This window comes from Myotis myotis, unplaced genomic scaffold (assembly GCF_014108235.1).
Source record: "Myotis myotis isolate mMyoMyo1 unplaced genomic scaffold, mMyoMyo1.p scaffold_m19_p_9, whole genome shotgun sequence".
Lineage (NCBI taxonomy): Eukaryota > Metazoa > Chordata > Mammalia > Chiroptera > Vespertilionidae > Myotis > Myotis myotis.
Window position 1 is genome coordinate 56,883,478 of NW_023416401.1, and position 249,608 is coordinate 57,133,085.

At 41.9% G+C, this 249,608-nt stretch overlaps 4 protein-coding genes and 1 long non-coding RNA gene across 12 annotated transcripts; 3 read left to right on the forward strand and 2 right to left on the reverse strand.

Moving 5' to 3' along the window:
- Positions 1-2,491: 2,491 nt before the first annotated feature.
- GHRH (growth hormone releasing hormone) lies at positions 2,492-7,439 on the forward strand. The gene is made up of 5 exons (XM_036323113.1): positions 2,492-2,709; positions 2,910-3,010; positions 3,331-3,435; positions 4,852-4,971; positions 7,309-7,439. Exons 2-5 carry the CDS (start codon positions 2,931-2,933, stop codon positions 7,322-7,324), a joined length of 321 nt encoding a protein of 106 aa, XP_036179006.1. The 5' UTR covers positions 2,492-2,709; positions 2,910-2,930; the 3' UTR covers positions 7,325-7,439.
- An 8,600-nt stretch (positions 7,440-16,039) lies between these two features.
- On the reverse strand, positions 16,040-78,036 carry RPN2 (ribophorin II). Of its 3 annotated transcripts, XM_036321732.1 has the most exons (18): positions 77,899-78,036; positions 73,587-73,780; positions 60,050-60,145; positions 58,573-58,748; positions 56,412-56,487; positions 53,720-53,854; positions 51,485-51,661; positions 49,574-49,692; positions 45,166-45,271; positions 34,903-34,994; positions 33,174-33,288; positions 29,009-29,203; positions 27,736-27,822; positions 25,914-26,009; positions 23,301-23,376; positions 21,202-21,331; positions 19,689-19,736; positions 16,040-16,350 (listed from the first exon to the last, which is right to left on the reverse strand). In XM_036321732.1, the coding sequence occupies exons 1-18, from the start codon at positions 77,909-77,911 to the stop codon at positions 16,338-16,340; spliced, it is 1,944 nt and encodes a 647-aa protein (XP_036177625.1). In that variant the 5' UTR covers positions 77,912-78,036; the 3' UTR covers positions 16,040-16,337. The 3 variants fall into 3 exon arrangements, with proteins under 3 accessions (XP_036177625.1, XP_036177628.1, XP_036177627.1); XM_036321735.1 differs by lacking the exon at positions 25,914-26,009; XM_036321734.1 differs by lacking the exon at positions 19,689-19,736.
- MROH8 (maestro heat like repeat family member 8) lies at positions 77,548-138,599 on the forward strand. Its single transcript, XM_036321736.1, has 23 exons — positions 77,548-78,045; positions 81,591-81,709; positions 86,887-86,996; positions 89,683-89,805; positions 97,775-97,854; positions 98,623-98,767; positions 99,595-99,690; positions 100,817-100,921; positions 103,522-103,657; positions 105,163-105,281; positions 106,260-106,412; positions 108,424-108,584; positions 112,292-112,427; positions 118,584-118,774; positions 119,799-119,936; positions 120,203-120,317; positions 120,651-120,791; positions 122,446-122,610; positions 126,046-126,201; positions 129,199-129,321; positions 131,403-131,502; positions 131,756-131,821; positions 138,137-138,599. The coding sequence occupies exons 1-23, from the start codon at positions 77,759-77,761 to the stop codon at positions 138,283-138,285; spliced, it is 3,114 nt and encodes a 1,037-aa protein (XP_036177629.1). The 5' UTR covers positions 77,548-77,758; the 3' UTR covers positions 138,286-138,599.
- Positions 138,600-150,169: 11,570 nt separating this feature from the next.
- Positions 150,170-154,745, reverse strand: LOC118663057. Its single transcript, XR_004969981.1, has 4 exons — positions 154,333-154,745; positions 153,800-153,950; positions 151,459-151,542; positions 150,170-150,385 (listed from the first exon to the last, which is right to left on the reverse strand). It is a non-coding gene; the product is annotated as an uncharacterized LOC118663057 (long non-coding RNA).
- Positions 154,746-154,794: 49 nt separating this feature from the next.
- RBL1 (RB transcriptional corepressor like 1) lies at positions 154,795-242,627 on the forward strand. 6 transcript variants are annotated; one of them, XM_036322352.1, is made up of 22 exons: positions 154,810-154,965; positions 161,437-161,570; positions 171,657-171,857; positions 172,233-172,297; positions 172,402-172,530; positions 172,638-172,798; positions 174,942-174,991; positions 176,010-176,196; positions 177,851-178,017; positions 183,769-183,881; positions 184,336-184,439; positions 193,655-193,792; positions 200,161-200,325; positions 203,800-203,932; positions 215,130-215,396; positions 216,178-216,389; positions 225,943-226,119; positions 228,575-228,646; positions 230,967-231,054; positions 239,030-239,178; positions 240,711-240,875; positions 242,341-242,627. In XM_036322352.1, exons 1-22 carry the CDS (start codon positions 154,810-154,812, stop codon positions 242,509-242,511), a joined length of 3,204 nt encoding a protein of 1,067 aa, XP_036178245.1. In that variant the 3' UTR covers positions 242,512-242,627. The 6 variants fall into 6 exon arrangements, with proteins under 6 accessions (XP_036178246.1, XP_036178247.1, XP_036178245.1 ...); XM_036322353.1 differs by lacking the exons at positions 240,711-240,875; positions 242,341-242,627 and adding an exon at positions 239,454-239,513 and having other exon boundaries at positions 154,795-154,965; XM_036322354.1 differs by lacking the exons at positions 239,030-239,178; positions 242,341-242,627 and having other exon boundaries at positions 154,795-154,965; positions 240,711-240,869.
- The last annotated feature ends 6,981 nt before the right edge of the window (positions 242,628-249,608 follow it).

The following is a 249,608-nucleotide window of genomic DNA, read 5'->3' on the forward strand; positions in this document are numbered from 1 at the left end:
ACGGCTCTGCCAGACTTAAAGGACGTCCCGCTATCATCACCAGGTGAGGTACTGTTCACAGATGGGAGCAGCTATGTTCAGGATGGAATCCAGTATGCAGGGGGTGGTGGTAGTCACTCTGGACCGCACTATTTGAAACAGGGGAACTTCAGCATCAAAACCTAAACTTTTGGCCTTGAGCCAGGCCCTCCGATGGGGACACAGTGCCATCTACCAGGAAAGAGGGTTACTAACTCCAGCTGGAAAGGACATTAAAAATAAGGCTTAGCCTTATTAGAGGCCATCTGGCTTCCCAGAGCAGTTGCAATAGTGCACTTCGAAGGTCATCAGAAAGGGGAAACAATTGAAGCCTGAGGAAATCGGGCTGCAGACCAAGCTGCCAAGGAAGCCGCCCAAAAACCAGTGGGGCCTTTACAAGTCTTACTAAATCTGCTGGACCCAGACTACCACAAACCCCCTCTTACACCAAACAAGAGGAGGAATTGGCAGAACAGAAGCAAGCTACCAGAGGATCAAATGGTTGGTGGACTCTACCAGATGACAGACTGTTGGTCCCAGAGACTCTATGTTGGACAATAGTTGCCCAGTTACACCAGGCTACCCACCTAGGCATCACCAAGACTTCTGAACTTTTGTGAGGGAGGTACTACATACCAAGCTTAGTTAAGATAATTAAAAGCATAGTCACTAGATGTACTGTCTGTGCACAGGTGAATGCTAAGCAAGGTAGGGGGGTCCCCCTGGGAATTTTGGCCTGGGGAAACTCCCCAGGAGAGCATTGGGAAGTAGATTTCACAGAGCTCAAGCCACGGGTGGCAGAGTATAAGTACCTGCTAGTTTTTACAGACACCTTCTCAGGTTGGATTGAAGCATACCCCACGAAGACAGAGACTGCCTCTATAGTGGTCAAGAAATTACTCCAGGAGATTATACCTAGATTCGGGCTACCAGCAGTCATAGGATCAGAAAACGGCCCTGCCTTTGTAGCCAAGGTATCTCAAAGTATAGCTCAAGTCATAGGCATAAATTGGAAACTCCATTGTGCATACCAGCCACAAAGTTCAGGATAGGTATGAACAGGACTCTAAAAAGGACTTTAACTAAATTTATCCTAGAAACCAGTGAAAACTGGACCAACCTCCTGCCCTTCGCCCTCTTACGGGCCAGGTGTACCCCCTACCAGGAGGGGTTCTCCCCTTTTGAAATCATATTTGGTAGACCTCCCCCTATCCTACCCAAGGTTAGGGAGGAATTAAAATTTGAAATTCATAACCATTCCTTGCTCAAGTCCTCACAGGCTCTGCGCTATACCCAGAGAGCCACCCATAAGCTTGTGTGAGACGCCTTGCCAGTGCCAACCTTGGGCCCTATACATCCCTTCCCGTCTGGAGACTCGGTGTGAGTAAAGAAGTTCATGACCCAAGGACTAACCCCAACTTGGAAGGGACTACACTGTTATCCTGACTCTGCCCACAGCTGTTAAGGTTGACGACATTCAGACCTGGCTATACCACTCCCAGCTCCTACACCAGGAAACAGCCTGGATCTTAGCAGCCAGTGGCCTCACCCGTGAGATCCCTAGCCTGGGCTCCACGCAGGCCAGGAGGAGGCTGGACGCCTGCAGGAGGGGAACTGGGCTTCAGTGAGGACAGTACTGATGGGGGCTGTGGCACTAGGGGCCTTGGTAACTGTAGGAACATTTTTGCTAGCAAATGAGAAAGTCCAGGGCCAAGTAGGGCTAGATGTGCTAGGGGACAGGAGAGCAAGAACAGAACAGAGAATGCCCTTGAAAGAAATAGGATGAGTAAATAGAAAACTAAATGTGCCAAGCAGGCAGTTAGAAAAATTAATTCAGTCAAACTACTTGTGGTTAGGGGGCATTACAATCCCCTAACTAATGAAGATGAGTCCATGATTTGACATGTACATAAAACCAGTGGAGCCAAAACCGGTTTGGCTCAGTGGATAGAGCATCGGCCTGCGGACTGAAAGGTCCCAGGTTCGATTCCGGTCAAGGGCATGTACCTGGGTTGCGGGCATATCCCCAGTAGGGGATGTGCAGGAGGCAGCTGATCGATGTTTCTCTCTCATCGATGTTTCTAACTCTCTATCTCTCTCCCTTCCTCTCTGTAAAAAATCAATAAAACATATTAAAAAAAAAAAAAAAAACCAGTGGAGAATGAAGCAATGAAGCATAGTAACATTCATCTCAGGTAAAAACTGCTGTTTGAATTTTAACCCTGCTATTCTGGCTTCGGTACACACCTGCTTGCTTAAACAATAGGGTAGTTACCTCAGTTTCCAGATTGAGACCCGGAAGCTCACATAAATCACCCCATTATGTTGCCAGCCCACATCACAAAGGTTATTCTCCTGTGTCTGAGGGCCAGAACCACAAAATTGCTTTCCTTAACTCAGTGGCTCTAGGAACTGAAAGTATAGATAACCTTTAGAGATTATTAACTTTGCTCAATTTTGCTTCTGTAAAACTGCTTTTGCAAGATAATTCCACATGCCAATGTCTAGCAGGATGTGGTTTTTGCCTTTATAAGCTGGCTACTGCTCTCACGCAGGCACTACGAGATTTGGAGAGCATTTGCCCCTTCATAGCCGGCGGCTTTGAAATAAATGTGGCTCCTTAATTCGACTTCTTGAGGCATCCTTGTGTGATTCGCAGGGTACACTGCAACAACAGATGGAGAAAATGAGGTCAGAACTTGTGACTGACAGAGGCATAACTTGAACCCAGGTCTGTCTGACTTCCAGAGTCTGGGTTCTTCTTCCTACCCCACTCTTCCAAAGGACAAGGACCAAGGCTTGCACGAAGCCAAGTCTAGGGTTGGGCCCAGCCAGCAAAGGCATCCCTGTGACTATGGCTACATCTGACCTCCCCTCCTATCGCTTTCCAGGTGCCACCACAAGGGTGAAGGATGCTGCTCTGGGTGTTCTTCCTCATGGTCCTAACTCTCAGTGGTGGCTGCCACTGCTCCTCACACTCCCCGACCCTCAGGTAAGCAGTCCTGCCAACAGGGCCTGGATTTCCACCACCCCAAAACCATCCCTGCTGGAGGAGGGGTGCTTAGAGGATGCAGAATCCAGCCATCAGCTGGCCTCAGCCATCTCCTCAGGCAGCCCCCACTGCCATCTCTGGGAGGGGGACAGACTCTGAGCTTCAAAGAGGTTGGCTAGCCCAGGTTCCAACTCTCTCTGGGGATGAACAGGGAAAAGGGCAATACAAGGACCTAACAGAGACCTAATGAATGCAGCCACCTCTGTCCCCTCACCTGGGCCCACCAGACCACCCTTTGACCTTTGACTCCTCCCACATAGGATGCCACGGTATGCAGATGCCATCTTCACCAACAGCTATCGGAAGGTGCTGGGCCAGCTCTCTGCCCGTAAGCTGCTCCAGGACATCATGAGCAGGCAGCAGGCGTAAGCAGAAGTTCTAGGAATTTCTTTCCACACTGCAGCTGCATCAGAGTTTGGAGGGACCAACTTTGGTTTCTTCCTCTGCAAAGCATCTGTCATTTCTGAACTTGCCGTAGCAGAAGGACCCCAGTGTCAAATCTCAGCTTACCTCTAGCTATTAAATGACTGTTGAACACTTGTTATGTGCTTCTCCCTATGCTGGGCTCCAACAGTAACAATACTGATGGTAGTTACCAGTAGATCGTTACTCTGTGCCAGAAACAAAGGCTGTGCGTTGGGCTATTTACATGCACTTGGCACAGTGCTGGGCAGAGTGAGCCCTTGGTAGTGTTAGCCATTATTCCTCATTTCCTATTTGCTCTAACAACCCTATAAAGCAGGACTCTTACCCCCATCGTCTGGGGCCATTAATAGCTTCTAGAGGACACACACCAAAGAGTGGCAGATCTGGGTCCAAGCAGCCAAACTCCACAGCCCATCCATTTTTCAGTTTTAATTTTGAAAAAATTTCAAACTTACAGTGAAGTTGCATCAATGATACAAAGGACTTCCACATACACTTCCCCATATTCAATGATTTCTAACATTTTTATCATATTTGCTTACTCTATAGCTATAGCTAGATATAGACCTATACATACAAACACATGTGCACAATTATTATTATTATTATTATTATTATTATTGCAGAAATACTTGAGAGTAAATTGCATTCATCATAACCCTTTACCCTTAAATACTACTGTGGGTGTCTCCCAATAGCTAATGAAAGGACATTCTCTTATATAATCACAGAATAATTATCACTTAGGGTCCGTATTAAAATGTCAGCAGTTATCCCAAAATGTCCTTTATAACAGGTATTTCTTTTCCTGATTCAGGATCATGGGTTGTATTTAGTTGTCATGTCTCTTTAGTTTTTTTCATCAGGAACAGTTCCTGTCTTTTAGTCCTGACGAATTTGTTTAATAAAGTCCAGTTGTTTATAGAATGTCTCTCATATTGGACTTGCCTGATGCTTCCTCACGATTAGTAGAGTCAGAGTAAGCAACAGAAGTGTCCTTCTCAGCGCATTGTCTCAGGAGACACATGAGGTCGATTTGTCCCATTATTGGTGATAACTTTGATCACTTGGTTAACATGGTGTCTGCTGGGAGAAAAGTTAATATTTTCCCTTTTGAAATTAATAAGTAATCTGTGGGGAGATATTTTGCAAATGTCTATTTTGGAGCCTCTACTCTTCACTACATATGTACTGCCTTCCTAAATGTTGCTGAATCTAATTCAGTTGGATTAGATACCAGATGTCAGAAAAGGGACACACCCTGCTCTGCTCACTTTGCTCCGGCCCTTCCCAGGCCTCTCCACATCCTACCCAAGGAGCAACCTCAGCTGTTTCTCTTTTTTCTAATGGAATAGAGAGAGAAACGAGGAGCAAGGAGCAAAGGTGTGGCTTGGGCGTCAGGTGGACGGCATGTGGGAAGACCAAAAGCAGATGGCACTGGAAAGCATCCTGGCAGCCCTGCCGCAGAAGCTCAGGTGGGAATACATGCATGTGTACGTGTATGCATGTGTGCGTGTATGGGTGTGCATGCACATGTGTGTGTGTGCATATCTAGGGAGCTCCGAGGCTTCCTTCCCCAAGGATCAGCAGGAAGAGGAACCTCCTCCTCTCCAAAAGCATGTGGCTCTGCCACACCCTCCTGACACACATCGGGAACTGGAGGAAGGGGAGAAAATGTGTGATAGCGACTGGATCTTATCCACTGCTGTGTCTCCATGTGTAGTAAGAGGCTGGGCTCAGCGTCTGGGTCCAAAAACATAACTTACTCAATCGTTCTGGGATAGGACCCAAGAACCTGAATTTTAACAAGTGTTCAGGGCAGGTCTGTTGTGTGTGATCTGAGAGGTGTGCTCTGGGTTCCTTGCCAAGCTCACAAAACTATAACGTCAAAGGAAGACAGCCCTTCCCAACACCCTCAGGTAGACTAGTGTGTGCAGCACTCAAGCAGGGGAGAGAGGGGAATAACACCCCATCTCACTGACCCTCACATTCCCACTGGGAGTCAGGGAAGATGAGGAATGAGCTTTCCCATTTTACAGAGGAGGAAAACTGAGGCAAAGAAGGGGCAGCAGCTGGCTCCAAGTCAGGGACTGGCAGGCCCAGCCGAGACCTGCTGCTTCTCTTTAGTTTCTTCACAAGAAGCCCACTTAGCAGACAGTTTCCCAAGAATGATACAACTATTGGGAGAAACTCTGCTATATTTTTTAGGCTGATTTTCAACTGTGAGCACAAATGTGTCCCAGCATGACTTTGCCAGGCACTTCTGGACCTAGTAAGCAAATCCAGTTTCTCCATGTGCCCTCTTACCTTCCTTCCAACCTTATTAGACACCAAGAGCTCAGAGATCTCACCAACCTCAGTCCTGTGGAGATACAAGCAGCAGCAGGCTGATGGGCAGCTGCAGGAGGGGTAAGAACCAGGATGGGAGGCAGGATGCATATCTGAGCCCCAGGTCTGGTTCTGCAGCCAACTCACTGTACACAGCAAGCTGGCTGCCTGTTTCTTCCTCCGTGAAAGGAGGGGGTTAGCACCGACCACCTCTAAGGTCCCTAATGCCTCTAAGAATAATGCCTACCTTGTGCCTCTCATGCTGGGATTAGGTCATCATTCACCTGCTTTATGGCTCCCACAAGGCCCAGTAGGGTGGAGTGACCCCAAGGAGGGCCGAGTCCTAAGAATGCAGGCTTTGTTCCTGCAGGTGAAAAGCCAGAGGCTTCACAGAGCTCAAATTCACAGAGCAGCAGGAGGGGCCTGGAGGCTGCTATGGCCATTGTTCCCCCTCCAGCTCAATGGCTGCAAATACCAGGGTATCACTGGTGGGCCTGGGAAAACATAAAATAAGAGTAAGTTCTTCCACCTTGATAGTGCAGTCGAACGATTTGGCAGATGGCACACTTTTGCACCCACCACCCTTCATGTCCACCTAACAGCTCTGTAAGGAACTGAGGTTCAGATTTGTCTGTCCTCCTGGCCCTTAAAAACATCCAATGACTTTTATGTGCCAGTCTCTGAGCTGAGGGAATAGCAGGGAATAGGACAGCAGTGGTTCCTGCTCTCATGGAACCCATAATGCAGTGAGACAGACAAAACTTAAGTACTTGTACAGTGGATTATTTAATTTGTGATAAATGGTATGAGACATAAGGGGTAGGGTGAATGTGTGCGCCGCAAGGAATACCTAAGCTAACCCTGCAGTGACTTCAAAGGAAGTGATCAGCCTGGAATCTCAGTGGAAGAAGATTAGCAGAACTGGGGCTAACAATGAGGTTCTTTTTAGAATTTATTTCATGGCACTTGTTTTTGTCTGTCTGACATATTTTACTTAGTATAATACCTTCTAGAACCATCTATGTTGCAAATGGCAAGATTTTATTCTTTTTTATGGTTGAGTAATATTCCATTGTATACATGTACCACCTCTTATTTATCCAACGGCCTACTGATGGGCACTTGGGTTGCTTCCATATCTTGGCTTTTGTAAATAATGCTGCAGTGAACATAGGGTGTGTATATCTTTTTTAATTCATGTTTTGGATTTCTTCAGGTAAAGACCCAGAAGGGGTATTTCTGAGTCATGGGGTAGCTCTATTTTTAATTTTTTGAGGACCCTCCATACTATTTTACATAGTGACTGCACCAATTTACTATCCTACCAACAGTGCACAAGGGTTCTCTTCTCAAGAACGAGGTCCTTTTGGGACCCAGACAGTCTTAACACTAGAACATCCATCCCCCTGGTTTCAACTGTCCATGCCCTAACCTGCCCTTTCTTCAGTCCCCATGATTGAGCTTGTTCTTTCTTTCTGCAACAGGAATTCCCAAGGATGAAGATTCTGCCTGTGTTTTATGCTGCCTGGAGCCAAAACACAACTGCATCCAGTTCAACCTACTTAATTTTTGACCTACTTTTTCTTTTATGAATACAATAAAATTCCCCCATCCTGGTCTGCAGTTCAATTTTCTTTAATCTTCCACCTAATTTGTATGTGTTTTACATAGTTATGTTTCCCAAAGTGGTATTACATGGTATAATAAAAAAATAGCTAACATTTACCAGACTGGGAAGTACCACCTGGGCAGCTTCATGCCTAGAATCTCATATACTCCGTACATAGCCCAAAGGGAGGCATTGGCACCCTTCTCATTTCACAGACAAGGAACCCAGGTACAGAAAGATTAACTGGATTGTTACGGTCACAGCCAACAAGGAGAGAGCTGGGGTTTAAACCAAGGCAGTACAGCCCAGAGCCAGCCTCTTGACCATATTCTTCTATTCTGGGCCAAACTCATCCTTCATTCATTTGATGACTTGTTCGTCTCTAAGCAGTATCATATATTCGTTCAACATATATTTATAGAGTACCTACTATGTGCCAGGCATTGTTTTAGGCACTGGGAATATAGTTCCAAACAAACAGACAAAGCCCCTGACCTCAAAGAGCTTATATTCAAATTAGGGAAAGGATAACAAACACAAGTAAATATAGAATATGTCCAACAGTGGCAATTACAAAGGATAAATATTTAAGGGGGTGGGAATGCCAGAGGGCATTATTTTATCTATAATGTACACATGTGCTGTGTAGTGGTCAGGGAAGGCCTCATTGATAAGGTAACACTTGAGTAAAGGCCTGAAGGAAGCAGGGTGTTGGCCTTGTGGATAACTGGGTCAAGAACATTCCATCCAGAGTGAAAATCCAACACAAAAGCCCTGAGGCAAGAGCAGGGAAGGAGGAAGAATAAGGAGGTTAGAGTGGCTAGAACAGAAAGAAAGTGTTCGAGGAAGGCAAGGAGGCCCAGATGGAGCAGGAGGTCAGCTCATGAGGACCCTGCGAGGCCATGGTAAGGACTTTGGATCTCACCCTTGGTGAGACTGGAGTCATCACAGAGTTTAAGCAGAAGAATGACATGATCGGACCTGCATTTAAAGTCACTCTGAGATGAGGTCAAATTCTGATTTCATTTTTTAAAATATGTTTTTATTGATTTTAGAGAGGGAGAAAGGGACAGGAAGAGAGAAACATTGATCCACTGCTTCATGCACAGCCTGTACTAGGGATCAAGTTGGGAACCCGGGAATGTGCCCTGACCAGGAATCAACCAATCACCTCTGGATGCATGGGATTACCCTCTACCAACTAAGCCACACATGCCAGGGCTCTGAATACATTTTTTTAAAATATATTTTATTGACTTTTTACAGAGAGGAAGGGAGAGGGATAGAGAGTTAGAAACATCCATGAAAGAGAAACATCGAACAGCTGCCTCCTGCACACCCCCTTCTGGGAATATGCCCGCAACCAAGGTACATGCCCTTGACCAGAATCGAACCTGGGACTCTTCAGTCCACGGGCTGACGCTCTAGCCACTGAGCCAAACTGGTCAGGGCTCTGAATACATTTTTAGGGTAGAACTCATTTGTTGATGGATAGAGTATGGGGATTGGAGATGAGTCAAGAATGACTCCAAAGTTGTTGGCTTGAGCAACTAACTGAAAGGATGGAGCTGCCATTTAGGAGCTTAGTGGATGGGAGAGGAATTCGGAGATGGGTTAGACATGTGGAAGTCTAAGTGAGGATGTTGAGTAGACACCTGGATATCCTGAGTCTGGAGACTGGAGTTAGGAGAGAGGTCTGGGCAGCCAGTTTGGTTTGGCAGCTGTCACATTTAGATGGTTTTTAAAATCAGGAAAGTGATTTAGATCATCAAGGAAAAAGTACGGAAAGAATAGAGAAGAGGTCCAAGAATTGAACCTGGGGCACCCCCACATTTAAAGTTTGGAAAAAAGATGAAGAACTAGCAAAGAAGACTGAGAAGGAGCAGGCAGTGAGCTACTGGGAAAATTACAAGAGAGAAATTTCAGAAGTCAACTGAAAAAAAGTGGTTCAAGAGGAAGAGAATGATCTGCTGTACAAAGTCAGGGTCAGGTCAGTCTGAAGGGTCAGGTCAGTTGAGAACTGACCATGGAAGTGACCATGGAAGACACTGATGACCTTGGCAAGAACAAACTGGGTGGAATGGTGGAGGCAAAAGTCTGACATGAGGGGGTTCAAGAGCAAATGGTAGGAGAGGAATCAGAGCTGGCGAGTATAGAGCTAGCTGTCCAATATGGCAGCTACTAGTCACAGGGGCTACTGAACACTGGAAATGTGGCTAGTATGAACTGAGACAGCATTAAGTGTAAAATAGACACTGGATTCCAAAGACAACATGAAAAAAAAATAGCTCAAATTTTGTTTTATATTGATTACTTGTTAAAATAATATTTTGGATAATATTAAGTTAAATAACATTTTAAATTTTTCATCTTTTCCTTTTTTAGTTTTTTATTGTTGTTACTAGAAAATTTTAAAAATCACCCACATGCTTTGCATTACATTTCTATTGGACAGCACCAGTAGAGATAATTCTTTTATTTTTGCTATAAAAGGAAGATGAGAACTGAAGTCACTGACCAGAGGTACTTACGTAAGGTCAGTGATTGTTTTGCTGGTGGAAATGGTGTTCTTTCACAGAGTCTCAAGAAAAGTGTGGGAGGATGAGGTCTGGTGGTAAGATTTATTTGGGTGGAAATAGAAGGCTACCCTGGGTTTCCAGTGTCTCATCTCCATCCATCCCATCATGAAAAAAGTCCAACCTTGTCTTTATCAGGCCCAGAAAAGAATGTGTCCAGACATTTTGCGCCATTGGTTTGGTCCATGTTAAAGCTTAGTCCATTCCAGTCTTTGTCCCCATCCAGCTAGCATAGTCTGTTTCCTGCTGCACTTTGGCTGGTGCTGCTGTACCCAGGCTCACACTGTCTGTCATGGGCCTCAGGTGGCTGCTGGGGTCACATGGCTGCTATGGAGAGAAAACGCACAAGCCAGCTGGGCAAGCACATGTTACCAGGTGAGAGAGCACTTTGTTAAACTTGGGTTATATTATCTCCGGCTTGGGGAGGACCAGGTAGGCTTTCAAACTAACCAATCAACTTCCCAATCATTTGGGGGCTTCACTGGGTTCTCTCCCTAACCAATACATTTCCTAAATCTTCCCTGGTGGGGGTGGGGGTCTTTGTCCCTTATCCAATCCAATCCTTTTCCCAGGCTACACAGGCAGGTCTCTGTGGTTGCCATCTTGGCTTTTACTGTGCATGCCTCCTAGAAGCATCTCCCCTGTGCCATTTTGGTTTCTACTGGGCATGCGCCCAACAGAGGACTTTTCCCTTTATTAAAGTTCTATCTTTCCCCCCAGTAATCTGCAGGGAACTGCCCTGGGGACTGTGTACAGCTCTCTAGTGAAACCGGCCCAATATTGGATTCAGCTTTCCAGATTATTAGGTTTCATGTTTGATTCCCATTGTTCCCTTCTTTTATGAATATCTAGCTACCTACACTAATATCATTACTCAACTTTTTCTATTTATGAACCATTTCACTGGGCCAGATATTTCCACACATCACCAACCCTACCCTGCCTCTTATTAGAATCTGAACTTTCTAGGTGGATCAATATGTTATAACGGTGTCCTACCCTGTCTCTTATTAGAATCTGTGAACTTTCTAGGGGGATCAATATGTCATACCAGTGTCGTTAGAAGTAAAAATTCATTGAGTTGCACACTTAAGATTTGTACATTTTACTATAAGTATATGAAATATTTTTTTAAAAAATGTGAAAAGTCTGGATGATGGGATATAAGTTTGATTAAAAGTAGAAGAATCACAGGTTTTAGTTGGTGGGGACTCAGAGATGAGCAATGCCACCCCCATCATTTTCCAGCTGGGGACACACAGTCCTGTGAACTTCCCTGCCAGCACCAGAATAGAAAGCCTTGGTTCTTCACAGCAGCGGTCGCCAACCTTTCGGACCTCACGGACCACCAGTGTTCCATGGACCACCGGTTGGCAACCGCTGCTTCACAGGGTTTAGATCACCTGCTTTCCCTGGAAGCCCAGTTTACCTTGCAAGAGAGGATGTGAACCGTGGAACAGCCTTGGCAAGGGGCCACTGTGGCAGAGGAGACAATACGAACAATGGAGAAACAAAAGCCCCCCGAAGGAAAAAAAAAAAAGGCTGGCCATTGAGGGCGGGCAGCTCACTTCAATCAAGAGCGGCAGACAGCTGAGAACCTGCCAAGGAACAAAGGAGGGGACTGCTGAATAGGGGACGCACTCAGGCCAGCCCCCAGCCCCACCTGCTCATCTCTTTCCTCCTCCTGTCTCCACAGAAGCAAACACTGAGGGCTCTCTCAACTTCAATTAGTTTTTCAAATGAAATCGTACCATTTGGGACCCGCTACTACTTGTGGTTTTCGAGGTGAATGCAATTATAAAGGCAGAAACCATGATGGCAACAATTCCGGTGCTTTATCACCATTAACAACGACACTAATGGAGTCTTAAAAGACTTAACCCCTCTCCACAGAGGTGCTGGGAGCTTCCGTCCCATGGGGATCCTATTTAAGACCAAAAGCTATTTTTCCCCCTAAAGAAATGCCCTAATCAATGAGGGACTCGTCGCTTTCAATGATAATCCCTTATGGTTGTATTAAAGTTCACAGAGAGGTTTCCCATGCATTACTTCATTTGCTCCCTACCACAGCCCTCAGAGAAAGGCAGAGCAGGGTGCAGGCCTCACATGGAGGTGAGAGGAGCAAAGCCAGGAACTGATTCCTGATTCTAGGGTAGTGCTCTTTGTTGTTTCAAGACTCCCAGCCCCTCAGGAAATGTGAGCTGGGCAATCAAGTGAAATAAAGAACAAGCAAACGTACATGAACCTGTTATAAACGGTTTCCTGGGATCTGGCTAAAAGCACACAGGAAATAACAATAATACCTACACTAATCAGAGCAGAGTCCATGCTAAGTGCCAGGCACTGTGGTATGTGCTTTGGGTGTGAGCCCAATTAATCCTTAGAAAGCCGTCAGAGGTATTATTCCCACTTTTACTGATGGGACACAGGCCCAGAAAGGTTAAAAAAACAAACAAAAAAAAGATGTCTAAGGACACACGTGAATTAGGGAATTCAGAGTGGGTCAGTTGGACTCTAAACTGCTGTGCTTAGTGCTCCTTAGAGAAGGCCCAGCACTACTGTGGTGTCAAAGAAAAACCAGAGATGCACAGCAGTAAAAATGTGGTTAAAACAGATTTTACTCAGGACTATTGCAACAGGGAAAAAGAGACCTCAGTACAGAGCTTGACTCAATTCCAAATACTGCCTAGGCAAGCGAGAACTTAGCCAAGGAGGAGGGTGGGGATCAGTGGGTGGAAACTTTAAGAGGAAATGCCAGGGGTCAGTGGGATTCTGGCAAACCGACCTAACAGGATTCTCGAAGGCAGGTGAGGATGATCAGTTATCACTTGGGAAATGGTGGAGGAGAGGAACCAATCAGATATCAAGGTGATCAGACATTGGGTGTGGGGGTTTCTGGTTAAATGGACTCAGCAGGCTTCTCCCTAAAACTAGATTTTACAAGGAAGTGCACAGATGGGCCTCGGAGTAGATTTGGAAGCCCGACTAAAGGTTGGTCAAGCAAAGTATCTTTATCAGTGGTAATTTGAGCGACAAATCCAGTGGATTTCATTAGCTATAGGAATTAGCCCACTGTCAGCTCCGGTCTTCCCAGATTCTCTGTGCAGCCTTGCTCCAGAGCTGGCGCTAAGAGCTCTTCAAGAAGCTTCACCAGGTGGGAAGCCAGAGAGAGTGCATGTGAGGTGAGTTTCTGCCTCTGCCATATCCCAGCATAAAATTCTAGTTCCCTAGAATTTGTCGTTGGTCTTAAAATAAAATCTATTCCCTTCACCATGGCCCTTAAAAGCCGTATTTGACCCTGGCCAGTGTGGCTCAGATGGTTGGAACATCATCCTGTGCACCGAAGGGCTGCTGGTTCCATTCCCAGTCAGGGCTCATACCCAGGCTTCGGGTTGGGTCCCCGTTGGGGTGCATACAGGAGGCAATAGATTGATGTTTCTCTCACATGGATGTTTCTCTCTCTCTCTCTCTCTCTATTCCTTCCTCTCTCAAAAATCAGTAAAAGCATATTCTCGGGTTAGGATTTAAAAAAAAAAAAAAAAAAGCAGGGAGCATTTTCTTAATCCTTTGAGATTTTGCTTCCCAGCAATTGTCATGTTTGGCTCAAATAAACTCATAAAAAAAAAAAAAAAGGCAGTATTTGTTCAGTCTTCTGAGGATACTCTTCTCCTTGCTAACTGCGCCCTAATTGCACCGGCCTACTTTCAGCTCAAATATGCCGAGATCTTGCCTCAGAGCCTTTGCATTTGTTAATTCTCTGCCTGGAGTCCTCTGCCCCAGCTCTGCAAAGGTTCCTTCTTGTCCTTCAGGTCAATTCAGCTTTCCCAGCCCCTCTAGATAAAACTGCTTCCTTTAGCCCTAGCTGGTTTGGCTCAGTGGATAGAGCATCAGCCTGTGGACCAAAGGGTCCCAGGTTTGATCCCAGTCAAGGGCACATGCCCGGGGTTGCAGGCTGGATTCCCAGTGGGGGGCATGCAGGAGGCAGCCGATCAGTGAATCTCTCTTATCATTGATGTTTGTCTCTCCCTCTCCCTTCCCCTCTGAAATCAATTTATATATATATAAAATTTAAAAAAAACAAAACAAAAAACTGCTTCCTTTAAAGCCCTTCTCATGTTTGTAATCATTTTGCTCCCTTTCCCTATACCCTCCAGGTTCTAAGTGGACCAAGGGCAGGGAATGTATGTCTTGCTCATTGCTGTAGTTCTGGGCACAGCACCAAGCCTGGCACGGCACAAATGTCTGCTGTTGCCTGATTCTCCAGTTCCCTCGGGGTCTGCAGGCCAGCCTGACCCAGCCTTGGTGCTCTTTAGCCTTGCCAGCCCTGCCTCTAGGAAGCCGTTGCCTGACTTCCTTTCTTCCAGCCACTGCACTTCCATCATCAGGCCCAGTTCCTCTTCCCCATAAGGCTGTCCATCAGGCCTCACCCGGTCTGTCTTCCAGAACTGTACAGGTCTGGTTACAGGGGTAACCAGCAGTCCGCCCAGCTCTCATCCCTTCCACACCACTCTAAGCTGAGGTCCCTAAGGGACACTAGAAGCCACCCAACAGCATCACATTTTCCCCTCAGGATGGGATAAGCTAAAACTTTTTTTTTTTAAAGCAAGGCTTCAGTCCTATGTCCACAGGAGTGAAGTGGCAGGTGGAACAGCATGTTGTGGTATGCGACTGACACCTGTGAGGGGCGGGGCTCTGGCACACTGGGAAGTGCTGGCCCCATCCATTGGGAGCTGCTATTCAGTTCCAACTGATTATTACCGACTCTGAATCCAAAACCCCAAACCTAGATTTTTACATGAACTTTCTCAATTTGTAAATGTTAGCTACTAATTCAATTAAAAAAAACTCATTATGGGTCAAATAAAATGTATCTATAGGCCACCAGCTGCAACCTCCGGGAAGATGAGGCCTTCTTCCCATCTTAGAGGCATCCCTGTAATTGCCCACATGGCCCTCTGGTCTGCAGAATCTCATTCAGAACAAGCCCCAAGTTCAGTACCTCCTTTTGCCTTTTCCCAATTTCCTTGCTGTAGTGAAGTCCAGCTTGAAAAGCAATCTGAATAAAAAACACTCTCTACCCCCAAATTCAATACTGTTAGGATTAGCTGCATTTCAAAAGTTATCTAAATGTATCAGTTATGTTTCAATTAATAGAAGTAGAAGCAATGAGCCAAAGTACATGACTTTGGGCCAGTTAGGAAAGATGCCAAGCACTGAGCCAAGTGCTTTAGATGCATGAAACTGCTTGTCAGATGAGGTTATTATGTCTTTTACTGAAGAAAAAAAGGAGGCTTAGAGAAGTTCAGGCCCTTGCCCAAAGTTCCTCACCCTAATAGTGGTAACAGCAGGTCTGCCCGACACTGAAGTCTATACACTTAACCACATCAATTCAACGTTACTTCTCTAAGTGGTGTTATATAACCCCCATGTGATGGTGGTCCTGGGCACAACCTCACAAGGGGTGTTCTTGAGGTGTGTAATCCTCTAAGACAGTGGGTCTCAACCTTGGCTGCACATTAGACTCACCTGGGAATCTTTTTAAAATCCTGATTTCTAGACCTCATCCTCCGGAAATTCTGTTCTTTGTTACTAATGTTGTGGCCCCACCCCATAACAAAGAAACAGAATTTCCGGAGGATGAGGCCCAGAAATCAGGATTTTAAAAAGATTCCCAGGTGAGTCTAATGTGCAGCCAAGGTTGAGAACCACTGCTCTAAGAGCTAAGATAATGCATGTGGTCGGCCTTCTTTTAAGACAATCCCTCCCCTTCCCCATTGCACATTGACACCAAACTTTTAAGACAAAAGCAAAGCCTTCAGATACCAACAGGGCCCCTATGCAGACGGTTGGTACCCAGGGCTGGAGAAGAAAGGACACTGGCTTTTCCAGGTGAGGAGGACCAATGTGAAAGGGCCTGAAGAAATGTCCTGGCTATTGTGTCAACAATACTTCCCAACTAAGTCCTCGTGTGTGTGCCCCAGGAGTCCCACAGTCCAAAACTACTAGAATAAACTCTCAATCAAGCCTTTGTTCCCATTATTCCCTTTATTCCAAAGCAGCTTTATTTGGGTAAGTTAAGAATATTCACAGCATCCTGCTAGGGCATCATGCCAAAGAAACAGAGTATCTGGCCTCACAGGAATCTGCTGTGTTGGGGCAATAAAAAAAAATAAAATAAAATAAAAAGCAAAAAAAGTCTAACCACAATTTCAACTTAGGTCTTTTTAAATAAAGTTTGTTTTTAATTCCTCTTTTCAAACTGAATTGTTCTTGATTTCTCTTCTTGACATTCATTTCAGGTTTCAGAGTTTCCTTTTGACTTCGGGAACTAATGTGCTGTTCTGAAAAATGGAGACAAATGCAAAATTATTGAAGGTTTCAATTTACTGTCATTGTTCCTAACCGGTGACAAGAGAGAGACCAAGGTACTCTCCTACTATAAGTTCCCATTAATAAAGGAATAATCATTTTTCTATGAATTCTATTTACTTATGCCCCATCTCATTTCACAAGAGTAAAAGAGCTAGTTCAAACTAAAACTGATGACAAGTTAAATAAAAATAATGAAACAAACTTGATTAACTAAGAAAGTGATATGTGAAAATTTAAGATGAGGTAATTCCAGGCACACCTCTCACAGTGTAAGGCCAAAAAGACAGTGTAAATTTTTTTTTAAAAGATTTTTTTATTGAGTTTTAGAGAGCGAGGAAGGGAAGGGGAGAGAGAAACACTGACATGAGAGCAAAACATTGATCAGCTGCCACACTGGCCAGGGCAATACAGTATAAATTTTTATTATGTGAACAGAAAAGATGATTTAAAGAATGCTCATCTTCAACTTCCCAGACTCTAGGTCCACCAACCAACATTTGGCCCTCATATAGCTAGGAAGACAACGTTCTGACCACTCAGTACAGAAACCCGCATGTGGTTATGTTCTTGCCAATGGTCAGAATCTAAATCTTAGAAAGAATGATCCTCAAAAATGGAACTCAGCTCACAGAAAAATTTTAAGACGGAAAAAAACCACTAATCTCTTTATTCCTTCTTGCTGTAAGGTTGTCTGTCCCTAGACTTCAAGAAGTAATGGGGAAACACAAGAACAAAAATGACAATCTAGACAGACATTGTGCAACCAGGAGGGTGATAACAGCAAGTAAGTGATTTGGTGGCTCTGGCAAGCAGACGCTGGGTGCTGACACACACGCTGTCCTCAGCAGGCAGCTATATCCAGTGGTGAGGGCCGATGTGACGACACAATCTTGCAGATGGCTGCCTTCAACTCAATTAATCGGCAGTTCCAAGGGGCAGGTACAGGCACAGAACTAATCCTGAGGGCTGAAGTGAGTGCTCCTAACTCCCTACCAACACTCAGGTACTTTAAAATGTGTGTTCCAAATGTTCACGTGAAGAGGATAGCATGAGTATGAAACGAGAACAGCTGGAAGGGTAGTGGCCCACAAGCCTTTAATCCTGGCTAAGATGTTATGCCCCTGATCACATCAATGTATGTCCTCAAATAAAAACCACCTAGCTACCAGGGACTTTCCTTTAAAATCCGGCCCTGGCTGGTGCACTCAGTGGTTAGAGCATTGGTCCTCACACAGAAGGGCCTCGGGTTAGGGTCAAGGGCACTGGGCTGTAGAGTCCAACCCTGGCCCCAATCAGGGTGTGTGCGGGTGGAAACCAATCACTGGTTCTCTCGTACATTTCTCTCTCTCTCTCTCTCTTTCCCTTCCCTGTCTCCTTTCTACTCTCAAAGGAAATATCCTTGGGTGAGGATTTAAAAAAAAAAAAAAATCCTAGGTCTCAACTTCAGAAAGTCCTAAACATCCAAATAATCAAGGATTACTTCCTCTCTTTCAAGCAATATGATTTGGGGACAGTAGGGTGAGGGCAGGCTAGCTAAAAATCAAGAAAGACAAAATCAATCTTTGAAGAATTAAAGAGTTCAGTATTTAGCAGAAAGGACCAGTTCTGAAAGCAAATCTCAGACAGAGCATGTATGTACTTTAGGATAAAACCAAATGGAAATGACCAAGGAATGAGGATGGGGAGGAGGACTCACTAAAAGGGGACACAGGGACACTTTTTGGAGTGTAGAAATAGGCTATATCTTGGAAGGCAGCTATGCTCACCACTATACCACCAACGCCGCACCAGCTATATCTTGATTGAGGTGGTGTTTACACTATTGTATGTGTTTGTCAAGATTCAAAGAATTCTAACACTAAAAAAGGTGAATTTCACTTTATGTAAGTTAAACCTGAAAAAATAAAATTTAGTTTCTTTTTGTGTTGAGGATGAGACGTTTCAATTTATGGTCACACATCAGTGAAAAGGCTCTACAATCTATGCTTTTGTTGATTTTTTTTTTTCCAGAGGATTAAAAATTAGATGGCTTCATTGCTCTGGCAGGGAAAGCAATTTCCACAGAAAGGGATGAGAGGGAACATGACTAGAAAATGCAAATACTTCCGCCCTCTTTTTGATCTAGTACAGGGGTCAGCAAACTATGCCCCAAGGGCCAAATCCAGCCCACTGCCTGTTTTTATAAGGAAAGTTCTATTGGAACACAGCCATGCTCATTTATTTTCATAGTCTGTAGCTGTTTTCACATTACAGTGGCAGAGCTGAGTAGTTCTAACAGAGACCGTATGGTCTTCGAAACCTAAAGTACTATCTGGCTCTTTCCAGAAAACTTTTGCCGATCCCTGGTCTAGAGGAGCTGATCAATGAAGCATCAGACACTCTCTCCTCCTTGCTTCCACTTCATCTTTGTTCGAGGACTAATACCTGCATGGAGAATGGGTGATATTTCACACGACATTTCAGTCACACAGGGAGCAGCCCTGATCCATATCCTAAACTCTAGGAATCTGGGTTCTGATACTGGCTTTGCTCTGTGGCCATCAGTCCATAATTTAGAGTCTCACCAAACCAACAGTTTGACCCAACCAAAGATTAGTGTTACAGAAAGGCCTAGAAACCATGACAAGGCGTGCCAGGATTTGTCATCAGATCATCATAAAATGAATTTAGATGTTCTGAATGGGGTTCCCTTTTAAGAAGTCCAAGGCTGGACCTGTCTTATCTCGACTCTGTTCTCCTTCTCCTATAAACATAGAGAGAGGGACTATTATCTAAAAAGTACCCCATGAGCCCAGCCAGCACAGTTCAGTAGTTGAGTGTCAATCTATGAACCAGGAGATCACAGTTCGTTTCCTGGTCAGGGCACATGCCCAGGTTTGCGGGCTCAATCCCCAGTGTGGGGCGTACAGGAGGCAGCTGATCAATGATTCTCGCTCAGCATTGATGTTTCTATCTCTCTATCCCTCTCCCATCCTCTCTGAAATCAATAAAAATATATTTAAAAAAAATAAAAAGTACCCCATGAGACATTAGGGAGAATGGAGTTATGTAGTTAAAGCCAGGTCAAGGTTGCTCTGCTGCAAAATTACCTCACCCACTGGGCTAACTCAAGGGGCTTTGGCTTTTGCCCCGGGGCAATCACAACCTGGGCCAGAAAGTGGGAAAATGGCCTCAGGATTCAGCTTTGGTTTAGGGATGGGTGGGGAGGAATGAGTGGGCTGCAAACTAGGTAAGTAACTGACATGCATGAGGCAGGCAAGGGGGGAAAGGGGCCCTGCTTCTGGATGAGACCGCCCTTCATCGTTACCGTAATGTCCTATATTTTGCCAATCTACTGCTCTGCTCTGCAGCGATCCTGCCAAAGGAAAGAGGGATTGAGAATCAAGAAAGGACAGTGAGAAGAGAAATAAGCTGAGGAAAGAAACGGCAAACACCCAACCAGAGCTTTCTTTAGGGTCACTGACTTTCCCAGTCCAGTGTTTGTTCTAGGACTCACACATGGCAATGTAAGAATGGGCTTTAACCTTCTGTATGGGATGTATGGGGAGTGAGGGGGGGTGGTGAGATAAGAATCATGATCTCTTCAAAAAATGTACACAATTTTAGGATTCCAGATTAGGAACTCATGCTAAGTGGGATTTTAATCAAATGGTGTCCACCCTTATCTCCCCTTGATTTTGTTTGTCTTGTGGGGCAACTTCCAGAAATAAGAGAACTCAGCAGAGTATGGCTTTGAGCTCCCTGGAGCCTAGACTTGTTGCTGCACAGTAAAAGGACTCAGAACACCTGGCCCTTTCTCAGATGCAATGCATAGCTGCCAAGTGAAGGCTGCTGGAGGGGCAGCAAAATGAACAGCTGCCATTGCTGGTGCTAAGGGAAGCTCTGGTGGAATCTGGATTATTCAGGGCAGTCCAGGTGCACGTCGGGGCTGGGTCTCGATGGTGAGGCCCTAGAAAGCTCACAATGGAGATTCAGGCAGGGATGAGATATGTGGCTCTCCTGCCCACTAATGATCTCTGAGAAGGCTTCTCTCTGATCTGACCAACTTAATCAGCAGCCGTGTTGAAGGGCACACTACTGAATTACATTCTTCCAGCAAAAGTCCTGGAGAGGAGAAAGCAGGACATGTCTAAAAATGCTAACTTCCAAAGGTGAAAGCAAGTCTGACCCTCTTTTACTGACCTTCACATGGCTGAAATCACCCAAGTTCTAATAAAGTCAAATCAATGAGAAACACCTATGTGACATTTAAATGTGCCCCTAATCCAGGTTCAAAAGTCAAGATGCCATCACATGAGATCTGATCACTGTGTGAACCTAACATTGTCTGGTTCGTGGGGACGTGGTATGGGCTACTGAGCAGTGAGGCTGTTTCTGGGGGGAAGAGCATGGACCTTCATGCTCAGGAGGAAAAGCTCCGGGAGCCTGTGGGGGTTACAGAGAAGTAACCCTCTGGGGCAGGGGAGGAGGGCAGGGCTCTCTGGGGCAGCAGAGGAGAACATTGTTATACAGACCAGCACATTAACAACAATCTTCTGCCACATGTCCTAATCCATTTTAATCTTCATAAAACAATTATTTTCTTCTCATGTTCTAATGTGTCAGGGTATAAATGGTCGGGATTTTAAAACATTTAAAGCTGACCACCAAAGCTCTTTCTAACTTAAAAAGGCTTCTGTATTGGGCTGGATTAACGTGCCACACTTGTCCCTAAAGATGTAAATATTTTACCATATACCGTTGTTCAGAAAGTTGGGGGAGCAAAGCTAACAAAACATTTCTAATCCCACTCTGGGACCGTGGCCCATTGCCAGCCTTACCTTTTGATTGCCTGCTGGGCCAGCATCCGATTGCCAGCCAGAAATGTCACACTACCCAAGATGGCCAGGTACTTCAGAGTCTGGAACATGTTGAGCTGAGTCCAGTAGACATACATGAGCCCCAGCATAGCTACAAGAACAGGCACCGTGAGAACCAATTAAATGAAACAGTGACAACAAACTGGGGCAGAGGACAGTGAGGAGCAGTAATTGCTAGATCCAAAAAAGATCTGTATTTCTAGCCCAGCTTGTTTTATTCCTTTTATCTGATACCAAAAAAACAGATAACTCAATATACTTGCCTCTCAGCCTTCGCTATCAAGAAATCCAGAGGTAAAAACCAGACCTCAGCTACTTTATCTTATTCCACAGTCTGACTCACATAGATTTTCTTTAATGTCAATTTTTTAAAACATTATTGTTATTCTTGGGACTCATTTTATTTTGAAAATTCTGAATAAAAATATACAGGATTAAATAAATAAATAATTTCCTTTTTCTTAAAATTTTTAAAAACATGTTTTTATTAATTTCAGAGAAGGAGAGAGAGATAGAAACATCAATGATGAGAGAAAATCATTAATTGGCTGCCTCCTGCACGCCCCCCACCTGGGATCAAGCCCGCAACCCAGGCATGTGCCCTTGACCAGAATCGAACCTGGGACCCTTTAGTCCACAGGCCGATGCTCTATTCACTCAGCCAAACCGGCTAGGGCCTTAAAATTTTTTAAAGGATAATTTGCCACTGTGCCTAGGGAGGACTGAGGAGGCTTAGTGAAAAGGGCTCAGGCCTGCGCATTGAGAGTACAGGGTCCTGGTCCAGGCCCTGCCCTTCCATCCACTTAATTTCTCTGAGCCTAAATTCTCATCTATCAAATATGGATCATAATTCCTGCCCTGGTCACTCCCATCAGAGTTGTGATGAGAATCAAATAAGGGGATGTGCACACAAAGCATTCTGGCAAGAAAAGTCACAGCTCTAAACAAATTTATATTCAGGTTTTGTTCTCAACCTGACCCAGGAGGCTATCACTCAAATCCAGTAAGTGGACTGGAGAGAAAGGTCATCCTATCAATTTTGCCCAGAAGATGATGAATGAACTACAGTGGGGGTTGTTAACCATTTTTGAGGTCATGGACCACTATGAGAATCTGATAAAAGTTATAGACCAGTGATGGCGAACCTATGACACGCGTGTCAAAGGTGACACGCGAACTCATTTTTTTGGTTGATTTTTCTTTGTTAAATGGCATTTAAATATATAAAATAAATATCAAAAATATAAATCTTCGTTTTACTATGGTTGCAAATATCAAAAAATTTCTATATGTGACACGGCACCAGAGCTAAGTTAGGGTTTTTCAAAATGCTGACATGCCGAGCTCAAAAGGTTCGCCACCACTGTTATAGACTCTCTCTTTCCCCAGTAAAGAAGAGATACACATTTGCCTAGAATTTCAAGGGATTCATCTGTGGTCCCCTAAAGAACCCATGCACTATGGACACAGGAGGGTCTCCTGAAAGAGTCAAAGAAATTAGAAAAGAATATGAAAGTGAAATGCAAGGCACCACTGATCCAATGGTGTTGCAGCCTTTGAAATGCTTAGCTGATTTGTGAATTGAAGTTTAGGTCCTAAGTTCTCAAGAGAACAATGCAGGACAGGGTGTCTGACTGTGGAAAAAACTGTTTTCTATTACTGTCCAAACACAGCCGCCAGCAAATGTGAAGATTGATACCTTGGGGAAAGATAACCTCTGGAAACTACATTAATGCTCTTTGTCCAGGAAGATGGCTCAATGTAAAGATACAATAAGTGAGTAATCTCTGGAAATGAACAGGGCTATTAAATGAGGGTAAATGGCCTGCCAACAGCAGCCTATTACAATGAAACCCAATATAATGACAGCTGTTCTAAGCTGATGGCCCAAACAGGTTTATCATCATATTAACTGTCCTAAAAGGCCAGGAAGAAGAGGGAAATGTTATACTATTAAGTCATTATAGTTAATAGGCTGTGGGTCTACTTAACAGGGTGTTTGCGTGGGCAGGCTAAATGTCAGAGGAGGTTAAATGCAATTAGCAGCCGGGAGCACTTACCAGCATGTCCCAGGTGAAAGATAATCGTGCTAGGAGCAAAAGTAAAGTTGGAGATATTGGCACCAATCCGGATCCACTAAACAATGGGGAGAAATAAATTAAAAAGACTTTACAATATGAAAGGAGGCAACACCAGGCATGTCAATGCTAGTCCAATGAACAATCCTAAGGGCTTACAAGTTCATGCATACTTGGACAGGGAATTTTCCCAAGTGACAATTAACCTATTCTAAGTCTTTAGGAAAAATTGTTCCTCCCCCCCCCTTAGAAAGGCATTCCAACACCTGCTCTCAAATGTGCTTGGGTAACTCAAATCTGAACATCATACATTGACAGCAAACTTTTCTATTTTAAAATAGGTGAACCCATGAAGCTGAAAGGTCAGAAATTGTGTTCATGATAAAGTAACTGGCACCCCTGCTATTTTCTCTAAGTATTGGTAAGATAAACCCACTGGCAGCTGGTAGGATGTGTGCTCTTGCTGTGGGTTCCTTGGCTTTTGAAATTCTGATCTCTCAAATATGACAACAGGTACCCATACCCTAGGGCACTGATGGTGAACCTATGACACTTGTGTCAGAGGTGACACGTGAACTCATTTTTTTGGTTGATTTTTCTTTGTTAAATGGCATTTAAATATATAAAATAAATATCAAAAATATAAATCTTCATTTTACTATGGTTGCAAATATCAAAAAATTTCTATATGTGACATGGCACCAGAGCTAAGTTAGGGTTTTTCAAAATGCTGACACGCCGAGCTCAAAAGGTTCGCTATCACTGCCCTAGGGTCTGGTTTCTGAAAGCTTGTGGCATGCCTTTCAGATTTATTTATTTTTTATTTATTTATTTTTTATTGCTTAAAGTATTACAAAAAGTATTACATATGTCTCCTCCCCCCCCCCCCCCGCCCTTGACAATCCCCTGGCCTCCCCTACCCCGCAATGTCTTATGTCCATTGGTTATGCTTATATGCATGCATACAAGTCCTTTAGTTGATCTCTTACCCACCCCCCTCCTGCCCTCCCACCCTCCCTGGCCTTCCTGCTGTAGTCTGACAGTCTGTTCGAGGCAGCTCTGCCTCTGTATCTATTTTTGTTCATAAGTTTATAATGGTCTTTATTATCCATGAGTGAGTGAGATCATGTGGTGTTTTTCCTTCATTGACTGGCTTATTTCACTTAGCATAATGCTCTCCAGTTCCATTCATGCTGTTGCAAATGGTAAGAGTTCCTTCTTTTTTATAGCAGCATAGTATTCCATCGTGTAGATGTACCACAGTTTTCTAATCCATTCATCTACTGATGGGCACTTAGGCTGTTTCCAGATCTTAGCTATGGTGAATTGTGCTGCTATGAACATAGGGGTGCATATATCCTTTCTGATTGGTGTTTCTGGTTTCCTGGGATATATTTCTAGAAGTGGGATCACAGGGTCAAATGGGAGTTCCATTTGTAGTTTTTTGAGGAAACTCCATACTGTCTTCCATAGTGGCTGCACCAGTCTGCATTCCCGCCAGCAGTGCACAAGGGTTCCTTTTTCTCCACATCCTCTCCAGCACTTGTCGTTTGTTGATTTGTTGATGATAGCCAGTCTGACAGGTGTGAGATGGTACCTCATTGTTGTTTTGATTTGCATCTCTCGGATGATTAGTGACTTTGAGCATGTTTTCATATGTCTCTTGGCTTTCTGAATGTCCTCTTTTGAAAGGTGTCTATTTAGATCCTTTGCCCATTTTTTGATTGGATTGTTTATCTTCCTTTTGTTAAGTTGTATGAGTTCCCTATAAATTTTGGATATTAGGCCCTTATCAGATATGACATTATGCCTTTCAGATTTATATTGACCAAAAATTATTTTATTAATATCAATGAATGAACTAAGAACAGGCAATTTTCCAAAAGTAAGATCTAATAAGTTGCTAATTTTCTAAACTTTGATGATATGAATCTATGTTTATCATTTTTAAAAAGAAAAAAAATTAATTCGTAAAAAATTTTCAAATAGTACTTTAAAGCATAAAAGGTAAAAATTTCTTTTCTCTATACTCCTTAAAAAGACCTCTCCTTAGAGGTAACCCTATCCTAACCCCTTGTCTTCTTCACTCAATAAGACATCCTAGCAATCTTGTCATATCAGCATATAAATCTATCGATTCTTTCAATAAACTGCATATTATTCCACAGTATGGATGTCCCATAGTTTATAAAGACTTTAGGTTGCTTATAGTTTTATGCTCCAGTGCTGAAATGCACAGCCTCTGTACTCTATTTTTACATAGCTATAGGCATTGGGGCCTTTTTTATTTTTCTCCCACACTTACCTCATCTGAACATTCCTAGATAGAGCATCCCAGTCCGTACACCCTCATCATTTTCAATGGCCATTGGGTACTTTCTCATGCCCCTTATTAATGGAGTGGCTTATTTGGCTGCTTCCCCATAGTAGGGACTTTTAGTTATTCTAAAAGTTTCTGACCATTGATGCAGGTCACAGCTGCTGGACCCCTTTGGAGCTGTGCTGAGGCCAGAGCACAAAGCCTCCTTTGGAACAGCTACATCTGCTGAATCTGGCGCCAGACACATGCTGCCCGTGCTAATCACAGCTACTTACCAGAGCAAAGAGCAGGAGCAAGGGCGAGAGGATCAGGGCAGTGAACGTATTAGACACCACTGTGGGGGGCCTCTTCTCAGGCTCACGGAACAGGTGCTACCAAAATAAGTCACACCAAGAATATTTAAGAACATGCCCTTCCCTGTAGGAGCTGCCATGTTTACCAGGGTCCAAAATGCCAGTGACAGTCAAGATGAGGAACTGTCTCTGAGGCTAAAACCCCCTGGCAATGAATGGCCACTTGGCCTTTTGCCTCATCTCAGTGCTGATTTCTGATCCCAGAGGTCTCCTTTCAAAGACAATACACTAGTCTCAGCTCACTACTTGGCCAACCCTCTTTATCCCTTCAAAGACTCATTGCCATTTAGAGGTTGGGGAATTGCAATCCATCAAGTGACATTTGCCCAGTATCAATGAGGGAGCCCAGGTATATGAATGGCTTGAGCAACACACCCAAGGCAGGAGTCTGGATTTTTTAATGCTTCTGGGTCTCCAGGGTGGGACTATCCATCATATGTCACTCCCCCACTTAAGTCAGCTAACTGGTGTTAACCTCACTCTCTTTAACACAGTCCTACTCTATCCTTGGGGCCCTTTTTTTTTTTTTTTTAATAGTGAAATAAGAGTAGTCTGCTTGGAACACTTCAACATTAATTTACACATAGGTTTCCACATTACTACAGTAAGATCATTTCTCATGAATGCAAAATAATTCACTGAGTGGATCACCTCAATTTTCTTAACCAGTGATGAAACTGTTGAACAATTCTTGTGCTTATTTTGAAAGTGTTTTAGAAACTTTTTTTTTTTTAAATATATTTTATTGATTTTTTACAGAGAGGAAGGGAGAGAGATAGAGAGTTAGAAACATCGATCAGCCACCTCCTGCACATCTCCTACTGGGGGTGCGCCCGCAACCCAGGTACATGCCCTTGACCGGAATCGAACCTGGGACCTTTCAGTCCGCAGGCCGACGCTCTATCCACTGAGCCAAACCGGTTTTGGCAGTTTTAGAAACTTTTTAAAGCCTTTCTTGCCTTATCAATTTTTCATTATCTGCTGTTTTTTGGTTTTGTTTTTTAAATCCTTATCCCAGGATATTTTTCCCATTGATTTTTATAGAGTGGAGGGGGGCAGGGAGAGAGGAAACATTGACATAAGACACATTCATTGCCTCCCGCACGAGCACTGACTAGGGAAGGGAATGGAACCTGCAACCAAGGTATGTGCCCTTGACCAGTAATCACACCAACGACCCTTAGATCCAAGGGCTGATGCTCTAACCATTGAGATAACCGGCCAGGGCTATCTATCCATTATCTGTTTTGATCCTCACAGTAGTCTGTGAGCTGCGCTGGGCAGGGATCGCTAATATTTGTGTGCAAGGAAGGTGAATCCCAGAAGAGAGGAAGAATTTGCCTCGGGGAGTAAAGCCCTGTTGTCCCAGTTGAGTTTTCCACCAGTCAGCCCCATCAGCCCTGATTTATATAGGTGCAGACAGAAAGAAAGCCAAGCCCAGCTTTGCTATAGCTGTCAGGCAGTGATCTCAGGCTGTATCCTGGATGTTTAGGAAAAACAGACTCGAGTTCTGAGATTGTCTACAACTACCTGCTTTCTGGGAGCTGGTCACTGGGCTCTTTGAGCCAGTTTTGTCATCTCTAGAATGCAACTGATATATGTTTTGCCTAATTCACAGGGTGGTGAGGACCAAACTATACAGCATTATACAAACAAGTTAAAGAAGGGCCCAGAGTCACTGTCCAGAGTTCTGCTACCATTTCACATTTCCTTGTGCTTAGTGGAGAAGCCTCTTGAAATATACCTGAATTTCCTGTTTGGGGGTGAAAAGGTTCTTGGACAGGACAGTTGATGGAGCATCTTCCTCAGGGAACTTGATGACCACATCAGCCTAAAAGAGTAAGAGCATCTTTAAAGTCACAGGGGCAGAGAAGGGGGTAAGATTCACTAGTACAATAATATCCCCTACTCACATCCAGGATCATAACTGGAAAAAGTTCCAAGCAGTACAATCACTTCTAAGTCAGCAAACTGAGGCAGTAAAAATTCCAAGAACAAAATAATAATTTGTTGAAAATGTTTTTTAGAGTAAGAGTTCCAATTTTCTACCAGCCTGGTGAGCTGCTTAATACAAAAATCTCAGCTGGTACTCAGGCTGTTACAGCTGCTATCAGAAAACACTCAGTGTCCCTGGGAAGTGTGATTTAGTCACAGAAAAAAAAAAAAAAGAAATGAAAATGCGGTCTCATACAAAAAGCAGCCCAAAGTCCAGGAGAAGAAAAGGAGCTTTGAATACAACACAAGAAACACAGCTGCCCCTTTGTCTTGCAAAAGGAGCCAACCACCATTCAAGGATGCAATTTGGCCTCTGTTACCTTTCCAATCTCTTTGTCTACTACTGCTGACCAGATTCATCAGGTGCTCCAGTAAAACTGACCCACACACTGCAGTGAAAGTACCTCAGGCTGTTCCCCAGGGATCAGCCCACAGCCTCATATACTATTCTGATAAACCCTTGTAATTCTTCAATACCTAGCTCAAATGCCATGTTTTTTAAGAAGTTTTCTCTTATCAATTGAGATACACAGGTGAAAGGCACTATGTAAACTATGACATGTTATGCAAATGTTATTAGTTTATTAGCATTTTGAATATCCTATAATTCAATGTTCCACACAATCCTGATTGTTACTGGAACTCAAATCTTACCCCAACCCCAATCCCACAAGGTATACCATATCTAGCAGTTATGTATCCTACATAGTGCTTTGATGTAATATGAAAACCTTCTCCCAGTATAACTTTTATAGAAATTTGCTAGAACCCACAAGGGCAAATATATACTTCATTCATTCACTCGATTACTGTTTACTAAGCACCTACTATATGCCAGGCTATATCATGCCCCTAAGACTAATAGTGGCAGCACACAGCCCCTCACCTCACGATGCATATTTGTTGCCCCGTGAATGGCACAGGCAAGGCTAGGGTAAAAAACCCAGGCCCTGAAAAGGAACTGTCTGTGTCTGACTGGCACAGCCACTCTTGCCTAGGTCAAGCTGCATTTAGGCACATACCACATTCCAAAGGATTGGGTTCTTCAAAGTGGCATCTCCGATGATCAAGTAGAGAGTGTAGATGCCAGAGGCAGAGTCAAATTCGATCTTTCTCTCCGAAGTATCCAGTTCAAACTTGTACACATTCTTGCTGTCTGGCTCAGCTACAAACACTACTTCCTGGCCAGTCTTCTGGTTATGGAGTCGGACAAATGTCTAGATGAAACAATAATATTGTATCTTATCTGATAATTTAAAAACTCCCTCAGGGCCCAATACTGAATCAATGAGGCAGCAGACTGCTGACTCTTTCAACACAGTGAGAGCTCCTGCCTGAGAGAGTGGAAGGAGTGCAGAAGGAGTGGCCATCCCACCCTGGTTCCTGGCTCAGGCAGCAGAGATAACTTTTGCTAGCATAAGAAATTTAACTTAGGGATGCAGCCAATTCTTGACAGTTGGAGGATGAATGCCCAGTTTGTGGATGATTTAAGCCCTTTGCTGTTGCTGCAATTTCTTCTTCCTGCCAGCCTTTTGGCCACTTCACTGCCCAATTAACTTCTTCACCAGAGGATAAAAAGAAGGGAAATGAGGTGGAACTGTGAGAGGCCCATTTTCAATTTCCTACTGCCTCCAGCTAAAGATTTAGTAGTGCAGGCTTGAAGACTGATAGCAGGCGGAGTTCTAATCAAGCAGAGCAGCCTGGTGTCACTGAGAGCGCCCAGGTTTTGAAGACAGACAGACTTGGATCCACTACTTATTAAGTGCAGATTACTTAAACCTCCTTAGGCCTTGATTTCATCTTTATGACAATAAGATTAACTTCAACGTGCAGTGTATCTGTGTGAAGATTATGTATACAAAGCATTTAGCACAGGACCTCATGTACTCTAGCTGGTCAACAACAAACAGCAGCCCATATTATCAATATGATGGTGCCAGTCTAATCACTTTATCCCCCCAATGCCATAAGAAACTAAGGTTTCTCCACATTATAACTGTAGCAAAACTTAATATCCCCTCATAGCTTTTCTTCAAAATAAAGAACTCAGCAAGGCAAGTAGATTGGTTCCATTTTACAGATCATAAGGCATGCGGATTAAATGAGTTACACAGCTAGTGCTGAATGCACAGAAAAAATACAAATCTCATTTGTTACTCTACACCTGGGCAACGAACCCTCAAAAGTATTTAGGAAAAGGGTCCAGAGATGTGAAGCATCCTGGCTACAGTCTTGGCCAAGAATGGGATTTCAGGAGCTCGGATGCCTGATCTTCCTCCTTTCAGAGCCAAGTGCAGGCGGCAGCCAGGTTTGTCTGCAAAATGCTATTATACCTGGGAGGTCTCTTAGCCATGGTTTTCAAACCAGAATCTTAGATGAGACAAGTATTCAGTTAAAGTTAAATTTCCTCACTAACTTTCATACCCTAACCCAAATTTCACCAATTTATTAGTCTTATAATTTCCTTTCTTTGTATTCTTTCTTTCCTTGTGCTGTTTGGTTGGTAAATATCATTGAGAAGAGCTGCAAAATGCTAAGAGGCTAAGTACTTAACAGTTGGTTAGCCATGGTTCTGATCAAGTACACAAACCAAGCTCTCTGGAGCTTGAGGGTGGAAGGGAGAGAGGAGCAAAGAAGTGCTGGGATGATGTTCCTGCAAGCAGTCACGTTGGGGGCTGGGCACAAGCGAAGCCACTGCAGCTATAGGAAACAGAAAGCAAAAGGTTTCCAATTCACCCAACTCAGAGGTCAGCTCTGAAGCTGCCCCTCCAGCATGGACACAAGTCTAGTGGCTCTTGCCAAAGTATTGCTTACAAAGCACCTAAACCAAGCCCATTAAGTCCCATACTCTTTCCTATCTTTTAGTATTCAGAGTATTTATCCGAATTTCCCTTTATAATACAACCATAGATGAGACAGGGCTGAGAACAATTACTGTCAACCATGGGGGATGACAGAGGTGCCTGAGAGGACAGAAGGCCATATCTGATTCTCTAGGGAAAGGACTTGGTTTGAAAATCTTTCAAAGAATATTATCCTATCTAATAAAAGAGAAACATGGTAATTGGCATGCTACCCTTCCCATTGGCTAATCAGTGAGATATGCAAATTAACTGCCAGTCAAGATGGCGGCGGGCAGCCAGGCAGCTTGAAACTAACATGAGGCTTGCTTGCTTCAGTGACTGAGGAAACCAACGTTCCCCGCCTGCCTTGCCGTCCTCTGAGCTTGCAGTTTAAGAAACATTGTAACAAATATAGAAGCTAAACAAAACCCCAGAAACCTGCTTTCAGCGAGACCGGGATCTCAGAGCTGGAGTTATACATTGTTTCGATTATAGAACCCAAACAAACCAGATACCTTCTTTCAGCAGCAGAGGCCTCAGAGCTGGAGCCAGAGCTAAAGCTGGCCCAGAATAAAAAAGAAAAAAGAAAAAAAGGAGCAGTTGGGAGTCTCAGTCCCACCAGCCTGAAAACAGCCCTCAGCCCCTCACCCAGACTGGCCAGGCACCCCAGTGGGGACCCCCACCCTGAAGGGTGTGTGACCAGCTGCAAACAGCCATCATCCCCTCACCCAGACTGGCCAGGCACCCCAGTGGGGACCCCTACCCTGATCCAGGACACCCTTCAGGGCAAACCAGCCAGCCCCACCCATGCACCAGGCCTCTATTCTATATAGTAAAAGGGTAATATGCCTCCCGGCACCGGGATCAGCGTGACAGGGGGCAGCGCCCAAATCCCCTGATCGCCCTGTGGCTCTGTGTGTGACAGGGGGCGGGGCCACAACCTCCCTATCCGCCCTGCTCTGTTCGTGACAGGGGAAGGCGCCCCAACCTCCTGATCGGCCCTGCTCTGTGCCTGATAGGGGGGAGCTCCCCAACCCCCTGATCACCCTGCGGCTCTGTGTGTGACAGGGTGTGGCGCCCCAACCCCCTGATCGGCCCTGCTCTGTGTGTGACAGGGTGGGGCGCCCAAACCACCCCCCCCCTCCACAGGCCCTGCTCTGTGTGTGACAGGGTAGAGCCATAACCTCCCCATCGGCCCTGCCCTGAGTGTGACAGTGGCGGTGCCCCAACCCCCTGATCGGCCCTGCTCTGTGGGTGATAGAGGGCAGCGCCCCAACCCCCTGATCCACCCTGCTCTGTGTGTGACAGGGGGCAGTGCCCCAACTCCCCTATCAGCCCTACTCTGTGCGTGACAGGGGGGAGCTCCCCAACCCCACTGATGGGCCCTGCTCTGTACGTGATGGGGGGAGCTCCCCAACCCCCTGATGGGCCCTGCTCTGTGCGTGACAGGGTAAGGAGCCCCAACCCCCCTGATGGGCCCTGCTCTGTGCATGACAGGGGGCAGCGCCCCAACCCCCTGATTGGCCCTGCTCTGTGCATGACAGGGGGTGGTGCCACAACCTCCCCATCAACCCTGCCGTGAGTGTGACAGGGGGCGGTGCCCCAACCCCCCAATCGGCCCTACCCTGAGCGTGACTGAGGGTGGCATTGCAACCTCCCAATCCGCCCTGCTCTGTGCATGACAGGGCGCGGTGCCCCAACTCCCCAATCGGCCCTGCTCTGAGCCCGACCAGGGGCTGCACCTAGGGATTGGGCCTGCCCTCTACCACCTGGGAGCAGGCCTACGCCAGCAGGGCATTATATCCCGAGGGGTCCCAGACTGCGAGAGGGCACAGGCCAGGCTGAGGGACCCCTCCCTTCCCCCTCGAGGGCACAAATTTTTGTGCACCGGGCCTCTAGTTACTTTATAAAACTGAAACCTATCGCTTTCATAATATGAAGTAGGGACAAGTTAAAAAGAACTGTTCTTCAGATTCCCACAAATAGAAACCTGCTTTGGCTATTACAAAAACTTGCTTGAGCCATTGCCTAGGTTTTCCTTTTTTTTAAATTATTTTAAGGCATAGTTTTTGGCGGGGGTTTTTGTCAGAAAGAAAAAAGCCTCAATTAAGTGCTAATCTGTCTTAAATATATCTTCTCAATACCAGCTAATATTTTTAAAAAAGAGTGTATGCCAGGTTCAGGATTACAACCAATATAAGAAGGGGCAGAGTGTCATGTGGGAGAACCAGATGGACCTTCAGGGTGCAGAGTGAAGATCTGAAAGCAGGAATTTGGAATCTTCTCTAGGCAGTTATATAGTTGACTATAATGTTTCAAGGCAAGAGAATGGCTTTTTCCTGACCTGGTGAGGGGTGAGCTCAGCACCAGTATTCACATCTACCAGCTGGAAGAACAGAGCAAAGTTCTGGTGGCTGTCTGCGATGAACGTGCCCTTGGCCTTGGCTGGATAGGTCACCCTGAAAGAGATATTTATACAGTAAATTTATAGAGAGGATCTGCACATATCTAAGAACAGAGTAAAGAATGCAAACTTCACTTCATTTTTCAACTTCCCTGTCTCATTGTTGTGGACAGACAGACATGGAAAACTGTCTGTGACCTGAGGGTTAATTGGATTGATAAAACCAGGACCGAGAAAAGCACAAAATAGATTTTTATCAGGGTCTGGAGAACTGCTATGTTATGTGTCCAGGCTTTCTTTCACTTCAAGGACCTAAGGACGTCAACCAAGTCAGGAACCAGTAGGGCTCATGTGTCCCCCTACAGGCACACAGATGGACTAGAGCGCTGGGATGGCAAAACCACAAGGAGAAATAATAATCAGATCAATGTTAGCAGCATATGTGAGCAAGGTTGGAAAATGGGGTAGGAAATGCAAAGGAAAAAAAGGGTACTTCTAAGTTTTTCTTTTTTTTTTTAATGCTGTATGTTTTCCTAGATACTTTTTCAATTTCTTTTTCTGCCTGAAATTGGATTTTTAAAAGTCATTTCCTGAAAGGGCAGTTTTATGAGAAAACTGTTGTTGTCAAAGCTATTTCCTGGGATTTTAGGGTAAAATGGCCAGAGGGTAGAACAAGCAAAATGGTTAGAGCTCACATCTGGCTATATTTTATACTTAGGCTTTATATCTACTTATGAGTAATAAAACTCTTCATTTATATAGAACATTAAACTTTGCAAAACATTCTCACAGATATTATTTCAGTAGATTTTCAAAAGTGCTTTCATCTGCAGTGTCACTATGAAACTATCCAAACCAGAGGAAGAAGGGCCAGCCATTTCACAGGACTTAAAGGTTTTGCTTCTAGGTTCTAGCTAATATCCCATCTTCAAAATGGTCTTGAGAATTCACCTACTTTCTTTGGCATCTATATCCACCCAAGTTAAGATGGGGGTCTGACTATACCCAAAGGTATAGATGACCCCTCAAAGTTAGGATCTAGGAAAAGCCTGACAAATGGGCTTCATACAGTGTTCTGACTGAACCCTGAATTACTAATGGTTACTTAGAAGGTTGTGTTAAAAAAGATTCTAAGTTCAACAGGAACAAATGCTGTGACTGATCAATGATGTCTTTCATGAACTTGAGAAAGGGAATCATATCCCTACTGTTAGGTATGTGCCATCTCAGTTCTAAGAACCTATGAGGCTTCCAACATTTTCCAGACACACTGTGGGCCAAAGAGAGTTGCCATGAGGCCACTCAAAGCAACTTCAGAACTGTGAAGACAAAGAGATTACACCAGAATATAAATTAATATACTGCTTCCTTCACTGATAAAGTTTTTCTTTTTAAAATCGTCATCTTAACTAAATAATGTGCTTGGTGACATAGCTGACTGACTCAGACTTACTCCTTATTTCATGGGCCAGTTTGCTCAGAGACTGACAGCAGGTACAGATATCTCCCCAAACTGCTTGGATGCCAAGCAGCACCCCTGGCGGTGTGCCAGCAGAACTATAGCCTCTTCAATTTGGAGTGCAAGCTGGATCACTGATGACAGAAATGACATCTAGAGGGGCTCAGCTCAAGCCTGAGCTCCCCTGTGCCCAGGAGGCATCCCACCTACCGTGTGGTTTTGGGTGCAATGCTCTGATCCTTATCCACAGTGGAGAGATCAACATTTGTGATGCCAACTTCAGTGGAAATCTTGACCCTGAGCTAGAGTGAAACACAGAAGACAATCAACAAGTCACCTGGTAGATGTGCCAGGAATTAACACACATATCTAAACTAAGAACCAGGAGGTCACGTTTCAATTCCAGGTCTTTCCTTATGTCCTTTAAAATAAATAAGGGGGGAAACCCTTAAGCAGTACCCTTCAAATAACTTAAATCAAAATCAACAGGTACTCAATTCTAATGACAGCTAATGTTTATTGAGTGTTTACTATGTGAAAGACACTGACTTTACAAAGATTATCTCATTTAATCCTCACAACTCTGTAAGGCAGTGCTATTTCAGATGGGGAAATTGAGTCCATGTTAGGCATCTTGCTATCCAGCTTCCCAGCAACACTTACTCTGTCCCAAGCAGACTAAGTCTACCCATGAAGACCTAAGAAGCCATGGCAGCCATCTGTACTGTTCACCAAGTACTTCTGGTTCTCCTGAGCATACGGTAGAATTGTACTTCCCTGCCCCTCTGGAGTCAAGGGTAGCCATGTGACTTGCTTTGGCCAATGAAATGTGAGCAAAAGTGACGTGTGTCACTTCCAAGTGAAAACTTTAAGAGTCAGTGTGTGATTCTTTTTCCCTCTGACATGGGCAATGCACAGAGAAAGGTTTGCTCTTTCAGCCTGGGTCCTAGAGTAAGGAAAACATGAAGCAGAGCCTCCAGTTGACAGATTATATACCTAGCATGGACCAAAAAGAACCTCTTGTTTTAAACCAGCAGTTGCTAGCCTTTCGGACCTCACGGACCACACCACCAGTGGTCCACAGACCACCAGTTGGCAACCGCTGTTTTAAACCACTGAAATTTTAGAGTTTATTACAAGCACAAACCAGTCCATTTTTACTCTTACCATGTTTGAATTCTATGCATTCCTTATAAACATCTTCACAAAGAGGAGCTCACTGATGCCAGTACACAAATTTTTAAAAATTAAAATATAAAATTCCAAAAAAGACAGAAAATATGCTGTCTATTTATGAAAAATTTTTTTATTTAAAATCTAAATTTGAATGTGCAAATTATTCAAACACACCAAAGGCACTTATGTGTAAACACCTGTGAGATTTCCAAATATCTGAATGCAATACTTAAGGAAATCTTTGCCAAAATCCACTGGTTTATAGTCTAAGTCAAGATCAAGGAATAGAGATAGAGGACTGGAGAAATAAATGAAGAATAGCTTCAGCATTTTTCTAAAATGTACTATCAAGGTGTGACAGTCTCAAATCAAGGACAAAGAAGAAAAATTATAAAAGAATAAAGATAACTATCAAGTAATTCCTTTTAACAGCCTTCTCTTCTGCCATCATAATAACTATTTTGTGACAACAGCCTGCATTATCAGATTGAATAGGGGTGTTCTGTTTTGCTTTAAAAAAAAAAAAAAAGAAAAGAAACTTGAATGTAAAAGATTTATTATCAGAAGCCGTAAGGCTGTTATCTATTTTTTGAATACATAGCCACCTATTGACAGAATTATATTTAGTATCACTGCTTGTCACTGAATCTAGGCAACTGGGTGGATTAGGCAGTGTGGGAAAACAGTCGTTCTTTAAGTTGAATAAACCCCCAAGGAGAGAGCTGGGAGCCTCTACTGACTCTTTGGGCTCTCTGCAGAGCAAACAGCTTCACAAATCATACTGAACTCAGAAACAGCAGGCTCTCTTTCTATATAAAGCTCAACCCAGAGACACACTGACACTACTTCCATTTGAAGAAAAACTGAAGTGGAAGGTTCATCTGGAGCACCGAGGTACAGGGGATATACAGAGATGGCAAGATGTACTTACTGTCCTAAAGGGACGCATATATGCAAAGCTAAATTATAAGAGACCAGGCTGCTTTAATGGAAGAATATACAAAGTGCTACAAAAGCACAGAAGGACCGTGACTCAAGTTGGCCTTGGGGTATCCCTGGCTGGGAAGTAGAAAATGTAAGGAAGGAGTTGTTTAGCAATACCCCATACTATTAAAAAAAAACATCTGTCTTCATAGTAACTACTTTGCAAACTTCACCAACATTAAATAAGTCCCTCTTCACTCCAGTGACTCATTCTCTTAACACATTTCGTACGCTCAGGAGTTTTGTCGTGTTTCGCGCGCCATCTGTTAAGGACCGCTCACGAGTGTTCTCGTTTTTCACGCCCATGGAAAAAGGAGCGAATCTAGATACTTATGTAAATTTTGTTTGGTCCCTCTTCATAGAGGAAAATGTTTTACGCAGTACCATACGTTAAAAAAGTACTAGGAACTTTAATTGTTTTTGTAAATAAAAATGTTATAATTATTGAAAAAACAACACCTAAAGTGCATTATGATGATTTAAATAACGTGCAGTTTGCCCAAAAACGTGCGGTCCCTGGCGTATGTCTTAGAGATTTCTATGCGGTACGCAATGTGTCAAGAACTCACTCATTTAATTTGTAAATATGATCTTGAAATCATCGTCCCACCTAAACGCCCATAAACAGGAGACAAGTTAAGTAAATAATGGCACATGTATACTATGAATTACTATGGAGCAATTCAAAAGAACAATGTAGATGTTCACAGACTCCTACTTTTGAATACACAGCCATCTATTGGAAGAATTATACTTAACATCACTGCCTGTGATCAAGTCTAAGCAACTGGGTGAATTATTGTGGGGGTTGGAGGAGGAGAGAGGAGGCCATTAAGTTGAATAGACTCAAGGAAAAAGCTGGGAGCCTCTACTTCGTGACAAAAGCAGAGAATACAGCTGCTTATAGAATGATCCCTTTTGTGCAAATAAGAAAGGCTATGCAGACATTCATTGATACATGCATCCTTCTTTTCCTTAAAGTGAACAGTTAACTGCTAATAATGGATTCTCAATAAGGAGAAGGACTGGATTGAGGGTTTGAGAGAAGGGTCTTATATTTCATTACATATCTTTTGGTACCTTGAATTTTTTTTAACTACATGCATATTTTACTATTTTTTAAAAAAATAGGGATTATTTGAGTAATCAGATTGCATGCCATATACCTTTTTTTTAAAAAAATATTTTTTCATTGATGTTACAGAGAGGAAGGGAGAGGGATAGAGAGTTAGAAATATTCGATGAGAGAGAAACATCGATCAGCTGCCTCCTGCAACCCCCACTACTGAGGATCGAGCTTGCAACCAAGGTACATGCCCTTGACTGGAATCGAATCCGGGACCCTTTGTCCATGGGCTAAACACTCTATCCACTGAGCCAAACCGGTTAGAGTTACCTTCTTCTTTATAAATGTTTTGTATTAAAAAGTACCTCCACCACCCCAAAAGCACCACCCAATATATATGATTTTAAAAATAATTACTCTCCTTTTCAGCAGACGGATATACACAAACTGACGTTTAAAGACTAGTGTAAGGCTCTTCCATATATGCTAATTATAGTGATAAGGAAGCCATCAGGTTTTTGCTTAGACTCCCGACTATAAACTTACAACAATAAGATGATCACTAAAGCCTACTAATCAAGATTCAACTGTGTTTGTTCTAAGAATATCATAAGTATTCCCAGACAATACAGACACACAAATGACAAAAGGGCAAACTATAGTGAACTCAAGCCAGTTGGGGTTTGCTCTCAGCCCTAATTTTAAAAGGCACCCTAAGTTGCAGCTTTTTTATACAGAAATACTGTAGGGCAGTTCTTAAATAGGGAAGTTTTTGAAAAGTCCTTCTATTCCTAAAATCTTACTACAAATGGGTCTCTGAAAACACTGAAAAGAAACGCATTTTTATGATACTCTTTTAAAGCAAACTGAGAAATAAAAACCATCGTAACTTTTTTCAAAGCCTGTTATAAAGGGTTCAACGTAGGATACTTGTTGGTTAGCTTCTTCCTTTAACCAAGCACAGCAAGATTAGTTTTTATAAGAGGGAGGGGACTTGTTTAGCCACTTTAAATGCAGCTAAACCTGTTTTACAGTGAATCATGCTAAGTCCTTTCTTTGGCTGTGCTGCATGCCACATACACCTCAAAAAATGTTTTAACTCCAGGAAATGCGGTCTTTATGCTGAGTAATAACCCCTCTGTTTAGCTCATTATTGTCAAAATTGATGGTGCATTAGGGGCAATTAATGCTAAAGACAGTTCTAAAACCGATGCTTCCTCTGACAGCAAGTGCAATGCAGTGAGTGCTATTACAGGCCTTTCATACCAAACCACTGTTAATGCACTCTGACCAATGTCAAGCATCCCTCAGGAGAGTAAACAGGACCTGCTGACCCACTCTAAGGCTATAAGTGTGACTATTACTGAAATTACAAAGTAAAGCCGCCTATGCGACAGAAGTCAGAGCATGCACACACACAAACAAGCTCTAATGTAATGAAAAGGGGGAGAGATTTTGAAATGTTTACCCCATCACTGTGAAGTAAAAGGACAGCAATGGCCTCAATGAGGGCTTATTTCATTGCACGAATAACAGCTATTAACTGTTCTATTTCTGCTATTTTGGACTTCGATAATTTTCCCAACAACCACAGAAACACTTGGACAAACACCAAATTTGAATTTTGTACAAAACGCCGAGCTGTTACAGTAATCAAGACAGCACAGTATTGGTGGTATAAGGATAAAAATACAGGCTAATGAAACAGAAGTGCAAGTCTAGAAATTAACTCTTAAATTTATTGTCAACTGACTTTTGACAAGGATGACAAGGCAATTCAACAAGAAAAGTCCTTTCAACAACTGTACTGGGGACAACTGGCTATCCACATGCAAAAGAAGAAAGTTAGACCCATACCTCAGACCATACATAGAAATTAACTCAAAATGGATCAGAAACCTAAATGTGAGAGCTAAAACTACAAAATTCTCATAAGAAAACAGGAGTAAATCTTCATGACCTTGCATTAAGCAATGTTTCTTAGGTATAACACTTAAAGCACAAGCAGTGAAAGAAAAAATAAAGAAATTGGACTTCATCAAAATTAAAGTTCTTCGTGCTTCAAAGGAAACAAGGGAAAAGAGGGCCTACAGACTGTGAGAAAGTACTTGCAAATCATATACCTCCTAAGAGACTTGTACCAGAATATAAAAAGTGCTGCAGCATGTAATAGTTCATGTGTACCATGAGATGAAGAAGGTTGAAAATCAATGCTCTAGATAAACAAGACATGCATAAGGAAACATGTACTAAGATGTTCACAGCAGCATTGTGTGTAATAGTGGAAATCTAAATGTCCAACAATAGGAAAATGAATTAATAAAATCTGATTTATTCACAAAATGATTACTTTTATAATTATCCATATTTATGCATATAGCTCTAGTTCTACATGTATAATATGGCTAACTGTCATAAAATTAATATTGAGTGAAAACAAGCAAATTGCAAATGGAACATATATTGTAATGCAATATATAAATTTCGAGAAGATGCAAATTAATGCAATATATTGTTTAAAAATACATACTCTACATGTAAAAACTGGCATTGGAACAATAAACCCAAAATCTGGGGGAAAAGTGTTTGAGAGATACAGAGAGCTTGAATTTAATCCATAGGGGTTTTATTTCTTCCCCCCAAAATGGAGCAAATACAGCAAAATGTTAGGGTCTGAAAAAGATGCATGGCCAGTAGTACATGAGGATTAATTCTATTATTCCCTGTTCCTTTCTGTGTATTTAAAATAGTGCATATTGCCGAAACCGGTTTGGCTCAGTGGATAGAGCGTCGGCCTGCGGACTGAAGGGTCCCGGGTTCGATTCCGGTCAAGGGCATGTACCTGGGTTGCGGGCACATCCCCAGTGGGAGATGTGCAGGAGGCAGCTGATCGATGTTTCTCTCTCATCGATGTTTCTAACTCTCTATCTCTCTCCCTTCCTCTCTGTAAAAAATCAATAAAATATATTTTAAAAAAATAAAAATAAAAATAAAAATAAAATAGTGCATACTGAAAAATAAAATTAAGTTCTAGGGAAGCACGATGAAGGGGCACCATTCGCACTGAACCAGGATGCATAGATCAGCATATGAGCAAGGAAAGGGAAGAGCACTGGGTGGAAGAAACAGAAGTCCAAAGGAATGAGCATACTTGGGGATCAGTATACAGTCAAAAGCAGCTAGAGCTGAGGCAATGGGGATGCACCCACACTGAAGTATGTGCATGTACCTTGTCGAGGACCTTCTAAGTCATACTGAAGGGTCTAGACCTCACTCACAGACAATAGGAACCAATGAAATGTTTATGCAGAGGAATAATGTGTTTTTTGCCATTCTAGTGGCACTTATGGAAAATTAAATAAAAGGACAGCGATCAATGATGATGAAACTAGTCAGAAACTATCTTATCAGTCTAGATCAGTGATGGCGAACCTTTTGAGCTTGACGTTTCAGCATTTTGAAAAACCCTAACTTAACTCTGGTGCTGTGTCACATACAGAAATTTTTTGATATTTGCAACCATAGTAAAACAAAGATTTATATTTTTGATATTTATTTTATATATTTAAATGCCATTTAACAAAGAAAAATCAACCAAAAAAATGAGTTCGCGTGTCACCTCTGACACGCGTGTCATAGGTTCGCCATCACTGGTCTAGATAGAGAGTATAGGGCTCTACCCGACTAGGATCACTGCGACTGAAGAACAAAGGGCTCATGCAAAGGCCACTCAAAGGTGGAATCAACAGACTTGGTGACTGACCAGAAGTGGTTGAGTGTAGAAAGAAAGGAAGAGGTTAAGAATGACTGTGATTACAGGTATGGCACTTAAAATGAATATGTTATTATCAATTGTAAAGGTAGAAGAAGAAGAGGTTGCAGACAACAAAGGAAAAAAAAACCTGCCTTTTAATGTGTTCAGTTGCAAATAGGGCCCCTTAAGGAAGGAAACGAAAATGGAAAGAATCTAGATTTTAAATGTTAAGGTACACACTACAATAGTTCCTATCCAAATTTTGTTAGTGAATGGACTGGGATCAAATGCCTCATGCCCAAAAAGGTCAGGCATGTGGTTGAGAAAAGGCAGAGACTAGAGTTTCATGAAAATTATCTTCCTTTCTGCCAAACTTTAAATATAAATGTGTAATCTACCTATGTGAAGTAATGCCCCACTTTTGAAAGGTCAAACTTTCCAGCTGTCTCTTGTCTTATCATTTAAAAAAAAGTGAGTATCACAGGAGCCAACCTGAGAAGCTCTCCAAAGACCAAATCTGGGATATGAGCAACACAATAAATGATAGTAGTGAATCATAATCTACAAAGTAAAATAAATACTCATGAGTCCAAAGTGTTATAAATAATTGAATGAATAATTAAATTGGGGTGGGGTGAGACAGTTTGTTTGTTTGTTTGTTTTTTTACCACAGAATTCTAATTAATAAATGTAGAAGAAATGAAAAAAAGAGAAAGACAAAATCACCTTTTGGCAAGTACCACATTACTAACTGTGGCATGCAAGATCATAAGGACATTTGCAGAGTCTCAAGGTATCATTCCACCAGATACTAAATTACAAAGCAGAAAAACAGCAACTTCACAGTGGGGAAACCTAGCAGACACCGCCTTCACCAAGTGATAAAGATTAGCATGTCAATATCATATACTTGTGTTTAACAAGATGCACTGACAAAGGCAGAGCGTCCCTTTGGAGTATTCTTGCAAAAAATGCATAACCTAAATTTAATTATGAGGAAATTTCAGACAAACCCAAAGTGAGGGATATTCTGCAAAGTAACTAGCCAGTATTCTTAAAAAGTGTCAAAGTCACAAAAGACAAACTATCTTAGATCGGAGAAGGCTAAAGGGATATGACAACTAAAGGACTATGTGATCCTAGATTGAATCCTGGATCAGAAAGGAACATTAGTGGGATAACTAGCAGAATTTTAAATAAAGCCTGTGGACTAGTTAATAGTATTATATCAGTATAAACTTCTTGGTATTGATAATTATTTTTGTTATATAAGATGTTAATATTTGGGGAAGCTGGGGAAAGAGCATATGAGAATTCTTCATACTATTTTTGCAACTTAAGATTGAAATTATTTTTAAAAATTTTAATTTAAAGGTGAGTAGAGTTCGGCCGTTGTGGCTCAGTGGTTGAGTGTTGATCCATGAACCAGGAGGTCATGGTTTGATTCCTGGTCAGGGCACATGTTGGAGTTGCGGGCTCAATCCCCAGTAGGGGGGCATGCAGAAGGCAGCCGATCTCGATGACTCTCTCTCATCATTGATATTTCTATCTCTCTCTCCCTCTCCCTTCCTCTATCATAAATCAATAATTTTTTTTTTAAAAAAAGAACCAGAGCTTTTAAAAAATACATTAAAAAAAAGAAAAAGGTGAGAAAATGATATTTGATAGTAAAGAAAAGAGTTGTCACAAACAGCATATATTTATTCAGGAAAGTTAACAGTACTACTCCAAGTTCACCTGATCAAACAGAGTGCATGACAATGTAGTTGAGTAGAAGCAGCAAAGAACAGGGGCAGAAAAATTGAGAAATTACAACTAAAAGGAGAAAGCAATTTCATAAGGAGAGTTGCTGGAGCTGCACAGGGCTCAGCCTCTAAACTAGCTCTCTATTTACCAGGGCACACTCACTAACCTGATACTGTACAGGAGATCCACCCAAGTATAAGCTGGATGTCCTTGGACAAGTTACTCTACCCCTTTGAGCCTCAACTATGAAATGAAGATGACTCCATCCATCTCTAGTGGTTGTCCTAAGAATAACATAATATACAAAGTACACAGAACTGTACTTCTCATGTCACAGGCATTCAATAAAGGGTTCATACTCATGATCCTAATTCAGAGTAAGAAAAGGCTAACCCATTTCCCATAGTTTAAGAAAGTAGGAAAATCGCCCTGGCCGGTTTGGCTCAGTGGATAGAGCGTGGGCCTTCGGACTCAAAGGTCCAAGGTTCGATTCCAGTCAAGGGCATGTACCTTGGTTGCGGGCACATCCCCAGTGGGGAGTGTGCAGGAGGCGGCTGATCAATGTTTCTCTCTCATCGATGTTTCTCTCTCATCGATGTTTCTCTCTCATCAATGTTTCTCTCTCATCAATGTTTCTAACTCTCTATCCCTCTCCCTTCCTCTCTGTAAAAAATCAATAAAATATATTAAAAAAAAAAGAAAGTAGGAAAATGCATAATTCATTGTAAATGTCTATCCAAAAAGGTTAAAATGAAAGCCACAGTACCTGAAGGGGTACACTTCAATTAGCTAAGAAAACCACTCATGTGAAATACCTCATACCCACAAAGCACCAGATAAATTAAACATAGCTTTCCATCCTTAAAACCACTTGGATCTTCAACACAACTAGAGTCAGCTAAACATCTGAAGCACATCTATAATAATAAAAGCATAATATGCTAATTCGACCAGTCGACTTTCCTGACAAAGCCAGGTCTGCGAGGGCCAAGGCAAGCCACCGCAGTTGCAAGGGCCGAGCTCCTTGCACGAATTTCGTGCTTCGGGCCTCTAGTTTCAATATAAAAGATTACCAATTTTGCCCTAGCCACTTCGCTCAGTGGTTAGAACATTGGACTGTGGACTGAAGGGTCTCAGGTTCAATTCCAGTCAAGGGCATGCACTTCAGTTGCAGGCACATGCAGGAGGCAACCAATCTATGTGTCTCTCTCACATCGATGTTTCTCTCTCTCTGTCTCTTCCCCTCCCTTCCACTCTCTATAAAAATCAATGGAAAAAAATATCCTCAAGTGAGGATTAACAACAACAAAAAAAGATTACCAATTTTCTGTTGTACTTCACCAAAAGAGCTCACTACAGTGCTATCTATCACTTGATATTTTTCATTGACCAATTAGCATCAAGTACTGTTCTAAATCTATCAAGGCCCACCACAAAAACATTTTAAGAATACTTATGCCTCAGTGGAATTATGGGTGATTTTTATTTTTTCTACTTGCCAATTTTGTGTAAATTTTTAATAAGTTAAATGGAAAATGAGTTAATTTATAAATAAAACTTGCTATAATCAAGTTCTTGGCTAATTCTGTCAAATAGCATATTTCAAACCTATCCCTCTTTTAATATAGTCACATTAGCATGACTGTAAAGTGAAGTCAACATACCAGACAATCAATGCTGTGTGCCTATTCAGTAATTTCTTTGGATATAGCAACATGGCAATGGGGAAGACAACAAAAGCACTTACCTCTAAACTATTTGCAATATAACGATTGTCACCTTCAACTTTGATAGAGAAGTCGTAATAACCACTGGACAACTTGACATTCACAAAGTTTAGTTCAAAAACATTCCTGTTAAGAATGACAGGGGGGTTAGCAAGCACTCACATGGGGAAGTCATAAATACAACAAATGGGCTGCAAAGAGAGGCACTCCTAGAGACAGTCCAGGGCTACACCATTATTTTGTTGTTATTGTTAATCCTCACCTGAGGCTATTTTTTTCCACTGATTTTTAGAAGTAAGGAGGGAGGGAGAGAGGAAGAGAGAAGGAAAGAAACATCTATGTGAGAGAGACACATCAATTGGTCACCTCTTGCACATGCCCCGACTGGGGATCAAACCTGTAACCCAGGTAAGTGCCCTTGATGCATTCTAACCATTGAGCAATAGCACCCAGGACTACACCATTTCTTCCCTTTTGATTATAATGTGGGAAAAACTTAAAAAACAATTAAAAAATCAACTCTTCCAAAAAAATCCCACCTCTCTGGGGTATAGTCTTTCACAATGAAATGCCAAACAGGTGAATCTACAATATGATCCCCATTATGTTAAAAAAGAAAGAGAAAAAGAAAAGAGTGATTAACTCTAACTACATAGCAAAGTCCTCAATGTCTTTTACCATTCCACTGATCATCCCTAAAAATGACTTTGCTTTTTTATTTCACATATTGCCTACATATCTTTAATCACTAAGAACTGCATTTTCTAAAACTCAAAGTTCCTGATCTCATTAACTTACTAATTTAACATTTAACAAAGTTTCACATAAAATTGACCTTTAATTTTAAAAAATTTACATAACAATAATATGTAGCCATTAAAAATAAGGCTATAAAAGAATATTAATCCTTTTGGGGAAATAATCATGACACATTGTTTTAGATAAAGCATAATCTTAATTCAATTTTTAAAATATATTTATATGCATAGAAAAAAGCCTACAGAAGAAGATAGTAAAATGTTAACAGCAATTATCTATAAGTTGTACAATTATGGGTGACATATTTTCTTTTTGTGTTTTATCATATTTTTTCCTACAATAAACATGTATTACACATCAAAAAAAAATTATTAAACTTAAAACTGGCTAGTTAAATAACAACTAGAGGCCTGGTGCATGAAATTCGTGTACAGATAGGGTCCCTAGGCCTGGCCGTTGATCAGGGCCGATCGGGGCCTTCTGGCTGCCGGCCACTGGTCAGGACCTCCCTTCCCTAGCTGCAGGTTGCGGCCTTCCTTCATTCCATGCCGCCCCCTGGTGGTCAGTACACATCACAGTGAGCAATCGAACTTCCGGTCTCCCTGTCGAACTCCCGAAAGGACAATTTGCATATTAAGCTTTCATATAAATATATATATGAAATACACTAGAGGTCCAGTGCACAAAATTCGTGCGGGGGGGGGGGTGTCCCTCAGCCCAGCCTGCCCCCTCTCACAGTCCGGGAGCCCTCAGGGGATATCCTACTGATGGCTTAGGCCCGCTCTCCACAGGGAAGCTGACCTAAGTCGCAGTCTGGCCTCCCTCTGCAGGAGGCAACCGGGCTGATCAGGGGAAGGTGCTACCCCCATCACCACGCTGCTGCCGCCACTGGCAGTCACCACAGCTGCCAAGGTGTTTTTATCAACACGGACTCCAGTCCCTTCACCACGAAAAAATGACAACTTTCTTTAGGCATTTTCAAGATGTCTCTTTCATGTGATATAACATTTCTTTCTTTCTTTCTTTCTTTTTATCCTCGCCTGAGGATATTTTTCCATTGATTTTTAGAGAGCGTGGAAGAGAGAGGGAAAGACAGAGAGAAACATCAATGTGAGAGGCACACTTCGATTGGTTGCCTCCTGCATGAGCCCTGACCTGGGCCCCGGCCAAGGACGAGCCTGCAATCTAGGTATGTGCCTTTGATCAGAATCGAATCCGGACCCTGTGGTTCGCAGGCCAAGGCTATCCACTGAGCCAAACTGGCTAGAGCAGGATATGACATTTCTTAGCTCCTCCAGCAGCGGACCTTCATTTTTTCCTCCAGGAGTGAGGTGGAAAAACCACCTTCTTGGATTCTTTATTATCCAAGTTACCAAGAACACTGTGAGTGGTGTACAAGGAGCTTAGCCAATGAGCGGTAAGAAAAGGTGTTTCCTCTGCAGCTCACGTGCAGAGGTGGGACTGCTGGCGTACTGCGGCTGCTGGGGCAGTCAGCCACGCCACAACCACTGGGGCTGGGGTGGGTCCCCCGTGTGTGTGTGTCTCCCCGCACCGGACCCACCCCAGCCCCATCCATGCCATGGCCACTGGGGCTGGCCCCCGTGTGTGTCTCCACTCCAGGGCCGCCCCCCCACACCACCCATCTCTGGGCCTGCGCCATCCATGGCTTGCTACACCATGCATGCAGTCCCCTCCTGCCCATCTGCATGCACAGCCTCCTCCTGAGCCAGTTGTGACTGTTATGGCATCCTGGCTAATTTGCACATATATCTTTTTATATATAAACTAGAGGCCCGGTGCACAAAAATTTGTGCACTCGGGAGGAAGGGGGGGTCCCTCAGCCTGGCCTGTGCCCTCTCGCAGTCTGGGACCCCTCGGGAGATAACGCCCTGCTGGCTTAGGCCTGCTCCCGGGTGGCAGAGGGCAGGCCCAATCCCTAGGTGCAGCCCCTGGTCGGGCTCAGAGCAGGGCCAATTGGGGAGTTGGGGCACCGCCCCGTCATGCACAGAGCAGGGCGGATCGGGAAGTTGCGATGCCACCCCCAGTCACGCTCAGGGTAGGGCCGATTGGGGGGTTGGGGCACCGCCCCCTGTCACACTCAAGGCAGGGTCGATGGGGAGGTTGCAGCGCCACCCCGTCACGCACAGAGCAAGGCCCATCAGGGGGTTGAGGAGCCCCCCCTGTCACTCAGAGAGTAGGGCTGATAGGGGAGTTGGGGCACCGCCCCCTGTCACACACAGAGCAGGGTGGATCAGGGGGTTGGGGCGCCGCCCTCTATCATCCACAGAGCAGGGCCAATCAGGGGGTTGGGACGCCACCACTCTCACACTCAGGGCAGGGCCGATGGGGAGGTTAGGCTCTACCCCGTCACACACAGAGCAGGGCCCGTGGGAGGGGTGGGGGTTGTGGCGCCGCCCTCTATCACCCACAGAGCAGGGCTGAACGGGGGTTGGGGCGCTGCGACTCTCACACTCAGGGCAGGGCCGATGGGGAGGTTATGGCTCTACCCTGTCACACACAGAGCAGGGCCCGTGGAGGGGTGGGGGGGGTTGGGGCGCCGCACCCTGTCACACACAGAGCCGCAGGGCGATCAGAGGTTGGGGAGCTCCCCCATATCAGGCACAGAGCAGGGCTGATCAGGAGGTTGGGGCGCCTTCCCCTGTCACAAACAGAGCAGGGCGGATAGGGAGGTTGTGGCCCTACCCCGTCACACACAGAGCCGCAGGGCGATCAGGGGATTTGGGCGCTGCCCCCTGTCACGCTGATCCTGGTGCCGGGAGGCCTCTCGGCTCCGCTGATCCCGGTGCTGGGAGGCATATTACCCTTTTACTATATAGAATAGAGGCCTGGTGCATGGGTGGGGCTGGCTGGTTTGCCCTGAAGGGTGTCCTGGATCAGGGTGGGGGTCCCCACTGGGGTGCCTGGACAGCCTGGGTGAGGGGATGATGGTAGTTTGCAGCTGGTCACACACCCTTCAGAGTGGGGGTCCCCACTGGGGTGCCTGGCCAGTCTGGGTGAGGGGCTGAGGGCTGTTTTCAGGCTGGCGGGTGACGGAAGCTCCCAACCGCTCCTTTTTTTCTTTTATTTGTTTTAATTCTGGGCCAGCTTTAGCTCTGAGGCTCCAGCTCTTAGGCCTCCGCTGCTGAAAGCAGGTATCTGGTTTGTTTCGGTTCTAATCGAAACTGTATCAACTCCAGCTCTGAGATCCCAGCTCTCTGAAAGCTGGTTTCTGGGGTTTTGTTTAGCTCTATATTTGTTACAATGTTTGAAACTGCAGGCTCAGAGGCCCGCAAGGCAGGCAGGGAACTTTGCAGTCCTCCGTCACTGAAGCAAGCAAGCCTCATGTTAGTTTCAAGCTGCCTGGCTGCCGGCCGCCATCTTGGCTGACAGTTAATTTGCATATCTCGCTGATTAGCCAATGGGAAGGGTAGCGGTCGTACGCCAATTACCATGTTTCTCTTTTATTAGTGTAGATATATAGATATAGATGACAAGACAGAGACAACTATAGGATTTTGATACCAGTAGGTCAAATTTACCAAACCAAAGTTTAGGTAAATTTGGTTTTATGATCTTGGTAATATCAGCATTAATCTGGGTTACTTTTGCTGCAAGCTACTTTCCAAAACAAGTTTATTGGCCCCTGATAAAAATATGCTCAGAACTTACCCTACAGGGGTGAAAGAGGTCTTCTGGAGGACAGTGGCTCTGGAAGCAACAGATTTAGCATGTTCTAGTTTAACAGTGGCCTGAGTCAGAGGCTGGGACAGAACATTGGTAACCTGCAACTGGAAATAAATTTAAAAATTATCTGTAGCAACCAAGTTGGAGGGAACACAGAATTTTGTTCTGGGGTGTTTTATCTAAAGGGAGTGAGCTCTGCAGAAGAAACACCTCATTTTAGAAAACCTTCACTGACCTTTGGTCTACTGTCTATCAGAGATCAAATACAGAAAAACACAATTATATTGGGAATGGGATAGATTATAGAATGTTAAAGGTGGGGAGGATCTTAAAGATGATCTTGTCCAATGATCTCATTTTTCAAATAAGCAAACTAGAGCCCAGAGAAAGAGAATGACTGACCCCAGATCACACAGTTATGTTACCTTCTTTCTGTTCCCTGTTCTATCCACTCTACCAGAATATATTTTAAAAAAATATATTAGCAAGAAAAATAGTTCAGGAAAGTATGGGCAATGAGAAAATTAAGGAAATACGGATAACATTAATAATTATCACTTGCTAAAAGTCAACTATTTGCCAGATACAAAACTAGGTCCTTTATTTTCCCATCAATCATCAGAAATAGATAGCTTAATCTCTATTTTATAGATGAAGAAACTGAGGCCACAGAAGGTTTAAGGGCTGCCAAAGGTGGGATTGCCACTTAAGTGACATATAGGACAGAGATTTTCAACCTTTTTCTTTTCATGGTACACTAAACTAATTACTAAAATCTGCAGCACACCAAAAAAATATATTTTTTGCCAATCTGACAAAGGAATTAGTATAATTTTGAATCATTCATACTGGACGACTATTGTTGTATTGGCTGTTGTCATTTTTTTATTTTTATTTGACAATCTAAGGAAAAAGAGGTCAGTGCCCCTACTAAATAGTCAGGTAGCTCATGTTTTAAAAATTCTTGCTGCACACTGGTTGAAAATCGCTGATCTAGGATTCAAACCAAAGCCCAGTTTGTAAGCCAGTATTTTTCTACTTTGCTCTTGTACGACTTCCTGTCTCATGATGAATTATGTTAATTAGGTTACTTCTCATTCTAAGTAGGTTGTAAGTAGGGGCAGGAGAGGCAATTTTGAAGTACAGGGCACTTCCTCAGAAGAATATCTGCAGGAGCCACCAAAATAGAACTGATGGGACAGACAGAACTGTCCCATGTGGAACTCCCAAGGTTTAGATATAAAATGCTTCATTTTTTTTAATAAAGATCTAACTTATCGGTGATTTTTAAACAACAGCAACAAAAGCTTCATTTGAGAGAAAAATCTCTAAGTGAATTCAATAATGGTGCATTTGCTCTCTGTTCAGCGAGTTAACACAATAGAGAAGTCTATGGTTACTGCTGAGTGAGAAGGAGGGTCATACAATGAAGAGACAGAAAGATACACTGTCAACACCAGGAAGAAAGATACCTGATATTTATTTTAACAACTATAAGTACCAAAAGTACTCAGGAATTTTAAAATAATGTATTTAGAAAGTTTTGGTGTCAAAAAATGTATTTTAGAAGCAAGACTTCTCTATACTTCTCTGGAGTTATGAACCCAGAAATGCAATTTTCTTGTACTTAATTTTTTTAAAGCCTTATTATTAAAATTCCTCTAGAAAAAAAAGGTCATTTTTTTTTTTTTTTTTTTTTTTTAGATCTCAGGGGTTTTCTGACTAGCTCACCCAGTAGTCCTGTCCCATTTCCAGGCTAAGGGAATGAGCCTTGCTCTACATTACTGGGTAAGTGCTCATGGGTGACAATAGGTTGTGTAGCAGTCTTTAGATTTCTGAAAGCCTCACACTGGAAATGGCAATCAGGGCAGCATGTTTGGAGCATGGAGGTCATACCCGCAGGATCGCCTGTTCATGAGTGTCAGAAGGAGAGCCCTCGGATACAACCACAACTGGCACGTGGTAGCGATTCTGGGAGAGTGCAGCGGCAGCAGAGGCCACACTGAAGGCTTCTGAGAGTGAGTCAAAGTTCTTCTTGCTAAAGATCGTATTCATTAGCTGGATGACCTGATCCTGAAAGAAAAGGGAAATGCAGCTTGAGATCTTCCTCCAGCAAGAAGGCAGGAGAGCCAACATCCCTCCCCACTGGCTCAAGTCATTACTTATCTGTTTCTAGGTGTTCACGTGGAAGGTCTTTTAGCCATTAATCCAAGTTGGTAGATGGGGGGAAGGCAAATATTCACTTAAGTTTAAAACTTAGATTTAGTTGTTTATTTTATACATCTTCCAGTATAAACTGAAATTCGTGCATTTATTTGTTAACCATTTATTTAATGTTTACTAGACATTTGCAAGGTAACTGTAGGTAACTACTGAGATATGAAAGTATATTATAAAATATACAAAACAGTAACCATTTGTTCAATGTCTATACGTGCCAGACACTGTTATAGGTGCTTTATGTGCATTAACTCAAATCTTGACAAAAACCTGGAAAAGACTAATATTATCAATGTTTTTCAAATAAGGAAACTGAGTCTAAAGGAGGTTAAGTAACTCCTACAAGTTATTTACAGAAAAAAAAACAACAAAAAAAAACAAGACCAAAATTCACATGTAGGTCTGTTTGTCCCCAAAGTCCTTCCACAATAAAATTCATTCTTTCCTGATTCCTCTCACCCTCCCAGCTAAGCTACCTCCCCTCACAGCACACCTCTAAGCAGAACACGGCAGCCTAACAGCCAAAATATACATTAGAGAGAAACTAAAATAACTCTCCATTAAGAATTAATGGGCTGCTTAGAAGAGAAAACTGAAAGCAATTTTTTTAAAAAAGTAGAACCTAAAAGGCATTATTAAAATTCTGAAGGTTGTTTACTTAGGAGGAAAAATTTTCCATTTCAATCAGTTTTGTTTTTTAAAATCTACCATCTAACAAAAAAGCTCTCTTGTTCCCGACAGTGTTATTCATAGTCGACATGAAATAATTTTCTTTAATTGACCAATTACATTTTTCCATCACTAGGCTGTTGACATGTTAAAATGGGTGACTGTTCACCAGGACGGTTATGTCAAAAGCAGTGACAGCAAAATTACTCCATCCAAATACCTGATTACTAAAAGCTTGGGAATAAAGCAAGAAAAAGTTTAAGTTATATACAAAGAATATCACCAATTTATCTAACATATTGTGCATAAAAAAGTCCCTAAATGATTTGTATCCTAAGACCCACATTTTTGCACTTTAACTCAAAAACAGAAATTAAAAGACATTATGATATCTCCAGACCTCCTACACTTAGGATGAAGGAAAAGACAACATAAGAATGCTAATACATGAATAAATTATTAGATCATGTCCTCCGTAGAAAATATGAAATTAATTCAAATTACCCAGGCAGATAATCATTTACTGTTTACTTGAAAAAACTCAGCACAGAACTCCTAATGCATAAAAGAAAGCTCTAACTTGAAACCCCAACCTCTCCTAAAATTAAAACAGCAGCAGCTTATATTTTAAGCCCTTTAGATCAAGAGTGGTAATCTTCCCATAAATAAGGGGTACAAAGAGGGTCCTACTCCAAAAGACTTCCCACACACATCCCGCTAAAGGTTCATTCAGGTTAACAAGTTCCTCTTGAAAAAGAAAAAAAGAATTAACTCTTGGTGGATGTCTGGTAGACACACAAGCCTCTCATTGAACTATATCAATCAACAAAGATTAGCTAAGATTTAGCCACTGCTAAATGAGAGGGGAGGGAGAACAGGCAATTCTGAAGCACTTCTCAAGAGAAAGAGGATTTGCATGGGCCACCAACACGGAAAGCATTCATGAGACAAGTGGGAGTTATCAGGAAGAAAAGGGAGGTGAAACAAGAGTAATACACTTGGCCTCCTTGTCACTACCTCATACATTCATTTGAAGCAAGTGTAACAAACTGTCTACATGTCTATCACACTGACAACCAGCTTCTTGAGGACACCTTTCTATTTCTCATCCTCAATGCCTAACCCAAGACACTGAATGACTACACCCAAGGCTACTGAACAGCTCTCTGAAAAAAGCTATCTGGAGCAGATTAAGTCAAGAACCCCTTTGGGATTCACTCTTGAGAATTGTTAGACAGGCACCTCCTTAATGGATGGCTCGGTTCCCACATGGTCCATGAGCTTGTAGGTGGCAGCCACAAATAATGCTGTTGTTTCCAGTCCTTCTTCAAACTGAAGATATACACCTCCCAGTTCATCCAGGCGAGCAACAAGGTCCTGTCACAACAACATAGAAGCATGTTGGAAGTCACGTGAGAACAGAAATGAGAGTGCAACAGTTTTGAGAAATCTCACTCTAAATCTGGAGACCACCTCAGTAACTTAGTATTTCTCAAAAAAAAGTGTAGGTAGAGAGTAAAGTATATTGTACAGGCATTTGAAGAGAACATCGTCTTCTGCAGCTCTATGAGTATACCTTCCCTGACCCCTTGTACTCAAGTCTAAACCCAGGAGTCATGATACTGAAGGCATCACCTGCTCTGGGCAGAAGGCCAGTGGGTCAGGCTACAGTGCACACAGGAAGCATCGTGACACAGACAGATTCCATGACCATTCATTTGGATACAGCCTACAGAGCTGAGCATTTCTCTTTCCTAGTCAATGCTCTAAGGATGAAGAGAGACATACTGCTCTCCTGGGCCACATGATGAGGTAGCTAATGTGCTTCTGGAGCATCCAGTGATGACACTGGCAGGCTGCCTGTCATCACTGACTATGCAGTCCAGGAGCAGCAGGAGGTTCTGGGCACTGGAAAGCATAGAGTAATAAAAAAAAACCACAGTGACCACTTGCTGAGCACCTATTATGTGCGAGGTACTTCAGCACCTCACTTGTTCCTACAACCACAGTAAAAGAAAACTGAGACTCAGACATTAAATAATTTGCCACAAAGTAGTAAGTGGCAGAAAAAAAATTTTAATTTCAGGGTTTTGGGCTCTAAATAAACTTGGACTATGAAACTATACCTACAAAAAACTGAAAAAGTAGTTTTTTGTTTTTTGGTTTTTTTTTTTTAATATATTTTATTGATTTTTTACAGAGAGGAAGGGAGAGAGACAGAGAGTTAGAAACATCGATGAGAGAGAATCATCGATCAGCCGCCTCCTGCACATCCCCCACCGGGGATATGCCCGCAACCCAGGCGCACGCCCCTGACCGGAATCGAACCCGGGACCTCCCAGTCCGCAGGCCGATGCTCTATCCACTGAGCCAAACCGGCCCGGCTGAAAAAGTAGTTTTTGCCTAAGTGATGTGGTAACTATACTGGCCTAACAAATACTCCCTAGGACAGGGGTGGGCAACCCCTGGCACGCGTGCCAAACATGGCACGCCAGTAACTTTTGCTGGCAGGTGAAACCCTCTCTTATAATCTTCCATTTACAATTTTTGTGAACATTTGAATGACTTAAATGTTAAATTACAAGGAACTGACAAGACACTTGATGTTATGTTTGGTTACATAAAGGCTTTTGAAAAGAAACTGGAAGTCTTTAAGAGGGATGTGGATGGTGAGAGATTTAGATATTTCCCAAACCTCAAGAGGCACATCAAAGACCTCCCAAAAGCCCTAACCAGTTTGGCTCAGTGGATAGAGCATCAGCCTATGGACTCAAGAGTCCCGGGTTCGATTCCAGTCAAGGGCATGTACCTTGGTTGCGGGCATATCCCCAGTGGGGAGTGTGCAGGAGGCAGCTGATCAATGTTTCTCTCTCATCGATGTTTCTAACTCTCTATCCCTCTCGCTTCCTCTCTGTAAAAAAATCAATAAAATATATTTTTAAAAAAAAAGACCTCCCAAAAGATGACAGAACAGACTGTCAAAGCCTTCTAAAGCGTTTTAAAACATCATCGAGTCAACTATTGAGCAGTTCTTCTCAAGATTTGCGAAATTCAGAGAACTGGAAGAGACAGCAAAATTCATGAGGTTTCCAGACAGCATGAAACTGGAGGAACTAAACTTACAAATGTTTTCATGGATAGACATGACTGACTTTGAAATGCAGTTGACTGAATTTCAGAGTAGCTCAATTTGGAAGCAGAAATTTATTGACCTTAGAGTTGACTTGGAAAACATTGAAAAAAGCGATTAGAGACAGTACCAGAGAGAAGTGTCAAAAACGAACTATTGAGGACTTAGAATGCCATTCCAGAAAATTTTTTCTGTTTAAAAAACTTTGCAACAGCGTTACTCTCCATGTTTTCATCCACATACGCTTGTGAATCTTTGTTCTCAGTGATGAATTTTGTTAAGTCTCGTAATAGGAGTAGCCTGACGGATGAAAGTAGTAGCTTGTGCATATCTCTGAAGGTCACGAAATATAAACCTGATGTAAAATCTCTGTCATCAGTGATGCAGCAGCAAAAGTCCCACTGATAATATCAAACAGAGTCATAAAGTTTTCTGTCGGACTATCAGTGTACATGTATACATTAAAAAATAAATGTATTTTTCATCATCATATACTGTGTTTTTGTCACTCTAATGAATTTTATTATTTCTTCAAGGTTCTTCACATACGTACACCTTAAGAGATATCAAGTAGGTGTAACATGTTCTCAAAAAATTAGGGTTGGCACACAGAAGAATTTTGAGTCAGAGATTTTGCTGGTTTTGGCACATACTCACAAAAAGGTTGCCCACCCCTGCCCTAGGACATTGCTGTGATACAAAGAACATAAGTGTGCCATGAATATGAACATGGCTATACTAAATCATGCATGTCTATCTGCAAGCTCTTCTAAAGAGTTTTATTTTATTTAAATAAATTCACACCTCAATCTCCTCCACGATGCTCCTCAGGTCAGCCTGCTGGGACAGGTGAGATGCTGTCTGGAGAGCCTGGACTGTTCTGGAAGGTAAAAAGTAGAACCCTAATGAACGGCAAGTCTCCTTTCAGCTATTCAGCCCTTCCTATATTGAGACACCTTCATGAATATCCTACTTTTATTTTTCAGAAGAATAAGACAGTTTCAACCTTTAAGGAGCTTATTTATAATCTTGCTGGGAAGGATGTGACAAAGACCAGTACATTATAAAGGTCATTACAGCTAGAAGAAGACCCATCTGTACAATAGGACCCACAAGAAGTACTGTGGGCATAGAGAAGAGAGGGAGCATAGGTTCACCTCCCTCTGAAAATCTATTTCATTCCTAATGGCATCACATACAGAATAATGAGACTAGATTAGGTTTAAAAGAGATAGACTCTTGGAGAGAACAGAATTCAATTTGACCAAGGTCAATTTGGCAGAAGTCAACTGCCTGTTAATTTTCTACTTTTCTTACTCCAAGACCAAAGAAATATTGTAAAATCTACACATGTAGATTGCTGGGTAGAACTTGGAACAACTTTTCTGAAACCAACATGAGACAAGTGTACAGTAAACATGTGTTGAATAACTTAATAATATATTATATAAATGTTTCCATGAATACATATACGGTAAATATACTTCATTCTTTTTTTAAAAAATAAGATTTTTTTACTGAATTGGAGAGAGAGAGAGAGAGAACATCAATTTGAGAACAAAATATCAATCAGCTTCCTCCTTGCACACCCCCTACCGGGGATCAGGATCAAGCCTACAACTCGGGCGTGTGCCCTGACTAGAATAGAACTGGCTACATTTTGGTGCACTGGATGACCCCAAACCAACTAAGCTACAACAATAAAGGCAAATATACTTCATTCTTATTAGCAATAACATAGTATTAGATGCACTGTAATTATGTCCAATTAATACACTTAATGTCCAATTACTTAATGTCCAATTGATAAATATTAAATGTTTTACTGGGTCATACAATGCTATAATGATAACCCTTACTCATATAGATAGATATTTTTTTAAATCATTGAAGTGAAGTTTACATAGCCATTTGAAAGTGAACAATCCAGTGGCACTTAGTGTATTTCACAATGTTGCGCAATCACCACCTCTATCTAAAATATTCCCATTATCTTTTTCCTATTATTCTTTCCAAAATATTCCCATTAATCCCAATTAAAACCTTGTGCCTATTAAGCATTTTCTTTCCCTCTCTCTCTCTCTCTCTCTCTCTCTCTCTCTCTCTCACACACACACACACACACACACACACACACACACACACTCCACTCCCACCCCAGCCCCTGCAACCACCAATCTACATTCTGTCTCTATAGATTTACCTATTCTGGATATTTCATATAAGTGGATCATACAATATATGATCTTTCATGTCTGGCTTCTTTCATAAGGTTCATCCATGTTGTAGCACGTGTCAGTATTTCATTCTTTTTTTTTTAATGGCTAATTCATACATTTTTATACACTTACGAGTATATTTCTGTAAGATAAACTTTTTAAATTAAATGTATTGGGGTAACACTGGTTAATAAAAAGATCATCTTTTTAAGGTAGAATGTGGTAGGTATGTACACATCAGATTTTTTATTAGATTCTTCTCTTGTTACAGATAACTTGGAAAATATAAATGGTGCTTTTCTGAGTTGAATAGAAAAAAGCTGAGGACCCTTGGTGGTTAAGCAAACTGCTGCTCAACCTGGTACTAGCTTCCTAATTCCCAAGAGAGGATTGGGCCTTTGTATAAAAGCACCATTTATTAAGTCAATGTGCTGGGGCATGTACAGTGAGAATTTGTCTGCTTTCATAACGATCACGATTAAGATTCCCTCCATGGAAAACTAATTCCATTAAGATGACCATGATGAAGGCACTGATGGAAAAACCTGAGCAGCTTGGAGAAGACTGTGTCTAGGTGAGCTGCATGAGGACAGGAACCTTACCTGCCTTAGTGTAGTAGTACACCTAGCAGAGCACCTGACACATAGTAGATGCCCAGAAAATATTTGCTGAACCAGTGGATGAACCCTCTCAGGATAGTATCCAACACAAATGAAGCCTGAGAAATACTTGAGATGATGACTCACGCTAGCACGGTCTCTTCCTTGCTGAGGCGAGTGGTAAGGGCACTGAGGGCTTCTTGGGAAGCCAAGGGAAGGCCAAAGCCGCTTAGGGCTGCAACTGCATGGTAGATCTGGGTAACAGACGAGTCTTCACTCACAGCTGCCAGAAGCAGATCTTTGGTCTCATTTGAAATAGAGATCTAAGGAAGGATTGGCAGATACAGAGTTTTAGAACAGTTGCTAACAATTAGTAGCACATATGCCAAAGATGGCACACAGAGCAACTGCCAAAGTCACACCACCCACCTGTCACATGATCATTCCCCCTCGACTACTCAGATGGCAGAATTAAATGTTTTTAAAACCTTAACACAACACTTGAAAAAATTCTGCAAATTACTTGTCTACTTTTATGGCTCTTCTATGTTCAATAACATGGATTTCCAGATTGGTGTGGGGCATTCTTTCTTTACTTTGAACATTTTTAAATGTTAAAGGGAGACAGAAAGAAAAATCAAGGCTTCCCAGGAGAGAGGCAACTATAGAAAAAGTTATTTAAAATTAACAAAAAGTGAAAACTCACAGGAAAAATAAACCACACTTCCTTTAAAAAAAAAAAAAATCACAAGAGCCCAGCTGGTGTGGCTCAGTGGTTGAGCATCAATCTATGAACCAGGAGGTCATGGTTCGATTCCAGTCAAGGCTCACGCCTGGGTGGCGGCCTCGATCCTCAGTGTGGGGTGTGGGCGTGCGGGAGGCAGCCCACCAATGATTGTCTCTTATCACTGATGTTTTTATCTCCCACCATTTCCCTTCCTCTCTGAAATCAACAAAATATACAGATAAAAATCACAAAAATGGAATTCCAATCCTCACTAATGGATTTTTATTGTTTAAACTAGAGGCCTGGTGCATGGGGTCCCTCAGCCTAGCCTGAGCCCTCTCACAATCCAGCAATCTGGGACCCCTCGGGGGATGTTAGATAGCCAGTTTTGGCCTGATCCCCGCAGGCCTGATCCAGACAGGAGGGAGCCCAATCCTGTACGTTGAACATCTGACCCTGGTGGTCAGTGCACATCATAGCAACTGGTCATTCGGTCACTTAGGCTTTTATACATATATAGACTAGAGACCCAATGCACAAAATTCACGCAAGAGTAGGCCTTCCTTTGATCCTTGTTCCCAGCTGCCAGACTGGCTTCCCTCTGGCTGCCAGCAGGCACCCAGGACCTGGGCTTCCCTCCAGCCCCAGCTTTGTCTGGAAGAACATCCGGAATGACATCCAGAATGATGTCTGGTCTAATTAGCATATTACCCTTTTATTGTTATAGAAGATATAGATACATACATATATATGCATATATAAATACATACATCTATATCTGACATGACCCTCCTTCTTTAAAAATAAACTTTACAAAAAATAAAAATAAAAAAAATAAAAAAATAAAAATAAACTTTACGATTTAAGGTACATAAAAATGTAGGAAGCTGGACTCACCTCACAACCTGAGAGGACCTGGCTGGCCTGGGCAGCATAGAACAGGGAATCCACATTGCTGGGATCAAGGTTTGATTTAATGAAGGCGCATGCTTTCTAAAAAGGGGGAAAAATCAGTAAGCGGTGATATACAAGTGAGTGGGAAAGGCATCCATGTTTTTTGGATGACAAAATTCTAAGCAATCTATGATGGCTTAAAGTATGAGTTACATAAGATTTCATTTTTTAAGTTCTTACTTTCTATAGAACACTGTATTATCCCAAATTGCTGACTTCAAAAAAGGAGTGACAAACCTGAAGGAATTCTATTCCTTGTGAATCCTAGAAAGGAAGGAAAGAAACCACTTCCATCGAACACCTGCTCTGGTTATGACCTATGCTGGGTGTTTATGATGCTCTTCTTTTTAATAAACATAAGGACCCTGTGGTAGGAAGTATCATCCCCTTTAACAGAAAAGGAAACTGAGGCTTGGAATTGGTAAGTAATCTGATGAAGGCGACAGATCTAATAAGTGGCAGAGTGGATCCTTTGATTCCAACTGTACTGGGGTCTCTACTTAGATGTACAAAGCTAAGTCAAGTTGAACATACCTAAAATGAGCTTGAAACCTTCTATTTCTTCACCTGGACTTTCCAGCTCATGTATGGGCATCACTATGCACCCAATTACCTAAAGCAGAAACCTGAGGCTCAGTCTTGGACTTTACCCTTACCTCCCAGTCTATCGAGTCTATCTCCTCTTTGTTTCTCAAACCTCATCCCCACCCTCTGGTTCTATCATTGCCTTATTCCAGGCTCTTGCCACTTCTCACCTAGATTGTTACAATCATCTCCTAACTGGCCTCAAGCCATGCAATCTACCCTGTAAACGGCTTCTATGTCAGCGGTTCTCAACCTGTGGGTCGCGACCCCTTTGGCAGTCGAACGACCCTTTCACAGGGGTCGCCTAAGACCATCCTGCATATCAGATATTTACATTACGATTCCTAATAGTAGCAGCATTACAGTTATGAAGTAGCAACGAAAATAATTTTATGGTTGGGTCACAACATGAGGAACTGTATTTAAAGGACCAGAAGGTTGAGAACCACTGTTCTATGTGATCTTTACAAAATACAAATGTTACCATCTTACTTTGCTATTAAAACCCTTATGTGGTTCCTTATGATTACCCTCAGAACAAGAGAGAAAGTTTCTGATACAGCATAAAATGTGCTCATAACTGACCCTTTCTCTGTGCCAGCTTTATCACATCCCCACCTCCAACTTCAAAATCTTACTGCCAGACTACTGCAGCTCCCCAGATATACTATGCTCTCGCCATTTATGTTTTTGACCCTGCCAGGAGACCTATCTCTTGTCCTTCTTGTCTGCCAAATCTGGTCTTATCTTCATCTTTGCTCAGATGTCGCCTCTTCCAGTGATTCCAGAAAGCCTTCACTGACATTCATCCCAGAACAGGCCAGTTGCCCTCCTCCCTAAATGCTCCTCAAAGCACTTACCATACTGTACCAACATCCTTCTCCAGTGACTGATTACCTGAGATCAGAAACTTGATGAACCCCCATCACAGTGCCGAGCACAGAGTAGGCACATAATAAAGCTCATGCTATTTCTACATAGCAAACTCTGAAAAATGTTATTTACTAGTTATATTGCTAAATATTTTGGTTGAGGTAACAAAATTCAGCTATTCAAAATTAAATGGTAATAAAAAGTTAAAAGTGGGTGCACTGGGAAGCAGGACAGGGAGTAAGACAAGGTGAGGCATGCAATGGATTATTACTTTTCATTAATAGCTGTTCTGCATTATCTGATATTTTACTGTGTGCATATGTTACTTCAACCAAAAAGCTTTTTAAAATTTTTTTATGAATAAGCTTTAAATAAGAGTCTCAAAACAAATGAGTTTCAACCAGAAGTTTGATATAAACCAAAGAGAGAAAGGAAAGAAAGAAAATATTCACACTGCACAAATCAGGGATCTGAAAGAGAAAATCTATTAGAGACCTTTTGGTAGAATTATTGAGTAAGCTTAAGACCTGTGCTTTGCTGCCATCTGGTGCTCAACAGTGGAACGACAGCACTGAAGCTCCAAAAAATGATTAGGGTCACTGCTACCACTTTTCAAGCACCTAAAATGTGTCAAGCACTGTTCTAAGTGCTTTATGTGCGTATCTAATGTATAGGTCCTCTTATTATCTTAAGTTTAGAAAAAGAAAACTGAGTTCTTAATGGAGGAGGTAGAATTCTAACTAACCCAGGCAGCCTGGCTCCAGAGTTTGAACTATACAATTTCTACCTCTCAAGGGACCACTAAAAATGTTCTGTTCTGAAGTAAAACCAACATCATGCCTACACTAATTCACTGCACAGACAACTCAAGGTAAACAGTTCCAGCAGTCAGTGGCTTCAAAACCCACGATGTTATCAGCATGGTTGTTTCAACTGTAGCAGAAGTGGAGAAGACCTCACAAAACCCACGCTGAACTCAATAAGCTCAACCTGTGCTGGGGGTGTGGTAATGCAGCTGACACAGAGAGAGTATCAGTCATAGGTCATTTCACACTACATCTGTGAATATGTAACTCTGACTCCAGCTGACCTCCCATGTACCAGACTCATCTTCCCAATTGAAGGCTGAAAATCATCCCTAAATGCCCATTTTCCCATCTGTTCCCCTCAGCTTTCTGTGCCCCATACTAATACTCAAATTATCTAAACATCTTCCTGAGTAAAGAACTAATCAGTGCTTTCCTCTACCTACTCTTCCCTATACTGTAACTCCCTAAGCCAATCAGGAACCAACAAACATCCAATAGAAAAGGCAGTAACCTCACTCTCATCTGCCCTTTTGTCTACCTTGTTTCCCCCACCAAAAGCTCCCAGTTACTCGTCTCCTCTCAGACTATGCTTTGTAATCTCACCAGACTTTGTTATTGTGTCGTGTTGTTGAGGCATACCCTGGTGGGAGTCTCACCCCAACAAGTCCTTTGTACCAGACTCATTTTTCCCATGTGTACCAGGTGTACTGGTTAATAATGCGGATTTTGTAATCAAAGAAAACATGATAATTTCAAGAGAAACATCAAAAGTAATTACTTTATTCAAAGTAATGTCCATCGCTAGCACATTTCACCCATCTTTTAGGTAATTTGTGGATACCGTCGCAATAAAACTTTGTTTTGAGGCAAACCATTCAGAGACCCAATTTTCCATTTCTTAGTACGTTTTGAAGTGCTGCTCAGAAAGTGCGTGTGCCATCGATCGGAACAAGTGGTAATCTGAAGGAGCAAGGTCTGGTGAATACAGCAGGTGGGTTAATACTTCTCAGGCAAGATCTTTTAATGTGCTTTTAACTGGTTTTGAAGTGTGTGATGGTGCATTATCATGAAGCAAAATTACTTTGCCGTGTCTTCTGGCCCATTCTGGTTGTTTTACGATCAAAGTGTGGTTCAAATTGATTATTTGTTGTCGGTAGGGATCAGTATTAATGGTTTCACTGGTTTTAGAAGCTCATAATACACCACACCTTCCTGATCCCACCAAATGCAGAGCATTGTCTTCTTTCTGAAGCGATTTGGCCTTGCAGTCAATATTGATGATTGACCTGGATCAACCCATGATTTTGTGCATTTGGGATTCTCAAAATAATCCACTTTTCACCGCTAATCACAATTCGATGCAAAAAAGACTTTCTTTTGTGCCACTGAAGCAACATTTTACTGATGACTTCTCGGTTTTCCATTTGTCTTTGGTTCAGTTGATGTAGCACCCATTTTCCTTCCTTTAAAATCTTTCCCATTGCTTGTAAATGATTGCAAATTGTTTGCTGAGCAACGTTTAATCTTTCTACAAGTTGTTTCTTAGTTTGACATGCATCTTGTAATTGTTGGTGTTCAAACTTTTTCGGTTGACCTGGACGTTCTTTGTCTTTCACATCGAATTCATCACTTTTAAAGCATTTAAACCAGCGTTCACAAGTATCTTGAGATGGAGCATGTTCACCATAAGCTTCCTGAAGTATACGATAACTTTCAGCAGCACTTTTCTTCAAAATAATGAATTAAAACTTCCCGCAAATGGTCTTTTTTTTGGCATGAAATTCGACATTTTTAAGGGTAAAAATATCTATGATGTTAACACCTTCAGAAAATTTGACATATGAAGTTTTGAAACTTGCTGTCAATACAACAAAACAGCATACATATCAAATCGCATATGTATCAACATATGTGTAACTCCATCTATTGAAAAAAATCCGCATTATTAACTGGTACACCTGGTAATTCTTACCACACTTTCCCTCTGCTCCAGCTGCCCTGGACTACCAACTCACTGCCCCTAAAACACAACAAGCACTTTTAAGGCCCCAGGCTTAGTACACATTGTTCTCTCCATCTGGACGCCCATTCATCGCATCGATTCAACTTCTCTCTCTCAAATGGAAACTCCTATGATGTATTAAGAAAACTCAAGACTCATTTAAAAAAAAAAACTTCCTACACAGCCAGTGTGGCTCAGTGGTTGAATATTGACCTATGAACCTGGAGGTCACGGACCGATGCCTGGTCAGGGCATATTCCCGGGTTGCAGGCTCGATACCCAGTGTGGAGCGTGCAGGAGGCAGCCAACAATGATTCTCTCTCATCACAAATGTTTCTCTCTCTCCCTTCCTTTCTGAAATCAATAAAAATATATTAAATAAAATAAAACTTCCCTTTCCTTGGCCAGGTGGCTCAGTTGGTTGGAGTGTCATCCATACACCAGAAGGTTGTTGGTTTGATGTGCCAGTCAGGGCACATACCAGGGTTATGGGTTCAGCCCCTGGTTGGGGCATGTATGGAAGGCAACCAACTGATGTTTCTCTCCCTCTCCCTCCCCTTTCTCTACCATATCCTTGGATAAGGATTAAAAATAAAAAATAAAGTAAAATATAATAAAACGTCCCTTGATCCTTCTCTTCCCTCTAGCTACTACTACCTACCTCTCTTTTCTCATACAGCTAAACTTCTGCAGAGAGTTATCTATGCTTACGTCTTCACTTCCTCACACCATTCACTCCAACATGGTTTCTGCCCCATCATGCCACAAGTGACCTCCAAACTGTAAAAACCAAAGGACATTTTCCAGTCATTCCCTCAGCACTGCAGACTGATCACTTTCTCATTCTGAAACATCCGCTTCCCCTTCACTTGCTGGACTCCTCCAACCCTCCTGGCCTCGTTCTACTTCTTTTTTTTTAATAAAATCTTTATTGTTCAGATTATTACATTTGTTCCTCTTTTTTCCCCCCATAACTCCCCTCCTCCCAGTTCCCGCCCCACCCTCCGCCCTCACTCCCCACCCACTGTCCTCATCCATAGGTGCACGATTTTTGTCCAGTCTCTTCCCGCATCTCCCACACCCCTTTCCCCCCCAAGAATAGTCAGTCCATTCCCTTTCTATGTCCCTGATTCTATTATGATCACCAGATTATTTATTCACTTGATTCTTAGATTCACTTGTTGATAGATGCATGTTTGTTGTTCATAATTTGTATCTTTACCTTTTTCTTCTTCTTCCTCTTCTTAAAGGATACCTTTCAGCATTTCATATAATATGGTGATGAACTCCTTTAGCTTTCCTTATCTGTGAAGCTCTTTATCTGACCTTCAGTTCTGAATGATAGCTTTGCTGGATAAGGTAATCTTGGTTGTAGGTTCTTGGTATTCATCACTTTGAATATTTCTTCCCATTCCCTTCTGGCCTGCAAGCTTTCTGTTGAGAAATCAGCTGACAGTCGTATGGGTATTCCCTTGTAGGTAACTGAGTTTCTTTCTCTTGCTGCTTTTAAGATTCTCTCTTTGTCTTTTGCTCTTGGCATTTTAATTATGATGTGTCTTGGTGTGGTCCTCTTTGGATTCCTTTTGTTTGGGGTTCTCTGCGCTTCCTGGACCTGTAAGTCTATTTCTTTCACCAGGTGGGAGAAGTTTTCTGTCATTATTTCTTCAAATAGGTTTTCAATATCTTGCTCTCTCTCTTCTTCTGGCACCCCTATAATTCTGATGTTGGTACGCTTGAAGCTGTCCCAGAGGCTCCTTACACTATCTTATTTTCGGATTCTTTTTTCATTTTGCTTTTCTGGTTGGGTGTTTTTTGCTTCTTCGCATTTCAAATCTTTGCCTTGATTCTTGCGCTCCTCTGGTCTGCTATTGGGAGTCTGTATAATATTCGTTATTTCTGTCCGTGTATGCTTAATTTCTAGTTGGTTCTTTATCATAACATCGAGGGGTCTCATAAGATTTCTTGAGGATCTCACTACATTTATCGGCGGCTTCTAGACAGTTCTTAAGAGACCTTAAAAGTATGGTTCTGAACTCAATATCCTCCATTGACAGTTTTGTCCTGTTTCTTTGTCTCCGAATTTTTTATGCTTTCTTGGTGCACCCCCTAGTGGTCTTTGTGCACAGTCTTGTTGTAGTTAAGCCTTGATTGTTGTCGGCAATACCGGGGGTGATTTGACCTCCAGGCTAACTGGCTATGAGAGTCCGCTGTGTCTGCAGTGGGAGAGCTTCTGTGCTGCATCTCTAGGGCGGTGCTGATCTAGTGTTTGCCTGAGGCTATCCGGCAAATGGCTCTGCGCAGGGCTTGGGCGGGGCGGGTCCCCGGGGATCTACAGGGCGGGCCGGATCGAGCAGTTATGGCTGCTCTCAGTCCCGTCCCTAGGGGCTCTGCCTCACAGAGTCCCAGCAACCACTGCAAACCTCAGAGAGAAAGCTGCCTTCGAGTTCCGACCAAAGCCAGACAGTCCCGCTTCTCCCGTTTGAGTCTGGGTCCCTAGAGACTCGCCCGGATCTGGAGCTCAGAGTCTGAAACTCCCTCCCGATTGAAAACAACAACCACGCCCTCCGCCTCCAGCCCGCTCCGCGTGCACTCCGCACCTTAGTATTTCACTTCAGCACTGCGCCTCCTCTGAGTCTGGGTATGATATTCTCTTTCCTTCTAGTTGTAGAATTTCCACTCAGCCAGCCTTCCTGTGGTTCTGGATGATGTCCGTTTCGTCTTTTAGTTGTTTTTTGAAGTGGTTGTTCGAGGCAGCAATCTCTGGCGTTAACCTATGCCGCCATCTTGGTTTCTCCAGAGAGCTTGTTCTACTTCTATGGCAGCTCCTGTTTCATCCTCTTTGCCTTACCAGTCAACACTAGAGTTTTTCACTCTTAGGCCCCTTCCATCCTCCTCTCCTCCTCTTTAGGCAATCTCATTCATGCCTGTGGCTTCATCTAGAACCTGTAGGATAATTATGATTTGTACCCCCAGACCAGACTTCTCTCCATGTCCACTTACTAGTACATGACTCAAAGGCATTTCAAGCTCAACATGTTGAAGACTACATTCACAATCTTTCCTGCACAAACCTAATTCCCTTCCAGTGTCCCTATCTTATGGATTGGCCCAACCACCCATCCAAAGGAGCAAAATTCAGAAGTTGGGTGCTATCCTTTGCGCCTCTTCTGCATTCAATCTTGCCCTGCATCCCCCGCCATAGTCTGTCTTCTACAAAGCAGAAGAGAAACCTTTTCAAAATAAAAATTGGATCCTGATACTTGCTGCTTAAAATCCACTGCTCTTTAGAGAAAGAGCAAAATCTTTCCTATGACCAAGGCACTAAGGCCTGGCCCCAACGTTCCTCTGAAGCTTCACTCCTCTCTCACACTCTCTGTTCAAATTATTACAGTTGTTCCTCTTTTTTTCCCCCATAGCTCCCCTCCACCCAGTTCCCATCCCACCCTCTGCCCTTACACCCCCTACTGTCCTCATTCATAGGTGTACGATTTTTGTCCAGTCTCTTCCCGCACCCCCACACCCCTTTCCTCCCGAGAATTGTCAGTCCACTCCCTTTCTATGCCCGATTCTATTCTATTCACCAGTTTATTCTGTCCATCAGATTTTTTATTTACTTGATTTTTAGATTCACTGTTGATACATATGTATTTGTTGTTCATAATTTTTATCTTTACCATTTTCTTCTTCTTCCTCTTCTTCCTCTTCTTAAAGAATACCTTTCAGCATTTCATATAATACTGGTTTGGTGGTGATGAGCTCCTTTAGCTTTTCCTTATCTGTGAAGCTCTTTATCTGACCTTCAATTCTGAATGATAGCTTTGTTGGATAAAGTAATCTTGGTTGTAGGTTCTTGCTATTCATCACTTTGAATATTTCTTGCCACTCCCTTCTGGCCTGAATAGTTTCTGTTGAGAAATCAGCCGACAGTCGTATGGGTACTCCCTTGTAGCTAACTGACTGTTTTTCTCTTGCTGCTTTTAAGAGTCTCTCTTTGTCTTTTGCTCTTGGCATTTTAATTATGATGTGTCTTGGTGTGGTCCTCTTTGGATTCCTTTTGTTTGGGGTTCTCTGAGCTTCCTGGACCTGTAAGTCTATTTCTTTCACCAAGTAGGGAAAGTTTTCTGTCATTATTTCTTCAAATAGGTTTTCAATATCTTGCTCTCTCTCTTCTTCTGGCACCCCTATAATTCGGATGTTGGTTCGCCTGAAGTTGTCCCAGAGGCTCCTTACACTATCTTCATATTTTTGGATTCTTTTTGCTTTTTCCTTTTCCAGTTGGGTGTTTTTTACTTCTTCGTATTTCAAATCTTTGACTTGATTCTTGCGAACCTCTAGTCTGCTGTTGGATCTCTGTATAATATTCTTTATTTCAGTCAGTGTATGCTTAATTTCTAGTTGGTCCTTTTTCATATCCTCGAGGGTCTCACTAGATTTCTTGAGGGTCTCACTAAATTTATCGGTGCTTTCTAGAAAATTCTTGAAAAACCTTAAAAGTGTGGTTTTGAACTCTATATCCAGTAGTTTGCTTTCCTCCATTTCTGTCATTTGTGACCTGTTTCTTTGTCTCCGCATTATGATTGCTTCCCTGTGTTGATAGGGTGGCTTTCTGTGCTAGGTGTCCTATAGGGCCCAGTGGCTCAGCCTCCCCAATTACCTGAGGTGGACACTCTTGGTGCACCCCTTTGTGGGCTGTGTGCACAGTCTTGTTGTAGTTAAGCCTTGATTGTAGTTGGTATCACTGGGAGGAATTGACCTCCAGGCCAATTGGCTGTGAGAATCAGCTGTGTCTATGGTGGGAGAACTTCTGTGCTGGAGACACCCTTATGGGGCAAGACTTGCTTCAGTGGGGCTTTGGTGCTCATTGAGTCTGCCACCTGAGTGTGTCCCTTATGGATCTGAGGAGTTGTAATCTGGATGGTCCCACTCTAACCACTGGGTACAGTGGCTCTTGGATCTCTAAGGAGGTGCTAATTTAGCCTCTGCCTGAGGCTACCCAGCAGGAGCTACAGAGGGATCTGCAGATTCCTCTTCTTTGTTTGGCATTTGGAGGTGCCCAGATGAGGCCCAGCTGTGAAGCAATGCAAGCTGCTGTGGGGCCTTGGGCCTTCTTTTGGAAATTCTGGGTCTCTCTGACCCAGCTGCAGTTTGTTAGGTAATTTTCAGATTGCAAAGGGCCAGGTCATTCATATGCAAAAGCCTCTGCACACAGCTTGGGTGGGACAGGGTCTCAGGGAATCAACAAGGCAGAGCAAACAGCTATGGCTGATCCTCAGTCCTGCCCTAAGAGGCCCTGGGTCTCAGTGTCCCCCGGTAATGGCTGCAAGCACCTCCGAGAGAAAGCCGCCCTCGAGTTCCGACCGATGCCAGACAGTCCAGTTTCTCCCCATATGAGTCTGGGTCCCCAGAGACTCGCCCGGAACTAGAGTTCAGAGCAGTCGGGAGCTTGTGTCTCCCTCCCAGTTGAAAAAGACTACCGCGTCCTCAGTTGCCGGCCCTTTCCTCATGTACCTCCGTACCTCTGCACTTTACTTCCAAACCTCATCTGAGTTTCAGTGTGCTTTTCTCTTTCCTTCCAGTTGTAGAATTTCCACTCAGCCAGCCTTCCTGTGGTTCTGGATGATGTCTGTTTTGTCTTTTAGTTGTATTTTTGAAGTGGTTGTGCGAGGCAGCAATTTCAGGTGTTTACCTATGCCGCCATCTTGGTTTCTCCCCCGTATATTAATCTTGAAAACCTGTGACCATGTTGCCTTATATGACCTGATTGAACCTATTTTCAATTCTAATTTTGACACACACTTCCAAAGGAGTAATACTTTTAAGAATTTGGATGGGAAAATTTTCCTTTTCGGCATCATCCATTGAATCTAGTATTATTGTCCATTACATTGTAGTCCATGAGTATTAATGCAATATCCGTTCCCCAGCCTTTTTCACCATGTGGGAAACGAACAGGATACGTCATTGCATCTAATGTAGGAAACAGGATACTGATTTGTTTCATTTTAGTGGCATTCAGATCATTGAGATCTGGTTTACAATGAATGAGCAAGTCCCTTTAAAAAGGAGGTCCTCCATCTTTATTTCTGAATATGATGGCAACTTCGGTTACATGGGGATAATTATATCTACCCAGATCACTGTTATGATCATATTTAATTGCCATTGTTCCTTCCATGCAACACCACCGCTTTCTTTCAGCTTCAGAATGTCAACAAAAACAACGAAATTCACGATCAACAATGACTGACCGAAACACATGCATGCGATTGGCACCACCGAGAGCTTTATTTGTATAGTGCATGCGCAAGTCAACTTAGCCTTTTACAGATATAGAACAAACTTGCTTAATTAGACCTGCTTTCTGATGTAGCTAAACTTTTTCCAGCCCAGTGAAGTACTCCAACTTCTCTTTCAGGTAATTGTCAGCAACACAGCAGTAAATATCAACACGAAGCAGATTATTATTATTATTATAAATCACGCAAGGAGAACAAAAGGTAAAATATTTAACTGCAGCAGTTTTTGACTATATTCTGTGCAGTGAGAAAACCTGAAGTCATTTTCAAGGTTCTTACTTCTTTTCAGTTGGGTCAAGTTGCTAAGCTTTCTAAATCTCCATTTTCTGGCTAATGAAAAGAAAATAGGATTCCACCAAGTCTCCTATCTAGCTACTCCAGGACTTCTGAGAGGATCAAATGAGATGAGGCACCGGAAAACGCTTCACAGACATTTGGTTACAGTGTAAAGTGTTTCCACCTAAGGCTAGTTGTCGCTAGGGAGAGAAAGCCAGGTGTTGCTACTTGACGTCATTACCCAGACAGTTGGACACTTAGCATATCAGCCTTTTATATAGATAGATGACATGATACTGTATATAAAGAACCCTAAAGATTCCACACAAAAAATATTAGAACTGATAAATGAATTCAGTAAAGTAGCAGGATACAAAATAAATATCCAGAAATCAGTTGTATCAATTTGTATACCCCAATAATGAACTATCAAAAAGGGAAACTGATAAAACACTCTCATTCACAATTGCTTCAAAAAGAATAAAATTCCTAGGAATAAACTTAAACAAGGTTGTAAAAGACCTACACTCAGAAAACTTTAAGATACTAAGGAAAGAAACTGAAAAAGATACAAGTTAAGTAGAAACATATACCATATTCATGGATAGGAAAAATTAGCATTATTAAAATGTCCATACCACCCAAAGCAATCTATAGATTCAACACAATTCCTATCAAGATAAAAACAGCATATTTCACAGAACCATAACAAATATTCCAAAATAAATTAATAAAATAAAATAAAATGTATTCCTTCTCTGAAGAAGTATTATACCTCCCTGTCAACTTAGGTATGGCCATGTGACTTGCTTTAGGTAACAAAATTAGAAAGATAAAAGAAGTTCTACATATTTCTTCTGAGCAGAAGGGGTTTTTTTGGTTTTTTAAAAATATTTTTATTGATTTCAGAGAGGAAGGGAGAGGGAGAGAGATAGAAACAGATGAGAATCATTGATTGGCTGCCTCCTGCACGCCCCCTACTGGGGATCAAGCCCACAACCCAGGCATGTGCCCTTGACTGGAATCAAACCTGGGACCCTTCAGTCCACAGGCTGATGCTCTATCCACTGAGCCAAATGGGTCAGGACCTGAGCAGAAGTTTTAAGAGCCATGCTTTCATTTGCCCTCTGCACAATCAGATAGAGACTGCTCCAGCATGCTACCAGTAAATCCTGGACTTAAGAAAGATGGAGCAGCCCTAACTGGTTTGGCTCAGTGGATAGAGCGTCGGCCTGCGGATTGAAGGGTCCCAGGTTCGATTCCGGTGAAGGGCATATACCTTGGTTGTGGGCACATCCCCAGCAGGGGTTGTGCAGGAGGCAGCTGATTGATGTTTCTCTCTCATCGATGTTTCTAACTCTCTATCCCTCTTCCTTCCTCTCTGTAAAAAAAATCAATTTAAAAAAAAAAAAGATATATATATATATATATATATATATATGAAAGAAAGATGGAGCAAAGCCCCAGCTGACCCATGATGGCCATACAGTCTAAGCAAAAATAAACTTTTGCCATAAGACACTGAGATTTGGGGTCCTTTCTATGCTAATACAAAAAAGAATAGGCAGAATTCAAAAGATACCATGTTTACATTTCCATCCACTGATTATTCATTTAAATACTAATCTAAGAACTGCTCTGAATAGATTTTGCAGGTGTAATTAAAACCCCGAGTCGGCTGACCTTAAAATTCAGACTATCCAGGCAGTCCTGACCCAAACAGGTAATCCCTCTTTAACAGCAGAAAGTTTCTCAGGCTGGTGGCAGAAGAGGAATTAGAGAAATTTGAAGAATAAGAAGAACTCAACATGCCATCACTGAACTAAAAAGGGATGGGTCACATAAGAAATGTGAGTGACATTGAGAAGCAGAGAGCAGTCCTTAGTTGAAAGCCAGCAAGAAAATGGGAACCTCAGGCCTAAAACCACAAGGCAGTGGATTCTGCCAACAACCTGAAGGAACTTGAAGCAGATTGTTCCCCAGAGCCTCCAAATAAGAGCCCAGCCAAGCCTGCCTGGACTTCTGACCTACAGAACTATGAACTCATAAGTGAGTATTGTGTTAAATTGCTAAATGTATGGTAATTTGTTTTGCGGTCATAGAAGATTAATACATAACTCTTATACTAGTATATGAGAAACCTGGCCCTAATTTCGTACCCTAGCTATCCATGCTACTATAATGAATAAAATCTCAATTCACTTAATATTATTCCTAAGTGCAAGAGAGGTTTTAATCATGATGCATTTTCATCATCAGAGGTTTACATCAAAATTGCCTGATGCAGTGACAGTGACTGTTTAATAAATCTGAATGCCCTCCCATCTTGAGATCCTTTATTATTTATTAGGCTCACATATAGGGCACTTCATAAGTATATGTAGTATTGCATAGGCCCACTCAGAGCTGCAGTAAAAGTTTCTCAAGGATCTATGACTTGCTCTTTCCTATATTCTGCTAAAAGATCTGACTAGATCCTAAACACACATTAGGCATTCAAAGAAAGAACCTGTCCGACTAATATAAGTATTTATTATATTGTATTAACTTTGGTTATCCCCAAGTGAGCAAAAGGTTATGAAGTATACAAAAGGAACATAGTAAAAGGATGAGGCCACCAAGGCATCTTGGCATCTTACCTTTACATCTGGCACCTGGGCACCAAGGCTGCTGAGTCCCACGATGGAGTAGAAAGCAGATTCTAAACTTGTGAAAGGGTGGTCCAGCGAAGCTTTCAGTCTCTCCACATCATGCTTGGTGAGGTAGTGAGTGGGCGTCAGAGCCTGGGCATTGGCTATGATTATCAGGGCCAACAGGAAGACAGTGCTTGGACCTTGAGGAAAAATGACTATTAAACACACTCCATACTATTCCAAAGTCTATACAGAGTTTCAATGATGATGCCCACCAAGGTCTAAAAACCAAATCATGTAAGGAAGGGTGAGGGAACTGGAAGGTTTAAACTGGAGAGAAGCCTTGGGGAAATGGTAGGCACTGTCTTCAACTATCTGGACAGTCCTCCCAGCAGCCTCCATGTGGCTAAAGCACAGGACTCATGACACTATTCCCATTTCAAGTACACTAGCAAAGTGAAATAAGCCAGTCAATGAAGGAAAAATACCACATGATCTCACTCATTCATGGATAATAGAGACCATTATAAACTTTTGAACAATAATAGATACAGAGGCAGAGCTGCCTCAAACAGATTGTCAAACTGCAGCGGGAAGGCCGGGGAGGGTTGGGGGGCAGGAGGGAGGGGGGTAAGAGATCAACCAAATGACTTGTATGCATGCATATAAGCATAACCAATGGACATAAGACACTGGGGGATAGGGGAGGCTAGGGGACTGTCTAGGGCGGGGGGATAAAATGGACACATATGTAATACCCTTTGTAATACTTTAAGCAATAAAAAAAAAAAATCACAACACATAAAAAAAAAATAAATAGTCAATAAATTGTGTAATTTTTGCAATCTTGTAAGAGAAGCGTCATTAAAATATTAAAATCATAAAAAAAAAAAGTACACTAGCAACTCCTACACCTCTCAGGACAGACACAATCCTGAATCTTCATCATGGCCTTGCCTACCTCTCAATCAGATCTCTTCCCTCACTTCCTTCTATGACTCTCTAACCTCCTCTCTGCTTCTCTAAGGTGCCATGTTTTTCCCAACCCAGCATTTTTTCATGCTTTCCAAACCTACTTACACTTTGCTTAATTTTTACGTTTAGATTCCAGTTCAAGTATCTTTTCCTTAAGAAACCTCCCAATAGGTCTCCCTTGGATTAGGTCCCAAGTCAGTACTATGAAGTAGTGAAAAATATGGCCTCTGGAGCCAAGTTTAAATCCTAACTCTGCCATTTATTAGCAATGTGACTGTGGCAATTACAATGAGGCCAGCCTGTGCCTCACTGTAAAAAGGAATTAATAATAGTACCTACTCCTCAATGTTAAGAGCTTTACATGACTTAATATACGAAGATCTTAGAATAGCGGTTGACACTTAACAAGGACTATCTAAATGTTAGCTAAGTTGTTATTGTTGCTATATCCACTCATTGCAACCTGTACTTCTATATTTTTCACAACTATAACAGTGTAATGTGTGATGCCTCTGCTAAACTGTAAGTTCCATGAGGACAGACTCTTTTGTTCATCTCAATATTTCCAAGTCTTGCACACTCCCTTGGACAAAGGAATATTGAATTAACATTTGCTAAATAAATGGAAATAAAATTAATCCTCATCTATTATGCCCAGGAAACAGGAAGTCATAGGAGTGGTACAGTCTACTTGTCATTAACACACACACACACACACTTTTGAATAGTCTGTGTCATGAACTGCCTGCTATCCAAGTAACAGTGATCACAAGGGTAGCATTAATGGTCCTAAATTCTTTGTCTACAGTGTCAAACTTAGTTTGAACTAGAACCCTTTAAGAAAGGAATTATTATATCCATTTTACAAATAAAAAAATTGAGGACCAGAGTAGTTTACACATAGTCAGTCTTGGACTCAAACCCAAGTCTAAGTAGTGTCCACACTGCACTATGTTTTGGAAAATGTTGTAGAAGAGATGCTTACCTTGGGGCATGAAGGTTAGTTAGTTCTACTTAATTCCTTGTGTGTATTAAGTAATCTAGAGTGTAAAAACTCTTAAAAAAACAACAAAAACTAGAGCCCAGCTGGTGTGGCTCAGTGGGTGAGCATCAACCTATGAATCAGGAGGTCACTGTTCAATTCCTGGTCAGGTCACATGCCTGGGTTTCAGGCTCAATCCCCGGTATGGGGCATGCAGGAGGTAGCCGATCAATGATTCTCTCTCATCATGGATGTTTCCCTCTCTCGCTCTCCCTTACTCCCTAAAATCAATAAAAATATATTTTTTAAAATAAAAATTTTAAAAACTAGAGATATTTATAATGTGGAGCACTCATTAATCAAATATTTACTGAATGCCTACTATGCACCAAACATTGTTTTAGTGTTGAAGATACAGCAGGAAACAGAGCAAACAAAAGCCTCCAACGTCATGGAGCTTACATTTTAACTGGAAAAGAAAAATATCTCACTAAATAATTAAGATGCATTATTTAGCATTTAAAAAGGTGAAACGTGCTATGGAGAAAAATACAACACAGAAAGGACACCTGAGAAGAACTTCAATTTTAAATATGATAGGCCAAGTAAGAAATAAAAAAATTTAGTAGACTTGAAGAAGGAGCAAATCATAAAGGTATTTGGCGGGAAACAAGCCCAAGAAGAAAAGCAAGTTCAAAGACCCTGAATCAGGAGTGTATATGGTAATTTTTTACATTAGCAAGAAGAACAGTATGACTAAAGAGGAGTAAGCAAAGGATGATAAGTAAGGACAAGGTGACAGATAGCAGAAGCCAAATCCAGAGGGTCTTATTAGCCACTGCAAGAACTATGGCTTTTACTGAGCAAGATGGGAGCCACTGGAAAGTTTTGAGCAAAGGAGTGATTTGACTTATATTTTAACAGAACTGTGTTGAGCATAAACAATATCATATTGAGACTATACAGGTCCAGGGACCTAAAGAGGGACACCAGTTAGGAAACTATTGCCATAATCCAAGTAAAAAGACGAGTGACCCAACAGGGTGACAGCAGTAGAGATGGTGAGAAGTGACCGGGCTAAAATTCATAGTTAAAGCCAAAATTGCTAATGGATAGAAAGATATGAGAGAATGAAGAGTCAAGATACTAATGCTGAATGAATCCCCAATGCCTTGTGTACATGCATATGCTCAATATACTAAAATCTAGCAAATGGCTATGATCTATCCAGCATTTTCCCAGCTAGACTGTAAATTCCCCTAACACAGCATCCGTGTCAGAATCCTAATCTTCCCACCTCCCATTAATGGTAACTATAACTTTCCTGGCTAAAATTTGCACACTTCACATGGGTCGGGTATGCCCATACTAAGCTAGGTACTTTGTATGCATTGAGTCATTTAAATCCTCAACATCCAAGTGAGTGCCCTTTAAAAACCAAGAAATTGAGACTCAGATAGTAATTACCTGCCCTACCACACACAACTACCTGAGAATCAAACGGCAGGCAACCGGCTTGAATCCAAAGTTTGTTTTTAACACCTCTTTTACCTTCTTCTTAAATAATGGAGCAGTAAGCCACTGGCCTTCTCTCTTCCCTCCCGCCTGTCACGTGGAAATCACAATAGTACACATTTCCCAAGCTGCGGTGGGACCTGAGAGTCTATCCTGCAGTGACCAGTCGTTAACTAGCAATGCAGGTAGCTTCACCGAGTGCTTGCTTAGTGACACACACTGTTGTAAACCATGCACGGAGGCCATCTCATTTAATACAGCAATTTAAGAGGCAGACAATGTGTAATCTGTTTTACAGATGAGAAACTGAGGTGCAGAGGGGGGTTGAGTAAATGGCGGTGGGGGTCACATAATAAATGCGTGGCGGCCTGCAAGTCAGCACCCGGAAAACCTGACTTCAGAACTCTCAACTCCCAGAGAGGTGATCTGCTTTGCCCCTTCCACTAAAAAGGAAACTGGGGCCCAATGGATCATTTGGCCAAAGGCTAGCTCTGCGGCCGCCGGACCCGGGAGCCCGCGCGAGTCAAATGAATGAGCGAAGCCGCGACCAGCGGTTAATCACGCCCCTCGGTGCCCGGCTGGTCCTCGGGGGTACCCGTAGCTCGGCACCGCACTCCCCTCCCAGCCCAACCCCTCCTCAGGTCCCGTGCATCCCACCCGCTCGCCAGCCCTCCCGCAGACTCTCGACCCCAGAGAGGCGGAGCCCATGCCCCAGTGCCGCCGAGGAAGGGGACCCCGCCTGGCCGGCTCCCGAGTGACGAACACTAGCCTCCCGCGGGCGCTGGCCCAGTCGCCGAGGCATGCCGTCCGCGGGGCCCCGGCGTCGAGCCATGCGCAGCACCTCACCCGGCGGCGCCATTCCTCCGAGCAGGTCCAAGAAGGGTCCGCACCGCTAGCGGACTTCCGCTCAGAAAAGTGGCTCCGGGAGCGCGCCGGAGGGGACGCCTGGAACTCGCGGCAGGCTCCGCGTGCTGAGATGCCCTCTAGGGACAGGTCAGTCCCCGCCGTCCCGCTGGGCCGGGCTGCTCCCTGTAGCCACAGCCGGAATTCTGGTCCTCGCGCCCAAAGGACCTCGCGGTCCTCGCGTACAGGCCCGTTCCCCCCGGCGCCCAGGTCCACTTGGTACCGGCCTCCTTGCAACGGTCTTATTCCGGGCGCTACCACGACGCTATTGGGCAAGGCTTCAGGGCGGGTCCGAGACGGGGCCACCTCTGATTGGTCGGTCGCCTGTCACTCAACCGTCTCTGCAGCCCGGCCAATTTTAAATGGGAAGGGTCAGGTGGGGAAGGGCGGTATTCGAGGGTTTTTGTGTGTTTTTTGTTTTGCTTTTTTATTGCCCTTTCGTAAATTATGGCAATTTCCTCCAAAGATTGTTTCGGTTGTTAATAACTAACCTATGAGTGCCATTTCATCTGATTTGCAAAGCGTTTGTCTTGACTCCCGATAATTCAGTGACTCCTCATTATTATGAGGAGCATATTAGCCAAGATTACGAAGTAACAAGTTCAAAAATGGAAGTGATCTAAGAACTAATAATAACTAATTCCACTTATTGAGAGTTAACAGGATAGCCCGACAGTGTCTCTACGTACACAACATTTCGTTTACTCCCTGTCACCACACTAGTTATTCCATTTGATAGAGAAGGAAACAAAGATTTGAACCCAGGTAGTTTGACTCCGTCATCTGTGCTTTTTAACTATTATGAACATACGAAGTATGCACAAAATGGTAACTCTTTTTTGTTTTGTTAATCCTCACCAGAGGATATTTTTTCCATTGCTTTTCAGAGAGGATGAAAAGGAGGGAGGGGAGAGCGACAGAGAGAGAGACATGGACTAGTTGCCTCCTGCACGAGCAGGGATGGGGAGAGAACCCGCAACCCAGGTATGTGCCCTTGACAAGGAACCTAACCAGAGACCCTTTGATGCTATAACCAATGAGCACCACCAGCCAAGGCACAATATGGTAACTTCTTATTATTAGTGCCCCAGATATTATTACCCCAAACAGTGAGAGTCAGTTCTTGCTATGTCTGGTGCTGTGCTGTTTAGTGTGGTAGATACTAGCTATATGTAAGTATTTAAATTTGAATTTAAATGAACCAAAAGTAAAAATTAGTTTGTACTAGCCACATTTTAAGTGCTCAATAGCCATGTGTGGCTAGTAGGTATCATATGGACAGAGCAGAATTATAAAACATTTCCACTATCACAGAAAGTACTATTGGACAGTGCTGATCCAGAATATATAAAGAACTCCTTCAACTCAATAATAAAATAACCAATAGTATGCTGGCGTCATCTCATACCGATTTGCAAAGTCAATTGTTGAATTTATCAGGAGTTTGCAAATTAGTTGTTAAATACAACTAAGAAAAATTAAATTATACAAACTGATAATGAAATAAAGTGTATTGAAAACCAAACTCATCACTTCCTAAGTGTTTCACTACATTTTCTCATTGTCTATGTTTTCGTGGCTGCTTATTTCTACTGTATCTGAATAGTGGAAATATATGATGGTGTGTGCTACTGCACATTTCTTCCCAAAGTGACATTGGTAGCTTGATTTTGGCCGCAACCATAGATTCAGCAAATGCTACAAACCAGAGCTTGATTTTATAAACAATAAAAACAAACACAAAACATGAAGCCACTTTAAAACAGAGCTGGAGGCTTCGTTTGGAGCATCACCCCATATACCAAAAGGTGTCGGGTTCAATTCCCGGTCAGGGCACATACCCAGATTTTGGTGTCAATCCCCAGTCGGGGTACATATAGGAGGCAACCAAAAAAACCCCATAAATATGTTTTGTTTTTTTAAAATGGAGCTGAAGCTACCATGCCAGAGGAAAACAGGGCAAAATAACCTTTGGACCTAAACAACTTTGTTTCCCAAAGAACTTTTTGCAAAAATAAGAAAAAAGCAGCCCTAACTGGTTTGGCTCAGTGGATAGAGCGTTGGCCTGCGGATTCAAGGGTCCCAGGTTCGATTCCGATCAAGGGCATGTACCTTGGTTGTGGGCACATCCCCAGTGGGGGATGTGCAAGAGGCAGCTGATCAATGTTTCTCTCTCATCGATGTTTCTAACTCTCTATCCCTCTCCCTTCCTCTCTGTAAAAAATCAATAAAATATATTTTAAAAAAAAGAAAAAAGCAGTTCTAACTGATGACTACCTAACTAAAAATTTAAAACATAGCCTAGAATTAACATCACTATATTGTTATCTTCACCAATAGAAATGCTTTCCTTCTATTAATGTAATTGTTCCTCTTTTTTTCCTCATAAATACCTATTGCCTTTGTCTCCTAATCAGAACATTATTTGGGCTTCCACCTGATTTGATTCCCAAATAGGTATTCTTATTGATCTCAAATAAATGCTTGTTTGCCTCTCACTTTGAAAGGCCTTTTTATTTTTAGGTTATCAATTATTGCTTTGTTACTGTCTAAACCTAGTGGTGGATAAAATGTTAATAGAAATTAAACTTAAAAATGTGCCATGTCTTTATAGACTTTACATTGTGAATAGTACAAAAATTTGAAGAAATATTTTTCTAGTAATGAAAACTGTTATCCAATAAACAATATCATAAATAAGTGCATCACATATTAGAAGGTATTTTGTCTATAGAAAAAAAGAAAGGGGAAGAGGGATTGAGGTAGGTGGGGAGTATTCTACCTCAGTCTCTTTTTTTTTTTCATTGAATGTATTGGGGTGACACTGGTTAATAAAAGTATTTAGGTTTCAGGTGTACAGTTCTATAATACATCATCTGTATGTTGTGTGTTCACCACCCCAAGTCAAGTCTCTTTCCATCACCATTTATCCCCTCTTTACCCTCTTCTACCTCCCCCCAACCCTCTTTCCCTCTGGTAAACACTGTACTGTTATCTGTGTCTGTTTTTTGTTTTCTTTTGTTTGCTAAGTCCCTCTACCATTTTCACCGAGCCAGGTAAACCCTCTCCCCTCTGACAGCTGTCAATCTGTTCTCTATGAGTCTGTTTCTATTTTGTTTGTTAGTTAATTTTGTTCATTACTACCCACATATAAGTGAAATCATCGTACTTGACTTTCTCTGACTAATTTCACTTAGCATAATGCTCTTGAGGCCCATCCACGCTGTAGCAAAGGGTAAGATTTCCCTTTTCATGGCGAGTAGCCTTTCTTTGTCTCAGTCTCTTTTTAACAGTGAGTTAGTATTTCTTATCTATCCATTTACTCCCCATAAAGCTGACAATATGCTAAGTGCTGAGGATACAACTATGACCATATAAATAGGGTTTCTCCTCTCATGAAGTTTATAGTTTAATGGGAGACAGTCAATAAACAACACAAATTAACTTGATAATTATAGGCAATGATTAAATACTATGAAAACAGAAAAAAATAACTGTTGGACTGGGGTGGGGAGAGGCTGGTTAACCTAGATTGGTGATCAATAAACGCCTCTGAAAAGTGACATTTAAGCTTGAGTGATGAGACAGAAGCAGTCTTGAAAAACTAATTTTTCTAATCCCCTCTTTTTTCGTAGGATCTGTAGTTGGGAAGTAGTAGTCCCTTATGCGTCCGATAGTGATTCAGGAAGTCTGGATTTGCAGCTGAGCAACTTAGAGGATATTATAAAGGGCCCAAGTAGCCTTGAATTTACAGGTAAAAGGGGAAAAGAACGGGGTGGAGGGGCATCTCTTTTCAAGTCAAGTAACTCGGTAACCAGCCCTTGACTGGACTTTGACAATGAATTTGGTCTCTGACTTTAAAACCTTGGAATATGATTGGAAAAATGAGATAAGATACATTATTCTAGACATACAGGATACTAACTTGGTCCTGAGACAAATAATCCTGCCTATTTGCACAAGGTCTAGTCTAGACTCTACATGCTAGAAGGATTCTGAGAAGAGAAAGGTAGGTGTGGGTGGAATTTGGATTGGCCTACAAAATAACTATCTTTCATTCATTCTATAACTATTAAGTACAGGCTGGTGCTGGTGCCAGCTTTGGGCCTTTTATTGATAGCTTTGGGGCTCCCTGACCCAGCTGCAGCTTGGTTGACAGGTTTTAGGCTGAGAAAGGACAGGCCATTCATATCCAAAAGCCACTGCACACAGCTTGGGTGGGATTGTATATTGGGTGGGACAGGGTTTCAGGGAATCTCCAGGGCGGAGCAAACAGAATTGGCTGCCAGTCAGCCCTGCACCAAGGAGGCCCCAGCACGAGAACAATGACATGCATCAGTGAACAAAACTAACATGGTTCCTGCCCTCACAATTTACATCATAGTGCTGAGAAGAACCAAAATAGGTAAAGAGACAGTAAATAAAGTAATTACAAGTTGTAGTAAACACTATGAAAGAATTAAACAAGGACTGAGACCCAAAAAAAATAAATAAATAAAGGGATGGGAACCTAATTTAAATCATGTTTGGCAGAGAGAACCTGTCTGAGACACTGCTGTTTAAACCTAAAGAGGGTCTCAAAGACCTGAAAGAGCTACCCAGGTGAGAAGTAGAGGGAAGAGCATTCCAGATAGGTGGAGCAGTATTTGCACGAGACAGGAAAGACTATAGTATGTTTGAGGAACTACGTTCATTTATTTGTACATTCATTCAATAAATATTTACTGAAGCCCCGCTATACTCTAAACACTGATCTAGCTGCTGGAGATAGAGCAGTGAGCAGAACAAATACAGTATACTCCTAAGGAAACAAAGAAATGGAACTCAGTTTAATATGTGATTGGGGATGGAGGTGGGAGTAAGGAGCAAATATAAAGAGGTTTATTAGCAGCTAGGAGGATATTTAGCCAAAATGAGCAGAGGGGATTCAGGAAAGGCATGCTGGAGCTGAGCCCTGAAGAATGAGTAAGAGTTAGATATGCAAGGAGAGATAAGGGAAGGTGGGACAGAAGAAGGAAAAACATACAAGCAAAAGGAAAGCCTTTGTGAAGATAGGAGGTGAACAAGAATATGGCTTCTACTGGATAACAAGGACATGGCAGGGAGTGGGAGGAATTTGCAGAAGAGGCTATAATTCAGGAGACCAAAAGGAGTAAAAAAATTGAGTGGTAGAAACCCTCAGATGATAGGTATGTTAAGGGGGAAATAGCCTATTTGTCCAATAGGAATAGGGATTTGGTATTGAAAAATAGAGAAGGTAAGGATGTAAACCTACATGATGCCACCACAATTATTGTCACTCAGTGAGCAAAGGAATAAGATTTGCCAACACTTCTTTGGTGCTAGTTCTATATCAGCCAAATGAGGTAGATTCTATAATGATCCCCATTTTGGAAATGAAGAAATAGGCCCAGAGAAAGTAAGGCCTCACAGAGTCAGAATGCTAGAAAAAAGCAGAGCAAGGATTCCCTACACTGGAGCCTGTGCCTTTAAAGTACATCTCAGGTCAGGAAGGAAATACCTCAAGCACGTATTGCAACCTGGTCAAGCAGGAAGAAAACAGCAAGGTACTGTTACTATATTTTAAGCTCTTGTCACCACAGTCATAAGCTTTTGAATTTGAATAATATCTACTATTTAAGTGCTTACTGTGGGCCACATACTGGAATAAGTCTTATATGTATTTTCTCACTTAATCCTCATAATGGTCCTGTTTTACAAGTGAGGAAACAGGTTTCAACAGACAAACTAACTTGATAAAAGTCATAGAACTAGAGGAGGAACCAAGATGGTGACATAGTTAAACACATGTACTTGCTGCCTCCCACTACCAAATCAAAATTACAACTAAAATACAGAACAGCTATCATCTAGAACAGCCGTGGGCAAACTACGGCCCGCGGGCCAGATCCGGCCCGTTTGAAATGAATAAAACTAAAAAAAAAAAAAAGACCGTACCCTTTTATGTAATGATGTTTACTTTGAATTTATATTAGTTCACACAAACACTCCATCCATGCTTTTGTTCCGGCCCTCCGGTCCAGTTTAAGAACCCACTGTGGCCCTCGAGTCAAAAAGTTTGCCCACCCCTGATCTAGAACCACGGGAAAGCTGGCTGAGTGGAAGTACTACAACTAGAGAGGTAAAGAAGAAAGCACTTTGAGACTGGTAGGAGGTGCGGAGGTATGGAACGGGCTGGTCTGGCACCTGGGTGTGCTGCTTTTTTAATCATGAGGGAGATCGCCTCTTTGGAGGCTGCCCGGAGGAGCGAGGAGTCCCAGCCCCACACCAGACCCCAGCCCAGGGTCCCAGAACTGGGGAAAGAAGTCCCTACGGGCAGTAAGAACTACAGACTATAAAAACAAGTGTGGATTGGGGCTGAGTGACACACAGGCTGCTGGAGAACCAGCTGCTCCTCTTAAAGGGCCAGCACCGTGAACTGAATTTACAAGCTCCCACTTTCTCTGAGTTCCAGTGCCAGGCAAGGCTCTGGGGGACCCAGACACAAACAGGGAGAAACTGGACTATCTGGCATTGGGGTAGGAATGCAGGGGTGGCTTTCTTCCAGACGGAGGTGCTCCCAGCAGTCATTGTTCCCATGCTGGGGTCTCCTCGGTGCAGGGCTGACTGGCAGCCATTTCTGTTTGCTCCACCCTGGAGATTCCCTGAGACCCTGTCCCGCCCAATTTGCAACCACATCCAAGCTGTGTGCATTAGCTTTTGCATATGAATGGCCTGTCCTTTTTCAGCCTAAAACCTGTCAACCAAGCTGCAATTGGGTCAGGGAGCCCCAAAACTATCAATAAAAGGCCTAAGGCCAGCACCAACACCAACCTGCCTTGCTTCACAGCTGGGCCTCATCTGGACACTTCCAAATCTGATACAAAGAGGAAGAATCTGCAGATCTCTCTGTAGCTCCTGCTGGGTGGCCCTATGCAGTGGCTGACTGCACATTCTTGTAGATCCAAGAGCCAGTGTACCCAGTGGTCAGTGTGAGACCGTACCAGATTACAACTCTTCACATCCATAAGTGACACACTCAAGGGGCAGACTCAATGAGCACCAAAGCCCCACTGAAGCAAGTCCTGCCTAATAAGGGTGTCTCCTGCACAGCAGCTCTCCCACTGTAGTCACAGCTGGTCCCTACAGCCAGTTGGCCTAGAGGTCAATTTCTCCCAGTGATACCAACAGCAATCACGGTTTAACTACAATAAGGTTGTGCACACAGCCCACAAAGGGGTGCATCAAGAGTGTCCACCGCAGGTGATTGGGGAGGTTGAGCCACTGGGCCCTATAGGACACCTACTACACAAAGCCACTCTATCAATTCAAGGAGACTTAGCAGCTACCTAATACATAGAAACAAACACAGGGAAGCAGCCAAAATGTGGAGACAAAGAAACATGTCACAAATGAAAGAAATGGAAGAAAGCAAACTACTGGATATAGAGTTCAAAAGCACAGTTATAAGGTTACTCGAGAATCTTCTAGAAATCTTCAAGGAACTTAGTGAGACCTTCAAGGATCTTAGTGAGAATGCCAAAAAAATGGAAAAGGACCAGTCAGAAATTAAGCATACACTAACTGAAATAAAGAATAATACACAGGGATTCAACAGTAGACTAGAGGATCCCAAGAATCAAGTTAATAATTTGAAATATGAGGAAGCAAAAAGCACCCAGCCAGAATAGCAAAAAGAAAAAAGAATCCAAAAATATGAACATAGTGTAAGAAGCCTCTGGGACAATTTCAAGCATATCAACATCCAAATTATGGCGGTACCAGAAGAAGAGAGAGAGCAAGATACTGAAAACCTATTTGAAGAAATAATGACAGAAAACTTCCCCTACCTGGTGAAAGAAATAGACTTAGAAGTCCAGGAAGCGCAGAGAACCCCAAACAAAAGGAATCCAAAGAGGACCACACCAAGACACATCATAATTAAAATGCCAAGGGCAAAAGACAAAGAATCTTAAAAGCAGCAAGAGAAAAAAAGTTACCTACAAGGGAGTGCCCATACAACTATCAACTGATTTCTCAACAGAAACTATTCAGGCCAGAAGGGAGTGGCAAGAAATATTCAAAGTGATGAATAGTAAGAACCTACAACCAAGAATACTCTACCCAGCGAAGCTATCATTTAGAATTGAAGGTCAGATAAAGAGCTTCACAGACAAAAAAAAGCTAAAGGAGTTTATCACCACGAAACCAATATTATATGAAATGCTGAAGGGTATTCTTTAAGAAGAGGAAGAAGAAGAAGAAGAAGGTAAAGATAAAAATTATGAACAACAAAGTGACAACAAATACATATCTATCAACAAGTGAATCTAAAAATCAAATGAATAAAAAATCTGATGAACAGAATAAACTGGTGAATGGAATAGAATCAGAGGCATGGAAATGGAACAGACTGACGGTTCTCAGAGGGAAGGGGGTGTGAGGGGGTTGTGGGAAGAGATAAGACAAAGATCTTTTATGTATGCAGTACCTATGGATACAGACAATAGGGTGGCAAGGGCCTGCGGTGGGGTGGGAATTGGGTGGAGGAAAACTTTGGGGGGGGGGAAAGGGATATCTATAATAATCTCAACAATAAAAAATTTTTTTAAAAAGTCATAGAACTAATAAGTGGGAGAGCCAGGATTCCAGCTAGTCTGAAACTGAGATAAGGTTTGTGTTCTTAACAGCTCTGCTAGAGTTCACTCCAATGTTTTTGTAGCTTAGGAAGCCCTTAGAGAACATTGAATTTGTAATTGAGAAAACTGAGACTCATAAAGGGGAATGGCTTGGGCAGAGCAAACAGTAAAGGTGAGAACAGGTGGTTTTCCCCACTAAACCGTATAACTTTACATAGTATGGGGGCATCATCTGATGTCTTTCTTTTGATATTAGACTCAGACATCTCTGTCATCTCTTGACTTCCTCTAGAATCCCTCACAGATAGGTTCAGATACCTGACTCATGACGATGCCTTCAGTGAGGCCAACGTTGAGAACCTGATCGAGTCCATCCAGGAGTTTTTTCATGGTGAGCTAAAGGTACGCACAAGCAATCTTTTTTTTTCTTTTTTAATATATATTTGATTGATTGTTTAAAGAGAGTAAGGGAGAGGATAGAGTTAGAAACATCGATGAGAGAGAAACATCGATCAGCTGCCTCCTGCACACCACCTACTGGGGATGTACCCGCAACCAACAAACATGCCCTTGACCGGATCGAACCTGGGACCCTTCAGTCCACAGGCCGACGCTCTATCCACTGAGCCAAACCGGTTAGGGCACAAGCAATATTTTCAAGTTATCCATCTTATTCCTCCATTTTAACAAATATTTTAAACTCTATTCTTTTTATACAAATAATTTATAAGCTCTAAATTTTATATTTATACTTTTTTATTTTTCTATTTATAATATATATTTATAACACTTATTACATTCCTATAAAAATTATTACATTCCTATAAAAACAAAGAAAATCATAATAAAAATTTAAGTTAATCTTCATTAATTCTACTGTCCTGAGATGACTGCTGTTAACATTTTGGTATATATATTTTCAGAGTTTTTTCTGTGCATACCCATGAATGTAATTATAGACAAATAAACATCAGAAATGGTGGGAGAAAAACATTTCTAAGTCAATAGCTAGAATCTATATTATCCTGCCCTGGCTGGTTGTGGCTCTTTAGTTAAAGCTTGTGCCCACGCACTGAAGAGACTCGGGTTTGATTCCTGGTGGAGGGCAAGTACCTGGATTGTGGGTTTGATCCCTGGCCCTGGTCAGGCAAGTGTGGAAGGCAACTAGTCAATGTGTGTCTCTCTCACACCAATGTTTCTCTCTCTCTCTCTCTCTCTCTCTCTCTCTCTCTCTCTCTCTCTCTCTCTCTCTTTCTCTTTCCCTCCCCCCTCCCCACCACCCCCTTATTTTCTTCTCCCTCTCCCTCCTCTCTCCCTCCCTTCCACCCTCTCTAAAAACCAATGGAAAAAATATCCTCGGTGAGGATTAACAACAACAACAACAACAAAAATCTATATTATCCTACTTAATACAGTATTCCATTGTTTAGGTGAAACATTCATCCATTCACTTATTCATTCTATGAGAGTACATAACAGAAGAATTGATCATAACCTGGGAGTAAAAGAAGGCATTGCTGAGGAAGTAACCCTTAGCTTAGATCTGAGGAATGAATAGGTGAAAATAGAAGTTAGAGTTGGAGGGTGTGTTCAGAAAAAGGAAATGGAGTGCTTGACAACTTTGTGGCAGAAAGGAGCAGAGAATCAAATAAAGTCTGGGATGTTTAAAGCATAGTGTGGAAGGTGTGTCATTCGTCAACAGACACTTAGGTTTCCATATTTTGGTTCCTATGAATAATGATGCAATAAACAAGGAAGTGCAGACATCTCTTTGAGATCCAGATTCATTTCCTTTGGATATATGTACATATACACAGATGTTTTTGGTTTGTGAAAATTGATCAAGCTTTACATTTTTTTTCTATGTATAATACCAGTAAAAATGTTTTTAAAACCAGAATGTTGGTCTTCACTTTTGACTCAGACTATTTCCCAAAGGCATCACAAACTCAACATATAAAAACTAAGTGGCCGCAGCCGGTTTGGCTCAGTGGATAGAGTGTCGGCCTGTGGACTGAAGGGTCCCAGGTTCGATTCCAGGTCAAGGGCACGTGCCAGAGTTGCAGGCTCCATCCCCAGTGGGGGTTGTGCATGAGGCAGCCCATCAATGGTTTTCTCTCATCACTGGCGTTTCTATCTCTCTCTCCCTCTCCCTTCCTCTCTGAAATCAATAAAAATATATTTAAAATAAATAAATAAAATAAAAACTAAATGAATTTGAAGACATTAGCAGGGGTCCCTTTGGGAAGGGCCTTGACCTCCATGGGTGCTATTGAAAGATTTTTGATAGAGAGTCACCTGGTCAAATTTGCATTTTTTAAACAATCTGATGATGGGGGAGGGGGAAGAATAGATCGGAGAGAAAGAAAAACTAGAGCAGGCAAACCTAGTGTTGCATTGTTATACTAATCCTGGTGAGAGATAATCAGGCCATAAAGTCAGATTCTTGCTCTGTATTGCTACTTGCTTTCCAGAGAGCTTCTACCAGTTTTATACCATCTATATGTGTGGAGGAGGGGGGATAGGAGATGAGACAAGAAGAAATTTTCTCCAGATTGTGGAATTATTGGTCTTTTATTTTCTTCTTTATACTTTATTTTTTACAAGTTTCTATGGTAAATAGATAGTGCTTTCATATTTAGAAAAAGAGAATAACACAAAAGAGATTTTGTTCTTCAAATCAGAACTTGCATTTTAATAGGAAACAAAGACTCAAAATAATGAATATTTAATGGCATCAAGAGAGCTAGAAGTAACAGCATCGGAGGTCTCCTTTAGGAAGCTTAATCAGACAGCAGTATGCAGGGTGAGTAGGTGAGGCAACAAAGACTAAAGGTAAGAAAAGCCATCAAGGAGCACTTAGAAATCTAGCTGAGAGGGAAAACGAGGTCACAAACCCAGGCAGGACCAGTGGACAAGGAATTCAGTCCTCTGTAATTTATTCATTACTCATAATAAAAGACTGACATTGGATTGAATGACATGTCCGTTGTTTAAAACATTCCAAGAAACTTCAAAAGCCCTCTATAATGACCAAGTGGGATGACAATGTATAATTGTATTTTTATCATTTTTTTTACAAATTCAGAGTGAACATGAGAAGCTGACATACCTAAGATCTTTGTCTTCTCTCAGCCGAATTTTACCTTATGATGAAACCACAGAATCATTCATTCACGGCCACATCGCAGACATTGTGCATATTCTATACGTAAGTATCATGACTTTATCACAAATTATTGGGGCCATGCAAATTCAGTGATCTGGCTAACAAATTTTTAGTGGCTTCACTTTTTTTCCCCCCTGTTAATCCTCACCTGAGGGTATTTTTCCATTGATTTTTAGGGAGAGTAGAAGAGAGAGGGAAAGACAGAAAGAAACATTGATGTGAGAGAAACACATCAATTGGTTGCCTCCTGCATGAGCCCCGACCAGGGCCCAGGCCTGAGGGGAGCCTGCAGCCTAGGTATGTATGTGCCGTTGACCAGAATCAAACCCAGGACCCTTTGATCCACAGGCTAATGCTCTATCCACTGAGCCAAACTGGCTAGGGCTTCACTTTTATTATTGATCCCCTTATCCTTTTCTCATATCAGTATTTCTGCATGGAGGAGAAATACTCAGGGGTACTCTACAAATGTAATCAGCCTTGACAAATCAATTGAAAAAGAAGTAGAAAGGAGCGGGGTAACAATTAAATTTCTCAGTAAAAACAATGCTGTGTTCTCATTAATCAAGCAGTAGTTCAGAGGCAGACTCTATAATGCAGTACCTAGGTTCAAGGACTAGCTCTGCCTCTTTCTAGCAATGTGACTTTGGAAAACTACCAACTTCCCAGTGCCTCAGTTTCTTCATCTATAAAATAAGGATAGCTGTCTCTACTTCACAAAGCTATTGAGAGCATTAAATAAGAAATAGATGTAAGCCAGGTAGCATAGTACCTAACGCATATTTGGCATTTAAGAATCATGATTGTAGGTGTTCACAACCACCCTTGCTCTCTAACCCCAGCTCCAGCCCAAGGAGAAGGGAGGTAAGTAAAGAGGTCTCTCTACCATGGCTCCTATAAAGCAGGCTACCCACAAATCCACCAGTCGTAAAGCACCAAGGAAACAACTGGCTACCGAAGCCCCTCACAAGAGTGGGGCCTCTGCTGGAGGAGTAAAGAAACCTCATTGTTAAAGGCCTGGTACTGTGGCACTTTGTGAAATTAGATGCCATCAGAAGTCCATTGAACTAATTTCCAAACTTACCTTCCAGTGTCTGGTATGAGAAATTGCTCAGGACTTCAAAACAGATCTGTGCTTCCAGAGTGTAGCAATTGGTGCTTTGCAGGAGGCAAGTGAGGCCTATCGGGTTGGCCTTTTTGAAGACACCAACCTGTATGCTATCCATGCCAAACATGTAACAGTTATGCCAAAAGACATCCAGCTAACATGCCTCAGGCACAGAGAACATGCTTAAGAACTCACTAGGATGGGAAACATTTCATTCTTTTTAAAAAAAAAAATTTTTTTTTTCTCTCCTTCCTGTTATTGGTAGTTCTGAACATTAAGTATTTTTTCGCCATGGGGTTAAAAGGTACCTAAGTATATGATTGCAAGTGGGAAATAGGGACCAGGAATCAGGTATTGGCAGTTTTTCCATTTTCATTTGTGTGTGAATTTTTTTTACTATAAATGTGGGAACATAAAGCATTAATGCAAGTCAAAACGTTTCAGTAAACAAGTTTCAGCAGTTCAACTTTATAACAATATAAATAAACCCATTAAATTTTTTCTGGACAATGCCAGCATTTGGATTTTTTAAAAACAAGTAAAGTTCTTATTGTTGGCAACTAAATGATATTTGTAGCATTTTTATCATACAGTAGATTCTATCCTTTCAGTATACTTTTCTGAGTTGTTTCACATGCAAGTACATGTTTTTAATGTTGTCTCTCTGCTGTGCTATTCCTGTAAGTTTGCTATTAAAATACATTAAACTGTTTTTTAAAAGAAACATGATTGTGTTCTTTTTATTTTTTTGGGTCCTATTTGTAATTAACTTAAGCCACCCTCTGCCACAAACTCATTCATTCATTGCCCTCTTAAGTGCCTGACCGTCCCAGGCAGTGACCTGGAAATTGGGGCTTCAAAGACAAAGAAGACATAATCCCTGTTTCTGCAGCCAAGCAAGATGTAGTCAGCTGTCACAAGGACTGTGAAAAAAGTTTAAATAGGTATAATGAGGGCACAGAGGAGTGAGTGAGTGGTCAATTCCATGTCAAAGGATCCAGACTTTACAAAGGAGATGATGCACTTAAGCAAGCACTTAACTTTTTTTTTTTTTTTATTAAATCTTTATTGTTCAGATTATTACATTTGTTCCTCTTTTTTTTCCCCCCATAACTTCCCTCCTCCCAGTTCCCACCCCACCCTCCGCCCTCACTCCCCACCCACTGTCCTCTTCCATAGGTGCACGATTTTTGTCCAGTCTCTTCCCGCATCTCCCACACCCCTTTCCCCCCCAAGAATAGTCAGTCCATTCTCTTTCTATGTCCCTGATTCTATTATAATCACCAGTTCATTCTGTTCATCAGATTATTTATTCACTTGATTTTTAGATTCACTTGTTGATAGATGTGTATTTGTTGTTCATAATTTGTATCTTTACATTTTCTCTTCTTCCTCTTCTTAAAAGATACCTTTCAGCATTTCATATAATACTGGTTTGGTGGTGATGAACTCCTTTAGCTTTTCCTTATCTGTGAAGCTCTTTATCTGACCTTCAATTCTGAATGATAGCTTTGCTGGGTAAAGTAGTCTTGGTTGTAGGTTCTTGGTATTCATCACTTTGAATATTTGTTGCCACTCCCTTCTGGCCTGCAAAGTTTCTGTTGAGAAATCAGCTGACAGTCGTATGGGTATTCCCTTGTAGGTAACTGAGTTTCTTTCTCTTGCTGCTTTTAAGATTCTCTCTTTGTCTTTTGCTCTTGGCATTTTAATTATGATGTCTTGGTGTGGTCCTCTTTGGATTCCTTTTGTTTGGGGTTCTCTGCGCTTCCTGGACTTGTAAGTCTATTTCTTTCACCAGGTGGGGGAAGTTTTCTGTCATTATTTCTTCAAATAAGTTTTCAATAACTTGGTCTCTCTCATCTCTGGCACCCCTATAATTCTGATGTTGGTACGCTTGAAGCTGTCCCAGAGGCTCCTTATACTATCTTCATATTTTCGGATTCTTTTTTCATTTTGCTTTTCCGGTTGGCTGTTTTTTGCTTCTTCGTATTTCAAATTTTTGACTTGATTCTTGCGCTCCTCTGGTCTGCTGTTGGGAGTCTGTATAATATTTTTTATTTCAAGCAGTGTATGCTTAATTTCTAGTTGGTTCTTTATCACAACATCGAGGGTCTCATTAGATTGCTTATAGATCTCATTAAGTTTATCAGCAGTTTCTAGAAAATTATTAAAAGACCTTAAAAGTGCGGTTCTGAACTCTGTATCCTCCATTGACAATTTTTTCCTGTTTCTTTGTCTCTGCATTTTTTATGCTTTCTTGGTGCACCCCCTAGTGATCTTTGTGCGCAGTCTTGTTGTAGTTAAGCCTTGATTGTTGTCGGTATTACTGGAGGGGATTTGACCTCCAGGCCAACAGGCTGTGAGAATCAGCTTTGTCTGCAGTGGGAAAACTTCTGTCCTCTGGGGAGGTGCTAATCTAGCCTTTGCCTGAGGCTACCCGGCAAATGCCTCTGTGCAGGGCTTGGGCAGGGCAGATCGCATGGGATCAAACAGGGCGGAGGGAGGGAGCAGTTATGGCTGCTCTCAGTCCCGTCCCCAGAGGCTCTGCCTCTCAGAGTCCCAGCAACTGCTGCAAAACTTGGAGAGAAAGCTGCCCTCGAGTTCTGACCGATGCCAGACAGTCCCGCTTCTCCCTTGAGTCTGGGTCCCTAGAGACTCGCCCGGAACTGGAGCTCAGAGCCTGAGACTCCCTCCCGATTGAAAACGACAACCGCACCCTCAGCCGCCAGCCTGCTCTGCGCGCACCTTCGCCGCACCTTTGTATTTTCCACACTGCGCCTCCTCTGAGTCTCAGTATGCTGTTCTCTTTCCTTCTAGTTGAAGAATTTCCCCTCAGCCAGCCTTCCTGTGGTTCTGGTTGATGTCCGTTCCGTCTTTTAGTTGTATTTTTGAAGTGGTTGTGCGAGGCAGCAATCTCCAGTGTTTACCTATGCCGCCATCTTGGTTCTCCTCCAAGCACTTAACTTTTTGATGCTTTAATTTTCTCATCCATGAAATGTCCCTTTCAGGTTTCCTAAAGCTCTAAAATTCTGAAGCTGAGATTTCTTGTACACTCCAGGAAAATGAGCAGTTCTTCCACCCACAGATCTAAAGGCTGATTAGATTGATGATTCACATTCAGAATTGAAGGCTAACCAGTTAACAGGTTTGTTCAGCAAGGATCTTCTGTATCTAGGACACTCTGGTGGTTTGATAAAGGACATACATTTCCTAAAAGTGTTAATTCATTTCTTCCCAAGAGTTTACAATCCTTTTGGAAAGTGACCACACCTCATACTAGTAAATAGGTTGAGAACTATTCCCAACAATACATCAAGAAGAACAGAATGCTGTAATGCAGATTTTAAGAATGGATGCATAGGGGCTGGGAGAAGGGGGGTTGGGAAGGTGGGGAATGGGAGATATCTGTAATGCTATCAACAATAAAAAAAATATATTTTAAAGAATTAAAAATTTAAATTAAAAAAAAAGAATGGATGCAGCTTTCTACTTGGCTATTGTCTATGGGCAGAGAATTATAGGCAGCCATAGGACCTAGCCAAAATAGCAAGACTCCAAAGTCCTACTTTCACAAGAATTGATAGCAGTGGGTTGCCACATGGTTTAACCGATGAGCTCAGAAGACCCACAAATACAAGTCTCAAACAGCAAAAGCACACTGTATTTCCCTGTGCTCTGCATCTGGATCTGTCCAGCCAGTAGTAAAATACCCACTGTCCAGTAACAACCAAAATGTGACTGGCAGGGGATTCAGCCTAGAAGAGTTAAGGGTAGTTGTGAGAGAATAGCATGGATTTTTGCATCATTATGCAAGCCTACAAAGTCCCTGCAAGTCCATGTGCAGGGGCTAAGAGAGTACAGCTCCAAAACACAAGAGGAGAGATGTCCGAAGAGAGGCAGTTCTACTGAGGAACCCCCACAGAATGAGAAAGCCAAAGTAATCATAAAAAAGGAAGAATTTTAATGCATTTGCCAGTCTTATGACCCATGCCAATGCATGGCTCCTCAGTGTCCAAATAAAAAGAGCAAAGGAAGCTAAGAACAGATATGGAAAGGAATGGGGAGGGGTGGGGAGAGGCAGAAATATAACACTTTACCAAAGAAGATGTATAAATAAGTACACGAATCGATGCTCCATTACTATGATTAGGGAAAAGCAAATTAAAACCAAGATGAGAGTCAACCATACACCCATTGGAATGGCTAAAATAAAGAAGAAAGATAATACCAAATGTAGGTGACATATGGTGCAACCAGAAATCTTATACACTGCTGGTGGGAATGTAAAAATGGTACAACCACTTTGGAAAGCAGTTTGGCAATTTCTTCAAAAGTTATGCTTACCATATGAACCAACCATTCCACTCCTAGGTAACATGAAGGGTTTGGCTGGACAAAGGCAGGTACACAGATATTCATAGCAGCTTTATTTGTAATAGCTAAATGGCCCAAATGTCCATCAGCAGATGACTTGATAAACAAATTTTGGAATACTAAAGCAATAAGAAGAAATGAACTCTCAATAACATGCTACAACTCTGGTGAATCTCAAAATAATTACGTTGAGTGAAAGAAGCCAGACAGGATATACTATATGATACTATTTATATAAAATTCTAGAAAATGCAGACTTATCTAAGGGGACATCAGATCAATGGTTTCCTGGAGATAGAAGTAGAGTGGGAAGAGGCAGGAGAGAGAAATTACAAAGTAGCACAAGAGAACTTTTGGGATTGATCCATTTGTTCATAATCTTGATTGTGGTGATGTATACATATGCCGTTTAGGCCTATCTGCTTTTTTTTAAAAAAAGTAAAGGAATGCTTATTTCTGCCGGAAGTGGCCAAGTAGGTGAAAGTCGAAGGGGATGCAGGCCTGGTGGTTTAGCTAAGAGGGCACTGCCTTCACCCACAGGTGAGGGTGTGGCTGCAGGAATGGAGAATCAAACTGCAGAACAGGGAGTGGCTATTACTGTGATTGGTTGGATGTGGGAAGTGAATAAAGGAGAAAAGTCATAAATCATTTTTAATGAGCCCCAGGAAAGGGCACCCTTGACAGCAATTGAAGACTAGTCGGGATGTGGTGTCACTTTTTAACACTAGTGGTGATGCCTCTGAGATAACTAGATTTGGACAAATGAGTCCTGGGAGACTGAAGGCAGAGCCTTATACTTTGTCCTTCCAGACTATAAAACCATAAAATTAACTAAGCTTCTTAGGGAAATAAGGAAGAAGAGGATCAGGACTCCAGCAAGATCAGACCAGAGTTGGAAAGTGAGAAGAGAAAGAGAAAACACAAGGGCAAGAAAGATAACCCAGTAATATTTATTGAGCACTGCCTCCTGGGCACCAACCTAATTTCCTAATGAGGTGTTTTGGTGGGAGGTAAAAGTTCACTAAAGGCTACTGAAACACAAAACGGAGTATTTGCTCTTAGAGTAACTGAGTCTTCCCAGAATCCTATGACAGGAAGAATAGCCAGCTCCAGGAAGGGAATGAAACCAGAAAAGAAAAAAAGAAAAAACACCTTTTCACATACTCAGAACTTTATCTATTTTTTAATTGATTTTTATTTTGTTTTAAATGTTTTTTATTCATACATGTATATTGTTGTTCATCCTCATCCGAAGATTTTTTCCATTGATTTTTAGAGAGAGTGGAAGGGAGGGAGAGAGTTACAGAGAGAGAAACATTGATGTGAGAGAGCCACAACAATTGGTTGCCCCCCACCCCCACCCCACCCCGCACACACCCTGACTGGGGCTGGGGTTCAAGCCTGTAACCGATGTACATGCCCTTGACCAGAATTGAACCCTAGACTCTTCAGTCCTCAGGCCGATGCTCTATCCACTGAGCCAAACCAGCTAGGGCTCTCCATTTATCTTTGCTCCTTTGTATGCATTTCTATTTCTTTCTTTCCCTCCATTCCCCACCTCTCTCCTCTTCTCTTTCCAAAATTGACTTTCTGTGCACTTGTCCATAGGGCCCAGTGCTCCCAAACTTTGAATTTTCTTCTTTTGGTAGACCAGCCAAACTGAAATTGAAGCTATTTGTCTTAATTCCAGATTCCTGAGAAGGAGAGTCTAATTGACCCTGGTGTCTACTCCTGGAGAAATGAGCTGTTGTTAGTGGGACAGAATGACGTAGATGAACCATGACTGTGAGGCACCAATTCCTATGGGCTGGGAGCAGTTTCCAGAGAGACAATCCAATAAAGTTTCCACTACAACCATTTACATTTGCTCTTCACGTCCCCTCCCTGAGATATATTCTCATGCCCTCCATTCGGATAAGAAAACTCAGAGGGAAGTTAATACATCAAGTTCACACAATGAGTGGCAGAGCCAGTGCTCACTCCCAGGTGCTATATAGCTCCAAAGCTTCTGTTATTTCCTCTCTATCACTCTGCTGATTTTTCCAGCAGAGCACAGCAGCTTTCCCTTTACCAATATGGGATTTGTAAAGTTACTCCTTTTTAAAGACAAGTAACATAATTTTATTAGACACTGTATTAGAGATGGCTGGTTTAATAGAAAGAGGAGTTAGGATGTCTAGTAGTTATTGAGGGCTTCTAGATATTGTGAATTAGCTCATTTAGTGCTCACAACTACCCTATGAAGAGAAGTAGCCCTGTTATTCTACAGGTGAGGAAACTGAGGTACAGGGAGGTTGAATAACTTGTGTCAGCTCAAAGAGCTAGTAAGAGGCAGACCCCAGGGTCTGACTCTGGAGAATAAACTGCTAGCCTGGCCACTGTCCTGCTGCCAGTCCTGTGGAGCCGAGGAGCAGAGCCCTCTGAAGGACCTGCTCTTGTTCTTACAGGGCACCCACATCTCTGATCTCTTGGCCTAATGACTTGGCACATTCTGGACTCTCTCCTAAAGCTCTTTCCCTCTCATTACAGATTCTGGTGGAGGAGGAGCACCTGCATTCTCTCTTCAGCCCTGTGCGCCAGGAGGTCTTTGTCACCATCACTGACCTCAGGTGACACCCACATGCCCTCTACACATGCATCCTGGTTCTTCATTCAGGGCCAATAGCAAAGCCAACTGACATGTTCCATATTTTTAACTTCTCAAAACTACTTAGAGAAGTGGAAACCAAATCCGTGTTTTGTGTAAGAACTTTGATTTCACGTATGCTACCATTTGCATTTGAAAGACCTTATTGGAACCTCCTTTGAGTTCGGTTTTGTCCCAAGAATAATCGATGGAAGGTTACTACCATGACTGTTTCATGACAGAGTTCCACAGTTCAAGAGATTTGGAAGGGCTGTCTTCTTGGAAGTTCATACTGCACACTAACTGATTAAAGGTCCCGAAAAGTCCCATAGTTTAAAAAGTTTTTTAACTTGATTTAACTTGCCATTCCCCAAACTAACAAACCCTTGATAGAGCAGTACACTCTCCTTGGCAGAACACACTTTGAAAAATCGTGCTCTACTATATTAGACTGTAGCAGGTTTCTCTTCCATGGTTGAACTGAAGGAAAAGCCTCGAAGGATGTCACTCCAGTGACCTCCGGGGCAGGCAGGGAGGGTAAGGGGAGAAGGATGGAGGCTCTGAGCCTGAAACTCTTTCTCTAACCTTTTGTAAGATGTATCTAAACAGACTGACAAGCAAGCCATTGATCTCTTTCATCAGAACGTTATACCGATCAGTCTATTCTTTCCTTTGGGTTACTTTGATCTCTGCTTATCAATGTCAAGTCACACCCTTCCCCATTTGCTATTCCCAAGTTGTCTTTTTCTAGTTACCAAGATGTCCATTTGCTGTTTGGCTCTGAAGATCGACTTGACTTGTTTAGCCTTATCACCAAAAGTATAATCACTCTTCCCTCTGAAAAGACCCTTACCCAGCTGCAGCAAATCAAACCAAGTGGGTCCTGCAAATCAGAGGTAACTCACACTTTGCTTTAATAATTTGGAGAGTGCATTTGATATTTTTGGAACTAGCCAAAAACCATTTAAGCCAAGTCTGGCAAATAGAATAGGTGGTGAAATAGCTTTTTCTCTTATTATTTTGTCTTCTTTTCCCTTGCTTTTGGCTTTAAAATAAGGTGGAGCGTTCATATACTTAGCAGATATGTAGGGTTACCATGTGCTAAGCATCATGAGAGGCAGCAGAAATAGAGCAGTACACTCTCTGATCCAGGGAGCTTCTGCCCTAGTGCAGAGATACAATTCGCCAGTAAATACAGTATCAGGTGGTAGTGAGTGCTGTGAAAAATTAAAACGGGGAAAGAAGAGGATAAACAGTACTGTGGGTGGGAGGCACGGGGGCTTTCTACACAGGGTGGTCAGGGAAAGCTCCCTGTGACGGTTGAAGAGAGTGTGGATATCTCTGGAGGAGAAGCTTTCAGGCAGAGCCAGGAGGAAGTACAAAGGCCTTGATTTTCCTGCCACTAGTAAACTGGTTGGGAAAGCAATTGCTAAAGGCAACTTTATTCCCCCTTGTTTCAAGATGCCAGAAAGAGTCACAAGTCAAACTCTAAAAGTACTTTGATGCCCCTAAGCAATTCCCCAAATGTAGTTGGAATCAGTTAACTATCTTCCCACTAATGTTGCGATGTCCATGTAATGTGAATATGTAAAACTGCCTCCCGACACTTTTACACTGGGTCTGCAATGTTAAGTAAAGTTTCAAGATAATGAGGAGAGCCTTAAAAGTGTGCAGTGCTGGGGAACTCGCATGGATGGCATCACTTATCCCTGTGCCTTTTCAGTGTCTCTACAGGCAGACGTTTCAGGTATTCTCTGAGATGCTCCAGAGTTTGGTGGTAAAAGACCCACATTTGGAAAATTTTGACATCATTTTGAAGGTAAACAGGCTATCAGGAGAGAATGGGAAAGTTAATAGTTATATTAAAAGGTAAAAGTGGGAGAAAATGTGGCTGGATTAAGTTTTAAGAGATAGCATAATAGTTAAGAGTATTCACTATCCATTTTGAGTCAGACTTGAGTTTAAATTCCAACTCTCTGCCATTCATTGGTTATAAATTCAGCAAGGAATGTGATTTTTCAAAGTCTCATTTTTTTCACCTTTACATGAGACAATAATTACTGTATTAAATAAATGGCTTTCAGTTTAAGTGGTTGCTGTATTCCTTAAATTATTATTGCTTACTACCACAGAAGGGTTTCAGTCAGTGACCAGAGACTAGAGTCAGCCTCATGAATGAGCCAGGTGAGACTTAAATGTTATTAATGCCTACCTGCTCTCACCTGTACCGGTCCCAGCAGATGCCATTCCATCATTAGAAATTTATTCATTGGAGTGCATTCACTGCATTCAAAGATCTCGCTCTCTTGGCCCTTTTCAAGATGTAGCTATCCCAGAAAGGGATAGCCCTTTAAACTATTATTAATCATTTGTGCCTAAGTGCATTGCCACAATCAACTTAACATTATTTCTCATTTGTCTTATTTTAGTACATCAACTGTGCAGCCAGATTGGCTTTCTTTCCTTTATCCAGTTGTGCCTTAAACTTTCCTGCCTTGGCAACTTAATTCCAGCCATTTCTTCTTTATGAAGCTCCTACTCATGGACATTATATTTTCCATGAATCCGTCCCTGACTGTTCTAGGCAGATACAATTTCCCCATCTTTAGAGTTCTTTAATAGCATGTCATTAATTTCCTGTCTTTCCAAAGCAGGTTTCAGAAAGCTGAAAAAATACAGAAGAATAGGATAAATAATTGAAGAAAGTGGGATGAAGGGAAAATAAGTCTAGGAAATAAGCTCCTAAGGAAGCTGGACCACCTGATCCCCTAGGTCTTTGTGCCTCGTTTGTCATCCGCCATTTTTATTTCCAAAACAAGTTTATAATTTAGGAAAATATTTTCAGACGTAGTAGTGACATGTGGAACTTCTCTCCAAAAAACAGAATAAAGGTGTTATCCCAGATCTTCCCAATAAATCATTTAGGCTTCCTTCATTTTTCATAGCACATGGATCCATGGTTACAATCAATTAAAGACCATGAGCGGGAAAGAGCTACAGCTAGCATTGCTCAAGTTCTAAAGTGCTTATGCATGCATCTCAGCTTGAAGGTAAGCTGCTCTTCAGTTGCAGAGGAGGAAGGATCCAAAGCCATCCTATTACTACCTATTTCCCCTCCTATTTATGACTCCCAGACTTATGACTCCTCGGTGCTCATGCATTATTCATATATCTACCCCTCTCCTAAAATTCAAGCACTTTGAGGCCAGGTACTGTGTTTATTAATCTTGTATCCTCGTTGCTTAGCACAATATAGTAAATGTTTTTGAATGAGTAAATAAATGTAATCTAAAAATATCTGAGGGCCCATATTAATAGCCACTGTTGACATTTTTTTAAATTCCTTCTGAGTATGTTTTGTGCATGAGTGTGTTGGGATGGGGGCTTCTACTTCAGTTCCTTCCAGTTTGTTCTCTATATGTAGCCAGAGTAATCTTCTTAAAACCCACATCACTTCTTTGATCCAATAATTTCCAACTATTTTTAGAATACAAGGTCTTGTATGATATAGTGCCTGCCTGCCCACCTGTACTCCTTGACTTACTCCAGCCACATTGACATCCCTTACATTATTGAAGCTCTTCCTGTTTCATGGACTTTGCACTTACTATGTCCTCTGCTTGGAATGACCTTCCCTAACTCTTCACATAGCTAACTTCTCCTCAATCTTCAATGCTCAGTTTAAATGTTTCCACCTCAAAAAGGCCTTTGCTTACAAATAGATCTACCCTTGCTCTCTATCTCATAGCTCTCTTTCCTTCCTATGACATCTTAGAATCAAAGGTTATCTTGTTTGATTATTTTTATTGGTCCAATAAAAATGGATTTATGGTCCATTTTCCTCTAGAATGTAAATTTCATCAGTGATTATGTTTTCTTGTTTACCACAGCATCCCCAGTGCTTAGCACAGAACATGCTACATGTAGATGCTCAATTAAATATGTACTGAATAAATGTAGGTCAGCTCAGATTCCTTCTCTGCTCAGAACCCTCCAATGGCTTCCCAGCTCATACAGAATAAAATCCTTACAATATTCTCTAAGTCAGCGGTTCTCAACCTGTGGGTTGCGACCCCTTTGGCGGTCGAACGGTCCTTTCACAGTGTTCACCTAAGACCATCCTGCATCTCAGATATTTACATTACGATTCATAACATTACAGTTATGAAGTAGCAACGAAAATAATTTTATGGTTGGGTCACAACATGAGGAACTGTATTTAAAGGGCCAGAAGGTTGAGAACCACTGCTCTAAGTTGTTATGTGATCTGGGCCCATCTTCATCTACCTCCCATTTCTTTTGTTTCTCATTTACTCTGCTCCAGCCAACCTCACCTACTTGCTCCTCAGAAACACCACATACTGTCCCTTCTCTTTGCACTTGTTATTCTCTCCATCTGGAATGTCTTTCCCTCATATTTCTACATGGTGCAGTTCCTCATTTTAACATTGGTGAGATCGTCCCTGACCATTCTAAAATAGCAATTCCTATTCTTATCCTCTACATTTTTCATCATGGTATATATGACTATTGGATACATATACATTTACTTCATTTTTTCCTTTATATTCCCCCGGTTAGAATATCATCTCCATGAGTAGGGATGTTATCTGTTGTTCACTGTCTATATCCCCAGTGCCAATCATAGTGCCTTAGCCATAAGTGCCATAGTCATAACCAGTTCCTGGCTTATAACTGACACATAGTATTTGTTGATTGAATGAATGGATGAAAGCTATACCAGTGAATGAAAGATATTATACAGTTTTGTGTATGTGTTGCTGTGTTGACTGTAAATAAGTTGTAGAGGCTACTGTTCACAATATCCCAGTGTATTTTTCTGAAGAGCCACCAAAGAAATTTCTTTCTGACTCAGTCCTAGAAACAGTTGTGTTTTCTCTCCATGGCTATTTGCTTCTTGTCTTATGGGCAATTTGAATTATATTATGTGGGACATTGCATTAGTCCTGAGAAAATTCAGCGCTGAGCTCCGGTGCATAGCTCCATGGCCTATCTCAAGCAAATGATGACTAGAATTCTGCATACTAACCAAATTCTTAACTTCATTTATCTTTTCTGCATTCATTTTTTAAATTTATCCCACTTTCTTCACTATTTATTTTAAATTACATTTCTTTTGCTGTTATGGCTTTTGCCTGCTACTTTTTTTTTTTCATAATAAAGCAAACTATCAATAAATAAATTTTAAAGTAGTATTAAATGGTATACCTCAACTTTGTATCCAACTTTTTCACTTATTAGACTAGCAACACCTTATTATAAATTCCTAGGATACTTAATTTCTAATTATTATATTCAGAGTGGCTAAACAATAGTTCTCTTTACTATTGGATAGTTTTTTTCAATGTGGGGCCTTTAAAAACAGTGCTAGAATGAACATCTTTACGTATAAACTTTTTGAAATTCCAGATTGCTTACTTAGTTTAGAAGTTACCACATTTACTATCATTTGCTGGACATATTGTATCCATACATGTTAAATGTTAACTTTCAAGAGACCCAAGGGCTGAATGCAACTCTTGCACTTCTCTTGAATAGGTGGTGGAAGTAGAATTACTTCTCAACAACTTAAACCTAAGGCACTAAATACACCTGTATTCCAATGGCATTTTTCTTTTCTCTCAACTAGCTTCCACTGCGATTCCAAAGACTTGGACACCTAGTGGCTCTAATGGTTCTACTGTGTGGAGACCCACTGAAAGAGGTGGCTGAGAAGGCTGCAGAGGGCACGCACTATCTGCTGCACATCACCTTGCGGCTGAAGTGTAAGGCACCGCTGAAAGCAGCCGAGCCCTACATAAGTTCTCTAGCACAACACAAGCTCCAGTCCTCCCGCACCCTCACTCCCCACATCCTAGAAAGCCTTTTTTACAGTGGTTTACAATGAGAAAGGTTCATAGTCCATAGGATGAGATGGAGCAACACTGACTTAATAATTAGAATCACAACACTGGGTCAGACCCACAGTGTCAGTCATATACATGGCCATGGAGTTAAGAGTATCTAAACACGTAACACTCTGGACACGCTGGAGTGATTAGTTTGGGCAGAAGTGGAAGAGGCTCTTGCCATCATTTGGGCCTTCGTTCATTTATTTATCTCATAAATGTTTACTGAGTACTTACTTGGGATACAATAGTAACCAGAATATAAGCCATCCGGTCCTTATATGACATAGTCACAGGGGTGGGCAAACTTTTTGACTCGAGGGCCACAATGGGTTCTTAAACTGGACCGGAGGGCCGGAACAAAAGCATGGATGGAGTGTTTGTGTGAACTAATATAAATTCAAAGTAAACATCATTACATAAAAAGGTACGGTCTTTTTTTTTTTTTTTTTAGTTTTATTCATTTCAAACGGGCCGGATCCGGCCCACAGGCCGTAGTTTGCCCACGGCTGGTCTAGAGTGTGAGTCAGACAATCAAAGAATCAACAAATAACTATTATTGTAAATAAAGATAACTGCTGTGAAGGGAAACTACAGGGGCTATGAGTAAGAATTAAATCTAGTGTGGGATTCAAAAAAGTCTCTGAAGATAATCTGAAAAATAAAGAATATTAGCAAGGAGGTATGATGACCTCCATGCTTCCCAAAGTAATAATCTAATCTCTGGGCAGCTCCAAGTATGAGGACAGTTTACCAAGACATACAATTAAGGAACTACAACTTATTATTCATTCAATAAGTATTTATGAAGCATTTATTGTTTTTAAGGGGAGCACTGGTGAACAAGACAGACAAAGTCCCTTCCCCTAGAAGCTTATTTTCTAGTTGGAGAGACAGTATCCTCAACCAAGGGCTCAAAGACTTCCCATAGATAAGTTTCTAGGGAACATGAGAAAAACAGGGCACCACGAGGGAGTACTGGCAGACTCAACAATCAGCAAAACCATACACATAAAAAATTCTGATATCAGAATTATCAGACACAGTAGAAAATTGTGCAACTTTTTTGTGGGGACCTGAGTTTCATCGGGAGATCCCTCAAAAGTCTTGTCTTGATTGTACTCCTAACTCACTCAAAAGCTCTGCTCTTACAAAAAGCTCTTCTTTTTCTTTCAGCCCTTCTTGTATATTATCCTATAACAGAGGGGAAACAAATTAGCCTTCAGATTTACACACACTCCTTCCCCAGGCATTTTTATTCAAGTGAAAAAGACAGAAGAGTGACATCTTGGGATTCACTTCAACCTGGAAATCAACCAGACTTGCAAAATCAGAAGAAAGAAATAATCCAGAAAGTATAATATTTCGTATTTTCTTCTCAGATATCACTGAGGACAAGAAAAATCGCCCAATCTTGAGAGGAGCAATGAAAAACTGTCAAGAACTCCTAGAATTCTACAGTATTAAGCAGTTCTACACGTGTCCCTTCAAAATTGCCAAGGTAATGGCAAAAATTAAGACAAACATCTTGAAGTGTTGGAGAGGATGAGAAACAATCAGAAGTCTCGTACATTTGTTCACGGGAATGTAAAATGGTAAAAATACTTTGGGAAAAGTTCTGGCAATGTATTATATGGGGCCAATGTCACTGGATAGCTCTTCAGACATGCTCTGCTCCCACTAATTGTCCCCCTAACACTAGCCAGCCTCTTGCATGTATAAAACCTTGTTACAAAAAGGAGCTGTAAGAGAATGTAGTTGAGCCAAAAAGCCATACACTTTTTAGTTAATGTATTTATTCATTATATTTAAGCATCTACTAGGTACCAGGCACTATGTTAGGGAATATGAGGGAAAAGAAAACCTACAGATCTTGTTCATGTAGGGTCAAAGATATCAGGTAATTTTAATTCTCTGCATCAGTTTCCTCATCTGTACAAGGGGGATCTGTAAAAATTAGGATCACTCAAATGCTGTAAGGGTTAAATGAGATGCTTGTATGGAAAATGCCTTGCTTAGTGCCTGTCACATAGTAAGTGCCTAATCAGTTATACCTATTAAAATCAAGGGAAGGACTTTATACACTGGCAAGTGCAATGAGAAGCAGAATGACACATTCTTTTAATACATTGTCTCCAGACAAGGTATTTTAGCGATGCCTCAGACTCTGTCAGCCATACTAGTTTAGCACTAGGGCCTTTCCTTTAATTCTGTTCCTATAAAAGTGGGACTCTTTCTACGGATCTCAGTAATAAACCTTCTTACTAAAAGTCAGAGCTATAAAAGGCCATGCACAGACCCAGCAGTGGACATTTGGGTTACTTCCAGCTTTTCACTTTTATAAGCAAAATTGAAGTAAGCAGCATTGTACATACTAGTATTTAAACTCTTCTCTGATTGTTAACTTATAATTGATTCCTTGTTCAGGGCTCTGTCATACCATGTAACTTGGAAGTTCATTTTTCTTAAATCATTTCAGATCTTCGAAGTTTTTCTCGATTCAAATGAGCTCTGCCAGTTTGTACTGACTATATTGGATGGCCTAAAAAATCTGGAACATTCCTGTACCCAGCAATTAGCCGGAGAATTGCTGATGTCATTGGTAGAAAATGTGGAGTTCCGATTTGAGAAGGTAAAAAGCTCCATGGCTCTTTCCTGGATTTAAAATATCAGCTAGAGCTCTCCTTCCTGCAGCTGCTGAGATCTCTCCTACTGCTTCTTTTCAGCTGACAACAACTACTGAAGTAGAACAAGGCCAAGCTTTAGTCCATTTGGTCAATGTTGAATATTCATCCTTTCAACAAGTATATCATAAATGACAACTGTGTATGCAGCTAGGGAGGGAACTTTTTTAAAATCTAAGGTGTAATTCATATTTTTCAAAAGAGTATTGTTTTGCTGGAAAGCTATAATTAACACATATGAGAATGGTAACTTCAATTTAGATCCTCATTCAGGTTAATTAATGGTGTTACATTTTTATTTTTTAAAACATATGTTTATTGATTTGAGAGAGGAAGGAAGAGAGAGAGATAGAAACATCAATGATGAGAGAGAATCATTGATTGGTTGCCTCCTGCACGCCTCCTACTGGGGATTGAGCCCACAACCTGGGCATGTGCCCTGCCCAAGAATTGAACCATGATCTCCTGGTTCATAGGTTGACTCTCAGCCACTGAACCATGCTAATCAGGCAGTGATGTCAAATTTTAAAAAATCAAGCCATTGGTGATCCTAGAAGGGGGCCAACTTAGTATAAAGTCAAGAAAGTTTATGTAAATGTATCGAAAACGGAAACATCAAGAAATAACAATGTAATTATATCACTTAGAAATATGGAAGGACATGGGAAGAGATAAAAGTAGTTATCTCTGAATAACAGATCTGGGGGATAGACAAGAGAGAGCCTTGAAATACCACTGGACCTTTAAAATTGTGTGCACTTTGGTAAAAATAAAAAGTAATTCTTAAATTATGAAAACCCATTTTTAAAGCTATTAAAATAGCAAAGATGCAAAAGAACAATATAATGAGAGCACGATGAGATGGACACATATCAGTTGGGTACTTTCAGGTGTTAAAAAATAAACTAAGAAGATTACGCCAAGAGTTTATCATTTCATATAAGAAGTCAAGAAGTAGAGTATATGTTCTAGGATTAGTTTGGTGACTCAACAGTGTTATCAGAGAGACAGGGGCTTTTGCATCTTTCTGCTTTGCCTGTTCATATAGCCAGAGGTACTTGCCACAGTTTCAGACTTTATGACCCAGCAAAGAAAAAATGTTTTCCTTCTGTCCCTTTAATCAGAGGACACTCTTTCCCAGTACCCCCCAGTGGGTTTTCCCTCATGTTTTACTGGCCAGGATGACATCACCTGCCATCCTTAAACCAGTTTCTGGCAGCTGGTGGTGATGACAGCCATTTTATATGAGGTTGTTGAGGACTGCCTCTCAGACACTGACATTTCCACAGAGCCCTGAAGTGATGAGTCTGAGCAGGAAGAGAGGTTCAAGCAGAGAAATGGACCAAAGTCCGATGGCAGGCATGACTCCTCTGTCAATCTCAGAATCAAAATGAAAAAATCCAAGCTTTCTTGCAACACTAAATTTAGTAATTTATCTTATTATAAAATCAATACATAATCATTAAAGAAAAATTAGAAAAATATATAAGCAAAAGCCTGGCTGGCGTGGCTCAGTGGTTGAGCATCAGCTTATGAACCAGGACATTGTGGTTTGATTCCCAGTCAGGGCATTCCCAGCCCAGGTTGTGGGCTCGATACCCAGTGGGGAGCATGCAGGAGGCAGCCGATCAATGATTTTCTCTCATCATTGATGTTTCTATCTCTCGTTCCCTCTCCTTTCCTCTCTGAAATCAATAAAAAAATATATGTAAGCAAAAAATTAGTATCACTCAAAGACACATTACTGACATCTTTGTATATATGGTCTTCCAAAAACTTTTATATGCATATACTTACATACAGATAAGTTTTAAGTAGATTTAATAATAAACTTCAAAAAAAAATAAAGATTCTGTTTTAAAAGTCATCCCAGGACCTTTCAGAAATAACCACAATATTCTCAGTAACTATCAATGTCCCACAGGATTAAGGTCTTAGTCATTTCTTTTTCCTCTTCAGGTACCAGAGATTGTGGGAGTTATCTGTGCCCAGCTATCCATGATCAGTCAGCCTAGTGTCCGCCAACAAGTCATAACTATCGTGAGTTTGCTTATCTCCAGGCCCAAGTACACAGATATAGTGATCAGCTACCTTCTGTATCATCCTGTACCATATGACAGGTAACAGAACCTGATACAACCTCTGGGTGTGTGACACATGGTTGTAGTATTGTAGAACATGGTTGCCCTAAAAAATGTATCCTTATAAGGTGATAAGATATAAACAGATGCCTGCAATATAAGTCAGAATATAATGCTAAACACAAAGAAATAATTCAACAAATCCAGAATAGAGAACATTTACAAAATGGTTGGGCTGAACTCCTCAAAGAAGTTAATGTCACAAAAGAAAAAATGGTGCAGGGAGCACTGTTCTTGAATTTTAAAAAAGGAAAGAGACATAACCAAATGCAATATGTGACTTTGTTTGAATCCTGGATGAAAAGCAAATGCTTAAAATTTTTGAGGAAATTTAAGTAGAGACTCTATGCTAGATTATTAAATAAATTTAATTTTCTGAGGTGTGAAATGATAATATGGTTATACAGAAGAATGTCCTTATTCTTAGGAGATAGATGTTGAAATATTTAGGGATAGATGTCAGAATGTCTGCAATGCACTTAAGAAAGATTTAGCAAAAAATAGATACAGCCCTGACCAGTTTGGCTCAGTGGCTAGAGCATCGGCCTGTGGACTGAAGAGTCCCAGGTTCGATTCCGGTCAAGGGCATGTACCTTGGTTGCGGGCACATCCCCAGTAGTGGATGCGCAGGAGGCAGCTGATGGATGTTTCTCTCTCATGGATGTTTCTAACTCTCTATCCCTCTCCCTTCCTCTCGTTAAAAAAAAAATCAATAAAATATATTAAAAAAAATAGATACACATTTTTTTAAAAAGAATAGAATCAGAGAGAGGAACAAACAAGATGTTTGTTTTGAGGTTGTTGTTTTTTTAGATTAGTGATAAGTGGTTTTCATAGTTGGAGTCCCCCGGGAAGTTCCAGGAGATGCCTTATGGGGAAGGCAGTGAGGCATCAGGAGAGGGCTCCAGGTGCCCCCAACCCCACTCCACTTTACCCAGAGTAGCACCCCTTTTATCTGCTTTATAGTATATTGTGATTCTGGGTAATTATTTAATTTGAAGAAAAGATTTCTCAGCTTTAAACTGTTCATAAAACACTTTCAATGAATGGTTCCACAGAATGTTTTGGTATAGTGCCGATGTTTTTATGAGCTGAACTTACACATTCTGCCACTAAATCAAATACAGGATGACTTTAACTCATCCAAAGGAAAAAATAGTTCATACAGGTTTTTTAAAAAATATTCTGACTTTTATATATTTCTGTAATGTATTTTTAAATCTTTACTACTTGCTTCAGTTTAGCTACACTAGATTCTTATATAAAGCACTTGATTTAGGATAAATATTAACTATATCTAGCTATTTTAAGTGCAGTTTTAGCATTATTTTATTGTTTGTATGTGTTCTAGCTCTTGGGTGACTTTGAGAAAGAACTACTGCTTTAGATAATATGAGAATGTGGATTCTGTTAAAATAAAATGACTTAGGAAACTTCATTCTGATTATGTTTTTGGTCACTTACCTGAAGCCCATTAGTTTGTTTACAGATCGGCGTAATTGTTCTTAGGAGTCTGTGCTGTTAGGCACTGGGGAAATAATGGACAGGACATGGACCCTGCCCTCGAGCAGCACACTGTTTTATAGTAGACATAGATGAATAACAGAGGATGCCAAAGCAAAATAAGAGAGTTCTGTGGAAACCCCTAGGAGGAAACTTAATTAGATGAAGGATTGGTAAAGGATTTCTGAAAGAAGGGATGTCCCTAGCTGAGTTTTTAGTGTAAATTACCATGTAGATGGTAGGAAGGGGGATGGGAAGAGACCATCTAGACAGAAAGTATAGAGAAAATAAATACCAGGAAAGTATGAAACAGTTTAATGAATGCTCATTCCCAAATGATGGGCAAACAAAAACAATGTCACATCTACAGACTCAGTATCACTGAAGTGAGACCTGTTTCTTATTTTTAACAAATTCCCAGATGATTTTTTTTACACTAAACTTTGAGAAGGCTTATAGGCCCATGTGTGTGTGTTCCTAATTCAAATGTATTCCCAGCACACTTAGAGATGTGCAGAACCAAAAGCATTTTGAAACACTTCTTTCAAAATAAATAGCTTTTTCTTTTTAAAAATATGTTTTTATTGATTTTGGAAATAGGAAGGGACAGAAAGAGAAACATCCATGAGAGAGAGAAACTTTGATCGGCTGCCTCCTGCAAGGATCAAGCCTGAAACCTGGGTATGTGCCCTGATTGGGAATCAAACCTTTGACCTTTTGGTGCAGAGACAACGCTCACCAACTGAGCCACACTGGCCAGGGCACAATAAATAGCTTCTTAAGTACTTTATCTACTCCCTCAGGAATTCAGAGAAAAAAATCAAGAGTAAGTAAATATAGGAATTTCTTAGTTTCACCCCAGAATGAATGTTAATATTCTACAATCTGTTTCCCCAGTCAAGAGCCTTTTCAATATCCCACACTGCATCTATCTTCCCTTCAGGAATTCTTTAGAAACTTACTTTGTTTTATTCACAGACTAGAGGCCTGGTGAACGAATTCATGCACAGATGAGGTCCAGCCGGCCTGCTCTGATCAGGGTGATCGATCGGGCCCAGCCGGCTGGGGGGAGGGGCCACGGGTGGTTGGCCAGCTGCCCCCGCCCCCTGGTCAAACTCCAGGTTGAACTTCCCCTCCAGGGGATAATTTGCATATTAGCCTTTTATTATATAGGATTCATATTACCGAAGTAAGGAGCGGAAATGTAGGAATAATCTTTAAGTCTCTCAGTTTTTAGAGTGATTCTGAGCAGGTAGTTGGAAAATCATGCTTTACAAAAACACTGTGTCTAGCACACAAAGATTTTGAGTTAAAACATGAGTAGCTCCCAATCTTCTCATCTTTCCCCATAATGCTCCTCCACAGTGTTTATATAAGTCAGGCCCTACCTTTGAGTCAGTGATAGAAGAGAAGTTACTACATGCTACTTTTAAGAAGAGATACCTTCTAAAGAAGATCAAAGCTTTATTTCAAGGCTTGACCTTAGCCAAAATTTGAAGACCATATACTAGATTGAATAAGTATGTCTTTAAATGCCTTCTGTAAGCTTGGCATTGTGCTAGGCCCTGAGGGATTCATAGAAGCCAGAGGTATTCCCTGCCTCAGAGGGAACAGGTGGACACACCTACAGAGAACTGACAATAGCACATTGAGACTGAGGCAACCTCTGTAACAAACAAATTTTTAAAGTGTTCTGGGCACTCTCATGAGTGACATGGTGATGAAGCAGCAAAGGCTTCATAGAAAAGAGGACTTTGGAGCTGGACCTAGAAGGATGTTGATGGGCAGAGGAGAGTTTTGGAAAGGGCCTTTCAGTTTAAGGAAATGACTTAAGCAAAGATGTAGGGTTTTCAAAGTTCATTGTTTATTTGGTGAAGGTGAATAGTTTGGGTAGCTAGAGCACAAAGTATGTGATAGGGAAGTTATGAGACTGAAAAGGTAAGTTAGGGCCAGTTTGTGAATGTCTTGAAGTCTGTGCTGAAGCAATGGGAACTTTGGTCTATAAAACCTTGGGAATTACTAGTACTGTTATGAAATCAGAGAGTAAGTGTTTTGCTACCCTGAAGAACTAAACAGCAGGAAACCTCTTATAGATTGAATTCTAAACAGACTCTAAACACATTGTGGTCATGATAGGCCTGGAATAAGCCGTTTTCCTGAACCTTCTTACTCTGGTTTCCTAGAAATCTGGCAGAGATGTGGAGAACCCTGAAGGTGGAGGTGCCCAGCACAACAGGGATCCTGTCGAGGCTCCTGAGGAAGCTGCAGACATGCCATAATGAGCCCACCCAGGAGAAGATGGCCTATGTGGCTGTTGCTGTAAGTCATTGAGCTGTGCCCCTCCAACTTCAGCCCACCATGCTGCGCCCCTAGGATGACTGGCCCAACACCCTATCTGGAGAGTGTTCCTTTTGGTTCCTCTCAAAGTTTGCTTCTGTCATCCATTTATAAATCTAAAGTGTCTCTACCAATGGATTGACATGGATGGGGCTGAGGAGAGTGAAGCAATCAGTATGGTTTATAAGTTTTAAACATTCCTTCCCTCAACCTTAAAAGATATATATCATCATCGTTAAAAGTAATACAAACTTGTTAAAATTTTTTTCAAATAATACAGAAGAATATAAATTAGAAAGCAAAGGTCCTCCTTAAGCAGAGGTTTGCAAACCTTTTCTGTAAAGGACCAGATGATAATGTTTAAATAATGGCCATACCATTTCCCTAAAAATGAACTTTTTAGAAGCGTTTATACATAAATGAAGTTTTTGTATATGTATTTGGTATACTTTTTTCCTTTTAAATAGACTTTATTTTTTTTTAAGATATTTTTACTGATTTCAGAGAGGAAGGGAGAGGGAGATAGATATAGAAACATCAATGATGAGAGAGAATCATTGATCAGCTGCCTCCTGCACACTCCACACTGGAGATCGAGCCCACCGCCTGGGCATGTGCCCTGACTGGGAATCGAACCATGACCTACTGATTCATAGGTCAATGCTCAACATTGACACACAGTGTGTCACTGAGACACACTGGCCAACTAGACGTTATTTTTTAAAGAGTTTTAGGTTTACAGCAAAATTGAGCAGAAAATACAGCGTTCCTATGTACTCCCTGTCCAGTGTATGCACAGCCTCCCCCTCTTATCCACATGTACTTTTTACTTTATTTTCTTTCCAACCAGTTTATGGTTCAGCTTTCCCTGACCTAAGGTACCATCACACTTTTTTTTAGCTTCCAAAAATACTTTGATATCTCTAGTCTGCTATTGTCTCCTCTCCTATTCTGGTTCTTGTAGATTTATGCCTTTTTAAAAATCCCTGTAATGCCATTTTAGTGCAATTCTAGGAGTTAGGACAGATAAAGCTATTTAACTATATTAGTCTATAAAATTATTTGTGCATATACATATATATATACTAGAGGCCCGGTGCACAAAAATTTGTGAACTCACGGAGGAGAGGGGGTCCCTCAGCCCGGCCTGTGCCCTCTCACAGTCTGGGACCCCTCGGGAGATAACGACCTGCTGGCTTAGGCCTGCTCCCAGGTGGCAGAGGGCAGGCCCAATCCCTAGGTGCAGCCCCTGGTCGGGCTCAGAGCAGGGCTGATTGGTGAGTGGGGGCGCCGCCCCCTGTCATGCACAGAGCAGGGCGGATCAGGAGGTTGCAATGCCACCCTCAGTCATGCTCAGGGTAGGGCCAATTGGGGGGTTGGGGCACCGTCCCCTGTCACACTCAAGGCAGGGTCGATGGGGAGCTTGTGGCGCCACCCCCTATCACGCACAGAGTAGGGCCAATCAAGGGGTTGGAGCGCTGCCCCTCACTCACAGAGCAGGGCCCATCAGGGGGGTTGGAGCTCTGTACCCTGTCACGCACAGAGCAGGGTCGATCAGGGGGTTGGGGAACTCCCCCCCCCCCCGTCACGCACAGAGCAGGGCCCATCAGGGGGTTGGGGAGCTCCCCCCTGTAACGCACAGAGCAGGGCCCATCAGGGGATTTAGGAGCTCCCCCCTGCCACTCACAGAGTAGGGCCGATAGGGGAGTTGGGGCACCACCCCCTGTCACATACAGAGCAGGGCGGATCAGGGGGTTGGGGCGCCGCACCCTGTCACACTCAGGGCAGGGCCGATGGGGAGGTTATGACTCTACCCTGTCACACACAGAGCAGGGCCCATGGGGGGCAGTTGGGACGCCACCCTCTATCACCCACAGAGCAGGGGGTTGGGGCGCTGCACCCTGTCACACACAGAGCCGCAGGGCAATCAGGGGGTTGGGGAGCTCCCCCCTATCAGGCACAGAGCAGGGCTGATTAGAGGGTTGGGGCGCCTTCCCTTGTCACGAACAGAGCAGGGTGGATAGGGAGGTTGTGGCCACGCCCCCTGTCACACACAGAGCCGCAGGGTGATCAGGCGGTTTGGGCGCTGCCCCCTGTCACGCTGAACCCGGTGCCGGGAGGCCTCGCGGCTCCACTGATCCCAGTGCTGGGAGGCATATTACCCTTTTGCTATATAGGATAGAGGCCGGGTGCATGGGTGGGGGCCGGCTGGTTTGCCCTGAAGGGTGTCCTGGATCAGGGTGGGGTTCCCCGCTGGGGTGCCTGGCCAGTCTGGGTGAGATGCTAAGGGCTGTTTTCAGGCTGGCAGGTGACTGAAGCTCCCAACGCTCCTGTTTTTCTTTTTTTTTATTCTGGGCCAGCTTTAGCTCTGAGGCTTGGCTCCAGCTCTTAGGCCTTGGCTGCTGAAAGCAGGTATCTGGTTTGTTTGGGTTCTATAATCAAAACACTGTTTCAACTCCACCTCTGAGATCCTGGCTGGCTGAAAGCAGGTTTCTGGGGTTTTGTTTAGCTTCTATATTTGTAACAATGTTTCTTTTTCTTTTTTAATTAAATCTTTATTGTTCAGATTATTACATTTGTTCCTCTTTTTTCCCCCCATAACTCCCCTCCTCCCAGTTCCCATCCCACCCTCCGCCCTCACTCCCCACCCACTGTCCTCATCCATAGGTGCACGATTTTTGTCCAGTCTCTTCCCGCATCTCCCACACCCCTTTCCCCCCCAAGAATAGTCAGTCCATTCCCTTTCTATGTCCTTGATTCTATTATGTACACCAGATTATTTATTCACTTGATTCTTAGAATCACTTGTTGATAGATGCATGTTTGTTGATCATAATTTGTATCTTTACCTTTTTCTTCTTCTTCCTCTTCTTAAAGGATACCTTTCAGCATTTCATATAATCCTGGTTTGGTGGTGATGGACTCCTTTAGCTTTTCCTTATCTGTGAAGCTCTTTATCTGACCTTCAGTTCTGAATGATAGCTTTGCTGGGTAAAGTAATCTTGGTTGTAGGTTCTTGGTATTCATCACTTTGAATATTTCTTGCCATTCCCTTCTGGCCTGCAAAGTTTCTGTTGAGAAATCAGCTGACAGTCGTATGGGTATTCCCTTGTAGGTAACTGAGTTTCTTTCTCTTGCTGCTTTTAAGATTCTATCTTTGTCTTTTGCTCTTGGCATTTTAATTATGATGTGTCTTGGTGTGGTCCTCTTTGGATTCCTTTTGTTTGGGGTTCTCTGTGCTTCCTGGACCTGTAAGTCCATTTCTTTCACCAGGTGGGGGAAGTTTTCTGTCATTATTTCTTCAAATAGGTTTTCAATATCTTGCTCTCTCTCTTCTTCTGGCACCCCTATAATTCTGATGTTGGTACGCTTGAAGCTGTCCCAGAGGCTCCTTACACTATCCTCGCATTTTCAGATTTTTTTTCATTTTGCTTTTCTGGTTGGGTGTTTTTTGCTTCTTCGCATTTCAAATCTTTGCCTTGATTCTTGCGCTCCTCTGGTCTGCTGTTGGGAGTCTGTATAGTATTCATTATTTCAGTCCGTGTATGCTTAATTTCTAGTTGGTTCTTTATCATAACATCGAGGGTCTTGAGGATCTCACTACATTTATCGGCGGCTTCTAGACAGTTCTTAAGAGACCTTAAAAGTGTGGTTCTGAACTCAATATCCTCCATTGACAGTTTTGTCCTGTTTCTTTGTCTCCACATTTTTTATGCTTTCTTGGTGCACCCCCTAGTGGTCTTTGTGCGCAGTCTTGTTGTAGTTAAGCCTTGATTGTTGTCGGCAATACCGGGGGTGATTTGACCTCCAGGCTAACTGGCTATGAGAGTCCACTGTATCTGCAGTGGGAGAGCTTCTGTGCTGGATCTCTAGGGCGGTGCTGATCTAGCGTTTGCCTGAGGCTATCCGGCAAATGGCTCTGCGCAGGGCTTGGGCGGGGCGGGTCCCCGGGGATCTACAGGGCGGGTCCCCGGGGATCTACAGCAGCAGTTATGGCTGCTCTCAGTTCCGTCCCTAGGGTCTCTGCCTCATAGAGTCGCAGCAACCGCTGCAAACCTCAGAGAGAAAGCTGCCTTCGAGTTCTGACCGAAGCCAGACAGTCCCGCTTCTTCCGTTTGAGTCTGGGTCCCTAGAGACTCGCCCGGATCTGGAGCTCAGAGTCTGAAACTCCCTCCCGATTGAAAACAACAACCGCGCCCTCCGCCTCCAGCCCGCTCCGCGTGCACTCCGCACCTTAGTATTTCACTTCAGCACTGCGCCTCCTCTGAGTCTGGGTATGATATTCTCTTTCCTCCTAGTTGTAGTATTTCCACTCAGCCAGCCTTCCTGTGGTTCTGGATGATGTCCGTTCCGTCTTTTAGTTGTTTTTTGAAGTGGTTATTCGAGGCAGCAATCTCCGGCGTTAACCTATGCCGCCATCTTGGTTTCTCCTGTAACAATGTTTCAAACTGCAAGCTCAGAGGCCGGCAGCAGCAGGCGGGGAACGTTGGAGTCCTTCGTCACTGAAGCAAGCAAGCCTCATGTTCGCTTCAAGCTGCCTGGCTGCCGGCCGCCATCTTGGCTGGCAGTTAATTTGCATATTGCCCTGATTAGCCAATGGGCAGGGTAGTGGAGGTATGGCTAATTACCATGTTTCTCTTTTATTAGATAGGATATATATGATCATAATACATACTCTTTGATGACCTGCTGTTTTTATTTAACAATATATTACTACTTTCCATATCAATATATGAGGCTCTCTGTTATCTTTTTCATGGTTGAATAGTAATTTATTTTAAATTACTTTTTTTAAATATAGGTAATACATAGTATTGAATCATTTATTTTATTATCAAGTTTCATATTAGTGAATATTTTAATAATTTTTAAACTTTTGCCATTAAAACAGTACTGTACCAGACATAAATTTTGTTATACTGTACATACCAATTATTTAGGGTAAAGTCCATTGAAGGGGAATTTCTAGGTCAAAGGGTGGGATTATTTAAACTTCTGATAATTTTCCCAGATGGTCCTCTAGAATGTTGCCCTCCTACCAGTCATGTATGAGAATGCCCATTTACCCACCCTCTCACTACATTGAGTATTACCAGTCTTTTTATTGTTGCCTACCTGATAGGTTAAAAAGAAACATTTTGTTTTTGTTTTTTAAATTTATCTTTATTGTTAAAGTATTACAGGTGACCCCTATATCCCCCAGTAATCCCCTTCAAAAGGAACATGTTTTAATTATAATTTTGTCATTGGTGAGGTGAAACATTTGTATATATTCTTTTTTAAAATCTTCATCCAAGGATATGCCTTTCATTGATTTTCAGAGAGAAAGGAAGATAGACAGAGAAACATCTATGTGAGAGAGAGAAACACTGATTGGTTGCCTCCTGCACACGCCCCAACTGGGACCAAACCCGCAACCTAGGTATGTGCCCTGACCCGGAATCAAACGCACAGCCTTTTGGCGTGCAACATGATGCTCCAACTGACTGAGCCACCGGACTAGGGCTGTATATGTTTTTTAATTGGTTATTTATAATTCTTCTTTTGTAACTCATCTGCTCATGTCCTATATACCAGTGCATCTCAGTTTTAATATGCACACAAGCCACAGTCATCTAGAGATCTAATTGAAATACAGATTCTGATGCAGAAGGTCTGGGGTAGGGCTTTTTATTCTCCATTTTTAACCAGCTCTCATGTGATGCCAGTGCTACTGCTGTGTGTGGCCCACACTTTGAGTAGCAAGCCTTAACATTTTTTTTCTTACTGATATGTGAGAGCATTTTATATATTAAAGATATCACATTGATGCAAATACTTTCCCAGATTATTATATTCTAACTTTGTTAATCATAAATTTTGCTTTGGCTTTTTATTTGCATGCAAATATGATAATAGTTTCCTTGATAGTTTACTTCTGGGTTTCAGGACTGCCCCTCACTCTTTGACAACTTTTAATGACCACTTTACTCCTATTCCTTTCCCCCCTCACTTTCATGTTCCTGCACTGAGTACCACTACTATTGTGCCTATGAGATAGTAGAACCAGAAAGCATGTTCTGGCACGAGCAGAAGTAAAGCAAGAGTAACGATTAGGGCTAGCATGTTCAGCTCTGCTGTGTGCCTTTTCTACCACAGGCAACAGATGCCCTTTATGAGGTGTTTATGGGAAACGAGCTCCAAGAAGCTATGTTCCAACTCTTCCCTCAGCTTCTCATGACACTGCTCATCCAGATTCACCACAGCATCGACCTCACCATGTCTGAAGTCGCCATCCCACCTGGCCTGTACACAGAACAAGAAATGTCTTCAAAGGTTACTCCTTTGTGGTACTGCCCATTGTGATTTTATTGACCTTAACTAACACTTTAAGCACCTGGCACTGTAGTAGATGCAAGGATGGCCAAGATGTGGTCCCAACTGTGGAAGCGCTTACAGTCTGCTACCTTCATGAGACATCAAGATGAAATGCCCAGGAATTATTCTGACTGTTATTGGTTGTCCTTGGTTTTATTGATGCCAAGATAAATAAGGCTGTCTGGGTCCAGATGCCCTGCAAAATAATGTGTGATATCATGCAAGCCTTTTTTGATAAATCAAGTAGAGACAGAGTTCAGCAAAACAGCCTTAAACCCACCTCCAAAACCATATTGATCCATAATTGAATAATTCCCTATTTCTGCTTTATTGCACAGAGATATTTTTAGTTTCCAATTAGGGTATCCGTAGATTTTTAAAAATATATATTTTATTGATTTTTTTACAGAGCAGAAGGGAGAGGGATAGAGAGTTAGAAACATTGATGAGAGAGAAACATCGATCAGCTGCCTCCTGCACACCCCCTATTGGGGATGTGCCCTCAACCAAGGTACATGCCCTTGACTGGAATCGAACCTGGGACCCTTGAGTCCGCAGGCCAGCGCTCTATCCACTGAGCCAAACCAGTTAGGGCTCAGTAGATATTTTTTAAGTGTTTCTGTGGCACATGGATCTCTTTCAGTGATGTTATATCCAGGATACTAGTTCAATAAGTAATTTTTAAAAGTAATGGGGTAAAAAAAAAAAAGTAATGGAGTAAATTTATAGGGTATAAATAAGTAGTATCTAAATAAAGCTTTTTAAAAAAGCAGTGGGCATCAGCTTAGCATCCCATATAATTTGTTTTATCATAATTTCTTTGAGGGGACCTTTCTAGTTCTTAGAGCATTGCAAGTTTTTTGGGGAATCTAGAAAGTAGAGAATTACAGTCTAGCAGCTATCAATGCCTGCCCTCCTCAGAGAGAGCAGGGTAATTGTGTGCTGTAAGTTCGAGGGGCCTGTTCTATTCACTTGTACTGTTTTTGTTTGATTTAGCTTTGCCATACAGGCTACAAAGACTCTCCTCCTCAGAACATTGTGCTTGCAGGAATTCAACATCATGGAAAAGAATGAAGGATGGACCCTCCTGGCAGAAAAAGATTGCCACCTTCAGGGAGTATCTCTGCTTGCCAAGTAAGTCTTCCTTGACATGCATACATGCTCTAAATCAGCATTGTTTTAAGGTATTCTCCCCCCTTTAGTTACCACAACAACCAAGGTTGGATAACCTTCTCATTATAGGGTGGGCAAATACCCATAATGCCAGGCAAATTTTTCAGAGGTCCTGGCCCTGCCATACCCTCCTGTGCACCTGCAGCTGGGCAAACACTTCTGTGGGGAAAATGCTCTCTATTTAGGAAAATTTCTAAGAGCTGTTCTGTTGGTGTTCTATTTTGCAGTGCATTGCTGAAAAGAAATCACGTCCTTGCACATAAGATCTTGTACTTGTTAGTCCCTCTTCTTAACCGAGGGAATGCTAAACATAAACTCACATCTGCAGGCTTTTTTGTGGAGGTAAGACTCCTTACTTAGAAGCTGGATTCAGGAAGTCTATAAAGCAGCAGGACCTGCCTTCCTAGGCCCTGTCCAACTTAGTGGCAGGCTATGATTCCTTTCAAACTTGGGATAGAAATAGTTTCAGATTCAAGCCTATTGAAATTTTTCTTTCCCCATATTCATCATTCAACATTCCTTATTTACCCCCAGTGTAGGCATCACCCTGTAATATATGTCCTGTATAGTAGAGGTTTTATAGGTAATAGTATTTTAGAGTTGGTGTGAAAGTGGCTCCTCTCATGAAAAAGGGCTCCAAGTTAACTTCTTTCATTGATTTCTGGGTTCTTTCAGCTTCTCCAGAGTCCAGTGGCTAGGAGACTGCCCAGCATATACTCTATTGCCCGCTTGAAAGACTGGCTACATCATGGAAATAATATCTTTAAAATTCTCGCCCTGACGGGACTGTACTACATTATCAGACACCAGAAGATGGTAGGAGGGGCCCCCAGACTACAGATTCACAAGTCACAAATAAAACATACCCCAAAAAGACACACAAGAAACTGATAATAGCTGAGGCTGAAAATTGGGTGGTCTGGGCACATGGTGAGTGGGAGTACATAGCTTTGTACCATTTGAAATGTATACCTAGAAAATATGCAAGTACAGACTATTAAGCATTTAATGAAATTTTTAAAAATAAAACAGCTAAGCCATACATATTCATAATACTTGAAACCTGCAGTTTGTGTACATTTCAAATCATTGTCATCACAACATGGGCAACATTCATGTGTCTTTTTATGCCTTGTACTATATTACCTTATCATCTAGGACAGTGGTTCTCAACCTGTGGGTCGCGACCCCTTTGGGGGTCAAACGACCTTTTCACAAGGGATCGCCTAAGACCATCGGAAAACACATATATAATTACATATTATTTTTGTGATTAATCACTATGCTTTAATTATGTTCAATTTGTAACAATGAAAATATATCCTGCATATCAGATATTTATATTATGATTCATAACAGTAGCAAAATTACAGTTATGAAGTAGCAACAAAAATAATTTTATGGTTGGGGGTCATCACAACATAAGGAACTGTATTAAAGGGTCGCAACATTAGGAAGGTTGAGAACCACTGAGCTAGGACAAGAGTCACTGACATTGATGTTGAAAGCTCATTTTCCACAGGCCTAACTAGATGCTAAGCCAGGTCAGAAGAGAAAATTAACTCCTGAGGCTTCAATTTTATCAGTTTAATTCTATTTTCTTTTATTTCAAATACAGGGATGGGCAAAAATAGGTTTACAGTTTTGAGTACACAAAACACAGTTAATAAAGCTGTTGTAATCATTATAACCTGCATGTCTTTCTCCATGCAAACAACTGTAAACCTACTTTTGCCCATCCCTGTGTATATCTGAAATTCTGGTTGATTGGATATATGAATATTTGTGGCTTATTCTATTTAATTTTTACATGTATGTGTTTTTTAAAATATTTTTTATTGATTTCAGAGAGGGAGAGAGAGATGGAAACATCAGTGATGAGAGAGAATCATTAATGGGCTGCCTCCTACACACCCCTACAGGGGATCGAGCCTGCAACGTGGGCATGTGCCCTTGACCAGAACCGAACCTGGGACCCTTCAGTCCACAGGCCGATACTCTATCCACTGAGCCAAACCAGCTAGGGCATAATTTTTACATGTATGTTTTAAATTTTAAAGCCCTGAGAAGAACCCTTGTCAATTTCTGCTTGAATTCCTCCAGAGAATCTTTTAGCCTCTGTTTGAATACCTTTCATGATGGGAAACTTGCTGTGACCTAAACTAGCCATTCCACTTTCTCTCATTGTTAGGTGAACTGTTCCTTACATTAAGCCCAAGTATATATCACTTGACCTTCACGTGGTCCTATTTCTGCTCTGTGGGGCAGCTCACAACAGCTCTGCTTCCTTCTCTACATGTCAGCACTACCAATGCTGACAGAGGGCAGTCTTGCCTTCTTTATTCTGTATTCTTGAGTAGCCAAAAATTCAATAAGCACTGGGTACTGAGTAAAGGAGGGGAGCCCTACTTTGGTACCAGATGGAGTGCTATCAGGAGAGGTGATGCACTCACTCCCTTTGGGCACACAGAGGGAAGACATCCAGAGCCTGCTGCCGTGCATCTTAGACCTGTTGTGTGAATCTGATGAGAAGATTGTTTTGTTGGCCATCCAGATACTCCTGCTTCTCGTTAGAACAATGGATTTCTCTACCCTGGCTGCTATGATGAGGAAAACGTTCTCCTTATTTGGTGATGTAAGACAATGAGGGATACTTTCCTGGGGGGAAGGTAATTGGTATAACAGCACATAGAAGTTGGGATAATAATAAATACACTCTATTATGTAGTACTTTTTATGTTCAGAGCACTTTCAGATCTCCTCTCATAGGCCCTTCCAGGTAATCCGTAATGTTGCTAGGGTTGGTGTTACTGTTTTTCACATTTAAAAAACCTTGAAACATAAAGACTTGCCAAGTACTCCCCTGCTTCATGGGATGGGGAAGGAGTTTCTAAAAGGAAAGACATTATCTTTCCTTTCAAGTAACAATCAGGACTGGTTCAAGATGGTAGACATATATCCCCATCCCAAGTCATAAAGATTTTTCAAAAGGAAATACATGAACCACAATGAACCACATCCTTGGAAGAGTCAAATATGCAAAGGCTGGGAATTTGAATTTCAGTAAAACAGCTATGGATGTTTACCAGGTGTACCGGTACCGGTTAATAATGCAGATTTTTTCAATAGATGGAGTTACATATATGTTGATATATATGCAATTTGATATGTATGCTGTTTTGTTGTATTGACAGCAAGCTTCAAAACTTCATATGTCAGATTTTCTGAAGGTGTTAACATCATAGATATTTTTATGCTTAAAAATGTCGAATTTGCCCTAACCGGTTTGGCTCAGTGGATAGAGCGTTGGCCTGCAGACTGAAGTGTCCCACATTCAATTCCAGCCAAAGGCATGTACCTTGGTTGCGGGCACATGCCCAGTAGGGGGTGTGCAGGAGGCAGCTGATCGATGTTTCTCTCTCATCAATGTTTCTGACTCTCTATCCCTCTCCCTTCCTCTCTGTAAAAAATCAATAAAATATATTTTTTAAAAATGTTGAATTTCGTGCAAAAAAAAAAGAGCATTTGCGGGAAGTTTTAATTCATTATTTTGAAGAAAAGTGCTGCTGAAAGTTATCGTATACTTTGGGAAGCTTATGGTGAACATACTCCATCCCAAGATACTTGTAAACGCTGGTTTAAACGCTTTAAAAGTGATGATTTCGATGTGAAAGACAAAGAACGTCCAGGTCAACCAAAAAAGTTTGAAGACCAACAATTACAAGCATTATTGGATGAAGATGTATGTCAAACTCAGAAACAACTTGCACAAAGATTAAATGTTGCTCAGCAAACAATTTCCGATCGTTTACAAGCAAATGGGAAAGATTTTAAAGAGAGGAAAATGGGTGCCACATCAACTGAATGAAAGACAAATGGAAAATCGAGAAGTCATCAGTAAAATGTTGATTCAGTGGCATGAAAGAAAGTCTTTTTTGCATCGAATTGTGACTGGCGATGAAAAGTGGATTTATTTTGAGAATCCCAAATGCACAAAATCATGGGTTGATCCAGGTCAACCATCAACATCGACTGCAAGGCCAAATCGCTTCAGAAAGAAGACAATGCTCTGCGTTTGTTGTGTTATGAGCTTCTAAAACCAGGTGAAACTGTTAATACTGATCATTACCAACAACAAATAATAATTTGAACCATGCTTTGATTGTAAAACTACCAGAATGAGCCAGAAGACACGGCAAAGTAATTTTGCTTTATGATAACGCACCATCACACACTTCAAAACCAGTTAAAGACATGTTAAAAGATCTTGCCTGGGAAGTATTAACCTACCTGCCATATTCACCAGACCTTGCTCCTTCAGATTACCACTTGTTCTGATTGATGGCACACATGCTTTCTGAGCAGCACTTCAAAATGTACAAAGAAGTAGAAAATTGGGTCTCTGAATGGTTTGCCTCAAAACAAGAAAAGTTCTATTGGGACGGTATCCACAAATTACCTGAAAGATAGGGGAAATGTGTAGCTAGCGATGGACATTACTTTGAATAAAGCACTTTTGATGTTTCTCTTTAAATTATCATGTTTTCTTTAACAGGACAAAATTGTCAATGGAAGATATAGAGTTCAGAACCACACTTTTAAGGTCTCTCAAGAACTGTTTAGAAGCCGCCGATAAACTTAATGAGATCTACAAGAAAACTAATGAGACCCTCGATGTTATGTTGGGGAACCAACTAGAAATTAAGCATACACGGACTGAAATAACGAATATTATACAGACTCCCGACAGCAGACCAGAGGAGCGCAAGAATCAAGTCAATGATTTGAAATGCGAGGAAGCAAAAAACACCCATCTGGAGGGGCGGAATGAAAAAAGAATCCAAAAATGCGAGGATAGTGTAAGGAGCCTCTGGGACAGCTTCAAGCGTACCAACATTAGAATTATAGGGGTGCCAGAAGATGAGAGAGAGCAAGATATTGAAAACCTATTTGAAGAAATAATGACAGAAAACTTCCCCCACCTGGTGAAAGAAATGGACTTACAGGTCCAAGAAGCGCGGAGAACCCCAAACAAAAGGAATCCAAAGAGGACCACACCAAGACACATCATAATTAAAATCCAAGAGCAAAATATAAAGAGAGAATCTTAAAAGCAGCAAGAGAAAGAAACTCAGTTACCTACAAGGGAATACCCATACGACTGTCAGCTGATTTCTCAACAGAAACTTTGCAGGCCAGAAGGGAGTGGCAACAAATATTCAAAGTGATGAATACCAAGAACCTACAACCAAGATTACTTTATCCAGCAAAGCTATCATTCAGAATTGAAGGTCAGATAAAGAGCTTCACAGATAAGGAAAAGCTAAAGGAGTCCATCACCACCAAACCAGGATTATATGAAATGCTGAAAGGTATCCTTTAAGAAGAGGAAGAGGAAGAAAAAGGTAAAGATACAAATTATGAACAACAAATATGCATCTATCAACAAGTGAATCTAAGAATCAAGTGAATAAATAACCTGATGAACAGAATGAACTGGTGATTATAATAGAATCAGGGACATAGAAAGGGAATGGACTGACTATTCTTGGGGGGGAAAGGGGTGTGGGAGATGCGGGAAGAGACTGGACAAAAATCGTGCACCTATGGATGAGGACAGTGGGTGGGGAGTGAGGGCGGAGGGTGGGGCAGGAACTGGGAGGAGGGGAGTTATGGGGGGGAAAAAAGAGGAACAAATGTAATAATCTGAACAATAAAGATTTAATTAAAAAAAATAAAAAATAAAAAATAAATAAATAAATAAATAATCATGTTTTCTTTGATCACAGAATTCTCATTATTAACCGGTACACTTGGCAGTACCAGTATCAGGCACAAATGTGAGACTACAGGTGGAACTGTGGCAATTTCTCACTCGTAAATGAGAGAACAGCAAGTAGTACAAAGCAGCAGGTCTTACTGTCTCCACATATATTTGGTTTCTTGCTCTCAGCTACCTACAGCTAAATAGCTTCATGTTAGGACTGGCATTTCAACTAACCTAGAGCTCTTGTAAGTTAAGCATGAACACTTTCAGTGAGTTGCTTCCCTTTGAATATTCCCTTCATAGGTGAGACCTAATGTTCATTGTTTCTCCATGACCCTCTTTGGAGCCTCTGTAAAGTCTGTGAAATACGCAAATAAGAAAGGTATAAAGAACCAAGTCCTGGACAGCTTGCTCCCATTACTTCTGTATTCTCAGGATGAAAATGATGCAGTAGCTGAGGTAATGTGTAGTGTCAACTTCTTTCTGGACTTCAAATCCAGAGCCAGATCTGCAAATAAATGCTCATATATTTGAAAGCAGAGATTTTTGTGGTACCATCTTTTCTTCCCATTTCCTCTGGTACAGGCTACCTTTTAATTATCTTGACTAAGTGAATTATTTAAAAAGTACTACTATTTCTCTGTAGCAAATTATGGCCCTTTGTGGGTAGCCCAACCCAAAATTCAGCCTAGCACAGAGTCCAAGATATAGTGCCCCATTCAACAAACTCTTTTGTATTTAGATTTTTTAAATTGATTTGAGAAACAGAGAGTGAGAGAGAGAGAAACAGGAACATTGATGTGAGAGAGAAACATCAATCAGCTACCCCCTGCACATGCCCTGACCAGGGATCACGCCCTGTATGGAACAATGCTGTAACCAACTGAACTAAGGCAACAAACTCTTTTTATTGATAACATTAATAATATTCCTTTTCTTCTTTCATTCAAGAACTGCCTCTAAGCCTTGAGACAAAAAGACTTGTATTGAGGCTAAGTGACAGACAGTAGCTTCTCTGGCAATCTGGAGAAGCATTTGCCTCTCCTTAATCTTCTCAGAGCTTCTGCCATAAAAGTTGTGAGTAGGATGTCATCATCTTTAGTACTTACTGTCCCACATCTCCAAAGTCCATTCCAAGGTACTAACTATAACCACCAGTTACAGCAAACCAGAGAAGTAGGTTTAGACTTCAAGGATTCTGGACAAATGCTGGCACTCTCACCTACTTATGTTCCTTACAGAAGTGAAAGCAGTTTCAGAAAAAGGATTTAATATTATGGTAGATCTTGGCATCTTGTTACGGGGGAAGTTTTATGGCCTTGTGGCCATAAATATAAAATATTTTAGACCTCAATAAAGTATAAAGCAAAGCTTCCCAACCAAGTGATGAGAAAGTATGCCATGTAGGGGTTACAATATATGCAGGTACTGATAGTCGCCCACCCCCAACTCTGCCCAGGCAAGGCCTAGAGCAATGGTTCTCAACCTTCCTAATGCCACGACCCTTTAATACAGTTCCTCATGTTGTGGTGACCCCCAACCATAAAATTATTTTCGTTGCTACTTCATAACTAATTTTGCCTCTGTTATGAGTCGTAATGTAAATATCTGATATGCAGGATGTATTTTCATTGTTACAAATTGAACATAATTAAAGCATAGTGATTAATCACAAAAACAATATGTAATTATATATGTGTTTTCCGATGGTCTTAGACAACCCCTGTGAAAGGGTCGTTTGACCCCCAAAGGGGTCGCGACCCACAGGTTGAGAACCGCTGGCCTAGAGCAATGAACACTTTGGGCTCATTTTCCTTCAAACATTGAATAACCTCTAGTCCCCTCTTTAAGGCTCCTTATTGGGTTAGCCTAAGCAGAGAGAAGGGATATAACATTATACAGATTAGGAATCACTAATATAGTGGGGCCTTGATTTACGAGTGTCCCAACTAACGAGTTTTTTGAGATACCAGCTGTCTCTTGACCGATTTTTTGCATTGAGTTGATAGAGTAATTTGAGTTAATGAGCTCCTTAACGAGCTCGGTCTCAGAATGAATTAAACTCGTAAGGCAAGGCCCCACTGTACAGAAAACATAATAAACACCCATATATCTACCACTCATGCTAAGAAATTAATCAAGCACCTATTTCCAATTCCAATAGAATTCCCATAAGAACTATCATCCTGAATTTCATTTTTATCATTTCTGTGGTAATATTTCTCATGTTTTAAGATCTTATATGTAAAAATATTTTGTGTTGTGTCATTTATATATCAGCACCATTTTGTTTAATGTTATACTTACAGGATTTATCTGTTGTATAGCTCTACTTCATTTGTTTTTACTGCTATATAAAATTTTACCATGTGAATATCCTACATCCCATTTTCCTATTCCTACACATTCAGATTGTCAATTTTTCATTATTACATTGCTGCAATATTTTCTTGTGTACAGTGTGAGAGTTTCTTGATGGCATAAACCCAGAAGTAGAATATCTGGGTATCTTTAACTTTACCAGATATTTACAAATTGCTAAACAAAGTAACTGAATTAATTTGTATTCCTATCAGTCCCAAAAGGAATTTCAATGGCCCAAATATCTAGTGGACCTGGGACAAAATACTTGAAGTCATCCGAGGTGTTCTATGGTGCATGGGAGGCATTCTAAGAGTAATGCCTAGAGAAGAGGTCTACTTGTGAAATTTTGCTCAAGTATCTGGATCAGGAAAGGATCAATACTCTCCAGAGTTCCTTCCAAGCCAGAGATCCCACAAGGACTCTGAGGAGAACTACACTTTCCTGTGCAGAGTGACAGAAAGGTGATAACAGGAGCAATAAGTGGGTGTAGGAGCCCTATCTCTAGAGCATGGGGTAGTGGGAACTCCTACCTGAATCTCTGGTCTGGGCATTACACCTGATAGCTCTCACTTTAGCCTTAGATCAGTGGTTTCTACATCCTCTCAAGAACACCACAGGTTTTATGGATTCCCTTTAGGGACTATGGGGAAGTTTGAGGGCAGTACTCTGGCTCCTTTCCACCCCTCCTCTCACTTCAACGGGGATAATTGTGAGCTTATCAGCTTTTCATATTGGACTTTAGTGACAGTTCTGAGGAAAGGTTACCTCAGTTAAAAAATGTTTGAGCCCTGGGTGGTGTGGTTCAGTTGGTTGGTTGAGTGTCATCCAGTGCACTGAAGGGTCACAGGTTTGGTTTCCAGTCATGGCAAATGCCCAGGTTGCAGGCTTGATCCCTGGTTGGGGTGCATGTGGGAGGCAACTGAGCCGATCAACGTTTCTCTCCCACATTGATGTTCGTTATCTCTCTCTTTCTCTCTCTCTCCCCCTTCCTCTCTAAAATCAATAAAAACATATTAATTTTTAAGAAATGAAATTGCATCTTTTTTTAAAAAAGAGTTAAAAAATACTGATCTCTGATAATCTTTTTCACAGGAGAGCAGGCGAATCCTAACTATATGTGCCCAGTTTCTTAAGTGGAAGCTGCCCCAACAAGTGCACTGCAAAGATCCCTGGTATATCAGCCCTAGTGAAGTTGAAACAATCTGCAAATTCTTTGTATGTGAGAAATCATGGTTTTGTTAACTTTAATTCATTGACCTTTTTTTCAGATGTTGTTTTTTTAATATATTTTTTATTGATTTCAGAGAGGAAGGCAAAGGGAAAGAAAGAGACATCAATGATGAGAGAGAATCACTGATCAGCTGCCCCCTATTGGGGATCGAGCCTACAACCCAGGCACGTGCCCTGACCAGGAATCAAACTGTGATTTCCTGGTTCATAGGTCAACGCTCAACCACTGAGCCACACCGGCTGGGCTCAGATGTCGTTTTTAATCATAAGTTTCTATCTAAGAACTGTTCTGTACTGTGAATCTATAGCTTCCTCCCAACTGAGTCACAAATACACTTTCTATTACCACCTTTCCTAACAGAAAAGACTGGTGAGTTCTTGGGATCCCCAAGATTACAGGTTGGGCTACCTGCACATACAGCTAATAGCACGTACTCAAAGAACTGCTTGTGGAGTAAACTGGAATGGAGTTGTGTATTGCCTTTACAATGATCTCTAATTCCTGTCCTTGGATATAGTAGATTGTTTTACCCTCCATTAGGGCATGTTCAGGGAGCCCCAAGCAAGGCTGCCATACTGTTGTAGGCCATGCAGCATGATGACAGCATGCCACTGGCTCTGCCAGAGCCCTGCTAGCATCCTTTCTCCCCACAAACTTGACAATCTTAAGGGTAGGCTTAAGCCAGAACAGCCTCAGGAGGCCGTTTTTGTTTTTGTTTTTTTTTTCTAGACAACTGACTGTAGAACCACCGGGGTCCTAATGAAGACCTTAGGACTTGTCCTGTCCAGGTGGCTCATTTGGTTGGAGCGTTTTCTCTTGCACCAAAATGTTGTGGGCTCAATTCCCAGTCAGGGCATTTACCTAGGTTGCAGGTTCGTTCCCCGGCCGGGTGTGTACAGGAGGCAACCAATCAATGTATCTCTCTCACACTGATGTTTCTTTCTCTCTCCTTATAAAAAAAATTAATAAATAAAAACATCCTCAGGTGAGGATTTAAAACAAAATACCCTAGGACTGACGATTCCCAGAGATCTTCCATATGTGTAATCTGTTTAGGTCCCATCAGGGGCTTCCCTGGTTGGACTTACAGGGCTAGCAAGCCCCACAATACCCTTGTGTCAGGTTTTCCTTTAGGGATTATCTCTCTGACCTGCAGCCAAAACTTATAACTGATGCACTGATGACAGTATTTACAGCAGGAAATTCAGTGCTCTCAGTGGATAAGACTACAGATTATGTTAAATCATAAGTCCTATGAGAACCAATTCCTGTTGTTCTCCTCCAATCCCCAAGATACCTATTCTTGTAAGAGATCCACTGAGAAGTGAACTCACTCATCCAATAAGCGTAACACCTCCAATGTGCAACAGACCATGGAGAACCCAGAAACATACCAATGATTAAAACTTCCTCAGGGGAGCTTGCAAGCTAGTAAGGGAGATAAAACCTCTGTGCAATATTAAATAGAAATTCAAGGTGGAAAACATGTGCCAAGAGAGGAGTACTTGCAAAATGCTGAGTAGGGTTAGGTCAGGAAGGCAGGAGCTGTCAGGGAAGAGCTCATAGGGAGGCAGAACTCAAGGTGGATTATAGAGAACAGAGAAGACTTAGATACAGAGAAATGACAGATTTAGAGGCATTACAGGCACAACATGCAGCATGAGTGGGTGTGAGCAAGGTGTATGCGGAGGATTTAACTATCTAGGGCAGGGGTGGGGAACCTTTTTTCTGCCAAGGGCAATTGGATATTTATAATGTCATTCACAAGCCATACAACTAAAAAATTATGTTGCTATGAAAAAAGCTGCTAGATTTATTGAATTTTGAGTCCCACCTGTGGCTGCCTTGGCAGGGCCAGACCAAATATACAGCCGTCGGGCCGGATGTTCCCCACCCCTGGTCGAGAGGATTGTTGTGGCATATTATTTATTGAGCAACTGTAGTTATTTCAAGTACTGTACTATATGTATATCTGACCTAGTTCCTGACTACGGAAATTACAGTGAGGCTGATAAAAATAGTGCTGCTACTTCACTCCTTTATACTTACTTTTTTCCTCACTTAGGGAAAAAAATGCCAGGAGAAAGTTAACATCCTAGCCCAAGCATTGACGTTCTTCAAGAATGCAAAACTTCCTATCAGAAGAGCAGCAGTCTTATTTGTCGGTACAAAGAAAATCCTTTCATTACTACAGTAACGTCTATCCTGAACTTTCCCAAATTGTGTTGTTGAATATTCCCATTCTTTATGAAGACCTTGAAATATATATGTCTTTGGACAAAGGGGCTATATTATCTATCAGTAATTATCAAGTAGTTGTAAATCCAGTTTTTAGAATCTAATTATCAGAAACCAATTCTGCCAGCTGCTTAGAGCCAAAGCCAGATCACAGACTCACTGACTTTATTCTGTATTTAGGGATCTTTTCAAAGTACTTGGATCGCAATGAGCTTAAAACGAAGGGTACTGAATGGATAGAGGATGGTAAGTAATAAAACACTGGGGTTTGGGGTGACCCATCTTTTGGAAGGTATCTGCAGCAGTGACTGGGCAGGCACTGTGGCAGAGCTGAGACTGGGAACTAGAAAGCCTGACTTCTGTGGTAAGTGGAAATCCTTGGAGATTTCAGCTGAATGACAGTCTCACCCCAGTCCAATCCCCTCTTTAAGAAAGAACATGACCGCCGAAACTGGTTTGGCTCAGTGGATAGAGCGTCGGCCTGCGGACTGAAGGGTCCCAGGTTCGATTCCGGTCAAGGGCATGTGCCTGGGTCGCGGGCACGTCCCCGGTGGGGGATGTGCGGGAGGCGGCTGGTCGATGTTTCTCTCTCATCGATGTTTCTGACTCTCTATCTCTCTCCCTTCCTCTCTGTAAAAAATCAATAAAATATATTAAAAAAAAAAAAAAAAAAAAAGAAAGAACATGACCTTATTTGTCTGGGAACCAGCTTTGATGAATTGTCTCAGGGACAGTTCCTGAACTTTGTCAGGAAATAAGACATTACATAGAAACACTATCTTAGTAAATTATGATGACACCTCACAAGTACCTCACAAGATGATTGCAGCACTATTTTTTATAAGCAGTTGCCCTGTAAGGTGGTAGGACTTGATAATAAAGATGTTTATGAGAGCAACTAAGATGGCGGCATAGGTAAACACCGGGAAATTATTGCCTCACACAACAATTGAAAATTACCCCAAAGGACTGAGCAAACATCATCCAGAACAACAGGAAGGCTGGCTAAGTGTAAATTCCACAACTAGAAGGAAAGAAAAGCACTCTGAGAGCCAGAGGTGCTGCGGAGGTGAAGTGCAGAGGTACGGCGGCGCCTGAGGGGGTGGCGCCTGAGGACGCGGCTGTCTTTTTGAATCACAAACTCCCGACGGCTCTGAACTCCGGTTCCGGGAAGTCTCTGGGGACCCAGGTCTCACACGGGGAGAAGCTGGTCTGTCCGGCAGCGAGCGAACTTGAGGGCGGCTTTCCCTCAGAGGTGCTTGCAGCCGTTACCGGAACACTGAGACGCGCGACTCCGGGCGGAGAATCGGCCATGGCCGCTTTCTCCGCCCTCTGACTCCCTGAGACCCCGCCCCACCCAGGCTGCGGCAGAGGCTTTTGCATGTGAATGTACCTAACTGCAGCCGAACCAGGCAGACCTGGAACTTCCAAGAGAAGGCCCAAGGCCCCGCAGCGGCTTGCATTGCTTCACAGCTGAGCCTCTTCGTGGCTCCTGCTGTGTGGCCTCAGGCAGAGGCTGAATTAGCACCTCCTTAGATCCAGGAGCCACTGTACCCAGTGGTCAGAGGGGGTCCATCCAGACTGCAACTCCTCAGATCCATAAGGGACGCACTCAGGGAGCAGACTCAGTGAACACCAAAGCCCCACTGAAGCAAGTCTTGCCCCAGAAGGGTGTCTTCAGCACAGAAGTTCTCCCACTTTAGACACAGCTGATTCTCACAGCCAATTGGCCTGGAGGTCAATTCCTCCCAGTGAGTCTACAACAACCAAGGCACCAAGAGTGCACCAAGAGTGTCCACCCCAGGTAACTGGGGAGGCTGAGCTACTGGGCCCTACAGGACACCTGGCGCACAGGGCCACTCTATCAACACAGGGAAGCTGCCAAAATGCGGAGACAAAGAAACAGGTCACAAATGGCAGAAATGGAGGAAAGCAAACGATTGGATACAGAGTTTAAGGCCAAGGTTATAAGGTTTTTCAAGAATTTTATGGAAACCGCCGATAAATTTAATGAATCCCTCAATAAGTATAGGGAGACCATGGAGGACATGAAAAAGGACCAACTAGAAATTAAGCATACACTGACTGAAATAAAGAATAATTTACAGAGATCCAGCAGCAGAAAAGAGGATCCCAAGAATCAAGTCAAAGATTTGAAATACAAAGAAACAAAAAATACCCAACCGAAAAAGAAAAAAGAAAAGAGATTCCAAAAATATGAAGATAGTGTAAGGAACCTCTGGGACAACTTCAAGCGTACCAACATCAGAATTATAGGGGTACCAGAAGGAGAGAGAGGGCAAGATATTGAAAACCTTTTTGAAGAAATAATGACAGAAAACTTCCCCTACCTGGTGAAAGAAATGGACTTACAAGTCCAGGAAGCGCAGAGAACCCCAAACAAAAGGAATCCAAGGAGGACCACACCAAGACACATCATAATTAAAATGCCAAGAGCAAAAGATAAAGAGAGAATCTTAAAAGCAGCAAGAGAAAGACAGTCAGTTACCTACAAGGGAGTACCCATACGACTGTCAGCTGATTTCTCAACAGAAACCATGCAGGCCAGAAGAGACTGGCAAGAAATATTCAAAGTGATGAATAGCAAGAACCTGCAACCAAGATTACTTTATCCAGCAAAGCTATCATTCAGAATAGAAGGTCAGATAAAGAGCTTCACGGATAAGAAAAAGCTAAAGGAGTTCATCACCACCAAACCAGCATTATATGAAATGCTGAAAGGTATTCTTTAAGAAGAGGAAGAAGAAAAAGGAACTCTTACCATTTGCCACAGCATGGATGGAACTTGAGAGCGGATAAATACCACAGGATCTCACTCATTTGTGGAATATAATGAACAACATAAGCTGATGAACAAGGACTGATCCAGAGACGGAGAGGCATTGATTGGACTGTCGGGACTTGGAGGGAAGGTAGGGGAGGGTGGGGGTAAGGGGGAAAGATCAACCAAAGGACTTATATGCAAGCATATAGGCCTAACCAATGGACATGGACAACGGGGGGGTGAGGGCATGAGCGGGGGTGGGGGGGGGTGGGGGGTAGAGGGTAACGTGGGGACAAGGACACATATGTAATATCTTAATCAATAAAAAATATATTAAAAAGAAAAAAAAAAGATGTTTATAGTCATATAAGGCAACCATCATACAAATGGTTTTCTGAATTGTTAGTGAAAAATTTCCATAATTGTACAGTTTTGAGGATTTCTCAAAGAATTATTTATTCCCACTTAAGAAGTAGGCCTCGCCGAAACCGGTTTGGTTCAGTGGATAGAGCGTCGGCCTGTGGACTGAAAGGTCCCAGGTTCGACTCCGGTCAAGGGCATGTACCTGGGTTACGGGCACATCCCGGTGGGAGATGTGCAGGAGGCAGCTGATCGATGTTTCTCTCTCATCGATGTTTCTAACTATCTCTCTCCCTTCCTCTCTGTAAAAAATAAATAAAATATATATATATAAAAAAAAAGAAGTAGGCCTATATGCCCTAACCAGTTTGGCTCAGTGGCTAGAGCGTCAGCCTGCGGACTCAAGGGTCCCAGGTTCGATTCCGGTCGGGGGCATGTACCTTGGTTGCGGGCACATCCCCAGTGGGGAGTGTGCAGGAGGCGGCTGATCGATGTTTCTCTCTCATCAGTGTTTCTGGCTCTTTATCCCTCTCCCTTCCTCTCTGTGAAAAATCAATAAAATATATTTTAAAAAAAAGAAAGAAAGAAATAGGCCTATAATTTTAAAATGCCATTGCTAATTCTCACAACCCCAAAGGACTTTGAGAACCAAATTAAAATCCTGGATAATTCACTGCTTTTAAAATAAAAATATAGAGCCCTAGTTAGTTGGTTACTCAGTGGTTAGAGCATTGACCTATGAACTGAAGGGTCTCAGGTTTGATTCCAGTCAAGGGCACATACCTCGGGTTGCAGGCTCGATCTGGTAGGAGCACATGTGGGAGGCAACCAATGGATGTGTCTCTTTTACATCAATGATTTTCTTGGTCTCTCCCCCATTCTCTCTGAAGAATCAATGGGAAAAATGTCCTCGGGTGAGAATTAACAAAAAAATAAAAATATATAGAACTGGTAAAATAGCCAGAAGCTAAAGCTTATTTAGGAAAGATCATGCCACTTTTCTAAGGTCTCTTACTTCTGCACAGTTATCAGAAGCAAAATAATAGGAAGATCATGTAGATTATTTTATTCTATGAGGTAGGATTCTACATGGTTGATTATATTCAATTAAAAGTAAATTATGTTCTAAAACACTGAGGAATCAAAGTTGCTTTTCTATTCTAAAGTTATCTATATAGAAAATCTAAATTTGTATATATATATATATATATATATATATATATATATATATGAATGGACCATATAAATTTGCCATTTTGTAGGGCAAAAACAGTCAAATATCAGCAATCTCAACCTAATGGAATAACCTCACACTATTCCCTCCCTAACAGTTGCTAATCTGTTTTAGAAATAGGGTAGAACACCCTATCACTCTTTTTGAATAAGCTTATGTCATTTACCACAGGCAGTTTTAAGCAAATTTAAACAAAAATGTCAAAAATTAAAATAACAATTAAAATTAATTTCATGACAAAATAAGTTCCAATTCCTTTGGGTTCCAAAATAGATGCCTGTTTCCTCATGTGTTCTGTGGAACATGTAGACAGATCTTAACGCAGGAACTGAAAGAAACTAACACCTAGTCAAATATTCCATTTTAGAAATCAACATGACAAATTTAAAGGCTAAAATGGTACTTAAAAACAAAAAGCTCCTAATTATGAAAAGGTCTTGAGCATTTTTGAGACCTTGAAGAATTAGAAATTGGCTGAGTAGCTCAGTTGGTTAGAGCATGGTCCTGATATGCCAAGGTTGTGGGTTTGATCCCTGGTCAAGACATGTACAAGAATCAACCAGTGAATGCATAAATAAGTGGAACACCAAATCAATATTTCTCTCTCTCTCTCTCTCTCTCTCTCTCTCTCTCTCTCTCAAATCAATACATGAAAAATTTTAAAAAGAGAATAACCTTTTCTAATATGATAAAAACATAGATCCATAAAGTAAAAGAATGATAGATTTGTCTATGTAAACTTTTTAAATACCAACTTTGAAACAAAAAATAACAGACAGAAAGGGTATAAGGGGATAAATAGTGATGGAAAAAATTTTTTAAAAAAATTTAAAGTAACAGAAAAAAACTGAAAAATAAACAATGATATGGGGGACATATTTGCCATATAACAAAGGGTTAATATCCTTAAAACAAATCAGTACTTTCTCAAAAGAAAAGTGGCAAACAATATGAATAAGCAATTCATAGAAGAGAAATGGCCAACAAATATATAAAAATATTCAATATTACTAGTAAAGTTTATAAAACAAAATGAGATACCAGTATGTATTTTTCTGTCAACATGGCAAAGATTATTAATTAAATCTCAACATTGGTGAGTAAAGAGAAAACACATTATCACACACTGTGCTGGTATGAGCATAAATTGATACAACTTTTTTTTATGGGGAAGTTTGGTAATATGTATTAAAACCCTTTAAATAAGTACATACTTTCACTTATAAATCCCAGTTGAGAAATTTAACCTATGAAAATAAGCAGAAATCATTATAGGAATGTTCATTTCAGTGTTACTTAAGCAAAAATGGGAAACATCAAGATTAGAAACAAGGAAATTATAGTATATCCATATTGTACAATCTTATGAAGCTGTGAAAAATATTGTTAAAAAGGGGAATAATGGCCCTAACCGGTTTGGCTCAGTGGATAAAGCATTGGCCTGCGGACTCAATGGTCCTGGGTTCGATTCCGTCAAGGGCATGTACCTGGTTGCAGGCACATCCCCAGTGGGGAGTGTGCAGGAGGCAGCTGATCTATGTTTCTAACTCTCTATCCCTCTCCCTTCCTCTCTGTAAAAAAATCAATAAAATATATATATATATATATATATATATTTTTTTTTTTTTTAAATATATTTTATTGATTTTCCACAAAGAGGAAGGGAGAGAGATAGAGAGTTAGAAACATCGTTGAGAGAGAAACACCGATCAGCTGCCTCCTGCACATCTCCCACTGGGGATGTGCCCGCAACCCAGGTACATGCCCCTGACCGGAATCGAACCCGGGACCCCTCAGTCCGCAGGCCGACGCTCTATCCACTGAGCCAAACCGGTTTCGGCAATAAAATATATTTTTAAAAAAGGAATAATGATTTAAGAGTAACCTCTAGGACCAACAGGAACTTAGAAATTAATAATATTAGACAAAACTTAATGGGTCCAGATAATCTGACTTTATGTAGACTACTTGGCAGTGTGATTAGTGTAAAGGAGAAAACTATCTGACAACCCAAAAATGAGTAAGTTTTGTAGGTCAAAACTGGAATTGATTTACAAACTTTCAGATAGAGGTTTGGAAAAATGTTAGCCCTTCATCTCAGCTGCTGTAGGCATGTTGGCTGTTTGGTGTCTGGACCATTTACAATGTTCTTCACCTCCTGCCTGGGTTTTCTTGCACTTAGATCTGAGACACCTGCTGTATGACCCTGAGCCCTCTATGCACATGGTTGTTTCTCAAGCCTTACTCCAAATCCAGAAGGTGGGGGCTGAACCAGAGCCTGAGCAGACTGTATGGGGATTGAGGAAGCTCATGTGTTGTCTTCCAACCTAGAAATGCAAGGCAAGCAACATCAGGTAAAAAATAATCCTTTCAGAAACCACAGAAGCAACTCATGCTCCTTTTTTTTCTCAGACTTAAAGAAAGCTACCTCCACCCATTTAATTACCTCAGGATATTTTTTGCTGTCAAGACCTTTAAGGAACTAGAATATGTAAGAGAAAACAGTTCTTGGTTTGGCAGGTAGAGTGTCAATGTACTGAATTTTTGAGGCATTCCAGAGCATCCACAAAGTCCCAGTTTGATAAACATGTCTAGGAGAGCTTCAAAAGAGATTCTAAATAAATGTTAATGTTGCAGTGTTTTTATTGTTGGCTCTTTTGACAAAACTCAGTCTACTTGTCAACAATCTAAAAATAACATCCAATTCTTATAGTTTGATATTAATGATCTGTTTTTATAAAATTCCTACATCCTTTCTTTCCCTTTCCTTTAAAAACCTTCAAGCAAGAAAAAACTTCTGAAGTGGTGTAATGCTAAACCTATTCCAATATGTAAGGTTTCCACTCCTTCCCCTTTTTCATTTTTCTGATTCCCTCTCCTACAGCTGTTGTCAGATTCTACTATTTGTTGGTTACCCACTGTCTGCTTATGAGAAAATTTTCTTACAAACAGAAATTTTCTGAGAAATAGATTACTTTGTATTTATCAATATTTTGATAAGCTACATGTAGAAATGGTTACTATTGACCTAATTCCCAAGCACTTGTTTGGTTGAGGAACATAAGCAAAGAACCAGGACTTAACTATTTAGGACAATGGAGAGGCCTTGTAATATGGGAAATGAAAAAGGAAATGAGGCAACTAGCATATGAAGAATAGATAGATCCAATGGTGAATTGCATTAAGTTTTTGTTGTAAAGTGAGCAATATGAATCTTTACCACCCTATCCCCACCACCTTTCACCCCAATCCTTCTGCCAAGACATTGCTAGAAACAAATTTCTTCACGATTCATGGTGAGTAAGATGTTTTGAGGGATGTGATAGCGTGCCAAGTGTGGTTTCAAGGGGATCTCTGCCCAAGAGAGGTCTTGTTTAAGACTAGCAGTCAAGAGTTTGAGCTAAAATGCAGGACCTGGCTGCTTGATGAACTAACTCTTCACCCTCAAGCAGAGCCACCTTGAGGGTGATCACTGGATGCTGAACTTCAGTGCAGCAAGCCCATTTGACTTCCATGTATCCCATGCTACTTTCTCCTTGGTCTCATAGCACTTACCCAACTCCACTCCACTCCACTATCCATTTTATGAATTATCCAATAAAAATGACTAAGGCTTATTAAATATTGACAATGAACCAGACTCTAACTATATTATACAATTAACTCTTTTAATCCTCATAACTACTCCATGTATTATCTCCATTTTGCAGATGGAGAAGCTGAGAAACAGAATGAAAGGTATTTGCACAAGCTTACACAACCTAGTAAATGCTAAACTCCAGTAGTCTGGCTCCAAAGCCCACATCTTTGATTGGTCTGCTCTGTTCCTCTACAATCTGATTTTACCCTCTAATGTGAATAAAAGCACATTTATTCTACAATTAATCTCAGTTGCTGGACTTGTGCCCAAAATTCATGTACTCAAATAATGTTATAAATTATGATTAAGCCTGGCTGGCATGGCTCAGTGGATGAGCATCGAACTATGAACCAGGAGGTCACAGTTCGATTCTGTCAGGGCACGTGTCTGGGTTGCGAGCTCAGTCCTCAGTGTGAGGCGTGCAGAAGGCAGTTAATGATTCCCTCTCATCATTGATATTTCTATCTCTCCCTTCCTCTCTGAAATCAATAAAAATATATTTAAAAAATAAATTATGATTGAACCTCAAATAATACAAAGTTTGAACACTTCTTACCTAAAAGTTAGCATATCTCATTTTATTTTTAATGGGAAAGGATGCACATCCTACACTGAGGAAAGTGAAGTTAGAACAAAAAGCGGTGGTTATCCTTGAGGAATTTTTTGAGTCCTTGGTTTGACTTCATGGTCTTTGTCTCACAGCAAAAAAACAGACCTTTAGGTTTAGGGTGCAGTTTAAATCTCCAGTGACATATAAGAAGTTGAATGAATCCTTTCACTCTACTCAGATTTACACTGGAGTCCCTGTCGTTCCAGGCAGATTTTTATTTCTGAGTAATAATAACAGGGAGAAGCAAGCACAACAATGCATATCTTATTTGTTTTATTGTGTTAAAATTCACAGAGAGAAGCATCCATTAAGAGACAGAGAGGACTGCTCTGTACTGAACTACCTAGGAGTTTGGGAAGAGCTGAAAAAGTACTTGATAGTGATTCTATTACCACGTCTATTTATTCCAAAGATCTCTATTATTTTTATACAAGGCTGTCCTCAGAGATAGGCTTATGTTTTTATGGGATTTTTTAAATATACAAAACAAAAATTTCTGGACATTTAATTTTGTTGTAATATGTTGAAATAAAAGTTCAATATATTTGAATATTATTTTGGCTTTATTTTTATTACATACTATTAAAATGTATTATTCATTATCTATTACTGGCCCAACTGTCTTTATTAGTTTAGATTTTCACTTTTTAAAATTCAAGTATTCGCCGAAACCAGTTTGGCTCAGTGGATAGAGCGTCGGCCTGCGGACTGAAAGGTCCCAGGTTCGATTCCGGTCAAGGGCATGTACCTGGGTTGCGGGCATATCCCCAGTAGGAGATGTGCAGGAGGCAGCTGATCGATGTTTCTCTCTCATCGATGTTTCTAACTCTCTATCTCTCTCCCTTCCTCTCTGTAAAAAATCAATAAAATATATTAAAAAATAAAAATAAAAATAAAATAAAATTCAAGTATTCAAGTATTGCTTTTCCTCCTTATACTGAGATACCTTATTTTATAAGAAATTCGTTTTTTTTCTTATTGAAAGATTAAACTATTATGTAAGTAAAAGATGGGATTGGGTGAGGGGAGAATCTCTCAGGCATCGGCCCTGGAAAATAAAACAGTACTAGGTACAAGTGTAAAATAAGTCAAATTGTTGGGGGGGGGGGGGGATAGTGAGGACTAGCTGTAGTTACAAGAAATATTAATCATGCTCTGTTAACCATGATTGTTTTGTCCTGATTAAAGAAAGCACAGTCTGACCTGGCTGGGACCTGGGAGTTAATGCCCCTGGGACCTGGTAGTTAACCTCCAAATGTGGTCCATTCTCCTTATCAGAGAACTGCCTATCATCATGGAAAGAATAACAACCTTGTTGCCAAAACAATGGAGTCCTGGAGGGGAGCCTGCCATTTGCAACCCCAGCTCTTGCCTGTAGTGGGTAATCATTATACCCATTCTTATCCCTTTTGTCTACTTACCCATGCCTATAATTCCCTTTGCCTACTTCCCATGTAATCTTTGTCCTTCTACCCAAAATAAGCAGCTAGCTTGGGGAGGCGGGGGGGGGGGGGGGGGGGGGGGGGGGGGGCGTGCGGCGCGGGAGGAGGAGGCTGAAGGGGATATAGAGTAGATTTTTGTGGATGACCTGCTGTTCTCCCATGTTGCGGGCAATATTGAAAAATAAAACCTCATACATAATTCAACCCTGTCTCTGCTTGGTTGGCTAAAGTAGTGGCAGGCAGCCCAGACCCATTCCTTGTCTGGTTTCAAAATCTCTCTGTCCCTTCCAGCACCCCCTCCTTCCTTCTTCCAGTTTTTAAACTCCATGCTCCTTTTTCTATCTCTCCTCTTAGGAAAGGATCTGGTGAACTCACTCTTAGTGTGAGTGACTAATAATGCAACCTAACATACACCAATCACAACCTTCCAACTCAGTTTTAGCTAGCTTACCTTACTCTAGAAAATAGGACCTTCTAGCCTTCAAGCAAATCCCTGACCTCCTAGCCAGGAACTGTGCTAGGTAATTAGGAAACATCAAGAAGTAAAACAGAACAAGCCCTGGCCAGTTGCTCAATTGGTTGGACCATTATCTCGATGTGTCAAGGTTGTGGGTTCCATCCTTGGTTAGGTCACATAGAAGAAGCAAACAATGAATGCATAAATAAATGGAACAAATCTGTTTTTCTCTCTCCCTTTCTCTCTCTAAAATCAATACAATTTTTTGTATAAAAGTAAGAAAACAGAATAAAAAGATAAAACAAAAAAGATAAAAAATAAATTTAAAAAATATATATAGAAAAATAAACTACAAAAAGTGGAATGACAAATTGATATTTCTGTCTTCTTTTCTAAAATCAATTTTTTAAAATGCTATTGCTATTCTGAAATATCTTCTTGTGACCACAGAGTGCCCTGGTCACTCTAGATTTTGATAAAGGCCTTAAAATGAACAGTTTTAAGTTAAATTGGTGTTTTCAGTTTTTCAGTTCTTTATCCAAAGTCTGAAGGAGATACAAAAATCACTTAATTTTCCTTGTGAGTAGGGCTGGCACTACTTTCCCTGTAGGGACCCAGCTTAAGGATCACCACTTCAGTTTTCCCTTGTGGAACAACTTCTTACTAGAATGATGAGGTCAGGACTTGCCCCTCCCCCACAACTATCAACTGTTTTTTGGAACAGTTAGATGATTAGGGAGCAGTTTTTTCTTAAGAGGGACATGTGCTGATCAAACATCTGCTAAAGACGCAGAGCAAAGCCAGAGGACAAAAAATGTTTTTGAAAATATTTCAAAATGAAATAACCATTTTGAGAGAAATAATCAGAACTTAGTTGTACTTTCTTACACTTATTTTGTGGTTTAGAATTGTTTATATTTTGAATGATATTTGGGAGAGTGTCCATATAATCTTTTAGTCTTGGAGCTTCTAAAAGTCTTAATCAGACTTTGGACACATACTCTGGGGAACTCTGAAATATTAAAACCATAACAAGGAGGCTAATCATAGAAGCTATCACACAATGGGATCAGAATAGAAACAACCTTCATGATATATCTGGATCAGAAATGAAGGCAGAATAAATCTATTTCACTACTCATACTTCATTTTCTATTGAAAAAAGCTCAACATAGAGTTAAATGGACATGCCACTGGATATTAAGAAAAAATTTGCCGAAACCGGTTTGGCTCAGTGGATAGAGCGTCGGCCTGCGGACTGAAAGGTCCCAGGTTCGATTCCGGTCAAGGGCATGTACCTGGGTTGCGGGCACATCCCCAGTGGGGAGTGTGCAGGAGGCAGCTGGTCGATGTTTCTCTCTCATCGATGTTTCTAACTCTCTATCTCTCTCTTTTCCTCTCTGTAAAAACTCAATAAAATATATTTAAAAAAAGAGAAAAAATTTAAAACCCTGATTAAAAAAGTAGGGTGAGCACTGGGTAAAGGGATTTTTTTAAAAAAGCATTCAGATGAGGCTGGGTCTGACGGATATGTCCTCAAAGCTGCCTACATTTGATTCAAATGGTAACAGTGAAGCTGTGAAGTACTGAGAAAGAAAGTGACATAAACACTAGACTAGTAACTAAATATAAAATGTATTGGAAGAAAAAAATATAAAATGTTGAGACAACTAGAAACCCAGTGGAGGAGGAATCCACAACCTTTCATGATTAGGTGTAGAGAATAAAGTGTTAGGTTAGGTGGCTCAGGAGGCGGCGCAAGAAATAGAGTCCAGTGAATCAGAAAAGAAAGGAAAGGAAAAGGCTTATTCTGCGTCCCCGGGAGACCCACGTACCCCAAGGACAGGGCACGTGGATTCACGCCAACAGGGAGGGGGGCGCTTTTTTTATACTGCGGTTGGGTGAGGGGCGGGGACATGAGCTGAGGAATTCTCTGCTGCAGGGAATGGGCGGAATATTCAGGACGAAGTTCTTATCTGTGTGGGGGTATGTGAATTCAGGGAGAAGAAGCTGGTATCTGTGTCTGGCACCTTGATCTGTGAGAAATTCCAGGGGAAGTCCATTATCTTGTCATGTCTGCATGTATCCGATCCTGGGCTCTCTCCAACCTAACATCCCGGCGTTTTGGTGATAAGGGACGGCGACTCGTTCTGGCTGCTTCCAGCTGACCACGGGCGGCGAAGGGAGGGGGGCAGTTAAAGGCCAGGGTTTGGCAGAGGCAGGGTGGAGGGGAGCCGAGTGTAGGGATGGAGCAGGAGCTGATTCACAGTCACTTGTGACATCTCAGCGATCCGGGAGTGGATGAACTTGAGGAGGCAGGGGGCTAGGAGAAAAAAGAACACAGATGAGAATCAGGGGCCCTATCATGGGTAGGACCCAGGTGGCTAAGGGGCTTTGGAAGCAGCCGGAAGGAGAGTTGTCCTGGAAGTGTCCTGCATGTAGTTCTTCACTCAGCTTAGTCAGGGTCTGTACGTTTATGTTTTGCTCCACTACTCCGGACTCGTTGATGTAGTAACAGCATTCTTCCCGAAGGAATATACAGGTTCCTCCTTTTTCTGCAGTCAGAAGGTCTGAGGCGAGCTGGTTCTGCAGGGCTACTTGGGCTACTGATGTCACTTGTCACTGTAGGGAGGCTAAAAAGAGGCGGTAGTAGACTCCAGGGCTAACTGGAGCTTGTCATTAAAGTGCTGAGCAGTGACCAGACTGTTCCCAAGGGCCCCCCAGTGAGGCCTACTGAGGCAGCGATACTCACCCCTAAAATGACAGGGAGGAAGGCAGCCCGGCGGGTCCAGGGATGGGATGGAGGGAGCAACCAGTGAGCTCCGACTCTCCATACAAGGTTAGTTGGGGAACTACTGTGACCACGAAGCAAGGCCCGGGGTCAGAGGAGTTCATGCGGTTCCTTAAGGTGCCGTTACACCAAAAGAAGGTACCTGGGCTGGCCTTGGTGAGACTGGCTGCAGTGTGGTATGATAGTCTCTTCCGTGGCAACCCCATAGGTGTTGACATCTTGATTACACCTGTCTGGGTTCCGCTGCCGGGTGACTTGTTTGCCGTTCTGGTAGTAGGTTTCATGGACCTTGAACCTCCACACATAAGCGGGTGGGGGTGAGTGTAGGTTGCTCAGGGCCAGGAGGAGAAGGAAGGAGGAGGAGAGGGCGGTTAAGGCAGACCTTAGTGGGGCCCAACACCTCACAGTTATAGAAGTCATGCTGCTCCGGGGTCCTCTTGAGTCTGGAGAGGCGGTGCCAGGACAGGTTGTCAAGCTGGGGTCGCCAAGCAGCTTGGCCGCAGTGGGGGCTGTGAGGATTACAGTGTGAGGTCCTGCCCACCTAGGCTCCAAGGCTTGTGGTTGTAGGTTCTTAAGGAGGACCGAGTCACCAGGGTGAAGGGCTGGTCTTGGGAGTCCTGGTCGGTCGGCTCTGGCTTGGGCAGAAACCTGTTCTCGTGTTCTCGGAGCAATTGCCTGGTTAAAGACAGATATGGGAGATACGTACCCAGGGGAGGGGGATCAGTAAGAAGATGGTGGTTGAGCAAGAAGAGCCAAACGGGCTCAAGAAAGTGGGGCTCCTTGGTGTAGCTGGAGTTTGGTCAGGGCCATGGGCAGGAGGTCCGGCCAGGAGCTGCGAATTTCTAGAGAGAGTTTAGTTAGATGGTTCAATAGGTTGGAATTGAGTGGCTATGATGAGGGTTCAAGCCAGTGACAGACATCCAGCAGGATGTAGAGGAGGAGGGACTGATGTCAGAGAGTAGATGGAAAGTTGTGTTGATGAGGGTGGGCATAGGAGTAGGTCCAGGGTTCATAAATAGAGAGTGACACTAGAGGATTTCCCATCCAGACAGTAGAATTGATGACTCCCTCATCATTCCGTGTCTGTTTCACCTGAAAATATGAAAAACCTGAGCAAAATTGGAGGGTGCCTTGCCAGGTAAGAGCCTGTGAGGAATGATGGGTCATCCGGTCCTAGATGGTGTCGCCGAATCTTCTTCGGGGATGGTGGGAGGCACTCGGTGAGCCTGAGAGAGGTAGGTATTGCAGCGAAAGTGGGAGAAAACGTTAGAATGCGCTGATATCCAAAGGAAAATGGAAGGAGCAGTGGAAGCCAGGGACCTGGAGGCTGGAGAAAAGGCGGAGAGGGAGGGAGCAGGTCGCGCAGCCTGTTCCCAGGCCTCTAGCAGCTTGGATTTTAAAACTGCCGCATTTTTCCTTTGGGGAGTTTGGAGGGGGATGGGGCGAGGTCAGAGCAGTTTTCAGTTCAGAGGAGGGGACAGTTGTGGCGGAGAGAAGGAGAAAAGGCGTTCACAGCGAAGACTGAGGTAGGCGACGACTGAGCTAGGCTACTGTGGTCTGGGACAACAGGGCCCCATGACGGGATGCATGGCAGTGGAGGATCGGTGTCCCTGTAAAGGGAGGGGGCCAGGAGTGGGAGGAGCAGGGAAGCTGAAGGGCTCAGAGTGAGCTGCAGAGTGTCCACTAGGATGGTGAGGATGTCTCGTCCTAACAGGGGCATGGGGCATGCTATCATCAAGGAGGCAGGGAAGGGGTCCAGTGGCCAGAGGGCAGGTGGATTTGCCGTCAATACCCATGTCCAAGATCTTGGAAGGATAAAGGGGCCCCAAAAAGGAGGGCAGGACAGAGAAGGCAGCCCCCGTGTCAACCGGGAAGGTGACCTACTACCTTCATTGTGACCCGAGGCTCAGCAAGGGGATTGGAGTCATCGAGGCTGGGCTTCTTCAGTCTTCAGCCAGTTCCAACATGGCCAGCGGGTGGGTCCTGGACTGGAAGGGTGGTCCCCCCACGCTGAGGCGTAAGGGGCCCGCCACTTTTCCAGGGCAGTCACTCTTCCAGTGACCATTTTGACCGCATGCCGGGCAGGGCTTGGTCGGAGCTCGGGGCCAGGGGCACTGCATTGCCCAGTGGCCTTCATTTCCACATTTGAAGCATTCTCCGGTGGCGTTCCTTTCATTGCACCCCCACCGCGCACAGCCCCCTTAGGGCCATGGTGGCTGCCGTCCACCTCAGGGCCACAAACAACTAAGGTGTGTCTGCAGGTCTACCTCCTGTGGAAGGCAGGCCTCCCATTCTGACTGTGCCTGCTCCTCCAGGGCATTAAGAACCTTCAAGGCCATTTTTCACTCGATCTCGGACCTGGGTTTGAGGACTAATAAAGACCTTAAAGGTCGGGTTAGAGAGTGGGGGGCATAGATTCAGACTATGCCCTCAGTTCCTGATGGGACTATGGCAGGGGTAGAATGGGCGCAGAAATGGAAGAGGCTGTTGTGGAGCTGACGTTCTTAGGAGCTGGGCTCTAGGGGAGAAGGAAGCTTCTCGTTAAGAGGGTCTGAAGAGAGCACAGCTGCAACCTCTCGCAAAGGGAACTGGTCGGCCACCTGTGAATTAAAGTGCTGGCAGTCATGGGGGCGGAGCGCACAGAGGAAGGCGGGCAGTTAGACCTTACAGAGGGCACTGCATGGGGTACTGGTTACTAAGGAAGGCTGTAAGGGGAGGGGAGAGCGCGAGAGAGGTGGCCTGGGTGGGCTTGGGAGAGGTATTGGCAGTTGAGTTTAAAAGCTGCAACCTCCCAGGGGCAGAACGGAGGAGGAAGGACAGAAGGAAGGTAGAGCAGGCAGAGGCGGCAGGGGACTTGAGTTGCCAGCTCCCGCAGTGGCTATGGCTTTAGCGGCTGCGGCAGTGCGCGGACAGACCAACTGCGCGGCGCCGGAGGCATGCAGGGACGGAGGTGGGGTTGTGAAAGGCGGTTTGAGTTTTCGGCCGAGGTGGGGCAGGGGGAAGAGGGGAGGCGGGGTCAGTGGGTCCACGGAAGGCGTGGCTGGAGGAGAGTCCGGCAGGGAGGGAGGAGGGGAGAGTGTGGACGGACAGGGGCACGAGGTCCGTGGGAGAGTGGGCGGCTTTCGCTAGGGGAATTCGGGGGAGTTCTCCGGTGGAGGGGGTGAGGGGACGCGGAGACAATGGCGGTGCTGTCGCCGCATCCCACACACAGCACATGAACCCACCCCCACATGCACCGCACACATCTGGGGCTCGGCGCGGTGCAGGGACAGCCAGGAGGGAGGAGGAAGGGCGGAGCGAGGAGAGATGGCGGAAGGAACTTTGGGGGAGGGACGGGGAACGCAGAGAGATGGAGAGAGGCTGAGAGAGAGAGACTTGGGCAAATTTCCCAGTTCGCTGGCAGAAATTACTGAGGTCGGTGTGACGGTACTGGGGCTACAGAAAAAGGACGCAGGTCCGGGACAGGCCCCGTGTTTAGCCAGATCAGCGAGCAGGCACCCTAGAGGTGTGCTCAGGTCAGGTTTGGAATTTGGATTCCCCCTGTGCTTGATCCCTGTGGCCTGTAGCGGGGCTAAAGGCTGGCGTCCCAGCGGTTTAACCCACGCTATGGAGGGACAGAGGGACCGTGGGCGGGGTAGAGGCGTCCCTGCTACCCCCCCAGATCCGGAGGAGCCTTCCTGGAAGGGTCCGGAGAGGCAATCTCTGACATGGCCACGGTTTACGGACAGAGATGCCGGCGGGCGGGCGGCCACATGGGACCGGCACGGGGGCGGGGCGGGACTCACTGCTGATGCTGCCAAACTGGGAAAAGTTGCTGAGCTGAAGAGATGCGGTCCTGATGGGTCCAGAGCCACGAGGAGGGAGAGGCGGGCACCCAGAGCCGTGGAGGGACGGCCAAATGGAGTGCTCGCGCCACCCGGGTTTCAAGGCACCAAATGTTAGGTTAGGTGGCACAGGAGGCAGCGCAAGAAATAGAGTCCAGTGAATCAGAGAAGAAAGGAAAGGAAAAGGTTTATTCTGCGTCCCCGGGAGACCCACGTACCCCAAGGACAGGGCACGAGGATTCACGCCAACAGGGAGGGGGGCGCTTTTTTTATACTGCGGTTGGGTGAGGGGCGGGGACATGAGCTGAGGAATTCTCTGCTGCAGGGAATGGGCGGAATATTCAGGACAAAGTTCTTATCTGTGTGGGGGTATGTGAATTCAGGGAGAAGAAGCTGGTATCTGTGTCTGGCACCTTGATCTGTGAGAAATTCCAGGGGAAGTCCATTATCTTGTCATGTCTGCATGTATCCGATCCTGGGCTCTCTCCAACCTAACATAAAGGAGCTGGGGATTCAGTGACAACAAAGAGGACAGCCATGGGCTAGGTTTTTTGTTGAGTATGGCAGTGCTGTTTATTGAAAACCAATGACAGTTTAGTGACCATCCAAAATAGGGGAGGAAAAGAGTACTGCTTAAATCTGCCTTATTTCATAAGGGAACCGAAGAGTATTTCCCTTTTATTTTGGCCTCATTTCCAAGGTCCGTACTTCCTAATAATTCAACTCAGAACAGCATGAGAATTACAACATAGCAAAAAGAAAAGTCATAGAAATGAGTGATTGATTGGATGTAAAGTGACAAACCAGGTGAATCAAGAGATAGATGAAAATGGAAGGTTTTACATGGACAGGATATGACTTATTGACAGTCCAGATTTAGCCCTGAAGAGGAGAAAAAAAATGAATAATGTTTTGCCGGGGTTCTTGTTTCGGCATTAAGAAGGGTTCAGCAATCTGGAAAAGGGGCTGTGTGTAACTTAAGAGTCCAGAGACGAAGCATAATTTTGAAAGGCATTGGGGGTCAGAGGAGCCTAGCTAAAGAAACTAAGTTCTCCTCATCTCAGGATCCCATGCTTTTTATTAACACAAATTGTCCTGAGGTGAGGCATAGATATACACTTCAAAGGGTAGGGTTTGTATACACTGTCCATTGTCAGAATGGAAGAATTAGCCTAGGGCAGTGGTCAGCAAACTGCAGCTCGGGAGCCACATGCGGCTCTTTGGCCCCTTGAGTGTGGCTCTTCCACAAAATACCACGTGTGGGCGCGCACGTACAGTGAGATTGAAACTTCGTGGTCCATGCGCAGAGTCGGTTTTCGGTCTGGGTGAGTCTGTTTTGAAGAAGTACTGTTGATATTTGGTTCTGTTGACTAATGAGTTTGCTGACCACTGGCCTAGGGCTGTTCATCAGGTGTTTGGCCAGAAGGAGGCAATAACATGCAGATTAAGATGCCCGGAGCTGTCTGGCAGCAAACAATTTAATGCATCCTTTTCAGGTTTGGGGAAATGCCCTTGCCACTCCAGATGATTCAGCCTGCTGTCATGCTGGAATTGGCTTCCGGCAATGTTTCTCAGTTTTTGTTTGATAGATGACCTGTGAGAGATGTTTCTTTTGTTCTTGGATCATTTTCAAGCTGGCAATGCCCCTCAGTTCAAGTCTAGATGATCTGAAAGTCACAGTAAAGGAAGAATCAGTATCTTGCACATAGCAGGCATTCAGTAAACATTTGTGGAATGAAGAAATTAAGGTTTTTCAAGAGTTAATATGCATAAATTGGGAAAAGAATCAGGAGAATCAAATCTAATAGTAAAGAAGAAATGGGCTATGGTACCAATGCCCATTCACTGAAAACCAAACTACTCAAAAGATGAAAAATGGGGCAATGAATCCCTGGTTTTGTTTGAGTTATCATTTCTGAGAGTTAACTGTTATCTTGGTTTCTTTTTAAGGCCAGAATTACCCTCTACAGTTCAAATCAGGGGGGAAAAAGAGATTGGTTAATTATGGCAAAGGCAAAAAACTTGAGGCTTCTTGGCTCTTGTTATCTTGTCCATGACCAGCTATGAAAGCCAGGATTCCATGGGGAAGACTTACTTTTATTCCATTTTTCCTTAAAAATTCCAACCACAAGGTCTACAGTTGACAGACCCAGTGATATTTCTCGACAATTGTTCCAACCTCTCCCATTCTACTGCAAGTGGCTCTATTTCCTTTTTAATTGTTTTATTGCTTAAAGTATTACAAAGAGTATTACATATGTCTCCTAAGTGGCTCTATTTTCTACTCAGTAGAGCACCTGTCCGGTCTGCTGAATCTGGATGTAAGGTAATTACCTTCCAGACAGGAGCTATGAAGAGGAAGGCCAGGCTCTGAATTCCCAGCTTGACCAACTTTTTCAGGGCCTGGCCACATCAATGATCTCTCACTTTCTCTTTTTATCTTCAGACTTTCTCTGCCTGTTTCTGTCCGTGATTATTCACATGCTTGGGTTTCCCCTAGCCTAGAAAATATTCTTTATTTTGCCTCTCCTCCACAAAACTTCTTAAAGAGAACTTTTTACTTCCTACTTTAACTTTCTGACCTTCCATTGGCCTCTTGGCCATAGTAATATGGCTTCCACACCCATTGTGCTAAAGAAAACTGCTCTGGCAGACGTCACTAAAAGTATGAGTGCTCCTACCTCTTGGGAGCCTGCCTGTGCCTTTCCTTTCCTCCCTTCCTTTTCCTTAGGCACGTTACCTTTGCCTTTATCTCCTAAGCTCCAAGTGTCCTTCTTCTGCCTCTGTAACTTGTTTCTTCAGCCTATGCAGTCCAGCTGGCTCACTTAAAAACAAAACAAATATATGAATGTTAATATATAAGGCCATTGAATTCTTCATCTTATTTGAATTTTCTGCTGGACTCTGTAGAATACTTCTTTCCTGGCCTCTTGAGATATTTGCTCTTTGTTTTTTATACCTCTCTGGTCAGTTTTTTGTGTTTTTTTTTCATTCACTCCCCAAATTCTGAACATCTCTGAAGTGTTGGGTTTCCTAAAGTCTCTTCTCATACCAACACACTCCCTGCTATGAATCTCCTTCTTTAGCTTCAGGTACTGAATGGATATTCTCAAATCCTCATGTCCTGGCTGTGTCCCCATTCCTGGAACTCTCTTTTTTGTTTTAAAACCAAAATTTATTTAAACTTTTGGGTTTTGAAGACTATAGTAAATAGTGCACAGTCCACTTCCTCTCAGACTAACTATTGGGGGTCAGAGTTATGAGCTGTTTCAGGGCCTGCGGGACCGCTCTGAGAGGTAGGTGGGGGCTCCTCTCTGGAGCCAGAAAGCACTAAGTCTCTTACAGTGGGTAATGGAGCTCTCTCTTAAATAAGCACAGTGGTTTTCTTAGAAAACAAATCTTGCCACTACAAGATTACTTTCATCCATCTCACTTCCACTAATTCCGGCATTTCTTTGCTGACAGGAAAGGAAGTTAGGAGGAGGGATGATAAGCCTGTTACAGACCCATTGGCATTGGAGATAGACTGTCCATAAGCAATCCTCTAAGTAAAAACTCATGGGAAAAGTCTCCGGCAGACACTGTGTGCCAAGAAAATAAAGAGATGATCCTGAAGACAGCTGCAGCAGTAGCTTCTAGAAGGAAGCAGAGTTGGAAGTACCACCTGGGAAGTTCAGTTTGAGTTTGAGTTTTTGGGGTCAGTTTGAGTTTTTACTCATTTGAGACCTAGCGTGCAGCTGGTTCCCAAGTCCCAAAGGGCCACCTCCCAGGGTTCAGTAGCCTCCTCTTAAATTTCTGCAAGCATCCCAAACACAACAGTGTGAGAACTGATCTGATCCTTCTGCTTGGACTCCGATTCTAGTTAACACAGTGGTTCTCAACCTTCTGGCCCTTTAAAACAGTTCCTCATGTTGTGACCCCCAACCATAAAATTATTTTCGTTGCTACTTCATAACTGTAATGTTGCTACTGTTATGAATCGTAATGTAAATATCTGATATGCAGGATGGTCTTAGGCGACCCCTGAGAAAGGGTCATTCGACCGCCAAAGGGGTGGCGACCCACAGGTTGAGAACCGCTGATTAACAGCAGCACCTTTCACCCTCTTGGCCCAGATGGAAACTTGCTACTGGGGAGTCATCCCTCCTTAGCAGTGCCCCCTTCAGTTCTAGGCCAGAGACCTTTCCCCAGGCTGGCTCCTTCCTATGGCGGACCAGTCCTCTACCAGCTTCAGACCTCTAGTCTCTACTCCATCCAATCTGTATGTCACAATGCAGCCTGAGAAACCTGTCCAAAACACATCCTGATCATTTGTCACCTTCCTTCCTTAAAACCCCCACGGATAATAGCCAGGCTTTTAGGGAGGCATCCGAGGTGCTTTACAACCTACCTTGACCTGTCTTCCATTTTCACCTCCGGTGACTCCTTCCCTCATCCAAGCAACAAGGGACACTTGGTAATCTTTCAAACACACCATGCTAAGTATGTGCTGAGTACCAACTATGGTACTATGCACCAGGCACTAACCTAAACTTCGGAGTATAGTGAACATGAAAGGAAGGCCCATGCTCTCATGCGACTCACATTTTAGCAGAAAGAGCCAGTGAATAAACAAGACAATTTCAGATAGTGATAAGGTGCTATGAAGACACATGGGGTGGAGGGTGAGGTCAGTAATTTTAGATACAGTGCTCCGGGATGGCCTTGAATGAGGAGGAGCCAGACCAGCAAAGATGTGGTGCAGCGTGTTTGGGGTCATTTGATCAGAACGTGGCAAAGGCCTTGAAGCAAGAACGAGCGTGGCAGCTTGGCGTTTTGGAGGTTCCAAAACGAAGCAATGAGGCTGAACGTTACTTATATGCCTGAGGGGTAGGGGTGGGAGAGCAAAGCCCTAAATAGGGTGGGGCCCGATCACCAGGGGCCTTGTAGGCCATGGAAAGGAAGTTTGGAGACTATTTTACAGGCAAGAGGAATCTTTTGAGGATTTTTAGTGAAGGAATGACGTGGTCGCCAACCTGCGGTCCGCGGACCGCTGGGGGTCCGTGAGGTCCGAAAGGCTGGCGACCACAGCTCTGATTTACCTTTTAAAAGCTCACTCTGGTGCCTCCTGAAGCAGGGGTTTCGGTGGAGCAGAAGGTAAGTCCCGATGCCAGTGCCATGCCTTCAGGTTTATGCTCAGGCATCCCTCAGCCTAGAATGACTGTACTGAGACGGTTCCCAGGGTCCAGGAAGCTGAAAAGAGGGCCCCTCACTGCATCTCTCTGAATCCAGGTCAAGCCTTGTTTAGCGATCAGGAAGATATGGGTAGCTGTCCCCTAAGATGCTTGCTTCACCAACAATTCAGTCATTAAAACAGCACACTCACCTGGCGCAGGAGACACTGAGGAGAGTCCCACAAGGTCCTCCCCCCACCCCCCACTCCATCCCACCCCACCCCCCACTCCATCCCACCCCACCCCCCACTCCATCCCACCCCACCCCCCACTCCATCCCACCCCACCCCCCACCCCATCCCCGTCCGCTGTCAAGGGACCTTTTTCCTGTTCCCTCCACCATCTCCTAACTCAAGGGGCAAGTCTCAGATTATGTTTCGCGCCGCGGAGCAGTGACACACCAGGCCCGAGCGTAGGCGGGACAGAGGAGCCTTCTCCCTAAGGTGAACGAGGCCACCTCGCAACGGACAGCCCAGCCACACCCAGGCCGGAGAGCCGCTGAGAAAAGGGCGTCGCCGCCGGCTTCAGGGCGGTATATGGACTACAACTCCCAGCAGACTCTGCGCGCAAAGTGCTGATCCCTCCGCTTCCAATTTGCCCAGCCCGCTGCGCCCACTGTTGCCCGCCAAGAGCCAAGTCCAGGTTATTTTCCAGGACCCGAAGTCCGTCTTCTTATCATATTTCTGAAGAGGGACCGCTTGGAGCCCTGGAGGAGAAACGGACTTCTTTGAGGAGAAACGCGGAGGCAGACCATCGAAGAGACGCCGCTCTGGCGCTGCGATTTTCGCGCGCTTTGGCGCAGGGTGTTGTGGGTAGCGCGCCCAGAAGGGAGCCAAGAGAGAGGTTTTGTGATCGTGCCGCCCGCAGGGCCTGCGAAGATGTTGGAAGACGAGTCCCACGCCGAGGGGTCGGCGGTGGTCGCCGCGGCCGGGGAGGCGCTGCAGGCCTTGTGCCAGGAGCTGAACCTGGACGAGGGGAGCGCGGCCGAAGCCCTGGACGACTTCACCGCCATCCGGGGCAACTACAGCCTAGAGGTGAGCGGCGGCAGGTGGGCTGCTGGATCCCACCCGCGCCAGGCCCCACCCCGGCTCCGCCCCCACCCCCACCCCCACCCTTCCCTGTGGGGCGGTGGGAGTTTCCCCACCCGGAAGGGTCGCCGCCCAGCCGGGCGCTGCCGAGTGTGACATTGGAAGGAAGGGCGAGTATAGACCATCCCGTCCATTTTTCATTTGAGGCGGGAAAGTGAAGTTCGGAAAAGGAGCAGTTTGCCCAAGGTCACAAGTTCCTCAGAGAATCCCTCGACTCCAGACTAGACTTCCCTCCACCCGCCAAACTCTACAAACTTCCGGGCACTGCCCTTACATCTATTAACAATTAATACGATAATGATAAAAGCTAAAATGAATTGTGTGCCAATACATGACTGCCCAGCGCTTTAAATCTCACTTAGTTCTCGCTACAACCCCTTGAGCACCTTCTGTGACCCCCTTTCCGCGGGTGAGAAGCTGAGCCCCCAAGAGGTTAAGGCACTTCGTTGCCTCAGGCCACACACGGGGTTGGCGGTGGAGCCAGACTGCGGAGTCGGAGCCTTTTAGCCACGACACCCTTCCGCCTCCCGAGGGCGGGGTATGGGTTGCTCGCTCAGCAATCAGATCAAAGGCGATGTCCATACAAGCTCTCTCACCTCCAGGTCCCTCCTCTCTCAGACGGGGACACTGAGATTGTCCTGATGCGTTAGCACCGTGTCTCTGGCTGTCATTATATAGATGATAGAAAATAGAATAAATGTAGGCAGTCATTATTAGGTTTTCCCCAGCCACTCTTGCATTTAATCCTCACAACAGCCCAGTGAGCATGGCAAAGCAGTATTATACCTGCTTTCCAGGTAATACCAAGGCCCAGAGGATTGCCTTGCCCTGGATCATTCTAGTTATTATAGGAACTCGGGTAAGCACAGGCTCTGTAGAGGCGGTAGAATTGTGGTGGAATGTGTTTCAATAATTACTCTAGTGGCTTTGCATTCAAAGGTTCTCAGGACCCAAGGGGCCTGGACTCACCCATAGAGTGCTCCACTGACTCACTAAACAGTGGAATCATTAATTGTGCTGCATTGAAAGGCATGGAGTTGGAAATTTGCAGTTGTGTGTGTCTGTATATAAGGGCAAAGCACCCAAGAGTGACTCTTGTATGTCTCCAAGGTAGGACTGGGTAGACTGGGTAAAGGACATAGCCAGTATGCATCTGTGGGAAGCATGACTGGAAAGCTGAGGAAAGAATAAGAAAGTAAGGGATATTATGAATTATGGCCTCTCAATGCAAACAAACTGATATTTTAGAATATTTTTTTATTGATTTCAGAGAGGAAGGGGGAGGGAGAGAGAATCATTGATCGGCTGCAACCCCAGAAACCAGGAATTGAATCTGGACCTCCTGGTTCATTGGTTGATGCTCAAACATGGAGCTACACCAGCCAGGCAACAAACTGATTTTCAAAAGCCTGAGAAAGCATTTCTGACATATCAGGTTCTCATTTGGTCTTAGTGAATAAGCATTTACTGAGTGCCAGGTGTAGGCCATAGTCTAGGCCAGTGATGGCGAACCTATGACACGCCTGTCAGAGGTGACACGCAAACTCATTTTTTTGGTTGATTTTTCTTTGTTAAATGGCATTTAAATATATAAAATAAATATCAAAAATGTAAGTCTTTGTTTTAGTATGGTTGCAAATATCAAAAAAATTTCTGTATGTAACAGGGCACCAGAGTTAAGTTAGGGTTTTTCAAAATGCTGACACACCGAGCTCAAAAGGTTCGCCATAACTGGTCTAGGCATTAAACTAGGCATCTCTTTCAGATTCTTGAATATGCCAAGTGTTCCCACTTACGTGCTTTCTCCATTCCATTCCCTCTATGGGAAAACTTTCCCCTCACCCCCTATCCCAGGGAAAATTGAAGAGCTAGATCTCCAATTAAGGCAGAGTTGATCAAGACAATATTAAATGCTTGATTTAGAAAGCATAGATGTGTGAATTAAGATTTCCTTTTTTTTAATTAAGATTTTCTGATTGTTTTTTTCTACCCAAAGTGTTTTATTTTCTTCTGTCTTTTGTTTTTGGTGAAAGGCTCTTGAAGTAGGCATTTTCATATATCTGCTGCTTCCTAAGAACCCCTCTCCCCAGCCATACTTCTCTAGTCTACCTATTAGTAACAAGCTTCTACTTACATTTTCCTCTATCATTTCTTTTTATAGCATAGTAGAGGCCTGGCGCATGAAATTCGTGCATGGAGGCAGAGGGAGGTCCCTCAGCTCAGCCTGTGCCCACTCGCAGTCCAGGAGCCCTCGGAGGATGTCCTTAGCGCTGCCGCAGAGGTTGTCCTTAGCACTGTCGGACATCCTCAGCACTGCTGCAGAGGCGGGAGAAGCCCCCACCACCTCCGCTGTGCTTGCCAGCTGTGAGCCTGACTTCTGGCTGAGCGGCACTCCCCCTGTGGGAGCACACTGACCACCAGGGGCAGCTCCTACTTTGAGCGTCTGCCCCCTGGTGGTCAGTATGCGTCATAGAGATTGGTTGTTCCACCGTCCAGCTGATTTGCATATTAGCCTTTTATTATATAGGACTAGAGGCCCGGTGCATGAAATTCGTGCACAGGGGAGGGGGTTCCCCTCAGCCCAGCCTGCACCCTCTCTAGTCTGGGACCCCTTGGGAGATGTCCCTCTCACAATCTGGGACCACTGGCTCCTAACTGCTCACCTGCCTGCCTGCCTGCCTGATAGCCCCTCACAGCGCTCCACCCCCCCCCCCCCCCCCCCCCCCCGCTGGCCTGGTCTCCCCTCACAGCCCCCCACTGCCGGCCTAGTTGCCCATGCAGCATGCTGTTCGGTCGTTTGGTTGTCTCTCACTAACCCCCCTGCCAGCCTAGTTGCCCCATGCAGCCTGCTGTTCGGTCGTTTGGTCGTCCCTCACTAACCCCCCTGCCGGCCTGGTCCCCCCACACAGCCTGCTATTCGGTCATTACTGTGAGGATGTCCTGACCAATTTGCATATACCCTTTTATTAGTATAGACTAGAGGCCCGGTGCACAAAAATTTGTGCACTGGGGGGGGGGAGGGAGGTCCCTCAGCCCGGCCTGTGCCCTCTCACAGTCTGGGACCCCTCGGGAGATAATGACCTGCTGGCTTAGGCCTGCTCCCAGGTGGCAGAGGGCAGGCCTAATCCCTAGGTGCAGCCCCTGGTCGGGCTCAGAGCAGGGCCGATTGGGGAGTTGGGCGCCGCCCCCTGTCATGCACAGACCAGGGCGATCGGGAGGTTGTGATGCCACCCTCAGTCACGCTCAGGGTAGGGCCGATTGGGGGGTTAGGGCACCGTCCCCTGTCACACTCAAGGCAGGGTCGATGGGGAGCTTGTGGCGCCACCCCCTGTCACGCACAGAGCAGGGCCAATCAGGGGGTTGGGGCGCTGCCCCCTGTCACTCACAGAGCAGGGCCCATCAGGGGGGTTGGGGCTCTGTACCCTGTCACGCACAGAGCAGGGCCCATAGGGGGTTAGGGCGCTGCCCTCTGTCACGCACAGAGCAGGGCCCATCAGGGGGTTGGGGCGCCGCCCTCTATCACCCACAGAGCAGGGCCGATCAGGGGGTTGGGGCACCGCCACTGTCACATTCAGGGCAGGGCCGATGGGGAGGTTATGGCTCTACCCCGTCACACACAGAGCAGGGCCGATCAGGGGGTTGGGGCGCCGCACCCTGTCACACACAGAGCCGCAGGGCGATCAGGGGGTTGGGGAGCTCCCCCCTATCAGGCACAGAGCAGGGCTGATCAGGGGGTTGGGGCGCCTTCCCCTGTCACGAACAGAGCAGGGTGGATAGGGAGGTTGTGGCCCCGCCCCCTGTCACACACAGAGCCGCAGGGCGGTCAGGGGGTTTGGGCGCTGCCCCCTGTCACACTGATCCCAGTGCCGGGAGGCCTCGCGGCTCCGCTGATCCCGGTGCTGGGAGGCATATTACCCTTTTACTATATAGCATAGAGGCCTGGTGCACGGGTGTGGGCCTGCTGGTTTGCCCTGAAGGGTGTCCTGGATCAGGGTGGGGGTCCCCACTGGGGTGCCTGGCCAGCCTGGGTGAGGGGATGATGGCTGTTTGCAGCTGGTCACACATCCTTCAGGGTGGGGGTCCCCACTGGGGTCCCTGGCCAGCCTGGGTGAGGGGATGATGGCTGTTTGCAGCTGGTCACACACCCTTCAGGGTGGGGGTCCCCACTGGGGTGCCTGGCCAGTCTGGGTGAGAGGCTGAGGGCTGTTTTCAGGCTGGGGGTGACTGAAGCTCCCAACTGCTCCTTTTTTTCTTTTTTTTTATTCTGGGCCAGCTTTAGCTCTGAGGCTTGGCTCCAGCTCTTAGGCCTCCGCTGCTGAAAGTAGGTTTCTGGCCTTTGCTTACAATGTTGTGATCCTGCTGGCTGAAGCCCGGTGGACTAAAGCAGGTTTCTGGGGTTTTGTTTAGCTTCTGTATTTGTTACATAGTTGCTTAGAGTTGCAGCTTAGAGGCCTGCAGTAGCAGGCGGAGAACGTTGGAGTCCTCCATCACTGAAGCAAGCAAGCCTCATGTTAGTTTCAAGCTGCCTGGCTGCGGCCGCCATCTTGGCTGGCAGTTAATTTGCATATTGCCCTGATTAGCCAATGGGAAGGGTAGCGGTCGTACGCTAATTACCATGTTTCTCTTTTATTAGATAGGATATCTCACCAGTTACAGATAATAGTGTCTGTTCTTCTTAGACTTGGAGTTCCATGAGGTCAGAAACCATCTTTGTATTTCTAAAACCTAGCATCAAGGACTCAAAATAGATATTATAGGTGACTTTATTTTTTAAAGGAAAAAACTCAAAGCAATAATTCTGGTACTTAAATTTTTTTTATCTTAATGGTGTTTTCATATAGTAGTCTGTATCCAAAGGCTCTATTACACTTTCTATTCCCAAATAATTCATTAATTAAGTCTTTAAAAAATATTCAACCTTAAGCTTACCTTCCTCTCTTTTTTTTTTTACCTCCCTCTTTTAATGCCTTGGACAAATAAGACTTTTTACTACTTTAGGGTAGGAACACTGGATTTTAGCTTTATTTGTGGCCACTCATTTCTTCCCACCCCTTTTGGATTATTGCAAGAAATCTATCAGTCTTTTCATCCTTCTAGAGCAGAAGTGAGGAACCTTTTTTTTTTTTTGCTAAAGGGCCATTTGGATATTTATAGCATATCTGCAGGCCATACAAAATTATCAAGTTAAAAATTAGCCTGCTAGCCCTAGCTGGTTTGGCTCAGTGGGTAGAGCGTCAGCCTGCAGACTGAAGGGTCCCGGGTTCAATTCCGGTCAAGGGCACATGCTTGGGTTGCGGCCTTGGTCCCCAGTGGGGGGCATGCAGGAAGCAGCCGATCAATGATTCTCTCTCATCATTGATGTTTCTATCTCTCCCTCTCCCTTCCTCTCTGAAATAAATAAAAATATACTTTAAAAAAAATTAGCCAGCTATATTTAGTCAAACTTTTAATTAACCCACCCCTCATGCCTTGGCAGGGCCAGACTAAATGATTTTGCGGGACTTATACAGCCTGAGGCCAGACGTTCCCCACCCCCTGTTCTCCAGTCTGGTCTTAAAGAAGATCTGCAAAGCAGTGAATAGCAGCAGTAGTATGCCAATGGACATGGACAACAGGGGGATGAGAGCATGAGTGTGTGGGGGGGAAGTTGAGGTTAATGGGGCGGATGAAGACACATTTGTAGTACCTTAACTAATAATTAAAAAAAAAAACAGTAGTATGTTGTGCTTTGAAATTTGTGTCTACCTCTTAACTTGAATTTCACATAGAGATCATCAGTGAAATCATGAAGTGATTCTAGCTTGAATATATTTCAAATCTACCTCAGAGAATTGCGTTGAATTATCAAATGCCACCTTTTTTGTAGCATTATAAATTGAGATATCTGCTAAAATAGAGAGCCATACTTACTATTTTAAAGATTGGGATAAATAATTCCCCCAATTTTTACCTCACAAAAATGACAGTCTCCTTTATGTTGTTCAAGATAGATGTTTTTATGTGTAATTCCCTTGTCATCTTTCTACTGTTCTTTCCTTTCTCTGCCAAACTAGTTAAAAAATGGTGGAAAGGAATTTTGGCATCATTAAGGCCATGACTGGTATCTTAAAATCGAGAAAGCTAGCGCTGAGAAATTTTAAGACAACTCTTTCAGTAATATTATATTTGAGTATAAGTGAGAGATCTAGCTTTGGATTAATACTGATTTAGCATGTTATGCAGGACTGAGAATAAGAAGTTTTACACCTACTATTGTAGCTAACTAAGCTTTGTGACCTTAGGCTAATAATTCCTATCTCTGGCCTGTTATATACAGAATGAATATTAGACTAGATAATTCAAAGATTTCTTCTGGTTCTAGAGTTCAAGCATTTTAACATAATAAATTCATTTTGCTACTTGTCTTTTTCCTGCCAGGGAGAAGTTATACACTGGTTGGCATGTTCATTATATGTTGCATGCCGCAAAAGCATTATTCCCACAGTTGGAAAGGGTATCATGGAAGGAAATTGTGTTTCACTTACCAGAATACTACGTTCAGCTAAATTAAGGTAAAGCGCTTTGATTTTTCAAACATTGTTTTATAAGTTCTAAATTGGTTTTTAGAATTTAATTTCTCTTTATTTTAAAACATTTAATTTCATTCTTTTTTTTTTTTAACGTCATTGTTTTGTAAGCTTGTTATCATATTGCTATTCTTTCCCAGTTCTCCTTCCACTGCCTTTCTTCCTCAAATTCTTACTTCAACTAAGGCCTATGTACTAAATCTTTTTTTCCCTATAATTTTTTCATTAATTTTTAAAATTAATTTCAAGCACAAAGAATACCCATGTACCCTTGATCCAGATTCACCTATTATTAATATTTGCTTTATTATTTGATCTTTTTCTCTTAAATAATATTTTTTCCTCAACCATTTCAAATTAAGTTGTGTACATTATAGCCCTTTACACCTAAATACTTGAATTATGTGTTTTCTGAAATAACTATAGTACAGTTATCAACTCCAGCAAAGTTAACATTGATACAGTAATTTTATATAATCTGTCATCTCTATTCTAGTTTTATTAGTTAAGCCAATAATTTTTCTTTATAGCATTTTTTTTCTTTAAGTACAATCTCCAATCTAGAATCAAACATTACATTCACTTATATCTCTTTAATTTCCTTTAATCAGGAATATTTCCACAGCCTTTGTCTTTTATGACTTGGCATTATTCTTTGCGTAATCCAAAGAATCATAAATCATGCCAAAGCCAGTTGTCTTGCCAACACCAAAGTGAATTCTGAATCCAAACACAAAGATGACATCTGGTGTGGTCTTAAACATTTTGGCTAGTTTTTCCTGAATTTCTGCCTTGGGTACTATTGCCTTCCCAGGGTGAAGGACTTCGATGACCATTTGCTTCTGTTGAAGTAGTCTGTTGGTCATGAACTTCCCGGTCCAGATAGCCACTGTGTCATTCATGATGAAGGTTCATCTTCAAACAGCCACAGAGGGAAAAAGAGTGGTTTTTTAAATGTAGACTAATCATTTTAAAAAGTTTTAAATCTCACATTCTTTTTTTTTTTTTTAATTCTCACCTGAGGATATATTTTTTTAATTGATTTTAGAGAGAGAGAAAGAGAGAGAGAGAAAAACATCAATGTGGGAGAGAAACATGCATCAGTTGCTTCCTGTATGTGCCCCGACTGGGGATCAAACCCACAACCTAGGTATGTGCCCTGACCTGAAATTGAACCCACAGCCTTTCTGGATATGGGATGATGCTCCAACCAGCTGAGCCACCCAGCTGAGACAAGTGTCACATTTTATTTTATTTTATTTTATTTTTTTTATTTTATTTTATTTTTTATTTTTATTGATTCAGAGAGGAAGGGAGAAGGAGAAAGAGATAGAAACATCAATGATGAGAATCATTGCTTGGCTGCCTCCTGCACACCAGCCATCTGGGACCAAGCCCACAACCCAGGCATATGCTCTAACTGGAAGTTGAACCATGACCTCTGGTTCATAGGTCGATGCTCAACCACTGAGTCACTCCAGCCGAACAAGCATCACATTCTTAATTGCTAAAAGGACAGTAGATCAACATAATCATGTTCATTTAGAAAAATGAAAAAGAATTGCAAGTGTTATTTGCATTGATTTGTAATACTTTGGGCTATTGTCCAAATTTCAACTTTAAATGATTATGTAGATCTTTATAGTCATGGGAAAATACCCATCAAATATTGTTAATAAATCATACTGCAAAACACTATACAGTGGAACCTCAGTTCTCGAACTTAATTTGTTCTGGAAGGCTGTTCAAGAAGCCATTTGTTCGAAAACTGAATCTTTTTTTCCATTAGAAATAATGTAAATTGTAGTAATCTGTTCCAGACCCCTAAATTATTCCCTGTTTTAACCTTTGTTAAAGTCAATACATGTCTAATGTACTGTTTAATCTATAAACAAACAATTCTTGCCCTGGCCAGTGTAGCTAGATGGTTAGACTTGCAGTGGTTTTCAACCTTCCTAATGCCGCAACCTTTCAATACAGTTTCTCATGTTGTAGTGACCCCCAACCATAAAATTATTTTCGTTGCTACTTCATAACTGTAATTTTGCTACTGTTATGAATCGAAATGTAAATATCTGATATGCTCTATGTGTTTTTTGATGGTCCCGACCCACAGGTTGAGAACCACTGGGTTAGAGCCTCAGCCTGCACGCTGAGGGTACCTGGTTTGCAGGTTTGATCCCTGCCCTGTGGGGATTTGACCAATCCATGTGTCTCTTTCACGTTGATTTCTCTCTCTCTCTCTCTCTCTCTCTCCCCCCTTTTCCCTCCCTCCTTTCTACTCTAAGAAAGTCAATGGAAAAGATATCCTTCGGTGAGGATTAACAAAACAAAACAAAAAAACCCAGAGTGGCTTAGTGGTTGAGCCTCAACCTATGAACCAGGAGATCACTGTTTGATTCCTGGTTAGGGCACATGCCAGGGTTGTCAGCTTCATCCCCAGTGCAAGAGGCAGCCAGTCAGTGATTCTCATCATTGATGTTTCTCTCTTTCTCTCCCTTTCCCTTCCTCCCCGAAAGCAATAAAAGTATATATTTTTAAAAAAACAAACACTCCACATCTTTTCTTAAAGTTATCAAACCACCTCCTACAAAGCCTTAAACTAATCACTTTCAGCACTGGTTCCAGGGGTGCAGCATCTTTGCTTTTTCACATATCATTTCCTCTGAAATGCTGTCACAGGCTAAGGGCTTTTCATTTATCCAAATCAACAACAGTTTTTCTACCTCTTCAATTGCCTGTGATCATTGTTTTGTGAGCACTTTCACACCCTTAGCATCATCAGCACACCTGATGGCGTCTTTATGCTTTAAAATTGTGCTAATGGTCCATTTCACCAGCAACAAAAGCAAAAAAAAAGCAAAAATTCACAGCGCAATTTCCTGAGAGGGTGGCCTGAGAGGCTTTTTGCCATGCTGATATATCAACATGAAAGGGTTGTCAGGTCAAGAATGAGTTTTGTTAGAAAACAGACATTTTTTCCATGAACTTGGTTGAGAACCGAATGGTTCGAGACAGAGATCTTTGAGAACTGAGGTTTGACTATAAATATAGATGTACATGTGAAACTAGAAAATTCTTATTGAGTATTTATCTGTGTGCCAGGAACCACTTATGTTCTAAGGGTTTGCATGTCTTTAACCATTTAATCCTCACAGTTAATCCCATGAAATAAATCTTAAACTGAGTCACCAAGAGGTTAAATTACTTCCAAGTCCATGTATCTACACACAAGTATTATATTAGTATGTCTCTTTTGAACTTTATTTATATTCAGCTTCAGTTTGCAAAAAAACTTAAAGCACCCTATATGGTTTGGCTCAGTGGATAGAGCGTCGGCCTGCGGACTGAAAGGTCCCAGCTTCAATTCCAGTCAAGGGCATGTACCTTGGTTGCGGGCACATCCCCAGTAGGGAGTGTGCAGGAAGCAGCTGATCGATGTTTTCTCTCATTGATGTTGCTAACTCTCTATCCCTCTCTCTTCCTCTCTGTAAAAAATCAATAAAATGTATTTTTTTAAAACATAAAACTTAAAGCAACTTCCAACTTTAAAAAAGTTTCATGTAAAAGTTTATTTTGCTATTAAGTGTAGTATTAAAAAGTAGTATCTGTTGTGCAATTTAAATTTTTTAAATATATTTTTATTGATTTCAGAGAGGTATGGAGAAGAAGACAGAGATAGAAACATCAGTGATGAGAAAGAATCATTGATTAGTTGCCTCCTGCATGCCCCCTATGGGGATCAAGCCCACAACCTGGGCTTGTGCCCTGACTGGTAATCAAACCCAGGATCCTTCAGTTCACAGGTCATCGCTTTATCTACTGAGCCAAACCGACTAGGGCTGCTATTTAAATTTTTAATTCATTTTAAAATATAAAGACATTGTCTGTATCTCCTTTTTTAAGTATTGAAAAGTAATTCTCTGCATTCTTTCACAAGTTTTTTACTAACTTGTGATTTACTTTTTTTAACTTGTGATTTAAACCAAGATTATTTTCATTTGTTATTTTCATATTGTAGGAGAACCAGAATGAAAATTTAGTTCATGAAAAATTAATTTTTATACATTTTAATTGGAACATTGATGATGTTAATTTTTTACAATGTAAGTTTTTTTTATCTTTTGAGTGCTTTTAAAATTCAGTATTGTGCTGCTATTGGGACATATGAGCCATATTTTTTATCTCTGCTCTATAAATTTGTTTTTCTTGTTTGTGGGTAATGAAATACACATAACGAAATTTAACTTTTTAAAAGTTTTTGTTGTTTTTTTTAGAGAGAGAGGAACAGCGATGAGAGAGAAATCGATCAGTTGCTTCCCACAGGCGCCCCAGCCAGGGATTGAACCTGCAACCTGGGTATGTGCTCTGATGGGGAATAGAACATGCCACTTTTTTTTTTAAATATATTTTTATTGATATCAGAGGAAGGAAAAAGGAGAGATAGAAACGTCAATGATGAGAGTATCATTGATTGGCTGCCTCCTGTATGCTCCCCACTGGGGAGCATACCTAGCCCACAACCTGGGCATATGCAAACTCGGGACCCTCAGTCCACAGGCCGACGCTCTATCCACTGAGCCAAACCAGCTAGGCCGAACATGCCACCTTTTGGTGTACAAGACAACATTCCAACCAACTGAGCCATGGTGGCCAGGGCATAATTCATCATTTTAACCACTTTTATTTTTTCTTAAAAAAACACTGCATGGCCTTGCAACAGATAGTCAGTGCCAGGCTTCAGTTTCACTTTTTTAAATCTTTATCCCAGGATATGTTTATTGATTTTTAGAGAGAGGAAAGGAGAGAAGGAGAAACATTGATGTGAGAGAGAAACGTTGATCAGCCGCCTCCCATATGTGCCCCAACTAGATCAAACCTGCAACCTAGCTAGGTATGTGCCCTGACCAGGAATCAACCCTGCAGTCTTCTGGTTTATGGGATGATACTCCAAAAACCGAGCAACCAACCCAGGCAGGGCCCATTTTAACCACTTTAAGTGTAGAGTTCAGTGGCAATAAATGCATTTTTATTGTTGTGCAAACATCTCCAGAACTTTTTCATCTTCCCAAACTGAAACTTCATAACAATTAAATAATATCTTCTTTCCTCTCCTGCTAACCCTGGGTAACCTCCATTCTACTTCCTGTCTCTGTGATTTTGCCTATTCTAAATACACTAATAAAAGACAAACATGCAAATTGACTGTACCTTCACTACGCCTTAAGCCATGCCCACCAGCCAATCAGCAACGATATGCAAATTAACCCAGCCAAGATGGTGGCCGGCAGCCACGGAGCTGGAGCAAGCAGGAGGCTTGGTTGCTCCAGTGATGGAGGAAGCCAAACTTCCTGCCTGCCACGGCCGGCTCTGAGCTCCACTCAAGGCAACAAAGTTTCAATTATAGAAGATAAATAAACCCCAGATACCTGCTTTCAGCCGGCTGTGGCCACAGAGCTGGAGCAAGCAGGAGGCTTGGGTTGCCCCTGGCGATGGAGGAAGCCAAGCTTCCTGCCCCTCCCTGGCCGGCTCTGAGCTCCCCTCAAGGCTACAAAGTTTCAATTATAGAAGGTAAATAAATCCCAGAATAAAAAAAGGAAAAAAGGAGAGGCTGGTAGTTTCTGTCACTGGGGGCTTGGCCAGCCTGAAAATGGCCCTCAGCCCCTCACCCAGACTGGCCAGGCACCCCAGTGGGGACCCCCCACCCTAAAGGGGGTGTGGCCAGCCTGAAAACAGCCATCAGCCCCTCACCCAGGCTGGCCAAACCTCCATCGGGTGAGGGTCCCCACTCGGGGGGGTGGGGGGGGCGGCTTGACCAGCCTGCAAACAGCCATCAACCCCTCACCCAGGGTGGCAAGGCACCCCAGCGGGACCCCCACCCTGATCCAGGACACCCTTCAAGGCAAACCAGCCGGCCCCCACCCGTGCACCAGGCCTCTATCCTACATAGTAAAAGGGTAATATGCAAACTGACCATAACAGCAGAAAGACTGGGAATGACTGGTCACTATGACACACACTGACCACCAGGGGGCAGACGCTCAATGCAGGAGCTGCCCTCTGGTGGTCAGTGTGCTCCCACAGGGGGAGCTCTGCTCAGCCACAAGCGAGGCTGATGGCTGCCAGTACAGTGGTGGTGGTGGGAGCCTCTCCTGCCTACTTAGCAGCACTAAGGATGTCCAACTGCAGCTTAGGCCTGTCCCCATTGGCAAGTGGACATCCCCCAAGGGCTGCCAGAGGGATGTCTGACTGCCAGCTTGGGCCCGATCCCCCAGGGAGCAGGCCTAAGCCAGCAGGTGAATATCCTCCGAGGGGTCCCAGACTGCAAGAGGGCATAGGCTGGGCTGAGGGACCTCCCCTGAGTGCACAAATTTTTGTGCACCGGGCCTCTATTCTCATATAAATGAAATCAAACAGTATTTGCCCTTTTGTCACTGGCTTATTTCACTTGGCATAACACCTTTTTTTTTTTTTTAATATATTTTATTGATTTTTTACAGAGAGGAAGGGAGAGAGATAGAGAGTCAGAAACATCGATGAGAGAGAAACATCGATCAGCTGCCTCCTGCACATCTCCCACTGGGAATGTGCCCGCAACCAAGGTACATGCCCTTGACCGGAATCGAACCTGGGACCTTTCAGTCCGCAGGCCGACGCTCTATCCACTGAGCCAAACTGGTTTCGGCGGCATAACACCTTTAAGGAAGGATACAGCATATGAATACTTAGCATAATGTCTTTAAGAAAATGACTGATTTAAAAGCTAGGGCAGACCTATATATATTTTTCTCTTTTTAAAAAGTTAAATTTATTGCTATAACACTGGTTAATATAAATTTTAGGTGTACAACTTTGTAATACGATATCTGTATACTCTATTGTGTGCTCACCACCTCAAGCCTAGTCTCTTTTTGTCACCGTAATATCTGACCTCCTTTACCCTCTTTTTCCTCCGCCCACCTCCTTTCCCCTCTGGTAACCACCATTCTGTTGTCTGTATCTATAACTTTGGTTTTTTTATTTGTTGCTTTTTGTTTTATATCCCACATATGAGTTGAAACTATATACAGTTCTTGTCCTTTTCTGACTTATTTCACTTAGCATAATACACTCAAACTTATTTTTTCTAATGAACCTGGAATAGCTTATTCTAGAAAGTAAGGAAGTGCTCAAAAAAAAATGTTGGGGACATATCCAAGGGACATAGGAGCTAATTTGAAAATGTTTCCAGTAGTAGCCAAACCTGGGATAATTTGAGCATCAAAATGAATAGGGACAGTTATGAATTATAATTTTCTGAATGAATTTTATACTGATGATAAATAGGGGAGAAGGGAAAGCTCCTTTTTACAGTAGGATGCCAATTAATAAATGTAGAAGAAATGATAGAGTTGGGGCAGGGGGAATCACCATTTCACAACCTCATAGTAATGATTGAGGGAAAAATCTTCAATGGATGCTAAAACTAGGGAATAGGCTGTAACCGGTTTGGCTCAGTGGATAGAGCATCGGCCTGCGGACTGGAAGGTCCCAGGTTCGATTCCAGTCAAGGGCATGTACCTTGGTTGCGGGCACATCCCCAGTAGGAGGTGTGCAGGAGGTGGCTGATTGATGTTTCTCTCTCATCGATGTTTCTAACTCTCTATCTCTCTCCCTTCCTCTCTGTAAAAAATCAATAAAATATATATTAAAAAAAAATTAAAACTAGGGAATAAAAGTTTGATGAGAAGCAGAATATTTACATAATTACAAAGATTCTCCTCAGTTACTAATTACAAAGGGAAAGATAGTATCTTGGAGGTTGAAAACTGGGCAGATCCTACCTAAATTAAGTACAGAGTTATCAACAATAACCAATAGATATGGTCCACTGAGAAGGATGTAACATCACTTGTGCAGTACTGTGTCAAAAATACATGGCCTAAATCTAATGGGAGCATGAAACAAACCCAAATTACAGACATACTACAAGGTAAGATCAGTAAAATGATAACAATGTTTAAGTTTTTTGGGCTTTTTTTTTAAACATTTTGATGCACTTCGTTCCAGGTTAGAACAGCCCTTTGGGGGATAGGAATAAATACAATAGATTTATAAGGGGATGTATTAGTCAAGGCTCTTGTTTATTAAAAAAAAAACAAAAAAACCCCAAAACTATCAATTCTGGCTAATTTGAGGAGAAAAGAAATTTACTAAAAGGATATTGGATAGTTGACAAAGTCTTGAGAATACCTGACAGAGTCTTAAGGATGACTTATAACATTAAACTTGGAAAGAACAAAAGGAGGCTGGCTACACAGCCAAAGAGCTTATCACAGGATACATCTAATAGGGAGGGATACAGTTTGCATGGCCAGCAGTGCCATCCCTGGACATTGATACAGTATTTGCCCCTAAGAGCTGAATATTGTTATTGATCCTACTATAAGAATTTACAACTTCGTCACTTCTCTGAACCACCAGCTCCTGATTCAAAATCCCAAACATATATCAAATCAAGGACCTCAGTTTTCGTGCCTTCACCCTAACTTCCAATGAAGCTGATGTATCTTGTAGAAGGCAAAACTCAAAAAAGTGGGGAATTACCCTAGCCGGTTTGGCTCAGTGGATAGAGTGTTGGCCTGCAGACTGAAGGGTCCCAGGTTCGATTCCAGTCAAGGACACATGCCTGGGTTACAGGCTTGATCCCTAGTAGGGGGCTTGCAAGAGGCAGCCGATCAATGATTCTCATTATTGATGTTTCTATCTCTCCCTCTCCCTTCCTCTCTGAAATCAATAGAAATATTTTTTTTTAAAGGGGGAATTCCTCAGACAAGGAAAGGATTTCACATGCTTGAGCATACCCCATTTCCAAAAACAAAGTCCTCCATAAAGGACTAATTTGTCAGTCAAAATATTTAGTAATCTGTCAATTTTATTTCACTACTCTTGTTAAGAATTTAAAGAGACTCTTAGAGTCTCAGATTTCAATCAGCAGGAGGGGAGTTTGAATATCTGTGGACAATTAGTTGATGATGTCTTTCATCACCTTTTAAAAAAATATTTTTATAATATATTTATTGATATCAGAGAGAAAGAGAGAGAGAAACATCAATGATGAGAGAGAATCATTGATCAGCTGCCTCCTACATGCCCCCTACTGGGGCTTCCATCACCTTTTTAAAAAAATTACAAGTATTGCCCAGTTGGTGTTGCTCAGTGGTTGAGCGTTGACCTATGAACCAGGAGGTCAGGGTTCGATTTCAGTCTGGGTACATGCCTGGGTTGTGGACTAGATCCCCAGTGGGGGGGCATGCAGGAGGCAGCTCATCAAGGACTCTCATCATTGATGTTTCTATCTTTCCCTCTCTTTTCCTCTCTCTCTAAAATCAATAAAAACATATTTTTAAAATTACAAGTGCCATTCCATATATATATATATGTGTTTGTGTGTGTATATATATGTATATATATACACACACAGTTAAATGCACTTTAACACTACAGATTTTCGATCTAAGACCACACTAACATAGACATAAAAAATGTCCCCATAATTGAATAAGCCAGAAAAGAAAAGTAATAATCTATTAAGTTATTTTCTGGGTATGTACTACCTTCTTAGTTTATATTTAATGGTGGAACCACACATTGGAACATAAACACTTGAATTTTATTCTGAACCTGTAACTGTCTGATACTTTGTGATCAACTTCTAGAATCCACAACTTGGGATATTCTGTCTTTCCTCAAACTAATTTTGTAAACTCATCAATCTGTTGACTAACATTAATTTATATTTGGATTATTGTCTAGGTGCTGTAGGTAGATAGGAGTTGTCACTCCCTTTATAGTAGAAGATATGGTATATAATGACCACTTATTCAAAATCTAAATTCCCATGATGATTCTGGGAACCAAAATGATTTCATAGCACTTGGCAAGTGAGGTTTTTTGCCTTTCTTTCTTTTTTTTTTTTTTTTTAAATAAATTCAGGCTGTTTAATAAAGATTCGTAGGCATAAATAGAAGTTTTCTTTTCCGTCCATTATATGGACTCATTTTAAAGTTGTTTTTTTTTCTATTTGTTTAGTTTAATACAGTTTTTTAGTAAAATGAAGAAGTGGATGGACATGTCAAACCTGCCACAAGAATTTCGTGAACGTATAGAAAGATTAGAAAGAAATTTTGAGGTGTCTACTGTAATTTTCAAAAAATTTGAGCCAATATTTTTGGATATATTTCAAAATCCATATGAAGAGCCACCAAAGTTACCACGAAGCAGGAAGCAGAGGTAAGACCCTTAATCCTTACATCATTGACATAAAAAGTATGATATAAAGTCACTAGGGGTATTTGCATTTTTAAAACTCTACTTTTAAAACTTAAGTTTCTATTAAAATCCATTTATAATTACCCATATCTGGAAATTCAGGGTAATAATTTCACTTACTTTTTTATGTTCTGATTATTTTATGCATATTGGAAAGGCTTATTTAAGTTTGTTTAAATTAACCAGAGGTTGTCTGTCCTTTGTGAGTGGAATTTTATATGTAATTTAACTTTATTATTTGTTATTTATATTTACTGTTTCAGTTTAAATGGCAGCTGTGGAGTGATATTTAGCAAGTTAGTAATTTAAAAAGTACATTTCCCCCCTTTTTTTTAGGAGGAGTCCTTGCAGTGTTAAGGATCTCTTTAATTTCTGTTGGACACTCTTTGTTTATACTAAGGGTAAGGTGATACTTTTCAGTGGTTTTACATTTCTTCTGTGGGAACTTGGTTGCTATTTGATATTAGAGGTTTCTGGGTTTTGTGTCTCTCTTTTTCTTACAAAGGTAATTTTCGTATGATTGGAGATGATTTAGTAAACTCTTATCATTTACTTCTGTGCTGCTTGGATCTGATTTTTGCCAATGCCATTATATGCCCAAATAGAGGAGATTTGCTAAATCCATCATTTAAAGGTAAGACCTTATTTATTTTTGAAAACCGATGATCAGTTTTTAGAAAAAGTTTTAAAAACTGATCATATTCTTTCCCCCCTGTTGCTTTTCATACCCTGTCATACTAGGATTGCCATCTGATTTCCATACTGCTGACTTCAGGGCTCCTGAAGAGCCTCCCTGCATCATTGCTGTACTGTGTGACCTGCATGACGGACTTCTAGTAGAAGCAAAAGGAATAAAGGAGCACTACTTTAAGCCATATATTTCAAAACTCTTTGACAGGAAGGTACTGTACTTATTAAATGACCAAGATTTTTAGGAGTTAGCAGCAGTAACCTCAAAGGAAGAAATAATATTTTAAAGATTCAGTCAAGATTTCCAGGTTTCAGTCTCTGCCATGTTGCAGAATTGGCCTATAACGTGAGGAACAGCCGTGACCAATTATATATACTATCAAGTAAAAATGCACTGTCAGAAGTAACGATAGGAGGGTCTGATAAAAAAATTATGAAAAACAGGAGGTCGTAAGCTAATTTACTGCCACAATTTGAATAATTCCTATTTACTAGACGTAGGATGCATATAACAACTATAGCTTTAATTCTTTGTAAATAGAGCAGAAAATCCTGTATAGTTTTGTAGACACTTGCAGACTATATGCATGCATTCTAGTTTGTTTTCCTCAAGAATTTACTTAGCTATTTCTATATTTATGAAGTGGCTTATTCCTTTAGGACTCAATTTTTCATTTCCTGAATATTTAGCCTTTTAATCCAGCTACCTTGAGTTTTCTCTTTAGTAAAAAAAGAAGTTTGGATTAGGTCATCATGTGGTTCCTCTCTGCCATTATTATGAGATTTTTCTTCAAGCATAACGTCTTTCCTAACTGGATTCTTTGTCTCTTACACATACTTTTGTATTTAATTTTATATTTCCTAAAATGTGTGTGTGTGTGTGTGTGTGTGTATCATGACTCTATATGTATGTTAAACATCTTCAGTAAACTTCTAAGGAAATTCAAAAGTTATGTCTGTTATACTCTGCAGAAGAAGCACACTAGCGGCCTCTGAGTATGATGATTGTACATCTTGGTTTCTTTGGATTATTTGGCTTTGTGCTGTTGTCTTAGCACAGGGTTGGGAAACCTTTTTTCTGCCAAGGGCCATTTGGATATTTTTAACATCATTTGAGGGCCATACAAAATTATCAGTTTAAAAATTAGCCTGCTGTATTTGGTCAACCATTTAATTAAATCACCCCTAATGCATTGGCAAGGCCAAATCAAATGATTTCCCACCCCTGTCTTAGCATTATTATTATAGCATCTCCTTTCACCCTAAAAGTATCCTAGTTTGGATAATGGTCCTCCTGCCCATGGGCCACAGGTATTTTGCTTGGTCTTTGTAGGGTGCTATTTATTTCATTTTGTTTTGTTCAATTTTTAATTTCCAGATAAAGACCTTATATATAAAAACCTTTCAAAAATCAGAAGCTATAGCAATATTGGTTTGGAATTTCTACATGACTTTACATGGGTAACTGTTGTCAAGCTAGATGATGGTCACTTCTTTGAAAATGGGAAATACCCTTTCTGCTCTCATCATTTATGTATATTGACCCCTGACCCTTAGGGCATTTGAGTTTACAACTCCTGATGTGTAATAATCTTAAGTAGTGTGAGTACACAAAAGTATTAACAACAGTATAGTTTTCCTCTCACCAATGATAGTACATATGTTTCCTTTGAATCTTTTGCTTGTCTAACACATTCAATATATGTTAGTTTACTTTCACCACAGACAAGTGTTTAAAATTGGATAGCTTTCATCAGAATAAGTATGGAAATTTGCTAAAAATGCTGCCTCAGCCCAAGCCTTGAGGTCCATCAGTTTGCATTTTCAACAAGTTCTCTTAAATGATTCGTATATCACTAAGATTTGGAAACCACTGCTATAGACTGATTTTAAAGTATTTTCAAAACTGACTTTAGCCTGGTTGGTGTGGCTCAGTTGGTTGAGTGTCAGTCATCTTATGCACCAAGAGGTCACTCACTGGTTTGATTCCTGGTCAGGACACATGCCTGGATTGTGGGTTCAATCCCCAGTAGGGGGTGTGCAGGAGGCAGCTGATCAATGTTTCTATCTCCCTTCCTCTCTCTGAAACCAATAAAAACGTATTAAAATAATAGTAAATTTTAAAAGGCAATTTTCTTTTTAAAGAAGAAAAAAACCTTGACTTTAAATGTTTTTTAATATTTTATTTGCATGCTGATTTAGTTTTACTGGTCTGAAATAAATACTTAGTAATTTTGTTTTGTGTTTGTATGATTTATGACAACTGCCAATGTGAAAATTTAGGTAAATACTGTTTTTATGTGTGTGCTAATATGCTCAATTATATGATGTCACATAATGACTTTTTCCTCCTAGATTTTAAAAGGAGAATGCCTCCTGGACTTTTCCAATTTTACTGATAATAGGTAAGTATCTACCACTAATGGTATCTAATATAGTATAGGCTGTCAATAATAATTTGTTACAATTTATTAAGTGAAACATTATATTCAAGTTCCTACTGATCTGGTGACATTGAGTGGGTGTTGTCACCAAGCCTTGTTGTCTTTATATTTATTTTGGGGAACCATTGGTACTTGACAGCTACTTTCCAGAGAAAGTCATAAACAGGCCCAATGTCTTCTGTATTTGAGTTTTTATTAATCAAATGTTGGCAAATTCAGAATGTGCTTATATTTCAAAGTCATTATTGCCTCAGTATCTTAATTAGGTTCAACTAGTTTTCAGATTAAGTATATATTCTCTTTCACTCACCTTTCAAAGTAAGTTATTGCTGTGTATTGAATGTGAAGAATGGTCATCAGGTAGGAGCCTCTGATATCATTAGATGAGAAGACTTAATAAAAATAAGAAGTCACCCTGGCCAGTGTGGCTCAGTTGGGTAGGCATTGTCATGCACCAAGGGATTGCTGGTTGATTCCTGATCAGGGCACAAGCCCAGATTGCAGGCTTGATCCCCAGTAGGGGTGGTGCAGGCGGCAGCTGATAGATGTCTCGCTCTCGCATCAGTGTTTCTCTCTCTAAAAATCAATAAAAAACATATTTTTAAAAACGTAACAACACTAGCCCTAATCGGTTTGGCTCAGTGGATAGAGCATCGCCTGCGGACTGAAGGGTCCCAGGTTCGATTCCTGTCAAGGGCATGTACCTTGGTTGCAGGCACATCCCCAGTAGGGGTGGTGCAGGAGGCAGCTGATGGATGTTTCTCTCTCATCGATGTTTCTAACTTTCTGTCCCTTTCCCTTCCTCTCTGTAAGAAATCAATAAAATATTATTAAAAAAAAAAAATAACAACACTAGAAAGTCATCAGCTTTTTCATACTGTGGAGTCTAAATCTATCTTCAAATCAAGATAAATCCATTGTGTTTTATTCTGTTACTTGGTTTTATTCTTGCAGCTTAAAGTAATTTTTTTTTTTTCAGCAAAGCAGTGAACAAGGAGTATGAAGAATATGTTTTAACTGTTGGTGATTTTGATGAACGGATCTTTTTGGGAGCAGATGCAGATGAGGAAATTGGAACTCCTCGAAAGTTCGCTGGTGACACCCCATTAGGGAAACTGACAGCACAGGCTAATGTGGAATATAACCTTCAACAACACTTTGAAAAAGTAATATAACCTAGACTGGCCTCAGTCTTGAATGATCTTTTTCTTTCTGTGTATGATTCTACTAACAGCAGAAGCATCTTTCAAGCTAAATCTTGGGTTTCTTCTACTAATTCATATTTCCCATGAAAGCCTTAAAAGGTAATTTTTAAAACTATGGCATTTAGTATTTTTACCACATTTCTTACTATTTTTCATATTTTGGATATATTTTCCCAGAATGCCTGGGTTTTACAGTAGAGAATGTGTCTTGACATAAAGGATTTATGCTTTCTTCCTAATCTTTTTATCACTAGCCACTATTCCACTGCTTTAAAATTTAATTTGCTTTCCTACCCATGATAAACTATGTGCTCTTCCTGTGCTTCAGCTATAAAACTCTGGACTTGATTATTAATAGCCAAGGCTTAATTCTGTATATAATGGATTGGATGATAAGGTTTAATGGAAAAGCCATTAGTCTAGAACACTGATTTTCAACCTTTTGTCTCATGGCACACATAAATTAATCAGTATAATTCTGTAGCACACCAAAGAAATAAATTTTTTTGCCAATCTGATCAAAAAATTAGTTATACTTTTGATTTACCAAAAAATACTATATAATAAAAGGGTAATATGCAAATTGACCCTAACAGTGCAACGACTGGTCGATATAATGCGCACTGACCACCAGGGGCAGACGCTTAATGCAAGAGCTGCCCCCAGGTGGTCAGTGCACTCCCACTGGAGGAGCTCTGCTCAGCCACAAGCTAGCGCAGCGGTGCTGGCAGGAGCCTCTCCCACCTCCTTGGCAGACGGACATCCCCCAAGGGCTCCCGGGCTACCAGAGAGATGTCTGACTGCCAGCATAGGCCTGATCCCCCAGGGAAGCAGGCCTAAGCCAGCAGGTGAACATCCCCCAAGGGGTCCCAGACTGCGAGAGGGAGTAGGCCGGGCTGAGGGACCCCTCCCCACCCCCACCCCAAATGCACGAATTTTCGTGCACCGGGCCTCTAGTAATAATAATAATTGCCTACCCTTTTTGCTCCAAAGTGGCTTTTTTAAAAAAAAATCAGGTGCTTATAAGGATTTCTGGTATAATTAAACAGTTAGATACAACCTTTTGCAATGTGGCCAGTGAGTTGAACTCTGTTATATACCTATATATGTATGGTTCAAGGCAGGGCATTCACGCTGGACAGTATTTGTTGTGTTGGCTGTTGTCAGTTTTTTGAGGGGAGGGGCTGTTATAATTTTTTAAATTTGACAATCTAAAGGAAAAAAGATCAGTGTCCCTGACTAAATAGTCAGGTATTGCATGCTTTAAAAATTCTTGCAGCACACTGGTTGAAGATCAGCTCTGCCATTAACTTCATCAGCTTAAACAGGGTTTTTAACTTCTCTGTGCCTGTTGTCTAATAAGTAAAATGAAAACGTATGTTATTTTTAAGTGAATGTTAGGAAGAGAAAATGAGATTATGCTTTGAAAAAGTGTTACTCAAATTTAAGGATGTTATTAACATGATATTGCTAAAAATTTGGTGGATAACCAGAAGAGGAGGGGAAAAAGTAGCCTACTAAATTTGAATAGAGAAGACGATATACATACTGAATTAAATACATAATAAGGGGGAAGGTAACTTTTTAACCTCACAGATTTTTCTTTTTTTGACAGAAAACATCATTTGCACCTTCAACACCCCTGACAGGACGGCGATATTTAAGAGAAAAAGAAGCTATCATTACTCCTGTTGCTTCAGCCACTCAAAGTGTGAGCCGGTTACAGAGTATTGTGACTGGGCTGAAAAATGCACCAAGTGAACAACTTATAAATATTTTTGAGTAAGTTCAATACTATTATTTTTCTAAATTAGATTTTGTATTCCATTTTGTATTCAGTATATTCAGAATTCTTAAGATAGTGGATATACATTGGGAAAGTTTTACCATACCATTTCAATCACAAAATATGTTGACATAATATCAGAAAGAAGTACCTATTAAAAATTTCATATCAATATTCCTATTATTATAGACTTTTAAGGTTAGATATATCTGAAAGGTTATTTAGCTCTGACATTCCATTCTGGTAACTATCCCTAAGTTATACATTATTGTTTTTCTTTTTACTTGACCTTAAATGGGTTCAAGCTAAATGTTTATCAAATGGAGGAATTACATACTGATGGGGCAGCCAGAAAATATATTTTTTTGCGGTTGTTTAAAAAAAGACCATTATAAGAACCTGGTGGGATTCCTGAAGATAAAACCCAGGAAAGTTTGGGGCCACCCCTAAGAATGTAGCACCAGGAGTCTCCCCCTTCTCACTCAGGTTCTAGCAATTCATTAAAATTACCTTTTAAGTATCCTTACAAATTTATGCTCCTTCTTCTCCAGAAGTATGGAACAATGAGATAGCTTTCCTGATCAGCAGGAGGACACTGATAGCTGGGAAGTTTGATGCTCAGTGATAGCTTTGCTACCTCTGAATCCTAAAAAAGACACTGTCCTTCAAGAGCAACTGAAGCCCTTTAAAGATGCACAGATTGCCCTTTATCTCCTTGTGTTTATAATTCTCATACCTCTCATCTGAATAGTGGTAACAAATGAGTAAACTAGAGGAGTGCATGTATAATGCATCAGCAGAAATTATGTCTATGAAAGAAAAACAAGCGCATTTGGAATAGGAAATAAAAGGAGAAGTGAAAAAAAAGAAGTAAATCTCTCCCTTCCTCTCTGAAAGCAATAAAAATAAAAAAATAATAATAATGAAGAAGTGAAACTATTGAATAACATGACTAAGGCTGAAAGATTGGGAACATTCTCAGACACTGAAAAATACTACTTATATTCAAGGTCCTCCTGGACACCCAGATGAAAAGGAAATAGAGATCTCACACTGGAAATGATGCATTCCAGATCTAATAACAGGTCCTCCTGTTATTATTTTTTTCTTTTTCTCAAAATTTTTTATCTAAAAACAAACCAAAAAAAAAATGAAAAGAAGAAAAACAAAAATTATTGGAAACTTCATGGTTCAGGTAGGGAGAAAGGAGAGGAGCATGGAGCTCAGGCTCCGAGCCTCTCCAGAGGAAGTCCTCACCCTCGAAGTGCCCTCTTTGAGGGAGAGCAGCACTGGGGACAGCCCCCCATGCCCAGCCTCCATCTGGAGAAGAGGGTAGAGTCACAGTGGTCCAAGGACCAGAGGGACTGGAGGGGGGTGGGGGGCAGGGGACAAAGGGGTCACAGGAAGTAGTCGGCCACGGGCTTCTTGGAGGGGATGCCCCCCGTCTCTTGGGGAGCAGCCTCAAAGATGATAAAGTATTTCTGGAGATGCTCATCCAGCTGCAAGATGGCTGCCACATTCCCACAGCGGTAGCAGTAGTTGGGTGCCGACCACACAGTGAGTACAGTCTCATTGAAGTGCCACTTGTAACCTTCCATCACCAGTTGGTGGGCACGCAAGATCATGTCAGTGTCGTTGGCTGCATTGAACTGAGCCACCATGTCACTGCCAAATAGGTAGCCAGCCCCACAGGGGCTCACACCACAGCCTGTTGTGTCTTCAGGGTCAGACCAGAGCAAGTCACACATGGGACCATCATGAGGCACCTCCTGCTTTCGGTCAATCGTCTGGATCTGGTCAAGGGTCTGGATGGAGGGGGAGAGGCCCCCGTGCATGCAGAAGATCTTGCCATCAATGATGGCTGACAGGCTGAGGTAGTCAAAGATCTCAGTGCAGTAGCGCCACACAGTCACCAAGCCATATTTACGCAGGCACTCATCATAGAAGCCATAGACCTGTGTGATCTGACGGCTCTCATGGTTGCCCCGGATTAGGGTGATTTGATCAGGATAGCGAACCTTAAGTGCCAGCAGCAGGAGGAACGTTTCAACGCTGTAGAAACCACAATCCACAAAGTCCCTCATGAAGAGGTAGGTGGTCTCAGGTTCTAAAGGTGATTGGAGAACAATTGGCTTTCCTGGAAGTCAAGGATTCTCAGGACTAGTGGAGAAGACTTGGAGACCAGGAAATCCTGGACAAAAAGGCCAGAATGGGGAAAGAAGGAGAAGAAGCATGCTAAGACCAGTACCACTCCCTGATCTTATTAGGCAGAGCCCTTTTAGGATCAGGTGGGTTAAGTAGGACATCTTCTGCTACCATCTCATTAAAAGGCCCTTCACCTCCAGACAGATCAGCACAACTGATTCCAAGATCCTTTTGTGGTTCCTCCAAACGACCAGGTAGTCAAGCTTCCTCATGGTTTTCTCTCCCGGTCCTGGGTGCTGCTGCTAGGGCCTCTGCTTTCATGCTCAGACCTCTACCCACTCCGTACCCCTCAACACTATCATCCCCTAACCTGGACACCTTCCATTGGCTGTTCTAACTAGAGCCAGGCTAGGAGTTCACTGACACCCCCTCACCTAGTGTCTTGCTAAACCAGATTAATCCATTGAGTTCTAGAAATTTTATGGGTACTGACTTATGTGGGTTCATTAATTAAGAAACACTATTCTCAACCAACAAGAGGAATGACATAAAAAGAAAATTCATTCAGCATATGTTCATTGTGAACCTCCTGGAACTGGACTTGATAGCTAATAAGATAGCTATTGTGTCTGGCCTTACAGAGCTAATTGTCCTGAAAGACATAGAAATGTAAACAGACAATTATACAGTACAGTAGAGCTATATTGGAGGAAGAATAGGGCTCTATAGGTGCTTAGAGGAGATCAATATTTTTAAATTCCTTAGAATATTAAAAAGATAATTGATTTTGATTTGCATAGTTTACCTTCTTGTTTTCTTAGGCTCTAAATTGCAGCCTTTTTTTTTTCAAGTTTTATGGTGAGGTAAAGTGGAGCTTGGACAGTTCATTCAACACATTTGAACAAAAAAAAAAAAAAAAAACTTTTTTTTTTTTTGTTTAATTTCCTGCTCATTTCAAGCAAAAATTTTTTATCAGGGTGGCTGCAAAAAAAAAAAAAAAAGAAAAGAAAAGAAAGAAAGAGAGAAAAGAAAAACAGAATTTCATGAAAAAAACAAAACTGATAATTTTTTTATTCTAAAAAGTATTTTATGCTTTAATTATCCAGTGTAGGTCCTGGAGAAAAAAGACATATTTCAGTAGCACTAGAGATACTTTGTGTAGGTAAACAAAGGGCTGAAACAATGAAAAGGGAGAAAAGTTAAGAAAAGGCAGACAAAAAAAGGAATAAGAGGGCTAGCACAAAGATGATGGCATAGGTAAATGTGGCATTCACCTTCTCCCACAGCCACATCAAAATTACAACTAAACCACAGAACAACCATCATTCAGAACAGCCTGAAATCTGGCTGAACAGACGCCCTACAACTAGAGAATTAAAGAAGGCACTTTGAGACTCTAGGTGGGGCAGAGGCCAGAATGGGCTGGTTGGACATCCACATATGGCAGTTAAAAATCAGGAGGAATATCTTGGCAGCGGAACTATCCCAGTGAGGAGCAAAGGGTCCCACCCCTACACCAGACCCTCAGCCCAGGATTCCAATGCCAGAAACAGTAGTCCTCATAACTTCAGGCTGTAAAAGCCAGTGGGGATTGTGGCTGAGTGACACAGAGGCTGCTGAAGTCCCAGGCAGTTCCTATTAAAGGACCTGTGCACAGACTTACTCAGACTCACTGCCTCTGAGCTCCAGCACTGAGGCAGCAACTTGAAAGGATTCAAGGACATACAGAGAGGAACTAAATTGTCTGGCATCAGGACAACTGGGGCCAGCCTTCTCCCAGAGAAAATTGCTGGCAGAGGTCATTGTTCCTTGGCTGAGACCCCCCCTACCACAGAGCCAACAGGCAGGAGCCATATCTAAGTCTCCATCAACCTGACCAACACTGTTCACCAGTCCTGGTGATACCCCAAGACCCCACTCCACCCTTTTGCAGTCCCATCCAAGCTGTTTGCAGTGGATTTTCCATATGAATGGCCTGTCCTGGCTCAGGCTTCAGACTTATCCAAAATCTCTCAAACAAGCAGCAGCTGGCCTCATCATGCTCCATATCTCTGGATAAGTGGCCACAGGCCCAGCACTAGCAGCAGCTTTCCAAGGTTCAAAGCTTGGCCTCCTGGGCACCTCCAAGCCCAACACAAATAGCACCTATCTGCAGATCATTCTGTAACTCGTGTCGGGTGGCCCCAGGCAGGGCATAGGCAGCAGTTGACTTTGCACCTCCCAGGAGGCCCTAGAGCCAGTGTACCTGGTAGTCAGCTTCAGATCATGACAGTTTTCAACCCTACCACATCCAAGGGGAGGACTTGGTGAGCACCAAAGCCCCATTGAAGCAAGTCCTGCCCCATAGGGGTGTCTCCTGCACGGTAGCTTTTCTGCTGTTGTCATAGCTGTTCCTCACAGCCAATTGGCCTGGGAGTCAACCCCTCCCAGTGACAACAATTAAGGCTCAACTACAACAGGACAGTGCACACAGCCCATGTAGAGGCTCACATAGAAGTCTCAGCTCAAGTGTCTAGTAAGGCTGAGCCACTGGGCCCTTCAGGACACCTACTACACAAGGTCACTGTACCAATTCCAGGAGACATAGCAGCTCTACCTAATACATAAAAAACACAGGGAAGCAGCCAAAATGTGGAGACAAAGAAACATGTTACAAATGAAAGAACTGGAAGCAAGCAAACTGCTGGATACAGAGTCAAAACAATGGTTATAAGATTATTCAAGGATCTTAATGAGAGCTTCAAGGAACTTAGTGAGATTCTCAAGGATCTTAGTGATAATGTCAAAGACATGAAAAAGGGACAGTCAGAAATTAACTAACTGAAATAAAGAATAATTTACAGGGATTCAACAGTAGAGTAGAGGATTCCAAGAATCAAATCAAGGATTTGGAATATGAGGAAGCAAAAACCGCCCAATCAGCAGAGCAAAAAGAAAAAAGAATCCAAAAATATGAAGACAATTTAAGGAGCCTCAGGGACAACTTCAAATATACTAATATTCACATTATGGGGATGCCAGAAGGAGAAGAGAAAGAGCAAGATATTGAAAACCTACTTGAAGAAATAATGACAAAAACTTCCCCTAGCTGGTGAAAGAAATAGTTTTGCCTTTTCTAGAATGTCATAAATATAAGCATAATATAGTGGCTGTTGATTCTTCTAATATTGAAATTCCTAAACATAATGTCAAATTATTTCATTTAGAGGCTGTAGACTTGTTTGAAATATGCTAGTTTACATATCTAAGTTGTAGGTCCTTGCTTTTTATCACTTTGAATATTTCTTGCCACTCCCTTCTGGCCTGCAAAGTTTCTGTTCAGAAATCAGCTGACAGTCGTAGGGATGCTCCCTTGTAGGTAACTAACTGCTTTTCTCTTGCTGCTTTTAAGATTATCTCTTTGTCTTTAACCTTTGGCATTTTAATTATAATGTGTCTTAGTGTGGGTCTCTTTGGATTCATCTTTTTTGGAACACTTTAGGTTTACAACTGAGACTAGAACTTTGATCATGAAAAACCAAGCTAATTCTTAAAAGAAGAAATGTTGGTAGGCTGGGTTGTTCTTTTTTTCCTGGTAATTGAGTTCCTATTGTATTTTATAGATCTTGTATGCGTAATCCTATGGAAAATATTATGAAAATAGTGAAAGAAATAGGAGAGACTTTCTGTCAACACTATACTCAATCAACAGATGAACAACCAGGATCTCACATAGGTAAGAAGACAAAACTAAAGTTAATGCAGCAATAAAAATAGACAGATTGTCCCCCCCAAAAAAGTAGAAATTCAAGTTTTTCCTTCCCTGCTATTCTTTTTTCTTTTTTTTTTTTTTGAGAGAGAGAGAGAGAGAGAGAGAGAGAGAGAGAGAGAGAGAGAGGAGGGGAGGGAGGAGGGTTGGGAAAGAGAGAAAAACATCAATGTGAGAGACACATTAATTGGTTACCTCCCATTTGCACCCCAACCTGGGCCAGGGATCAAACCTGCAACTGAGGTACATGCCCTTGACCTGGAATTGAACCCCTGACTCTTTGGGCTGTGGCTCTAACAACTGAGAAGCCAGCCAGGGTTCCCTGCTTTCTTAATTTATCAGATTTAAGTTTATATGTTTTGTTCTTTAGTCCTTAACAGCTATGTTTTATTAACAAATTTTCCCTTTTTCCCCCCCTAAGACTTTGCTGTAAACAGACTAAAGCTTGCAGAAATTTTGTATTATAAAATACTAGAGACTGTAATGGTTCAGGAAACACGAAGACTTCATGGAATGGACATGTCAGTAAGTAAATTGCCTCTATCAGCCTCTAGCAAGGTCCATAAATCTTAAGCCTGGCCCGGCTGGCATGGCTCAGTGGTTGAGCATCCACCTATGATCCAGGAGATCCTGGATTCGATTCCTGGTCAGGGTACATGCCCAGATTGCAGGCTTGATCCCCAGTAGGGGACATGCAGGAGTCAGCCCATCAGTGATTCTCTCTCATCATTGATATTTCTATCTTTCTCTCGTTTCCTTTCTGAAATCAATAAATACACATTTTAAAAAACATATATACTATATATGTGTGTGTGTGTGTGTGTATGTATGTATGTATATATATATATATATATATATCTTAAGCCTGGAAGCAATGTGTTGTGAGGTTCTACAGTATAATGCATTGTGGAGGTCAGCGGTTAAGGGCAAACTTAGCCAAGATGACATATTAGTTGGCCTTAGTTATCTTTGGCACATCAAGAGCTAGTCACATCTAGGCAGGAATGTGAAATGTCTAAAATTCGTCTTTGGTGCACCATCAGTATCCTTTCCATTCAGGTACTGTTTTTTTGTCCTTCATTTGCAGTTAGCTAATAATAAACCCCCTTCCCTCAAACATTAAAGCCAACTGATAGTTAAAGTATTTGTCCATACCTCCCAGGGATTTTAGAGGAATAAATTCTTGCATACTGTTGTTTTTTCTCTCTCTTTCTCTCTCTTTATCTATTTTTTGTTTTTTATTGATTTCAGAGAAGAAGGGAGAGGGAGAGAGAGAGATAGAAACATCACTGATGAGAGAGAATCATTGATCGGCTACCTCCTGCATGCACCACACTGGGATTTGAGCCCAGAACCCGGGCATGTGTCCTGACCGGGAATTGAACCATGACCATAGGTCAATGCTCAACCACTGAGCCACGCCAGCTATGCTGCACATCCCCATAATGTTTTTTAGACTCACATTTGATTGGCAGTTACATGTATTTAGAATTCTAGATTAACAGTCATTTTCCTTTGGCAGTGAAGTCCAATGGCATTCCAATTCTCATTATTGGTATGTGTCCTGTGTTTACTTTCTGGAATATTAATATTCTGTTTTTGTTTTTGTTTGTTAATCCTCACCCAAGGATATATTTCCTATTGATTTTTAGAGAGAGTAGAAGGGAGGATTGCAGGGAGGGAGGGAGGCAGAGAGAGAGAAAGAGAGAGAGAGAGAGAAACATCGATGCCATAGAGACACATTGATTGGTTGCCTCTCGCATGCACCCTGAGTGGGGCGCAAGATCAAACCTGCAACTCAAAAAAAAAAACAAAACCTGCAACCCAGATACATACCTTTGACTGAGAATTGAACCCACTACCCTTCATCTGTGGGCCAACGCTCTAACCACTGAGGACCCAGCCAGGGCAATATCCTCTCTCTCTTTTTTTAAATTGATTTTACAGAGAGGAAGGAAGAGGATGTAGAGTTAGAAACATTGATAAGAGAGAAATATCAATCAGCTACCTCCTGCATGTCCCCTACTGGGAATCGAGCCCACAACCAAGGTACATGCTCTTGACCAGAATCGAACCTGGGACCCTTCAGTCCCCGGGATGATGCTCTATCAACTGAGCCAAACTGGTTAGGGAAATATCCTTTTATCATCACTGATGTACTGAAATTTATAATAAAGTGCCTTATTGTGTGTCTTTTCATTCATGTATTGGACATTCTTATAAAGTTGTTCTTTTGTTGTTTGTTTAAATATATTTTTACTGATTTTAGAGAGTAAGGGTGTGGGAGAGAGAGATAGAAACATCAATGATGAGAAAGAATCATTGACTGACTCGTACATGCCCCCCACTGGGGATCGAGCTTGCAACCTGGGCATGTGCCCTGACTGGGAATCAATCCGTGACCTCCTGGTTCATAGGTAGACACTCAACAACTGAGCAAAATTGTTCTTTTAATCCCAAAAATATGTCCAGCAGTTTGGGGTCATTTTATTGCATTATTTCTTACATAATATATTGCCCACTGATTTATCTCACTATAGATTTTATTTTTCAGATGAGGGATGTTCAGGATTATTTTTCTTCTCTTGTTTTTCTTTTACTTTAAAAAATATGTTTTTATTGATTTTTAGAGAGAGGAAAGGAGACGGGGAGAGAGATAGAAACATCGATTAGCTGCCTCCTGCATGCCCCCTACTGGGGATCAAGCCGGAAACCTAGGTATGTGGCCTGACTGAGAATCTAACCAGTGACCTCTTTGTGCTTGGAATGACATTCAACCAATTGAGCCACACCAGCTGTCTCTTCTCTTATTTTTGTTTTGTTTTTTTATCTTTTTGTTATAATTGTAAGGATATTTATTCAACTTTTCATCATTCAATCCTAATAAAGTTTTTTATTTTAGCTATATTTTAATTTCTAAGATCTCTTTCTTTCTCTCTGAGGTTATTAATTTAGATTTCTTTGAAGTTGTGTTCTGTTGCTTGAATTGTCTGTTTCCTCTGTGTTTCTTTTCTGTTTATTTTGATCTTTGTCTTTCAATGGGAGGGTTTCCTCAAATGTTGGATCATTCATAGATGTTTACTTTTACTTTTATTTGGATGAAGCACTAAAAATGAGACACTAATAAACCCTTATGTTGAAAGACAGTTTGATTCAAAAGCTGTATGCAAGAGTGGGAATAAAGGTCCACCAGCCTTGCCCTAGTAATGTAGTTCAGTTGGTTGAGCATTGTCCCGAAAGTTTTGATTCCCAGTCAGGGCACATGCACAGGTTATGGGTTCAATCTGCAGTCAGGGCATGTGCAGGAGGCAACCGATAGATGTTTCTCACATCGATGTTTCTCTCTCTCTTTCTCTCTCCTCCCCTCCTACTTTCCTCTCTCTCTAAAATCAATAAAAACATATTTTAAAAAATAAAAGCTCACCAACCTCCGGTGATTATGTAGTATTACAGACCCTCAACTGTTTTGCTAATATTTTGGTTTCTCTAGAGAAATATCTGCTACTCTTTTGCCTCACAGTTGCTGTGGTTGAGCAGAACAAGGAAGGGAAACTTGATGTCACAATTTAGTCTGCAAACTTCTGCCTAAAACCTCAATCTTCTATGCCTTGTGTTCTCAAGTTTTGAGTCTCTCCAGTTCAGTTCTACAGAGAATAATTCTTTAGGTTCTCTGTTGGGATAGACTAGAGGCCTATCTTCTGACTCCTTAGAGTGGGGGTTGGATAGGTATAGTTCTAACTACAACATACATCCATGTTGGCCCCTTGCCCAACCACTGCTTTTATTCTGCCCATGCTTTTGGTTGCTTTGTTTCTTTTCAGGTTGCATAGAGCAAATTTGTTTTTAGTGTGTCTCTTCAGGCCCTCATGTTTGACCATCCTACTTTATTCTTAGTAATTTGTCATCCTTCCATCCACTTCTAGTCTTTATAAATTTACTAGAGGCCCGGTGCACAAATTCATACATGGGTGGGGTCCGGCTGGCCCCGTCCCAGTTGGGGTTGGGGGGCCAATCTGGGGTGCAGCCGGCTGCGGGGAGAAGCCTGGAGAAGACCCACTGAGTTGGAGCTGAGCATGGACCCCAGGCTTCTCAGGGAGGACGGTCTCAGCAAGGAAACAGAAACCAAGAGAAGGCTCTGCAAACAGGCCCTGAGCTCCCTTTGGTCGGGAGCTGGTATCTCTGTGTGTACATTAGACATAGCCCGGCACTCATCTTTGTCTGTTGGTCAAATCCATTGCATTGAAAAACTTGTTCCCCTTCTTCTCTTTGGGGCCTTCCAACAAATACAGGCCAATTGGAAGACATGGGCCCCAGAGGCAGAGCCAGGCCCCACAATCACCCTGAATTTAGGCCTAAGACAACTGGGTAGCAATCTCCAGGGAACAGAACACACTGTTTTAGAGTCTTAATTCTCCCCTAAAATGTGCCCAGCTGCTCCTCTTTAGCTGGGATAGACTGAACTAAGGAACCAAAGATTGAGTTTCCTTTGAGGTGGGATCCACCAGGAGCCAGCTGGTGGCAAGGCCTCTCACAGGCAGCTACCTTACCCCTCAAGCTTGGTGTGCTCTGAGCCGGTCCGTTTCTGGTGGTCCTGGGTCCTGGGCTGCTGGTCTGGTGGCAGGTACACAAGGTTTCTCTCTCTCACCTTCCTGGTCTCCCAAGCAGTACCCTCCAGCCCAGTGCGCCAGGCGGCTGTCGCTAGAGACGGGACTCAGAGAGTAAAGGAACTGGCCCACGCCGAGGGACCCGCAGGTGGCCAGGCTGTGCCCCCCACCTCACTTCTCAGTCTCGCTCACATGGATTGGGCCAAAGCCTGCTGCCTGAGACGGGCGCCATGTGGGGAGAGTCACAACAGGGAGAGGGGTGCCCTGACCTGCCAGCCTTGGTGATGGTCATCTCAATGCCCAGATGATTGAATTTGTCCCACAAAGCCTTCATCTCAAGCTGCATGCTCACTCTGGCCACCTTCTCATTCTTTACCAGTGCCTTGGTGGTGGGAGCAAAATTGGCCCTGGGGCCCTCAGGCTCTGCAGTGGCGCTGGTGGCAGCAACCGGTCGTTCCACTGTAATGGTCGCTGGACTTTTATTATATACACTAGAGGCCCAGTGCACAAAAATTTGTGCACTCGGGGGGTGAGGAGGGGTCCCTCAGCTCGGCCTGTGCCCGCTCGCAGTCTGGGACCCCTTGGAAGATAACGACCTGCTGGCTTAGGCCTGCTCCCAAGTGGCAGAGGGCAGGCCCAATCCCTAGGTGCAGCCCCTGGTTGCGCTCAGAGCAGGGCTGATTGGGGAGTTGGGGCGCCGCCCCCTGTCATGCACAGAGCAGGGCAGATTGGGAGGTTGCGATGCCACCCTCAGTCACGCTCAGGGTAGGGCCGATTGGGGGGTTGGGGGACCGTCCCCTGTCACACTCAAGGCAGGGTCGATGGGGAGGTTGCGGCGCCACCCCCTGTCACACACAGAGCAGGACCAATCAGGGGGTTGGGGTGCCGCCCCCTGTCACAGAGCAGGGCCCATCAGGGGGGTTGGGGCTCCATACCCTGTCATGCACAGAGCAGGGTGGGGGTTGGGGAGCTCCGCCCCTGTCACGAGCAGAGCAGGGCCCATCAGGGGGTTGGGGAGCTCCCACTGTCACGCACAGAGCAGGGCCGATCAGGGGGTTGAGGAGCTCCCCCCTGTCACTCACAGACTAGGGCCGATAGGGGAGTTGGGGCACCGCCCCCTGTCACACACAGAGCAGGGCCAATGGGGAGGTTATGGCTCTACACCAGGGGTGGGCAAACTTTTTGACTCGAGGGCCACAATGGGTTCTTTTTTTTTTTTTTTAATTAAATCTTTATTGTTCACATTATTACATTTGTTCCTCTTTTTTCCCCCCATAACTCCCCCCCTCCCAGATCCCGCCACACCCTCCGTCCTCACTCCCCACCCACTGTCCTCATCCATAGGTGCATGATTTTTGTCCAGTCTCTTCCCGCATCTCCCACACCCCTTTCCCCCCCAAGAATAGTCAGTCCATTCCCTTTCTATGTCCCTGATTCTATTATGATCACCAGATTATTTATTCACTTGATTCTTAGATTCACTTGTTGATAGATGCATGTTGTTCATAATTTGTATCTTTACCTTTTTCTTCTTCTTCCTCTTCTTAAAGGATACCTTTCAGCATTTCATATAATCCTGGTTTGGTGGTGATGAACTCCTTTAGCTTTTCTTTATCTGTGAAGCTCTTTATCTGACCTTCCGTTCTGAATGATAGCTTTGCTGGATAAAGTAATCTTGGTTGTAGGTTCTTGGTATTCATCACTTTGAATATTTCTTGCCATTCCCTTCTGGCCTGCAAAGTTTCTGTTGAGAAATCAGCTGACAGTCGTATGGGTATTCCCTTGTAGGTAACTGAGTTTCTTTCTCTTGCTGCTTTTAAGATTCTCTCTTTGTCTTTTGCTCTTGGCATTTTAATTATGATGTGTCTTGGTGTGGTCCTCTTTGGATTCCTTTTGTTTGGGGTTCTCTGTGCTTCCTGGACTTGTAAGTCTATTTCTTTCACCAGGTGGGGGAAGTTTTCTGTCATTATTTCTTCAAATAGGTTTTCAATATCTTGCTCTCTCTCATCTTCTGGCACCCCTATAATTCTGATGTTGGTACTCTTGAAGCTGTCCCAGAGGCTCCTTACACTATCTTCGTATTTTCGGATTTTTTTTCATTTTGCTTTTCCAGTTGGGTGTTTTTTGCTTCTTCGCATTTCAAATCTTTGCCTTGATTCTTGCACTCCTCTGGTCTGTTGTTGGGAGTCTGTATAGTATTCGTTATTTCAGTCCGTGTATGCTTAATTTCTAGTTGGTTCTTTATCATAACATCGAGGGTCTCATTAGATTTCTTCAGGATCTCACTACATTTATCGGCGGCTTCTAGACAGTTCTTAAGAGACCTTAAAAGTGTGGTTCTGAACTCAATATCCTCCATTGACAGTTTTGTCCTGTTTCTTTGTCTCCGCATTTTTTATGCTTTCTTGGTGCACCCCCTAGTGGTCTTTTGTGCGCAGTCTTGTTGTAGTTAAGCCTTGATTGTTGTAGTTAATACTAGGGGGATTTGACCTCCAGGCCAACTGGCTGTGAGAATCAGCTGTGTCTGCAGTGGGAGAGCTTCTGTGCTGGATCTCTAGGGCGGTGCTGATCTAGTGTTTGCCTGAGGCTATCCGGCAAATGGCTCTGCGCAGGGCTTGGGCGGGGCGGGTCCCCGGGGATCTACAGGGCGGGCCGGAGCAAGCAGTTATGGCTGCTCTCAGTTCTGTCCCTAGGGGCTCTGCCTCATAGAGTCGCAGCAACCGCTGCAAACCTCGGAGAGAAAGCTGCCTTCGAGTTCCGACCGAAGCCAGACAGTCCTGCTTCTCCCGTTTGAGTCTGGGTCCCTAGAGACTCGCCCGGATCTGGAGCTCAGAGTCTGAAACTCCCTCCCGATTGAAAACAACAACCATGCCCTCCGCCTCCAGCCCGCTCTGCGTGCACTCCGCACCTTAGTATTTCACTTCAGCACTGCGCCTCCTCTGAGTCTGGGTATGATATCTCTTTCCTCCTAGTTGTAGAATTTCCACTCAGCCAGCCTTCCTGTGGTTCTGGATGATGTCCGTTCCGTCTTTTAATTGTTTTTTGAAGTGGTTATTCGAGGCAGCAATCTCCGGCGTTAACCTATGCCGCCATCTTGGTTTCTCCCACAATGGGTTCTTAAACTGGACCGGAGGGCTGGAACAAAAGCACAGATGGAGTGTTTGTGTGAACTAATACATGTTAACACTGCTGCTGGTGAAGGAGCGGAGGGGAGAGCAAGAGAACCCTCCGCTCTTTCGGCTCCGCGGGCCGGATAGAACAGCCGAACGGGCCAGATCCGGCCCGCGGGCCGTAGTTTGCCCATGGCTGCTCTACCCCATCACACATAGAGCAGGGCCCGTAGGGGGCAGTTGGGGTGCCCCCTCTATCACCCAAAGAGCAGGGCCGATCAGGGGGTTGGGGCGCCGCCACTATCACACTCAGGGCAGGGCCGATGGGGAGGTTATGTCTCTACCCCGTCACACACAGAGAGGGCCCAAGGGGGGAGGGGGGGCGCCGCACCCTGTCACACACAGAGCAGGGCCAATCAGGGGGTTGGGGAGCCGCACCCTGTCACACACAGAGCCGCAGGGCAATCAGGGGGTTTGGGCGCTGCCCCCTGTCACGCTGATCCCGGTGCCGGGAGGCCTCGTGGCTCCGCTGATTCCGGTGCTGGGAGGCATATTACCCTTTTACTATATGGGATAGAGACCTGGTGCATGGGTGTGGGCCAGCTGGTTTGCCCTGAAGGTGTGGGCCAGCTGGTTTACCCTGGATCAGTTTGGGGGTCCCCACTGGGGTGCCTGGCCAGCCTGGATGAGGGGATGATGGCTGTTTGCAGCTGGTCACACCCCCTTCAGGGTGGGGGTCCTCACTGGGGTGCCTGGCCAGTCTGAGTGAGGGGCTGAGGGCTGTTTTCAGTCTGGCGGGTGACTGAAGCTCCCAACCGCTCCTTTTTTTTTTTTTTTTTTATTCTGGGCCAGCTTTTGCTCTGAGGCTTGGCTCCAGCTCTTAGGCCTCGGCTGCTGAAAGCAGGTATCTGGTTTGTTTGGGTTCTGTAATCGAAACACTGTTTCAACTCCAACTCTGAGATCCTGGCTGGCTGAAAGCAGGTTTCTGGGGTTTTGTTTAGCTTCTATATTTGTAACAATGTTTCAAACTGCAAGCTCAGAGGCCGGCAGTGGCAGGTGGGGAACGTTGGAGTTCTCCGTCACTGAAGCAAGCAAGCCTCATGTTCACTTCAAGCTGCCTGGCTGCCGGCCACCATCTTGGCTGGCAGTTAATTTGCATATTGCTCTGATTAGCCAATGGGAAGGGTAGCATAGGTACGGCTAATTACCATGTTTCTCTTTTATTAGATAGGACTAGAGACCTGGAATTCGTGTGAGGGGCTCAGCCTCATCCCTCACAGCCCCTCACAGCCTCGTCCCTTGCATCCCCTCGCAGCCCCTCGTAGCCTCGGTCAGCCCTCATAGCCCTGGCTTTGTCCGGAAGGTCATCCGGATGGTTGTCCAGAATGTCGTCTGGACGGTCGTTCAGCTGTTTGGTCTAATTAGCATATTATCTCTTTATTATATAGGATGGCTTGCAGTTACGGATGTCTCCTAGTTTTCTACAGAATAGATTCTGTTTCTTATTCTCTTGGTTGATTTGGAGTGATATTTAAAAGAAGGATGGCAATAAACAGCCTGTTTAAAACTAAAAACTGATGTTGAATCTTAAACTCAATGATGAAACAAGAATTTATCTTAGTAAAATAACTCTTTCTCTGAACTTTTTAAAGTCTTAGCCATGATATTATAATACTTTTGATTTTAGTTTTTTGATTAATAAGCCCTTATGTTGACAAAGCACTGGTAATAAAACCCATTAAAAAATTCTTAGCGCTTTTCTTTTAATGGGAATATTGACTATTTTGTTATTTGCTCAATTTTCAAAGCAGGTTGTGATGTATGCCTCATTTAAATATATCTACCATTGAGCAGGATTATATAAGAAAACTCTTTACCAATTTGAGAATTCAAATTTTTATCTCTGATAATCTAGTATAATATAATGTATACAAGTGATTTTTTCTTATTTCTATAGTCTTCTTTATAGAATAACAAAAGCTAAACTTGTTAGAAATATTAAACTGTGGTCTTTCTCTTTTCCAAGGTTCTTTTAGAGCAAGATATATTCCATCGTTCCTTGATGGCCTGTTGTTTGGAAATTGTGCTCTTTGCTTATAGTTCACCTCGTACTTTTCCCTGGATTATTGAAGTTCTCAATTTGCGGCCATTTTATTTTTATAAGGTGAGATGAAGACAGTTCTGTTTATGGTGTACCTCACATAGAATTCTATTTACCTTAATGCTGAAGAAACAAGCTGTACTGATGTTTGGAAAATATTCACAGCAGTATTTTGAAAACATATATTCCTTTTGGGTGGAATCAATGACAAAGGGGAGAGAATGAAGGGTATATATAAATTAAGCCAATCTCACAAGTTTGGTTTTGTTTCTGTCACTGACTGGCGAATACAACCAGAAACTAAGTAGTTAACTTTGAATTTCCCATATTTATGAATGAAAATCATAATCCTGGGCTTCCTCTCAAGATGGCAGGGAAGTTAAATGCAGTACTCCCTTCCTCCCATAAGCACATGAAAATGACAACTGAAGTACAGAACAACCATCATTCAGAACCACCTGAAATCTAGCTGAACAGAAGTCCTATACTAAGGATATAAAAAAAGAAGCCACATTAAGACTGGGAGGAGAGGCAGAGATGCAGCATAGTCTGGTCCGCACTCAGTGGCAGTTAAAAATCAGGAGGGATAGCTCTGCTGCAGAGGTTCCCCAGCCCCACACCAGGTACCCCAGCCCAGGGTTCTAATGCTGGGAAGAGAAGTCCCCATAACTTCGGTTGTGAAAACCAGTCTGGATTCTGACTGAGTGAGATGGAAGGCTGCTGGAGTCCTAGGCAGTTCCTCTTAAATGGCCTATGTATGGACTTACTTGGATTCACCTCTCTGGGTTCCATTGCTGGGGCAGCAGTTCAAAAAGTCCCAGGGACATATGGGGAAGAACTAAATTGTCTGGCTTTGGGACAATGGTTGGAAGGATGGCTTTCTTTCGGACAGAAGTGCTGTCAGGCCATTTTTCCTTTGCTGAACACTCCCCCCATACAGCCAGCAGACAGGCTCCATATCTGGGTCTTCATCAGTCTGGCTAACACTGTTCACCCCACTCTGTTGATTCCCTGAGACTTTACCCCGTACAACTTTCAGACACACCGAAGCCATTTCCAGTGGCTTTTCCATACAAATAGCCTGTTTGGGCTCATGCTGCAGATTCTCCTAAAATTTCTCAAAGGTTCATAAACCCCAAACAAGCAGTAGTCTGTCCTTGGCCTGCTCTGAACCTCTTGCTAAGTGGCCCAGGCTAAGCACTAGCAGCACCAGCTGGCCTCGGTTCATAACTTGGTCTCTCCCAGGTACCTTGAAGCCCAACAAGTAGCAGCCATCTGCAGATCGCTCTGTTAGCTCATGCCAGGTGACCCCAGGCAAGGCCCAGCGGCACCTAATCTTGGCCTGCACCTCCTAGGAGGCCTCAGGGACAGTGTAATGAGTAGATAGCTTTAGACCAGGCCAAAGCACCACTCAACTACTCCATGAGTGACACACTTAAGGAGCGGTATCAATGGGCACCAGAGTCTTGCTGAAGTGAGTTTTCCTCCATAGGTTTGGCCCCTGCACAGCAACTCCTGCACTGTAGTCACAGCCATTCTTGCAGCCAATCGGCCTTGAGGTAAATCCCTCCCTTTAACATGCCAACAGCAATCAGGCTCAATTACAACAGGAGGGTGCATATAGCCCATAGGGAGGGGTGAACCTAGAGCCCCCAGCTTGGGTAACCAGGGAGACTGTGCCATTGGACCCTACAGGACACATACTACATAAGGCCACTCTCCCAAGACTGGGAGACATAGCAGCTCTATCCAATACATAGCAACAAACACAGACAGCCAAAATGATGAGAGAAAGAAACATGTCCCAAAACTCCAGAAAAAGAACTAAACAAAATAGAGATACTCAATCTACCAGATCCAGAGTTAAAAATCACTGGTTATAAGAATGCTCAATGAGCCCTAGCTAGTTTTTCTCAGTGGATAGAGCATCAGCCTGTAGACCAAGGGGTCCCAGGTTTGATTGTGGTCAAGGGCCCATGCCCGGATTGCGGGCTCGATCCCAAGTAGGAGGTATGCAGGAAGCAGCCGATCAATGATTCTCATCATTGATGTTTCTGTCTCTCCCTCTCCCTTCCTCTCTGAAATCAATAAAAATAAAAAATACTTTTCAAAAAAGAATGCTCAATGAATGTAGGGGAAGAGTAGATGAACTTAGAACTTCAACAAATAGATAGGAAACATAAAAATGGAGATTGAAAACAAAAAAGAACCAGTCAGAAAAGAATATAATTTCTGAAATGAAGACTACAGTACATGGAATCAACAGGAGGGTAGATGAAGCAGAGAATCAAATTAGTGATTTGGAAGATAAGGAAGCACAATACATCTGATCAGAATAGCAAAAAGAAAAAAGAATCCCAAACAATTAGGATAGTTTAAGGAGCCTCTGGGGCTTCAAATGTACCAACAATTCACCTCAGGGGCATGCCAAAAAGAGAAGAGAAATGTTGGGCCTCAATTACAACATGACAACTGGCCTCTACAAAGTACACAGTGGAAATTAGCTGCTGCACTTGCACCTATATAATGGTATAGTTTCAATTATAGCTCAAATAGTTCCATTTTTGCTTTACGAGGAACTCTCAATAAGACAGTGTTTGCTACTACCTGTGTGTTTGATCCGTTTGTGCTCCTATCAGGCCCCACGTTGGGCGCCAGATGTCATAAGTGTTTCCCTCCACATCCTGCGTGGTTTAGGTTTCGGGTCTGGAAGAGGAGCCGCACAACAAATGAAAAAGAAAAGACACGAGATAATTTGGGAATATTGGGGGACCAGGCAAGCAAGTCCAACTCAAGAGGAAGGACTTCCACTGTGCTCAGGCCTCACCAAGCTTTTTATAGTGAGAGGTAAACAAGGTAGTGGTTACCATAGTTACACAGTTCTTGTGAGTTTCACTTGTTTTGACCATGGTTACACTTCCTGCATTTCCTCAGCCCGTTAGCTTCCCAGATAAGATCTAGGGAGTGTTATAAGGTCAAGCCTAATTATGCTAAGAGGACTGTGCCCTCTAAGCTGGGACTTGTTTGTGACTTTGCCAACAGGTCAGTCCGAGGCTTAACCCTATATCAGTTTCCCACAGAGAAAGATCAAGGAATTGAAAGCCTATTTGAAAAAATGATTCCCTAACTGGTAAAGGGAATAGACATTTAAGTTCAGAAAGCACAGTAGCCCAAACAAGATGAACCCAAAGAGGCCCACAGCAGGACATCATAATTAAAATACCAAAGATAAAAGATAAAGAGAATCTTTAAAGCAGTTATCCACAAGGGAGTACCCATAGACTGTCAGCTGATTTCTAAATAGAAACTTTGCAGGCCCAGAGATTGTCACAAAATATTCAAAGTCATGAAAAGCAAGGATCTACATGCTTGCATCGTGGTTGTGTATCAACCCATGAACCAAGAGGTCACACGGGTTCAATTCCCAGTAAGGGCACATGTCCTGGTTGCAGGCTCGATCCCCAGTGGGGGCTAGCAGGAAGCAGCCAATTGATGTTTCTCTCTCATCAATATTTCTAACTATCCCTCTCTGTTCCTTTCTCTTTAAAAAAATCAATAAAAACATTTAAAAAAAAAATCTAGGACCTACAACCAAGATTATCCAACAAAGTTATCATTTGGAGTGGAAGGGCAGATTAAGAGATTCTCCAACAAAAAAAAAAAGCTAAAGGAGTTCACCACCACCAAACCAGTATTACAAGAATGTTAAAAGGTCTTTTTTAAGAAGAAAAAATTCTAAAATATGAATAATAGAATGGCAATAAATACATAGCAATAATTAATACCAACAATTACTTTAATGCAGATAGATTAAATTCTTCAATCAAAAAATATGGAGACTGAATGGATAATAAAACAAGACCATTTCATATGCTATCTAAAAATGTAAATATTAAAATCACATTAAAATTCTAATGATAATCAGTATTAATACTTTTGTGTATATACTTACATTGTCCTAGATATTTACTCTTTTTTTGTTTTATTAATCCTCACCTGCGGATATTTTTTAGAAGGTGGGGGGGAGGGGAGAGAGAAACATTGATGTAAGAGAAACATATTAATCAGTTGCCTCCTGCATGTGCCCCGACCCAGGGCTAGGGATTGAACCTGCAACCCAGGTATGTGCCCTTGATCGGGAATTGGACCCTCTACCCTTTGGTGCACAGGCCGATGCTCTAACAACTGTGCAACACCAGCCAATTTAATTTTGTTTTTCTCATCACCATTTATGCCCTCTTCCTCTTCCATCCACCCTCCTTTCCCCAGCAGTCACCTCACTGCTGTTCATGTCCATGAGTTCTCTTCTTTTTCTTCTTCTTTGCTCAATCCCTCCATAGATATTTACTCTTACTAAAATGTAATTATAGTATATAAAAACAAAATTCCTTCTAAATATATTATTCATTTTCCCCTTTTGAGCTATTAGGAAGAATAATATGAATTCAAAATAGCAGTGAATTCAAAATAGCAGTAAGCTAGGAACCCAAAACCTGACTTTTACCATTATTGGGCTATTACCCAGTTTTCACCTATCATTGTCTTAATTTTCCATGTATAAAGAAAACATGAAAAACAAATATATGTGAAAGTATTTTGAAGATCTTAAAAACTCTTTCAGAATATTAACTACAACAATCAAGGCTTAACTACAACAAGACTGCGCACAAAGACCATTAGGGGGTGCACCAAGAAAAGATAAAAAAATGCGGAGACAAAGAAACAGGATGCAAATGTCAGAAATGGAAGATATAGAGCTCAAAACCACACTTTTAAGGTCTCTCAAGAACTGTCTAGAAGCTGCCGATAAACTTAGGCCCTTGAAAAGACTGGTGAGACCGCCGATAAATGTGGTGAGATCCTCAAGAAATCTAATGAGACCCTCGATGTCATGATAAAGAACCAACTAGAAATTAAGCATACACTGACTGAAATAAAGAATATTATACAGACACCCGACAGCAGACCAGAGGAGCGCAAGAATCAAGTCAAAGATTCGAAATGCGAAGAAGCAAAAAACACCTAACCGGAAAAGCAAAATGAAAAACGAATACGAAAATACGAAGATAGTGTAAGGAGCCTCTGGGACAGCTTCAAGAGTACCAACATCAGAATTATAGGGCTGCCAGAAGATGAGAGAGAGCAAGATATTGAAAACCTATTTGAAGAAATAATGACAGAAAACTTCCCCCACCTGGTGAAAGAAATAGACTTACAAGTCCAGGAAGCACAGAGAACCCCATACAAAAGGAATCCAAAGAGGACCACACCAAGACACATCATAATTAAAATGCCAAGAGCAAAAGACAAAGAGAATCTTAAAAGCAGCAAGAGAAAGGAACTCAGTTACCTACAAGGGAATACCCATACGACTGTCAGCTGATTTCTCAACAGAAACTTTGCAGGCCAGAAGGGAATGGCAAGAAATATTCAAAGTGATGAATACCAAGAACCTACAACCAAGATTACTTTACCCAGCAAAGCTATCATTCAGAACGGAAGGTCAGATAAAGAGCTTCACAGATAAAGAAAAGCTAAAGGAGTTCATCACCACCAAACCAGGATTATATGAAATGCTGAAAGGTATCCTTTAAGAAGAGGAAGAAGAAGAAAAAGGTAAAGATACAAATTATGAACAACATGCATCTATCAACAAGTGAATCTAAGAATCAAGTGAATAAATAATCTGGTGATCATAATAGAATCAGGGACATAGAAAGGGAATGGACTGACTATTCTTGGGGGGGAAAAGGGTGTGGGAGATGCAGGAAGAGACTGGACAAAAATCGTGCACCTATGGATGAGGACAGTGGGTGGGGAGTGAGGGCGGAGGGTGGGGCGGGAAATGGGAGGGGGGGAGTTATGGGGGGAAAAAAGAGGAACAAATGTAATAATGTGAACAATAAAGATTTAATTTAAAAACAAAAAAAACAAAAACAAAAAAAACTCTTTCAGCCCTGACTGGTGTGGTTTAGTTGGTTGAGCGTTTTCCCATGCACTGAGATGTCCCCAGTTCAATTGCTGGTCAGGGTACATACCCAGGCTCCATTCCCAATAAGGGGCTTGCAGGAAGCAGCTGATCAGTATTTCTCTCTCTTAGATGTTTCTCTCTCTCCCTCTCCCTTCCTCCCTAAAATTATAAAATCAATAAAAACATTAGCCAAAGAAATTATATGCATAATTCAAGGACACAGACAAGTGTGGTAAAGGCTTGGGGTGGGAGAAGGTGCAGGCTAGAAGGGATCAATGGGCAATAAAGGGTACATCTGTATAACTTTCAACAACAATGATACATTTTTTTAAAAAAACCTACTTCAGTGATATCCTTGATTTTGTGTCATTAATAACAGAGCTATTCGTGCATGCAAGCCCACCCAGTCTAGAACTGATGGCTTGAGAGTGCGTTATCTTCTCAATTTTCTTGTTACCAGGTTATTGAGGTGGTGATCCGCTCAGAGGAGGGACTTTCCAGGGACATGGTGAAACACCTGAACAGCATTGAAGAACAGATTTTGGAGAGTTTAGCATGGAATCATGATTCTGCACTGTGGGAGGCTCTCCAGGCTTCTGCAAACAAGGTTCCTACTTGTGAAGAAGTGAGTCAGGGCAAGGCTAATAATCCTGTCATTTTATAAAATAACTAGAGGCCTGATGCATGAAATTCATGCAAGAGGGGGCCTTCCTTCCCCCAGCTGCCGGCACCAGCTTCCTTCTGGCACCCAGGACCTGGGCTTCCTTCCAGCCACCGGCAGGCACCTGGGACCTGGGCTTCCCTCACAGCCTCGGCTTCGTCCAGAAGGATGTCTGGTCTAATTAGCATGTTATGCTTTTATTATTATAGACTAGAGGCCCAGCACATAATTAAATTTTGAGGGTAGGGGCCCTAGGCCTAGCCTCCTCGATCAGGGCCATCTTCTGCCCGTTCACCAGTCCCCAGGCCAAATACTGCCTCCACCGTTGGGCTGCCAGGCCGTTGAGATCATCAGCTCATCCCCAGCTACTCCGGGGCTCAGGCCTGCGGAAAAGTGGGTGCTGGAAACTTCACCTCCATGTCCATGTGCCAGGCTGGCCACTGATGGAACACGCTGCCTGCTCGGGGCTGTTCATGTGGGTGCCACCGCCACTGCCGCTGTGGCTTGAGGCACTGATGGAGGCTGCAGGGCATGCCCGCAACCTACCTGCCCTGGCGTGAGCGACCCCGAGCAGGCAGCACATTCCATCAGCGCCCGGCCCGGCACACGCGCATGGAGGTGAAGTTGCCGGTGCCCACTTTCCCACAGGCATGAGCCCCTGAGCAGCCAGGGATGAGCTGGTGATCCCAATAGCCTGACAGCCAGCCCAGTCTTCCTGCCACCCACCCCAATTCCCCCGTTCACCATCGCTGATCCATCAGAGCCTGCGGGTGGCGGGAGGGACCAACAAGTGGTCAGTGCCACCTCATGGCAACAGTTGTTTGGTTGTTCCGGTCATTAGGGACACTGGCTTATTATATATATAGATAGCTTTATCCTATATAATAAAGAGGTAATATGCAAATTGATCATCACTCCAACACATAAGATGGCCGCCCCCATGTAGTCAAAGATGACCAGTGTTTCTGATCACAAGATGATCACCCCCAAACACAAGATGGCCGGCTGGGGAGGGCAGTTGGGGGCAACCAGGCCTGCAGGGGAGGGCTGTTGGGGGGGACCAGGCCTGCAGGGGAGGGCAGTTGGGGGCGACCAGGCCAGCAGGGGAGGGCAGTTAGGGCCAATCAGGCCAGCAGAGGAGCAGTTAGGAATTGATCAGGCTGGCAGAGGAGTGGTTAGGTGCAATCAGGCAGGCAGGCAGGTGAGCGGTTGGGAGCCAGCAGTCCTGAATTGTGAAAGGGATGACATCCCTTGAGGGGTCCCAGATTGGAGAGGGTGCTGGCTGGGCTGAGGGACACACATCCAACACACACACACACACACACACACACACACACACACACACACACCCCTGCACGAATTTCATGCGCCGGACCTCTAGTTAAGATAAAATTCACATACCATACATTCACCCATATTAAGTGTACAAGCCCATGGTTTTTAGTATGAGCATAGATATATGCAGGCATCACTACAGTAAGTTTTGGAATATATTTGTCACCTCAACAAGAAACCATGCCCTTTAGCTATCACTTCCTTACCCTCTTTCTTCCCCCCCAGTTCTAAGCAACCAGTAATCTACTTTCATTTGCCTATTCTGGACAATTCATATAAATAGAATCATACAATGAATATATCATATTTGTTTGTGAATTGGCTTCTTTCACTTAGCATGTTTTCAAGGTTCATCCATGTTTACCTACCAGCAATTCATTTCTTTTTATGGCTTATTAATAGTCCATTGCATGGATATATCATTTATCAATTGATGTACATTTAGGTTGTTTCCATCTCTTGGCTGTTATGAATACTACTGCTATGAACAGTCATGCACAAGTTTTTGTGTGGACATACATTTTTATTTTTCTTGGGTATATGTGTAGGAGTAGAATTGCTGGGCCATATAGTAACTGTTTAAACTTTTGAACTGTCAGACTATTTTCCAAAGTGGCTACACCATTTAACCTTCTCACCATCAGTGTATGAAGATTTCAGTTTTTTCACATCCTATCTAACCCACTTATCTGTCTTTTTCATTCTAACCATTCTAATAGGCATGAAATGATATGGTTTTTATTTGCATTCTTATGATGGCTAATGATGTCCAATATCTTTTCAGGTGTTTATTAACCATGTTATATCTTCCTTGGAGAAATATCTATTCAGATCCTTTGCCCATTTTTAAATTGGGTTATTTATCTTTTTATTATTGAGTTATAGGAATTCTTTATATATTGAAGATAGAACTCCCATATCCAACATAAGATTTGCAAAACTTTTTCCCATTCTTTTAGTTGTCTTCTTAACTTTCTTGATGAAATCCACTGGAATACAAAAGTTAATTTTGATGATGTCCAGTTTTTTTTCTATTGTTGCTTCTGCTTTTGGTATATCTAATACACCATTAATTTCATCATTTTTAATTTTTCAAATGTCCATGTAAAGAATTAAATACTTCTTGTTAATAGTATTTAGAATAAAAAGCTAAATCTTTGTGACTAATACATACAAATAACACATTTAACATTTTTGTATCATGTGAGAAATTGAGATTTTTCTTCCATCTCTGTTATTCTTTTGTAACTCCTATCTTTTTATTCTTTGCTTTTCTGTGTCTCCTTATTTAATCTTTTCTAAAAAATTAAGCTCTTTATTGTTTAAAGTATTACATGTGTCTCCTTTTTCCCCCATTGACCTCTCTCTGGCCACTTCCCCCCCCCACACACACACACACACATGCCCTCACCCCCCTGCTGTCTTTGTCCATTGGTTATGCTTATATGCATGCATACAAGTCCTTTGGTTGATCTTTTACGCCTCGCCTCCCCCCCCACACCCCCCCACACCCCCCCGCCCGCCCATTCCCCTGCCTTCCCTCTGAGGTTTGATGGTCTTTTCCCTAATCCCAAACTACTGAAGGAACTGTCCAAAACCAGGAAGAACTTAAAAGAAAATGTTTCCTTGAAAATCTCTCTTCCATGTATCTTTTGTCTTTTGCAACACTGTGATTAATGGGGCAATCTTTAGTGTTCATCAATATTTCCATTATAGAATCCATTGGGAAAGTAAAAAGAAAAGTTATGAATTTGAAAGAAATGGATTTGAGTTAATGCTCTTGCTCTATTACTTTGTAGCAGTGTGCCCTTAGGTAATCACATTTTGAGCCTCATTTTTCTCATCCCTAGGTGGAGAGTGATAGTGCCTATCTCACAGGTTTACTTCTAATTGTCAGTAAACTTACATAGATAGATGATAAGATTAAATGTGATTAATTCTACACACAATTTAACAATATTAACTATTGAGCAATTTTGTGAAGAAAAAAGGAAAGAGAAATTACATAGTTAAAGAAGTTAAGATCTTTCTCATTTTTTCTGTTACAAGTTTTCATCAGTAGGTTTATCTGTATGTAAAGCAAACGGCTTTTGTTTTCAACAGGTTATATTTCCAAATAACTTTGAAACAGGAAATGGGGGAAATGTACAGGGTCATCTTCCCATGATGCCAATGTCTCCTCTAATGCATCCAAGGGTCAAAGAAGTTCGGACAGACAGTGGAAGTCTTCGAAGGGGTAGGTTCAACATTAGTAAAACAATGAAAAATAACAAATAATTTTTTTCAGAGAAAATGTCAAGTCTTATTAATATATTTTTTATTTTTTCATCAGGATTTTAAAGAAGGATTAATGCTTACATCAACCTCGTAGTGTGGCTCTTTCTATACTTTTTAAAGTAATAAGATTTCCAATCTGATTTTGAATATAATTATTTTTCATAATTCAGTGTCAATTATTGTGAAAATATATCTTGGCCTTTTAATAAACACACACCTTTTCTAAATGATGGTGGAAAACTATTTCTTTATAAGCTAACTACCTAATTTTTAAGTGTGACAAAAGTTATATTCTCTCTCTGTCTATGCATGTCTCTTTGAGAGAGAAATATTTAAAGCAGAGCAGAGAACTCATTGGGAAGCTAAAGTTTATCTAATGACTGACTTATTTATACTAAGCTCTTAAAATAGTTCATTTGAACCTTACTAATAGGAAGATTTTAGTGCATTTTTCCTTATTTTTTCTTGTGATATAGCATACTGATGTGTACATTTTCTGGATTATGTAGCTCTTGCTTTATTTTTTCTTAAATCAGTTAAGAAAATCTTTTGACTACAGAATATCTCTGAACAAACCTCAGATGAACAAAGTATTCAGTGTATAGTAAAATAGCTCAAGATCCATTTTTGAAGTATAGTTTTTTATATGTGTGTGGATGCATGCATTCATGCATGTGCTTTGCTATACATGTAGTGCAAGTTTATAAAAATGTGCAAGCTGTGCATATAAAATAATACTCATAAACAAGAGGAATAACTAGAATTTTTTTTAAAATATATTTTATTGATTTTTTACAGAGAGGAAGGGAGAGAGATAGTCAGAAAAATCGATGAGAGAGAAACATCGATCAGCTGCCTCCTGCATGCCCCTTACTGGGGATGTGCCCACAACCAAGGTACATGCCCTTGACCGGAATCGAACCTGGGACCCTTGGGTCCACAGGCCAACGCTCTATCCACTGAGCCAAACTGGTCGGGGCAAGGATTGTTTTATAAGTTCTCTATCAATTATTTGATTAGAGAAATGAACAAGTAAAAAATATTTACTTAGTATGGTATAATTTAAAATATTAAAAACATTGAGAATAAAAGTGTTTTATTTGTCTTTTTTTTAAACTTACAGAAAATAATTTAAACAGTGTTTGCTCCCTTCTCCTACTGAGTAGAGCATCTATTTTGTGTCTTTTAAACTCATATTGGATCAGTTTTCAACATTTTATTTACTTATTTACTTTTGAGAATTTTTGTAATAGTTTATTTGAGCTGAAACTGAAGACAGTGCCAAGAAGCAAGATATCAAATGCTCCCAGCTTTCAACATTTTATTCTTTGTGCTTTCAAAGCTGTGAAATATCTGAGTTTCTCTGATGTTAAATTTTTGCCATCATTACTTCCTGTTGGGTATCATCTTTTTTGTCACAAAAACATTTCTTTTATACCCATAAGTTTCATCTTTACAAAGTACTTCTAGCTATATACGTAAATCTCTTGAACAGTGGCAGTGTCAACAATATTCCCAGAGTCAGCTTTTCTTCTATAACTTTATTGACACTCTTATTTTATTTTTATTTATTTTATTTATTTTTTTTTTTACTTTTGGCACCTTGCTGTTTTATTCTATTATTATTTTTTAATTGTTTTATTGCATAAAGTATTACAAAAAGTATTACATATGTCTCCTTTTTTCCCCGCCCTTAACAATCCCCCGGCCTCCCCTACCCACCAGTGTCTCATGTCCATTGGTTATGCTTGTATGCATGCATACAAGTCCTTCGGTTGATCTCTTACCGCCCCCCTCCCGCCCTTCAACCCTCCCCGGCTTTCCCGCTGTACTTTGACAGTCTGTTCAAGGCAGCTCTGCCTCTGTATCTATTTTTGTTCATAAGTTTATAATGGTCTTTATTATCCATGAGTGAGTGAGATCATGTGGTGTTTTTCCTTCATTGACTGGCTTATTTCACTTAGCATAATGCTCTCCAGTTCCATCCATGCCGTTGCAAATGGTAAGAGTTCCTTCTTTTTTACAGCAGCATAGTATTCCATCGTGTAGATGTACCACAGTTTTCTAATCCATTCATCTACTGATAGGCACTTAGGCTGTTTCCAGATCTTAGCTATGATGAATTGTGCTGCGATGAACATATGGGTGCATATATCCTTTCTGATTGGTGTTTCTGGTTTCTTGGGATATATTCCTAGAAGTGGGATCACAGGGTCAAATGGGAGTTCCATTTGTAGTTTTTTGAGGAAACTCCATACTGTCTTCCATAGTGGCTGCACCAGTCTGCATTCCCACCAGCAGTGCACGAGTGTTCCGTTTTCTCCACATCCTCTCCAGCACTTGTCGTTTGTGGATTTGTTGATGATAGCCATTGTGACAGGTGTGAGATGGTACCTCTTTATTGTTTTGATTTGCATCTCTCGGATGATTAGTGACTTTGAGCAAGTTTTCGTATGTCTCTTGGCTTTCTGAATGTCCTCTTTTGAAAGGTATCTATTTAGGTCCTTTGTCCATTTTTTGATTGGATTGTTTATCTTCCTTTTGTTAAGTTGTATGAGTTCCCTATTAATTTTGGATATTAGGCCCTTATCAGATATAACATTGGTAAATATGTTTTCCCATGCAGTGGGCTTTCTTGTTGTTTTGTTGATGGTTTCTTTTGCTGTGCAGAAGCTTTTTATTTTGATGTAGTCCCATTTGTTTATTTTCTCTTTAGTTTCCAATGCCCTAGGAGCTGTATCGGTGAAGAAATTGCTTCGGCATGTGTCTGAGATTTTGTTGCCTTTGGATTCTTCTAGTATTTTTATGGTTTCCCGTCGTACATTTAAGTCTTTTATCCATTTTGGTTTATTTTTGTGTATGGTGTAAGTTGGTGGTCTAGTTTCATTTTCTTGCATGTATCCGTCCAATTTTCCCTGCACAATTTATTGAAGAGACTATCTTGACTCCATTGTATGTTCTTGCCTCCTTTGTCAAATATTAATTGAGCATATTGGTTCGGGCCAATTTCTGGACTCTCTGTTCTATTCCATTGATCTATATGTCTGTTCTTGTGCCAATACCAGGCAGTTTTGAGAACAGTGGCTTTGTAATACAGCTTGATATCTGGTATTGAGATCACACCTACTTTGTTCTTTCTCAGGATCACTGCAGCTATTCGGGGTCTTTTTTTATTCCAGATGAATTTTTGGAGAGTTCTTTCTCGGCCTGTGAAATATGCCGTTGGTATTTTAAAGGAAAGTGCGTTGAATTTTTAGATTGCTTTGGGTAGTATGGTCATTTTAATGATGTTGATTCTACCAATCCAAGAACATGGTATGTTCTTCCATCTGTTTATGTCTTCCTCTATCTCTTTTTTCAACGTCCTGTAGTTTTCTGAGTAGAGGTCTTTTACCTCCTTAGTTAAGTTTATTCCTAGGTAGCTTAATTTTTTTGGTGCAATGGTAAATGGGATTGTTTTTTTAGTCTCTCTTTCTGTAAGTTCACTATTAGTGTATAGAAATGCCATAGATTTCTTGGCGTTAATTTTGTATCCTGCTACATTGCCGAATTCATTTATTAAGTCTAATAGTTTTTTGATGGAGTCTTTAGGGTTTTTTATGTATAATATGTCATCTGCAAATAAGGACAGTTTTACTTCTTCTTTTCCAATTTGAATGCCTTTTATTTCTTCTTCTTGTCTAATTGCAATGGCTAATACTTCCAGTACTATGTTGAACAGGAGTGGTGAGAGTGGGCATCCCTGTCTTGTTCCTTCCTGTTCTTAGGGGAAATGGTGTTAGTTTTTGTCCATTGAGTATGATGCTGGCTGTGGGCTTGTCATATATGGCTTTTATTATGTTGAGGTATGATCCTTCTATTCCCACCTTGCTGAGAGTTTTTATCAAAAATGGGTGTTGGATTTTGTCAAATGCTTTTTCTGCATCAATTGATATGACTATGTGGTTTTTTTCTTTCAATTTGTTTATGAGAGGTATCACGTTTATTGATTTGCAGATATTTTACCATCCTGCATCCCTGGGATAAATCCTACTTGGTCATGGTGTATGATCTTTCTGATGTACTGCTGGATCCGATTTGCTAAGATTTTGGCATCTATGTTCATGAGGGATATTGTCCTGTAATTCTCTTTCTTCGCGTTGTCTTTACCTGGTTTTGGTATTAGGGTGATGCTGGCTTCATAGAATGAGCTTGGAAGTGTTCCTTCCTCTTGGATTTTTTGTAGTAGTCTGAGGAGGATAGGTTTTAGTTCTTCCTCGAATGTTTGGTAAAACTCCCCTGTGAAGCCGTCTGGTCCTGGGCTTTTGTTTGCTGGAAGCATTTTGATGACTGCTTCAATTTCTTCCATAGTTATTGGCCTGTTGAGATTTTTAGATTCTTCCTGATTGAGTTTTGGAATGTTGTATTTTTCTAGGAATATGTCCATTTACTCCAGGTTGTCTAATTTGTTGGAATAGAGTTGTCCATAGTATTGTTTAACAATCATTTGTATTTCTGTGGGGTCTGTTGTTATTTCGCCTTTATCATTTCTGTTTTTGTTTATTTGGGTCCTCTCTCTTTGCTTCTTGGTAAGCCTGGCTAGAGGTTTGTCAATCTTGTTTATCCTTTCAAAGAACCAGCTCTTGGTTTCATTGATTTTCTGTATTGTTTTTTTGGTCTCTATGTCATTTATTTCTGCTCTAATCTTTGTTATCTCCTTCCTTCTGCTCACTCTGGGCTTTTCTTGTTGCTCTCTTTCTAATTCTTTGAGTTGTAGAGTTAGATGATTTACTATCATTTTTTCTTGATTTTTGAGATAGGCCTATAGAGCTATAAACTTCCCTCTCAGGATTGCTTTCTTTGTGTCCCATAGGTTTTGGATTGTTGTGTTTTCATTGTCATTAGTTTCCAGGATGTTTTTAATTTCTTCTCTGATCTCATTGGTAACCCAATCAATATTTAATAACATGCTATTCAGCTTCCAAGTGTTTGAGTATTTTGGGTTGTTTTTATTGTAGTTTATTTCTAATATTATGCCATCGTGGTCTGAGAAGATGCTTGGTATGATTTCAGTCTTCTTGAATTTGGGGAGACTTTGTTTGTGACCCGTGTCTGGTCTGTTTTTTAATATGTCCCATGAGCCCTTGAGAAGAATGTACATTCCGTGGCTTTGGGGTGAAGTGTTCTGAAGATGTCAATTAAGTCCATCTGATCTAGTGAGTCATTTAGGATTGCTGTTTCTTTGCTGATTGTTTGTCTAGAGGATTTATGAGGTGATGTCAGTGGTGTATTAAAGTCCCCTACTATGATTATATTGTTGTCGATCTCTCCTTTGATATCTTCCAGGAGTTTTTTTATGTATTTGGGTGCTCCTGCATTGGGTGCATATATGTTTATCAGGGTTATATCCTCTTGTTGTATTGATCCCTTTAGTATTATGAAATGACCTTCCTTATCTCTTGTTATGGCCTTCACTTTGAGGTCTATTTTGTCTGATTTAAGTATTCCTACCCCAGCTTTTTTTTTCCTTTCCATTTGCCTGAAAGATATTTTTCCATCCCTTCACTTTCAGTCTGTGTGAGTCCCTTCTTCTGAGGTGGGTCTCTTGTAGACAGCAAATGTATGGGTCATTTTTTTTTATCCATTCAGCCACTCGATGACTTTTGGTTGGAGCATTTAGTCCGTTTACGTTTAAAGTTATTATTGAAAGGTACTTGTTTGTAGCCATTTCTTTTTTTGTGTGGCTGTTTTCTTTCTGAGCTTTTTATTTCTTCTTTTTACACCAGTCCCTTTAGCATTTCTTGCATTGCTGTCTTGGTGGTGATAAACTCCCTTAGCCTTTTTTTCTCTGTGAAGCTTCTTATTTCCCCTTCAATTTTGAATGATAGCCTTGCTGGATAGAGTATTCTTGGATTCAGTCCTTTGCTTTGCATCACTTTGTAAATTTCTGTCCATTCTTTTCTGGCCTGATGTGTTTCTGTTGAGAAATCATTTGGTAATCTAATGGAAGATCCCTTGAATGTAACTTTCTGTCTCTCTCTTGCAGCCTTTAAGATTCTCTCTTTGTCCTGAACATTTGCCATGGTAATTATGATGTGTCTTGGTGTGGGTCTTTTCGGGTTCACCTTGTTTGGGACTCTCTGTGCTTGTGTGATTTTTTTCTTCCCCACCTCTCGGAAGTTTTCTGGTATTATTTCTTCAAATAGGTTTTCTAACCCTTGTTCCTCTTTCTGTTGTTCTGGCACCCCTATTATTCGTATGGTGTTTCGTTTCATGTTGTCCCATAGCTCCCTTAGGCTCTCCTCCTGTCTTTTAATTTTTTTCTCCAATTCCTGTTCAGTTTGGGTGTGTTTTGTTTCCCTGTCTTCTAATTCGCTAATTTTTTCCTCTGCTTCTCCTAGTCTACTGTTGAAACTTTCAATGGTGTTTTGTTTTTTTTTTAAACATTTTTTTTTTATTGATTTTTTACAGAGAGGAAGGGAGAGAGATAGAGAGTTAGAAACATCGATGAGAGAGAAACATCGATCAGCTGCCTCCTGCACATCTCCCACTGGGGATATGCCCGCAACCCAGGTACATGCCCTTGACCGGAATTGAACCTGGGACCTTTCAGTCCGCAGGCCGACGCTCTATCCACTGAGCCAAACCGGTTTCGGCTCAATGGTGTTTTTTATTGCAGCTATATCACTCTTCATTTCTTCTTGGTTCTTACATAATTTATTGATTTTTTTCATCGGTTTCTTCTTGCTTCTTGCATAAGTTGTTGATTTTTTCTTCCATCCGGTTTATGCACTCTAGGACCCTTAATCTGAATTCTTTTTCTGTCATGTTGCATGCCTCTGTATCACTTAGCTGCTTTTCTGGCGAGTCCTCCTTTTCTTTCCTTTGGGGGTTTCTTTGTCTACCCATGTTTGATCGTACCGCCATATCTAGATGTTGAGTCGTTCAGTGGCTGCTCCTTGGGTGGCAGTGGCTCCTCGGGCTGTGGTTGCTCCTCGGGTGGTTGTAACGGCTGCTCCTCAGTTGGTAGCAACTCCTCTGGTGGGTGCTGTTCACAGTTGTGGTGGCTCCTCTGGGTGGTGGGGGGAGGCTTCACACACAGCTGCTGTTCCTCAGACAGAGGGTGTGGTGATCAGGAGGCTGCTGTTCCTTGGATGGGGGTGGGCGACACAAGCAGCTCTTGACACTCTTATTTTAATTTCATTTTCAGCACTGTCACTTTTTACTTATTTGTTGGACCTTCATCTTTTTTTTTCCTGATGATTCCCTCTTTCATTTGTCTGTGTATAAAATGTTGTGTGGGTTTACCACTGGGAGATAAAGAAGCATAAATTGGTATATGTTTTGTTGTCTGCATGAATTGGATAACATATGTGCCCTGACCAATCACCGACAGACAAAGAAGTGACATGATTGATCACTGATCATGATGCACAGCTATTATTTATATAATGATTTATGGGCTGAAGTTTTTAGTTTATACAGTTACTCACAGTTAATATACCTTGTCAACTGAAATTTGAAATTTGAACTGTTTTGCTAGGGCTATTGTTAAACTGCATATTGGAACTATACAAAATATGAAGTGTGTGTGTGTCTGTCTATGAATGTACCTTTGGCTATAATTTATATGTATATTATATGTATAAGAGTGTGTGTGTGTGTGTGTGTGTGTGTGTGTATTTGCCACCCAGCTAGAGATCTGAGAAAATCATGAAGAATGGTCACCAAAATGTGATTCTTTCTAGGTGTAGGGATTTTGAGTGAGTGTTATTTTCTTCATTACAGTTTTTAGTATTGTTTGTATTTTTTTCAGTGAATTTTTCAAATTGAGATATAATTCACATGCCATAAAATAAACGCTTTAAAAGTATACAATTTATGGTTTTTAGACTATTCACCAGACTATACAACTATACCATTGTCTAATTCCAGAATGTTTTCATCACCTCCAAAAGAAATCCCATACCTAATATCAATCACTCTCCAGTTCTTTCTGCCCTAAGGCCTTGGAGCTACTTTTTATCTCTATGGATTTGCCTATTCTGGTCATTTCATATAAATGGAATTGTTTAATATGTGGTCTTTGTTATTGGCTTCCTTCAATTAACATGTTTTCAAGATATATCTATGTTACAACATGTACCACCACTTCATCTTTATGACTGGATAATGTTTTATTGTGTGGACATTGTTTGTGTATTCATTAGTTGATGGACATTGCGATTATTTACACTTGTTGGCTGCTGGGGTCCAACCCCAGCAGGTCTCGGGGTCCCCAAAGGTGTGGACGGAGTCAGCGAAGAAGGAACGACACAGAGGCAGCGTTCAGTTAATCAGCAGCCTAGCCAGGATCTCTAGCCAAGTTCTGGTCAGGATCTCTGGCAAAGTTCTGGTTAGCATCTCCAGCCAGGTTCTGTGTCCGTGTTCTCTTGCTAGGTTCTGTCTCTAGGTTCTGTGGCCAGTTTCTGTCCAGGATCTTTTGCCATGTTCTCTCGCTAGGTTCTGTCTCTCGGTTCTGTCTCTAGGTTCTGTGTCCTGTTGTCTTGTTACATCTGTATTTATACCAGTTGATTCAATCCTATCAATCTCTATTCCAAAGGTTAGGGCGTTTCTTATCTCCATTCCAGGGAGTAAAGATTATGTAGCTTAAGCATGATTATTCATAGTTAAAGTGATTAATTACCCGCCTGGCACTTAGTTAAGGGGTTTTATTCCCTCCCTAACTTCAGGGGAAAATCCCTACCTGGGGAAACAACCTTTCTCAGAGAGGTGACCTTGGTTAAAACACATAGTGCCAAGAAGGTGAGCAAACATATTAAGAACAGTATGCCATAATATGCCAGGTCCCTTGAAACAGCAAGGATGGACCGGCTCCTGGCAGTTGGCTGTTATGAATAATGCTGCTGTGAACATTCAGGTCATATATTATTTTTATGATTAGAGGAAAAAGTTATTATAAAGATTTAGGCATGAGAATCAAATAATAGAAAAGCCTTAGAAAACAATAATATTGAGCCTTGACTCTGGAGATATAAAACTTCTACTTCTAACATTTGGCTCCTTTAATATAGGCAGAGGAGATATGCTATCATTTTCACCTATTTCAGGCCTCTCTCTCCTACTAGACTTGATATGAGCTATATTGAACAGACACTCAATAAAAACCTAATAACATATTATTAAATTTTTATTGAGTGTCCACTATAGCTTTCCCGGTGCTGTGTAAGGAAAAGATTATTTCAAGGGGTTTGCAGCTAACTTCATGGCTATAATGTGAGTCCTTTTTTGAAATGTCAGCTTTGAAAATTCCTATTCAGATTCAAGGGCCGGGATTGCTTAGATGTAAGACATCCAGGTAGAGTCCTGTTAAGGGGTAACAGGAGTAACAATAGAACTTTCCACTTGCTAACTGAGGACAGGAGTCAGAGCTGCTTTCATAACCCCAGGATTATGGAGAGATATTTATTAAGCCATGACTCTTTCCCCACTCCCTTCAGTAGTACAGAGAGCTGTCATTATTGCCAGAGGTAAGTTTTATACTTTATAAGCATATTTTGAAAATAGACTACATGGCTGTCTAATTATCGAGTGAAAGTAAACATAAATAATAATAAGCTTTTACTTTAATAACATATTATATACCTGAATAGAAACAATGGATTGGAGGAAATGAGGAAGATTGTGGAAAAAGATGTAGAGTTGCCCTGACTGGTTTGGCTCAGTGGATAAAGCGTCGGCCTGCGGACTGAAGGGTCCCAGGTTCAATTCCAGTCAAGGGCATGTACCTTGGTTGCAGGCACATCCCCAGGAGGGGGTGTGCAAGAGGCAGCTGATCGATGTTTCTCTCTCATCGATATTTCTAACTCTCTATTCCTCTCCCTTCCTCTCTGTAAAAAATCAATAAAATATATTTTTTGTTAAAAAAGAACACAAAGATGTAGAGTTGTAGGAGGCTAAAAGAACCTTTGCACCTAGTGGAGAGACATAGTTTATACCCTAACTTTCTTTTTAATCAACATACTACTGTCAACTCTCAGATTAAATCACATTAAGCATAGACTTATCACCTTTACTCATTTTCATCTTATAAAATACTAGAGGCCCGGTGCATGAAATTCGTGCATGGAAGGGAGGGGTCCCTCAGCATGGCCTGCACCCTCTCCAATCCAGGACCCCTCAGGGGATGTCCGACTTCTGGGATCGGACCTAACCTGGCAGTCGGACATCCCTCTTGCAATCCAGGACCACTGGCTCCTTACCGCTCACCTGCCTGCCTGATCGCCCCTAGCCTCTCTGCCTGCCTGCCTGCCTGATTGCTCCTAACTGCCTCTGTCTGCCAGCCTGATTGCCCTGAACTGCCCTCCCCTGCCAGCCTGGTGTCCCTAACTGACCTCCCCCGCCAGCCTGATCACCCCTAACTGCCTCTGCCTCAGCCCCCGCCACCATGGCTTTTTCCGGAAGGACGTCCGGATGAATGTCCGGTCTAATTAGCATATTACCCTTTTATCAGTATAGATCCGTGGTCTGCAAACTGCAGCTCTTTGGCCCCTTGAGTGTGGATCTTCCTAATCCTTAGGAGTACCCTAATTAAGTTAATAACAATGTACCTACCTATATAGTTTAAGTTTAAAAAATTTGGCTCTCAAAAGAAATTTCAATCGTACTGTTGATATTTGGCTCTGTTTACTAATGAGTTTGCTGACCACTGGTATAGATGATTCTATATCTACTAAACTAGAAAGTTACAGCATTGCCTTAAACTGCTAGAAGTGTGAGGGTATGGGAGGTGAAGGCAAAACTGTGAACCAAATAACTGATTTTTCCTTAAGTGTTATTTACTAGATAAGATCGGGAGACAGAAGCTAATTGACTACTACTTAAATTTAGGGGTCACCTCATTCTCCCTCTCAGCTTCTACTTTACCCTTAACATTTTGCTCCTTTAATGTAGGCGAGGTTCAAGAAACCAGAGGGTGAGCTATCATTTTCACATTTTATTGTAAGAATTTATTTCAGGCCTCTCTCTAACACTTGACTTGATATGAGGACAGATATCAAGATATATCTATGTTACAGCGTGTACCACCACTTCATCTTGATGACTGCATAATGAACCTGGTTCATTATTTTAGAATACATATCAAACTATTTTAAATTTATTTTTCTTTTTACTAGATATGCAACCATTGTCTCCAATTTCTGTCCATGAACGCTACAGTTCTCCTACCGCAGGGAGTGCTAAGAGAAGACTTTTTGGGGAGGACCCCCCAAAGGAAATGCTTATGGACAGGATCATAACAGAAGGAAGAAAATTGAAAATTGCTCCTTCTTCAAGCATTACTGCTGAAAATATATCAATTTCACCTGGGCAAAGTCTTTTAACAATGGCCACAGCCATAGTAACGGGGACAACAGGACATAAAGTTACAATCCCATTGCATGGTAACATTTCAATGAATTTATTTTATATTTTTTCTAAGTTGGATAAAATTTAAGAAATGTCTTTACTGTATTGGATCACATAGCCTTGCTAACACAGTATTTTTTCTTGAACCTAAAGACTACTTTTTTTATTTTGATTTTTTAGAGCAGTTTTAGGTTTATAGCAAAATTGAGTGGAAGGTACAGAGATTTCCCATGTACCCTCTTCCCCCTCCCCTACACACAGACTCCCTTTCCATAACATTCCTGCACCATAATAGTACATTTGTTACAATTGATGAACCTACACTGATACATTATCATCATCCAAAGTCCAAAGTTTATATTAGGGTTTACTTGATATTATATATTCTATAGATTTTGACAAATATCTAATGAGACATATCAAACATAATAGTATTATAAAGAATAATTTCACTGCCCTAAAAATCTTGTGCTCCACCTTTTGTTTTGAACCTGTACCCTTTTTTTTTTTTAATTTTCAAATTTTATAAATTTACTACTCTTCTTGTTAGGACTTATTTTCTTAGCTTTACACATGAGTATATTGAGCAAGAATTTTTTTTTTAATTAACAAGTCTCTTTAAGAGCTCAAAACAAAACAGAGCAGAAATAGAAAATAATGTTATAGACTAGAATTACTATTTTGTAGCTTTTCTCTTTTTTTTTCCCCTAACATATTTATATGTTTACACATAAATGGGTAGACATAATGACAACCTTTCTGGAATACATGCAGCTTTTGCTAAAAAAAGAACTCTTGCTTGTATTGTACACTTAGGTATTGCAAATGATGCTGGAGAGATCACACTGATACCAATTTCCGTGAACACAACTCAGGAGTCCAAAGTTGAGAGTCCTGTATCACTTACTGCTCAGTCATTAATTGGTGCTTCTCCAAAACAAACCCATCTGACTAAAGCACAAGAGGTACATCCAACTGGAATAAGCAGACCAAAGAGAACGGGGTCCTTAGCACTGTTTTATAGAAAGGTATGTGTTTTCATAGCATCTAAGAAGATTTCATTTAGCCCTACCGACATGGCTCTGTGGTTGAGCATCAACCTATGAACCAGGAGGTCACAGTTCAATTCCCAGTCAGGGTATATGCCTGGGTTGTGGGCTTGATCTCTGGTGGAGCAGGCAGGAGGCAGCCAATCAATGATTCTCTCTCATCATTGATGTTTCTCTCTCTCTCTCTCTCTCTCTCTCTCTCTCTCTCTCTCTCTCTCTCTCCCCCCCCCCTTCCTCTCTGAAATCAATAAAAAATATATATTTTTTTTAAAAATAAAAATAGCCCTAGCCAGTTTGGCTCAGTGGATAGGGTGTCAGCCTGTGGACTGAAGGATACCGGGTTCAATTCTGGTCAAGGACACATGTCCTGGTTGCGGGCTTGATCTCCAGTAGTGGGTGTGAAGGAGGCAGCTGATCAAGGAGTCTCTCTCATCATTGATGTTTCTATCTCTCCATTTCCCTTCCTCTCTCAAATCAATAAAACTATATTTAAGCCCTGACCGGTTTGGCTCAGTGGATAGAGCATTGGCCTGCGGACTGAAGGGTCCCAGGTTCGATTCCAGTCAAGGGCATGTACATTGGTTGCAGGCACATCCCCAGTAGGGAGTGTGCAGGAGGCAGCTGATCGATGTTTCTCTCTCATTGATGTTTCTAACTCTCTATCCCTCTCCCTTCCTCTCTGTAAAAAATCAATAAAATATTTTTTTAAAAAACTATATTTAAAAATAAATAAGTAAAAAGATCTTGTTTAATCAATGCAAGAAAGATTGAATAACACGGCAGCTTTAGCTTTTTTGTGTGTGTGGTAATATATATATATATAAACATGAAATTTATGATTAACTATTTTTGTGTCATTAAAAGTACATTTACATTGCTGTGCCACTTTCACCACCATCCATCTCCAGGATATTTTTATCTTCCTGACCTGAAATTCTGTATCCATTAAACAGTAATTCCCCATTCCTCTTTCTCTCCCTGCCCCACTCCCCGCCTCCCCAGACCATGGTAACCACCATTCTACTTTCTGTCTTTGTGAATTTGGCTACTCTGGGTACCTCATATAAGTGGAATCATACAATATGTCCTTTTGTGACAGGCTCATTTCACTTAGCATAATGTCTTCAAGGTTCATTAATGTTGTACATGTGTCATAATTCCCTGCCTTTTTAAGACTAAATAATATTCCATTTTATATATATACATACACAGTATAATATTTTATTTATGCATTCATATATGCTTGACATTTGGGTTGTTTCTACCTTTTCGATATTGTGAATAACACTTCTGGGAACATTGGTGTACAAATACCTATTTAAATCTCTGCTTTCAGTTCTTCTGGATATATACCTAAGAGTGGAATAATAATTCTAAATTTAATATTTTAAAGAAATGCCGCCCTAACCGGTTTGCCTCAGTGGATAGAGCGTCGGCCTGCGGACTCAAGGGTCCCAGATTCGATTCCGGTCAAGGGCGTATACCTTGGTTGCAGGCACATCCCCAGTGGGGGGTGTGCAGGAGGCAGCTGATCGATGTTTCTCTCTCATCGATGTTTCTAACTCTCTATCCCTCTCCTTTCCCTCTCCCTTCTTCTCTGTAAAAAATCAATAAAATATATTTAAAAAAAAAAGAAAGAAATGCCATATTATTTTCCACAGTGACTGTGCCATTTTATATTCCTGCCACATTACACAAGGATTCCAAGTTCCCCACATTCTTGCCAACACTTATTTTCAGGGTTTTTAATAGCGATTCTAATGAGTATGAATTACAGTAGTTTTTATTTGTGTTTCCCTAGTGATTAGTGGTGTTGAGAATCTTTTCATGTCCTATTGTCTCTGTATATCATTTTTTAGACAAATGTCTATTCAAGTCCTTTGCCATTCCCCCTCCCCTTTTTTTGTTTTTTTGTTAATCCTCAAGCAAGGATATTTTTCCATTGTTTTTTAGAGAGTGGAAAGGAGAGGGAGAGACAGAGAGAGAAAAATACTGATATGAGAGAGACACATCAATCGATTGGTTGCATCCTGCACACACACCCAACCAGGGCCAGGGATCGAGCCTGCAACCCAGGTACATGCCCGTGACCCTAATCAACCCAGGACCCTTCAGTCCCAATGCTCTATCCACTGAGCCAAACCAGCTAAGGCCCTTTTGCCAATTTTTCATTTGAGATTTTTGTTGTTGACTTACAGAAGTTCTTTGTATATTCTGAATAATAATCCCCCATTGAATATATGATTTGCAAATATGTTTTCCCATACTGTAGGTTGCCTTTTCACATGTTGGTCAGGTCCTTGGATGCACAAAAGTTTTTTATTTTGATGAAGTCCAATTTATCTGTTTTGTTGTCTTCTGTTTTTGGTGCCATATTTAAGAAATTATTGCCCATTTCAAAATCATGAAGTTTTCTCCCTATTTTCTCCTAGCAGTTTTATAGTTTTAGCAATTATATTTAGGTATTTGATCCATTTTAAGCTAATTTTGTATACGGTGTAAGGTAAGGATTCCTTTTCATTCTTTTGCATGTGGTTATCCAGTTTTCTCAACACCATTTGTTGAAAAGACTGTTCTTTCCCCCATTGAATGATCTTGCACCCTTGTCGGTGCTCATTCAAATATATTTCAGGGCTATTCTGTTTATTGACCTCTTTATGTCTGTTTTATGCCAGTACCATACATTTAATTACTGTAACTTCATAGTAATTTTTGAAATCAGGAAATGTGAGACCTCCAGTTTTTTTCTTTTTCAAGATTATTTGAAATCAGGAAAATTTTGAAATCAGGAAATGTGAGACCTCCAACTTTGTTTTTCTTTTTCACGATTATTTGACATCAGGAAAGTTTTAAAATTAGGAAATGTGAGCCCTCCAACTTTGTTCTTTCTTTTTTTCTTTTTTTTTCAAGATTATTTGGCTTTTCAGTAACTTGAGATTCCATGAATTTTAGGATTGATTTTTCTATTATTGCAAAAAACATCATTGAGGTTTTTATAGGGGTTGCATTGAATCTGTAGATTGCTTTGAGTAGTGTTAACATCTTAACAACGTTAAGTCTTCCATCCATGAATATGGGATGTTTTTCCATTTATTTATGTATCTTTTCTATCTTTTAGTAATGTTTTGTAGTTTTCAGTGTATAAGCTTTTGCCCACTTGGTTAAGTTTATTATTTTCTTTTTTGTGCTATTATAAATAGAATCATTTTCTTAATTCCATTTTTTGGGTTGTTCATTGCTAGTGATGTAGGAATAAAAGTAATTTCGTGTATTGATTTTATATCATGCAATTTTGTTGATTTATTTATTTATTTTTAATATATTTTTATTGATTTCAGAGAGGAAGGGAGAGGGAGAGGGAGATAGAAACATCAGTGATGAGAGAGAATCATTGATTGGCTCCCTCATGCACGCCCCCTACTGGAGTTCAAGCCCACAGCCCGGGCATGTGCCCTTGACTGGCATTGAACACAGGACCCTTTAGTCCACAGGCTAATGCTCTATCCACTGAACCAAACCAGCTGGAGCTGAATATATTTTTCCTAATAATTTTTTTATGGACTTTTTTAAGGTTTTTCCATTTTCTACACATAAAGTCATGTAATCTGCAAATGGAGGTGACTTCACTTCTTTTCCAATTTGGATGCCTTTTATTTCTTTTTCTTGCCTAATTGCTCTGACTAGAACTTCCATACTTGTTGAATAGAAGTGCTGAAGTAGGGTATCCTTGTCTTGTTTCTTAGAGGAAAAGCTTTCATTGTTTCACTTTGAGTATATTAGCTATAGATTTTTCATATATGGCATTTATTATGTTTTCTTCTATTCCTTGTTTGTTGAGTGTTTTTATAACATAAGGGTGTTAAATGTTGTCAAATGCTTTTTCTGCATTGAGATGATCATATTTTCTTCATTCTAATAATATAATATATTATACTGATTTTCATGTATTAAACTATCCTTATATTCAAGGAATAAATCCTACATGGTCATAGCATAAGATCCTTTTAGTGTATGCTGTTACATTCAGTTTGCCAGTATTTTTTTAAGGATTTTCACGTTACTAATCGAAGAGATATTGGTCTGTAGTTTTCTTATAGTGTCTTTGTGTAACATTAGTATCAGGTAATGTACTTTTAGTCTTTTTAAAAAACATATTTGAGCCCTAGCCAGTTTGGCTTAGTGGATAGAGTGTCGGCCTGTGGAACAAAGGGTCCGGGATGTGATTTCAGAAAAGGGCACATACCTTGGTTGCAGGCTCCTCCCAGCCTGGGCCCTGGTCAGGGCACATGCAAGAGGCAATCAATCGATGTGTTTCTCTCGTTGATATTTCTCTCTCTTCCTCTCTTTTCCTCTCTCTTCCACTCTCTCTAAAAATCAATGGGAAAATATCCTCAGGTGAGGATTAAAAACAACAACAACAACAACATATTTGACCTCTTAAGAGAACATTATGATCTTGGTGAGTTGTGTTTAGACTCATATTCATTTGGTTTGATTTACTTTCCTGATAAACTTATGTTTTCTGTCAGCTTATGTTCTTATATAACTTCTTATATAACATAAGCAATTGATCGTCCTCTGTAATTTACTCGAATTCCATTGTGTTATATTGTTTTAGATGGGAGTTTATTGTGGGAAGTTACATCTTAGATCATATGGATAAGCTTAAATTACTTTATTTACATGTATATCAGATATTTGTAAGCAAATATGACTCTACTTAAAAAAATAAAAAATTCCAGAAATGGAAGATAATTCTTCAATCCACAATTAAATGCCTGGCTAGCCCATTCTTAAGAATTGTAAAGAAAAAGAAGGCAATGTTTTTTGTTTTCTTCTTACATTGTGATTAGGGTATAAGACTTTACAATTTTAAGAAATTCATGATTTTTCCAAATTATCTTTTGATGCAACTCTAAGTTTACTTCTTCTAGTCTTTTTTATGATCTTTCTTGAGAGACTTGCCCTTTTTTCTACCTCCCACTGCCTTCTCTAGTCTACCCACTACCGCCCACCTCTTATGCCTAAGGCCTGTTTTAAAAACAATTTCAAGTGAAGCCTTTTCCCTATTCATTCCCTATACTTACTGATTTTTTTTTTTAAGAAAGAAAGGAAGGGAGAGAGAGAGAGAGAAACATTAATTTGTTGTTCCACTTATTTATGCATTCATTGGTTGCTTCTTGTATATGCCCTGACTGGGGATCGAACCCTCAACCTTGGTATATCAGGACAACTCTAACCAACTAAACTACCTGACCAGGGCTTCCTTTCCTATTTTTAATTTTCAAAATGGCAAGTTATCGCCATTGATAATGAATCTAAAATTAAGAAAAGTAAGCCTTTATTTCTGAATTTTTAATTCATAATTTATTTCAGAATCTAGCCTGTCCTTTTTTTCCATTTAATTATAGTTTACTTAATACAGATTAGAAGCTAGAAAAATTTTATCCTAAAGGGAATAGGATATCCATATCTATAATTAATTTAAAATAACCATTTCTTGAATAAATTGCAACTACTAAACATGCTGAACTCGGTGTGATGCTGGTGTTTTATGCCTAACTAGGATTTACTGTGAATTTTGTGTTAGCATCAGAAGCCTCCCAGAATGTGCATATCTTTAAGGCATTGAATGAGCTCTATAAAAGACATAAGAAGTATTACTTAATTATATATTACTATTGGCCCAGTGCACAAATTTGTGCACATTGAAAGGAAATTAATTAGAAGAAACATTTTAATATCGCTATTTGCCTTCTCTATAATACAAGTGTCAACCAAATTCACTATCGGCAATGACAGATCAAAACACACACGTGCAATTGGCACCAGCAAGAGCTTTATATATATAGATAAACTTGCTTAATTAGACCTGCTTTCTGATTTAGCTAAACTTTTTCCAGCCCAGTGAAGCACCCCAACTTCTCTTTCAGGTAATTATCAGCAACACAGCAGTAAATGTCAACACAAAGCAGATTATTATTATAGATCACACAGGGAGAACAAAGGGTAAAATATATAACTGCAGCAGTGCTTGACTAAATTCTGCACAGTGAGAAAACCTGAAGTCATTTTCAAGGTCCACCATTTCTTACTTTTCAGTCAGGTCAAGATTCTAAGCTTTTTAAATCTCCGTTTTCCAGCTAATGAAAAGAAAATAGGATTCCATCTAGTCTCCTGTCTAGCTACTCCAGGACTTCTGTGAGGATCAAATGAGATGAGGCACAGGAAAACGCTTCACAGACATTTGGTTAAAGTGTAAAGTGTTTGCCCCTGGCTGTATAGCAAGTCGAGTTCCTGGGCTGAAGAAACTCCAAGGAGGCTAGTCGCTAGGTAGAAGAAGCCTGGCATTGTTACATGACGTCATTATCTGGTGCCCACAGCCACTTTTCTGGACTGGGCTGGGCTGGGCTGTGGGCCGCATTTTGCGCCATGGGGTCTCGGCAGCATTGGCTGCAATTTGGTGGGCTGTCACTCTGGGATGGTGGTGGGGCCTGTGTCCCACTTGGGGGAAGCCGAGTGTTGCTTTGTGGACGCCAGGTCCACAGTGCCGTTTCTCTGTAAATGGCCAGTGCATGTCATGGCAGCTTCTGCATTGAGCATCTGCCCCCTGGTGGTCAGTGCACGTCATAGCGACCGGTCATGATCAGACATTTAGCATATTAGCCTTTTATATATATAGACTAGAGGCCTGATGCACAAAAATGTATGCACCCGGGGGCGGGGGTCCCTCAGCCCAGCCTATGTCCTCTTGCAGTCTGGGACCCCTCGGAGGATGTCCACCTGCTGTCTTAGGCCCGCTCTCTGGGGCATCGGGCCCAAGCTGGCAGTCAGACATCCCTCTGGCAGCCCGGCAGCCCTCGGGGGATGTCCACTTGCCAGCAGGGAGCAGGTCTAAGCTGCAGTCGGACATCCTTAGTGCTGCTGAGGAGGCGGGAGAGGCTTCCACCACCACCACTGTACTGCCAGCCATCAGCCTGGCTTGTGGCTGAGCAGAGCTCCCCCTGTGGGAGTGCACTGACCACCAGGGGGCAGCTCCTGCATTGAGCATCTGCCCTCTGGTGGTCAGTGTGTGTCATTGTGACCAGTCATTCCCATTCTTTCTGCTGTTAAGGTCAGTTTGCATATTACCCTTTTATTATAGCATAGAGGCCTGGTGCACAGGTGGGGGCCGGCTGGTTTGCCCTGAAGTGTGTCCCAGATCAGGGTGGGGGTCCTGCTGGGGTGCCTGGCCAGCCTGGGTGAGGGGTTGATGGCTGTTTGCAGCTGGTCACACCCCCTTCAGGGTGGGGGTCCCCACTGGGGTGCCTGGCTGGCCAGCCTGGGTGAGGGGCTGAGGGCTGTTCTCAGGCTGGCTACACCCCGTTAGGGTGGGGGATCCCCACTGGGATGCCTGGCCAGTCTGGGTGAAGGGCTGAGGGCCATTTTCAGGCTGGCCAAGCCCCCTGGCAAAGGAAGCTCCCAGCCTCTCCTTTTTTTCTTTTTTCTTTTTTATTCTGGGATTTATTTACCTTCTGTAATTGAAACTTTGTAACCTTGAGAGGGCTCAGAGCCAGCCAGGGTGGGCGGGAGGGAAGCCTCCTGCTCGCTCCAGCTCCGTGGCCATAGCCATCTGAAAGCAGGTATCTGGGGTTTATTTATCTTCTATAATTGAAACTTTGTTGCTTTGAGTGGAGCTCAGAGCCGGCAGGAAGCTTGGCTTCCTTAGTCATTGGGGAAACCAAGCCTCCTGCTTGCTCCAGCTCCGTGGCTGCTGGCCGCCATCTTGGTTGGGTTAATTTGCATGTAGTTGCTCTGATTGGCTGGTGGGTGTGGCTTAAGGCATAGCAAAGGTACAGTCAATTTGCATGTTTGTCTTTTATTAGTGTAGATTTTTAATCCTAGCCAGGACTATATCTGATCTATCATGAATGTAAAGTTCTAGCATCTTTCTCACTGCTCTGACCCCAGTAGTTCTAGGAACAAAGAAATGGGATGCAGAAAATGAGTTCCTATGCAATGAATCACAAGTAGCTTTGGAGTCACCCACTTGTCTCTCTATTAGAGTAGTATATTGGATAACTTACATTTGTTTTTAAGTTCTGATTTGTGGATTTTACCCCCTGCCAAAGATACTTTTCTGTAAGTGATGCCTTACTCTTTTTCATGAACATTTAAATTTAAAGACTTGGGCATAGTCTTGTTTAGGAATACCACAGCAGGGTTACCAATCCTTAAAACAATAAAACATAATGCTTCTAAGATTATTAGAAACCATTTTAGAATCTTGCAATATCTTCTGGTCATTTGCATTAGTGTCAATTCATATAATGACTGTATATGTGTGTGTATATATACAGTATGTGTGTGTGTGTGTGTGTGTGTATATATATATATATATATATATATATATATATGTAAAAATAAAAGGTTCAGAGCATTGCACTGAATTTACTCTGACATACTTAAAAATAACAAAAAGAAAAAAGGTTTCTCATTTAACATTCCTTTCATGTGTTCATAAAAACAATGTAGACTATATGGGAAATTCTTTAAATGGTTTTACTTTCTGACTCATTTTTCAAGTCAAACATTGATTTTAGTTCTTTACTTTCTGACATTTTAGGTTTTCTAGCAATTTTACCTGAAACAAAAAAAAATAGACTTCTGAACACTTGAAAAATTATGTATTCATAATGCTTGTAATGCAGGTAAATTCTGCATTGTAGTGTTTCTTACTTGATATAGATGGCAGCATAAAGCGGTGGAAGACATCTTTTAAAAATAATTGTTAAGGTGCCCTGGTTGATGTGGCTCAGTTGGTTGGGCATTGCCCAGTGCACCAAAATGTTGCCAGTTCAATTGCTGCTCAGGGCACATGGCTGGGTTACGGGCCTAATCCCTGGTGGGGGCATGCACAAGGCAGCTGGTAGATGTTTCATTCTCACATCGATGTTTCTCTCTCTCCCTCCCTCCTTCCCTCCCTCCCTACCTCCCTCTCCCATCCTTTCTTTAAAAATCAATAAAAAATTTTTAACATTGTTTAAATAAAAAATAAAGTAGGGTGGTTGCCATCTTATAATAATAATTTTAAAGGTAGTTTCTTAAAGAGGATTTTGTTTTAATTTATATCCTTCTGCCATAGCAGTGAACTAGTACTATAGAACAGAAATTTTATATAATTTAAGGTATCAACTGCCTAGGTCAGCCATGGGCAAACTACGGCCCGCGGGCCGGATCGGCCCGTTCGGCTGTCCTATCCGGCCCACGGAGCCAAAAGAGCGGAGGGTTCTCTTGCTCTCCCCTCCGCTCCTTCACCAGCAGCAGTGTTAACATGTATTAGTTCACACAAACACTCCATCCATGCTTTTGTTCCGGCCCTCCGGTCCAGTTTAAGAACCCATTGTGGCCCTTGAGTCAAAAAGTTTGCCCACCCCTGGCCTAGGTGCTTGTTAGTCTTGACATGAAAGCCCATGTTCATGGTAAGGCATAAATTTAAGAAATTTTTACTTGGTTTTTTTTTTTTGCATCAATGTGCTACCTTCCATCTCAGGTTTATCATTTGGCAAGTGTACGCTTACGTGATTTATGTTTAAAACTGGATGTTTCAAATGAGTTACGAAGGAAGATATGGACGTGTTTTGAATTTACTTTAGTTCACTGCCCTGACCTAATGAAAGACAGACATTTGGATCAGCTCCTCCTTTGTGCCTTTTACATCATGGCAAAGGTAATGTATACGTTGGGGGGAGTTCTTGGCCCTAGTTGCATGAGGTGAAACACTGTTGAACTTGATTCTTGGTTTACCTTAAGTGCTATAAGCTAACAGTGGCCATCATCATTGATTAAGTAGTAAATTCCAGCTACTATATCTATTCTCTGGATTCTCCATTTAGTTTTATAATAATCAGCCTTCCCACTTCATAAGTATATATTGGTTGTAAAGAAGTTGGGAAAGGTCTTAGAGACTATTTGTAGTAAAGTAGCTCTCCCTATTATTAATGTGGTAACACCATTTTCACGCCCATCCCTGTGATACCTCTAATCTGGTTACTTTAAGGTAACATGATCATTACATTGTAGGCGAATAACTGAGGCCCAGAGCTGAGCAAAGTTACATAATATATAGCAACCTAGGATCTCCTGATTCATAATTTAGTGTAAAATAGCTTCTGTAACATTTCTTTCCAGTGATTTACTGTGCCACTTAATGTGAAGAACATTTACTCTCTAATTGCTACATCATGTTTTAGGTTATGAAATCACATATCTTGCTTTTTAAATTTCTGATGTATCTGAAACAGTCATCTGTAACTTTGGTCTTGACTATATTGGCCACGCTGGCCATCCTAACACACGTACATAGTTAAGACCTCATTTTTAAGCTTTTTGAGGCAGAGGACATGTTTTCAAATTCCTTAGTGGCACCTGTTTCACAATGCCTCACAAAGTAGATATTAATAAATGTTATTAACTAACTAGAGGCCCAGTGCACAAAAATTTGTGCACTCGGGGGGGGGGGGGTGTCCCTCAGCCCAGCCTGGACCCCTCAGGGGATGTCCACCTGCTGGCTTAGGCCCGCTCCCTGGGGGGGATCGGGCCTAAGCTGGCAGTCAGACATCCCTCTGGCAGCTTGGGAGCCCTCGGGGAATGTCCACTTGCCAGCGGGGAGCAGGCCTAAGCTGCAGTCGGACATCCTTAGTGCTGCTGAGGAGGCAGGAGAGGCTCCTGCCACCACCACTGTGCTGGCAGCCGGCAGCCGGGTTTGTGGCTGAGCAGAGCTCCCCCTGTGGGAGTGCACTGACCACCAAGGGGCAGCTCCTGCATTGAGCATCTGCCCCCTGGTGGTCAATGTTTGTCATAGTGACCCATCATTCCCAGTTGTTCTGCTATTAGGGTCAATTTGCATATTACCCTTTTATTATATAGGATAGAGGCCTGGTGCACAGGTGGGGGCCAGCTGGTTTACCCTGAAGTGTGTCCCAGATCAGGGTGGGGGTCCCACTTGGGTGCCTGGCCAGCCTGGGTAAGGGGCTGATGGCTGTTTGCAGGCTGGCCAAGCCCCCCAGCGGGGACCTTCATCCCATGGGGGTGTGGCCAGCCTGAGTGAGGGGCTGAGGGCCATTTTCAGGCTGCCCATAGCCCCTTCAGGGTGGGGGAGTCCCGCTGGGGTGCCTGGGTGAGGGGCTGATGGCTGTTCTCAGGCTGAGCACGCTCCCCAGCGACCCAAGCTCCCAGCCTCTCCTTTTTTTCTTTTTTTCTGGGATTTATATTCTATAATTGAAACTTTGTAACTTTGATTGGAGCCCAGGACCGGCCAGGGCATGCAGGAAGCTTGGCTTCCTCTATCGCCAGGGGCAACCCAAGCCTCCTGCTCGCTCCAGCTCTGTGGCCGCCTCCATCTTAGTTGGGTTAATTTGCATACTCGCTCCTGATGGGCTTGTGGGTGTGGCTTGAGCGTAGCAGAGGGATGGTTAATTTGCATGCTTCTCTTATTATATAGGATCATTTGTGTTTTTCAGAGAACTACCAGAGTTCAAGCTTTGCCATTTCTAGCTCAACATTATGGAGAATGGGTTAAGTGCTAATGCACAGTAAAGCAGAGAAAAAGAGTAATTTAAGTGAACTTTATTGATAACAAATAGACTAGAAGGTATTCCTTTATGGATCACTAATCCATTTTCTACCTTTTAGCCACCATTTGTCTTTTCAGTGTAAGCATTAGAAACTATACAGTCTGTCCTGACATATTAAAAGCCTAATTCTATGATAACCATTCATTTTTATTGTGTGTCAACACAAGCATTTTCTATCATTTAGTATGTAGTTAATTTACTTTTAAATACTTAAAAACTAATAAAACTGGAGAGTGTAAGGGATTCAACAGATCTGGGTTTCCTTATATCATTCTTTTTACAAAGAAAGGCTATTTTCAGTAAAGTTATACCATAGCAGTCTTGGTGCTTTTGATTAATGAAACTATTAGCTGAGTCCCCACAGGCCACAAAGGCTGAACTTTAAAGGTAGTAAAAATTATATATGGTAGTGGTTTTTAGTTATGGACTGGCCTAGGGTTAATGGCTTTCTGCAAGACTGCTCTCAATCCCAGTCTATAATTGAAGTGTTTGTTCAGGGCCATTTTTCTTTTAGGAACAGTTGATAAATGCAGTTTTTCTTTTCTTTAGGTAACAAAAGAAGAAAGAACTTTTCAAGAAATCATGAAAAGTTATAGGAATCAGCCCCAAGCTAATAGTCACGTGAGTTACATTATTTTTCTTCTTGTCCAAAAATAGACTTGTACTATTTTTCTGATGAAAAGTCATAGAAAAGGTAAGCTTCTTTTATAGTTTTACTGTATTTTAGATTTGTTGGTTTAATAGAAATCATTATATTCAAGAGACAGTTTTGTAGAAGCTGAGAAATTAGCTGTTCCTGACTCATGAATATATTTGCATATACTTCTCACATGCTTTCTTATTCCATTTGTTAATCTGTTAAGTGGGGACATTTTTCACTAGAATATTTAATGAAAAAAATATATATATTCTTTAATTGTATGAGATTTGAATCTCTGATGATGTTTAAATCCAGTGAAATTTGAGAATTTATTAACTTAAATTCATCTTCTAAGAATCTTAATGTTTGTATCTTTGAAGAGATGTTAAGCATCTCTGATAATGTTATAACCATGGGTGAGAATTCTGTACAACTTTTCAGTCATCCTATTAATAAAAGCCTATGTGGTCATGACACCCTCATGCCGTAACGAGCGATCACCAGGAGGCTGCATGCACAGTGGGCGCATTTGCGGGTGGACAGGGGCTTGACGCTGCGTGCATGACGTGGAGACGGGTCCCGCAGCTCTGGCCTACCTTTTTGGAGCAATCCATTGAGGGGCCCCAGATGTGTGGGTTGGGCCTCCTTTTTTGGGGCGATCGATTGTGAGGCTCCCACACTGTGAGAGGGCACAGGCCAGGCTGGGGGAGACACACACACACACACACACACACACACACACACACACACACACACCCAGTGCATGAATTTCGTGCACCAGGCCTCTAGTGGAAATATAAAATGTTAGCGTAGTGGTCTGGCACATAGTAAGCTTTAATGACTGTTAGATCCATATTATTATTGTTATTATAGCTGAGAAAACAGGGTTGGTTTACTTTAAAACCATTCAAGAGCTTGGTTGTTCTGCTCTAAGAGAGCCTAATGGCCTCTTCTCTGGCCCCCATGATCTGCTATCTGAGAAAGAAAGGTGGTGGCCCAGATATCTCAGGTGGGAGTACTAGTAGTGATATTCCCTTCTAGGAGAGCCCCACCAGTAGTTTCACTTCTTTACTTAAGCCCCCAAATAGTGAGTGATTTACAAATATTTGAAGAGCCAAGTACAAGTGTTTGTTATATACTATGACAGGCCAAGCATTTCTGGGCCTCTTCAGAAAAACCCCTTAGGAACAGAGCCAAAAGAGGTCCAGATTGTCTTTAAAGATCATTAAGATAAACTTACTGTGTGTCAAAATGAGCAAAGCCAGAGTTCCCTAAATGTCTTTTAAATACTAGTCCCCACCCTGACTGTTTGGTTCAGTGGCTAGAGTGTCGGCCTGTGGACTGAAGAGTCCCAGGTTCGATTCCGGTCAGGGGCATGTACCTTGGTTGCGGCCACTTCCCCGGGGTGGGGAGGTTGCAGGAAGCAGCTGATGGATGTTTCTCTCTCATGGATGTTTCTAACTCTCTGTCCCTCTCCCTTCCTCTCTGTTAAAAGTAAATAAAAAGTAAATAAATAAATAAATAAATAAATAAACAAACAAACAAATAAATACTAGTCCCCATCGGATGAGGGAGAAATGGTTCATGCCTATTGGCTATCTTGGAGGTAGGAAAGAGTTTCGGGGCAGGAACGGAACAAATTTTCATGTGTCCATCTGAAAGGAGATGGGAATGGGATGAGAGCAGGAAAACAAGCCCCAATGAGAGTAAATTGGTTCTCAGGTAAGGAGTTAAAAAGGAGGAAGAACAAGTTCATATTTTTGAAGTTATTTTATTTGGCAAAACCTGCTCATCAGTGTTTAGTTGCTTTTTTGTACCTAACTCTTCTGTTTGCATTGTAAACTCCTACAAGGGCATATTTTAGATGTAGGCTCAGAATTTGCTTCAGTATTCCCTCTTCTAAGATGTTTGTTATAACCTGCATTTATCAGACTAATAACATCTTCCTCTTGATTGATGATCACCCTTACAGACAAATACTTTTTTTTTTTTATTGATTTTTTACAGAGAGGAAGGGAGAGGGATAGAGAGTTAGAAACATCGATGAGAGAGAAACATTGATTAGCTGCCTCCTGCACACTCCCCACTGGGGATGTGCCCGCAACCAAGGTACATGCCCTTGACTGGAATCGAACCTGGGACCCTTGAGTCCTCAGGCTGACGCTCTATCCACTGAGCCAAACTGGTTAGGGCGACAAATACTTTTTAATTGGCTTGATATTTTGTTATTCTTATTTTGGTTTGGCTTAATCTGTGCCTTTTTGTGACTTAACAGACCTTTTTTCCCCCTCTGACTTATAGGTCTATAGAAGTGTACTGTTGAAAAGTATTCCAAGAGAAATTGTGACTTATAATAAAAAAGTAAATGATTTTGAAATGACCGATTGTGGTAAGTTGCCCAATTTAACATTCTATAGGTAATATACCTTTGATTACATTGTACATAATACTAGAGGCCCGTTGCAGGAAGATTCCTGCAAGAATAGGGCTTCTGCAGCGTGCTTCCCTCCCTTCTCCCCTGCCTCGCTCCCTCCCTTCTCCATCACTTCGCTCCTTCCCATCTCTGCTACCTCATTCCCTTCCGTGTCCGCTGCCTCAGCTCTGCTCTCGTCTCCAGTCCCTCCTCTGCCATTTTGCTCCCTTCTGCAGCCCTTGGCCTCCTTCTACACTGTCTTCAGTCTTCGCTCTGGGTCGGGTCACACACGGGACGCCCGGATGGCGGCCAGGCGGGCTGGCGGATCGCTACTGTCCTGCCCCGCCACCCCAGGTCAGGTCACAGATAGCAGGCCTGGATGGCAGCGGGGCAGGCGGCGGATGGCGCTGTCCCGCCCTGCCTGCAGTATACAGATTTAACAGCCATCTTTGTTGAGTTAATTTGCATACTCTTCTGGTTGGTTGATGGGCGTAGTGAAGGTACGGTCAATTAGCATCTTTGTCTTTTATTAGTGTAGATAGTGAATGCCAGGCAGCATGGATTCAATGATATAGGTGATCAACTGCCTCCTGCATGCCCCCTGCTGGGGATTGAGCCCACAACCCAGGCATGTGCCCTTGACCAGAATCAAACCCAGGACCCTTCAGTCTGCAGGCTAACACTCTACCCACTGAGCCAAACCAGCTAGGGCAAAGGAACTTAAATTTTTAAAATACGTAGTCCTTCCTTCCCATGGTTTTTCTTTTCTTGATTTTAGTTATCATCAGATAATGGAAAATTTCAGATATGAGATTTAAATCTCTGATGATGTTTAAATCCAGTGAAATTTAAGGAGTGAGAGAGAGACCACATTCACATTTTTATTACAGTAGATAGTTATAATTTTTCTATTTTATTATTAGTTATTATTCATATTTTACTGTCCCAAATTTATAAGGTATGTATGTATAGGTCAAAAGAGTATATGTAGGGTTTGGTACTCTCCACTGTGTCAGGCATCCACAGGGGGCCTTGGAACATTCCCCTGTGGATAAGGAGGGACTGCTGTAAATCTGAATAACAGGGAAAGTGAGATAGCTGTCAGTGATCTGTCTGAAGAGATAATTAAGGAAATATCCTTTTTATTAAAAAGTGTACAGCCGAAACCAGTTTGGCTCAGTGGATAGAGCGTCGGCCTGCGGACTGAAAGGTCCCAGGTTCGATTCCGGTCAAGGGCATGTACCTGGGTTGCGGGCACATCCCCAGTGGGAGATGTGCAGGAGGCAGCTGATCGATGTTTCTCTCTCATCGATGTTTCTAACTTTCTATCTCTCTCCCTTCCTCTCTGTGAAAAATCAATAAAATATATTTAAAAAAAAAAAAGTGTACAGATATTTTGCCACCACTCGCAAGGCTGCTACCTTGTTGCTTCCAGCATACTAAGACTTATGTTGAGAAGTTATGAAAATGCCTCCTCTCCCCATCTCCTTTTCCTTGTCTCCTTTTTCCATTTCCTTAATGTGTATATCTGGGTGGGACAAAAGTAGGTTTACAGTTTTGAGTATAGGAAACAGTTTATTCTTTTGTTATTTATTAATTATTCTATTATTTTCTATACAAACATCTGTAAACCTATTTTTGCCCCACTCTGTATGAGTGCATATGTATTGTATGTACTGTGATGTATTTACTTTTAACGTGTGGGGCATTTAGACTGTTTCTCATTTTATACAGCTTTGTGAGGAAATCACTTGCTCCACATGCCTAGGATAAATTCTTAAGAGTACTGGCTGGGTCAAAGACTTTTTTTTATAAAATTACATAAATATTTATGATCATTATGGTATCTACCAGGATCTGAACTTTTAAGATCTTGTTTAAAAACTAGAGGCCAGGTGCATGAATTTGTGCACGGGTAGGGTCGCTAAGCCTGGCTGGCGATCGGGACCAGCAGGGGTACAGGAGGTTGGCCAGCTGGAGGTAAGGGCCACAGGAGGCCAGCTGGGGGGAGGGGCTGCGGGAGGTTGGCCAGCCACCTGGTTCAGAAACAATGGGGGCTGACTGGCCGGTGAGGGGGAGGAGAGGAGGACTGTGGGAGGTTGACTGTGGGAGTGCACTGACCACCAGGGGGCAAATCCTTCGTTGAGCATCTGCCCCCTGATGGTCAGTGTGTGTCATAGCAACAGGTTGACCTGTGGTTCAGTCATTTGGTCGTTTGGTTGTTTGGTCACTTAGGCTTTTATATATATAGATCCTTTAATAATAATGACCTAGAATCCCCATTTAAGGATACTTTTAAAAAAAAATTTTTAATTTTAGAGAGGAAGGGAAAGGGATAGAAAGAAAGAAACGTTGATGAGATTAGCTCTCCTGCATGCCCCTACTGGGGATTGAGCCCACAAACCTGGGCAGGTGCCTTGGACTGGACCAGTGACCTTTTGGTTCATGTGTCAGTGCTCAACCACTGAACCACACTGGCTGGGCAGGATACATACTTTTTACATAAATATATTATTCCTGAGCCTTTCTTTTTTAAAAAATTTATTAATTTAATTAGTTTTAGAGAAAGGAAGGGAGAGAGAAACATCAATTTGTTGTTCCACTTATTTATTTATTCAGTGGTTGATTCTTGTATGTGCCCTGACCAGGGATTGAACCTGCAACCCTGGCATATCAAGGTGACACTCTAACTAACTGAGCTACCCAGGCATGGCCTGAGCCTTTTCAAGACAATGAGAAGTATATTAGACAGCAAACCTAACCCCAAAAACCTTCTATTTTTTTTCAAATTGGTGATTTTTCTGCCCCTGCAAAGCCAGGCATCAACCCTTGCCGGGTGGCTCAGTTGGTTGGAGTGTTGCCCATGCTTCAAAAAGTTGCAGGTTCAATCTCCAGTCTGTGTTAATTGACTGGAGGCAACCAATCAGTGTTTCTCACTCACATGGATGTTCCTCTTTCTCTCTCCCTCCCTTCCTCTAAAAGAAATCAGTAAAAGCACATATCCTCAGGTGAGCATTCAAAACAAAACAAAAAAACACAAATATTAGAGATTAAGTATGAGAAACAATGTGCTCTATGAGAATCAAAGTAACTGCCAGCCACTATCTGGGATACAGGACCAGTGAAGTTCAAGACAATATAAGTAAGCAAAAGGAGATATATCATGGTTTCTTTTTTCCTTTTCTTTACTTTTAAATTTTTTTTATTGATTTAAGAGAGTGGAAGGGAGAGAGAGAGTTAAAAACACCAATGATGAAAAAAACACACACATCAGTGATGAGTAAGAATCATTGATTGGCTGCCTCCTGCACACTCCACACTGGGGATCAATCCTGCAACCTGGGCATGTGCCCTGACTGGGAATCTAACTGTGACCATAGGTTGATGCCCAACCACTGAGCAACACCGGCCAGATTTTTAATTTATTGATTGGAGAGAGAGAGAGAGAGGAAAGAAGAAAGAGAAAAACATCAATTTGTTGTTCCACTTATTTATACATTCTTTGGTTGATTCTTGTATGTGCTCTGACCAGGGATCAAACCCTCAACCTTGGTGCCGGGGTTCATGTCCCAGCATCAAGAAGGGTTCAGGAATCTGGAAAAGTAGGGTAAATTATGAAATCATGGTTTATTGGGCAAGGAAAATCATGTGTCTTGAAGTTGGGTTGCTTTAAGACTATATTTTCTATGATGGGATAGGGAAATTAACTTACAGTGGTTGAAGTAAGAAACATATCCTTCTCATTTCTCAGCTGTTGGCTCTAGATACCCTAATTTAGCCTAATCAGGTCTCTTCCTACCCCGAGATACTATAAATCCAAGAAGAAAAAAATTCAGTGTGACTAGAATCCTAACCAGCATAGCCTGGCAATATTCTAATTTAGAGTCCTTTGGCAGTTGGAACAGTGAAGAAATCCTTAGGAAGTCACTGCTCTCACGTGACAGGAAAAGGTCTGGAGCCTAGATATTTGCAGTCTTGCATTTCACACAATTAGTGGTACTAGGGAGGAGTTCCTCACTGAAAGGAATGAGGCAAGAATTGGAGCCCTTGGAAATTTGAGAAGTCAGAGACAAGGCATGAAGAATAATAAGAGCAAAATGTCACACACTGAGAACTTTGAAAAAGGAAAAACTGAGACCACTCTTCCAGTGTCTGTTTTGCATCAGTAGTTCCACAAATTCTGATATGTTCAGAGCCTTCTGGGATAAACCTTTGCTTTATTAGGGATTATTTAGTTAGTACCAATAGTACTTTAGCTTTAGCTACAATTCTGAGTTTTTCCTTCACAGAAGAGCCGAAAAGCATTTTCTTCTGAAACAGATGTTTTAAAAATTGCTTTCTTTATTTTTTATTTATTGATTTTAGAGAGAGAAAAATATCCATTTGCCCCACTTGTTTATTCATTCATTGGTTGCTTTTTGTATGTGCCCGGAACTGCAACCTTGGCGTATTGGGACAATGCTCTAACCAGTTGAGCTACCTGGCCTGGATCCAGAGAATCGCTTTCTATCTGAAGGCTTTATCAAACACAAACCAAGATATGACTTGGCAGAAATCAAGAATCAATTGTGTCTTTGAATTTCTAAGGTTACTAAATATTGACAGATAATCTATTTGGTACTGAGTTGGCACAGGGCTTAGAAATGAGAGATTAAATTCAAAATTTAATTAAAGTCATGTGTTTACTCAATTGAAGATTACCCTCTCAGACACTCCGATGCTTCTCATCCACTAGCCACTGACCACATGACCACAGAAAATGACGACGACATTATTTGTAGAAAACTTATCATGTAGTAGAATGACTCCCTTTCTTGATACTTGAAAAGATGCTGGTTTGATCTGCAGTCCTTCTTGTATGTTCTGCTGTAGCTGATTCTGCATTGTGATGATCTTCTCCTTGGTGTTGGAGACAATGGGACAACTTTGCACAGCTATCTATTCATCAAATATAGGAATATAGAAAACAGACTTAGCAATAGCATATTACAGCTCATTTCTAGAGTCTCTGCTGCTCATTTCATCAGCCTCTGCTAGAGAAATGAATCTGAAGAGGGCAATCCCCAAGAATGCAATGAGAGAAAATGCCATGATTCTAGAATCTCACTAATTTTATTGCATAGAAATTCATTCCTGAAGCACAGTTCTTTCCCAGAGTGGAGGAACTGCCTGCCTTCATTCTATTTCTCCAACCTCTGTGTCACCCACAAGATCACCTGGTTTAAGGCAATCTTATAGGAAAGGTAGGTTTTATACAGAAAAAAAAAAGTATCTTCAAATATTGAAAAGACCACCACATGGGGATGTAAAATACAGCCTAGGGAATACAGTCAATAATCCTATATAATAAAAGGCTAGTTGCAAATTGTCCCCTCGGGAGTTCTACCCGGAGTTTGATCACTTGGTATAACATGCGCAGACCACCAGGGGTGGTTCGGAACATGGCGGGCAACCAGCCGTGGCGGCGGGGTACTGAGGGGAGCAAGGGAAGGGGGAGGCCAGGAGGTGGGGAACCTGATCAGCCCTGATTGCTGGCCAGGCCTACGGACCCTACCTGTGCACAAATTTCATGCACTGGGCCTCTAGTATTGGAATAACTATGTATGCTGTAAGTTGGGTACTAAAATTATTGGGGAGGAATCATTTCTTAAGTTATATAAATGTCTAATCACTATGCTATACACTTGAAACTAAATTTGTAACTGTAATTAAAATTTTTTGTTTTTTATTTAGATGTTCATTGGTTCATTTCACAAACACATTACCATGTGTCTCTAATTATATTAGGTGGAAGTTCCCTCCTACCCTCTGAGGGGAAACAGATTTGTAACAGTAATAGCACCAGTCAGGCAAACCTTTGATCTCATTCTCTTTCCCAATCCTAATGTATATGTGGTAAGATAGTCACCAGGCCCACTAAGGCTTTAATTTCAGAGTGCTAGTGTCCTTACAGAGGCTATAAGGTAGAGATCTTTGTTCTGCATAAAGGATAACTGACATTTTGTTTTCTTTTTTTGAAATGAAAAAAAAAGCGCTAAATAAAATCATGTTTAGTTAGAATTCAGGGTGCCAGACTTTTTTTCATTCTATCTTTTTTATTTATTTTTTTTAATTTTCTTTATTGATTAAGGCAGGAGTCCTCAAACTTTTTAAACAGGGGGCCAGTTCACTGTCCCTCAGACCGTTGGAGGGCCGGACTATAGTTTAAAAAAAAAACTATGAACAAATTCCTATGCACACTGCACATATCTTATTTGGAAGTAAAAAACCAAAACGGGAACAAATACAATATTTGTATTTGCATGTGGCCCGCGGGCCGTAATTTGAGGACCCCTGGATTAAGGTATTATATATGTGTCCTTATCCCCCCGCTTTCCCCCAAACCCCCTCACCCCCCCGCTCATGCCCTCACCCCCTGGTGTCTGTGTCCATTGGTTAGGCTTATATGCATGCATACAAATCCTTTGGTTGATCTCTCTCCCTTACCCCCAACCTCCCCTACCTTTCCTCTGAGGTTTGACGGTCTGGTCAATGCTTCTCTGTCTCTGGATCTGTTTTTGTTCATCAGTTTATGTTGTTCATTATATTCCACAAATGAATGAGATCATGTGATACTTATCTTTCTCTGACTGACTTATTTCGCTTAGCATAATGCTTTCCAGCGCAATTCATGCTGTTGCAAATGGTAGGAGTTCCTTCCTTTTTACAGCAGCATAGTATTCCATTGTGTAGATGTACCACAGATTTTTTTTGTTCTTTTAAAAATATATTTTATTGATTTTTTTACAGTGAGGAAGGGAGAGAGATAGTTAGAAACATTGATGAGAGAGAAGCATTGATCAGCTGCCTCCTGCACACCGCTACTGGGGATGTGCCTGCAACCAAGGTACATGCCCTTGACCGGAATCAAACCTGGGACCCTTGAGTCCACAGGCCGATGCTCTATCCGCTGAGCCAAACCAGCTAGGGCTGCCTTACCTTAGAGTCTTTCCACCTTTCTGCAATGTGAATATATGCAAGCCCTTTAGCTAAACACCAACCCAAGGCTAGTGCTTCTCTAAGAATGACAGTGAGTTCAGAGAGTTGGTTAGAGCGTCATCATAATACATCAAGGTTGTAGGTTCTATCCCTGGTCAGGATACATACAAGAATCAACCAGTGAATGCATAGATAAGTGGAACAACAAACTGATGTTTCTTTTAAATCAATAAATTTTTTTAAAGCTATGTTTTATTGATTTCAGGGAGAAGAAGGGAGAGGGAGAGAGGGATAGAAACGTCAATGGTGCCGAAACCGGTTTGGCTCAGTGGATAGAGCGTCGGCCTGCGGACTGAAAGGTCCCAGGTTCGATTCCGGTCAAGGGCATGTACCTGGGTTGCGGGCACATCCCCAGTGGGAGATGTGCAGGAGGCAGCTGATCGATGTTTCTCTCTCATCGATGTTTCTAACTTTCTATCTCTCTCCCTTCCTCTCTGTGAAAAATCAATAAAATATAAAAAAAAAAAAAAAAAAAAAAAAAGAAACGTCAATGGTGAGAGAGAATCATTGATCCGTTGCCTCACACAAGGGATCAATCCTGCAACCCGGGCATATGCCCTGACTGGGAATTGAACCTTGACCCCCTGGTTCATGGGTCACACTCAACCACTAAGTCACACCAGCTGGGCTCAAATCAATAAATTTAAAAATATTTTTTTAAAGGTATCTAAAGAAAAGTGTATCTAGAGAAAAGAGTACCACGTTAAGTTTACATGTTTGTATTTCTCAAGATTTCAATTTAATTTATGCATAATAATTGTAGATTTCTGAACCTTTTCTGAAAACATTGATTGCTTTACATAAAGATGTGTCTACTTGATGTTTTTTTATATTGTAGAGAGAGTTATAATTTAAATAATTGACTTACATATTAAAGTAGTATATCTATCACAACACTGAATTTTTTTAACAGACTTGGAAGATGTTACAAAAACACCTGATTGTTCCAGTGCACCAGTGAGAGAGGAAAGGGGCGATCTTATCAAATTTTACAATACAATATATGTAGGAAGAGTGAAGTCATTTGCATTGAAATATGACTTGTCAAATCAGGACCATATGGTACGTTTTATATTTTATTGCTTTATTAATATCTTAGTCATAGTTAGATTATTATGAGTTTATTTTGCTAGATAAGTATTTCACTGATGTATTATAGGACAAAATATACTAGTAATCACAAAGTGATTAAGGCTGTGAAACAGCAGAGACCAGAGGAAAACATGGAAATTTAATCCATACTATCATTATGTTGCTAGAAATTATGTATACATATGGGCAAGGACTAGATGCGAACAGGAAAAAAATGTTTTTTAATATGTTTTTATTGATTTCAGAGAGGAAGGAGAGGGAGAGAGAGATAGAAACATCAGTGATGAGAATCATTGATCAGCTGCCTCCTGCATGCTCCCTACTGGGGATTGAGCCCCCAACCCAGGCATGTGCCCTTGACCAGAATCGAACCCAGGACTCTGCAGTCTGCAGGCCAACACTCTATCAACTGAGCCAAACTGGCTAGGGCAAAACAAAACAAAAAAAATTTAATATGGTAACTGTTCTCTTGTTTTTTATTTCTATTGTTGTATTAATGAAATAAATGTGTTTCGCAAAATAAAGAGGAAAGGATATAGATAGGCCTGAATTATAAATAGAGGCAGTGCTAAGAAATTTTTATGCAAATCCTAGCTTTAGCAGTGGAACCAGTTTGTGAAAGTAGTATTACCAGTATAAAAACCAACTTGATTCCCAATAGATAAGACTTTAGTTTTAAGAAAGAGGAACATAGTAGAAGCTATACCCAGCCAGTAGCCATGTACGTTTCTCTGTGTGTCTCTTTACATTTCTGTTCTTATTCCTTCCAAGGAATATGCTTTCTATCTGTCCTCAGAGGCCATGACTACTCATCCTAAAGTTCTAGCTCCCATCATATGCTATGCTTTTGAATATCTCTATCATCAGCCAATTGCAACTAATTTTATTAGCTTCAAGATGAAAATGAGTAATAATTAAGGAACCATCTTTATTCTTGAGAAGGAAACATTGTAACAAATATTAAAGAAAAGTACAGACTCAGCTCACCAAACTCTATTTCTCTTTTTCCCTAAATCTTTTGTGTTTTATTATAAAGTTTTAATATTTCATTAACAGATTTGTTCTATGTTGAACTGAGCCTTCTGGCTCATAGAATTCTCCACCTCTCTTTTATGCTCTCTACTATTGCTTTGGCTGTGGGTATGTGTGTGTTGAGAGAGATTTTTTGTTGTAAGTATTAGGACATTGATTATTTTTTGCCCCTACTTTCTGAGAATGGATGTGGGGTTCCTATACTCTTGGCTTAGTGTTGCTGGTGTCTTACCCAGAATTCTTCAGGGTTTCCTGAAAGATCCAGGAAAATACATTTTAGTTTCTCTCTTAGTAATTGTGGAAAAATAAGGGGTAATGGACCATTTCTTTGCTTTTATTCAGCCATAAATAAGTTCCTACAATATAACTGACTCCCACCTAGGAGATGCCAGTAAGAATAAAAATATGGTGGAATTCCAAAAAGAAAGAAAACTTTTATCTTAAAACAACTTACTTTTGGGTTATTTCAGATGGAAGCTCCACCACTCTCTCCTTTTCCACATATTAAGCAACAGCCCGGCTCACCACGCCGAATTTCCCAACAGCACTCTGTTTATGTTTCCCCACACAAGAATGGGTCAGGCCTTACGCCAAGGACTGCTCTGCTGTATAAGTTCAATGGCAGCCCTTCTAAGGTAAGGTACACAAAAACTTTACTCCAAAACAACTTATGTACATTTGTTAAAAATTGGATTTCACATTACCAGTTAGTAATTTTTAATCTGCTCTCTCTGTTTTGAATAGTTACTACTAATAAATATGAACTGATACTATGGCAAATTTCCTGTGAACAGGAGCATTGTATTCAGTTGAGGTAGTTTAATCCATTACTATTGACATGGTATTGGAGGAGTTCAGTGTGAAGAGTCGTGTGTCTTCCTGCTCAAGCTTAATCTTGAGGAGGGGCCACCAATAATGCAACACCTGTTAGTGGTCAGAAATGGGGAACATTAAGTTTAAAGAAAGGCTTTGAAAGTGAAAGCTCATTTGGTGGATCATAACAAGGATAGTAAAGTCTGAAAAGAGGCCTCCTCTTATTTACATTGACAGCTCTGTTATCTCTCTTTATCCTGTACCATGATGAAGATGTGACTGGGACATGATTGCTGTTTTTTTATATTTGAAGGGCTATCAAGGAGATATGTTCAGTATGTCTCCAGAAGCCAGAATCACTGCCAACTGCAAAAAATTGTACTGGGACAGATTGTAACTCAATCCAAATACAAGGGCAGCTCCTTAACTCATGACTTTCTCATTCAGTTCCACAAACATCTGTTGAGTTTTTACTATACTTAGCAACAAAACACCGAGATAGAGCACCTCACAGATTTACATTTCCTCTTCTTAGAAGTCGATTTCCCATAAGGATGTTTAGAAGATGCATGAAATCAAAGATGGCACCAACTGATTTCTAAGGCAATGATTTCAAAACATGGGTCAGGATCACCTGTGGAGCTTGTTGAAGACAAGATACCTGTCCCATAGACCTACTGAGTCACAAAACTTTGGCAGTTAGCTCTACACAATTGTGATGCACAGCTTTTAGGAAACACTTCTGTAATGCCTTGCTATTGAGAGTGTGGATTTCAGACCAGCAACATCAGCATCACTTGGGAGCATTTTAGAAATGCAAGCTTAGGCATCACACTAGCCCTACTAAATCTGAGTCTGTATTTTTAACAAGATCCCCAGATGATTAGTAGGTACATAAAATTTCAAAAGCATTGCTTTAAGAGGAGGACCTCAAACTATAGGAAGCATCAGAATCAACTAGAGGGGTGAAACAGATTGCTAGGCCCCACCCCCCAACATTTGAGTCAGTAGGATGAGGCATGAGAATTTGCATTTCTAATATATTCCTAGATGCTTCTGCTGCATCTGTTCTATGTTCACACTGGGAACTACTGCTATAAGGTAAATCGTTTTTTTAAAAAACTCCTGAAAAGATTAGTTATAATTACCCTTATTCAGTTAACCTTGAGTTTAAAAAAATAATCTGTACCCCAGCAGGATAGAGGGCAGGAAAAAGCAGTTAGCTTCGTTCTTTGGTGCTAGTTCCCTTTTCCCCTTTGCTCATGCATGTCCTCTATTTTTGCACAGAGTTTGAAAGATATCAACAACATGATAAGGCAAGGTGAACAGAGAACCAAGAAGCGAGCAATAGCCATTGATGGTGATGCAGAATCACCTGCCAAACGCCTCTGTCAAGAAAATGATGATGTTTTACTTAAAAGACTACAAGATGTTGTCAGTGAAAGAGCAAACCATTAGTGCCTTTCCTGTTTTTGTGATAAAAGCACTTTCAGGTTGTTTTGCATAAAGTTGGGGCTCTATCCTTCAGAACTTTCAACCTTGTATATGGTAAATATCACTGAATTATAAGAAAAATTGCACGAAAATTATACACTTTTTTTTTTTTTTTTAACATTCATGCAAAATGTAGTTGACAGAGATGTATTTTGAGTTGGATTAGAAAGGAATGTTTTTGCCCTAACTGATTTGGCTCAGTGGATAGAGCGTTGGCCAGAGGACTGAAAGGTCTGGGGATCGATTCCAGTCAAGAGCATATGCCTCGTTTGCAGGCTCGATCCCCAATTGATGTGTCTCTTTCATATCCATATTTCTCTCTCTGTCTCTCCCCCTCCCTTCCACTCTCTCTAAAATCAATGGAAAAATATCCTTGGGTGAGGGTCAACAACAAAAAGGAAAGAAAGGAATGTTTTAAGTGCCTTTAAACATATTAATAGTCCTAGAATTTTTTAAATGCTTGTTCCTTGGGTTCGTTTTTAAGATGAAGTAAGGAGAAATCTAATTTTTAGCTTACTTTTTAAAATAATCAAATGTCTCCTCCTTCTGTGCTTTGTAATATGAGGGTCAATAGTCTATTTTTGGTAAACGTACTTTGAGATATTTGTGTTCTCAATTTCATATTGAGTAGGGGTTGGTTCCCATAGCAGTTGGGCCAGAGGTTGTTGCACCAGCCTGTTTCTGACCCACTGTGGTAACTCCACATCCAGGTGCCGCTAATATTCCTGGTTCTCTAGATCCCTTCCTCTCCTTGAGCATAAACAGATTTAACCTGAGCCCATGCATTACCCACACTTCTTGCTTTCCAACCCTAAGCCCTCTTAGCCTGGTGTCACAACCTAATGAAAAGGGTCTTGCTCCTTTTTTTAAACTATTATCATTTTGCTTCTGAACCATTAACTTAACTATATATGATTATATTATATCATGTAATTCTCAAAACAGAAAGCTGCTTCTCAAACCAGTAAAATAAAATGCAGATAAGAGTTTTTAGAAACTAAATTTCCTATTTAGTGAGTTAGCACCCTGATAATGTGTGAAATACTATTTTTGAGGTCATCATAAGATGAGTGATTCTCAATGTCTAATTAATTCCCTAATAGTTAAATCTTTTTTTTAAGATTTTTTTTTTTAATTTGAGAGAGAGAGAGAGAGAGAGAAGGAAAAGGAAGAGAGACAAAGAGCAAGAGCGAAACATTGATGTGAATGAAACATTCGTGGACTGCCTCCTGCATGTCTCCTACCTGGGATTAAGCCCTCAACCAGGGCATGTGCCCTAATTGAAAATCGAAGCTACCAACCAACTGAGCCACACCGGCCTGGGCTAGTTGAATCTTTTTCTAAACTACATTAATATCTTTTCATACCTTATAAGTTACATCAATAAAACAACTGGTTATTACTTTCTCCTCTTTGTTTTCAGTATTAGTTTTTCATTGTGAGTTTCACATTAGATCTGATCACTGGGGCCCCATAAGGACGTTTTCCAGTCAGTACTAGGTAGGGGTAGTGCAGCTTTCCAAAGAATCGACTGTTCAATATTCACTTTTTCTAGTGTGTTTTCAAAATCTGGAAGAATATGGTTAAGCCATTCTTGATTATTTTTTTCAGAAAATGTTATCAATTGTATATTTTTTGGACTGAACATCTTATTTTTAAGAATGTAAAGTGCCCTAGCCGGTTTGGCTCAGTGGATAGAGCGTCGGCCTGCAGACTGAAGGGTCTTAGGTTCGATTCCGGTCAAGGGCACATGCCCAGGTTGCAGGCTCCGTGCCTAGTAGGGGGCCTGCAGGAGGCAGCCAATCAATGATTCTCTCTCATCATTGATGCTTCTATCGCTCTCGCTCTCCCTTCCTTCCTGAGATCAATAAAAATATATTTTTTAAAAAACGCAAAGTGTTTAATTTAACCTATGTCTAACCCTGGCTAATTTGAATTAGTCTAATATTTGCCTATAAATTAGTAATTATTGTCAGGAATTTTATTTTTAAATTGTAAGAAGAAAAGTTATTTTGATCACATCTTTTCTTAAAATTACATCATCCTTTTTTGTGTGTAGTATCTACACAGTTATAAGCCAAATAACATCAAGTGTGGGTTGAATCCTTGTATATATTTTAATGTAGCTATAACTATTGTGTCATTTTCGTCTTCATTATTAATGTGCGGAATATAAGTGAGTATTTGTACATTGACTATATAAGAAACTCTGGACATGTTTATCAGTCAGTTTTCAAAACTTGATATCAATTGTACATAAAATTGTTAATAAAACATTGGGAGTTTTTGAAATTATTGAAAAACTATACTTGTGCTCTTTTCTGTGTATCTAGAAGCAATTGTGCAGCCATTTTAGAATCTACATCTCTTTAAATATCTGCTTTGTATCTTTTGAACAGTTTAATGTAACCTAAAAATTAATGTTCTTGGTGGTTTCTTTTCTTTTTTTTTTTTTATTGTTTTATTGCTTAAAGTATTACAAAGGATATTACATATGTGCCCTTTTTTTTTCTTCCCCCGCCCTTGATAATCCCTTGGCCTCCCTTACCCCCCCAGTGTCTTATGTCCATTGGTTATGCTTATATGCATGCATACAAGCATTGCATTGGTTGATCTCTTACCCCCCTACCTCCTGCCCCCCAACCCTCCCCGGCCTTCCCACTGCAGTTTGACAATCTGTTTGAGGCAGCTCTGCCTCTGTATCTATTATTGTTCATAAGTTTATAATGGTCTTTATTATCCATGAACGAGTGAGATCATGTGGTATTTTTCCTTCATTGACTGGCTTATTTCACTTAGCATAATGCTCTCCAGTTCCATCCATGCCGTTGCAAATGGTAAGAGTTCCTTCTTTTTTACAGCAGCATAGTATTCCATCGTGTAGATGTACCACAGTTTTCTAATCCATTCATCTACTGATGGGCACTTAGGCCGTTTCTAGATCTTAGCTATGGTGAATTGTGCTGCTATGAACATATGGGTGCGTATATCCTTTCTGATTGGTGTTTCTGGTTTCTTGGGATATATTCCTAGAAGTGGGATCACAGGGTCAAATGGGAGTTCCATTTTTAACTTTTTGGGGAAACTCCATACTGTCTTCCATAGTGGCTGCACCAGTCTGCATTCCCACCAGCAGTGCATGAGTGTTTCTTTTTCTCCACATCCTCTCCAGCACTTGTCGTTTGTTGATTTGTTGATGATAGCCAGTCTGACAGGTGTGAGATGGTACCTCATTGTTGTTTTGATTTGCATCTCTCGGATGTCTTGGTGATTTCTAAGATCTACCAAGGGAATGGAAGTGAGTGACTGCTTGAGGGGTGCAGAGTTTTCTTTTGGGTAATGAAAATATTTTGGAGCTAATATAGGTGTTGTTTGGGTAACATTGTGAATTTACTAAATGACATTGAATTTTACTTTAAAATGGTTAATTTTATGTTAGAGGAATTTCATTTTGATTTTTAAAAGGCCTTAGAAAGAACATGTGGACTAAATTAATTGATACTGGATTAAGGAAAAGGCTTATTTCTCTCTTAGGAGTGCTTTTGGGTATATTTATCCAAGTAAAATTCACAGCTTAAAAATTCTTTTCTAATTAAGATTTTAATGGGGGGAGGTGAGTAGGTGGAGGTGGGAGAGGGTATGGGGATGATAAATGGTAATGGCGGAAAAATGAAGGAAAAAATATTTTGATGTGGCTTTTTAAAAAAGAAAAAGGAAAGTAATAATCCTGCTTGTTTTGTTTTTGTTCCTTTAAGTCAGCAAACATTAATGGCTGCATACTCTATTCCTGGCCCTTTGCTAGGTGTTAGGGATGTAAACATGAACCACACATAGTTCCTGTCCTCAAGATATAATATTTGTAGCCCATTAATATAATGTGATAATTATAGTAATAAAGCTCTATGAAGAGGAATGGTGTTAGCACAGAGAAGGGAATGATTCACTCTGCCTGGGTAAGTGTGTCAGGTCCCTGAAGGGAAAGCTAAGTGGTAATTTAGTTCTTAGGGATACATAACTGTTTGCCAGGGCAGTAGAAGTATTCAGAGAGCACAACCTGTACAAAGATCCAGAGGCATGAACGTACTATAGGTTTTGGGAGTTGCGGGGAGTTTAGTGAGGCTGGAGTGTAATGTGCATATGCAAAAATGTGCAAAATAGGGCTGGAAAGGTAGGTAAGGCTTTTCATAGTCAGGCTTTCTAAGCCAGGTTAAGGAGCTCAGGCTTCATCATTTCCACTGTTTCTCAACATTGGCCGCAACTTGGAGGCTTTGAAAAACACACCAATAGATGGGTCCCTTCCCCAGAGATTTCTGATTTAATTTATTTGAAAACTGCCTAGCATCAGGATTTTTAAATACTCCCTAGGTGTGAACACCTAAGGCTGAGAACCGCTGCAATAGGCCATGGGGAGACACTAAAGAGGTTTTAGCTTTAAGTGGATAATGACAAAATCTGATGTCTACTTCAGAGCAGCAGTTTTCTAATCCTTATGCTTGCCCAAGGATAAGGATACCCTAGACACCTATCTGTATTAACAATACAGATTCTTAGGCCCCACCATTGACCAATAGAATGATAATCACCTGGGGAAGAACCTAGGAATTTTGTTTTTAACCTCAGTTCCAACACTTAAGCACTTAAGAGACCTGACTGTGCTTCTCAAAGTTTACTAATTATTAATCTTGTTTAAAATGCAATCTAACTCAGTAGATCTTAGGTTGGGCCTGAGATTTTACTTTTCCAACAAGCTCCCATATAACGCCAGTGCTGTTAGTCAAAAGAGTACACTTGGGCCCTGGCTGGTGTAGCTCAGTTGGTTGAGTGTCATCCCGTGCACCAAAAGGTTGCCAGTTTGATTCCCAGTCAGAGCACACACCTGGGTTTCAGACTTCATCCCCGGTAGGAGGTGTGCAGGAGGCAGCCAATCAATGTTCTACTCTCAAATCAATGTTTCTCTCTCCCTTAAAAAAAACTGTGAGGCGCCGAAACCGGTTTGGCTCAGTGGATAGAGCGCTGGCCTGTGGACTGAAGGGTCCCAGGTTCGATTCCGGTCAAGGGCATGTACCTGGGTTGCGGGCACATCCCCGGTGGGGGATGTGCAGGAGGCGGCTGGTCGATGTTTCTCTCTCATCGATGTTTCTGACTCTCTGTTCCTCTCCCTTCCTCTCTGTAAAAAATCAATAAAATATATTTAAAAAAAAAAAAAGAACTGTGAGGCGTGCAGCCTATCAATGATTCTCTTTCATCATTGATGTTTCTATCTCTCCCTCTCTGAAATCAATAAAAATATTTTTTTTAAAGTACACTTTGAATAGCAAGGTTTAGAAATGTGGAAGCTGTGCAAAGAATGAATTAGAGGAAGACTTATATGAAAGACTAATTAGGTTAGTGAATTTTAACTTGGGGTAATTTTGCCCCCTTATAGGACATTTGGCAATGAGGAGAGACATTTTTGCAATTTTGAATGTCATACCTGGATGGGGCAGGGTGAGGGGTAGTGCTGCTGGTATCCAGGTTGTAGAAACCAGGAATGGTGCTAAACATGGTACAATGCACAGTAAAGCCCCACAACAAAGAATTATCCAGCCAAAGATGTCAATTCTGCCAATCCCTGAATTAAGGAAACACCCAGGCAAGAAGAGCTGTACACTTTAAGATAGATACTGATAGTGGGGACCAAAGAGGAACTATAAAGGGTCACCTAACTTGGCCTGTATGAAGGGGGGGGGGGGGGGGAGGGAAAGGGGTCCCAGTCAGAGATGGCTTAATAAGGAAGATACTTTCCAGACAGGATTAATGGTAATAGATTCCAGGTGGGGTGACTGATAATACAAGAGAGATTATTTGGCATCAATGACAGACCCTTAATATGTTAAGAGAACAGAATACTCCTAAGGTTTCAGGTACTATATCTAAGTAGTGGTTCCAACAAATTTCCAATGGTAAGATTAATCTTTGAGGATTAACCAAAGAGATTCAATACTATGGCATACGAACAGTATTGTTAAGCATCCTAGGCTATTTTTTTAAATTGTTTTTTAATTGATTTTTAGAGAGGGAAGGGAGAGAGAAAGAAACGTGGATTGGCTGCCCCCCTCATGCTCCCGGACCAGGGGTATGTACCCACTACCATCACTGGCCCTACTCACACCCACAGCTGGTGCCAGAGTCACAGCTTGCACCCACTGCCAGCGCCCGGCACCAGTCCCGATTGCTTGGCACTGTCGGTGGGTGCACATGGCACCTGCCAGCCCCAATTGCCCCTGAGGGCTTCTCTACCTCCCTCTGCTCCTGGGGGAGCGATTGGGGCGGTGTCCGCCACGTGCGCCCACTGCCAGCACTGGCCCCACTTGTGCCTGCTGCTGGCACCGGTCCCAATTGCTTCGCTCCATCAGTGGGTATGAGCAGGGCCAGCGCCATCAGTACATGGGAGCAGCAGCAGAAGCAGGATTGCTGTCAGACAGGGGACCAGGGCTGGGCAGGGGCACAAAGGATGAGCCAAGACCCACCCCAGTGCCCACTGAAGCCTCATGGCCCAGTTTCTTTCAAGGTGCACGAATTCGTGTACTGAGCCCCTAGTATCTCAATAAAGCTGTTATTTTAAAAAACTAATTCAAGTTTAGCTGTTAACCCAACTTTATACAAAGTTACCCAACCTTATGGCAAACCATTTACTTATATACAATAACTTCAATTTAAAGTTGAGGAAATTTTGGATATTAACTCCTTATCAGATGTATCATTGATGAATATGTTCTATCATTCAGTTGGTTGTCTTCTCATTTTGTTGATGATTTCCTTTGCTGTGCAAAAACTTTTTAGTTTGATGTAGTCATGTTTGTTTATTTTTTCCTTTGTTTCCCTTTCAGAAAAAAAATATTACTAAAAGCCATGTCTGCAGTTTTACTACCTATGTTTTCTTCTGCCGGAAGCCGGTCCGTCCTTGCTGCTTGACACAGTCGCTGCAGGATAGAAACATCTGCACAGCATATGTTTCAAGGGACCTGGCGTATATAGCATACTGTTCTTAATATGTTTGCTCCCCTTAGCGCTGTGTGTTT

Coding starts and splice junctions, on each gene's coding strand:
- GHRH (XM_036323113.1), top strand. CDS start 2,931: ATGCTGCTCTGGGTGTTCTTCCTCATGGTCCTAACTCTCAGTGGTGGC. Junction 3,011..3,330: donor TCACACTCCCCGACCCTCAG/GTAAGCAGTCCT, acceptor CCTCCCACATAG/GATGCCACGGTATGCAGATG. Junction 3,436..4,851: donor ATCATGAGCAGGCAGCAGGC/GTAAGCAGAAGT, acceptor CTAATGGAATAG/AGAGAGAAACGAGGAGCAAG.
- RPN2 (XM_036321732.1), bottom strand. Junction 51,662..53,719: donor CCGAGCCATCCATTAAGGAG/GTGCCTGTCTAA, acceptor CTTTTCTTTCAG/GATCAGGTCATCCAGCTAAT. Junction 26,010..27,735: donor CCCCCAAACAGGAAATTCAG/GTATATTTCAAG, acceptor TTATTTTGGTAG/CACCTGTTCCGTGAGCCTGA.
- RBL1 (XM_036322352.1), top strand. CDS start 154,810: ATGTTGGAAGACGAGTCCCACGCCGAGGGGTCGGCGGTGGTCGCCGCG. Junction 171,858..172,232: donor CCACGAAGCAGGAAGCAGAG/GTAAGACCCTTA, acceptor CCTTTTTTTTAG/GAGGAGTCCTTGCAGTGTTA. Junction 183,882..184,335: donor ACAACCAGGATCTCACATAG/GTAAGAAGACAA, acceptor TCCCCCCCTAAG/ACTTTGCTGTAAACAGACTA.
- MROH8 (XM_036321736.1), top strand. CDS start 77,759: ATGCCCCAGTGCCGCCGAGGAAGGGGACCCCGCCTGGCCGGCTCCCGA. Junction 81,710..86,886: donor AAGTAGCCTTGAATTTACAG/GTAAAAGGGGAA, acceptor GACTTCCTCTAG/AATCCCTCACAGATAGGTTC. Junction 131,503..131,755: donor AGCAGCAGTCTTATTTGTCG/GTACAAAGAAAA, acceptor TTCTGTATTTAG/GGATCTTTTCAAAGTACTTG.